Genomic DNA, 229,399 nt, shown 5'->3' on the forward strand with positions numbered 1-229,399 from the left:
CTGGTTCTCGTCTGGTCAGAAAAGGGCGGAGGCACTTTAGGCTGTCATCAAACAGTCAGCAGTCATCTGCAGCAAAAGGAACACTCCTTTATAGGGATTAAAGAATCACTTTTGCTGATTTTTAACCTTATATTTGGGTGTCAGAGCATGGCACTCCCACCATGCTTGACCAATCTCTATTTTTAAATTATTATGTTTTATATTTAGTTTTTATTCCCCCATATCAGGTGCAGACAAAGATCTGTTATTATCCGGTTCAAGACATAAAGAGATTTAAAGATTTCAAAATGAAAAGTATGGATGTAAAGTTGTCTTCTTTTAAGTGTTAAATTGCCCAAAGACTAGAAATATTACATTGAATTTATTTGTCATAGCTCAAGCTGTATTATATGAGCTCACCAGATTTAATGAACTAATAAGAATAATAAAGATGCAGTCCTGCCTTAACAGGTCCTGGTTGTTGGACTCTGGAATTCTTCTACTTTCATGCAGATATGAAAGAAAAAACAATTCCAGGATACTGATGTACTTAAAAATGTTTATTAGTGTTAAAAAATCTTTAAAAATCAGTATCAATAAGCACTTCCTCTTATAAAAGCACTTGCTAAAATGCAAAAAAAAAAAGCTTCCCTGTAGACTGACCACAGCAACATGATTACAGTGGAGGGCAGTTCTACAGCTCTATACCACTTATAACAAGAGGAAGGGTAACGTCTTCATCAACACAAACATCAGTGCTAACAAAATAAATGCAGACACACAGTTAAGAAAGGTTTGTCCAGAATACTCAATGTTAAATTAGACTCAAAATGAGATTATATATTACAATGATATAATCTGCTGTTACAGAAGTTTAAAGTTCTGTAATCTGTATAAAATAACAGTCAATTTATCAACACACTCAAAGATTCAGTATACTGCGTTTGCAATATATCATGACATTAATCTTACACCATATAATCACGCATAGTCTCATTTGCAGCCTCATATTTTAAAACTTGTGCAGATCTTTTTCTCTGACAATTTTCTGCCAAAATCCAGTTCCGTAAGGTTTCACATAACAAGATGAATCTTGAGAGTTTTGTTAAATTTTCTCATTATTCACCATCATATATCGGACAAATCATCTGCTGAAAAAAGAAGTACTGTATACGATAGGTGGTAATATGCTATGACACTTTAAATGTATGCTACAAAGCAGTGCGAGTCAGATTATTGTGAATACACAAGGTTACATGGTTTGCAAGGTTACACCTTCTGTACAAACAACACACTCTAAATAAATAACCGTAAAACAGAAACACACTTGACAACTGGTCACACCAACAATCTGTACAACAAATAATATTAGTGTGACCAACAATGTACACTCAGGGACCTAAAGCTACACGCAGACTTTTTCACCCCCATAAAAACTTGATGTGCCTGTCTGATTGAGAAAAGAATGAACAATAGTATAAAAAGAAGTGTCTAATGTTACGCTGATGCACTAATTTTAGAAACTTTAGAAATGTTTTTCCAGTGCTGCAATTTTTCACTTTTCCCAGTTTAGCCTTTATATGACAGAAAATGCTTGTTACAACTGTTCTCAATATGTCCATCACTAAGGAGATTTATATTAGACACCCAAGATCTTAGTGCATGTTACTGCAGGTTATATTTAAAAGTGAGTCTTTGGTATGGACATAAGGCTCAGAAACTAAAAACCCCCAGAAGCACCTTTGAATCAGTGGTTGCATCCCTTCTTTACAAGCTGCTCACCATCAGTGTGAAAGATGTAAAAGACTTTCACATTTGATCAGTAGCTGTTCTACATTTTGATTCATTCCTTGGGACAGGCAGTGAAAATATTCCTTTATCATCCAAACCAGACACAGTGCATTTTTGTAAAGAAAAAAAAAGTACGATAGATTGTCAGTGCAGTTTGATGAGTTTAAGTTGCTTTCTACCACATCTACTTATCTTCCCCTTTAACTCAAGAGTAACTGGCACACACTACAAATTAATGCCATTAATGAGTGCTAGGGAAATGGCTCATCTATCATTTCATTGTTATTTTTTTACCTTCCAGTTCATTTTCATTAAATGAAGTGCAGAAACCCCCATTCAAGGGATTTAGTTGAATTCTTAGGTAAATGTTTTTCCCAGTGGTTGAGCCTTCATCTTTTGCTGCTTGTTTGATTCATGTTGTATGTGGCACTACAATATGAAAGGAATCACACGACCTTTAACAATGCTCTTTGTGACATAACTACAGTATAAATGCCATGTAATAAACAAATGTATAATTAAAGCTATTTAGTGTCTCATTGCAGGACACAGATCATCAGAGAACTCTTGTTTTTCTTTGACATGAATCTGTTTCTGATTTTTGTCATATACTGTATGGCTGACATTTCTCAATATATCTTTGGATTAAACAACTGACATGTAAATTAAAGGGATTCATTAGAGCTCTATAAATATCATTAAACAGACTTATTTTATAACAATAAAGCAATGTGCATAAAGAGGCCAGTTATTATCATTGACGTCTTTCGAAGCCTGAAAAATGTGGACACGATAATCAGATAAATTATAACTTTGGAGCATATCACATGTGTTTGGAACATATCTCTTCCTTTTATGGCTCTGGTATACTTCCAAAGTACTGACACATACTCACTATATATTCCATTATTATGATTAGTTGACCTGGATAACACATTTATTATTTGTAATCCATCTACATCCCATTATATACTCCAAGCAAACTCTAACATATCAACCATCAGTGATGACTCATCGTGAGATTATATTAAATGGATTTACATGGATGAATTCAGTGTTTTTGTCACTAAATGAGATTTCGATAAACTGTACAGGTGTGTATACTTTTAAACATGCATTGTTGTTAATGTTTTTTCCAGCTACAGGCATTGAAACCAGAGTGACACCCAAGGCACCTGCAAAGATAATTGTACTTGCACAGATGGCAAGCTTTTTCATACTTCTGCACACAAATGTCTCAAATGCTTCATGCTTTAATTAGATAATGCCTTGGATTTAGATACAAAGATATTAAGAAATGTTGTTAAAGACCTATTAATGAATAATTTTGTTTCATTTCTTTAGAAATTCATGGCTCTGTTTTGTTTTAAAAAAAAATAACTGACACTTAAGTGAAATCTTGAACACAATATAATAAGACAGGTTCAAGATTAAGTTTCTTTTTTTGTTCAGTAACCTGCGTTTACCTTAGGGAAATGCACTTGATCAAACAGTGTGAGGGGCTGTTCTCTGATTAAAGGGAAATGACCAGCATTTTAATCAGAGTGTTGCAGCATCTTTGCAGTTCAGCCGGGCACTTAAACTGGACAAACCTCAATGTGTCCAGTGTTGCATTTTAAAGTGTAAATGCCTGAAAATAAATAAAACAAACAGCAACTGCAGATTAAAATGATTGACACTAATTAAAAAAGTTCCATTCTCAACCCATCAAACCAACAGTTGGATGATCTTTGCTTTCTAACCAGTCAAGTCCACTTGAATGTGCCGTCTCACTAGTAATTTGCTGAAACAGCGGATCATTCACCAACTCCTCCGGAGTAGCATTTTGATACTGCCCTTGCTGCTGGTTGGGGTCAAACAGAAGGTTTGTGTCCAATGCGTTAAGGTCATTAATGCTACTGGAGAGCTCTGATGTCATTCTGATTTCACATGGGAAGTCTGCCCCGCCTGTAGTCAGCTCCGACACCTGTTCGATGAGCTGACTGCCAGCAGCAAGGCTGTTGTCTGTCAGGAGGTCTTTGACAGTACTGCTGAAATCCAGCTGCTGTTGCTGCTGTAATTCACCTTGCTGCCGCTGTGGGTTCAAATTTAACAACATAGACTGGGCCTGCTGATGCTCTCCAGAGGCTGACTGCATTTGGCTGTCACTTGCAGAGAGCATCATTTGTTCATTAATGGCATTTTGGATGAGGTAATCTGGCCTCTGCAACTTGCATCTGCTGGTGGAGTCAGAAGTCATCAGGCTGAGGTGGTTGTCAGTGCAGGGGAGGTTGGGGTCAGACTCAAGGATCTGGGTGAGGTTCATTCGTGCAGTGTAGCTGGAGGATAAATTATTGATGCCCAGACCCCGCAAAGCATCATCATGGTCCCCGTCCAGCTTGCTCAGGAGGACACTGCTTATGTTCTTGCTGTTGCATTGTTGGCCTGGTGTGGGCGGGACCTCGTTCTGCATCATGATGTTGAGTGGCACAGAACGGCTCCTCTGGGCCATGCTGCTCAACCCAAGATTTGTCTGGCTGTTTGCAAAGATGTTCAACACCTCAGGCGTCACAGGAGAGTTAAAGGGAGACACTACTGAACGGAGGACATTGGGAAGGGCACTGTTTGCTGTGCTTCCACTAAAATTCCTCTGATGCACAGCGGGGCTTACACTACGACATCGAAAATTGGCGGCAGATACACTGGTGGTTTTGCTATCCAGAGGGGCAGGCACAGCAAAACCCTCCTGCTTGGTCATGTTAGCCATGCTAGCTACCTGCTGCTGCACAGGCGAGATGGGGGTCAAGCGCCCAAAATTGCTGTCATGGTGCTGTGCATGAGGGACGGCGAAGGCGTGAGGTTTTTGAAAATGGTCATCTATCAGCCCTTGATAGCTGGGAAGGATTCCCATTCCACTGTTTGACTTGTTTAAGCTCCCACCGCTGCTGTTGTAACTGTTATTCATCCACTCAAGCCTGGTCTTGTCTGGGTGCGTGGCCATCGGCCTCTGCATGGGCTTGACAGGGCTGCTGGAGACGATACTGCAGTCATGGAAGCCAGTGTTGCTGGAGTTGATGGGTGTGAATGCAAATGGGTTCCTGCACTCCACTGGACTGGGAGGCACAGTGCTGCTGCAGCTGGAGTGTGGAGTACCAACTGGGGTGTGACGACTGCTTCCCAGTGCGCTGTCCACTGGCGTGGTGGAGGTGATGCGGGAGCAGGGGCTCTCTCGAGTGAGGCCATGGGCTCCCCCCATCATCTCTGATGTGGGTGTGGGAGTGGGTGTCGGGGTTGGAGTTTGCATTGGGTTGCTGTTGTTGTTTGTAGCATGATAGAAAGCAGTCATGGTCTGATTGGTGGACATGATGTCTGGCACCGCAGCCTGTTGGCCTTGCAGTGTGACGCAGTCCCCAAACTCCTGCAGGTTGTTAAGTTTCATCTGCTCCTCCATTTGTACCAGCTCCTCCACAATGCTGTCCTGAGTCACATCATCGTCAAAGGTGAAGTAGTCCATATCTGTCTGCATTGGGAGGTGACTGGATGATGAAGCTTGATTAAAAAACTCTATGGGTTCAGCAGCAGGGTTAGACTGAGTGTAAGTCTGTTGCTGAGCTCCTTCCAGGCTCCCAGTGATTGAGTTCGAACTCCTGCCATCACCTGAATGTTTCTGGAGGCTGGGGTTATTAGGTATGATATGCATGTTAGTCATTGTGTGCCCCTGCTGTTGCTGTATTAATGCGTGACTGACTGAGGTGCTAGTTTCCATAACAGTGGAAGTGTTTTTCCTCTGCATTAAGCTCTGTGTTTTGGCAACAGAGTAAAAGCCACTGGCTCTGAAAGAGGAAGTGCCGAGCGCATGGACTTGAGTAGACAAGACAGAGTTCATTTTCACTTCCACCTCCCTGGTTGCTGGTGCACTTTCAGGTCTAGCTGGGGCTCCTTGCCTGGAGACATAACCGACAGTGTTTCTGAAGCCATATCCAAGACCAGCAGCGCCCCCTACTGGCTGCTGAGGCATAAAAACCCTTTTGACTGGTGAAAGCTCTGGGCTGAGGCCTGATCGTTTCCTAAGGCTCTTATTGGACAAGAAACCTTCCTTTGTTGATGTTACACTGCTGCTTTCCCCAAATGAGGGTGCTCTGCTGGTGTTCTGTAAAGAAACAGCACTGGTATTCTGAGTGGAGGGAGTTAAGTGCAAAGTGCTTGCATTATTAGCGCTAGTATTGCTGCTTTCAACTGCTGCCGCAGCGTTAGTGCTTGAGGAGGACTTTCCATTGCATGTAGAGATAGATCTTTCCTCCAGACCCAAGAAGCCTTTAGTTTGAGGTATGGGCACACTGGCAGCCCTCTGTACAGCCCCTCCGGTTCTATTTGCCATTGCTCCTTGAGTTAAAATGAGACTGCTGGGTTTTTGCATTTGGCTGTTTTTATGTATAGCTTCAACTTCCATTTCAACATCGATGCCCTGAGCGCCAGTAGTCTGCCCCAGCCTGGCTACTGGGGCCAGGATGGGGACTGCAGAGGCACTCCTTGTGGTTTGATTAGAGCTTATGTCTTCTGCAACTGTGGAGCTGCTAATACCTGCAGATGCTGGCCGCAGAGTTGTGTTTGTAAGGGATGTGGTGGTATTGCTGCTGTTGGGTGCCAGAGATATGGCTGTCATCTTGACCAAACTGACTGGGCTGACATGACATGTAGTCATCACAGTCTTAAGGGGGCTGTTGGCAATGATCATGGTGGAGGGCGAGCGCAAAGTGATAGCAGACGAGGGTTTGGGTAGGATTTGAGCATAGCGCTGCCGAGCAGTGCGTTCTCCCACTGGACTGGCCAGAATATTCTGTGGGGTTTTGGGGCTCTGTTTCACCGGCTGAACTGGCTGTGTCACCATTTGGAAGTTAATTGGCAGCACTTTGCTCTCCGTTGTTCCCACTGGACTGGGGGACATCAGCTGCCTGCTTCTCTGTACCTGAAGAGAGCAAAGGTCAATCAGTAAGTGGAACCACTGAATTCTGTGCTATTTTAATTTAACTCTTATTACCTACAAGAAGATTACGGTTCGCTGTAAAGCTGTATTCTTTTTGCTTTGTTGTGTTTTGTTGCCATAAATATATCAGTGATACTAAAGCTGAAACTGAAGCTGTTTTTGCCCCTCCAATCAGGCTTATGAAGCTGTCACTACAGGGCCATCAGCAAGACAGACCACATATTATTTTCAGGACAGGCTGGACCCTTCGGGGATATCGTCCTTCATCATAGGTGAGGCACTAGAAATATGTTAGGATCCAATTTACACACATATATATCTCAAATTTTAACTGAAGTACAGTTTCACAGACAAGTGAAGTGGCTACAGTGGATATAAAAACCATACTGATGGGAAGTTCTTCATGTTTTTAGTGCTGTGGTAAAGTACAGTCAATGTTTAGTGTAAAATGGAGAAACAGGACAATTTTCATTTTCGTTTTGCATGTATGGTGTTTCTTTAAGCAGATTCACTTATTAATGAAAGCTATGATTTCATATACACTGCCTTAATGTGTGGTTTCTAAACATGTAAGTATATGAAAACAGCCATAGTAATGTAAATTGTAGTAAACAAATGGTTTTGCGTGCTTCTTTTTCTTTGTTTACATTTTGCTGACCATAAATGGATGATACACTGACTCAGTGAGCTGTTCCCAAGTTGACTACAGTCAAGTAAATTATTTTCTGTTATCTATTACACTAATATCTGATCAAAATTTCCCACTGAAATGTTGAGACATAACAGTAACTAATATCATTGACTGATTCTATTAATGTTTTTCACAGTAGTTTGTTCACTTACTAAAGCAAAAATTTGAGATCTAATTCTGAACATAACTTGCATTTGTTTGATGTCAGTACATTGAGTATTGGCTGATTCCTTAAATGGTGTAATTCTAAAAACAGTGCACCAGTCAGACTCTACTCATCTTTACAAATGTATCCATTAACTGAACCTAAGCCTGACCTCTGCGTTGATGACTCCTAAGATGGGAAACTCTTTCAGTTCATTTCCAGAACAGCTGATCTGAGTTGGTTCAATTAAGTCCGAGTGTGCTCACTCTGCATGTGTGGTGAATGAAAACAGCCATTATAAATGGAGCTCTGATGGTATGATTCACCAGCTAACGGATAAATAAAGAGCAGAGCCTCCAATGTAATCCAACTGAGCTGGTGTGGCAATGCCCATTTATCTTTTAATAACGGCAGCAGTAGTGAAAGAGCCTGAGTTTGAGAAAAGAGTAGGCAAGTTAAAACTATTATATTTTTTTCAACTTAGTTCACTACACATCGTTACTTAGTAAAAATGTTGGAGTCCTACTGTTAAGTTTCCAAATATAATTTTATATACAATTATATATAATTTATTCAGCTGTAACCTGATGGGGACAAAGTTCTGCTGGCATCCCTCGTCTCAGGTTTAAGAAACTTAAGAGTTTTCACTAAATCCACGTTCTGGAACAGACCCGTTTTCATTCTCACCGTGATGGGGCTTGGGACAGCAGCGACCATGATGCCTATGGTTGGCTGAGGTGATGGAGAGGTGGGGCTACCACAAGGCCCACTGTCATCCGCCCTCTTGGTTTGCCCGTCTCCAGGTAAAGGAGAGTGCAGCTTCTGTTCCTGTTGTTGTTGCTTTCTCTGGATCTTCCTCTGAAGCTGCTGCTTGGCATCAACAGAAGGTGACGACAAGGTTGTCACGTGAGGCTGGAAGGAGTGAGCCTCAGCAGTGGGCATGAATGCTGAGACCGACTGTGGAGACTTAACCTCTGGAGAAACAAAACAGGAGGATTTAGATTTAGGCGTAGACGTAGTGGTAGTTAGTTATGTAAAAGGTGTATACACTTCCACCACTAATAATATAGGTATATAAGCTTTAATCACTTAACTAATCTGGTTTAAACACAACTTCAATGGACAACAGTTGAAGGCAGTAAGTGCAGTAACAGGCAAATACCACCAGATGTCCTTATCAACTTCTTTTTTTCACTCACAGAGCACAGGGCCAACGTAAACCATGTCTTACCTGTTGTTGTGCCGGTCACAATGGTGAGCGCTGCCAGAGATTTGTTGCTGATGTAATGGCTGTCAATAAGGAAGCGAGCCAAATCTTCCACGGCATCAAACTGCCGTTTCAGCACCTTTTGGGCCCACTCACACACCAGATCACAGGCTGCGAATCGCACCTCCTCCTTTATGCTGCTCAGCTGGCCCGGAGACTCTAGGACATCACACTGGAGCTACACACATTAGATGTGTTGTTAGGTATTTTGTTATGTATGTACATACACATGTATGACACACTGCGTGACAGGACAGTGACAAAAATGGAGTCAGACTACAAAGACACTTCAGATTATTCTGAAATACTGATAAGGAAGATGTAAACGTCCTTACTCCTTCCCCTGTTTTATGGAGATCCAGATTGGGTAATGATGGCATGTGAACAAAGGGTCTCTTCCTTAGTCCACTATAGCAATATGTAAGACGGTGTTAAGATAAAAAACATGTGATTCCACAAAATTAACATCTCAATATATAAATTTTCCATGAAAAAAATGTATAATGGAAAACTGTGTCTGATTTGACTGTGGTAACAGGCTTAGTGGTTAAGCTCCTGATGCTATACAGCCAATGCATCCGTCATGACATACTAACGTTTTTTCATAGATTAAGACTTTGTCACCTGTTCTTCAAAAATAGTCACTACATATAAGAATAAATAAAAACATGACGACAGGACAGGCCTCGTAGTGAAACGTGTCAACTGAAATTGGCAGCACCAAATAATTAATGTGAGTTAATGGGTGTTTGTGATGTTGTGATAAAGTATTTAAGCTAATTTAAACACTAAACTTTGACATTTTGCATGTGTTTTATATGTAGATAATGAACTGATTCTTATAAACAATGCTATACTGGAAATACTGTGTACATGTGAAAAAAATCCTTGATTCCTTGGATACTAGGAGCAGTTTGCTAACAACAGGCAAACTTTTCCACATCACAACCAATAAAATTAATGACTCACAATCTCATATTATACAATGATAATTTCATTATCTGGAATGACTGAAGGTCACAAAAATAAAACAAGTATTACACTTTGAAGTCATCAGCAAAACAAAACAAAATAAATAAAAAAATTATGAATGAGTCATGAAGGTCAAGATCACAGTGACTCCCTGTAGGTCTCTGTATTATGCTTCTGCTTCCGAGGCAGAGGGGGACTTTATTCCATTTCACATCTATATTTAGAGAGCTTCTGAACTACAACAGCAGATGGTCTGTGACCAGCGACAGAGGCCAGACTGTTACAATCCATTCCAGTAAAGGATATTTTGATTTTCCTCTCATGCCAAGTCGCCGCGCCTTCATGTTCGGGAAGACATTTTTCATCATTTTTCCAAAGTCTGCAGCACTCAGTGGGTGGTAATTAAGATTGTCACAGAAGCTCCTGAAACACATAACAGACAGAATGAATGTGGTTAAGAATGGACAAAAAAATCCATGTCAGTTGTCAACCAAACCACAGTCTATGCCTCGAATCATTATTTTCTGAGCCATTAATGTTTGCAACCCTGGTGGATGTGAGGTGATAAAAGTCTTAAAAGTTAAAACTATTTTTCCCTAATCTAAAATTAATTTAGACCTGTTGGTTACACCAATTAAAGCTGCCATAATATTTGTTTTTACATTAACAGTGGATCAAGTTACTTGACGAGCTGTCAGAGAATGATCACCTGACTCTGCAGTTCCCCTCTGCACAGCATAGCGTTTTAGCATCTTTCAACTTGTTTTATGGTCCACCACTTTTCAGCAAAAAGCTCAAGAAACCCACTGTACACAACCTGTTCAGCACCATAATGTGGCAAGAAATACCACTCCAAATGGATGATAATGTGGCTATGTAACTGCTGGGTGAGTAACTAGGCAACTCATTGCTGACTTATTTGTTATATCACCTTTATAAGGAGGTATATGCTTGTTGTGCTGTTCCCAAGTGGCCAAAAACTCTATGTTGTAATATAGCTAAAAATATACTGTGTTGAATTGCAACAGTAGAGTAGTAGTAGTGGAATAACAGTGACTTAAAGTTTGACACATTTCTAAAATCAGATCCATACAAACTAAACTCAAAGTGACTGTGGTTGATTCTATATCAGCCTCATTCCCATCTAACATAAGTGCCCTTAAACGTCTTCCATTATTATCCATTATTCATGTCCAGAATAATTACCACACAGATACATTTATATATGTCCCATAAACTGTGGTCTTTTCACTGTGGAGTTAGCTTAATTTACTCTCACTGCTGTCTGAATGACTTCAAGGTGTTCAACTACATGTGTATATGTGTGTGTATGTGTGTGTGTGTGTGTGTATAAATATTGTATGTGAATATCATCTATTAAAATGAATGAACAGTGGGCATTGTAATAAAAGTAAAAAAAAACAACTGTGATAAATGTGATTCACTTTTTTTATGTTTTGAAGTGCAGCACAATATGTCTCTTTAAAGCCTTTTCACCTGTCTATCCTAAAGGCGCCAATATTTCTGGAGGGCACTGTATTTCTGTTCTGGTAGAGTTAAAAAGACAGTTACATAACACTGTCAGAGCATTTCAATGACTGTCTCAGACTTTCCATTCTAATATTACCAGCACATGCTGCTGTGATTCTCATGCCTGCAGCGTCTATTTATACTGACGCTTTAGACGGCAGTAATTTATAGGAGAAAGAAACTTGTACAGTAGTAGATGTTAAGTAAAACATCATTGATAAAGAATCAAATAAACAACCAAGTCTACAGTTAAGTAATGTAAAAAGAAACTAATTCTTTCAGCCCTTGTGTGCTTTATGTTTTTGTGGAAAACTTTTTAGCAGAACAGTGAAGTTTCAGCATGAAATTAGTTAGTTATGGAATTAGCAAAACATTTATTCTCATTAAAAAAAATTGTAAATGTGTGTATCAAAAGCAAAATAAAATAACTTACTTGTATTCATCATAAACCTCCTGTTTGGGAAGAGAGGTCTCTGGGTATTCCTCTAAATGATTGCGGATCCAGCTGTATGCATGCATCTGCTGTGTGCGGCTAGACGACAGGGCGCTCTGGTCACTGAGAAAAGACATGGATCATTGATTAATGATGTTGCCTCTCTATATATTCACATAATTAACCATTTTTTTGACAACTGCAAATAGAAATGTGTGCCAGTGTCAATGATAAGTCAGAAAACAGGTGCATCCTTACCTTTTATCAGTGCTACTGCTGGGACCAGAAGGCAACTTAAGGTAGAGGTAGAGCTTTTCGATGTCTGAGAACTTCTCGACATCTTGCTGTAGGAAATAAAAAGGGAGTTTTTATGTTTGGCCCTCCAATCCATCAGCACAAAGTAAAAAGAAACTTAAACTTAATAGCTGCCGATTAATTTTCTGTTGATCAACTAATCGACTTATCGCTTTAGCTGCTTTAGACAGTATTGAGTAAATTATGGTTAGCCTATTCTAATGAAAAACGTAGCTAAAATATGAAAAGGTTATTGGCTGACTGTTTATACATTTAATCAAAGCCCAGCTCCTGTAAATATGATCAACCTTGGCTGGGGTACTGGGTGCTGCTCTATGCAGAGGTAATGCTACAGGTCAGCATTATTTTCACAAACTAAAATTAATTGTCAGCTTTTATGGGATGCACTGCCTAGCTCCAGTCTAAGGATCTAAGATGTGTAACCGTAATGTCCCAGGTCCAAGTTCAGGAAGGACCTATCCTGAATATCACCCCTCTCCTCTCCCCTCATTTCCACTTAATTCTCAACTGCCTGAGATTAAACATAAAAAATACCCACAAAATACTTAATAAGCTACAACTATTACAGCAAAGCTAGTGGGCCATGAATCAACAGTAGATTTTTCATGGCGATTTCAAACTTCATTTATTCAACACTAAACACACACAGACATGGCTAGTAGAGTGTATTGACTAATCCTCCTCAGCGTGGCCCTGAGTTACAAACTGTCTTCAGCCCTCCTAACACCACTCTTCAAAGGGAAAAAGAAACATGATAGTGTGAAGAAGGAGCAGTTTAAATTCTGCACACAACACCAAGCAATACTATAACCCTGTAGGAGTGAATTCAGGAACATGCAGTATACAGTGCCTTTCAAAAGTTCCCTCCCTAGAAGTTTTCAAGTTCATCACAAATCAGTCTGTCTGCAGGTCTTGAAGAGTACTATTTGAAATAAGTCTTAGAAAGACTTTTTTGGCTGCAGAGGGAGCAGTTTGTGTCGGTTGGGGCTGAACAATACAGGTCTGAGAAGGAAAAAATCTGGGGCTGTGAAGTTAGAAAGAAGCAAGGTTACCAGACCTCTGCAGCCCACTCAACTCTGCTGCAGGCCAGAGGCTCCAGACCGCATTAGCTGCTACTAGCTGCCCCCTGAATCTCATATCTGAACTGTTAGCAGTTGAGTTGCATTGTGGGTAATGTGTTAGGTTTTGACAAAGAAGAAAAATGTCAAATAAAAATCACAATATCTGTAGTTCTGCTGCATCAATTTTGATCATTGTATATAGTCGTCTATTGTGAGTCTGGCAATGTTATAGGAGTGCAATGCTAGGCAGAGTACTCTTTTAAATCTGTCACTTAGAAATGGAACAAGTATGGCACAACTGAAAATCATCAGCCTCTCCTCAAAAACTGAGCGTCCAAGAAAGAGACCAGTGAGGGAGACTATCAAGAAACCTCTGATGGAGTTGAAAGCGTCACAAGATTTGAGAGAGGGTGTAAACAACCGTTGGGCAGGAGCTACAACTAGTTGCAGCTTTATGGGAGAGAGGCAAACAGAAACCCACTTGCATGACATTTCCGATACTGTGTGTCATAGAAATTTTGAAGTCAGCTGGAAGAAGGTTTGATGGTCTGATGAGACCAGAATGTAACTTTTTGAGCATCAGACTAAACACAGTGTTTGGTCTAAATCATCAGTCATCATAACCATACAATCCCCATAGTAACGCACTCGGGCTAGGACCGAGGAGCATGAACGGAGTTTTACTCTGACTGTAAGCCTCGCAGTGCACGGTTATGAAGCATAAATATACTGCAATCATACGGCTGTATAGAGTGAGACAGTGTAAAAGGCTGCAGACAGACACACAGAGACAGACAGGCTACTGCACAGCCTGTAAGGTGAACTCGCTGCACGATGAGCGTACAGACACACATCCACACACTGCCAACACATGCCTGCACTCGGACATTTTCACCCCTTTCAACTGGCCCCTAAGAATAAACAGCACCAGCCATTAGGAACACATAAAATACTCCTAATTCTCATAAATAACCACTGTCACTTTTAAACTAGGTTAAATCCTTGTTGTGAACCATTCAGAGGACAAAGCTGCCCTTTTCAGTGTGACTCACTTCCTGCTCTGCTGACTTAAACTGTCAATGTATGTAAAAGTGTCATCAGCTCTCTACAGTGAACTCCAGTACCCCTTTAACTCATTTGACCTTAAAATAAAATGTTGTGAGTGCAGGCACAAGTGCAGTATGGATTCTGAATTCCTCAGCAGACAGTTTAAACTTCATTTGTGAAGCTTTTTACGCTGTGATGTAGACATGACTTTGCCATCTAAAGCGGTCACACTCTGTGGGGAGCTGGACATATCATTTTCTAACAAGACTAGGTCAAAACGTAGTATATTGCTGGACTGCGGCATGGTCAATGTGCAAAACTGGGGACGCAGCTGAAAACTGTTGTGTAACCGTGTAAACAATTGACATCATCGTGTCTTAATTGCATTCAGCCTGGTGTCAGCTGGTTTCGGCCCTTTATCTGCTTACTTCTCTCCTACTCTCTGGGTTCACGTATAAAGTATTTAAATACAGCCACATTTCCAGTAAAACTGATCTCATTTACATGTTTTCTGTTTATGACAGACGATGGAACAAGTCCGAAATAATGACTGAAACACAGCCCACTAAGACTACAAGTTAACCAGCAGTCACTTCCAAGCCTTGTCTAAGCTGCTGCTCTGCGCTGCTAAAATCCTGATTTGATAGATCACCATACACACAAGTTAAAGACAAAGACTGTGCTGTGATTTCAGCTATATTTACTTGTAAAATGATCTCTCAGACAGAATATCTTTCTTATTTTGTCTCCCACACAGCGCAGAGCCTCCGTCTGGGATCCACAGCAGTTTTCAACTACTGTATTTACAAATATAGGTGTAGCCCTAAGCCCATGGTTGGCACCAATACACGGTCCAGCCATAAGGTTTATACCTAGTCTTGTTTGTCAAGCAAAAGTGCCAAATATTTGCTGGTCCCAGGATCTCAAATATGAGGATTTGCTGCTTGTTTTTTCATACATGATAAAAAACTGAAATTTATTCTTAGATTAATCGATATTGAAAATAATAGTTAGTTGGAGCTCTCGAGGCACTTTCAGGCTAAAATGAAATTTTGCTCCAAAGAGGATAAAGCAAGCAACACATGATAATTTCAATGGCTCCATGGTCTTTCTTTTAGCATCCCTCTCAAGAAATTATCAGCAGACACCAAGTAATAGCAATAGTACGTTATAACATGTTTTGTTTTTCTCTCCAGCTATTTCCTGTTGTGGGGTGTGAGAAACCAATCAATCTTTAAGCTATGCAAAAGGGACTCCTAGTAATTTTTCTTTCACAGTTTAAATTACATTGTTTTCTTTGACCTTTAGGGGGTGCAACATATTGATTCATACTCCATTAATAGAGGAGACAAGGAGGTGTACTGAAAGCATATTCAACCTTTTCATGAGTCTGCTGTGAAAGGTTAATGCCTTGTTCTAACCATTCAAATAGTCTCTCTGTCCCTAAACACTCTGGTCCAACCCACTGACCTGACATCCCACATAAAAATGACTTTTCTAGGCTAGGGGATAGTTTTACAAATATTCAAACTGCAAAAGTAGGAAGTGGCTTTGTTGAGCTCTGACCAACCAGTAGACATCACTAACCCAGTGCAGTCGTTTAGCCTCAGGTGTGCTCCCATAGGTTGATCTATAAAGCTGCTGTGGACGGATTTACTGTAATTTTTTTAATTATGCCAGAAAAGATAAACATATCAGAAAACAACTCAGCTCTACAGCTCTACATATGAGAACCACTAATAAATACCCAGCAATATTTTAACAGATAAGTTAAAATAAACAAAGTAAAATAAAATGGGTTAATTAAAAATGTAATGTGTAGATTAAGAACATGTCAAAAATACTCACCAGAATGTTTTCCACTTTTGATTGAACAGATTTGCTGAAAAATAGAGACATAGTATAAATTAGTATGAAGCTGATGTAACATGAGCTCTTCAGTCTAAAGTGTATTTATTTATAAAGCAGAGGAATGTTTGGTATGAGACGACCCTCCCTTCAGCATCTCTCAGGTCATGTATCCCACCATCAGGAACACATGTTGTCATATGTAAAAAGAAAGAGACAGGCACTGTGGTAACATTGTCTCAGACAGAAGGCTTTTTTATCATTCAGAGAACAGCAAATCATTTGCAGTCACTAAGAAAATCAACTATACATCAGTTCCTTCTCTTGGATTTCATCTCAAAGGAAGAATATAATGAAACCATTGGTTTTCACACTTAACTTGTGTTTTTTTTAGGCATTATTGTATTTTAAGAGGGAAAATCACATATATTTAACCTTTAAGAATGTTCCAAAATGTTTTTTTTGTGATTCCTATTAAACATTGACTCATTCTGTACTGTATATTCTACAATAAAAGGAGGTGAGTACATACAGTACAAAGTTCATAAGCACCTCAAAAGTTTAGGCAAAAGCTGCACAGCAAATTAACTTACTAATCAATATTTCAACAGCAAGAAAGAACAAAATTTGATTTAAAAAAAAAAAGAAAAGATCCTATACAAGAGCATGTACATGCACAAAAACAAGCATTAGATGACTCTTTGTTGATTCAGAGCAGTGCAACACTGCAAAGAGTCAAACCAGATAAATGACTAGCTTCTTCAGGTCTAATGCCTGTAGACAGGTCAGGTTGTTTTTGACTGTGAGACAGAAGGTAGGTCACATTTAAAGACTCTTACTCAGTGACACTGGGCAGGTCAGAATCAGGAGATGACTCTAAGCCATGACAGGAACAGTTCACTTTAATTCACTGTTACTAGGGGGCCAAGGATCTCCTAGTGCTGAAAAGCCATCATTAAGCTGTTTGTGAGGCAGATTTAGCAGGTACACTGAATGACACCTGAGGCCATTTTTTAACAGAGACTTTGATTAGAAAAATACAAGAGATCCCACTGTCTATAATATCCAGATGTAATTCAGGCTTGAAAGAAATCCAGCAGGAACAGCTCCCCTTGTAGTAGCACTTGACTAGACCATCACTTCATATGAGGACAGGGTGACAGTGTAGCTGCAAATGAACTTGCTGACCCTGACTAAGACGTTCTCATTCTACCATGAACCTCTCAGCAGGTCACTGAGGTGAACATCAATATTTATGCTCTAATCCTCTTAGAGTTTAAGGGTCTGGGGAGTGGGACACATATTCAATATCCAAATATGTTATTGACAGTCTGGCACAAGCCTTGCAACAGTTTCTGTTGGGGTATTTCCAGCAGTTATTCAAACTCTGAATTGTTGTGCTTTTTGATAGTTTGGCCTTTTGACATTTTATGACTATTTGATATTCGAATGACATGAGTTCATACACATCCAGAATGCAAAGGATGGTTATGTTATGGTTATGATGGTTATGAATATGGTTTGTTGCAATCCTTATATTTTAAAATATTTCACATTTACACAAGGCACTGTGTCAAGGTTTATGTTTTATGCAAATCAGGTTGTGCTGAAACTATTAATTAATGAACAGAAAATCAGGAGTAATTAATGAAAATAATTATTTGCAGCCATGACCCATATTTACCAAAAGTTACCAAAAGTGCAGCAGTCAACATTTGTGCTGTGTTCATTGTATTATATGAAACTGAATTATGTGAAGTCAGTTCACCTAATGCTACAGGATGCAGCTCCTGTATGCAGCAGTCGGTTTCAGCATGCCAGTTGTTGGTGATGATGGAAATAGAGGGAACACAGTAAAAAAAACAGTCTGAGTGTGAGGTGAAGAGAGGGGTGAGAGAGGGGTGTCATGTTTTGATTTTACTAAAGTAAAAGTTGAAATACTCCATTTCAAGGTACTTAAGTACTTATTACTATTTGAGGTGCATGTACTTTACTGGAGTATTTCAATTCTCTACTACTTAAAACTTTTATTCCCCTTCATTTCATAAGTTGACACTGTACTTCTTACTCCACTGAATTTATCTGGCACCTACAGTTATCTCTATGAATGAAATTAAATAAACTTATATATATATATAACATATCTGTATATATAACAGCTTATACAATATGATGCTTTGTTGAAGAAAACAGTTCAACACTATACAGGTAAAACTGCCTCCACCATAAGATAATACTAACAATCTGCTTCTTATGCATTAATGCATCATTATCCACTAAAATAATACAATAATTATAATGTTATAAGCTGCCTATATTCTGTTCAACTAGTACTTTTTACTTTTTAGACTGCAGATTGTAAGAACATATTGTTGATAATACTTATATACTTTTACTTAAGTAACATTATCACTCATTATTAGGAATGAAATCAGTCATAATTTTAATTATATAGCCCAAAATCATTGATCACAAATGTGCCTCAAGGGGCTCAACAATATTTCCAGCTTTGAAGATGCTCGATGAAGATAATAAGACTATAAACACGATAAAATTAGAGCCAACGAGGCTGTCAGTTTGGTATCTAGTGACGATCTTTCTCTTCAAGAGTCAAACCACGCACAGTACTATGTGAACATCTCCTCACCAGATGGAGTTCTTGATCCTGAGCTGCAGAGCACTGGCCTCGGCGCCCTGCAGCCCGGGGAGCAGGCCGGGCAGGCTCCCCGCCCCATGCTCCGCCTGCTGCTGCTGCGGCTGCTGCGGCTGCTGCTGCTGGGGGTCCTCCTCGGCCATGGCGGCGGGCCTCGGGACGGGACCTGAGCTGCGGGACTGCACCGGACTGGAGTGGAGGCGTGGACGGGTGTAATCGCCCGGCAGGGTTAAACAACATGGACCGGAGGACGTTGCGATGCTAGCGGGACAGCAGCAGCGCGCCGTGTTGTTGTTATTGCCACCCGGCCCTCCTCCTCCGACATCGCTCGCTCCAGGTCCCGATACTCGGTGAATTAAAGAGCCTGTGCAACAAAACCTGTGCCGCTGTAAATGGTGAGGATATGAATAAAGGCAGGTGAAAACGGTGAAGGAACAGCTCGAAAACAACTTGGTAGTCCCTGTGGTGTGCTCTGCCCCTCACGTTATGGGATTTCTCTGCATGTGCATAGTGAGTAGTGGCTGCAAGGCACACGCATGCGCACTGACACCTCCGGCATTAAAACATGTAAACATGTAAGCAGACGACATTACTGAGCATGTTGTTATTTGTGTCACTTTATATATGGATATTATTATTTTATATATACGCTGCTGATATCAACTCAGCAGTATACAAAAATAAATGTTATCCAAGCAGATTAATAGTAATCAGTGGTGGAAAGTAACTAAATACATTTACTCAAATAATGTACTTAAATACAATTAAGTACCAAATAAAAAGTATCCAGATCCTTAAGCATTAGTACTAAGGCACACTGTAAAAAACACACCATTACAGGGGAAAGCTTTGAAAATGTTAATTAGGTTAAAGTATGTAAGAATAATCAGGGAAATGTACTTAAATCAAAAGTACAAGGACTCAACACAGAAAAGTTGCCACTGTGACTGTTTTACTGTTATGTGTTATATGATTATTACTGATGCATTAAACAATATTAAATAATATTAAATAAAATTTAAACTAACTCTGTGTGTGTGTGTGTGTGTGTGTGTGTGTACACTGCTGCTTTTTGGTACTTTAAGTAGAGTTTGCTGTGATACAACCTTTGTTGCCAAAACGAAATCGCCTTAAAATGTCTTTTAAGGGTTACCGTACTGTGTGCAAAGTAGTTGCTATGCAACCAGAGCCGCGTCCTCACTCTCTCTGTCTCAATGGCTGAAAGAAGTTTTGTTAAAAAGGCCCAGTCCGCCGTTTCGCAGGTTTGCAGCATTATTTTTCGTCTTTATCGCTCTGATGTGTAAACAGAACCGTTTGTGCGCCACAAGTAACAGTTTAAACCTGATTATTTGTTTCCAACAGGTGAAATCGCTTAAAGCTAAAGTCAACGATCGTCACTATGGTTGATAAAGCCTGATAAACAGAGAGCCATCTCTTTACAAAATACCATAGACGCTAATGTCAAGACAGAGAAAGACAAAACGTGTAGCATTGTAAATATTTATATCATAACTTATTCTAGCAAGACATTAAAGACAGAGTAGACAATTCATAGCCAACATCAGGGTTATCGCTTAGCCCATACAGTTGTGGTTTTAACAAATGTGTCACAGGTTGCTTTGTCTCCGTCAGTTTCAATCAATATACAAAACCTTTAATATAAATAATATATATATATATTTTTTTTTACATAAGTCGATGAAAAACTGGTCACAAAACAAGCAACAGAGCAAAACAAAATAGTAAATGTTATGTGAACTTTAATCAGGGTAATATGTAATTACCCTGAACAAATAAAGGCGGAGGTATATAAACTGCAATATTGTAAATAATATAAAATCAGTTTAACAAAATGTCCTGATTTGATCAATAAAATTATAGGTGGCACTAAAATCTTTAGGGGAATCTAAGTGAAATGCTAATTCATTTATAATATATCCAATCTTGTTAATCCAGTTAGATGTAAAATTTCTCTTTAGAAAATAATGCATAAAATCTACTGCGTTGTATTGTTTTGCTGTTTAGACCAAGAAACGGCCATCCTCTAGCTCTAAGGCTGAGAGGTCCAGGAGGGCTGAAGTAAGACCACAGGCAAAGTCTGCTTCTGGTCCCACAAAGAAGCACACCGATGACCTTTTTGCTAAAGAAGAACAATATAAGTAAGACTATTTGTCCCAATATCTGTTAGTTTTGATTCCATTTGAAATAATTTATGTAAAAGATTATCAGATGACCCCCTCTGATTAATTTTCACATTGAATATTCATAACATTCTAATGAAATGTGATAAAATTAGATAAATATTTCACTCAGCATTCTTCGTCACGGATTGACAAAGATCTCTGTTGTTACTGTTCTCTAAGAGTTGATCTTGAAATGGGCTATAGATTAAGTCTTTTGGTTGCATAAATGCATTTTGGATGTGAGATCAACTGTTGTGCTGAGCTGCAGTGTGACAGTGTGTGAGAAATATAAGTTAGAAAAAGTTAAAAAAAAAAAAAAAAGAAGTTATAAATCCCTCTCCTTAGCTCAATATGTGGAACAATATCAATAAACGAAAAACAAAACAAAAAAGTTTGAAATAGATTTTTACTCAATCAATGATACCTCATGGCACTAAATTTTTTCATTTTATTTCCATCAGACTCTTAAATGCGGAGCTAGAAGCCAAAACAGCAGATCTAGTAAGACAGGCAGAACAACTTATGGTAAGTTATCCTGTTTGCATCATTTAATTGAAAAATAACACATTTTCTTTATGGTGAGTAAATCTTTCAGAATTGTACCAAAACACTCAACTGAAGGGGGGAGGATGACAAGGGGTAAGTGAATTTTGAGGGTCAGACATGTTTTACATCTGAAACTGACTCTTGGTGTTTATTGAATTTTAGAGAGAACAGAGTGAAGTTCTTTCGAAGCCCTTATCTACCCTCCTGCTTACAGATATTGAAGATGAAGAGGATTCAAGGTAATAAGAATCTAAGGCTCAGATCTTGACCGGATGGAGCATGCCATGAGAATGGTTGCAGGCTTTTCAGTGGCTAATTTTCATGTGATCACTTCAAAAGTATACCTTTATTCCACTGAAACACTCCAGTATCCAAACAGACCTTTCAAACACTCCATAATTAGAGCAGCATAACTTAAATAACTTATTCAACAAAAACCATCCCTTTCTTCCTGTATTTCTGTATATCGGGCTCATTACCTACAGGATGATAAAGCCTCAACAGTGCACTGTGCAGGAGCCTGGCGTGAAGGTAACACATCAGAATATGAAGTTAGGGTTTCCTCTTTTTGAAACCTGTAGACATTTTGCTCAAAACATACAAGTTTATGATCTGCATGTACAGTTTGTCAATGCTGCAGGTCTATGTTACAGTATGCTGTTTCTATTCGCTGTTCTTTTTCTTAGGTGGTGACCCAAAAAAGGGTCACATCAACATCACAAAACATGTGCACTGGAAAACAAGGAAAAGAATCTCACTGTAAAACCGCGTGAGTTTGATTTTATATAATCTCTAAATCCATTACAAGCAATTTTATATGTAAGACAATAACATTTAGGTCACACCTTTTGTAAGATATTTTTCTCCATTAACTCTTTATGACCCTAAAAGTTGTCTTGTTGGTTGCTTGATTACAGAACCTCAAAGGCGTCTCATTCACATGAGTTAGAAGCTGTAGAAGATACAGCTGATTTTTTTCTGGCAAAGACGATCCGTAGCATGGAGGAGAAGATGAATGACACCGTCACTCATGAAAATGTTGTGGATGATCATGATGTGTGTAATGCAGGAGATAATATAGGATCAGGTAATTTATTATGTAACCTTGGAAAAAGTAAACTCCAGTTAATTATAAATAAAAAATTATTTGTGCAAATACTTATAAAAGACATTACATTTTGTTGTAGAATTACCAAAAAAGCAACAAATGACAAATGTATTTAGCTAATTAAGGACAATTTTTAATTGTCATTCATTAAATGTTTTAGTTACATTCATATTAAGACTTTATGTTAGGGTTACTGTGGGATGTAAAAGTTGCTGAGAAATTATTTGCTATCAGGAAATCTTACCACTTGAGAAAGTTTAATCTGAACTGAAGCTTTCACATGAAATAATTCATGTGCTAAGTTTGATATGCTTTTGCAGAAACGACAAGAGAAATGAATGACAAGAGACAGCTATTTTTAATGGGTGTGTAACTCTGTGTTTATTGCTCTGTTTTGTTAAGGCGTTTCAGATGCTCAAGTACGAGTTCTCAAGGCAAAACTACGGATTATGCAGGAAGAACTGGATCAACTCTCATGTGAATATTATAAGAAGGTACTGTAAAATTTGCAGATTAACAATGATTCAGTTACAACTGTTGCTGTCCCTGCCTATCAGGAGCCTCAGCTGAACAGCTGTGAGCCATCCAGCAACAGAAAAAGAGTGTGGAAACAAACTTTACATACATCTGTTAGTGAAAGGTTGTTGACATAATCATCATGCCACTTAACACACCAAAATATAAAACACTGGTGGTTGCATTATTGGTTTTGAATCACTGCTTCTAATACATAACTTTAAACTTAAAATTTAAAGACACATTTTGCATAATGTTTTTGTTGTTGCAGGATGATGAAAATGCTAAGCTCAGTGCAAAAATTAAGGAGATTGAGGAGGACCGAGCCAGACTACAGAAGACCACAAGCATTCAGAAAACACAGATTGAAAAGCACAGAGCTTTAGCAGAGGAGTCTGCTAAGAAATGTGATGGTCTTCAACTGCAAGTGTCTGGATTACACAAGGTTTGCGTTGATGCAAAAACTTTTCTGACAGCATAAGAGGTCCAAATATTTCTTATTTCTAAGATTTCTTAACAAACTGTAAAAACTGACATAATTTTCCATTACTCATGTGTTATTACATCCTGGCTGTGCTGTGTAGGAAATAGAAAATCTGAACAGATCCAACAAACAAGCAGCAGCTGTCCACAGCACAGTGGAGGTTCGTCTGAACAGAGCTCTGGAGGAGGTGGAGAGGTTAAAGACTCAACTGAACAAGACAAAACAGATGAATGAGGTAAGCAAATTAGTCCTGACAAAAACATACTCTTGGTTTAATTACTGTATGTATTTAAATGTGAATGGGTTTTTTTTATTATTATTATAATAATATTATGGACTGTCTGTTAAACAATGGTCTTTTTACAGTTGCTCATATTCATCCTTTTGTATATTTTTCTAAAAAAATATTTTGTTTAGATAGATGATTTCTATTAAAATCAGAGTAATATTAAAAAGAAGTAGCTGATGCTGCTGGACTTCACTATGTAGTCTTTAGTGGAGAGCAGGGACCAGAATTTTAGTTTTGACATGGCTCTTATTTTGTGTTTCATGTTAACTAACATTTCGGATTATGTAAAATGATAACAGTGATTTAAAAAGCATCTTTGCATAAAGTAACACAAACAATAAAACATGTAATTATTAAACTTGGACAATTTAACATATTTTTCACAATCACAAATTATATAATCTTTATATAAATATAAATTAACTTAATCCAGTTATGGGGACATAGCAGCAAAACGTTGTGCTACAGGGGTCATTCAATATCTTTTTAAAGCCATGTAATTAGTACCATGTAATATCGTTACTTTTAGTAGACAGTAGATTCACTAGTACAAAGTGACACTGAAAGCACAGAGAGTAACTTCACACAGAGATGAACTGTAGCCCACAGTGCCCACATTAAACACTAGAACTGAAGTGTGGGGATCAGAGGTCTTTCATGTATAGCAGCTGATATTTAAAAATATCAGTGCACTGTTTGGAGTATGTTATCTGAAGAAGGTGTTCGAGGAAAGTTCATTGAGCTCTTTTTAAACAGCTGGATACCCAAGATATCATGTTGCAGAAATAAATAAGGTTCTGCCTAACTTATTCTCTTAAATTCTATTGAATAAGGACAAGATAAGTGTGGAGCATCAGAGTAAAGAAAATCTACTTGCTGAAAACAAAATGCTGAAAAAACAGAAAGCAGAGCTCATTGTGGGTTTCAAGAAACAGCTCAAGTTGATCGACATTCTCAAAAAACAAAAGGTAATTCTCTCTTCCATACTCTGTTAATACATATCTCGTTTATAGTTTTTAATCAAAGTCTTAACGGAGGTTTTTGTGTATGCAGATGCATTTTGAAGCTGCCAAGCTGCTGTCGTTCACAGAAGATGAGTTCATGAAAGCTCTAGACTGGGGAAAGTCATAAACACTGAGAGATTCAGCATTTAATGTTTTTTTGGTGGATTAAGCAGATTGAAAGAGTATATCCATTTTTTAAAACATATTTTTGTGTGTTGTGAAGTAAAAGCCAGTTTGAAGTATTTTAGAACTTGCTAAGTTTTACAAATAAAGAGTTTAGAGCTTTAATTCAGAGGAAATTTAGATTTCTGTCCTAATCATTATCACATTTAGTCACCAGATCTTTTTAAAATAGATTTTAATTCACGCAAGTGCCATCATGAATACTAGAGAACAATAAAATGTTACATGTTACAAATGTTACAACAACAATGTAACCATAAACTGCCCTCTAGTGGCACACTAGAGGAACAAAGTTTAATCCTCACCATCCCAGCCATCATCAGAGAGGATAGACTGACGTGCTTTAAAGTTCTTTCTGAAGTCTTCATCAAAGTGCTCCAGGTCATCTTCACGGAGCAAGCCCTGAAAGTAGATACGCTGATGGTCATACACTTGTTTGATCTACAGATGATATGAGGCTGTAAAATGATAAAATGATTTCTGATTCATATACTGCCACATACCTTTGGTAAGTATCCAAGGAGTTTTGTTGCATGACGTTTAAGAAGTCGCTGCCTCTCTTCTTCAATTATCTGTCTACACAGTGCCTCCCTCTCCTGTTCAATCGCTCTTTCTTTAGCCTCCAGTTCCTTGAAGAGTATGATTAAAATGTCATTATCAAAGCAGGTTGTTCAAAACTGACATTACAATCAAAGGTTGATATAGATGCACCATGTATTATGTACAATGTGTTTCACTTATGTTGCTTAAATAAAAGTTCTATGGTAAAACCTGTTTTCTGATTCTGTCAAGCTTCTACAATTTCTCTTTTCATGTTATTAATACATCTTTGTCCTTAAGCCTTAAACATAAAAAATCATCAAGATAAAACCTGGTTACTGCTACTAGTTGCCTTTCACAGTGTAGTACTAGCAGCACTGACAGTGTCCTGATGTAATTTATGCACACAAATAAGCGTGGTTTGTACCTTGTCAGCCTCACGCTGCCGTCTCCTGTCCTCTATCAGTTTCTCCACCTCACGTTTGTGCTCAAGTTGCTTCATACGTCGTTTCTGGGCATTCATCTGCTCTATCCGATCGTCCTCTGCAAACTTAGCCATCATTATTTTCCTGAAGGCCTCCTCTTCCTCTTTCTCTGCCTGCCTCTGCATCTCTTTGAAAGCCATCTGTTCCTGGCAGGTCTGCTGCATCATCAGCCTCTGTCTGATTTTCTTCTCCATCACTTCCTGTTAGATGAAAGTTTAAAAAAATATTAGGATAGTTAGGGCACACTTATAAATTGAAGCCACAGAGCACACAGGTACTGCGTATGTGCATGTATGAGAAGTCAAAATGCCTTTTAATTAAGAGCATTACTTATTTGGGATGTTCAGACTCAGATTGCTCAAATTGTTCAAGGGGTTTGTGATGGACAGTGGAAACATGTCAAAGTGGTGAAATGATGTGAATCACTTCAAGATAATTACAGTAAGACTTGGTATGATTAAAACTTAGGATCATAGTGCTACAACAATTACTTAACTAGCTGACTAGTCAGTCACTTACTAAGCAAACAGCCCTGGGTGAAGCTCTTTAAATGTGAGAATTGGACAGTTGGTTGAACAAAACAAGCAATTTGAAGACATCACCTGTGGGAATTTGTGTAGTCATTTTTTCACGGTTTTCTGACTATTGACCAAATGATTAATTGATACAGAACTTGTAATCATTATTTGCACATCTAATATATAAAATGTTAATTTTTGGATATCTCCTCTGTCATTTATGCAATCTCAACTGCAATCCGTATTTAAGTCAGAATTGCAGAACAGGGATGTTTAAAGACAGTAAAGTAATGATCCTTACAATATCTCTCTGTCTGTTAGCCTCTTCTTGTTCTTCTAAACAAAGTTCCTCACGGACTCGCTCCATCTCTTCACGCTGCTGCCTCTCCTCTTCAATCTTCTTAGATATCTAGTAGAGAAAAGGAAGGACAGATATTTGATACCAGATACAGGCATGTGTCTCTGAATAAATAGATAAATGGATGGCCATTAGAAAAAAAGTTGTCTCAACTATTTTATGAAGATGCTCTTTGGCTTCCTCCCTCTCTCTGATCTTAGCCATTCTGCTCTCCTCCATGTGCTGCTGATGGGACGCAAACTCCATGATGCGTCTATTCTCAGCCTCCATCCTTTCTTGCTCCATGCGTCTCCACTCAGCCTGCTGTTTCTTGAATTCTTCAATGTGCTGCTTAGTGGCTCTGACCTTCTCCAGTTTCAGCTGTCGCTCCCTTCACGAAAACAAAATTTTTCAATGAAGCCATTATACTACTGCAGTTTTCATATTTTCTCTGCAAGTAAACAGGTGCCTCTGTATTTGAAATGCATACTCATACTGAAGCAGTGAATTAAAATATGTACAATATTAGTTGCATGAATAAATTCTCTGATTGAATTTGTAAGTGACTTGAAATTTTAACTGAATACAGTGACAATTACATGAGTTGACTGAACGTACAGTATATACTCTCTTTAACTGAATAGGCCAGTAAAAACATGCCAAATTTAAATCCATGAAATTCAAGCCAAATTTTTTTTGAGTATTCCTTGACTGTTATGTTTAGCAAGACTAATGTTCTCATATGCTTTGTGCATTCACACTGCATTTGAGCACTGTAGGAATTAGTAATGAGGAGCTCACATTTGATCCTCCTCGTAAATCTTCCTGACAATCTCGTCCACCATGAGCTTCTCTTTGAGGAACTCCTCGTATGCCTCTTGTCTTTTCCGCTCCCTTTCCATGAGCTGCTGCTCCAGCTCTTTCTGATACTGCAACAGTTCCTCATGGCGTTTCTGCTCCAGTTTCTGCTGCTCAATGGCTGCAAGCTCACGTTCACTTTTCATCTTGCGAGCAAAATCTGCCTCCTCACGCTAATGAAAGAGAAAAGACATACACAGTACATAATATATAGGCTTCACCACAGAAATATGGTTTTGTATGTGGAATTTTCTGTTAAAATTAAGATTAAATCCTTGTTAAAAAGTGAAAAGCTATTCATGAAGCATCTCAATCCATAGCTATAAGAAACCTTTCTATTGGTTCAATATTATTAGGAGGAAAGAACTTTTGTACTGTACTAGTTGTGTCTTTGGAGCTTTTTTTAGTGTAATACTCAATACTTTGACAAACACAAGCCCATGTATACAGCTGCTCCAACATTTCTCAACAAAGTGTACATAATTAATTTTAGCCATTGCAATCCCCTCAAGTATTTTCTATATTTACATCTATCAGTTCAAATAAATTGAAAAAAAAAAAGGTAACTGATTGAAATCAACCAGAACGGTGCTCACCAGTGTCTCAAACCTCATAGCTTCCTGCTCAGCAATTTGTGCAGCTCTTTCCTTGTTCAGATATGCAGATTTCAATTTTGACTCCAATTCCCGAAGCTCCATGCTGAAAACATTGAAACAGAGTTTTAAAAGTCAACATAAATAATGTGTAGACCAAAGCAGAGAACGATTTCATTAAAGCAGTACGTGTTGCATTTGTACACTAACCCAGAAAATACACAAAGTTAAGGTCATGAAGTGCATACCTGTTCTCTTTGATATGCTGCCTCATTTTCTCTTCTCTTTGCTTCTCATAGTTGATGCGGGCCAACTCTTTTGCCATTCTCTCCTCTTGTTCAAGTTGCTTTTCCCTGTTTATTCTCTCCTCCTCTGCCTGCAAATCAAATTTAAGTGTGACCATGCACATCTGGGTTCAGGTACAGTACAGATACAGTACAATAGCTTGATGATATACTGTAGTGTAGTATTAGGTAAAGTGATGCTTTTCAAAGTTCGGATCTTGAACCATCAGTGGGCCATGGTTTTTACCTGTTTTTACTGATTATCAATAAAACAGACATTAACCAACTTCTGATTAATTTTCTCTACAGTTGCTCCATGTTGCAGACAAAATAAGGTGTTGTTTTAAAGGAAAGCGTCTTTGCCTGATTCAGAATCTCTCCTCACATTTGTGATTTTTTTTTTTTTTTTTTAGCAGAGATGAAATGGCAATTCAGTCTGATTGTCAGACAGCAAAGTTTAAGTCTACAGTGCAAGAAACATAAACATTTGTTTATGTTTTATTGCATTTACTTTGTATTCCATTGTATTTTTTTAATTTGTCTTTTTTATACAATTTGTGTGTGTAGTGTGCATTCACATATGACAAAATATAATCGTTCAATCATGTATCCTGTAATGGCATCAAAGCTAAGACCAAGTTAACATATTCAGATTGCGCTTTTGTTATCTGACTATCTGTCAAAAACACAGATGTTGAGTTCACTGTCAGAAAACAAAACAAAAACTAGCAAATATTCACATTCTAGAAACTGGTACTAGTGAACTTTTGGCATTTTTGCGTCAAAGTTTGAATACATTTTCAAAATTGTTTCCAATCTGTCAATTGAGTAAGCAATTAATTAACTATTCATTTTAGCTCTATAGCGCTGCTTGGTTTCTGGGTGTCTGGGGGAAATGATAACACTGTGATGTACGACCTGCACAAACAGAGAACATACCTTTAGCAGGGCGCTTTCCATTTGCCTCTCCTTGAGCTCCTCCTGCACCTGTCGCAGGTGTCTCTTCCTCTCAAAGCTCTCCTCGTCCTGGAGACTGGCCTGCAGCTGCCTCTCTCTGTCCACACGCCTGGCCTCCTGCTGTCTCTGCTGCTCTTGCATCTGGCGTTGAGACATTAACCTCTGCTGCTGTCTGTAGGCCCAGTTACGACTCTGTCCCGGTGAAAAAGAAACGTGAAAACACTGAAAACAGGTTAACAGTAACAAGTTGCTCCATGTTAACAGCGTGGTAGCTGCTCTGTTCGTAGCACCCAAGCTAACTCTAACTTCTGTTTGCCAAAGATGGACAGTTTACCATATTTGTCCTGAATTTCGTTGATTCCAGCGTTCTTAAATTTATTCCTCTTAACTCTCTTATTCCTGAGAGAAACTTGAAGTGATTTTCGGTGGACAGCTGTCGTTAATTAGCTGTTGTTAAACGGAGGTGTCGCTGGGTTTCTTCGATTGTTTAGCGTCTCGTTGTCCTGGGAACGCCGCGTCGCCGTACGCTCAGCCAATAAAAATGAGCTTTGAAAATGACGTCAGGTCCGGGAAACTCAAACTGAGTCTTCCTCACGTCCAGACCATAGATGCATTATAAGGCCTTATAATACATCCATGCATCTACACCATAGTTAGTCTGTAGCCTATATAAAGATATTCATTTTACAACGATATATGTATATGTATATGTATGTGTATGTGTATATGTATATGTATATGTATGGACTTTTGGACCTAACTGTTGTATTGTATATAAAGATATATAGACATTGTATAAACATATATGATATATATATGGTATAGAGTCTATGATCTGCACCTTCACATCACATTTACCACTGGGATAAGAAGGGGTGAACAAAGTTTTCAGAGCCTTTACTCAAGTAGAATTACTAATACCATACTGTAAAACTTCTCCTTTATAAGTAAAACTCCTGCATTGACAATGTTACCTTAATAAAAGTACAAAAAGAAAATGCCCCTCCTGTAGAGCAGCAAGACACCCAGACTAAAAGAGACATAAATGAGAACAAATGACATTTTATGTCTCTTTGTCATTATTTCATCTGTCTGTTATTGTCTCGTCTCTCTGTAGTAATCTCTGCTCTGCTGTCTCTCTGTAGCGTTGCTTCGTGGTTGTTTTGTCTTTCCTTGAGGTCATTTTATTGATTTTCCAATGAGAAATGTTGAGTCACTTCAAACAACCTGGTTGGCCTGTTAAGAAATCCTTCTATGAATCAATACAGGAAAGAGCCCTGTGCTGATAATATCATGATGTATTAGATCATTAGATTATTATTACTCAAGCAATGTGTTATTTGTCTTTGGTTGACAAAATAATTTATATAAGACTGTAACTAATGATTATTTTCACTGTGGATTAATGTCCTAATTGTTTTCTCTGGTCATTGATTTGATTGTTTGCTTTGTAAAATTTCTGAAAACTTTTGACACCTTCACAAAGTTAGTTTTGTCCAATCAATAATTCAAACCTCAAAATGATTCAAAATAACCATGAAGTGTTTAGTATTATGCTTAAAAAATCAAAACATTATCAATGTAGTTTCTAAAGCTCTGTGTGCATAAACTTGGTACAGCAGATGCATTCAGAACAAAGCCATGTTTTTTTATCTGTTTTGTGTGCAAAAAAAACAACAACAACAACAACAACTTGTAACTACAACTGTCAAACATATAGGATAGTAAAAAGTACAAAATCCCCCTGAAAACTGTAGAGAAGTATAAAGAAGCACAAAATAAAACAGAAAATAAATGCTGACATTACAGGTTAGACAAGTATTCATAATATCCAAACATCTGGTCTCTGAAAGTCACCATTGACCCTCAGGACCTTATGGTCTTGCTGTTTTAGAGAATGTTAAGAAAAATGGCAGGCAAAGATGCAAACCTCTTGTATTAAAGATTTATTTACATTACAACAGAAAAACACTGATCCAAACCCAGTAGTTTACAGATCTCTGAGGAAAATGTGTCCTAAGGGAACACTGTATATCTTTAAAGGAATGTATTCAAAACAGACTCAGGGGGTTACATTTACAGTGCCATCATAGACATAGATGCATTTACATTCTTGCTCTACCAATAATTTATATACAAGGGAAACCCCTTTTTAAAAATCTATGACATGAAAGAGGACTTTTTACATTTACATTTTAAGACACACAAAGTAAACAAAATGCAGTGTATAAAATATTCCCAGAGCCACTGGGAATTTGCTTTTTTTCAATAAATGCAAAACTAAAGGCAACTTAATCAACCAGCAGCTGGGACATGAAAAATTGGTTGACAGATTTCATCAAGTTGACATGCTGTGCTGTGCACCTGTGCCCAAGGTAATGTGTACACAATTTTACAGGTTGGCACTTAACAGAGCTAAATGTAAGACAGCTTTTATTTTGCTCATTCCTCAAATAGTTGTGATCATTTTCCTCCTAATGCCGCTTTCCATTTTGTCCCAGCCACACTTTCCATAAAGCTAACATTCTCTTTCTTAGGGAATAATATGTCATAGTAATATTTTCTCTATATATACTAATGAATTTATTAATGGTTGAAGCGACTTTCTGTGTGCCAAGATAATAGGTACCGATAGATTCACACCTCACCAATTACAGACCAATATTTCTTCCACAAGCCAGGAACTTTCTGTAAACGATGTATATATTTTAGTAATACTGTATGTTTTTGTCGTTGGCATAGCAACCACAAATTCAATATAAAGGGAGCTGCTTGTGATCACAAAAAATACTTAACACGTTATACAATGATTGAAAACCACAGATTAAAGAACAATAAAAATCTAAAACAATCATCTCAACTCAAGCACAAACTAGCCTTGGATAGAAATCGGGCTTTAACTGTTTAAATAAAACTGATTTGAAGGCAAAATTACATTATTTTCTCTGTGTACTTTTACTGGGACTGCATGGAGAATTTTAATTACACCAATAAATCATCTGAGAGAACATGAGCATGTATAATTTGTGCCACTGAGTGTGTGTTTTTTTTTTTTTGGAAATCTGGTTTTAGAATTATTCAGATCAGGGACATATGTGTTCGTCTTAGTCAGTTAAGCAAATAAAAAACTGATACTAAGTGTCAGGAACAGAACCAAATATTGTCTTCCTCATGGCAGATGGCGTTTCCTTAAAGATAACATCAACCAGTTTTTGAAACTTTAAAGAAATATTAACTGAGCCACAATCATTTAAGTCAAATCATCAACTGATACTGTGTGGTCTGGAGTCCATCGAAGTGCAGAATAATAATTTCTGATGTTTGCAAATTGCTAACTAAATACTTTATAGGACAAATAAAATCGTATAAGATGTATTTTATTTTTAAATACAATAATACCTGACACAGATTTAGGGAATGCTAGTTGGCAGGGGAGTTCAAGAAAAAAAATCTGTGATAAAGTATTTTTTTCCCCAGGTGTTGAAACTGATTTGAATGTTGAGTAGTAGTAGCAATTACCAGCAGCCAAAGCAACATCATCATACGACTGATATTTGTAAAAGAAATTACAATGCAGTGGTATGGTTGACAAAGCAGTTATTTTTAAATTCGTAACTTTGCAGACCCCTTAGTTTGTCGTGCATTGTTTACTTAATGTACAAGTTCATTCAGATTTAGTTTGCTGTTCCCTATGCTCAGGGACAATCCCCTCGACGGGGAGCTGCTCTCTGACATCTGGGCTCTTAGGGTTACCCACCGACCCATCGCCATGATCTAAAACCCCATCTGATGTACAGGAAGATGATGAAGCAGGCAGCAAAGTCTGCTTTACTTCTCCTTTAAGGGAACCTTCATTGATGCTCATTTCTGTGGAATCTTTTTTCTGATTGCTTGCTGGTAACATTGGCTCTGGTTTTTGTTCTGGTTGATTAGCAGTGGCAACAGGAACACTTCCAGGTGTGGCACTTTCAACTAGTTTCAAGCCCATTTCCTTTGGTCTTTGAGCAGGTGCTGATGTCAAGAGGTACAAGACTTTTGCTGGCTGCCCCATGACGAGATGCCTGCATGAAAAGAAGAGGGCAGTATTACAAGGAATATCTCAGATTAACATGTAGCCTTTAGCAACAGGCTCTTATCAATTATTACCAAACATTGTCAACATATATAAAACAAGTTAAATACTTGAAAGTAGTAATGGACATTTATAAACAGTCACTCTATACCTAGTCAAAGGGAAACCTGAGGTGCCAATTTATTGGGACTGTATTCCTTTGGTACCATTAAGGGGCAATCCACCAATTTTACACATGAAGGTCACTTTACAAGTTACAGGGAGCCTGGAACGGTTGATAATGTTGACAAGTAACAAATAATACAGCAAATAACATCATTTGTGTTTGTGGCACTTCACCCTTTTTAATCTATCTGTTGTAGATACCACAACTTTGTGATACTAAATCACTGGCATACCCCTTTAGGGATTTCATAAATGTCTCTTCGGTCTTTTACATTGTGAAGCGTTTTCTCATATATTAAAAACAGGTGAAAAGATGTAACGTGGGCAGTAGTTTCTACTCACACTCGATCTTTGGCTTTGGTATCTGCTGGGTTAAACACAAGAGACAGCTCTTTCAAGAATTTTGTATCACTCAGTACTAGCCATGACTCGGGTGGTGCAAGAGGAAAAAAAACTTACCTTTCTCCTGAATGACCTTGCATATGTGATTTGGTCGATCAGTTAAATGTTTGGTCATCAAGTCACCACCTGATGCGTCCACAAGGAGGTCACAGTTGAGACAGACCAGGGTTAACCTGGGGAAAACAAAGAAATCTTCTGTCATGTTCAGTTTCATGCAGAAAACACTGTATTCTGCGTTGTGCAAAATATGTTATGATGCATACTTACTTTAATGTAGATGAATTTTTCTTATGATCCATTTTCGAAAATCTGTTTTTTTTTATGGTACTGTGAAATCTAACAAAAGCCAAAGAAAGAGTTGTCATGAAATTTGTCAAATAAATAAAGAAGACCAAGTGCCACAAATATTGAATCAACTAAAGTTGCTACTCACCTTATCATATGATTCCCAATTGAAACTTTGCAACTTGTCCGATATTTGCAGGCACCGCAATGCGAAACCATTGGGAAATGAGAAAAGAAGTGATCGACTTCTGTGTTGCACTCGATGCACGTGTAACGCCCTCCGTTGACTCTGAAAATTAGAAATGAGAAAAACAGCACAAAACGTTCAATCATATGGTTTGAAACGACGTTTTGTTTAAATATTTAAAATAGTTTTCCTTCAGGAGTCAGATTTTAAGATACCACAAAGGATAAATTATTTTACTTTTTGTTGGGATATTCTTTATTTTTAGTCTGGATTCTTCTGTTATACCAAAACATTATCCTACATCTCATCTGCTTGAAAGCCCATTTCATATGACTAAAATAGCATAATGTTTTTGGTTACTAAGCCCTTAGCCCATTTTAAAGAAGAAATCTCTTTCTGTCTGCTATGCACCATATTATTTTTAGCCAGCCTAATGAAGTGTGTCTGAAAATTAGCCGCTTCGTGTATTGCTAGGCTTTAATAACATCTATTAATTTGCTGTCATAAATACCCAGGAGGAGGGGGCCAGGATGGGATGAGGGATTCTGAATGGTTCAGAGGGCGCAAAAATGGACATGTCTGGGAGTTTTTCAAGCTGTCCAAGAGCCAGTCACATTCATTAAAATAATCTCCACATTGTTTAAGATTGCAGGGCAAACATTTGATTCATTCATATAATTAAGCCAAAGCAAAGCCAAATTTTAGCTTTGATCAGTTAAACTAGCATTAAGGACACAGCCATCAAAATCAACTCAGTCATAAATTTAACCCTTTGCTGATTTTTAATTGCAGCACAAATGATCAGTCTGTAGTAACAAAGAAATCTGTTGAGCTTCCCATAAACAATAAATGAGCTGTTGCTGTAGTGTATTTGACTGCTGTGTGAAAAGACCAATTTAATAACCTGAGATTCCTGAGTGCCAGGTTGTGCTTGTTATTTCGACCATCTTGCTTCTTGTTCTGAGTTGTCTTGGTTTTTCCTGCTCCAGAGACATTTGATTTAGACTTCGATAAGCTGACTGGAGGTTTGGTTTGCTGACTCAAACTTTGTGTTTCCGGACTGAAGCCTGATCGCTCAGGGGAGATTTGCACTATGGGCGTCTTTCCTGTGAGGGAGGCTCGAATGGTCACCTGGAAGGAAAACACAAAATGTAATGATGCTCAATTAAATTTGCATTAATCTAAGAACAGTTAAAAAAATGTAAGTCTAAAATAAATGATGCACTGATTTTGTTATGTCAGACCTTTGTACCCGGTGGGAGGCCCTCAAGAGCTTTAGGTTTTCTGAAAGTCTTGTGGAGGTGAGTCCTGTGCTCCACTTTCTCCTTGTAGGTGAGGAAATTCAGTCTGCATTTTCCACAGCGATGGATCCCTTTTTTCTGAAGTAGAAAAAACAGTGTATAAACACAAAAATGTGATTAATAAGCAGTGCGAGTAAAGGCCAGTTGCTGAGATGCTTTATTTGGATTTTAAAAAAAGTATAGCGTGTATGATGGCAACGGCTTTCATTTCTATTAATACAACAGCAATTAATTTTATTTGGTTCCACCTCTACCATATTTATTGCTCCTTTAGGGCAGGTGAAGAGAGGCAGGGTTTTACTGTCATCGTTTTATGTATTACAGTAAGGCACTGGGCAGACAACCAAATCAATCTAGCCTTGGAGTTGGAGCTAAAAGCACAAACCAAAAAGTAAATTCAAACTCTTCCAAGGTAAATTCTTAAGAATCAACAGAATCAGGAGACTAGAACAAAAACACACGAACTCTGTGACTCCAAATGTGTTACATTTATAATGACACTTAGAAAGATCTACTGGCTTTACAACAAGCTCGATGAAATGTAGCATCATACCTGATGTTTCATGTAGTGCTGCATGTACATATGACTACTTCTATTAACTTTGAGGCAGAAGGGACAGAGCAGGTCTTTTGTATTTTCATGGACACTTCGGAAATGTGTCTCCACGTCTGAGAAGAAAGAGGACCTGTAATTGCACACCTGTGGAACAACAAAACACAATTTTAGTATCAGTAAATGTTTTCCTTGAAAAACCAAATCACAACTCAGTAACATCAGACCTGGCAGACATAAGGCATTTCCCCAGGCTTGTGGTTATCCTTCATGTGCTCCAGAAGCACTTGCTCTGACTCAAACGCCAGCTCACATATCTTGCAATTGGCTGAAAAAGGAAAGAGAAGAGAATTAGAAATGGTCACCAAGTCTCTAAACTGTCACGTCTATACATAGTGCTGTACATATCATTATGTTATACTTGAGGATTCGATCGGGCTGTGAGCACTCTCGATGTGGCACTGCAGCTGGAACGGAGTCATATACTGTCGGTAGCAATGCTGGCACGTTGTGTGGCTTTCCCAGCTCTCACTGTTCTGCTTTTCCAGCTCCAGGTGGTGTTTCATATGGTTCATGAACCTAATTGGCAGGGTAGACACAGAACAGAAATGTCAGGTAATCCTTTAATACAAAGGAGCTGACAGGTAATCAGCCAATAGCCCACATGAGGAGCTAAACCACTAATTAACATGGGGGCTGTTAACAACTCCATTTACAATATAAGAAAAAGGAAGATAGAGTAGATAAATATGTAATTACATGGATATCTGGCCTAAGCAGAACAGACACATAACCTGGTGGGGAGCACAACACCTGGAAAACACTGTGAAATATGAAAGTAATTCAAAGAAGGAATTAAAGTACTCTGAGGGCAAAAGTAAAAAGATACCACTTACTAGCTCACTAATATTTATGTATTTCTTTGTGTTTGCCATACACAGACCTTTTATCTGTTAAATAAAACAGTCTGTGCATGAATATTTTGTCGGGACACACTAATGATTAAATGAGTTTATCAAAAAAACAAAAACAAAAAAACAAACAAACAAAAACTTAACAATATATATAATAAACCTAAGCTGTGGACTAAGAAGCTACATATGCAAGAAACTTGCGGTGATTTGAGGAATATTTCAGGTTTTAGAAGACAAACAAGACACATTAAAACAAAACCAATGTCAAGTAGTGGGGAAAAAAAATTAAATATTCATGGCCTGTGTGCATGTAGCAGTTATGGACCAGGCCTCTTAGGGTTTAAAGATAAATGAAGTATTCTCCTTGCACCTCACTTCTAAGCATGTATAATGGCCGTTATAATATCAGCAATTACACACAGATTTTTGTTTTGCCTAATGATGTAGTGCTCTGCGGCTGCAATGAGCACCTCCACAGTTACGTGCCCTGACGAGGTATGGCCCATTTTTCAGCCTGTACATTTTGCCACCTCAGCTCCCCTAATAGAAATTTTTATGTGGATGAACTATGACCTTGACTGTGAGAGTGTGGTTGCAGTACAAATGTGTTTCCCCATTAAAACAAGCTTACAGAAGCTTTTTTTTGCCATGTTCTGAAGCAGAAGTTATTTAATCAAAGGAGCAGTTCTTACACCACCTAAACTAGCAGTCATTTTTCATCTTTAGGCCCAAGAGGGAAACGGTCTGATACCATCATCCATCTGAGAAGAAAATTGCAGTGAGGGCCCAAGAATATGTCCACTCCTTCATTTTTGGCACTGGACAGATCTCTTTTCAGCTACAGCTTGAAATCCCAGTCTACCATTTGAGAGAATATTAATTTTTGTGTGTGGACAGTTTTGGGCCAGAGTCTCAGTTTCCTCAAATTTACTCAAAATGATGGGTTTAAAAAGGAAACTCACATTGCATCTTAAATTTGTAGCGGTTACAAACCACACAAGTACACACAAACATCATAATAGATTTAAATCCATGTACCCTACAGTACAGAAAATTATCACCTGGATCTGCAGCTCCCCTTGGTTTTATGGAGCTTTACTGTGAGTTTCATCTCAGCGTTTAGCTGTCTGCCTGCAACTTTACTGTTTTGGTTCACCCTTGCTGCTCTTATTACAATCATTTTTGGCTGCAGCAGGGAGCTGTTTTCAGAGAAAAGCTTTGAGAGCCTAGCTGGTGACCACAGTGGACCATTTAGCCGCTAAAGGGAGAGATACTTCCCTCAGGAGTTGGTAGAGACCAATCACTGAGTGAATGTTGGTGAAAAGAGTGAATATTGGACTTATGTTTGTCAGGGTGCCAGAAAAAACTCCAATGTTGCTGCATAATGCAACATTCAAAGTTGTACTGTGCCCTTGATGCATTTTATATTTTCAGCTGACATGGTATAATTAAACAAGGAAACACCATAACATATGGAAAAATGGATGGTTTCCCTGTTAATTTACTGAGGGCAAACAACACAATACAACTGTCATACTTGATATTGTTCTTGAGAATTTTCAAACAGCTCTGGCACTTGAAAGTGGTGTTGGTCTTCTGCACCTCCTTGTTCCCATCTCCCTCAAACCGGCCGTAGTAAAAATCTGAGACCAGCATGATGCGCTTGTTTGCACTCATGCTCTGGGCTGATGGAGTTGTACATTCAACATTTGTACCACAACTCTGCAATAAAGAGACATTTTACATAAATATTCCAACTTCATGCTTGTTTAAGCAAAGATGCAAACACATTAAGAGCATTTTACTCAAAAAGAAATTATATCTGAGTGCACTTTGTTGTTTATATCTACATTATGTTATTTTCATTTCCACTCATAGACTAGGTTCCACAAGAGTTTCACTCACGATCATATGACATTTGAGGGCTTCTTGCGTGAGGAATTCTTCTTGACACTTGGAGCAATTTTGCTTAACAATCCCGTTTTCCATTCTGACAGTTACTTTTGCTGGCCCTACAGAAAACCAGTTACATGTTACAAATGAGAAGATATTGAAACAAAAGAGAAACAAAGATTAGGTTTAAGGTTTGTTTACAGTAATGAGATCATAAAACTGAGTTCCTGTGGTAACAGACACTTACCAAAATCAAGCTTTGCTCTTTTTGCAGCACTGTCTACTTGCTGTGGTAGCAATCGTTTGACTGGGCTTTGATCTGTATGAAATCCATGAAATATAAGAAAAATACATTTACATTTAAGTCACTGCCAGCTGGTTGTATCAAACATGATACAGTACAGTTAAATCTAAGAAAATTACCTCTGTTGGTGCTATTGGCCTGTACAGGCAGACAGAACGCCTGAAGAGTCTGGGAGTTTGGCCGGTTAGGTTGCAGCTGATTAGGTTGTGTTGAATACACAGCAGGGCTCTGGACGTTAGACAATGTCACAATGTTGTTGCTGATTTGTTGCACCTGAGGCCTGTGGACAGCACCAGGTATTACTGTGCCTGGACTGACCTGCTGAAAAAGCTGCTGCTGACCAGCTGAAAAACAGGGGATACAAATTCTTAAGACAAATTTGACATTAGCACATTAAAACTAGAAAAGCTTTTGGATGAAGCTTTTCCATCACAAAATCACCGATTTGAGGGGAAAGAAGATTTACTGGTCAAAACTACATTAGACTCATGTTTACCTGGTACAATTGCAAATGATGTCCCAGGGGGGTAATGTGTCCCAAGAGAGGCAATAAACTCACTGTTGTTTGCTATTTGTGGAGAAGTGACAATAAAGCCCTGGAAGAAAGTTTGTAACCATAACTCGACCACATTAATTTACAAAGCTGTTCACTCCATACAAAACAAAAAACACAACAACCAGATACTTGGTCTATTTTCAAATTATTTGGGAAATTAATTCAACAATACCTGGTTATTGACAATAACAGGCTGCGGAGTCACTGTAGTCAGAGGGGGTGCTGCAGTATTCACTGCATTCACAACCATATTCAGTGGCAGCATTTTTGGTGAAGGGCCAATGGCAGGCTGAGGAGCAGGATGCTTTATTTCTTGTTTCCCAGTACTGTTCCTCTGAGGAGGTGGAGGGTTAGGCTTACCATCCTTTTGGTTATTAGCTGTAAGAACATACAAAAGGACCAAAATAAGCACTTCAACAGAAAATGTTGTTTTGGAAAGTAAATAAACTGAAGCCAACTCTAATGAGATTTCATGCGCAACATGCTGGTGGGCTAGTAAGCAAAAAAGATTAAATGTTAAATTTAAAAACAACTGTAATAAATATGATTATGAAGTATCAATATTAAACTTTTTTATTCCAAACATCAAACAACCAAGGGTGATTCTGAGCTACACATTTTCATATTATGATTTAAATGCTTAACATTAATATATTTAAAAATGTGCTATGACATACAGAGCACTCCAACGAAGATGGGTTCATCATCATCATCCTCTATCAAGTGAACTTCAGGAACTTGTTTCTGCCATGGCTCCAGCTCCTCCTCGACACACTCCATAAAAAGTTCAGACATTGTGGAGCTGCCACACAAAAACACAATATTTAGCCCATCCCGAGGCACTCTTTAAAAAATGATTATATATCATATATTTTGACACACCTATCAACATGAAATGCCACAATTGCAAGAACTGTGAAGACACACAATCGTCCTCAACACTCAACAGCCTTAACAATGTAGGCTCAGGCTCCACAGATCGCTAGGAGGTCAAAATAAAACAAACGTGGGAGATCATTTGAGAATTTGTGGTTCTGGAAAGGGAATTATTTACAAAACACACAGCGATAGATATTTTGACATGTCACAGTGGGAAAAGCGCTGGTTGAAAATGTATGATTACTGAATTAAATTTTGCTGCTTTGGTTTTAGTGTCCTGGCATTGTGTATGCTGACCGACCATGTAAAATCTTCCTACCAATCATCTCATTCTGGTCCAATGCAGAAACTCAACCACTGGCTGTACTGCACCATAATCTGCATTTTTTTCTACCGAGCAGCAGATGGTCTCCTTGATTGGAGTGAACACTTATTTTTAGGTGAGCCTCTTACTTGAGAGAGTGTTATATTACAGGTTGTTTGTAGCTTTAATTTTGCTGCGCTATTAAGCTTCTACCAGTCAGTCTATAGAGTTACTGCCCATGTTTAACAGCCCCAAATAGCACCCAGTATTCCCAGTTTAACCTATTAGATGTAGATGCCTTGTGTTTTATTCTTTTGTTACAGAAAACATATTTCTAAGAAGAAAGCTCCTCTTGACTTCCGCAGCACAAAAATAGACCAGACAGAGTCATCTTTCAGTAGCAGGCAGCTGAGAAAATCACAAATATATTGTGTTACAATGTGGTTAATGCCAAAAACCAGTCAGTCTGAAAAATACAAAAGTGATATCTTGTTAAAGTTCTATTAGCGCCGACCAAGAGGTTTATCATGAGGAAATAGTGCAAAGAGGATCCTCCTACTCTAGGACAACGGCTGGACATTGTTTAAGAGATATATGAGAAGTGGGATAAGTGGACTGCTTATAAAACTCATCAAAACAATACCAATACAACCTTTGTATAAAGACTATATGATACTAATTTGGTCATTTCTTCTATAACAACAACATGAAATGAAATAACATTTACCACTCTATGACTGGCTAAACAAACTAGAGGGCCCAAACCTCTGCAACACTGTGCACTCAATAAGTTGTTTTAGTGTGTTAGCCAACAATAGCCAGACACAGAGTAATATTAGCATTCATTTGGAGCAATGTTTGTGGCCTGATGAAAGTAAGCCCAACATTCACCGTCCTTTCCACTCTGTTTTGGTGAGTATATATTCTCTGTGAAAACAGCTGCCTGCTGTGGCTAAAGCAGACATTGGTAGGAGAGGTGAAAGAGGACCATTAAAACCAAAACAATGAGGCAAAAGACGATAAAATGCTCTGTAGAGCTGGGAGGAACCACAGAGACAGGTGGTAATAATACACGGTATTTCAGTACTTTAAATAACAACCTCCATGTTACACCTAGCCATCTGAGCCATTGTTAATATCAAAATACTGATTATAGCCCCAGTAAAAGTTGCACAACAGCATAAAATAGGTTTCCTTTTTGCAACACCCAACCAGTGCATTTGCAACCATTACAACAATGTATGAAAATGGTTTTCAGGAAATACTAAATGTGTCAGGGGCCACAGTATTTATGGTGGTTATGAACAAAAATAATAATTATCATTACTGGAACAAAGCTTTTTAATTATCTTCCAAGATGGCGACAGTATTGGTTGCCATAGGAGATGCTGATGCAGCTGCCCAACCTCTTCTCAGATAAATTTAAAGTACAACTACTAAAATAAAAAAGCTGTCATTGTTTGCTGTGGCATGACAAGGAATAAACTAGGGTCCAATCTGTTTTACGGTAGTACTGTTTGCTGAAATCATTAGACAGTGTAAAAGATGCTGTTTTAGTTTTGACCGAGCCTCGGCGTGTTCGCTAATATTTTCCCTTCACAACCAAATGCTGAATTGATTAAAGATTACTTAAATGAAAAGAAAACTGTTAGCCACAGTCTCCGGATCTACCACACAGTTAGCTAGCATTAGCGTGTGTTAGCTCGGCGCTGTGCTTTTTTTGTTATTAGCCTCTCGGTCCCTTTCAATAGCAAGACAGCTAATGCTAACAAGCTAAGGTTTATGGTTCACTGCTGCAGTCTGTGTCGGGATCAAACCACTGGGCACAAACGGATCTTTAAGACTTCTAACATATTTTATCTCCATTTTTCCGTGTCATGTCGTTACGTCCCAAGTGTTATTGGTTATCGATCACCGCCCCACAACATTAGCAAGGCTCCGTCTACACGTTGGTCTTACCTGAGAGGTGGATGTTGGGACAAAGACTGCACTCTGAGTGGGGTGTGCAGGCTCTGAGTCTCTGTCTGCCTCTCTCACACCCACTCTCAGAGCCGTATCTAGACAACTTTACTTCAGCAAAGTCCTCGGACTGAGGACGACGGAGTTTAGACAGTGCGGGACTATTTCACACAGGGAGAGGGGGGTGGTGAAACGTGCATCTGCTGGCCCGAGGCGGCGGAAACACTGTGAGAGCACCAATCAAACTAGTAGTCGCATCCTTTCCTCTTCTTCTTCTTCTTCTTCTTCTTCTTCTTCGTCGTTTTCATCCTCGTCTTTGTCTTCTTTTGTTCTTGAATAGTGGGTGTGAACTAGCGTCTGAAGTGCATGTCTGCCACCTACTGTGCTGGAGTGTGGGTCACAGATGTTTTTCACTGGGGGACAGTTTTTGTTGAGTTAGGCCTGACAGCTGTTTTTAACGGAATCCAAAACTGATCTCAGTTTTTTCTCTATCACGTCAAGTTTTTGAACTATAGGATCCCCGTTTTCTTAAAACATATGAAAAATACTGTAGCCTACTTAACAGATATGTGCTTGTTTTATAAAAAATTACAAATATTGACATACAATGAAATATGAAAGAAACAGGCACGACTGCAATGTTTATTTAACACTATTATGTTTTTACAAAGGATATGGCTACTGTAATTATAATTGTGTGCAGACATGATCTGGAACAAAGGAAACATATACCTATGTAAATAAAACACTAAGATGGAGTTTCAAGCTTTGAAAACGAAAAAAAACATTATAAAACGAAAATAAAACTTGACGTGCTAGAAAAAAAACTGACTGCAATTTTGGAATCAGCATGCCAATTTTAGTTTTAATCAGCATAAAAATCTAACTCAACAGAATTTTTTTTTTCAAATTGTTCCCCAGTGTTGGTCTGACCAAATGCGTCCATGCTACAACCAGTTTCTGTTCATTTGTATTTCATGTGCTTCCTGGTTTTTCTTGAGGTCAACTATTTTTTATTCTTTGGAAGTAAGTACTACTCTGTTATTGCCTTTTGAGTGACTCATCTCATAAATCTCCAGTATATGAACAGTGTATGTCTGACTTCATACAGTTGCGATTTCATGTGTTTTGGATCACGGATTAAAGACTGAACATGAAATCTGACACAAGATTTGCTTTAGTTTGAATACTCCCAGGAAGGATAACGATACTTACAATGTTAATTGTAAAAAATAATACTGATTCTGTCAATAATGATGAAACGACTTTAAACCTTATGCAATTGGAATCAGAAAAACTTTAATGATCCCCTCAGGGAAACTGCTTTGTTACAAAACAACACACAGTTAGGAGAGAGTAAGTATAAAAATAGAAACCACAATAAATAGAATAAATAAATAAATAAACAGTAGTGAATAGAAAAAATTTCTAATGCAAATGTACCAAAAGTATTGTGCAAGGTAAAATCTCCAGGCCTCTTTAACATCTGCATACAGCAGGTCCAGGGTCGTGTCTCTGCCGGTGGTGCAGTCAACAACTGAATGAAGATGGGAAGTCCTTTCCAGTTAAAGACCCTGAAGATTATGAGGACAGCACTGGGGTGCAGAGTCTGGAGCCTCACACTAAATCAAAAAATAACATTTGCAAAGCATACACACAACACACAAACAGTGAGCACTTAGAATTTAAAAAGCCTTTATTGTCATTGTAAAGTCTGCACAAGAAATTGGGAACGCTGCTCCTCATTGGTGGATAGGAAAATAAAGACAGACAAGCAATTTAAAAATAACACGAAACACAGATTATTTCTAATGATAAAAATAAGATAAATCATATGAAAATATATACAAACACTGAAAATATGAAGCTGAGTGTAGCATATTGTACAATAATAAATAACACTGTTAATATGGTATTGTCACACAAATAAGCAGCAGTGTGACATGACTAGCAATTTGAATCTGTAACTTTTATTACAGGGGTGGCAGTATTGCACAAGAGTATAGTCTTCTTATTTGCATTTAGTGTACTAATGGCCTTGGGGAAGAAACTGATGGTCACATCCTGAGTCTGGATGTGGGTGTTTTGTGTCAGTGAGTTAGAGTTGAAGTTACAACTTTGAGAACAGCGCTGACAGATCCTTAACACTAGATGTTTATCAAGTTCATCTGTGAAAAGTTAATGCAAACACTTTAATGACAATGGTCTTCTAACATGTTTATAATCAGTAGTTATTGTTGTGAGACCTAGAAAATATCTGGGATTCCTTCTTTGGCTGCTGTATTGGCTACAGGATAACTTAAGTTGATCTGCTCTGCTTCTGACCGCAACCAGGTCACATTAAGTCGTGTTGACCCATTTGCACATGGTAAACATTCATCCTCCAAAAGTTTTCTTTAGTTTGAGTGAGGATACTTTTTAGAGAAAATGAATGGGGATGCAGAGAAGGTTTTGCTCAGTTCCATTGGCATGCCGACAACTTTTAATAAAATACCACTACAAACCAAAGTTCTAAACTACTTTTTGTTAATTACTTTTACACATCCCCAGGGCACATGTGTCAATAGGGACTAATTTCTGAAAAGAGATGATGCTGTTGTGTTTTTTCAATGGTCGCCACAAAATTCTATTCACCTTATGGTACTGCTACTGAAGGCAGGAATCTGCCATGTCTGATACCACCAGAGACAAGCAAGATTTCGTCTTCTTGTCTGGGAGAACCCACATTTCAAAAGCAAAAACAGCTTTGAAATGTGAAAATGCTATTTTCAAATAATTTGTAAACATAAAAAGGGTTCATTCATGTTAATTATTATTTGTTAGCAATGAAACATTGATAAACTTTGCCCATTTAAATGAAGCGTACATACACTGGCTATGCTTGCAGGCTTTACAAATGTTTTTCCACAATTTTTTCAGTCAATTTAGCTCCTTCTCTCACTAGTTTTTCCAGTATTATTTCTGGACGATGGAAATGCAATCAGTCTGATTGCGAATGGAGGCTTCCAAAGGAGGGCATGAGAGTTTGGGAACCACAGATTTAGACCGACTTTCGTTAGCAAACTAGACACTTGTATGCTGCTTCACAGTGAGACATTCAACTTTGTATCAGATCCAGCACTTTTTTTTACTGACTGCAGTAAATCTAAATCTATTATAGAAAAACTGTGAACCAACACCATTTGAATAATACAGCAATGAAACACTTGAGAATGGGTTTTAAATTAAGAATTTATTTTACCGAACATAATCTAACCTTCATGACTGAAGTGGAATGTAACTGAAGGCTGCCACCATTTTTTTTTATTTGGACTTGGAAAAAGGAGGTAACGGGTGCTGTGTGCAGGGCTTTCCAGACTGTAGCCATGACAACAGATTCAGTGGCATGCACAGATGCTTAAATATGTTATTTAATAATTAATAATAATTATTAATGAATACCTCGCATCTTCTTCATGTGTGCAATTGATATGACAAATTTAAGTGAGCCAACATCCTGAACTTACCCATTGAAACTGTTGCTGTTCTCTTTGCTTAAATTTTCTCTTTATTATTTGTTAGATGTGCTGGTTGATTCAAGTTCAAGTACGGTAAAGCAAGGCAGAGAAACAGATACAGAGAGGGCCTGTGAGGTGGACTGGTCTGACTGCAGCTGGTTAGATGATGTTGCATATACTGCAGAAGCCTGGACACTGGTTAAGGACCCAGGGCTGCTGGTGATTTGCTGCACCTCAGAAGAGTGGACGCCACCATAGGCCTCAGATGTTACTGTGGCTGTGGCCACTTTCTGGAAAAGTTGCTTGTGACCAGCTGTAAAACAACACACAAACTCTTAGGGTAGACTAAAGATAAAAAAATACATTATTACAAAAATATAAGACCCATTAAACAGTCATCAAAAGGCTTTAAATAATTACAAAAGTCTCCTCAGAGCTACCTTCAGTTTTACATGGTATTATTGCAAATGTCCTGGGAGGACACTGTGTCCTGAGAGCACAAGTGATCTCAGTGTTGCTCGTTAATTGTGGTGAAGCCACAATGAATCCCTGCGAAACAGAAACAGAATCCATACTCTAACATTCAGAACCAGTATCCATGTAACATCAACAAGCTACAAGTTATTCAGCTTATTACAAATAAATATATAAAATAATTGTAATAACATTACTTGGTTGTTGAAGACAACAGGCTGTGGTGTTTCTGTTTTCATCTTAGGTGGTGAAGTATTCATTGCATTTCTCAGAAAAGATGAAGGCTCCGGCTTACAATCTGTTTGGTCATTAGCTATAAGAACATACAAAAAGACCAAAATTGGATGCAAGATAACTTTTGCAAATTAACATTTTAGCCTAGAATATGCGCAACAGCACACAGACATAATAATAATACTGCTGCTAATAATAACTTTATTTGTATAGCACCTTTAAAAACAGGGTTTACAAAGTGCTTTGACAGATGAATAGGAAGCAATGGTATTGAAAAGCAGGATCGAGGTAGAGTTACAGATGGAAGACAAACAATATATTTCAATATAAATAAGGAGGGACCTCTTATTTTTTATATTTGTCAATATTATTATTAATAACATTGATATTTAACCAAACATAGCAAGCCATTCTGAATTGCATTTATGATGACATGTTTTGACTCAACAGTTGTTTGCATTAGTGGAGTACAGAGGTCTGATGTTTAAAAACCTCAACATGCTGTCACATACTCAACTCACCGATGTTATCCTCATCCTTCAAGTGAACTTTTGAAGTTTGTTCCTGCCATGGCTCCAGCTCCTCCTCCTCACATTCCAGCAAAAGTTCTGATGTTGCAGACCTGAAACAGAAAACAGCAATGTGTGACACACCTGATTTTTCTAACATGAAAAACCTGACAAATCCGGCTGATATCTTTCTAATCTTAAACATTTGTACATAATACTTTTTTCAATCAATGTTCAAGTCCTTAAGTTAGATAAGCAATGCAGGAAAAAAAACAAATAAGGGGCAGCACATCATTTGTGAATTTGTGGTTTTAGCAAGGATGTACACATGTCTGTATTCATCTTTCAGATGTTTTTCTAAAAGCAAAAGTATAAAATGAGCCTCATAAAAGACAGACAGGCACCTCTGATTTGGAATAAGTGGTATGTAGACTCTTTCTTCACAGCTGTCATCTGCTCCTGCAGCTCTCAGATCAGTTGTTTCTGTGACATTTTCCATATCATTATCTAAGTCAGATCTGTTAAAAAGGAAAAAAGCAAACATCTGATAATAGATTCAAATAAAGCGGATATTAAGATACAATATATGCTGTACAATTATGTAAGAAATTACATTCTGTTCTTCACACTAGTGCATTCATGCTCATCAATGGTGACCTCCATCTCCTCAAAACTGAAAATGGCATATTACAGTGAGGACATTGAATAAAATAGTGTGTTAGGAAAGTCAATACAGTACTGACAGACATACAGTACATACCTACTGAAATGTACATTCTGAAAAAGATCAATACTAACCTGTCCTGGAGCCTGTCTACCTCTGTTGCCTTACGTGTAGTTTCACTCTGATGATCAACATCATCTTGCTGTCTCTGTTTACCTCTTCAGAAACATAGTGACATTAATTTTCTGACCATTCAAATGTTACAGCATTTGTCAAGCATGACACCCATGAAGTGAAAACCACATGAATGTCTGTAAAATAAAATGTGATCCAATGCAAAGGCCACAGACTAACCCAGAGCAATACAATGCCAATAAAAATCTACAGTACTTTGTATGTTTAGTTTTAATGATCGAAAAATGTGCAAGTATACAGTTTAAATCAGCACTTCAAAATTAGGGTTAAAATCCCAAATTATCTGTTGTGGTCATGCATCAGTTGAAATGTACTGGTAGGAGGTGTAAGTACATCCATTATTTATACTTCTTATCTGTACAGGGTAATGGGTAGGAAGGTGTAAGTGGAGTTATTAAATTATACACTCTTATTATCTGTGGGCTAAAACAATGTGAATGGCCAAATTAATTCAGTAAAAGTGATGTATCAAAAAACGAGGCAAGGTTGTGACAGCTTACCTTTCAGAGGCAAGACTTGATAATGTGGTAGGTAGGCAAGTTCCAGTGGAGGTCATTGATATTAAGGATCTCTTTTCATAACTGTAAAAAGAAAACTTATCATTAGACACAAAACCTCATATAAAAATGTTTATCATGCAAATGTACCCTTGGCTTGACAAAATACCCGAGTTACAGATCAACCTGTTTCAAGTTTACCAGGTAGATTTTGTCTGATTTATCTATTTATCATTGGTGAAAGCAGGAATTAGAGCCAAAACGCAGTGCAAATCTAACTTTTTAAGACAACAACTATCTCAGTCACACTTACTATGGAATCTAAATCTAAAAGCTGTCGTAACCAGTGGGTTAGACAGAAAATATCAACATTGTTTCTGGAAAAACTTTTTCTTGATACAATTTTTTATGTTTGTGCCAAAAACAGCACATGTGGATATTGTGTGAATTATATGTCAAATCAAACTGAAAGTAACAGCAACACAGTAAATCAACACAAAATTCTGTGTCTTTAAAAAAAGGAAATAATAAAGATGAAAATATATATGTGTACTAGGAAACCAACTATGTAGAGCATAAGTAAAATACAGGTTTTAAACGTTAACTTAAAGACTGTAATTACAGAAGTGAGGATTTGTAGAAAATCTCAGTTACAAGTTTAAAACCACACATAACCTGGAGGGTAGTTTCAATTATCATTTCTTGAACAGAATATTATAAAAGATATTATACCATTTACTAAAATTGCTAAATTATAAGTATTTTTTGTAGTCTCTTTAAGGTAAATGATTAACTTGTTGTTAATGGCTGTAAAATTAAATAACATCCCTGGTATCACAATACTATTCAGAAATATGACAACAAATAAGAGGTCTGAGATTTCCAGGAAATCAAGGCACACTGTTTCACCATATAGATAAAAACTTTAAATCTCTTTATTGATGTTTTGACGCTTCATTTTGTGTTAAACGGACACAGGGTAGGAAGTTCAAAAAGAAAAAAAGACACAGCAATGCATATAAAAAGGATAATATACACAGAAAGATGTAGAAAATCAATGTTATCCTGTTGAAAATACAATAAAGTTACTCTAGGAGAGACTTTGGCAGGAACGTTAAGTGCTGACGTCCATGTTGCAGGGTTGTGGTGCCAGACCCTTGGTAGAGGCCCTACCTGCCACAGGTCAATTTATTAATTTATTATTTACTGAAAAACACATATCATCAGTGATAACCATTAGAGCAAGTGCAACTAAAAAGTTCGTCCAATAAAGCCATAACTTCTTTTTCAACAATTTCACTTTTTCTATCATTTTTATTGTATTAAACTTCCTGTATCTCTTTAACAGATATTTCAAGCAATAATTAAAAGCAAGTAATTTATTTCTTTTGCAAAAAAAAAAAAAACATATCAAATTACTGTATGAAAAGAGTAGCTTGCACTGATGCACCCACCCAATTTATGACAAGTATAACCTGTACTTGCTGCCTCACCTTGACCATGATGATAGAGTTCCTTTCTCATCTCCCCTTGACTTGGCCTTGATCTTCTTCTGAGGATCTTTGAAGTAAAAACAATATTGTTACAAGGAAAACGTTTAGTAATAAGTACTTAATGTTATGGTGGTTTTTCATACTAAATCACAAAATAAGTATATACAAACTAGAATACTGTTCAGTTCTTTGTGATGAGTCCAGGAGAAACAAAGCAACCATCACCTGAAGTGTAAAGCGGAGTCACTTCCAGCTGTTGGCGGACCCCCTTTGCACAGATCCCTTCCATCTTGGTCCTGATCATTTGTTTCCTTTCTGAGTTGAGGCATGCCTTTTGAATTTCAAAAAAGGTTTTATTCCCCATGAAGTTCAGGTGCAGATGTCTGGCCCATTTTTTAAAATATGTAAAGGTACCTCCAGAAAAAAGAACGGCGAGAGCTGTAAGAAGGTGGATTTCAGGAAATGCCTCCCAAAGATGAGGTGATGACATCCATGTGCCCCTGTGTCCACCGAGGCAGCTCCACCTCACCTTCTTCTGTGCACCACAGTGAGACACCTTCCTTTTGGTTATGGTCTGTCCACATGTTTGACACTTCTGAAACAGCTCCATCAAACAACTGTCATTCACAATAGTCTTTGACTGACTCAAGTCTTTTTCTGTGTTCTTGTCTGATTTTAATGCTGTTGACAAGTTGGGTTCAGTCGTTTGGTGGAGGCTCTCATTCAGACAACCCACTGAAGCCACACTGCACAAACTTTCACTGGGTTGAGCTGGTGGAGGGGACAGGGATGAGGTGCATGGAGCTCCTGTGGAGATCTGGGATAAAAGAGATAAAATGTATAATTTGAAATTTGTTAAATGTAGCTGTTTGTGCAGCTTATCTGAATGGAGTTCACAATACCAACATACTGTACTGTACTGCAGGGAGGGAGAAGGTGATGCAGTATCCACACCAGTACCTGTAACACCTGTAATACCAGTAACACCCAAGGAAGAGACCTGTGAAGACATAATTGGACCCTTGAGTAAAAATTGTGATTAAGTCAATAGAACAAATTCAAAAATAACAATTGCCACATTAAGAAACAAGGGTAGCCATCTGATTTACTACTATTTCTATAAAACTCTTTCCTAACACAAATCAACCACATGTTGACCCATGAAAACAAAACATCAAAATAAAAAAAACATACGTTTACTACATCAGACTTACTGAGGTTAACACAGGGGGCCACTGGGACACACTGTCCACGTTGGAAGCTGAAACCACTGAGGTAGAGGCTTGAGCAGCTATACTGGGAGCCTTCGACAAATTTAAAACAAAAAACAGTTTTGATATAAGCACACTTTGTAGTCAGTATTGATAGACCCTTTGCACCTGACAGGTTCTGCCACTTTCACTTTTGAACACAGAGTGGCTCCTGGCGCTTATGTGAAGTAAATTAAATACTTTTCCCAACCCAAGTTTGTGCCTCTTATATCCTGTCATTACATTCAAGTCATAGAGTTAAACATTTGTTTTTTCACTAAAATGAATCCATGGTGATTTTGGAAAAATCCACACGGTCATTTAAAAATACATATTCTTCTGACAGTAGCTGACGAATCCTAAAATTATCTGGATGGAAAAGAATTTTATTTGCTGCTCAATAAGAAATATTTTAACCACCTTCTCAAGTTGTGCCACTTTTTTTCTAATCACCGTCAAATCACAGTTACTGTGGAACCAGCTGAAACATGGCTTGTGATAAAGCACAGGTAGGTTTTTATTCTGTTTTAACCACATTTGACTTCATTTAAAAAACTGCTGTAAACTCCAATGCCATCAAGATCAAGGAAGAATGTCCTGTCACAATCAGTCCTGAATCCTTAACAGACCTATCCGCATACATTAGCTGAATGCTGGCGTTTTATGGGTAAAATCCCCTTACTTGTAAGAAAAATGAAAGGACATTAGTATTTTTTCATTTAAATTCTGACATATAATCGATATATTTGCAAAAAATTAACATAAAATTTCAGCTTTGTAGTCTAGAAATGCCCATAAATAAGTATTACTTATACTGTAATGGCTGTGGACAGGTGCGCTGTGGGTGTGTCAGAGGTGTAAAACGTGATTAACTAAGGCCTCAGCACACCACTCGTGAATTCATAGTGAAATTAAATTGACTTTCGTACACACACAGGGGAAACCATTGCATCCTGGTTGTTGAGGGACTTTCCATTATGACACAGGTAATACAATTTTTCAACAATTTGTGGCGATTTTCCCGAAATAACATTCTCTCAATGGGCAAAATTGCTCATGCAAGACACATTTGAGATTTCAAGCCAATGTTATCTATTGAAATCAACCTTTTTTCAGGTAAACATTTACCTGTGTCCGGCTCCCGTCACCTGCAGGCAGAGATGCGTTCACGTCCTCTTGCTGTCTTCCAGAGAAAACGGACGGAATTACTTTGGACCTGAGGATTTTTCGGGGCGTTGTTTTCATAAGTTCTGCTTGTATGTCCGGTTCGTAATCTTCCGGTTTAAAATGCTGGCTACAGACTCGTATATTGCCGTATTTACTCACTGGGGTGTTTTCGTCAAATTTGGGGTTGTGTATGGCCTTTAACCACTTTCTGCATCGCTCCGGGTCTCTGGTAGGCAGAGAGTGGAAAACAACTCCCCGGGACCTGGCCTTCCTGTAGCCCTTACAGCCCGGAACAGAGCACATCCCCGGCATCGTTACACAAGTAGAAACTAATGAAAAAGACACAGGAATTATGAACTGACAACTGCCACCATGTCTGAGTAGTTTGTAGTACACTGACCAGCAGTCTGCTCCAGCAATTGGCGAACGTCGCCGCTAAGCGTAAACACAACGTGTGGCGACACTGTCGTTTTGCATTCTGGGAAGTGTAGTTTACAGGGTTTTTAGCAGTCAAAATGTAGTCGGGGAGGAGAGACAGTAACAGTAACATCCATTGATGGATTACTTAACAGGCCTCACGGACACAGGCCCAGTGACCCAACGGGATCAGAGCCTCCTTATGAAGAGACTGTTAACGTTACAAATCAATCAAATGGCAACCAAGAAATACAAAATGACCCCAAAGAGTCACAAAACAACTATAAAATGGCAAGGCGAAAAAGATCAAAGAGAAGCAAAGCAACAAAGAGACAAAAAAAAAAAAAAAACTCCAAAGTGACCACAACAGTACAAAGAGATACATAATGGCTGAACAGAGATGCAAAAAGACCACAAAAAGCCACAAAATGAGTAAAATTAGACACAAAATGACCACAAAACAACTGAAAAGAGACACAAAATGATCGCGAAGTGAAACAAAATGAGTAAAAATGTGCAAAATGAATTAATAGAGATGCAAAATGACCACATTGCTAAACCAACTAAAGGATAGATGCGAGACTACTACAAAGAGATATAAATTGACTAAAAAGCGAAGCAAACCAATCACAAAGACACACAAAACTACTACAAATAGACACAAAACAACTGGCAAGAGATGCAAAACAGGAACAAAGAGAAGCAAAATGACCACTAAGAGACTGGAGTCCGGCGGTCTTGCTTTATTGCTATGGTTTCCCATTTTGCAAACATACACATGCTCATTTAGGTAGATCGCATGATAACAACTGAATAATTAACAACTGAAATCCAACACTGATGAGGTCCTCAGCATGTGTCAGAAAGCCCTAAAACGATCTCAGCGTAGAGCTTGTGCTATGCATTTCTTGCTAATTATTTTTTTGACATCAAAATTAAACCTCAAGCTCATCATTAAATAGTATATTTAGGAAAGCAATAATGCCTTTTTATGTCTTTTTTGTGACAATGCAGGGAAAATAGTATTTAAAGGACGCAAGTTAATTTTGTGCATGTCAGAATTCCCAGTTCATAAGGTACACCTGGCTAAAACCAAAGCAGTCTAATAAAACAATCCTGCAATAAATCCTTGCATATAACCTTTGTGTAGGTTATATGCATGTCATAAAGTGCATATATGAATAAGACTTGATATTTTTGCACTGGTCTTGTTGATAGATCAACTTGCACCTTATGTGGCTCAAAACCCATCATAAGAATAAACTGGATTCCTCCCCTCTAACAGGTTGATACAGGCTGCCATAGTTATACACTGTCTAGATAACTGCGAATTAGTTTGTGGGTTAGAGGTTAAGTACATTTTCAACAGGGCAATAAAGGTCACATGTTCAAACTTTCTTAGACAACACATGTTTCTAAAATTACCATATAGGTGTGAAAACTTGTTTATAATAAATTCTAACTGTAAGTTTTCACTGGTTAACTCACTTCTTTATTTCCAATATCTGTGAAATATTGGAAATAAACAATAACTAAATGCTGAAACTATTTTTATCTACTTATGTGAGTATTTTCATTTGGTAAAGAACATCTGGAGATGTTTGGATGATCTCAGTTTGTCCAACAGGTGGCAGTCTGGAATTAATAATACAGGGTGGAGCTGTCGCCCATAGATTCATGTTTCGTGTTTGAGAAAACTTACTTTAGATGACAAATATCCTTTAATTTCTTCTTGCGTGACTTGTTAGTTTTGATTTAGAATTTTAACATTTATGTTGTCTAATAAAATAACTCATTCACGTCATTCAGGGCCACACTATAAACTGGACATGAACACATCCTGTATTTGAACAATGTGGTATCCCTTGTACAATATGTTCAGTGGCGTTTTTATTGTTGAAACATTTTGTATGGCATTATATTCAGTTACAAGACATGGAAATCCTGGATACCTCTCCTCTATAATCTACATGGTTTGTGGTGCTGGAGTGTCCACTGGCTTTTTTCTTGGGCTCTTTATTTCCTTGGGCTTAGGCAAAATCTGTCTAAAAACCCTTTACTTTGTATAAGTAGGGTTACTGTATAGAAAATTAATGTCCACATTCAGTAATTGGGTCCTTTGTAATTTTAACAACTGTTCCCTAACAGTCTTTCCTGTGAAGTCTGTTTTATATTTATTATAGCTTCAACCTAACACATTCAAGTTGCAATCACACATATTGTAAACTGTGTGTATTCATAATGAGACAGAACCCTCTTTTTTCATTCTTTTTTTAAAATAAAGATACATCTTTCCTTGTTTTTTTTTTTTTTTTTTAATTAAGTTTTCCTAAAATACACTGTCATCTTATGTAACTCACTTGTGCCAAATATGTCAACAGGATTAATATAAGTACCAGAACAGACCATGATCTGCTGCCTACAACTCAAAACTTCACAAAGTGTTCAGACATAGCAGCATTTAGAGATATTTTTTTGCCAGGCTGCAGTCTGATGTTTTCTATAGGTTGACAGATAAAATGCTAAAACCAGAGTCAAAATGTGAAGTGTTTATCCACTCATGTAGTTATTATAGTACTTCTATTGTGAGCTGATGAGTGAAGATCTGAACGGTGCCAGAAGTGTTGGTGGTTTTGGGCTTGAGTTCACTGAAGCTACTGTTGGTGTAACAGGCTACGTTTGATAAAACATCCGGATAAGATAGGAGGGGCAATCCCAAGCGATGCAGCAACACCCCATTTGTTTCTAATAAGGTTCATGCATGAATTTCATGATGGCTTGCTCTGCAACTTCGGTTGTGTTTACGCCATTACTAACATGTTGGCGGTAAAGCTCTGGTCTTAGCTGAGTACGACAAACCCATCTCACAGCAGAAACCCTCTTGGGAGGAGTAAAGGGTCAAAACCAGGTGGCTGCAGTCAGTGGAAAATGTACTATTGATATTCGCCACCCATGCCCTCTCAACAACCTCGTGTTCTTTTCAGTTTCAGTAAGAAGCTTGTTCCTTTGTCAGTCATTCCTTTACTTCATGCAGCCTGTGCACCCACACCAAACTGTTTTCTCTGGCCCGTAGGCCAGGTTTCGAGACCACTTCAACTCAACCAATAAAAAAAGTAACAATTCATTTGAGTGTATTTATCAAATATTATTCACATACCAAAAGATAACAACAACTGAGTTTTTATTTATCTATTGATCTATCCATCTATCATGGTAGGTTATATGATTATTATCACTAAAAGCCTATAGGATACTGTTCTCTTATAACTGTCCATTGTATTCCCTATATTCTGCATGTTAAAACAAAAGCATCAAATCCTAAGCCTGAGGCAGTTGCTTGAAGTAGTGTGTAAAAATTTGTAGCAGACTTTTAAAAGACATTGATATTTTTACTTAGTGCGTATCCCCAAGGCACAGTGGTAGCCAATATGAACCTAACTTTACTGCAGTCCTCTTGTCTGGCTTCTGGCCAGTGCAGAGGAAAAAGTAGTTCCAACACAGTGTAAGAACTGCACAGTACTGGGTTTTACTGTGGACTTGAAGAGCAGTCAATAATAAAGGGAAATATTTAAGTACTGTGACATGTTGCTGTGATTCTACATACAACACACTAGGAAATATGCTTAATCTACAGATGAGGTTTCAACATACATGTGACCAATTATTATTTGACTACATTTTAATTTAAAGTTAGCCTACAATGTTCATTGTTAACAAATGACACTGCATGTATTCCACATGGCAAGTTCTAAAAAGTTGCTGTTTACATCAAACTGTAATGATGTAATGATGAAGTTTAATGTTCATCATGTGTAACGTTAATATGCTTGCATCAAACAAAAGCCTACCTTTGAGATTCAGTGCCACTGTTGGACGATGATGGGGGAAGAGCTGGCTGGTGGTTCCCCTTGTAGGCTGATGCTAACGGAGCCCTTGTGTACCTTTCGTAACTGTACAAAAAAAGGATGGACGTTGTAATTATGTATCCAAAGGTGAGAGAAAAAATGGAAGGAGTCAGTGTCTGCCAAATGAGTAAATGTAAACATAAATGGGTCTGAGCACTTTCTGAACGCACTGCACTTCCACTCCACTATACATTTCAGAGGAAATATTGTACTTTCTACTCCATTACATTTATTTGACAGTTTTAAATCCAAATTATTTTTAAGATGAAGATTTAAGATGTGATTTCCAACCTTTTTTGGCCTCTGATGTCTTACAAACAGCTCTACCAAATAACCTTTTCTCCCTCTAATTTTGTTACACGGTTTCATTTCGACAAATGTTTAAATGATCCATTATCCCACAAAAAATTAAAGAGTTGAGAACAAGTCAAAAAAAAAGTCCGGTTTCCTTGCTTATAAAACTGTGTTAGTAGTTCAAACTAGCTCCGCCTCCAGAAGCAACAATAACATGCTGCTTACACACTATTCAGTTCTAATAATTTAATGATGCTGTATACAGTATTATATCAGTCAGAATGACCAAACTGGTTTAACTACATTTTGCTGCGAATACTTATTTTACTTATGTTGGATTTTTCGCAGAGGACTTTTACTTGGGTATTTTTACATCGCTGTATTGGTACTTTTATTATAGTAAAGAATCCAAATACTTCTTCCACCACTGTGAAATACCAACATGTCCAAGAGCAGTAAGGCGACATCTGTGTCTGCCCTCAGTCCCTTCTCTTGTTTCAGCGCTCTCCAACGAGGGAAAGCCACACCAATGGTAATCCTTGTTTGTCCTCGTAGTCGATCGCTTTCTTTTTTAGACCGGACTCCTTGCTCTGAACGCTGAATTTTTTGCTTAACTGGAGCATCAGAAACTATTTGTTTCCTACGTTTTTCCGCCATATTCCTCCTTCCTGTAGCTTAGTCCATCTCCGTCACTATGGTTGGCTCCCCTCTTCCGTTTTAGCAAGCCAATCATTGCTGGTTGACGTAAAACATGTGGGTTGGCCAGCGTGGAAATGTCGCCACAGACAGGAGAGTTAAAAGTCCTACTGCAAATTACAGAGGGATTTACATGGCACTGATTGGTTTAACTGGCATTGTGTGAACTCAAGGGCTTGATCGTATAAGTCCTGCACTCTCCAGAGCAAAGTGTTCATCAGACCGTCTTCAGATCAAGAGACTGGTTTTCGATATTTTTGCCACTGCGAGCTTATGTTTAATTAATAAATAAAACTCTTAAAGATGTCTCAATTGTGCAAATGTATGAAAAAATATTCATAGTCTGTACTTTATAATACACAACATTCAATACAGTATAAAAGAGGTAACAAATAGAAATGTGAAACTACACAAAACCAGGAAAGAACGTTGCTGTATGACAAAATTAAAACAAGATAAAGTTTAAAAAGCACTACAAAAGTAAAAAGATACACAAAATAAATATGAATGAAATAAAAATGACTAAAAGAATGAAAAGGTTTTATATTACTTTTTCCCCCCTCTCTTGTAACTTGTATGTTTAGCTATAGCTAGTATACACCACATGAATTTTAATCATACACAAAAAGATGGCTATATCAGTATTGGACAGCTTGTGTATATTATTAATATACATGTGTTCACTGAAATAAATAAATAGTAATAATAATGAAAAGTAAAAAAAACTGGGTTGTGAGCTGCCCTTTGGATTTTGATACTTGTCTATTTCTGGTACAGCAGCCAGAAAGGACAAAGAAAGGCTATTATTTCAGCAATTTATCACATTGGATATAACAAGAATTACATTATATTGCACAGCAAATGAAATCCATAAATTTTGAAGTTTTTTTTTAACGTAAAAAAGAGAGGTCAAAAGTTGAGATATATTTTTGTGATCAGTAAAGTATGTTTAAATATTTAAATTGTAACCTTCTGTTGTAAATGAAATATATCTTCTGCTGTCATATAATTTAGCATAGTCATGTGTGCACGTTCTTGCCTATTACTTTGAAAAAACTGCATTCCACTGTTGTAAATAATGTAATACTATGTAATCTCATCTGATGTTATCTATGTTATTCTATTAATATGATTATCTTAATATTTCTATTTGTTTGTTATTACATTATTCTTTTAGGCTATTTACTTTTTGGTCCAATTCTTATATTTGCATGATAATAACACAAAATGACGTAGCTTTTGCAAATGCTACATCCTGCACAGGGCCACAATGTCAATTTGAGCTAACTATTAACTATTATTAAGACCCTTCCAAATACGAACCATGAATGTTAAATTTTCTCAAAGAAACTGTACAGTAAAATCACATCAAATTTGACATGGATGTAGTCAGAGTGATCTTCAACATGAATCTGAAAGTGAAACTTCCATGTCACTTATTAAGGATTTTTTTTTTAATGACAGTTCAAATATGTTGTAATGTGTGTTGTAATGTAACTAAAATTGAATTTCCATTTAAATGTTTCAAAAACTGCACAGTAAAACCATATGAATATTTGTACAGTCAGGAATCCATTGAAACTTTGGTTAACCTATGAAGGAAGATTTCTTATGAACATTTCATGATTCACATAATGTACAAAAATGGGGGGGGGGGGGGGGGGGGGTGTCTCTCTGTTCGTCCTTTTTGGCCATTCCAAGCACCCATACCATAACACCACTAATAGACAAGCATTAAAATCCATGCACACAAGACAGGGTCTCCACAAACGCCAGCTTTCTCGATTACGGGGACATGTGTGCGATTCCGGAGAAAGAATTAAACAGCCAAACAAATACAGCGCTCACTTCACCCCCTGCTGACCCACCGGCTCTGTCACCCACCTGTCAAGAAGAAACAGAGCAACGTCTGCATCCGCCTGAGTGCCTCTCAGCCTCGCCTCCCCCTTGCCTTATCATAGCCCTTCTTTTTCAGTTTTTGGTCTGCTGACCTTCTCCTCTTTGGCTGTCTCTCGGCCATTTCTCCTTCTTTTTTTTTTTTTAAACAATGCGATTATAAGGAATTCAGCACATTAGTGTTTACCAGCTTTACCATCTCCCATTTTCTTCCTCCTTCCCCTTGTCCTGTGCACAAGCACGTCCGCCCCCTGATGCTGATTGGCTGGAGCAGTGTTGTGTTGCTCGGTCCGAGCCACGTTGTTTTGCAGAGCCAGCTGTGTAGTTTTTCAGCACACACACACACACACACACACACAACAGACAGCCAGTAGACCGTGAGGAGATATTCACTGAATTTGACAACAAAGTGTATCGGGGTGGGATCGCTGACTGCACCTTTGGACTGAGACAGTAATAAGAGGTTTTTGTGCTTCTACAAATGAGGCACAAGATTTCCTAAAGAAAAGGCAGCAAACTAGGCGGAGGCTTATATAATTCCGTGCTTGTCAATGTAAAATGCATCCATTAAAATATTTTTTTTTAACAGGAAACATTTAATTTGATCAAAAAAATGGAATTTTCTGTGTAAGATTTGTTATTGAACTAAAAAGATCTGCTTCTGCCAAAAATGGTGCATTACAGTGAGAAAATATTGAGGCAGAATTTTTGCTGCAGTAAAATGTTAAATATATATAGTATATAGTATAGTGAAATTATAAAGACTAGCTGTGGCCATATTTAACGGTCATGTCCAGGACATGCATATATCCTTTCTTGTGGTATCCTGTTTAAATTTTGCACAAGAAAGGCAGGCCTGTAATTAGTCAACAGAATGCAAAGACACTGAATGGCTACTGCTGAAAAAAATGCCAGCTATAGAAGCATATATTCAATTGCATGAGAGAAACTTACTGCTGTGAACCGATGGACTGATTACAAAGGAAGGAAATCGCTCAACACTATGGATGCAACTACAACTGTTGAAAACAAAGCTGGAAAAATGCAAATGCTTGAAACAATCAAATAGAATATGACTTACATTACTCTGAGCACATCTGGTACTTCACTGCAAACACTGAAAAAGGCAGGTAAAGTTTTGAGTGTAGGTCCTTTTGCAGTGCTTACATCCATCTGCTGCATGAAATGTATGACACATAACAGCTTTGTGAGAAAAAAAACAAACTATGGACAATGCTTTAAAAAAACACTGCAATGGAGGGAAAGTTTTGAATATAGCTTTTTTTTTTTTTTTAAATCAATAAACAGTTGCATTTTTTTAATCATTCAAATGTAAAGATTGTAAAGAAGAAGCCCACTGAAATAAGCAGGAGTGGTGTTCATGGTAATAAAGCAGAGATAACCGGGTGGGTCATCAGTGTGTGTGTGCTGACTCTCGCAGCATCTCCCGCTGTGTGGGACCAGCGTGTCACTGCGCTCGGCGGAGGGATACAATAACCAATGTCATCGTGGTGCTGAGGCTTTTGCAAAGCAAAAATGTCTGCCTAAGGGAAACTCGTAACTGATATATATAGAGGAAATTTTCCCAGGTATTGCCTTTAAAACAATATTTCGCTATTTTGAGGCGTGTTGCAAGAAAGCGATCCTTCACCAGATCACCCTAGTCGGGATTTTAATCGGAAAAAAAGGTAAATTATCAGTGAGAGTTTGCTGAGAGCTTTCGGACCTGTGAAAGAAGTTGGGAGTTGAGAAAGACCATCATTGCGTTTTGTGTGCGGGAGTAGGGGATTGTGATTGTCAATCGCGGTGTTTCTTTGGCTGTGTTACTTATCTTAAACCAGTATGTAACCAATGTTTCAGTCGTTTTGGACGGCACCGTCTTCTCTGTGCTAATGTCTTCATGGTGTAAAACCGCTGCAGCTGGTTGCAGCTTGCTAGCAATTTTCAACCTATATGAACCAGTGACCGCAGCTAGCGTTAGCCGGCTAGCTAAGTGACGTGAGGTGCCTCCGCTAATATAATCCATCGTTGTTTGGAGAAATGTGGTCACACAAATCACTGACCTTTACATCGTCAGTCATGTGAATGTCTCACCGGGAGCCTGCGGTGTTATTACAGAGAGGCACTGCGATAATGCGATGCTGCAGGTCCTGCCAAGCTGTGCCAGCCATTCAGAGCTCCCACCGACGGCGTTACCTCCTGTTAATCAACGCAGACAAAACTAAATGCGTGCGAACAAAATCTTTGCACCGTTTGATCAATTTGTGTGTGGCAGCACTGTCAGTGTCTCTATGTGATGCAGCGTCAGAGCCAACTTAACTTCACACTGATGGTCTTTATTCCGCATCCATAACAAACACCTCTCCTGGCGGTCATTCCCCGTGGCACTAGTCCCCGCAGTTCAATAACCCAGCGAAGATGTGACCTGATGCGCTCTGTCTCCTCCAGGTCTCTAGATCGCCAGGATGAACCCTCAGCAGCGGATTGCCGCTCTTGGAACAGACAAGGAATTAAGTGACCTGCTGGATTTTAGTGCGGTAGGGTGGCTTTTCACTTTTCAGCTCCGAGGGCTCAGAGGTGTGAGGACTTCACAGGCTAAAAAGCATTACTAATTGATAATTGTTGACTAATATGATTTGACAATCTTTTAAAAAAAAAAAAAAAAAAAAAAAAAATCAGGAGCTGCTTTGAGGATAATTGTAACTGAATGGTTTCTTTTACAAAGTTGAGTCTTTGCTCTAAATTCTAGGCGTATGTCTGTATTCTTCCTTTCAGATGTTCTCTCCACCTGTAAGTGGAGGTAAAAACAGGCCCACCACACTTGGAAGCAGTCAGTTCAGTGCATCAGGTAGGACCCATTCACTGAAACCCATTTCAGTAAACCCTCTTTCTCTACTCCTGCTTGCATGACTCATAGATCTGCACACCAAAACCAGTTGTTTACTGACTTCTACCTTTGTCTGAATGGTGTTTGGGTTTATTTATAATGGCGTCTTGAGGAAAATGCTCTTAGTTTCCAATCTTGCATGTGATGCTTTTCCCTCCTCTGTGTGGCGCTTGCCCGCGCCGTTCACATCTGGTGCTTGAAACATGAGCTTCCCACCTGGACTAGTAGCAGAGAGCTGTAGTAAAGATGTGGAACAAAGCACGATGTAGGACATAGACATGTGTAAATGTTTTATTGAGCTAATTGCCATCGAGGTGCAATACAGTGACTGTCATTCATATTTTACCCTGCCGTCAGATGCATAAATAAGACACAAGTCTGTCATGTTTTGGCTGCTGAGATCAAGGTGTTTTGTTGGCAGTGCAGTATTCACAGAAACTATGCAGTATGTTGTTATCAGGGTGTGCTGTGAGGTGTGTTGGGGGCAAATTGTAAATTAGATGAATTCATATGTTTGAGTGAGATTCTTGTGAACACAATCAGAGCTGAAGCTGCCAGTGAATTGTAGTGTAGTTTAATGATTGTGAAACATCCTCTTATTCAGTTATTCTGTAGTGTTTTTTATTTGACAAGAAGCAGTTTGATGATTATACACACAGGTTGGATTGTCTTTTCCACAGCTCACTGGTCATTATTTTTTTGATTATCTTGAGCATCTTTATTGTTAAACAAGTTTTTGGATGGTTTGGTTGTGATAACAAGAGTTCAGATTCCCTGCTGCTGGATCGCTTCCTGGCTATAAATGCTACAAGACATTTATCCGAAGCACATCTATTGTCTGATGTGCTACGAGAGAAAGTCAACAATCAAGCATTATGTTTTCTGAAGGCATGTTTTGTGTGCATCTACAAAGCCTCGTTGTAGTCAGTTATCCGTGAAACGTAAGACATTGAGTGAAAACTGAACAAAAAGACAAAGAAACAAGAACAGAGCTGTCACACGTGAACTATAGAGTTGTGAGGATTAATTTTAGAATACCTAATCACTGAAGTGAGGAGGATGTTGTGTGTTTGCTCTCTTCAGTAAAACAAATGACAGGGAAACTCTAGTCAGACTGAGATGTTAATTGTTTGTTATGACACAAAGGTTTCAGACCATTGTTTTTTTTTGTTTTGGAATTATATCAGGGATGTTTTTATCAACCTGTGGACAAAATATCACACACACATATTATTATAATGCGGTCCAGCACAACAGCACCACTAACTGCAACCTCTTAATTGACTGTAGAGTTGAATCAACTCCTTTCTGAACCACTGTCAACATTTAAGTGTCAAAGACAGGAGGTATCACAGGGCTTTGTTACTGGATTACATTAGATTGTACAGTTGTATCTAATAAACTGGTACCTCAGTGTTTATTTTCAAATTGCGGATAATGAAATGTTTTCACGAGCCGGGTTGTTGTGTCATATCTAAAACACGCTGATGATACACAGTGAAACTTTTGATTCTTTAAGGTTCATCTGTCGTGAAAATGATTTTTCAAAACCAGATTGTATTGACAATGTACTCACTGTATACTAGCACGACCACCACGAGTGTAATCTCAAACACTGATGTCAGCCATGTGTTGTATAAAGAAGGCATTTTTATGTGTCCTATAATTTAATAAAGTAAGATGTGGACATCATGTGGACAGCCATCTTTAGGCTGGGCCTTGCACTCCGTGACCTCCAAAATAGACCAGCATCAGCATGGTGCTTTTTGTTTGGAACAGAAAAGAATTGGAGACTGTCAGGAGAAATGTGTGTCACAGCCAAAGCTCATTGTCATTGCTGTTTGTTGTCTGGTGACCAGCTTTGTCCTTTAGGAACATCACAAAGTCTAAATGTGGGCTGGCGATTTGTACCAATTCCAACAAAAATTCGAAACAAATTTGGACGTGACTGCGAACAAGATACTTAGCCTAATTCAAGTTAATGGTTTTAATTGTAAATGTTAAGTATATGACTATTATATCATGTTAATTGTTACTTTGATTTAAAAAAAAGTGGTCTGTTCACCTATAAAATATCACAACTGAATAGTAACCATATCTTCTGTAAAAACCACACATCAGCCCATGTATTGTCATCTCTAACTGAATTTGCAAGGCTCACACTGTCAACAGCTGAAACCTCATTTGTATCTGATTAATTTTAGAAAGCAGCCATAATAATCTGATAATTTTGCAGCACATGATATTTCCTGCTTGCATATACAATGGTTTAATGACGGTGGATACTGTTTTGTTATAAGGGAAACACTGATGAAGAGCTGCTTTATGCTTTAATAGCTGTTTATTCTATGATATGATCAGGGTCCTGTTTGTTGCTTCTGTATTGAACTGAAAACAAAATGACGTGCTGTTGTTCAACTCAAACACAATGACAGCTGCATTCTAATAGCTTATTGTGTGCAGTGTTTTCACCCTCAAACATCTGAATGTACAGTACGTGGTAAATCAGATCTTAATTGTTGCCCCTACTTTATGAAGACCCTTTTGAAACCCTGTTGTGGACTAGTTATTTGTTTCTAGTTTGGTGTTTAGAAAATGAATATGTTCTCTGCACCAAAAAGGAATAAATTAAATGTGTGTGTTTGTGTGTTCATTTATTAATTTAGGTTGTTAGTGTTCTTGTGGTTGATCTTGATCCAGAGTGCCTATAATTGAATAAACAACTTTTTTTCCATCAGACAAGCACATACATAACTTTGGCTGCAGCTCCTGGAGTGGGTTATAATGTCAAGAAGCAAACTGTAGTCCGCATCTGCTTGTAAATGTGCCACTACTGAAAAGTGTTCACACTGACACATTTTTTTCTTATTCTTTTTCCTTTATGTCTGTCAAATAAAGACGTCAAAAGGAACTGCTCCCTTAAAATGTCTCAGGGCTATAGTGGGTATACCCCTTCTCATTTGAGCCCACAGTGTGTGCTCCTGCGTCTCTGATCCTCAAGGTAGAGGAGTGAGCACCTACATAAGTGACTGTGAACATAAGGCAAGTGAGTGTGCAGACACAAGTGTGGAAATTGCAGGGAATGAGAGTTTGGATTATTGTATTTCAGCTGGGCATAGCCAGATAATTGAGGCAGAGTGGGACTGGCAAGACCCTTCAAAAGTGTGCCAGAGAAAAATGGATTGGAAAAAAACAGCCAAAGTGGCTCCAACAGAGACTCATCATTTCTCTCTTCCAGCTGTGTTGATGATGCAAATTTGATGAGGCCATTGACTCTTTAGTGTAGTGGGGCAGTGGATGACTGCTGTTAAATGGGTAATTTTCATTTAGTGGTATTAAGTGGAACATTTTTCAGCAGTGACCAGCAGCTAGAGCAGGTTGGTTGCTCAGTCAGTTGGACCCCAAAACAAAAAAAACAAAACGTAACTGCACTGTGAACTGTTTCATTGCTGGGCGCAGCTACGAAGAGCCTCACTGCTGCCTCACTTACTGAGTTCAGTTCAGTTGGTAAAACCAAAGTCCTGTCACAACAGAGAGCCTGGTGCGCAGTCCTATGTGATGTGAGTCAGTTCTCGCATTGGTTAAAAATGATCATATTATTCAACTCTTTCTTGAGGGATTCACCGTTTGTCTGTAAAATAGGTTTAATTGATAAATACAATATGAAAACTAAGATAATTAAAAACATTGTTTCCAATACATGAAGCAACTACAGCTTAGCCTGCCTCTCAGTAAAAATGGTAAAAACTAGTTCAAAAAACAGCATAGACAACTAAAAAAAACAGAAAAATTGACATTTGACTTCACTGATTATATCAAAAAGCAAACAGACTCGGTGCTTAATAGGTGATTTATGTAACCCTCAGACAGTGGCTCAGTGTACAGTTTATATGAACTGCTTAAGTTAGCTTTACTAAAACACAATCATTGAACATATCTGAACTGAATTTGTGTAAGATCAGTGACACTATCAAGCTGTATGGATGTTTATTGTACCTTAGAGTGGCTATGGACTCTGGAGACGCTGTATCTTGGAACGCATGGACTTACATTTTCTGTTCTGGTAACTCTTTTTTGTGTCTGTCTGTTTTTTTTGGTGTTGTTTGCTGATATTTTTGTGTAGTTATTCAAAAAGTTCTACAAAAAATAAAAAGGTGGTGTTGACTGCACCTTATATTTCTCATTCACACTTGCCAGTTTCCATAAATCATAATAGTCATGTTTGTTTGTTTCTTAGCCATCGTTGTGACTTGCAGTTAGATGGTCTTTGACCAAATCAATTGGCTCTGTCTCTCTCTTTCTCTCTGACTGTGAGAATAGTGTTGCCTCTTTGTCGAGGGATTTAGGACCTTGTGCTGAATATTGCTCCAAATGACAGACAAGTTAACGTAATTTATACAGAGAAATGGAAGACATCAAATACCTTTTCTGAACCCGTGTCCCTGTGGAAAGTTATTGGCTCATCTCAGTCTAGTTTGTACTTCACATCCACTGTTTGTATACATGCATTTGATGCAGTCATTGTTTTCACCATCAGTGCTGCTCTCAGATCATTTATACAAAAAACCTTTCTGCCAAGTAGATCTAGAAGCTCTTTGCAAGTCGAGTGTTTGTGAGACATTGTGGTATAAACCCAATATGATTTAGGTGTAATATATCATGTTCTTTTCGGAGGCAGGTCTTAAACTAATTACACTGCAGCAGAGCTTGCTCAAAGAGTAGTTATTTTCATATTCTCATCAAATATGTATAATAATCAATATTTTTTGGTCGGGGGGGAATCTGTGCTGGGAACCAGGTTAACTCGTTTTTATATAACTGACATTTCTCATTTCTCATTTTATTCAAGATGCTGCCTGGACCAGATGTTTTTTTTGTGTGTTTTTTTTTTTTAACCTCTTTGGGCCTGTAGCTTTTCTGGCAGCTGTTGTTGGGACGGGAAGTGTTCGATACCAGAAGGAATTGGATTTTATAGATTCCTCAGTTAGATTCAGGTGTTCATAGATGAAGCTGATCCTTGTGTCCAAAGGTATTTAAAGGTGTTTATGAGTTAATGTTGAAACCATATTAAGTTATTCTTCTTCATTGTATGTCCTGAGTCAAATTGTTTGGCCAGTTTAAATTTTGATGTAATTTCACTTGTTGTAAATATGTAATACATTGTATTGCCTGATTTACATCTTGGGTATCGTCAACATGTTTTCTTTAAAGAATGAAAATATCCATCGCTATGGCTTTTGACAATGCTATAGCCTCTGTTCTACAATAGTGTTCTGTATTATCCAGAGCTAATTTGATTTTATCTGTAATTTCTCTCTCTCTCTCTCTCTCTGCCCATACAATTCAACTTCTGAATAAATAAAACCAAACATTTTCCTAGGTCTTTTGTGACAAATCATAAACAGATCCAGTCGTCATGACTCAAAAAGACCAACAAACAAGCAAACAAAGATCATCATTCTGATTTCTATGTATTAATTGGTATCAACAGCAGTGACTCACTGACTTTTTACAACTGAACCAAGAGGAGTAAACATAAAGTCATAAAGATAGGTTTAAAAAACTGGCCACTGATTGGTCAGTTCAGTTTTTTTCACCTGTGTCATCAGTGCTACATGAAACTATGAAAATCAAATTCTCATGACTGACAACAAGTCATGCTGCACTTCATTGCTTCTTATGTGTTTATTAATGTTCACTGGTGTCGCAAAAAGCTCATGAAAAAAATAAATGATCATGAGCATTATTAGTATCATTAGTCTGCATGTTGACAGCAAATTGGTGTCTTGCACAGGAGTAAAACAGGAAGGATACTGCACCAGAATTCGAAGGACAACTTTCACACAAGGCCAAATGAGTCGTGCTACAGTAAATGTGAAAGCTTACCTGAGTTTGCTTTGACCAAACCATTCAGGTTACATGTGAAAGCACCCAAAATGGAGAAAATAGATAGATAGAGTCTCCTCAGTGCAGGACTACCTGTCCGTGCTTATTGACTTGATTCCAAGATGAGGCAGCATTACAGGTTGTGAAATTGTGAATAAACAAGCTGGACATTTGGACATTTTATCCCCTGCTGTTTGCTACATTTTTCAACACTTCAGCCTTGTTGGATGATCTTACATCAGGAGTATTTCATTCAAGTCTCTGAAATCTCTCCATTTTTGCATAAAAATGCTTTGGTCTTTCTGTTGGATGTGTTTTTACTGAAATAACAGTTTGGGAAGGATGTAGCTGTTTATGAGTGACCGATGAGACTGAAGGAAAGGAGCAGTCAGTTATGATAATAGCTAGATAATAGTCAGTTATAACCAACATCTGTGCTTAATCTGTTAGCCCTCCACATTCTCACCACAGATTTACAAGAAATTTAAACTGTATAATAAATCATGTCATTAAGACAATTTTATTCATCTTTTTTTTTTTTTTTTTACCAGTCACATTATTTCCTTTATTTCTATTCATTGTTGTATAGTATATTTGAGGAAAGTGTATAGCAGTGGTCTCTCTTTTCAATCATGCCTGTGCGCATCAACTTAAAAAGTAGTACTAGGAGACATGTTTCATTCTGTAGACGGGTTTTATTTTATACCAAATGAGAAGCAAAGTAATGTCAGGGCAGCTTCATTTACAGGTCAGTTCATCAGCCTTAAATATCTTGTGTGTGCTTAATCTTGACATCTCATCTGTACATCTTTAATTAATGCAGGCTCTAAAAAATCTTGAGGGTCACCATACTTACAGGACATTCAAGGATACAATGTGTATCAACAATATGGCCCGTAATAAAATTGCTGAATATGTTATTTTCTAGTTAAGTATTTTTATAGGCCTGCTCCCAAGTCCAGTACTAAGTTCCATCACAAGTAAATGCACAAGATTGACTTCTCATGCAGTGTTGGGAGTAGTGACTGGGATCAAATGAGACAGGATGAAAATTTCCCTCTTGTGCCTCCCTCTAGTGTAGTCATCTTTCATCTAAGGCTTTGTTATGTTCACTAGTCCACCCTTTTCCTTTGGAACGGACCCAAAATGTAACCAAACATGAAAATATCATGTCTGGTCGCCCAGCAGTGACATTCTGTACTTAGTTTCAACAAAATCATATTAGTTCACTATTATTTGTTTTATTAAAACCCATCAGATGTTCAAAAATATTACATTTTTATGTTTCTTGTAAATCTTTTATTAGATGTTACAGAGTAACTGAATGTGGCTTTGGATCCTGAGCTTACCCCCAATTACTTAAATGGTGAAGACAAATATAAAAAACACCTCTCAGTGTAATAGTGTACAGTTCGACAGCACCACAGTCTACATTCTTCAAAATGACCATAAAGTTGAATCAACACCTCTCTGAAACAGTTTCAACACAAACTGAACATTATAGCCTTCAGGAATGTAGGATTTGTTGCTGGACTGTTGAGCTTTAGCTCTAGCTGGGTGTACCTAATAAACTGACAACTGAGTGTGGAGACGGGATCATTTGTGACTAATGCAAATGTGTGGCTCTACCAAACAGTGAGCTAAAAGAGACCAAAAGGCTCCTTGACACTAATTTGGTTCAGTGTGAAAATCAAACTATGGTGATTATTGCAGCTTTAAACATGCTTTAAGCATGGCTCTCTTTTCGGTTGTGGGATGTTGAACATCTTTGACACAGAGCGCTCAGCAATAGAGCAGCATTGGCTCTCCTAATTCATTATCTTTGCATTATAGTGCGTGTGTTTTTTTAGCCTCTCGTGTCAGTGAGTAATCTTATTGTGCCGGCTGTCTGTGCAGGGAGAGGAGAGGGGACCCTTGAGCTCTGGTAAGAGATGGTAATCAGACGAGATGACAGCCAGTGGCCCAGAGAGCAAACACTGACCATTGTTGCATTCAGTGTGTGAAAGGCCAAATGTCACACTGGTCTTGTCACACTAAAAAAATTTGAACCCATGTACTGTTAGTAACACATGTAGCAGTCACCAGTAGTCGATCTATTAATAACATGTGAATGGTAACCCAGCCAAATTATGAAAGAGAGGCAAATTAACTATATATTTTTTCCATGAAGACACCGAAGAGGAAACGAATCTTCTGTGTGCTAGCAGCAAAACATCATGTTTGTCAGGATGAAACTCATCTGCTCACTGGAGCATGATTTCTGGTCAGAAATATGTCACTGACTTTCTGGTTAAGTATATAATTAGATTTACAAGAGAAGTTTCTGACTAAGAGATGATTGGCACCATGACGGTTGAAAAATAAATGTGCAATAATACCACAAAATTAGCATCTACAGTGTCTGCAAATTTATCATATTTCATATTTCAAATTGGCCATTGTCTTAATTAGTGGTACCTGAAATGATCATAACACATTTCCATCATGTCTCTGTAACACTGAAGAGCTCTGTATAAAATGAATCACTTTACTGATGCATAAAGAGAACCAGCTCAGCTGCATTAAACATAGTCAGGTTAAAATAATAGCTATAGTCTTTATGTGGAGCTTCTTGTTGAGCCACACTTTTAAATTTTTTAAATTTTAAATCAGAAGTCCAAATGCATTGGTCTGTGTTTACAGGCTTGTTTTTTTGCTGTGCAGATCCTACTTCTGCTTTTATTGGAGTTGTTTATTTCAGTCATGTAAATTCTGCTTGTGGTGGCCCCGCAGTGCATATCATTTGTTACATTTTATGGTTAAAAATATGTTTAATATTGAAAGTTTTCTTTGTTACTTGATATGTTATTATTTTCCTGAGCATACACAATTTCTTTCAATCTGATATTTTTTTTTATTTGAAGTTGAAAATGAACAAACAGTATTGCATTTTACAGAGACAGATGAGATTACAACAGGGACAATCAATAACTTGGAGAATGTTGATGCTTTACCTGCTCTGCAATTATGTTTTGTTTGCGGGGACTTTGGCTGTTACTGCTACACAATATTGTCTCAAACAGCAGGAACAATTGAGGCATCAAATATTTTTTACTGACTATATCACATAAATTAGATTGTAAAGATCAGATATTATATTTTCAACATATGCCAGATGGTCCATCTTTGCAGTTTGGTTGGAGTTATTGATTTTATTTGTTCTGCTTTGTTATTCTGTTCTTTTTGACTTTTGAAACACAGAGGTTTTCTTTAACTTTAAAAATTAGTGAAATTACGTTTCAGTGCTCAGCTGTTTGAAAATAGCCTGGCATGCATCACTGCCAAAGTTTCTTCTTTTTTATGTAGAGGTCTATAAAAGAATGCTTATCTTTGGCCACAATTCATGGAAAGCAAAACAAATGAGACCATTAGAAAGAAATTTTGTGTCAGGAAGCGTAATCTTTGAAGATATAAATGAGTCACTTTCCCATTCCATTTCCAAACAGGAAAAACATAGTTAAGTTGTAAAATCATATCTCTGTCATGTCAGTTTGCAAGGGAGATAATGTGATATTACTTTGACTATTACAGTATGTGCTTGAGTGACGTGTTAATCAGACCTTAGACATAACGTAAACCTGCCCATTTCATTTTCTGTGGCATTGCCAACATTTATGCAGGTCGCCTCTGAAGAATGCAAATGAATTTCAAGATTTAGACCTCTGACTGTGGTCGTGAGGCCTGTCCAGATTCACAGATAGCTTTGCAAATTTTTCCATTCAAAGTTTTGTTTCAGTTGAACTGTGGGAAATGTAATATCTCAAGCTGCTGGCCAGACACATCGTTTTGGTTGCCAATTAGGGCTGCAACTAATTGAAGTTTGCAGTTAATCAGATGATAATTATTTTTTGATTAATACTTTTTTCTGTAAAATGTCAGAAAATTGAGACACACACATCTTGTTTTGTCCAACCAACAATGTGTTGTTCAACCAATAATCCAGAACCTAAAGTTATTTAATTTACGATGATATAAGACACACAAAAGTAAAAAGCACGCATTTAAGAAGCTGGTACAAGCAGTTGTTTGCCATTTTTGTTTAAAAAATGACACATGATCACTGTTATATAACAGGGTCACAGTTATAAAAATAGTTTTATTAGCCTATTATTTATATTATTTTGACACATGGTTTCACACGCATTATGTAAAACCACTGAATATCAGAAACATTTTCCCATTTCCTCGCCTTTTGCAAAGTAACGTTCAGGGAACTTGTCGGAGACACCTGTTGAATTGTCTATATCCTAATCTACAGTACAGGGAAGTAACAGGAAAGACAGAAGGAGATGTGACAGCAGACATTTGCTTTGCATCTCTTTGAAACACCAGTTTTAAACAGTTGACTACAACCACAGAGACACTGCTTAAGCCTGTGTAGTTAATGACCAGGTTGTCTTTGTTTTTGTGATTCAGTTGTTCACAACTTCTTCATTGTGCGTGTGCGTGTGTGTGTGAGAGAGAGAGAGAGGGGTACAGAGAATGTAGATGTACTGCATGTACATTCAACTAAATGAGGAATCTAGACTTGACAACTGAGTAGTGAATCTCTGTCTCTGACAGGTATGGATGAGCGACCCAACCAAGCATCTTGGGCCCCAGGTGGCGAGTCCAGCCCTTCCTATGAGTCCTCGCGGGTAAGATGACCAACACCTTACGCCCCCTGAATCACCTTTCTGCTCCACAGCACTTCATTTAACACATTACATTCAGCATCATTATATCAAAATGGTACATTCACAGTGCCATGTTGTATGACCTGTAAGAGACATAATTTCTCAGTTAACATACTGATGGCTGGTGGAATTTATTTTCTGAATTTGTTGTGCAGTTGGTATGCAAAAGAAGTTTGTGGAATCTGATATTGTTGTTGGATTGAGCTTCTTTTTAGTAAAAGAGATCTTTTCAAATATTTCAGCTTAAATTGCCTGTTATTGTGGCACATCGTGAATTTTGAACAGTTAATATGTGATCAATTGTTGTGACATTGAGGGAATAACCATAATGAACAATCAGCTCTTGATCACTATGATGTAAAGGGGGGAATAACTATCAGAATAAGAATTACTAATGGACAACACCCCCAAATTTCATCCCAGCACACTTAATGTTTTGAAACCACATCAACTGTGTTCAGTGTCAAATCATCAAATGCTGAGTTTGGAGGAAATATAATTAGGTGATAACTGGAATAGGGCTACAACTAATGATTATTTTCATTGTTGATTAATTTAAAAGACTTGAAAATGTAATTATTTTCAAAATTAATTGACTAATACTTTAGTCTACAAAATGGCAAAAAAGTGAATAAATATATTGTTGAATAAATGTATTGTTTTGTACAATTTACCATCCAAAGATATTTAATTTATAATGATATGAAACAGAGAAAGCAGCAAACCCTCACATTTGACCATCTGGGACCATAGAGAGGTCTTTGTTTTTGCTGGAAACAGTTAAAAAATTATCAAAAATTGTTGCCACTTCATTTTCTATGGATCAAATGATTGATTAATCGAGTAATCATTGTAGCTGTAATCACCTCTGCCAAGGAGATGATGTTTTCACCCAGCAGGATTATGCAGAAAGTGTTGAACTTGGTGGAGGTCTGGGGCATGGGCCACTGAAGAGCCCATGCATTGTCACTGAATATGGTAACCAGTTACTATCTGACTGAATGCTGAGAAACATGAATCCTGCCTCTGTCCTGAAGCGGCAGGGGGTAAATTGAACCAAAATGAACCAACTTATTCACAGCCATATTTTCTGAGGTATTTCAAAAAACTAAATTCCCTTTGCTAGAATTACACAGATTTAAACTGTTTTGTGTAGAACATCCAAATACTCTATGACTGATTGAAGCTGCTTTGAAGTAAAAAATTAACTTTGTTATTCTACACTGCAAGGAAGGTCGGTCTTCTTTGCAGCTCAGCAATTCAATACTTCAGACTACATTATGACATTTTGCTTATGATCACAGATCTACACAGCAGAAGAAAATGAGAATTTCATTTAAAAATGATCATTAGTTCCCTTGAAAACAGTGTAAATTATTGAGATTGACTTAGGTTTTTGGGTTAGTCATTGTAATCACTATAGCCTGATTTTAGCGTATTGCTTTTTTAAGGGGAAGTCATTCCCAAAATAATTTCAAGTGAGATGCATTTGTATAATAATAACATAATAACAGGTAAAACTGCATTTTTAAACTGCACCTCTATTGTTTAGTTGAAGTGAGAACATCTCACTGCTTGTGTGAACAAGTGTGAACTGCTCTTCCCCTGTTTGTTTGTCTCTCACACATTGGTTGTTCTAGATGCCCTGTATGAATTTCATTTAATGTCAATCTCCTGTCACTTTCTATTAGAATTCAGTTAAATGTCAGAGCCACTCGGGCTGCGTTACCTTGTTTATTTCTCTGTGCCCTTCCCGAATGAACATCTACAGGCTATGGTAACATAGGCAGCTTGATTTGAATTATAAGACAGAGACGCTTGAGATATCTTTGCTCCAGGTGCATATAAATGAGTGTTTCTGACATTGCAAGGCACAGCATCAGCCAGCAGACAGCTGTTTGTGCCTCCATAAGGCGTACACTCAAACACTCATATGCCACATTCTCCACACTCACACACAGCTGCATACACACCTTATATCGATACAGATATAAGGTATATAGCCTATAAAATTATATTCTGTCTATTCTGTCAGTGAGTGGCATTTCTTATGAACCTATGAAGTCTATAAAAATCTATTAAATGATTACAGTTTCTTCAATAAAAAAAATGCATTTTACCACTGTTTTATAATTTATATTACAGTTACGACTGACCTTAAACAGAAATATTCAACCATGTGAATGATGTCAAAATTAGATTGCGAGAAAAGTAGCGTATTCAATTGGAATAAATAAATCAATAAAATGAGAAAAAATCAAGTGAAAGGAAAGGAATTTTCTAAAAGCATGGTTAGCTGATAAAAATGACGCATACAGTGTAGTTTCATGGTATGTTTGTCACTGACCGCATATTTCACACAGGGCGGATAAAAAATCCAGAATGTCTATACAGTTCAAAGAGATAACCCTGTAACGAATGCTAGCTGTTCTTATTGACACTGTCACTGTCACCTCAAACCCTGTAGAACAAGGGGGTACTCAATTAAAATTAAAATTCAAAGAGGTCCAGTTACACAAAGTCTTCCCAAGCCAAGGCCTGGAACATTGCCCTTTTTCATTTCAAGGAAAATAAGGGTTGTAATAACTGAATAATAGAGAGCTTGACTTCCCCTTCTTCCTCCTTTTTAACTCCTTTTCAGATCACACCATCTTCTCTTTCTTTCCCGCTTCTAAACTACTCCCCAACTTTTCCCACTTATTTCCCCAACTCTCGTCCCATCTCTCTCCTGTGTGTGAAGTTTGCTTACTGACTCGAGTCACAATGAGTGGCTGAGAAGCATCATGTGACCAGTGCCGTAAAGGCTGGAAAGGCCGCGTTACAATCATAAAGCCCAGTCAAAATTTAATCATTCTCAATCATTTCTAGGTTATACGTCTGGGTTCAGATAGGACGGCAGCCAGGAGCACTAACAAACCAAGTAACATCAATGGCCTTGATAATGACCCCACTATCTACAACCAAGACCACTTGCCCTCGAATAAACTCTTCTTGGCTTTGTGTCTGAATGTTTGCAGAGAGTATTGTCTTCCTTCGATTTCAAGATGTCTGCTGTCCTGTCAAGACCTTTTTTCTACTTTTCCTTGATTTTTAAAGGCAGGGGCGAGAGCAAAGTTTTGCTGTAGAACAGAGTCGGGTGTTATTCTTTTCTGAGGTGAAAAATTGTCCATAGAGATAAAATGTTTTTAGGAGTGGCTAGTTTCTGTTCATTACTTTGTTCAACAAGAATTCGATAATTGATTAAAAATGAAAGCTATCCTCTGAAATTTCCTAATTTACGCTGTATTCACAGTGTCTGTCCAAGGCTCTTGGAAGAAATCCTCAGTGCTTCATCTTTCAGTCAGTTACAAAGGGAATTCAGCCTTGTCCCTGAGCTTGTTTGAGCTGGTGCGCTACGAGTGTGTGATCAGTCGACTGTGAACACTCTCGAGCCCTGCCGTGCTGACCTTGGCTCCCAGCCAGCCGCTGTATCCTGGGCAGCTGTGGCTGTAGGCTGGCGGTCTGACAGTCAGGGCTGTGCCCACCGCCACTGCACAACAACCCCCACTTCCCCAGTGCCCTGCCCCGACTTGATACTCGACCCCACGCACATCCATCATGACCATATCATCACTTCCCAAGCTGCCACATGCAGCCACACGTTCACCTGGGATGCAGCACAGAGTGTGGAAGAGATGACTTTTTAAACGCTGTGGCGAGTGACTGGGGGACAAGGTGTGAGCTCAGGTCTGCATGCTGCCACAGTGATCTGACAGTTATTTAGCCAGTAGTGCTAATGTAGCCCTGTGGCAGCGATGACAGCATGTATTAGTGTCTTGCGTAGATGTAGGCCACCGGTGTTTGGGAATGATGAAGGATCTGTGATTGATGATCTAACTGTCCCAGAGGAGCAAACACAGTGTGGTTGTATTGACACACAAACGCACGCACTGAGCCTGGATTGACCATTATCCTCCTTCCTCTTTTTCCTGCTCTGCTAACCTGCCCTGCTAGCCTCTTCCTGCTCCACAGTTGTAGTTGTAGCGATCAAAAAAGGCTTGAAGTGTTCATTACCATCAGGTGCTTTCTAAGATTTATTTTCAAGACTATTGTTTGACATTCTGGGAAATATGTAAATCCCTTTCTGGCAAAGACTTATATTATAAGACAATACAACTCTCATATCTGTCCATTAATTGGAAGGCTGTAGTCAGCGGGAAACAGCTAGCTCTAAAGCTCTCTAACTAACACGTTGTATGTTGTTAATTCAATCTGTACACAAACAAACAACAAAAAGGTGTGAACATGACAGTTGCAATTTTACAGATTTTGTGCCAGATTCATTAATTTTACACTTTTTGTACAGGCTAAACTGAGCTTTAGGGCAGCTAGTAGGTGTTTCTTTATCATTGGACGGAACCAGAAAAGCTGTTTCCCCCTGCTTCCGTGCTTTATGCTAAGCTAAGCTAAGATAAGCTAACATATTCATATTTAATGGACAATATGAGAGGGTATCAATCATCTAACCACTGCCAGAAAGTTAATAAATGTATTTCCCAAAATGTTGAGCTATTCTTTCAGTTTGAAGCATTTTTCTGGTTTTGCCGTAGATGAGGGGAAATGGTTTTTGTTTGCTAAGGTTAGCTGTGTATGTGTTAGTCTGTGTGTGGTTTAGTTTGCTAGAGCTTCTCACGGGGCCGTTGTTGTTATTGAGTCTGTTCATGGTGTGATTAACAGTGTGTGCGGCCTGGCAGAAGCACAATAGGAAATCTCTGAGGATTCCCTCGACAGAGCACAGCACTCCACTGCCTTTGATATTACTCCATCACCATCCACTCACAAAAAAAAAGATGGATAATAAGATTTACTTTTTTTTAACTGTATGTTGAATGCAAAGGGTATGAGTTGGTGAAAATAGCTCTATAGAAATGCAAGCCCACTGCTGCTCGGTCCCTCTGGTGGGAGTTAATGTAGTTTGGGGAGATGTATTTGACGGGAGCACGGAAGGATTTTCACAGGGCTTGGGATTAGCACTGTAACGGAATATCTTTTATTACATGGGACCCCGAGTTCTCAAAAACCATACTGTGACCGATATTTAGACCTAAGCCCCGGAAGCTGATAACTGTCATGAAAAGGCACTGTTAAGCTGCAGGAGAAAAAGGCAATTTTTTTTAAGCTGCAGGTTCCTGGGAATGATGTAGGATTGCATCTCTCTGTTTCTTCCCCTTGTATTAAACAACATTTTCTTAAGAAATACACGTATGAAGTGGCGTATAAACCTGTTATCATATAGATAAACTGGTAGAATCAAAAAGAAAACTTTAAAATAAATATTTAGGGTTAACATGTTTTGATTGATGTATTATAAGAAAGATAGCAAAGGTTCTTGGTACAAGCATTAATCATGCAAAGCATTTTTATTCCAAGACTTTTCATTCCTAAACATGGTCTCACAGCGGTAGAAAAAGTCATTTAATCAGTCGCCCATAAAACAATTCATATAGCAAATAGTATAGTTTAGAATGTATTATAGATTTCTGATCCAATAATGTTTACCACCAGTTACAGAAATTGAGATCTGTTTTTCTTCTCTGTCTCTTTAATTTTTCGGGGCAATTATGCACAAGAGAGCGGACAGTTCATTGGCATAACCGACCAGTTGTGCTCTCCTCTTACCAATTAGTGGTATGTCACAGCACTCAATTAGTGAAGTTGCCCAATAATGTGCTTAATATTCTGATCTCTTCCCCCAGGGTTTTGCAGACAGCCCTCATTACGGTGATCATTTGAGTGACAGTCGATTAGTGCCCCATGAAGGATTGTCTCCAACACCTTTTATGAACTCCAACATAATGGGTAAGTAAATGACTGTCTTCAACTCACCCGTCTCATGCCCTTTGGAAGTGGAAAGACATCCTGTAAAATAAATGGCCTGACTGAGGTTAAGGCACATTGTGCATCTGGAGGTACTGAAAGGCTTGCCAGGCTACAGGGCTATTTTTTTCCATCTCCTGCTGTCTTTATTTCCTCCCTTAATCCCCCTCCCCTCTCTGTATCGCCCTCTTCCTCCTCCTGTGATGACCCTCCCCCAGGCTAGAAGTCACGCCATCAGTATAACTTTCCGTCATAAGAAGCTGTCTCCTAGACATCAAAACTGCCCTCAGCAACTTCAATTGGCAGCAGGGCTTTGTGTGTTTTGGGTGTGAGGTTAAACAGACAGTTGTACCAAAGACCTTCTCACTGAAAGATCAGACATTTTGAATTTAATGTAGAATATTGAATGTTGAATGTATTTTTTCAGTGGTCTTTGCCTTTGGGTTTGTCATATCATAGTAATCCTCGTCTTTTCACTGGTTTGCTGATATAAATGAGAAGATTTCTGTTTCTGCTTCCCTGTTATTACAGTGTTTCTTAGATCAGAGGTTCTTAAGCTTTCTGGTCTGATGTACCCCCACAACCCTATCAGATTAGTTCAGTTACCCCATTATCAACACCACTCGTCATTTTCCAAATATGTTAGACTTTAAACAGGTTGTTATTCAAAGTTATTAATTATATCAAAGTGAATTTGTTACTCACTTTTGTTGTACATGGTTTCTTTATTCAGTACTGTAGTTTTAGTCGAATTTGTATTTAACCCTCTACCACCTGGAGTGGCAGAAGCTCGATGTTCAAACTGTTTATGCATCACAAACTATTTTGCTCTGCTAAAAAGTTTTCGCTGCAGTGTTCAGATGTAATAACTGAACCAGGTTTGTGGAGGCATATCCTTTGTCGGCCTGTCACTTTATTGGTTTTGTTAAAATAACTATACTGAAGATCGGCCTCACACCTGTATTTACTTATTTCTATGCTGACGGGCTGGAGGCGTTATGTTTTCGGATTGTCCGTCCGTCCATCTGTCCATCTGTCTGTCTGTCAGTACGTAAGTCTGTCCCATTCTCATGAACGCATTATCTCAGTATCACCTTAATATATAAGGGAATTCTTTAAATTTGATACAAACATTCACTTGGACTCAAGGATGAACTGATTAGAATTTGGTGGTAAAAGGTCAAAGGTCAAGGTCCCTGTGGCCTTAAAAAACATGTTTTTGTCCATAATGCTAATTATTACACAATTGAACACAAATGTCTAATAGGATAAAATAACGTGACGGGGTCATTCTAGCTATCATTGTGTTTGATTTTCCTCCTAAACACAAAAATGTGTTTGTTTTTTTTTATTTGTACCAAATCATAATTTGAATTTTGATAATGATCACAAAAAATGCCCCCTTTTGCAACTACATACTCTATTACTGACTTGCAATATGATCTTCTATTATAACAATTAAAGGCTGTATGTTGTCCAGCTCTTTGGCCTGACATCGTTGTGAAGTGTAACCACTTGACAGTTTTATGGCTAACTACATCTCAGCTCATTATGTAATGGCCCTGGAGACTGGTTTCCAAGCAAAGCGATTAGTTCACAAATGAGTGCTGCTGAATTGAAACAAAATGTTATCATTCTTGTAATTGATCACGTGACTGTTTCACATACGCTGTGTATATCTCCACATTTCAACTGCATCTGTAATTATACTAATGAGCTGCCTAATATGGATGTGATCGGATGCAGTGATATGTCAGATTTAGACAGCATGATTGTAAACTGGAATTTCCCGTGCTTATCTCTGCCTGGAATTCAAGATGAGTATGGTCTTTTAAAATTGTTTTTCCACAGTAATACCTAGGACTTACATAGATTTATGGAGTTTTCAGCACTGTCATTAAGTCATGTCTGGAGCGTTATTCCTCATCAATGAACAGGGTAGAACAACCATGACACCATGAAATATACAGTTATGCTTGTAGTTAGAGCTTCAGTTTCTCTTGAAGTAGCAGTCGGAATGGCTGAATTTAGTCAGTCTCTACAGTTTCTGAACAGCTGAATGGATTGTTTCAGGTCAGGTAGCATCTTAACGTACGGTTTTATAGTTTCTGAACTTCTGAGTTGGCCAGTGGTTCTTCTGTCAGGTGTGTGAAATTTTTGAGCAAATGGTTAGCCTTAGGACTTACTGATAAAATATTATGAAGTGCACAGGTAGATTACTTTGTAACATGAATTCCATTGTATTGCTTACTTCACAGTCATTACTAAACAGGATAAAATGACTGTTTGCTTGCTTTAAAGGGAAAATCAAGGCAGGGGCTTGCTAGACTGAAATCCCAGAGAACTTTGTCTCTGTGACGTCTTCCATCTCTAATTCAACATGCTGAGTTGGCCAAACTGCTACTGTGAGGTTTGCCTAGAGTAAGTAAGTAAACTGTAAGACAAACTGTATCACAGAAACTATGCAAGATAAAAGGCTACAGACATTCAGAAGTGACCCAGAGGTGGCCTGCAGTCAGCTTGGTGTGTCAGAGCCCTTAGGACCAATTTGTGTTTCCTGCCTGTTATTCAGTGTATTGTCTGTGATGGGAAGTGCCCAATTCATAACCCTACTGTCATACTTTCCATATCTACATGGATATGTTTAGTCTAGTTTATCAGCACAGTAGATCTAAACCATGCTTTGTATTTGAAAATGCGACACTGATTAGAAATTTCCTTTGGAAAAATAAATGAATCAAGTCATTTCTCTCCCCTTGCCCATTAAGTGAGCAGTCATACCACTGCTTGGCCGAACAGCTTCAAGATTTAATTTATTTTATTTAATGATGTCTAGAGTTTGAACACAATGGGGAACCTCAGTCAGGAGGAAAAAGAACACTCATCCTATTTGAAACACAGACTACTCCATTGCACTGTGGAAGTCTGATCCTCTGTGACCGCTGTGGAATATGCAGCAGCTGTCTCATGTACCCACCAAATGTCAAAATGTGAGTAATAAAGCAGATCAAAGAAACCAGAGGCAAACAATAGCGAAATATGGATTACATTGTGTTCTGATCTTGAATATTATGATTTGCATGTGGTTGAAACTGGGTCTGCATATGGGAGAGAAAGTACTGACATATATGGTATTTGGATTATAGTACATGCACAGGTTATCGTTGACATGGACTGGATTTATACATTAAAGCCATTAAAAGACATTAATATCAACCCCTATTTACAACCTCAGAGATTATTATCATTAGTGTGTCTGCTTTTAATAATGTGTCCTCTCTAAACACACTGTAACAGTGGATCTTTGTACTGGTAAAACATTCCACAACACACACTGTAACCATACCTGCTTATGAAAACGCTGGACAGCATGGATACACTGTGTTTTGTGCTAATGCACAAATAAGCATCAGCTGTGGTACTATTGTATATGCAGTGTGAGGTGCAGTGTATTCTTGTATATTCACAATACTTAATATACTGTCAACATTTTTAAATGTACTCAGAATGGTGTGACTCTCAGTGAGCAGGAATTCCTTTTACAGTACGCAGTGAGATAATGAAAATCATTAATCATGTCAGCTTGTATGTAGTTACCAAATAAACATTGCCTGTAAAAAAATACATTTTGATTAGAAAATACCAGCTATAGGTTCTGTGGATTTGAAGGAGTCAGAGAGGGATGAGCTTATATAGCTCATATTCATTAACTGTAGAGGTGGCTTATGCGTATGAATTTGGTAAATGACATTACATGTGAATTGAAAATGGCAGCTTTGTTTTATATGTAAGCTTGCGACAACTGAAAAATAATCTTTTGTTATGTAAAGAAAAGCAAGTGATTTTAAAACAGAGCTAGAACAGACCTCTGAAATGGATGGTCCCAGTCTTACAAGAGAAATGCGTGGGGGTTTGAAGCTGAAGAAGGGGGTTTTGGTTGAACTCCGGATAGCCACTGACTGCTTAACGATGACTCTCTTCTCTCTGGGGGCTGGCTCCCATGTTAGGGCAAACTATGATCAACTGGTCTGGGCTTCACGTGCATCTAAGCCCCACCCTCTTGCGATACAATCCTCTTACTAACCTGCACGTCATCCACTGCATGCTGCCTGACAGGTGGCAGCCACAGTGTTCATGCTAGGGAGCCATAGACAAACATTTTCAGTCTCGGCCATGTGAGTCCCTTTGACTCAACCACTTGTCACATGTGTTGAAAGAGGCTACGCTCAGACAGTCTGCTGACATACTCATATGATTCCTATGGCCTGACAGTCAGTATTAATAGTATTTATTGTCACACAGATACACCAAACATCTACTTAATAATGAATTAAAACAGTTAGAAAATTTTGACTGTATGATGGATGGTTAATTTACCCTTGTGCACATAAACATGTGTGCTTCTATTTAGTTACAAAAACACTGTGGTACCGGTTAGCAGTGGGAATCACAGTGTAACTCAAGATACGATACCATCAGGATATGTTAACCATGATAAAGATGGTAACATGATACAGCAATGCTTTGATCCCTTTTACATAACAAGACAATAATCTACGATATAGCACAATATGTGTGGATGTGAAGGTGAGAAATACTCCTAAATAGGCAAAAAGCAAGAATCATGTATTTATTCACTGCATTGTGTTTCACAGAATTTGACAACTGGGATGAAATAATTCATTATTCATTTGTCTTATGCTTATGGTTCCTGCTTTTTCTTATCTTTAGATATTTTGTGTTTTTATAAAAACAGAGGTTGTGTCAGCGTCTGGTGGTCTGGGTAATTTTGAGATGAGACTTGGTTTATAAAATACAAAGCTCTAACACAAAAATGTTTTATCCTCCAACCATACAAGGATTTCACAGTTAGCTTTTTAAAGTTGCACAGTAATTGCGGCTGTCTTGTACCTGTGCAGCTAATGAGTTCAATGGATGTAATTCACTGAACCTCACTTCCTTAGTAATGCTTGACTCGAAGTCTTCTGCAGGTCTTGTAATGGAGGGTTGGCTCTCATTCAGTTGTTCTGATTGTTTAGCCACAGTGATAGCCAACAGTTCACAGCCCTGACAGGGGATGGTTAGATCTAATTACCTGCTGAGATTTTGTCTTGTGATGTCGCCTCATTGAGGGGAAGTCAGTGGGGGCTGTTGATTTCAAACAATCTGGGCAATTACCACAGGTGATGAGCTACAACTGAAGGAGCTGCACTCTGCTCCTTTATTTCACGCTGTATTGGGATTGTGGATGTCTCTGTGTGTATACGATGCTTAATGTTTGCTTTTTTTTTGTCATTGTTTACTTAATGGACTGCTATTGTTTTCTTCTAAGTGTAAAAAGCCTTTTGATTCTCAGGCCTAACCCCAGGTAATGCTTTAAAGTTACTGTGCTAATTTTCTTTCTTTGACACACACACACACACACACACACACACACACACACACACACACACACACACACACTCAAACATACATGTTCTATGCCTGCAAAAAGTCTTTTTCTCCTGTCTGAATGATGCAGTGTGATAGTGAAATGGTCATTGTGATAAATTATGATTGATTAAAAATCACAGAATACTTTCTAAAGCTTTCAAGAGAATTGTATTTTGTTTAACCGGCGGAAGCAGCTAACATTTTGGGTGTTGGGTTTCATGTTGGCCATCACTGCACATTACCTGTGGTGATGACTGTTTTGCATCAGTTCTTTCCAGCCATGTGCCTGAGGACGTGATATCACAACTGCTGAGTTGTAATTTCACACTCACGTTTCTCTGGTGTGTCTCTTGCATATTACTCATACAGCTTTACAGCTAATCAGCTTAACGCCCTCATCAACACACGCATAGAGCCACATGCATCCTGCTCCCAGCCCACTGGCAAACATATGACCTTAATGTGACCACCTGAGTGTGAGCAAGCAGTTGTGTAGCTGTTTTGTGTCTGTATTACTGACTTTAGAGATTACACATGCTAGTCAAACAGAACATTGTAAGTAATGATGAGCTACTTGCCTTTCAGATATTTTTTCATTTTCTCGTAGTGGAGCGGCACAGGTAATTCAAGCCATCTGTGGTCGACCGCAGTACTGAAGAGAAAATTAATATGATCTCAAAATAAACTTTCAACAAAAAGGGTTGTTAGAAGGCAGTCTGGTGCAGTTTTCTCTTACTATTGGAGTGAATTATTCAAGTGCAATAAGAAACTGTCCGGGCAGCACAATACTGATGTTTAACACATAAAATATGTTTTTGCTTCAGAGAGACAAAGTTTTCCCAGCACTAGTGCTCTGTGTAGTATTCAGCAGATTTCTTTTTGACAGCCACTTATTAAAATGTTTTGTTTTTCTGTTAAGTAGTTTGTTCACAGGAAAAACAACTTAACAACAACAAAGAACAAACAATCAACTGAGGCCACTGAAATGTTTTGGAGACTGTACCATAAGTGAAGACTCTGTCTTTGAACTTGCTCCCGTCTTAGTTGAGAGAGATTTCTAAGAACTTTATTGAAAAATCACTGATTCATTTGCAGGTATGAAATTCTGAAGATCATACAGGGTTGATGACTGATTGGGCTTTTGAGATGCAAAAGTAACATGTCCCTTGTCCGGTAATGCATTACTTTAGAGACTAATGTATTCGCTTTGTTATCTGTAATAAATTACAGACTTGTCACCCCAAACCTTAGAGCTCGATTATCACTCATTATAGGGGCTAAAGCAACCAAATAATCTTTGACCTTTTTTGTCAAAAATGATTTGTTTGCTCAGTATTATTTGGTGGCATAAATGTCCTAAGTGACCAGTGGAAGAATAACAACCATGACCGGTTGTTAACAGTGTATTATGAGAATATGACTTGCATCATGCAGCATTTTTACATTACAGTGTTTTTGGGTTTGTGTTTCCATTAATGCTAAGAACTTGCAGCTTTAATAACAAATTACTTCTGATAATTTAATTTAATTTAAGATACTGCATTCATTCAATCTTTTTCTGTTGTCATTTTTGGCAGCAGCACATCTGGAAAAAAAAGCCATAAGCCAGAGGGAAAGTAATGAGTGCTGGTACCTAAGATTTGCATCATGTCAGCATTCAGTAGGGATTTGATGGTGTAGTTGCTTTTTCTTCCCTTTTAAGTTGTTTCGGTGTCAGTAAATATTTTAAGATACAAAAAAAGACTTGATACAACCATTTTGCATTATGCATTGCATTGAGGGAATTAATCTCTTCTACTCTTTTCCCCCTTTTTCATTTCTAATTGTTCCTCAAGGCTTTTCATGAAGTGTCAAATCCCACATCACACTGGCATCCCCAGTGTGTTTTTACTGGGGCAGGTGTCATGTGCTAATGCCCTGTCCCATGGGAAACCCTCCTCAGACCCAGGCTGTGATTGTGGCCAGGTGCTGTTCAGGTGTGCAATCAGTTTCCACTGCAGTGTGGGTCACAGGTGCTGCCAGTGCTGCTCCCTCTCCTTACACTGTCATTCACACCCACACACCCACACACCCACACACACACACACACACACACACATTAAATTCACACATACAATACATTGCTAGCTTTCAGTACGTAGTAAGTAAGAGATAAATGCAATATTATTTCCAACAGTTGTTTTGCAGGAATCACTTTATCAACAGTGATACCTGCAAAATGTGTATATCCACTGTATATATGACAAGAGCAGAAAGCAGAGAAGGGAGGACGAGGAGATGTGGTGCAGTACAGTTTAGTGGATGTAACCAGTCATTATGCAGAGCTGCAGGGTGTGCTTATCTATTACTGCGGTCAGTGGAGCATGAAGAGCTGAAGATGAGCTGAAAGGGCGCAAATCCCTTTCCTCCTTCCCCATGCCGCCCACATCTCCCCACTCATCCCAGCCCTCCCCGCCCTCATGCTTCTCTCAGTCCATCTTGGCCCTGCCCGGCCCCTTCCTCGTCTTCCTTAGGCCCTGGCCCACAGCATGTGACTGGTGAGGCTGCCCAGCTGCAGAGGATCAGCTGTAGCCTCAGTAGGCCTGGAGGGCTGTAACTCTAAAGCGAGAAGAAGAGCTCGGGTATGGCCAAAATATGATGACACGAGTCTGTTGGAAGCAGCTGCAGGGGTCAGAGCTCCATGACTGTATTTATAATCAGTGTAAAGGTGTCTTCATGTAGCTTGTTTCAGTCACTTCACTGCAGTTTATGTGAGAGAACGCTTGTGACGCACGTTGAATTGGCAAGGCTGAGGACAGGCAGCTTTGATAGTTATATGGCCTCAAGATACTTGTGAATAATTATATATACAAGTCCGCAGATGTTTGCACAACAGAAAGAGTGAAATCCTGAAAAAAAAGAATCTGCTGATGAGAAAAAGAAGTTCTGATAAATCTATATTCTGTTGTTAAGACCCATTGTGCTTATTTGCCTTCTTGTATATGCCACATCTCTCTTTTTCCACTCTCTTGCTTTCTGTCTCTTCCCCTCCCCCTCTGTTCTCTCATTTCTTTCTCGCCTCATGCTGCCTTCAGCTGATGCCAAGAAGAATGTAAGAGATCAGTTAACACAAGGGCAAAGCTAAAAAGGAAATGATTCATTCAGAAGAATTACTGTCAGTGGAACAATTAACCATTGCTGACTTTAATACTTGGCGTTGCTTTGCTGACAGCCCTGAGTAAAGAAAGCTGAACTTACTGTATAGAGGTGTAAACACAAACCATGTGTATGTGACTCAGTATTCATTTGGATGGCACGATCTCATTGATGCATTATGCAGTGTTGGCGTTGACTTCAGTACTTGGAGTATGCAGAAGTTGCCTTGAACTTTAACTTTAAACCTTAGAGAAAACTAACTCCTAGAAATAAAAAAAAGATCCACTGTGAACCTTGTCCTTTCAAGAAGAAAGCACCTTATTGGAGGGTAGAAGCAAAACACTGCCTTGCGTCATATAGACAGAGAAGTATCCAAGTCCACAGTTATGATGATGAGAGACGGCTGCGCTACGTCACCGCTAATCACAGAGTATGCATTAAGAAATCAGTGGTATGCATGTATTAATCACAAAGAGGATCAACTTCAGGACTGATCACCTTGAAAATCCCCTCAGTGGAATCGTTGTTTGAACACAGGTTGGGCACAGATGGGTGAGAAATTCATTTTAGCCCTCCTTCATTTCTTTTTCTTGAAACCAAGTCAGTATACTGCATGAGAATGCATGAAATCGACCCCTGATTACTGGACATTAGTCTCTGAAACACTGTCAAGTAAGGTTGTAGGTGAAAAAAAAACATCAAAGGTTGGATCCTTGATGAGATGCCACAGAAATCCTGGCACACAGTTGCTGGTTAATTCTCATGCCAACCACTCCTGACTCCCTCCTCCATTTTTTCCACAGTCACAACTGCTTGCCCAGGCATCCTGTGTCCATGCTGGGTGTACTGGCAAACAAAACGCCAGATAATGTTGCACTCCTCTCTTGTGGATTATGATTGGTTAATAAAATGCAAACATTAGTTTCGCCTTTACTCCCACTTGACAATGCCTGACATTTTCTCCTGCGCTGGCACAGCCCTGGGAGTGGGAAGTGTGGGAAGTGTACAGAGAAGCACGACTCTGTGAGACTTTTTCTTTACTGCCAGGAATATGGAGGTGGGAAGGTACTTTTTTTTGTCAGCTTAAATAAAAACTCTCTTACTCGGCTGCTATAGTTTTTGCCCACATGCAATGCCATTCTCCCAGAGATCACTCATTAAAGATCTATCCCCCTCAGGCTGTTTTGGTGTTTTATTTAGTGCAGGCTTGTGTTCTTAAACTGGAGACTGCTTAGGGTTTGCAGGGGTTTTCTGTGTAAGGAAATATGCCCCCAGTGCTTGGAACTGGATCAGCATTCCTAGCCCATGTGTGTATCCTTCCTTGTCCTTCACCTCGGCTCTCTGTTGTTTCACTGTTCAACAGTTGTTTGGCATCTACACATACTTTGATGTTACACACTGGCTTAATTCTGATATCCAACTGGGGGACATTTCTTCAGCTTGTTAAATGTGCTCTTGTTCCCCCAGACAGCGCTCTCGCAATCTGACTGGGATGATCGCGGTGAGCTCACATGTGAATGTGTGATGCGGGAGAACGTGTTAGTGTTCCTACCGAAGCAGCATCCATTACGGTGTTGGTGTTCACATGGTGGGAGACGTTATTAGGGAGCTCATCGCCTTTCTCCTCTGAGAGAATGGATGTGTGATTATGAAGTCATCAGCCATGAACCAGTGAGGCTGCGTGGAAGCACCCCTCCTCATGGGTCCTCAGGGTGCCATTGATTGGTGACCATGTGTTTGTGCCTGATAGACTGTGAAATGGTGTGTTGCTGCACGGCTGTGTCACACCTGCGTCCCACCAAGGTGATTGATTGGTTTGGTCATGTGGAATGTTCCCATCTGGTCTGCAGTAATGCATTTTTTTCCTCATTTGTGAATAACAAGCATTGGCAGGAGAATAGTTGGGCTTGGAAAAAGGCAAAGGCCAAGCGAAAACATTTTCCCCTGTCCACCTCCCCTTTTTCCTTTTTACCGAGTTAGAAAAAAATTTAAATAGACCGAGCCATGGCACCTGATTATCCCGGGAAAGGATGAATACAATCAGGAAATCCACATATCTCTCACACCGAGGTGGATTTTTAGGAGAAAATAAACAGTTTAGCTGGTGCATGGACGGCAGCTCCTGATTCTGAAAGTCGTACTTCAGGGCTAAAAAATGTGCAGTAAAATGAGGGATATGTTTGATCTTGCTGAGAATTAGACACCTTTTCTTGATTAGAAACCCTCTCAGGATTTCTAGCCTGGTGTAAACGCAATGGAGGTACCCCCTAAAGCTAAATGTGTTATTTTGTTTCTCATTCCTGCATTCCACCCAGTTTGATTTCTCTTAATCCTGGTCCCTCGCCTTTAATTGATCTATTCATTCCACCTAATGGCTAATTACACATCAGGCTGCATGAGCAGATGCATTTATCATCATAGTACGTAATAATCAGTGACATTTCAACAAAGAAAAAAATAAATATGCAAATAAAAACTCATTAACATTTGCTCTTGCTGTTTTGAATAATGTCACTGCTGACAAGGCTGCACGCAGAAATTGATGTTGAGCTCAGGGCAAGGGAGGCATGTTTCTGTAGTGTTTTGTGGCTCTATCGTGTTTCTCTCTTACTGTTGTTCCTAATGCTGGGCTGTAGAGGGGCTGTATTCTTCCCTCAGCCACGGAGGAAGCTGATTTGGTACACTACCTCCCTTCCCTGTTTCCTCATCCACACTGACCTAACCTCTAACCCAGCAAGCTTTTATTTACTGTCAGACACAATCTGGTGGAAGCATCAGATTGCTTTGACTCTTGAGAGAAGGAAACAAAAGGAGGCATTTTGAAAAGTATGAGGAAAATAAGTGAGTGTATACTTGTCTTTGTGCCATCTCTTGTTGCCAGAGAAGTGTATTAGTAACCACAGAGCCTGTCTAATTTAACTTCCAGGGTGTCCACAGAGACCAAAACCTGATGTTATATAGGCACTTCATTTTTTAATTTAATCTGGTCCTTGTATTCAACTCCTTTAGTGGCATTCATCAAAAAAACAACAAAACAGTATTTAAATATTGGCGAAAAAGTTTAGAAAAACATTTCTTTTTGCCATGAATTAGTCCAGCCAGGGGTCCGACAATAAGAAATGGTCTATTGGCTTGAGGAATAATGTTTTGTGCTTGGGTACCATGGAAGTCATCAAAGGGGAACATGAGCAAGGACACACAGACACCAACAGCAAACACGTGTGCTCAGAGAGAAAAAACAAAAAACAAGTGAGCTGGCGTGTGATAAGTTCATTTGGTTTCTACATTAACAACATTTCCTCATCCTGTATTATGTGTTTGTTTTCATGGTCTTGGCTTTTCTTGGAGCAAGAGAAATGGACTCGTTTTCTGGATGGAAAAACAGAGGCTCTTGGAATGCATCGGAGAGGCAGTGAAGCACGCTCACTAATTGGCTGTTTTTGTGGCAAGGGTTTTGAATTGATCCCTGGAGATGCTTAGGTCACTAACTCTCACATTATTAAAATAAAGGGGCTCAACACAGTGCCATGCTGTGCTGTACTGCAGCCCCGAGATCAATAAGAAGGCACAGTATGAATGACTATCCTAGCTCACCGTTTTTTTAGCACCTGTTTATTCACTTCACTAGCTCAGCATGTACAGTAGGTGTCTAAGGTTGAACTGGATTAAAAATTAGATTACAGTTTTCAATCAATAAAATACCAGCTACATTTTCTAAATATACTAAGTCAAAATTTGATTGAGATTTTATCTTTCTTTGCTTTATTTTAAATGAATGATCTAGCTAATCCAATAAAATAGTTAATTTTCATTAACATAACTTTACGTTATATTCACTGGCCAATAGACTAAAAGTGTTTTTCCCATTAAGAAATCTGGAAATCCTCTTCAAGGATGAAGTATGCTCTCTCTTGCAGATTTAACAGAAAACTAGATAAACATGTTGCTTATCAACTGGTGAGCTGTGTTAAATGATTACACAATCTTCAAATTATTATCATATGTAGAATTACAACTGGTGTGAATAAATGCCATGCTTACATGAAAATCCTTACCATCAATTAGAGTTCATTAATTAAGTCAGAGGATGCATCACAATAAAAGAGCATTAGTATTAGTATAGTCATTGAAACTGAAGGGGTGTAGCAGTGCTTTCTGGGTGCTCAGTGAAGAAGTGTGTGGGGATGCTTGTGCTTTATATGTTTAAAATGAGTTGAACAATCTCAATATTACAAGGTCCACATGAACTCCAAAGTGCTTTGGTTGAACAATGTTGTTTTGAGGATGATCACTAAACAAAATGTTACTCTTCAATCATGTGGTCTGACACCACTCATATTTTATACTATTGTTTTTTGTTTGAGATCGAGGTCACATCTGTAAAGTTGCTGGTTTAAAGTTATGCAACAGTAGAGAACATCTGGGTTTGTAAAAGAGAAAAATCCTTATTTCAATTAGACCTGTCAAATTCTCAAAGCCCCCAACCCCCATCTTTGGGAGAGTAGCTGTGCAATGGCCAGCAGGATAATGGCTGCGTGGGACAATGGTATCATTGCATGTCAGTGTAACACAAGGTGTTGAAAGAACACAGCAGGTTTCAACATTTGGAAATATGAAAATGTGGAACTAGACCTGGAGGTGCTCATTCCAACCAAAGTGAGCAACCAAGCAAGGAGAAGGAGGACCTAAAGGATAAGTGACAAAATGTGAGAGACCTTGCCAGAAGAATAAGATATCAGTGTAACACTTGTAAAACTTGGGCTGTATGGCAGAATGTGTTGAAACAAGCCACTCTTGATAAAAGGCACATGACAGCAGCCTGGAGTGTGGAAGAAAACAGCCAAAGACTGAAATCATGAGGCAAAAAGACTCTTGGATCTGGCTAAGCAACAGTTGAACTCCAGTTGTAATAGAATGAGCTATATTTAGCAATACTGGGCAGAGATGACACCATCTCTACTGCAAAGCATGATGGTAGTATAATCATGCTGTGAGGAGGCAAATTATTAAGATTCTTCTGCCACACTGTGCCAAAGACTTTACAGTGACATAATCATTTATGTTCTGACAAAACTTTGATCTCAGGCACCAGGGAGTCCTTATAGCTGGGCTTGAATGCCTTTAAAATCTTTGGAGTGACTTCACGATAGCTGTCCATAGATGCTCCGTATCCAGCTTGAATGAACCTGTCACACAGTTCACTATTTGAATGTGCAAAGCTCATACAGATATAGACAAAAAGACCTAAAGCTGTAACTACTGTCAAAAGTTCTTTTACAGTGTATTGACTCAGGAAATTTAATATTTCTTCACTGTCATTAATCGAACATTTTTTGAATGAATTTTTTGATTGCAGACGGTAAATGCTTTTTCAATTTGGTTACATGGCTGCAGCATTTTACATTTTGACTATTATAAACTGCTGATGAGCAGTTTCAGGTGATAAAAATAGAGTAAAGCATGGTCTGAAACATCTTGCTGCAAATTACTTACTCACAACATTTTTTTCTTTTCATTTTTTCTTTTGTCTGCTCGGACTTATTCCGTTGAGTGTTGAGTATAGATTTTCTTCTGCACCAAAATGCTTCACGATCATAGTTGCACCTTCACGCCTCAGAGTGGTATGCTAATGAGCAGCTTCACTGAATATTTTAATCAGAATTGATGGAATTTTTTTGCTCATGAGAATGATTTTTCATTGCTTTGGGGATATACTGTGTGATGGCAGTCTGCATATTTAAATTTATATTATTGATGGTGATTGCAGTAATTAAGCCGCTTTACTCATGTTGCGTTTTACATTTTGTGTCTCTTGCGTCTGTGATGTTTTAAGATAATGAATTTTGCTTCATATCAATCATTGCACTTTAGACTCATTTGTAGGCCTGTGACATAGACACACACACAAAAAACTTCAAACACATGCTTAGTCCTGTGAAGCTCTGCTCAGAACTAATGGGCGTACTCAAGAAATAATAATAACAATATTAGTGTTGTGCTTGTTTTGAGGCTGTGATCACGTAGGCCTGCTCAGAGGAAGGAAAACGAAGCATTGCTAATAACAGGCCTGTAGCTCATGTGAAATTGATGAATTGTGCTTCTGTTGCTTCCTTCTTTCCTCTCAGTCGGAATGGTTTTTCATCTATAAACTTGTGTTTGAACTTAAACACTTCATGAAGGGAAATTAAAAATTAACAACTTGTTTAGAGGTTTTTTAAAATGTTTTTTATTTATTTTTTGGTATTGTGAATTAGATTATTACAGTGTCCTATTTGCCTCAAAACAAGTTGCTGCATTTGTGCGTCAGACAGGAGATTTTGTCACTGCATGATAAGGGTATATTTTGTTCAGCTAATTTAGGCTCCTGGCTGTAGAACTGGCCAACCCAGCAATATGTTCCGCTTGATATATCACTTTGTTCTACTTTGTCCTCACCATCATAGATATGCATTCTCCTGAAATTTTAATAACAATTCAACCACAGTTGCAAACTGTAAATATTCTTTCACAGCCAGGAGCTGCAGAGTTGCTCTCAGGTTGTTGTGAAGTTTAGGAGGCTGAAAATAGGATTTAAACTAAGTCTTTGTTGCACATGTGGTATTAGGGATTGGCCTCAAAAGGAATGATCAACCTTTGTCAGGTTGTTTCTTTAATGTCTGTTTTTTATCTGTTAAGAAAGAAAAATACAAGTGGTTGTTTCCAGGTGGGCTTGTAGAGGAAGATGGAGGAGAGCAGGAAGGAAGACTAGTAAAGTAAATACACTGAAAATAAAGTGAGAGAGAAAATAAAGTTTGAGAAACACTGTACATAAAATTGATGCATCACCAAGAACACCATTCCTTCTTTTAATGAAGATATGGAGCCTTTAAATGTGAAAAAATAGGCTTCTGTCATGTTCAAAGACAGCTACTTTTAAATTTATAGTTATACTGTACAGTGGTGTTGATCTGCTCTTCTAATTACACTGAATGGACAGCTGTAAATCGAGCTACTGCTCCTTACAATTCTAATTTGAAAATGTTTGGTAGTCCTGCACCCTGAACCAATTCTGTCTGTCAAATTTTAATGACAATGCTGTGAGCTTTCTTTGATTTAGCCAATCCAGACCAGTTTTAGTACAAGAACATAGCTAACCCAGTCTTAAAAAGAAAAAAATAAAAGATTATTTCATTACATTTCATCTCTATTGTGTGTTCATGCAGAGATTAATGCACAGTGGGAGACAAAAGATAAGGCGTGTAACAGCTTATAGACTCATTCAAAGCTTGTTCGAAAGAAGCAAGTGAAACAGCACATTGTTGAAAACTCCCTCATGGAGGAAAAGGGAGCCCACTGTCATATGTAATATTGTCAAATAGGGTGTAAAGAACATTAAGTTGTAGCTTTGTTTTATTTTCATAAAAAACCAGCAGATATAGTCATTGCAGCTTTTGATGTGAGGGGAAAATAATGTGAAACTGGTGGCAACTGTAATTTCTCACAGCGTGTATAATCTTTACATACAGTCACATCAAGACTATTATGAAAGTGATATTTTCACAATGCTCCTCACCATCACAGATCAGGATGGTTTAGAGTTTCATAATGTGGTCTGTTAATACATCATAATGTATTTAGTTTTAGAGAAAATATAATATCCTGCATCACAGGACACCTGGATCTTCATGTTGTCCAAGATGATGCCAACGAAACCGCTCATTTCAAAGCAGCATTTTCTGATTTTAAGTAGTATTAGTAGGTAGTGTCCTTGTAAACTCATTGCCAGTAAAATAGCAGCATCTTGTTGCTTACAAATGCAGTAAATGTTTATGCATGATAGTTTGCACAGTGATTCCTCAGTTATACTGTGTATTCCTGTGTAGTCTAAGTCTAGGCTACACTGTTGATTTAGCACTGGACCCAGAGCAACTCAGTACACTTTGATCCACAGTTTTTGGGGAGCTGTGAGGCTGCTTCTCTGTGTTGTAGTGCGGACTGAGATATTGTTTTCACAAACACATCTGTCTGCCCTGGTGATGCCTGAAACTCTAACAGTGGACATCAATTATTCACATCAGACACAGTGTGTGTGACAAAACACATGCTTCCAATGAATATTTAACTCCTGCACTTGACCAGACCTTTTAGGAATGAAAATACATTTCACTAAACCACCTTTAGATATTAGACAGAAAATAAAGAAATTAAAACTCCCTGTCAAAAGAGGTTTCATCATCCTGCCATGATAGTGAACGTTGGTGGTAGTCGACAACTTAATCCTATTTCCTTTTGCAAGAGCGATGGCTCAGAACTGTATCACATTATTGTTACAAGAGAAGCAGCTTTGCCAGTTAAACCATCTTGCCTGATTTCCTCCGATTTCTTTGGTCTCTAGAGACAGTCTGCACAGATGCAGAGCAACTGTCTCCTGCAGGACTGCTCAGATAAGCACAAGTGAATTCTCTTAGATGTGCCTCGGTTCACCTGCGCCCGTGAAAGCAATGTTCAGATCATTCATTGTGTAACAAAAGATCCTGGCTATGCAAGTTTTTAACTCACACAAAAATATTACCTCTTCCCCAGGGTAAACAGAATTTAGTTCCATGCTTGTGTTTGAGCTTGTAATATTTGGATGTCTGACAAAAATAATGTATGATTCTGTTAAAGTTATTCATCATTCTCCCTGAGGAGCTCTCATTTGTTTGTTTATTTGTTTTTCCAGGGGAGTAAAAGTGCTGAGTTTGGATATTGTGATGTATATGATTCATGCTTGTTGTGTGCTATAGGTTTTATTTTTTTTCCTGATGGGTGCTTGGGAGTTTTCCTTTGAGGTGTGAACACTGGATGTGACACTGATAAAAGGACTCACTCAATTATCACTATCAATAATTAATTCAGTGAAAACATACTTTGCATGCTGAAAACTCTGTGACACATAACACCATTTTACAGAATGGCAACTTTTGCTTTTGGCTTTTTAAAAAAGATTTGTCAAAGTAAGGAACCATAGAAGACTCTGAAGGTCCAACTTGTCTAAAATACTGTACGTCTATCAAATAGTTCATTTAGTACATAGTAGTTTATAACAGGACATGAGGGGGTCTCATTTCTGTGAAATGCACTGATGGAAATCTGAGTCAGTTTGGTTTGATTGTTTTAAAAGCTCAGGTAGGATAGACACTTCACTACAAAACAGTGAAATATATCAAATAAATCTCAGTCAGTGAATTCCTCCATCCACCAATCTGTCGCTCCTTCCTTCTTTCCCTCTTTGCTTCCAGCCAGCATCAGATAATATCAAAGTAGTGCGTAGAGACGTAGATAAAAGTGCAAACAAAACTGAGCTGTTCACCTCAGTAAAAGGCACTGAACCTCTAAGATTTGCCAGTAGTACTTTATTACTGTAGTGAAGAAAATGACACTATCATTGTTGCATCATAGACATGAGTACTTTCCAGCAGCCTGTAAAACTCACCTTGTTCATGCTTGTGTATATAATATACAAATATATTATAATATTTGTAGTCCAACTTACAAATATTTTTGCATTTCCATGTATGTTTGTGTGGTGTAAATTTGGTAACAGCAATGCTCACAAACAAGAGAATGTCTTCCTGAGTTTTATTATCACACTTGCAAGAGTGACTGTTATAATCCGACAGTTTCAGACAGCAAGGGCCATCATCTCTTTCTCATAGAGTTACTTTATACAAAGATATGATGTGATGTTCTTGAAGAAATTGCAATATAAGAAATCACACTTTGCAGCTGTGTCTTGAGACATTTGATACAATAGGTAGCGAGCTTTGCACAGCTCTTAAATGAATAGCTTTATTTATAAACTGGTAATGATATACAAGGATGAAAAGGTTTAGGCTGTAAGTGCACCTTCAATCGATCTCCGCTTTTAAAGCTTTCAGTTTTCTTAATATGCCACCGTGAAGACATCATGCATGCAACCATACTCAGCCCAACCTTGCAACCCCCCCCACCCCCCCACACACACACACAGGTAACAGACTTGTCTGTCATGGTCAGACTGGCCATCGGGAGCACCGGAAAAAATCCTGTCGATAGACCGTCAAAAAATCCATAGAGTTTTTACTGGGCCTGTCTGTCACTTTATTGGTGCACAAGGAGAGTGTGCTGCGTGGCTTGCAAAAAACACAATATTATGTTAGATCAACCCTCTCTTGATTAATGTTGTAAAATTGTTTAGTCATAATTTTGCAGGGGCTTGTTTCTGATAAAGAACAAAATCAACGGTCAGGATACTGTATGTAGTCTGCTATTGAGTAATAATCCATGTGTGTGCTCACGTTTCATAAAAGCTGTGATTATAACTGCCCTTTATGTTTTTACAGGTAAATCAGAGAGGGCTTCATTTCTTGGCTACGGGAGGGATCCTGGAGCATCTGGCTGCCAGGTGAGTCTGTAAACAGCTGTAAAGTTCATGTTGCTCCCAAGGTTTCAGCAGTTAGGCTGTTGCCAGGACTGGAGATGAGACTCCTAACTTAAATCTACTTGACTGTAATTTCTTTCTTTGTCCGACTGCTAATTTTAGCTTTGATTTTAGGATAAATGTCAGTTTCTTAAGCTCCTAAAAGTGAAATCTCTTGAGAAACTGAACATATTGTGGGACCATCTGGCATTTGTCCCATGCATTGATCCACTATGAAAGGTGATTTGAGAATGGTCTGCCCAAGTTAAGTAGAGGAGTTGTTGCAGTAGTTTTTGCAATGCAATTCAGTGTAAAAGAATATTGGCCTCCTCAAACGAGACATTACAAAATCGTGATAGTTAGACACTTTTGATTAGGTGCCGAAAAAATTTAAGAAAGACCCTTTTTAAAATTTTGTGCAGACCTGCAGCTGTAGAGATCTGAGGTTATGGATATTCTCGGGTCGAAGAACAGAGACAGGAAGACAGTGCCAAAAAAATCTCCATAAAAATAAATAGTAATAACCACTGGAAGAGTTAGACAGCACATTTAATATTTTGAGTATTTTAAATTTGTTTTTGCCCAGTAGCATTATTGATTCATAGCCTGCTATCAGCCCTGTGTAACATTTCAGTGCATGTTTTGTCAACAAGTTAAGCCTGATAATTGAATAAGGCAATTGATCTCATGATCTACTTGCCACATGGCAGGTAGCCATGTGGCAACTACTGTACATCATGACCCACAAACTGCCCGTCATGGCCCGTGACTTCTGAGGCCTTGCTATGGTTTTGATTCAGATTTTCCTATTCACTCATTTCTGACTGACAGTGCTTTTTTTTTTTTTTTTTTACATGTCAGGACTGGATTCCTGGGCCTTTGTGTCACAAAGTTTCTTACCAATCTCTGGACATAATATGGAAATTTGTACAATTGTGAGATGTAAAGGTTTCAAACAAATTTTTATTCTGCAAGAATTAGATTTTGTGATTCTTGCATGATTGATCTTCTTTCTACGAATGAGGTGCAGCAGCCCTCACCATTTCATTATTGGGTAATAAAACTAATTTAGAGGCGTTCACAGACCAGGTCAGAGGTAGTCTGACTCTTTAATGATTCCTGCCTAAATGGCTTGTACAAAAGAGACCAGAGCCAGTGTTGCTGCAGGGGTTCAGCATCATTGAACAAAGGCAACAGCAGAAGTGGGTCTGCTGTTGTGCCATGTCAGTGCTGTGCATCAGTGAAGTGTTGTCACTTTACAAAACAGTTTTTTTCCCCTTTAGATTACCTTTGTGTTATGTTGTCTCTGACAGTTTTTGATGACCTAGATTTTAGTTTGGAGAAAACATCTTCTTTTCTGTTCTGTATATTTTACGTATACACTCACTGAGCACTTTATTAGGAACACCATACTAATTGTTCTCAAAACAGCCTCAGTTCTTTGTGGCATGAATTCCACTAGATGTTGATGTTGAGATTCTGGTTCATGTTGATTGCTTCACATATTTTATGCTGATTTGTCAGCTGCACATTCATGCTGCCAGTCTCCCATTCTACCACATCCCAGAGATTTTCTACTGGAATCAGATCTGGTGACTGGGGAGGCTGCTGAAGTGCACTGAACCTGTTGTCAGGTTCATGAAACCAGTTTGAGACAATATTTGCTTTGTGACACGGTGCATTATTGTGCTGGAAGTAGCCATTAGAGAATGTGTAAACTGTGTCCATAAAGGGAAGCACATGGTCAGCAACAAAACCCAGATAGGCTGTGGCATTAGTATTAAAGGGCCAAAAGTGTGCCATGACAACATTCCCCACACCATTAGACTACCACCACCAGCCTGGACTGTTGACACAAGGCAGGTTGGGTCCATGGATTAATGCTGTTGATGCTAAATTATGACCGTACCCTCTGTGTGCCTAACCAGAAATCCAGATTTATCAGACCAGGCTAAGTTTTTCTCAGTTAATAGTCCAGTGTCGGTGTTGGTGAGCCTGTGTCTAGTGTAGTTTCAGATTTCTATTCTTGGCTGACACGAGTAGAAACCGACATAGGCTGTTGTAGATCATCTGCCTAAAGGTTCATCGTGTTGTGCGTTCTGAGATGCTTCTCTTCTCACCACAGTTGTAAACAGTGGTTATCTGAGTTATCGTAGTCTTTCTGTCGGCTCCAACCAATATGACCACTCTCCTGTAACCTTTGTCATCAATAAGGCATTTTCATTCACAGAACTGATGCTCATTGGATGTTTTTTGTTTTCAGAATACTCACACCAGCGTGTCTGGCACCAACAGTCACGCCACTGTCAAAGTCACTGAGGTCAGATTCCCCCCCCCCCATTCTGATATTTGATGTGAACATTAACTGAACAACATCTGCTGGAAAGGTCTCAGTGGTTACTGTGTCAATCCTCAGCCTGTAAAGGAGATTTTAAGAGGGCACGTGAGGCGAGTTTTTGAGCCAACTACTACAATCGCTCACATGACCCCTGCTCTACTGGTCTGCAGCCGATTACTCTAATTAGACCAAGCTCTTAATTGGCCTCTTAACCCAGTTTGTTGGGGTTGTAGAGGTCAAGTGGTGATAGGACAACGTAGTGAAATTTCAAAGGCTGACCCGTCTGTCCTGTGATGCAGAATAAATTATGTAATACAGTAAATAACATATTACCTAATATGCCTAATATACTATAAATTGTACATTCATTGCCATTGCTATTTGCTATTTAAAGTGAACACGCTGTAAATGCTTTTCATGCTTTTGTATTATTTAGGACAAAACTGTTTTGAATTAGATGTAGATTGAAGAATACAAATAAAGACAACTTAAAAATGTAGTTGATGCGGCTTGAAATTGCTGGCTGACGAGAAGACTGTTATTTTTACTACACTGAAGTGCATTAGTCACACACATTCCTGACAATGATATTTATTTTTTATTTTTTCCTGTAGTTTTGAGCATCTGTGTGTTTGTTTTCTCTTTCAGTCTTCTATAAGGTCAGACATTGGATTGGCGAGTCCTAGTTCAGTGACTACATCAGGGAAGTCAGCTGCTCCATTCTACTCCTTCACTGCAGCCAATCCCAGACGACGTTCTCTACAAGATCCTCCGCCCATTGGTCAGTTCCATCTCAATGACTGTGCTGACACAAAACATCCAAAAAATGATCATCTAGTTTTCCTTTAATGTTTTTCTGTAGTGTCTCCTCATGAATAAGTGTAGATTAGTAGAGTATTTAGATAAACTAATCTTTTGAAATAAAATATTCACTTAAATCATCATTTCAGACTAGAGGTACCTGAACTTGTGTATCAGTTTATACTGAGTACAGATCTGACGCCATTGCATTAGAAAAAAGATGTTAACAGCATTATACTACTAACCCTGTGTGGATGTGATATGATTGCTATCATTGTTGTATGGTATGGCTCAGGTTAAACCCTTTATAAAACATGAACAGATACATGAATGCCATAAAATCTAAAAATAAATGAAAATTCCTACACTAGTTGTCCTAACACTAGTTCCACCCCTTGAAATTAAAGCAGTGCATACTGTACTCATTGCCTTTTCACCCGTGGGACTTTACAGTGTAACATATTACCAGATTGCTGATGTTTTGCTAATGGCTAACATTACACAATTTACTAGATATCAATTCTTCTTCACTGCTCTTAAACATTAGCCTACACGGGAAGTTACGCTGTACAGCCAGTGTGTATAGACTTGCATACTCGTCGATAATCAGTCAGGATTTTGGGCAGAATCGTCAGAACATCTCTATTTCATACGGCATTTTAACCAATGCAGAATTACAGGATGTAGTCTGTAGTACACATGGACATTCAGAAGACCTACCTAAAAGACAACTCCAGTACCTCCCTGTAGCTGACATTACAGCAACCAATTTGATGAGCATTTATAGGATCATTATACTGGTACCAAAGTAGGTCTTTATGATGGTGTTAAAATGTATCCATCCGTCAGACATCACCAAATTTCTGTCAGAGTTGTTTTTTTGAAAACAGAAAAAAAGAAAAAAAAGGTAGACGGAGGAGCAGCTCTTCCCATAGAAAAAAACACTCCCTACAGAGATCCACTTTAAAAAGGCAAGGATGTCACTCTGGATGGGATTTTGATCACAGGAGGGACCAACAAACTCACTGAAAAATAGGTAATTGCAGCTGTAATTATTACTGGGCTGGGAAGGAGGAATTATCCACATGTGCTCTCTGCAGGGGATTAAAATCACTGACCAGAGCAAAAATCACCCCACCTGCCCCAGAGAAATAAATCCAGTCCGAATAGGGCTTAAGACTCCGAAAAAGAATGAAAAGTATTATTAGAAATATTACAAAAAAAAGACAACAGTAATCTTCCTGCTAGTTTATGTATCATCCTCTTACATTGTCATTAACAGTGATGCAGTGCTCTTGAAGTTGAAAATGAATAGAACTGAAGTGGAATTAAATAAGACAGGCCGAAATAAAACATTACTGTAAAAGCCTCCATTTCAGCTACATTTAGGGTTATTTGTGTGGCACTCACAATGTATTCACAAGCAGCACTTTGAATGAGTTTTGTTAGTGAACCCGTGTTGTGGAAGAACAGAGTTATGGCGTGTTTACAGCACATTCACAGTTGCTTCCTTTTTTCCTGTGAATGACTGGATGTGCTTTCATCTCTCCACAGATCCTCTACAAACAAAAAAGGTTCGCAAGGTCCCTCCTGGCCTGCCTTCATCTGTGAGTGGAAGATCATCTACCTCTCATATAAATAGATTTCACAGTGAGCGTACTTAAGCAGACACACACACACATACAGACACATTACTCACACACCCTCCCTCTCACACAAAGAACGCTCTTGACAACACTGCCACACTTCTTGGAAGGGAATTCACTTGTTTTTGTGGGTCTTTAAAAAAAGTGACACCAGTGATGCCTGCTAATTTAGAAAGCAAAGTTCTGACATTTCATGTTTGTTGTTTACGTGCTTGTTGTTTAACAGTAGTATGTAAAATTCTCTGTAGGGTACATCTTAGTGTACATTTTTGTGGTTAAATGTGTGTGTGTCTACATGCATGAATGTGTGTGCGCCTGCATACACATGTGTACCTTGAGGTGATTGATTTTCAGTGCTGCCCTGTCACAGTCTGGCCTCCTCACAGCCTCTCCTGGGAGAAAGAGAGGCTGTCAGAGCGGATCCCCAGCTCTGCTCTTTTGATGTTTAATTAGTCATTACGTAGCCGAACAGGAGGACAGACAGAGATTAATAGCACAGAATATCTGAAATTTCTATTGGTAATGATCCCGGTGGAGCAGAAACCATTAGGATGCAGAGAAGTGTGGAGCTCAGCTTGCATTCGCTTAGACAGGGGGTGCTGGAGTTCATTAATATGCATAAATCAGTAAGTCAGATGTTCATTGTTAAAACCCTGGTGGATTGGCTAAGGTTTTATTAAGCCTTGCCTTAAACTCCTAGAACTGGTTCAAAACAATGATTTTTTTTTTCTTTTTAATAAGACGCAACTGGTTTACCAAAATCCCACCCTTTTCTTTCCTTAAACAATGAAAAGGTTTTTCTTTCTTTTTTTTTCTTGGTGAGGGAGTCTGAGACTGGATTTGCCTTTCAGAGCTTTGATAATCGTCACCTCTACTGCTGTTCCTCTGAAATCAAATATGGAACAGGCCGGGGAACATAAAAGGCTGGCATGCGTTTTGTTTCTGGATTTGTATTTGAAAAGAAGTTTGTCAGAGCATGAGGGAGAGAAGCAGTGTCAGGCAGCAGCAGGAACGTGTGCCGCCTTCCTCTTAAGTAAGTGATATATTTGAGGTCTTGTCAGGCAGAGGGAGGGAGGCAAAGAATGGTTGCCTCGCGGGTTACATCTCTTTGTTGTGTAAATGGACGCTGGGCTTTTATTTGTCAGTACTTAACACATGGGCGCAGGTGCGGTTCTGTGACTCATAAGAGTACAATCAAGCAGTACAATGCTAGATGGGGAAAAACACTGACAGAGCATGGGATAAAATGCAGCTTCTTCTTGTCACTCAGTACTGCTCAGAAGATAAAGCCTGGAGCTTGGAGGAATTATCCCAGTTAGTCTTTGATCCCATTTGAAAGAATAAAGATGGCAGTGTTGAATAAAGGGCTATAGGTCTCTTATAACCTGCTGACAGAGAAAGGAAAACATAAAGCCAGTTTTTGATAGGTGGTATATGTCGAAAATATTTGAGTGGGAGGTTGTCTGGCAGCTTTTAGGAGGTGTTGCTGGGATAGTCATATTAGACTAATAGGAAGCATAGGTGAGATATGGTGGCCTGACTATTGAGTGATGTAAAGAGTTACCGGTGGCCCTTAAAAATGTGTATAGTGACCGTTGCAGAGTGAGATTACTGTATGTCTAAGGATGGTTATCAGCCAAGACCCATGTTTGCGTCGATGGCACCGACACTGGAAGTAGTGAAGGTGGCGTCGAGATGTGTCGAGGGGACGGCGCACCTGGAGTCAGAGCTACGTTGCCAGAGGCAGCTGTGTGAAGAGCCGGCAGTGTACCTGTAAAGCATGAATGCAGCTGCAGATGCCACTGAAAGCTTTTGCTTGTGTAAGCAAGCGCGAGAGCCTCACCAGAGACCTGAATAGCTGCTTGATTTGGAAAAAAAAAAAAAAAAAAAAATCAACACAGTGCTTCCTATCATTATGTCTACTGCTGGGAATTTTCTTATTTATTTATTTTGTTCTCAAATCCCCTTTTTCCTCCAGTCTCGGCCCTCAGTCTAAAAATAAATGTAAGAGTTTTAAATCAGATGGCCACCGTAAGTTGCAAGTCCAAGCATGATGTGTGTGTACACTACATGATGGAGCTGAATCAAAATATTTACGGGAGCACATCCTCTGTGCATTTAGGTTTTGACACTGCAGTGCACCAGGATGTGAAGGCTATCTAGACAGGCCAGATGGTGATTGCAAACATTTAAATGTTTATAGGGCTTTTACATCTTATATACAGACACCCTCCTCCCTCAGCCACACACATACTTTCCTCTGTGGTCTGCTGGAAGTGTGCTCCCGGACATGGGATACTGCAGGTGTGGTTGTAATTATGTGATGCATATACCTAATAAATCCCTTATCTGCCATTATTTTAAGGATTATTTAACCCAGTTTTTATAGCTTGCCAAATGCAGGAGCTCAAGATAAAAAAAATCTTTGCTAACATATTTTGGAATATAGCTCACCGCCTTGTGTGAAAGATAAACATCTTAAAAGCGCTCATACATGAAAGCTTTACCATTTATTTTTGTTACAGTAGACACCTTGGCTATAATTGGCTCCCTGCATTATTTGACTGTATAAACTGAGCACTGGGAGCGAAGGACAGAGCATGTTGTCATTGGACAGACAGGCTGCTACACTGAGGGATGCTGATGGGCAGCTGTGTGGGCACCTGTCTGACAGGAGGACTGAAGATGGAGAGGGGGGGGAGAAAGAGAGAGAGAGAGAGACAGAGAGAGAAAGAGAGAGAGAGTTTGGTAGCTTGTGGGGGAAAGTTGCATCTCGTAGGATATTTATGGGAAGCTGCAAGGGCATGGTGTGTGTGTGTGTGTGTGTGTGTGTGTGTGTATGTATATATGTGTGTGTGTGTGTGTAAATAGTGCACGCGCATGTCAGTTTGTTTGTGTAAATAGTGTTTTTTCCCCTACGAACCCTTGTCAGAGGCACAGCGGCTTGATGTGACACTTCCTCCCTGGCTTTGGTGACGGTGACTGCAGGATGAGAGGAAGAAAGTGGTGGGCTGAGATTCAGCTCCCCTCGGGGACTTTTGCAAGCGAGAACCCTGGGTGTGGATGACAAAAAAGATTGACATTTGCTTTTGACAGATCACTCAGACACCCTTGTTTCTGAGAGATTTTTACTGTGTGAGCTGTAAGAAAGGAAGTCTGCTCTAGGCTCTGAATCTTAAGACCCAGAAATGTTCCTTGCAGTGCTGTCTGGTGCATGACATTGAAAAGATATATCTTCTCTCTCTATCTGTGTCTTTCTCTCTCTCTCTCTATCCATCTGTCTTTAGAAGCTCAAAGACAAGAGATCATAATATTGTACTACAACAGTAACATAATGTTCCTGTTGCTGAGAGAGCAGCTTCTTTTTGTTTCTTCCTTTGAAGCATTGCAGGGTGGAACATAGTAAAAAGGGCTTGGTGAATAGACTGTGGATGACATGCATCAGTAAAGCCCTATGTAAACAGCCAGGATCACCCCAGGGCTTTGTAAGTCTCTAGGCAAAATTAGATTGTAGGGGCACCCAGCTGAACGGTAAAAAGATGTGTGTTATTTTTTGCCCTAGTTATTCTGATGTTGTAAAAACTAATGCATTGAACAGTGACACTGGGAGGGTTACAGAATATAAATAAATGTACATGCCTATGCTTCCATTACATGCTAGAGTGTTAAAAGATTTTTCTAATTGTTAATGAGTCCCTAGACAGAGCAATATTCCCCAGTCCACTGTCATTATTTCTTTGTGCAGTCAATTCAGACACAAACGTGATGAATCAAGGCAGGAAGGTCCCATAACATAAGCTCAGTGCTCGTACATGATGGCTGTTATACCAACACAGTAAGTCAATTTGCTTTTTTAATTCATTGAAATTTCACATTTTCTAGTGCTGCTGTTTATTTTAGGTAAATGTGGAAGATCAGAGATGTGATGAGTGATCTAAATCTATATTTTTTTTCTTTATCCAATATGTAGAAACAGTAGAAACATGACAGAATGGGACTTCTGATGTATTAAAAAATGCATAATGTGTATTCTACATGTTAGTACTCTAAAATGTTGGGGTTGTTAGGTCTGGTCGTGTATGTTATTTGCAGGTGATAAAATAGTTCAGCCCTTTCAATTGACAGGGGAAAACATTTTAGGCTTTGACCTGACCCCAGTTGGTGCGCTCCCCAGAGATGGCCTCATCAGATGGCTGATTAGATATACACCCTTGGTTTGACGGGGATGATGCTGAACAGTCACAGCCACCTCTGGGTCCCTGGGCTTTGTGTTTATCTTTGTTTAGGTTGCTGAAATTTACCACTGACATTAGAGGCTGTGGATAATGGAACAGGCCAACAAGCCAGAGGCTGGACCTCTTTCATCTGTGAGTAAAACAAGGAGTTAAAAGGACAAAGAGTATGAAAATAATCGGCAGATTAAAGTTATTACTCACATTCTGGCCTGTTGTAAATTATTCATGTAAGGCTTGCGTGAGTGTACAGCATTAATGCAAACCTTGATTTTAGATCGCTGGCAGGCTCAAGAACACACAGCCTGTCAGCAATCACTAAGGTAGAGTGTTTGTTATTTAGAAACCATATGAGCCAGGCTGCTGTGACCTGGAAAACACATCACTGAACCACATGAAGCTCATGTCTTCATGGTTCTTAACTCCAGGACTCAGCTATAGGTCAGAGGTTATGTGTAATGTGGTGTTTGTGTGTGTGAGTGTGTGAGGGATAAATCACACCGGTCCAATATAACGATGATGGTGGGTGACCACTCTATTTGGTGTAGGATGTGTCAGCTTGTTTCCCTTTTTGTTTCCCTTGGATTATCAAGTGACTCCTTTGAAATATGATAGATAGTTGATGAGCTCAGGGGTGACGAGTGAATCGTTAGAGCTTTATCATGTAGTTCATGACTTCATGACTCATATGTTTAAGAACAGAATTATTTATAATTTCAGAAATAGATTGTGCAGACATTTTAAAAATACACCTAGGTGTACATTTACATTTGTTTCCCACTGTGCTCATATAGTAGAGACCAAGCAAAACATGAGAGCAGAGTTGTTGGTCTTCTCTTGAATCAACCTGGGGTCCAACTATGGCAGCAACTTACACAGTTGGAACCATACAGTTGTCATGCAAAGCCATAGTTCGAACTGTTGTGTCAGCTACGTTGGTAACTTACATAGTGTGAACCATTGTTAAGCAACACAGGTGTTTCCCAAAACCATAGTTCCACCGAATGTTTGCAAAGGAAAGTAGTCACTGTGTGAGTTAGCTGAAGCTATTTAATAATCTCACTGTATGTAACTGTTGTTACATACAGTGAGATTATCATGCAGGATGCATTCCATCATTCCCAAGATGGTCATCTTCTGCATCTTCTTCAAACAGCTAATGAAAAAGGACAACTTTTAACATTCTCTTTATGTGTATATGTGTGTGTATTTCTAGGCCAGAAAACATAGAAATCTTTCATCTTTAAACTGTTTGTCAGGAAAACTAATATTTTTAGGTTTCAGGGTTCTTAGAGTATTTCCAGCAAATGGTTTAGGACAGATGTCCAACAAATGTGGTTTTCCAGGTTTTTTCATTTTATTTCTGCTTGCTTGGGGAATGGAGGTAGTTAGTAGCTTTGCTACATACATTTACAGCTGTCAGACATTTAAAGCAAATTTTTAATAGCTGTTGTTTGAAGACTGCTGTTCCCAATTATTAATCTGTGTATAGCCTTCTTGCAGTCTCACAAGCATGATTGGAAACATAAATGCATGCAACACATAGACAAAAAGAAAATTATATGAGCAGGAATGGTAAAAATTTGCTGCCTAATGATTACTACCATACTGTCTGTACTAAAATATAATTCATATGACATTATTAATATTATAGCATGGCAATTTTTGAATCAATGCTTCTCCATTGTGTTTGAAAACTGCAATTTTTAAAACAAGCTACAAGTATGTTTGTTGCAAAAAATGATCCACACCTCCAACTTAAGGTTATATGGAAAAATCACTTCACATAGCAAACCTGTTTTTCTTGTTTACACGGCTGAATGGTTACAATAGAACCAGTTAAAATCGATTAAGTACATGGAAATTGGTCAGATTAATTGGTTAGGTTAGTTAGTTAGTTTTATTTTCCCCCTTTTTAAAATAGTGTCAAACCTATTATTAAGCTTATCATGTAATTTCAAATATTTGCACTACATCCAAGAATATTCAGTTTTTTCTGCTTAATGTCTGTGGGTGGACAAAATAATGGGCCTGGCCTCCTGATGAGAGCTGAGGAATTTGAACCAAGAGCAAAGACAGTGTTTTGTTTCACGGCTGTGGTTGACAGTCTCTGAATCTCAAGTATGTGGCAATCAGTCAAGTTCATTTCAATTTCAGATTTCAGAAAAACATTTAACTGATCACAAGTCACCTCACCACTTGCATAATGTTTACTTTAAGAGATAATATGGTCCCAGACTTTCGCACCCCACTGTATGTAGAATTCATGCAGTTGTAAGGCACTGATTGATGAGCAGATTAGTAGAAGTAACTCATTACTGTTACCCTAATGGACTTTAATAAGTCAAGGAGGAGGAAAAACTGTCGGCATTATTTTGCAAAACCATTTAATTTAGGCTGAATTTAGTAGCAGTGGCATAACACAAGGTCTAATTAAACCTAAATAACCTGAATATGAACAAGGGCAAGATATCTGCAGGTCTTGAAAAGTCTTAAAAATCATTCAAAAGTAAACAGTCTTAAAGAGCATGCCATAATTTTAGTCATAAAATATGATTGTGGGTTGTCAAGAGATGTTACACTCATAAACTTGGGGAAAGTGGAATTTTTTTTTAATAGATTCTCTGCACAGGAGGCTGATCAATCCTTTTTTGTGGAGTGCTGTTTGGTACAGTAGGCAGGAAGCTCATCTGGTAATGGGTGTGTCAATTTAAAAAATAAATAAATAAAAGAATAAATAGTAAAATCTATCTGTCCATTATTTGCCACCTATCTGGATCCAGGTTGCATTGATTTAAGTGATTATATTATTAGACATTATTGTTATATACCAGAGGGAAGTACCAAAAGTTTGATTTTAAAATAACAATACTAGGCACATGACCTTTATAGTTTGGCAGTGAAAATGAAACAGGTATTTATTTGCATTGTATGTGATGTTAAGAGGGCTTTTAAGAGTGTTAAATGTAATTCAGTGAACCCTGCAGTGTTTGATACATTGATGATACAGTTTGGAGTTGGAAACGGTGAGGGTCTGAATCCCCCATGCACCCCCCCACTCTCCGAGTCAGCCCTCCCTAATTAGAACCAGAGCTTCTTACAGGAAACAATCTTCCTGTCTGATGACATCATCTCTAAATCCATGTGTGAGATGGGGGTGACCTCAGCCCGTGGATTTGCTCTGTGTTTTTCAACACCCAAACAAATCCCAAGAAAAGCACCTTGTGATGACTCAAGCGTCTTTAGAGAGGGTAGTGTGAACAGGTGGGCGGAGCTGAGCTTTCATCTACCGCACTGATGCTGACTGTTTTCCACAATATCAAGACTGGGACCTGTGTGTCATGATCGTTGATTCGTGAGGTTTAATTAAATAAAACTGAAAATGCATAGGCACACTCTCCGTGTCTCCTGAGGAACCAGTGTTAAAAGCAATGGGCTGGCCGTCTCCTGAGTCAGCCAGCACTGACATGATATGTGTGCATGTATTTCGTGAATTGATGCCCATTTCTCCCTGCTTTCATGTGTTTACCTCACAACACTGTGCTATGTGTCTGGACTTGTTTTAGACCCCTTCAAACACTTCTATCATGACCATTTTCCTTAAAGCATCAACTTGAAACAGCGCCAGATATAAAGCGGTAACAGCATGTAGAGCCAGTGTTTTGGATGAGTTTAAAAGAGTACCAGAGAAGAAAGGGGGATAAATAATAACAGAACTAAAAGGAAAAGCATAATAAAGGCCTAGTTTTCTTAGGGAAGTGGAAGCTTTCATCTTTCTATAATAATAATGTTCTCAATGAGTCTACAGGCCTGTGTTTAGTCCAGGAAGCTACGAGTGGTAGACATGAAAGGCTCCAGTCTGACTGTACAGACCGGGCTCTCAGTGGAATATGGTATCTATCCTCTCCTCCTCTCCTTTCTTCTCCTTTCCTTTGCTCTCCCCTCCTCCCACATGATAAAGGTAATGGGGAGCTGTGTGGCGTGCAATGACAGTAAACCATGGTAAAATGGCTGTCGATGCCCCCCCCCCCCATCTGAGGCCCCCAGGGTTTAGGAAATGGAGCATTATTTTCCTGCTCTGACGTCACGGTCCAGCCCGATTGCAGCTGTTGCATGCTTTACAACTCTGTGTTTACAGGCACTTCTCAGCTGAAGCTCTCACTCTGCTAACCCCAACACTGTCATATTTCACATTTCATAAATACAGTTAGTCCATCTTTTTTTCCTCTCTCTCTCTCATTACCTGGATTTGGACCCAGTTTTTTTTCTTTACGTGTTGAGCCTTCTCTTTCTCTCACTAATGACTCCTAATTGGTGTGTGAGCCATGTGTGGGAACAGGTAAAATGTGTTGCCAGATGGTTGTTCCTACAAAAGCCATATTTCACCGCACTGCCTGTAGACCTGTTAAATCATCACAAAAACAAAAAGATTAGACACTCAGGATTAAAGTGTGTGGAAGAGAACAGGCTCACCACACTTACTTATGCACTCATTTGCTTGCCTTTGAATTACACATATTAATGAAATCCTGCTTAGAATGAAATTATTTTAGTTCCAGTTTGTTGGGGTTCCCCTGCAGAAAATCTGTATTTTTTATGCCTGGAATTAAACATTTTTTTTCTCTCTTTCTAAATCCGCTCACACATTTGTTTTCCGTCCCACCCACTTCCCTTTATCTTTTTTATACCCACCTCCCCGCAACCTCCCTTCCCCCTCGTCCTTTTCCTCTTTGCCTCAGCACTTAGAGGCTTAAGAGAGGGATGTACCACATGAGCCACTCCCTTCTGACAGCCACCCCTTCCCACAGTGCCGAATGGTACAATCCTGCTTTGCATAAGTTTCCTCTGAGTGGGTCGTGTGTGGAGGCCAGTACTGAAAGAATTATTAGTCCCTTTTGAACGGTTTGGATGTATGTCTAGAGAGGACGCTTGTGTGCTGCCTTAGTGAACCTTTATCACTTAAATTGTTAAAGCTATAATGTATTGCGCCTACCCTGTCCCTGGAATGGGCAGTAACTCTTTAATGTATTACTACAACGGGAAATCGGTGAGTAGTCTCTTTGGGAATGTGTGTGATTTGGACAGAGAAGAGCTGGAAGAAATGTGTGTGTGTGAGAGTTTGTGTATGTGTGAGAGAGAGTGACTGTTGGTGTCAGTCTGGGTGTCCATCTGACTATCCTTGTGTCCTTAATTCTTTGTTTAGTTTATTTTATGATAAAAGCACTGTGTTCCTGTGTGTGTGTGTGAATGCATGTGCCTGAGGCTCCTCTTACTGATTTTCCATTACATCAGTTAAAGCTGTGTGACAGTAGAATTAAATTAATGCAGTTCAAGTGTCTTAACTATGTTATAAACTTATTTTCCTACTTTGTACCCCAGCTGTGCATAAACAAGTAAATAGCCTAGGCTTCACATAAAATTTAAAAAAAACTTCTGATCATACACAGAATGAAACGGTGCAGCAGAAAAAGTTTTTTGCAGCCTTGAATTTATTTTTACTGGCTGGTTGTTGCAGCTCTGAGACTGGGTTGAAATAATAACAAGTGGGAGTCTGGGAATGATTAAGGGAAAGAGGCTGCCTGTTGAGGTTAGACTTTCCTGTTTGCAGATTGAGCTCCAAGCACCAGTGTTGCTGTTATTCCATCTGTTTTTAATCACTTTCGCATTCTCGACGCCACAGGGAGCCTAATGTGATTTCTGAACTTCTCTGTAATGACCTCTTTGATTTTTATTTCTCTGAACACGTTCACTGTGTGAATACTTTTCTGTAAATACATGCATCTTTAAATGTGAATGTGCATGTGCGTGTTTTTGCTGCACTTGGACTTGAAGGACCTGTAGTTTTGAGTAAAGTTACTGGTCGGGTTGTGTTGCATAAAGTTTTTAGAAGGTGTTTCTCCTATTTTTATTGTCAAAAGTTCTGGTATAGAACAATCCAGTGGACTTATGAATCTGTTCAAGGACACAGTCTAACAATGGCTGGATGAGCTCTGTGGTGCATTTCAGTAATCCTTAAGTAATGATCCTGTCATAAGCAAATTACACATGCAGATTTCCACCTGTCATCCCCTATGCTATTTTTGCTATTATATGAGAGGCGCATGTGTTTTGAAGGAAAAATGAAGAGGTTAGCTTTTTTATGATATTCCATTAAAAAGAGCATCTTACTCAAGCTTGTGTTTCAACTTTCCTTATAACCAATTACAGCATTTCCTCTGTTTCCACTACACAAAAGATGACTTTGATCTTTTCATATTAAGTATTAACAGGCTTGTGTTACAGTTGGTGATGGGGAGAAAATTGATAGCATGTGGACAGAACAGGCGAACTTTATGATCAAAAGCACTTTTTAAGTAACTAGCATCAACTTTTTTTTGTTTTCCTTGCAAGGGAAAAGAAAGAGGGTGCTCATTCTTTGCATCAACTTGATCCACATTAATTTGTTATAATGCAGAGTTGCATAGCAGGCTCACCATCTGGAGCACTGGGAGAATTCACAGTGGGCCATTGGCTTGTGAGCTGGTGGCACGGAACCAATACAGATGGAGCAACTCACTGATCTTTCTTCCGTTGCCTATTAGTGAAAAAGAAAAAATTGAAGTGAAAGCCCCGCAGTGATTGTTAGACCTTTTTTTCCTTGTTTTGCTTCACAGAAAGCTCCCCCTTCCCAACACACACACACACACACAAAGAGGAATGTCATAAAATTTGATCCGAAACAGTAAAAAACACAAAAGAGACAACATGTGTTCTTTTAGATGTGTCATGCCTGTTGTTCTTGTTGTTTTTGTAGCACAACAGGTTCTATCGTGCTTTCTAGAGGTTAGCACTCATCAACAGAAGCCAGTCCTTACATCCCCCTAATGTGCACATGTGTTGCACATGCAGTCAAGCATGAATACTTGACTGCATGTGCAACATAAAGTCAGAGTGGATGGTTGTGTGTTTGTGTGTGTGTTGACTTATCATATATACACTATGTGCACAAGACACATGTTTTGAATAGTTAATGAAGTTACATTAATGCCAAAACCAAAATTTTGTGGCATTAACGACTGGAAGATATTATCCTGCAGTGTGGCTGCTCTATTTTTAGAGAACCTGACTCCCAGTAGACTGCTCTGCTGTGCACTTGTTTCAAAGATTTTACTGCTTTAGGAATAAGAAGTAAAGCAATTATCTTCAATTACTTGTTTCTATTATATGAAATTTATTATGTTTGAATATCATTTTATCACAAGAAAAAAGGTACTTGATCAAGTTTTTACAAACTCAACCAAAAAAGTGTGAAATGTTTCTTTAAAGGTTCTAGCCTTGGAAACATCTGCGTCTCGCTTAAAATGTTACTCATGCCAAACTAGCTTGATCTATCAAAACACTGTGCCAGTGAAAGTCGGTCTTTCTGAGACTACATTTAATGTCACAGTTTTATTGAGGTAACTATTGAGCCCTTGACTTTCTAGAAAGCTCTGCCAGGTATCACATGTAAGTATTGAGCAGTAGTTTGAAGAGGCATTGTGTCTGTTGTGCATACAAAACCCTGTAAGTGTGTAAGATTTAGACTTGAAACAAAATGCCCTAGAGATATGGATCGATTCCAACTCATGACATACAGCACAAAAACAGGATAGGCCATTAAGAGTGCGTTTGAGCTTCTTGGCTATCACCCTGATTTTCCCTAGTTTTTTTTTTTTTTTTTTTTTAATATTTCCTTTCCTCTCCTGTTGTTATCTTTAGTGTTGGCTGACAGATTGTGTTTTAACATCTGATATTTTAATCGGCATGGCATGAACTTCAAAGGCGGGGGGTACCACAGGCTTTCAGAAAAGGTGTGCAGGATATACTGTATTCACTTCTCAGATGAGGTAGAATCCCGTTGAAGGCAAAGTCAAGTCACAGTTTTGAACCAATAATTCAACTAAATCCAGTATATGTTATCTGAAGCAGGATAGTATCATCAATATCAAAATGTTTCTACCAGCGCTACCTTAAATTATAAGTTTTCATGGCTTGTCATTCACTAATTGTTTGCCTTACTGTCCTTTGTGGTTAGTTATAAATAGTTGTCAGGCCATTGCTGAGGGGGAATAAAATAAATTATTACTGTCATTAAGGGTTTTCCCAACTTTGTCTTTGTCTTGGTGGTTCATTTTAATGATTCTTTCTGCAATATCTTATTTTTTCCCCCTGATGGAGCGTTGATGCATCAAAAGAAGTAAATAGAAGCTAACTGAATGCAGCTTTGGTGCTGACTGCTGATTTTATTGTTGTATGCTTGGTGTTGTGTAAACATGCAATCCAAAACTGAACATTAATACAAGGATACTTTTTATGATAAGTAGACCTCAGGTCAGGGTCTGTGAACATCAGTGATAGTGTATTTATTTATTTTATGAAACATACCCACTGATGCTCAAACTGCTGATGTAGGTCTGTGTTGGTGTGCTGATCCGTGTGACTGACGGCTTTTAATTAATGGCCTTGTAAAAGGAAACCCAGGCGGGCCCTCTCTTCCATAGGCTGGCGGAATGAGGCACCCAGTGTTTGGGATGGTTTATTAATGCCTTGACTGGTTAGCCCAGGGTAAAAAGGACAATTAGCATTATCCGCTGCCATATGCTGCACATTGAGCGTCTGACAGAGGCAAAAGACAAAAGCCCCGGCTCCTGTGTGAGGCTAACCTGAGATCTCCATGGAACTACTATCAACCCTGGTCACATGTGTAAGCCAGAAAACCCATGAGAGCTCCACCCCTCCCAGAGCACTTTAATTACACACCCAGACAACATCACACTGGAGTCCTGCTCACTCAGCAAAGCCCAACAGCCCTGAGTCCCCCTTAAGCTGTGTTCTGCATAGATATAATGACGGAGCGATACTTTGGATGTGATGCATATTTCCCATCAGCGCTGTGTCATAAAACAACATAAGCAAATGAACAACCTTTGTGGCTGTCATCTTCTGCAGGCATTAGAAACAATCTTTGAGGAGTGAGCTGTTTTAATGCCAACAGCTGAGTGTGATGTGAGGCCATTAAAAGAGACTATTGGACACAAGCTGGAAATGTGCAGGTGGAATCTAGCTGGCAGGTCTGGCTCTCATTAGTGCTACACGATGGTGGGGTCATCCAGTCTTGTCTGTGGGAGGGAGAATTTGTTCAAACCTTCTCTCCCCTCTTCACTCCCCTGTGCTCTGTCTCTCTCCCTCTCCCTCCATCTGGAGTGGATGTAGTCAGAGACCACATCACTGGCCTTCAGTGTCTTTGATCCTCCCACCTAGCTTGGCACACACACAGCTGTACAACAGCATGCCCATTGTGCCTCTCCTTTCACTCTACCACCAGCGTGAAGGTACAAATATAAAGAAAGCAAAGCAGGCTGTTTTTCTACCATTTATTTGATTTCTGCCTCTCTGGGAAAGCTGTAATTTGCCAGGCATTTAGTCGATGCATGTAAGCGGGTATCATTATACTTCCATTAGAGGTTGAGTTGATCTGAAATGCAAATACCCCCGATAATCCACTCCTCCCTTCATGAGCTTGACTGCTTGCTAGTCATTATAGTGTGCATGTGTGTGTTTGTGTTTTTAGGGCCATATCTTCAGTGCATGTGTATATGTGTGTGAGATCACATACTTTTGTGTATCGAAGTTCTTAATTGTGATTGTACTTTGCATTCGTGTTGGATGTGTTTACAGGAACTGTAATAAGAAAGCTTTTCAGCTTTTCAGTTTCAGCATCATCATACTTGACAATGTGATATGTTCTCCTGGCAGGTGTACGCACCGTCTCCAAACTCAGAAGACTTCAACAGAGATTCACCTTCTTACTCCTCTCCTAAACCCTCCAGCAGTATGTTTGCAAGCACTTTCTTTGGTAAGGTCAAAATCAAGTTCCCATGTTTATTCCACTAAAATACCTACAGTATCTGGTGTTGCAGTTGAGTTTAACATCATATTTTTATTCTTAATGCCATCTTGCTGACAAAGTAATTTTTTTTTCCACTGGGCTTGTTTTTGTTTTCAAGAACATAATTTGTTAATTCATCAAAATTTTCTCATTGTTATTTGTGGCATTTTCACGACATACAAGAGGCTGAAATATTGCACTAAACTACTTTCAACACTGACACTTTGATGTTTCCAGACAGACCCAGTTGTTTTAGCAGTATTTAGTAATATTTAGTCTGTGCTCAGTCTTTATTTCAGTGTGACTGATTCCCAGATCTAGAAAGAAAAGCAGACTTCTTGTTGGCTTTAGCTTTGTATTATCTCAGCTGGGTTCAGGACAAGAATCATGTTTCAGTCCCAAGAGGAAAAAAAAAAAAAAAACTCTTTGGATGAACCCCCTCCTTGGAAGTTATATGGGTAGGGTTAGAGACTGTCACTGCCACTGTCTGGTACCGAGTCAAAGCTAAACTACACAATGTGGCCCTCCATTCTAATCAAATTTATACTAAAATTGTTATTTATTATTATAATTAGATGGTACCCACAGTTCGTCTGACCCGTGGAACTCGTCCAATGGGATCAGCCAGCCCGGCTATGGGGGAATGCTCGCAGGATCTTCATCTCACATGCCACAGTCAGGAAACTACAGCAGCCTGCACTCACACGACCGTTTGGTAAGCAGCACTGCTCATCTGGTGATACCTCAGCCTAAAAATAGGTGACAAATGATTGTTAGTGACTTTGTTTTGCCATAACACTTATGCAAGAGATCCAGTGTGTACCGTTCAGCACATACAGCACGTGAATTCTTTCTTGGCCCCACACCCCCTCAGCAGAGCTCCCACAGTTGGAGTGGGTGTGTGCGTCTTAAGTTGTTGTCTGGTTATTATCAGTGAAGGCTCTGCTGACCCTCTTTGTGTCAGTGTTTGATCTGGTCTTGTCTGCCTGCCTGCTTCAGCTGGATGGGCATCACAGGGAGCCTGCAGATGCTGCCTGCCCTCTCTTTAGCTCTGTCCCTCCTCCCACTAACTTTTGTTTCACACAGCCTGGGAGATGTCAAAGGAGAATATAAAATTTAGAGAATAAATAAGCTCTTTCTTTAAAACACACACACACACGAACACACACACACACGCTTGTGACTGAAACAGAACATTTCTGTTCTTTATCTTCCAGAATTACCCTGCACACTCAGTCTCTCCAGATGTCAATGCCAGTCTTCCTCCCATGTCCAGCTTCCATCGAAGCAACACCAGCACTTCACCATTCGTCACCGCAGCACACACCTCGTCTGTCAACACAGCTGATGGGGTCATGGGTATGTTCTTGTGTTAACACTTCAGCTACCTGCTCAGAGTGACTAATTCAGTGGCCCTGATATAGTTATTAATGAATATCCATTCTGTAAAGGTAGCGAGGCAGGCGGTTGGACAGCTGCCTTGTGTACCGTGACCACTCTTCATTTGTCTTGAGTCTGCGATTACAAAGCCTCCCTCTGTGTTTTCTTAGTTGCTGCAAATCGGGGGAACGCCACTGGAAGCTCACAGACTGGAGATGCACTAGGCAAGGCTTTAGCCTCGGTGAGTAACAACCCCACTTTTAACTTGGAGGTCAGTTCATCGTGCACTGCATCCCTGATTTAAGTGAATTAAACAACATTTGGATTACTGTGGTTCATTGTGGAAAATCAGACAAAGCATCATTTTGGGGTAGCATCAATGTGGCTTTGCTGTCAACTAGCACAGATGTCCCGACATATCACCTCACGCATCACTTCTGTACCCATACATTCAAAACAATTCATATTTTTCTACAAATCATAATAAAATAATGATGTATTTCAGTCTGTAAAGAAGGTGACCTCATTAATCATGCAAGGAATTGAGTGCTATACTGAATGCTGATTAAAAAAGCTCAGGGGAGATGTTTGTAGTTGTTTTTGAGCCAAAGCCTGGATAATTGTGAGCTTAAACTAAGTTCAAGTTCAAGAAAGAGAACTGTACATTTAAAATACTCCTAAAGCCAGTGGATTACTCTTTACTTTGTAAAACTAGCCATTAGCGTCTGTGACATCCTGGAATGCAGCATAAGAAGTATTTGTCCCTCAGTATCTCACAGAGGCTCATCAGAGAAAGAAATATGTCTTTCCTGTGTGTCCCCATATGATGACTGATGGATACATTATAGATTATGGTTATTTTTTTTCTCTCTCTCATATTTACAGTCTAAGAAAAACATTTTCTAACCTGGATGCAAGAATTGTTTCCCTCAGGAAAGCTTGAAGCAAGACAGTATGACAGAGAAGAATTAAATTAAAGCAGAGATTCAAGAGTAACTAACCACTGATTTAACATTTAATCTTGCACATAGACCTTAAAGTTATTTATTCTATACTGTAATGAAATTATGAGACAAGCAAATTTGGAGAAGGCGTACAATATGGAGAAAAGCTGAGACGCAGGTGGATGGAGTTCGAATTGAACAAACTGAACCAAATGACAATGTTTTGATTTGTAGAGAACAGTAGAAAGTGCGCTTGTGGAGGTCAGCTCAACATAATGGGCCCTCAGTTGTTCCCTTTACTGTTCCCTTCATGGGCCAAGTGGAATAACATCCTGCCTCACGAACTGTGTTTTCTTTTTGCCTTTGTCTTAATTTTTGGTTTTGAAGTCGAAACCTTATTAATTCTGCAAAGTGTCCTTAAATAGGGTTTAACATGTTCCATGAACTTGATGTGTGCATTTTAATACTGGTATTAGATATAAAAACTGTTTAATGTCACACATCCTAACAGAGGCTGTATGTTGAGGAGGATATTTCTTACTGGTGTGAATCCAAAATATGAGAATTTAGGGATGGTAATAACAAATTAAGTCCTTTATATTTGCAGACTCAGTTCCATTAGCATGACAAAGCTGGAGTGAAATGGACACGGTTGGACTGGGGTGGGGGTGGGGGTTTGGAGCAGGGGGCACAGGGGAGTTTATAACTGCTCTGGCTCAACTCCACGGGCCGCCCATTGTGGAGCTTTTGTTCTCCGCCCTTTTAAATTGGCCGTGCTTATTGGCCCCATGCCGCCTGCGGGAGCGTAACTGATGACGAGGCGGAGCTTCATTTATTCCAGTAAAATGAGCCATGTTTCACTTTGAATGCAACAATAGTAGCCAGTGAGTGAAAGGAAGAGAAAGTCATATATTGTCAGGTCAGAAGTCACAGTTATAGGGGAGTTGAATGTAAGAAATATTTAGTGATTTGTTTTGAGTCTTATTGGTTTCAGGCACAGTGGTGGCCACACTATTAATCCTCCTTCATTTTTGACTGAATTGCGTGTCTTAGAGTGAAGATGCTGAGCAGAGAGAAACACTGAGAGTGTAGGAAAGTATAAATAGTAATTTCTCCTTTTAGACGAGGGCTGATCCCTCCTCCTCTGCACTCAGTGACACACTTCAGTGAAACCTCTATCCTGATACTCGAAGTTGATTGAAAAACTAAAGCCCAGAGATCAAGATTGAATAAGGAGATTATTAATAATGAGTGCATTCTATCATCCCCACAGAAGTCAAATGGTTTCCTGCAAGCTCAATTTGATCTCAACTTGGAGGAGAAATCTCTGAGGATCTGCTGTTTTTTTCTCTGCTAATTAGTCAGGATCCACCCGTAATACCCTGAGTTCTCTGAGAGATGTTCCATTGTGGCACAATATCCTCTTATTAAAGGGAAAAAACAATCAGGGACGTGTTTGTGCTTTAATCCAGCATTTGTTTAAACAAATGAAATCCCAGTGGAAGTTCTGAAGACGTAATCTCCTCGTTCCCTTGTGATTGACATGTCATCCTAAAACTCAATGACCTCAGTGTAACCTGGCAGAGGATGCACTGATACAATAAAGTTACTGTGATTGTCACAGCAATAAAGCTGAAGTAACCTGGACTCGGCCTGTGGCATCATGCAAAAACCAAAACCAAAACCTTTGCCCTAGTTATGGTCCTCATAGATATTAGAAAGTTTAGAAAGATGCAAAAATAAACAACATTTGAATACTGCTTGATTTTCATACATGATTCACAATACAGTCTGGTGCAGGCTGACATCCGGCCCTTGAGATTTTCTGTTGCTCGCTTAACGGGGTTTCCAGATTGGGCGTCTGCACTTATTGAAGCCACAGTGGAATAATAACTGGAGTGACTCGAACAGTGACTGAGTCTTTACATAAGTGAAAAATAAACCATGCTTATGTAAAGCTTCCAGTACAACACTGACCTCTTAGCTGCACATCATGCTCAAAGTATTGATGTTAGTGCAGTTCTTTAGGGGTGAAACTCTGGGAGCTGAACTTAGATTTACTTGTTGATTTCAGTTTTTCTATAGTCAGTTAGTATGAAAAAAGTCAAAATACCAATGGAAGCGTGCTTACTAATTACAAACAAACTGATACACAAACAGCAACAAAAAGCGTAGTGAGTCAGGGAGTTACTGAGATAATATTTTGTTTTATTTTACTTTATAATTTTAATTTTTTTTTTTTTCATATTGAGTCTTATTTTTGACCTGAGTTAAAATAAGTATTACATTTAAAACAAGTAAATAAAATGTTGTGAATAGGCAACATTAATTAGAGCAGTTCAGCTGCACAGTGTTTGTCTCTTGGTGTTAATCTTCACCCACAATTGACTTACAGGAGCAGATACAGAGCAAGACACAAGCACAAAACATCAAAGGGAATATTATTTGTCATTCATTTTGTTAAGGTTGTGCTCTGAGCACAGATGACTGAAAATATCTCATATGTATGCACTGAGCATTTTTTAACATCCCTGCCAGTAAAATCCCCATAATTGATGACACAGTTTTGGCTTGAAAAAAAAGAAGAAGAGGAAACAGCGACCATATGTATATATATATCATATATCATATATATATATTTTCATTTTATTTAGGACTGCTGACGGTGCATTAATGATGGATCTTGCTTCCTTTCCGCTTCCACAGATTTACTCACCTGACCACACTAGTAGTAGTTTTCCATCCAACCCGTCGACACCTGTGGGTTCTCCTTCACCTCTGACAGCCACAGCAGGTGCTACTTCAGCAGGTACTGTGGTGACTGCTGCCGGCACCCCGTCTGGAAGGCCAGGTAGAGCACCAGTCTTTGGATTTTAATCTCATACACACCTCCTGTGCACTTTGATGCCAGCTTTAGAATAAAATATACACTTCTCTGAAACTGCTTTATAAAGAAGTTTTCACAGGCAAAAAGCCAGTGACAGACACATGTCAGACTGTTAGAATTAGGCCTCGACCTGGAATAGCCAAGTTAATGAAGAGGCTTTCATGAATATGTCTTTAATTAATTTAATTACTTTATCTACATGCTGCATTAGTTGGATTAATTGAAGACTAAGTGGAGTGAAGTGTGAAAAGTTTCTCTAAAACTTACTCTAATACCCCTTTTTAGCTTTAGAGTGGCTCTAATCATTTGGTACTCATCCCCATGCTTTATCTATGTCAGGGCAGTTAATGCCATTTTTACATGAATCCATTTTAAAAGAGAGCTTAGTTTATTCAGGGATAAGGCAGCACATCCATCAAAACAACAGTCATGTTAAGTATTTGAAATCGTACAAAACAAAAAATCTTTTTTATTTTATTAAATTAAGTTTTTCTGGGACACTGAACAACAAACATTAATCTCAAGCAAAGTGAAGAGATTCTTTGTGGTAGATTTAGCTACTAGCTGCTTCCTAGCTGCAGTCCCTGAGCATACAGTGATTTGAGTTTCACTAAAATTTATTCAGATTTGTTGATACACCTGAAAACAGTACCTGACTTACTGGTCTAGTGTTCGGAACATGGGCTTTATTTTAATAGCTGAGAGCTGCTTCACATTGACTCCTGGTGATATCACTGGCTATTTTGTCTGTCAGCTCTCTCTTTATTCATGTTCATAAATTTAGATCCGGCTGACAAGTTACAAAGACAAGTTTTGACTTAGACTTTATTTTTAAGTGTTGGGAATGAAGATTTCTGCATTTTCACCCACACCTTAAAGAGGTTTGTTTGTTTATAATATATTCAGTTTTGTACTCAGTACAATAAAAAGAGATGTGTATCAGAAGATTATGTGTTTTCAAACATGTTGACAGAGGCAAGAGAGTAATGGAAAGTGAACCAGGGGAGACAGTAAGGGAAAGCCCAGTGTGTTGTTTTTAGTGGGCAGTTTTGTCATGTGTGGTAATGGAGTGGCGACAGCTGTCTCTATGTATCCCCCCCTCATCCTCAGCTGTTGCCCTGCCCTATGGACAGCTGTTCCCTCCAACACACACTTACAGACCAGGCAGCAAAAGGCCTTGTTTATCTGCCAGTGGGTGAAGGAGGGAGGCTGTGACTCAGCTGATGAAGATGACTATGACGGCCTCACATAGGGAGATCCCCCTCTTGACCTATTTACAGTACAGCATGCCACACCTTGCAGCATAACAATGGCATTTATGACTTTTTTTGTTTTGATCCAAAAAAAAAAAAAAAAAAAGTTCAGTTTTTATTATTTATTAATGGAATTTATATTATATAGAATAAATAAGCAACACTATCCTAAAATAATACATGTGGAATTGTAGGAAATTGATATTGTTTTACTAATTATTCACCCTTATTATGCTTCTGGGGTTAGAAACAGAACGATACATTGAAATTGGCACGAAATTTGGCTCGCTGTTGATGTTAGCCACAAAATCCATTCATCATTAGGATTACACCAATATACAGCACATTATTCAAGACGGGTTTGTTCAATTAGCCCTCTCTGGTGCACGTGGGGACCAGAGCCCCAGGCTAATTTTTCATAGCCGCCAGCCAGCAGAGGCTCATGTGGAGTATCTGTCTCACTCACCTGGGAGAAAGCTGAGGCAGAACAGAGACTTTCTCATTTCCTCTTCCAAAGTCACTTTTAATAGCCTGTTAATTAAAGTCTGCTTTTTCTAGGACTGTGTATGCAAGGAAACATGAAAACTCAAGTATCGACGACCACAGAGGTTTAGTGAGATATTTCATTGGGATGAATCAATGGAAAACGTATTTTAGAGTTTCCTGAACTTAGGGGAGGTGTGATTTTGTGTTTGTCACAAATATACATTAGTTGTCTTGCCGTCTCTGGCTAACTCCCTGTTCATGTTGCTGCACACAGTGTTTTACTGTGTATGTGATCTGACCACATAGGCATTGATTTGTGAAAACACTGAACAGTTAGTGGTTTTCCTAGCCTCCTCGCAGATGAGACTCTTTGTAGCTTTTAAGTAATTTGTTATATTAATAATGAATAAAGTTTGATCCCATTCACCATTCCCCAGACCCCTCTGCTATAAATGATTCCCCTCATCCTGGTCTGCATTTTTCTTTGCCTTGCTATTATAAGAAGAGGAGAGCAGTACCCAAAATTAGATTTTAGAATCACACTAAATGATACATAACCAAAACAAAGTCTCCATCTGTAGATTGCACCACAGTGGACTCCATTAACCAGGATGTAGGCTGGGTTTGGCTTCCCTCCCCAATAATGGACACCAGAAGAGTACTGAAAGCTCTGAGCTGGAAAGACCCACAAACATCCTATCCTGTAAATTATAGGGAAAGGTTCATTATTGTCAAATTCCATTAAGGTTATTTGATTGTATAATGCATTGCCTCCAGTTGCACATGGCAGGCAGGTTAGTTAGATGATTGAGCTTCAGAGAGAGGACAGAAAGCAATGTTGTACTGGAGCTGGAAATGTGATGAGCAGATGTGGATTCTTTTCCTTTGCTCTAATTTACACCAGATCAAATCAGCTTGATTTGCTTTCCTGTACTTTCCGTTTTTTGGCTCAAATAAACATATAAAATCCTCTGTGCTATTCTTGCAGCCAAAGGTAAATTGTAATCTCTAGCACAGAGTATCCTAAATTCCTCTGTATTTAGTTTACATGATTAAATTGCATGATTTTTCATGTGTGTGCCAGAGGCTTTATGGGATACATTAGTATAAATAAAGCAATGGTACTCTGATGTTTCCAGATGTGAATCATGTACAACACATGAAGACAGACTGACTGTACTGCCACTACGTCACCAGTCAAAAAGGTGTTGGACTGACAAAAACTAATAAGGAAGATAATTCAGCATTGCTAGCTAACATAGTGGAATAGGAAGAGCTTGATTGAACCCAGACGCTTAGCATATTTCCTTCATCAAAAACCCTGATGAAGGCCATGTGCTGAAACCCTGTTCAACCACGCTGCATTTATGATCACTGTGATGTGTTTCTAGAGTCTCAAAGTTTCCAGGGTAAAGGACGTGTGAAGGAAAATTAGTGTTAAAAATCAGATTTGTCAGTGCTCATATTGTTCTCCAGCCTCTCATAGCTATGCTTATTAATGTGCAGATGCAGTGAAGACTTCAGGGTGGAAGTGGGCGTTAGATGAACTCTCTCTGCTGGCTCATGTGTCAGGATGCAGTCCAGCCATCAGGAAGTGATGCAGTTGAGCTCTCAAAGATAAAAATATCTCATATAGAACAACAAGAAACCAGAAAATCTGGATGTCAGTGTCTGCGTGGTATTTTGTGTGTCAGTTAGCTTTTGTTTTGATGTAGCCGGTGGGGCAGGATACAGCTATCAGCCATGATGATGTGTAACTGAATCACAGGATTTCTAATGTTGACCTCCGCTACATCTCTTCTGTCTCTCATCAGGTACCAACCAGTGGCCCCGCGCTAGTGGACATACCCCCTCCTCTCCAAATTATGAGAACTCCCTTCACTCACTGGTAAGCTCCTTGTCCGCCTCTGTCTTCCATTGAGCGCAGGATATGATGGATGCTCAAGTTGGATACGTTACCCATGAAGGGCTGAGCTAGCATTACAGAGAGATTCCTATCTGACAAATGTTTTGCTGAGGAAGATGGGGGTAGAGGGATAACCAAACTGAACAATACCTGTCCCTTGGGGGCTTGCCATCTGTCCTCTACTCGTGGGCCAGGACGGGGATGACAGTTGGGGGATGGGGTTGGTTAAGGGGTCTGGTGTGGGGCTGGCAGCTGTTTGCTGAACCACTTCTCTGGGATTCCTTTGCTGCTATGCGACCACAGCTACAGATCACCTTTCATCTAGCCTGCTACCTGATGCATGCCATGTATTTACATCCTCTGATGGGAGTTTATTTTTTTATATAAGAAAGAATAATAATAATAATGATTTAATGTAGAGCACTTATAACAGAAGCACAAACAGCTTTTCATGATAAATAAAGATGTAGCAATAAAAAGAGATTTTGCAGTATAGAAATTTTAAGGAAGAAATAAACAAACCATGACCATGATCTAAGTATTTTCTCATTGATCTGAATAGTATGGACATCTTACTGTAGATTTTCTTTTTCAGTCAATTAAAAAAGTGAGAGACAAACTGCTGCAAAGTTAACATTATAAACACATGTGTTGGTAAAATTTCTCAAAGTACAGAACATGACTTGAAAGGGCCACAATCAGTCCAGCTGCAGAGTCTTATCACAAAGTTCCCTTCAATCAGCCAATTGTATGTGAAGAGGACATTGAAAATGGCCATGTAGATGTTTCCTCCCACACTGCCACAACCTTTGTTTTGTATCTTCATGGCCACCAAAGATAAGTAACAGCACAACTGAAGGTAACAATTAAAGTGAATAGTGTCAGATAACCTGAGCATTAGCTGCTGGTTAAAGCAATGTGAAAACAACTGCATTTCACATGCTGTTTGACATGGTGTGTAAGGTAAATGCAGAACAATAGTTTGTCAGTTTTATAATATTATTATTATTATTATTATTATTATTATTATATTTAACATTATATCTTATATACTTTTGAAAACTGGAGATTTTCATGTTTTATTTGACAACCTGTTGGCCACAATGGAAAAACTGAGCAAACCCTAATTTTGAGTCTGGACTGCATGACTAATGGTATTTATTTTCAGCTTCTATTCAAAGAGTGTTTATTTTAAAGGTTAAAAATATGTGAAAATTCAACCAACCAAAAACATTGACTTCTCTATTTACTCTAACGTAATGCCAAAGGATTCCAGAGCCAGTTAGGTTCAAAAGACATTAAAGATGACTTCTACTGATTTTATATTCTCAGGATTTATTCTCAGAATGTGTTGAAATAAAAGCATGAATCACAGCTCCTTGGTAGTTGAGTCAAAATTATTTCTGATGTTGTAAATTCCTGATTATTTCTAGAAAAGTGATTAACAACTGTGTAAACATGCTAGTTGAGGATTAGATTACAGACAAAATAACTGATCTTGTTAGTGGCTTGGTGCACCGACAGCAGTTTATATTAGAATAAGTCTTATGTAATATGAAAAGTAGCCGATTATGATAATCCACAAATCTTTCTTGTAACTGGCCGTTTACTTCATATTACTTAGATGTACTGAAAATTACAGCTCTGTTTAATCAATATAACAATGCAAAATATTACTATGCAGTGTATTTATATCACTCAAGGGTGAAACCGGTGGAGAACACAGGTTTACCAACAAGGGCAAAGCAACAAACCAACAAAAAACAAAGCTTGGAGGCCAATGGTGTAAATGTGCGCTGTAGTAAATGTAATGTTAAAGATGTGTCCAGTGATGTAGTAATGGTGGTTAGATGCGCAAACAACAAAACATTTTCATGCATACAACCTGAATGGTCAGAAGCTGTGTGCTTCCTTCCAAATCCCACCCTTCTTTTCTATGTGTGTTTGCAAAAAACAATCTCTCTCCTCATTGTGTTTTCAGTATTTATAGAAACTGATCTTTTTTTCATAATCCTGTCTTATTCTTATTTGACTTTGCCAGAAAAACAGAGTTCATCAGCAGTTACATGAGCATCTCCAGGATGCCATGTCTTTCTTAAAGGATGTCTGCGAGGTACTCTTCAGATAGAGCCTTTACTCATTACGTGTTCCATACATCTTTGCGTTCCTTTTGTTTGGTTTTCTCTCACAAGCTCGACTTGCAGTCTACATTCCTCACAGTGAAATGCAGTTTCATTTTTCTTGCCTTTGTTGCCATATTGTCATATTATGTTGTCTTTTAGCTATTCCAGCTTGCAGTAATCATCTTAGGTGCAGTTAAAGTCTAAATTAATTGTAGCACTCTAAGTGGCTGTAGTGTATCTGTCTATTATTCAGTTAAAATAAATGATGATGACTTTTCCAACTCAAGCTGAAATGGCTCAATTGATCTTGCATTTGGATTGCCTTCTTTATCTTATGTTTCAGAGGTTTTGTTTTTTTTTCTTTTCACTTCCACACCATAAAATCAGTGTTTTCAATTTTGGTTCTAATGTGCTTATACTAAGCTGCTCTGTCCTTCTTTTCCTCTCTTCTCCCTCTCCCTAACCCTTCGCTCCTCAATCCCTCTGGTCCTCCCAGTCTCGAATGGAGGATCGTCTGGACAGATTGGATGATGCAATCCTCGTTCTGAGGAACCATGCAGTGGGCTCCACGGCCAGTCTGCCCAGCGACATACACAGTCTGCTGGGACAGGCACAAAATGGGCCAATAGCAGCCATTGGAGCAAACTTCCCTGCATCTGCATTGGTTCCGAGTCGGACAGCAGCGATGGTATGAGAAGTTTACAAAAGTATTTAGATCAGAAGTTTTCTATGTGTTTAGGATATTGCAGAAAGTTAGGGAGAAAACACATTTCTTACTGCATGCTATTTTTCAAACCTCTCAAAGCCTCGCCCACCTGTTTGAAACAGGTCCGCTGCCATGTGTAAAAACTAGACATTTTCCACACATGAACAGTTGAATTTATCTTGACATATTTTCCATAAGTGTAATGGCTGGCCGAAGGCTCACGCTCCTCTTGAGAGCGGCTGTATACACAAGGGTGAAAGAAAAATGAGAAAAACAGGCGTAATGGAGTGAAGTTGTACTTTAGTGTAGAAAGTGTTTGTGTGTTGCACTCCTTTTTAGAGTTAATGTCGAAGCCTCTTGAGACACAGGGGAATGCAGGTCTCAGTATAAATCATGATGTGTTCACCCATCCTCCATCTGAGGTATTTCATTTTAAAGAGCCAAGAGATTTGAACACATCTGCAGTGGAAATTAAAATGGGGCGGCTTGTTCGACTGTAATCCGGAGGTGTTGAAAAATAATTTGGGTCATATACAGTAAAAAAAAGGTAGGGGTTCAGATTACTTGAAATGGAAAGATGAGCACAGTAAAGAATATGTTTTATGATTTAGATTTTATTATTTCCTTCATTTAAAGTCCTGTTCATCTGATGAAAACTGTATTTAACCATGGTTAACATTAAATTAGACAATACCTTCAGATACAGAGATCCATCTGGTTTTCAAGAAAGTTGTGTAAAGTTAATCTTTACACTTCTACGTTTTTTATCAAATACAAACCTGACATGAGGTGACCCAATAGCAAACATTTATCAATATCTTTAATGGAATATTAGTGAGTAAAAGAACAAAAATACATTTTATTTGTGCTTAGGATTGCGACCAATGATTATGTTCATTATCAGTAATTTGCTTAGTCTGTAGAATGTCAGAAATGAGTAAAAACAAAAAAGCCTATGATGATGTCTTCATATTACTTGTTTTGTCCAACCGACAAAACTCAAGAATATTCAGATATCAGATTAGAGAAAGACAAGGTAGTCATCACAATCAAGAAGCTGGAACATTTTTGCTTGTAAACGATTAATCAACTATCAGAATAGCGGTTGATGATTATGTTTTTGATTACTCTGTCGTCTAAATTATTAATTGACCAATTGTTGCTCTTGTGCTACAATATCTTAACTGTCCAACTAACAAAAAAACACACATGCGTATAACTCATCCCCATAGACAAAAACAAGAGACATTTTCTCCTGATGCCCAGATGAAATTTAGTGCAACAAAAAGTGAGAATAAAAAAAAAAGATTTGTTTCATGTTTTGATTTAGACTGACATTTTAGTTTTTATTCTTCACCAAGATGATCTCACAGTGTTTTGTTGGTGTGATCATCAAAGCTGCCTTGTATTTTGATCTTACTTCTTATCAGGATTTTTTATGTCCCTCTCTGGTCTATGATCTCAGCTCTCCATTGCCAACATTAATTTATTTTAAAAGCAGTTAAAGGTTTTAGTTTGTTTTAGGGCAGTGTGTTTTCTGTCTCTGGTTGTTTTCACTTTGATACTGAAGCTGCTGGATCTTTCAGAGTAGCTTGTTTTGTCCCCAAACAAGAATTTTTCTGTGGTTGTCAGAAGAGCTCAGTTTGATGTATTTGTTACAGAGAGCTGGGTTGTGGCAGTGATGTTGACCGACTGCGACTGTGAGATAGAACATACTGTGTCTGCACTAACACAGCACTTCCTGTGTGGGAAGAGGTCCCCTCAGCCAGGGCTCACCAGCCTCGGCACGGCACAGCCACAGGCTTTTTACTCTGGCTGACACCCCACCCTCTACCCCCTTCCTCCCCTTTTCATCACTTCTTTTTAACAACCCAGGAAATCTAAATCGTTGGAAACGTGTGTCTGAACCCGCGGCCTCCACCCAAATAGAGGTCCTCAGCTGTATGGTAATCAGGCCCAGCCATGAAAATGGCAGCGTTCTTTTCTTGCCAGAACCCCGGCTTCCCTCCTCCTCCTCCAGACAAAGAGTTGTTTGGACACCTGTTGAGAGCACAGCAAAGATTAGCGTAGCGCTGAGGAAGGGGAGGGTTTCGGGGTGGCGGGGTTAACAGAGGCCAACAGTGACCGAGGATCACATTCCATAAGAAAAGGGGGAGATGCCCTCCACCCTCAGTGACGATTTCCCCGCCTTTCCCTCAGAGGGGAAATCAAATAGCTTGAGAACATGTGGTAAACCTCAGGAAGTAGGGACTTCGTGGTACAACATGGTGACCATTTTTATGTTATGAATGTGGACAAAATGAAAAAGCAAATTGTCTGACTGTTGAGTGGGTTTAGCTTGACATCTTTTAAAACAGAACACAGACGGATTTGTCTCATTTTAGACAAGAAAAACAGACGTGTTCTCAGTTGTGGTCACGGAGAGTTAAGACTGAGAATGTCACAGCAGTGAGCAGTGAAATATAATGTTACATGAACATGGACAAGAGGGAAAGAGCTTTTCATAATGTGTCATAAAATAGGTTGTTTTCCAACATATTGTTGCACAGGTGTCTTTTATTGCTTTTATTTTGTGTTTTTCACCCTTGGTTATGCACCCCACCCCATGAATCAACAAAGCATCCCCCAGTGCTGGGAATAATAGATTTAAATTACTCATGAGGCCCTGGATGTTTCATATCAATAGTTAAATCTTTAAATATATACAGACTGTAAATAGCATCCAGTCAGAATTTCATCAAAATTTCAAAAGCTAATAGCTGGAATTTAATATTGAATGTAAAAAAAAACATTTTGTTTTAATCCTTGTCCTGTATGGATGGGCCACAACTCATTGATGACTACTCGCCGTGGTTATTTTTTTTTGTTTAGAACTACCGGATCTTGCATTTGTGCTCTTCCCTTGTTCAAAAGAACTGTTTTATGTACCGTCTCCAGAGAGCGTCTGCTTCCTTTCTTCACATGTCCTTCCTGTCTGTGTTGCAGCAGGGTGGTGCCCACACTGATGATGCTGCCAGCCTGAACAACAGCCATGGAGGCCTGCCCAGTGCCGGCTCCACATCCAGCACAGAACTCAACCACCAAGTGGAAACATTCAGAGGTCTGGTGCATCCTGCAGTCTTATTGTATGGTTGGTGTGGGAATGGATCTGTTTATCTATTATGTCTTACCGCTATGTTTCCATTGTCCTCAACAGCTCTTACTTCAGCCCTGGCTGGCCAGGTGCCTGCCGCCCTGGAGCTGAAGGTGGAGAAACAGGACAAGGACGAGATGCACGATAGCCTCACCGCAGATGACAGATCTGATGACGAGAGTGATAAAAGAGATATGAAAACACCTAGAGCAGGCACACGCACAAGGTACAAACATGTTGGTACACAAGCACATGAAATATTTCTCAAAAGTCGGACAATTTGGAGTTTTACTGGTGTTTGGTTAGGTGTGAGAAAAATAATTATTTCAACTGAAAATTGTTCAAACCAGGCCAAACCTTGTGGACCTTGATGTGATTTCGAGCAGTAGCCTGTCAATGACAGATCTGACTGCAAGCTGATTTCTTCTCTCTCCCCTAGTATCACTGAAGACGAGGATCTGAATCCAGAGCAGAAGGCTGAACGGGAGCGCGAGAGGAGGATGGCCAACAACGCCCGTGAACGCCTGAGGGTGCGGGACATCAACGAGGCCTTCAAGGAGCTGGGTCGCATGTGCCAGCTGCACCTGAAAAGCGAGAAGCCCCAGACCAAACTGCTCATCCTTCATCAGGCTGTGGCTGTCATACTTAGCTTGGAGCAGCAAGTCAGAGGTGAGTGTCCAGCTGAGAGCTTTATCCCTGCGATAATAACTGAAATGTCAATGTTACGTCACATCAAATCAACATGTGTAATCTATTTTAAATTATATTACTGCACGTGGAAATTTTATTTTAGTGTCACATCCTCTCTGTAAAGATAATTGACAGGTGGAAGCTCTCACTATATGTGTTCAAAGAAATGTGCCACAAAAGTTTCATTCCTGTCTGAACCTACAGAGCGGAATTTGAACCCCAAAGCAGCCTGCCTCAAGAGAAGGGAGGAGGAAAAAGTGTCTGGGGGCTCCGGTGATGCTCAGCAAGGCCACGCAGGGGTCCATCCTGGCCTGACTGACACATCCAACCCCATGGGCCACCTCTGAGTAGCAGACAGGTACTCTCACCTCCTGCAACTAACCCTTACTTTCAATAATGATTAATCAGCGGATTGTTATCTCAAACAATTCATTAATTAATCAAGAATCTTTGGATCTGAAGCCAGCAAAGTTAGTGTCTTCTTTTGTATTTTTTTTATCTAATGGTTTTCTCTTAACTGATGGAATTTGTTGCATTTGTTGTTAATTTATTTTTGTTATTATTTTTAATAACAATAATAGTAGTAATAATAATAATAATGTTGATTTGTTGGACTGGGTGTTACAATACCTGATGTTTCGGCACAGTAGTTGACTTCAGCGGGGTTGTTTTTGGAGATGATCACGAGATGATGTTGCTAATATCATGACACATCTTCACCATCACAATTCCTAAATTCCTCACATCTTCACATTCGACAAATAAGAACAACATCCTGTTTGGCATTGCTGCGCAATAAATGACTTAAGTGATTAATCAATTAGTCGCAGATGAATTGTTATATTGATTGACTAATGTGAAAGAAGAGGAATGGTGCTTTGAAATTATTCCTTTTTTTATAGTCTTGAACTGAAAGTACAGATGGAATTTATTTTGTACCTTGATTTTTGGTGTTCGCCTCTGATTGGTATATTTCTCCCCTCCTCTCTCCAGATCAAAGTGATCCAGATCATTTCGGTCCCATTTTGAGTCGGTGACCTTGCTTCCCAGTGACAAACAGGACTCACAGTTTGTGACACCAATTGGAGGAGACAGACCACTTGAAGCAAAACCACAAGACTAACACAATCCAATCCTAAGACTGAGGAAGAGCCAAGCATCTTGCGCCCTGTGACCAGTGTCCATCTGCAAATTTCTCCCCACAAAGAAAAATCTTCAGCACATATCACTGTCTGCAAGAAGTGTGTTGCTTCTGAACAATCAGAGACTTCGCAATCTCCTCGAACCGTATGTGGAAATTGCCTTGTGCCTAAACTGAATTGACGAATGCATTGTAACAGCAATTGTTTTTGTTTGTCTGTTTCCTTTTTTTTCTATTTATTATGTTATTGAGCTATAAAGTGTATGTCTAAAGGGAAAGTTAAGTAAATTCAAAGAGACGTATGCGGCTTTTCAGTTGATCTATAGTTTGCCAGTGTCACCATTAAAACTGAGCACTCCACCCTGATAAGTCTTTGGCGAGTCTGAGATGAGGGGAAAATATTTGGGCACTGAAAAGATTAAGATTAATTTATTGGCCAGTTTAGAGCGATATTTATACCCAACTGAAAATTGTCATTAGCTGTTAGATCTGAAAGACTAAAGCACCCCATGTTTTAAAAAAGAGGATTTATTATTTATATTTATATTTTATTAATTCTGCTACTGGCCACATCTGTAACCAAAACTACGTATGTTTTTTTCTGTGTAGTTTAGATCAGTTTCTGTGCTACTGACCAGTGGAATAATAGGCCCGAGTACATTAGCATCAACAATATTGTCTACATAGGTGACAGACGAGTGGCAAACCCTAGTTTTACTGAAAGCTCAGATTTAGTTGTGTTTTTTTTTCCTTGGAAGTGAGCAGTGAAAATACAGAGAGCAAACTATTTGCAAACCTTAGCATTCCCTGCATATTTTAGTGTCTTAACTAAAGGAAAAGTGGTCTTTACTGCCCTTCAGTTCCTTTGCCATATAGTGTTAAATGTAAGCAGTGACATATTTTTGCAGGTTCTTATCTTTGTTTAGCCTCCTGACAGTTACATGCTCCTGACGTCAGCACAGAAGTGGCTTGTGTTTTTTGTCATTTTTCTGCCACCAGCTAATCAGAGAATGCTTAACAAAGACGTAGTTTAAAATGAAGAAACGACGACCACACTTTCTCCTGGCCTGATGAAGATACCATTTTTCAGTTTTCTTTCTGTTAATATCTCAAGACATTAAATTTCAAAAACAGTTACTCTGAGTAAACTTTAGTTATGCTTATTCGTGTTGTAACAAGTCCTTTCTCGAGGCTTCCAGCATTACAGTGTCAAGTTTCAGTCAGGAGAGAGAACTTCTAAGTTATTTTTCAATGATGTTTTCATGCAAGCCGTGATATACTCAATACAGTAAGCCAGACTAGATATTTCATGGATTTTGTTGAATATCATACAACTGTAGCACAATAATGAACAAAAGCAGTTAACAGGATTTTTTTTTATGTTTTAAGACATTGGTCATGGTTTTATTTTGTTTTTCCCTATCAGTGTGCATGCTTTACGTTTCTCCTTTTATTAAGTCTTTGGTCTTAAGACTTGCTTTATATTCCATTTATTTCTTTGTATATTGTCTTCTTTCATTATCAACACCTTACAAGGCTGCCACATTCAGAATGAGTATTCTGTACAAAAAGGGACTTAAATTAGACTAAAGGATGCCACGATGAGAGTTTACATTAAAGATTTATGATTTAACAACTTTGTTGTAATGAAAAAAAAAACCTAAATGGTTTTTGTGTATTCTCTGACTGAATGTGGCCTTGTTCTTCATTTCAGTATTCACAAGCTTGTATTCATGTTGGCAGACTTTGATTGAGGGTATAATGTACGTCACCTCCTGCTCTCTTACCTTCATTTTTAAATTTCCTGTTCTTCCTATATTTCTTTGCTCCTCTGTTTGCCAAGTTAGACTTTGCTGTATTCCCAGATGCTTTCCCTTGTATAATATATGAAAAAAGAAAATCAAAAGGAAAAAAAAAAACATTTGGCTTATTTTTCACTGTAGTTAGTCTTTTATACAATAATACTGTAAGAATATTTCTTGAATTCTAAATATTACTCTTTCTAGATTTTTGAAAGCAAAAGTTTTGAGTAAAAAGTTTCTTACTTTATTTTACTATATTAGATAGTAAAATGTACGGTTATTTACCATAACCTGTCCATTATTACAAGAAATTTACAAATGGCATCTCAAGAGCATAGCTGAATTGTTGCTCGTAGTCTAGTACTTAAAAAGGCTTCGTGCGAGCTCCAGATCCCTAAAAGTGCGACCTCCATCCTATTCTTCAGTCTCCGTTGTTGATTGATAAAAGATTTGTTCTGTCAAACAAAACAGGTATTGTCGATGCACATCAAAAAAGAAAACCACAGCAACGAGAATTTGAATTTTCTGTCTTTTTCAACAGAAAAACACAATGTATATAACATTTATGTTGCAATAAATGTGCCATCTTTTTGTAAACTCAGTTGTATGTGCATTTATTTCTCTCACTAAGCAAACATGTTTGTTTCTGTTTCTTCTCCATATCTACATTTTCTCCTCTCCATAAAGTTTTATTTTATGAAAAGGCACAGGAAAGATGAAGTAGAGAGAACTCAGAAACATGGGGGTTCATGTAAACTTCCTTATTCTTGTTTTTCTTTCTTTCTTTTGATTGTTTGATTGCTTTTTAAAGACATTTCTACAGTGGATTTAGGCCAAATGAGTGTTTTATAGTATGTAACTCATTTTTGAAAATAATGCCAGTGGACCATTGTAGTCTGTATGAAAAGTACAATGAATATATGTTTCTATTTTTAATAAAGTGTGATAGCAGCGTACTGTATGTGTGCTGTGGTGCTACTTTTTTTTTTTTTTTTTACATATAGATTTAAAAGGATGAAGAAAAAAAGCTAGAGACAGGTCCTGTATGAAAGCCATTCCAGCAAAAATGCATGAATATTTATCAATAGGGACACTAAATTGATATTTAGGAACACATTTGTTTATGTTTGAATATATTTGAATTCAATGTGAATTTATATCATAAGTAATTCTATTTTAACTGTCAAGTTCAGGATGTTTTACAATATTTTTTTTACAATTTCTCTTGACACATGTCATGTAAACATATAAGCAAAGAACTCAAAACGGAATTAAAAGAAATACATGAACTGAAACTAGAGCACAGGAGTGAAATTGATGCAGCCATTATGAAAAGTACGAACCTAAACTGTATTTTCTACTAAATGTTTTTGGTGGTAGCTGCTTTCTGTAGACTTCCACACTCAATCTGCTCATGAATCCCAAAAGTGTTGTGAAAGTGCTGCTCTGAACCTGGAGGACTGTTATGCTGTAAATCTCCGACCTTGTACATCTGTACAAAATTATCCTCTTGCAGATGCGAGCATGAGAGTACTCATCGCTTCCTGAGAGGTCTGATCCTAATTCAGTTTTCTGACAGAGGTGACGCTCAGAGGAAAACTGCTGACTGCTGCTCTGTCTGTGGTGAGCTCAGCGAAGCAGTGAGCAGTGTAAATCATGACCGTCATCTTTCAATATTCCCTGCAGGGAAAAACAGAAGAGATGTGAGTGTTGGGCTGATGGTGGTGGTGGGTGTGCATGTTTTCTGTAGGAGTGGGACCACCAAGTCTGAAGGCTGACTTCCTGTCATGGCTGCTGGGCCAACTGACAGAAAGTCCTTGGCTTGTATCCTTCAAGCCTTCTGCTCCTTCTGCTCCAAACAGTAAGCTTGTCCTCCTCTCTGCTACTCTCAGAATGCATGCTGCACTAAACACGCGTCATGTCGTCTCTCTGCTTCTTTGTTTCAGTTTCTGGGGGGCTCCACAGAGCTTGTTCTGTACAAAACAACCTATTGTGTTTTGTTATGAGGCTTCGGCAATCTGCCTCAGACAAAAGTTAGACAAATAATGGATCTTCCAAAATTACAGTGATGTTCGGATGAATCAGTGTTGAGCTATGGCAGAGGGATAGTAATACAAAGAGGGAATGTCATACTGATTCATACAGATGAATCTAATAATTTTTTCACTGTTATCAATACACAGTAAAGCAACAGCAACTGAAATAGGATGGTGATGTGTGGAAAGGGGAAACAATTAAAGCAACCAACATGTTCTCATTATAATTAATTCAGTGTCATACTTTCCTGTGATGTAGAAAAGTTTTTAGCTAAAAAAAAGGTTTCTGCTGAGCTTCCCTCAGTAGCACTGTAGTGTGCTTACACCCACAAATTTCTCCACCTGTTGAATTACTTTTACTGTTAACAACCACAGGTAGATGGTCACTATGAATATTAATGTCCACCAATACTTCCTTTATTTTGGAAAGTTGTTGGCTGAATACCAGATCACTGTTATTAAAAAAAATAGATCTTATTTAGACCAATTAACAGCAAACATATGAGGGAGAAATAGTGGTGTTTTCAGTGGTGGTGTTTGCCTGATACACTGCTTCAGAGACTTTTTTCCCCCCAAAATGTTTCTTGTAAAAAAACCATAACACTGGAAAAGGTTAAATCAAGTGGGCTAAATATGAGCATCTGTGACATCCCTGGTCCATGTCAGTCAGGTTCCCCGCGGTCTTTCTTGCAGTATAATCAGGATAAGACTGAGCTGTTTACTGAGCATGCCCAGAGGTCCCAGCTGTGGCACCTCAGCGGAGAACAGAGCTCCCATTGTGTGCTGCTGTAACCCAACACAGTGGCACAGAGCTCAGATTAAAGGCTGTGGTGCTGCGTGGTCTCTCTGCGGACACAAATATAAACAGTGGGAGACTACAAAGGCAAAGGGGCAGCTGGGCCTCCGGTTTAATGTAGTTTATGCTGCAGTGGCAAGAGTGATACAAGGAAACCTAGAATAGATCATTTCTTTAGAATCTCGGTGTAAGTCAGAGAGAGCATTACAGTGCTGTTATTTCAGCAAATGCAAATCTTTAGAAGAATAATATTGTTTAAAATATTCTCTGTGAAGATGGTGGTGCTCATATTAAAAACGGTATCTAGTGTAAAGTTTGATACAGTGAATGACCAGGAAAAAAACAGAAACCTTTGTACACTGTAATGCCTGTAAAGGAAATATATCTGTGTGATTTTGTTATTGTTGTTGATATTGTATACTTCTAATATATTGTCCACCTCCTTTTCATGTATCAAGCAACAACAGTTTTATAAACACCTTAAAATTATGGTGGAAATGATCAATATAAAATTAAGTGTAATATACTTTGATGACTGGTTAGTTGTTTAAGACCACTTTCAAGCAAAAATACAATAATATGATGTGTCCCTGCTGTATATTATAATAGTGTGAACTGCATTTTTTGCTGTTGGTCAGACAGCAACAACAAAAGAAAAATCACTATGGAGTTGAGTCAAGATAGGTCATATATTCATTATTATTATTACTATTATTTATCAGTTGGTTTATTTGTCTGTGGTTTATTCCATAATATATGTACAGTATAGGGCTACACTTGCATGTGTCTGTGTTGTATATCACATTTCAGTTCGACGAGACATTTTTGTATGTGTGAGAAAATTCATAGACAGTAGGCTACCATATACAGACATATCAGTCCACCCATAGTATAACTGAACTGACTGTAATCCTGCTTCTGCTGCTACCTCTTTAAACCATCCTAGATATTATTTATCACTGCTCTGTAATGTTTGCTTAGTCCTGCCAGTCCTCATAAAACACATGCTCACCACACCACAGACACTTTACAGAAATAATACTCACTCTCCAGAGAGCTCAGCTTTTCCAACATGCCTCAGCACAACTCCCCCCTCGTTTTTTATGGCTGTAGTGCTGGACCCCCTGCATACCTGTGCATCACAGAAGTGATGCTGCCCTATCTATGATGAGGCGTTTACTTCACTGTCTGTGCGCCGGGGCCACCAGCACAGATCCTCATTAACAACCCGCACTCAGGGCAGCTTACTATCCACTAGATGACGCTCTCGGTGTTTAAAGACGTGCAGCTGCAAATCGCATTTGTGCAGAGTGCATTAGCAATCTTGCATGGTGTTTGAGGCGTGCAAACACATGTATAATTCTCCCAGGGCGTTAAATAATTCATAACACCATTAGTCTGTACAAGCAATTACTATCATTCATGAACTTAAAGCGTGTAAGTGTTATTTTATATATTTGAAATATTAGAGTAGGGTGTTTCTGGGTGTTTTGTATAGTATTTCTCCACAATATTAGGATTACGATCTACTGGGTCCATCCATGTACTTCTTTCACAACATGCAAAATATTGACTCATACCTCAAAATGTGTGAACTCATTAAAAAAGAGAGAAAAAATCTGTGATAAGGTTTTTTTTTTTTATCATTATGTTGGCCCAGCTTCTTCCTCACACAAACAATAGCCTTGCTTTACTTTCTCAATCGCCCTATAATTTGATATTTAGTTTATTCAGTTTAAAGAACAAACAAAAAAAGATGGTTGTTTATAATTTTAATGAGCAGATATGAAAGACTGGGTGAGCTTCAGGTCCCCACCTACAGGTTGTGTCCGCCGCCTCCTAAGATCCTGCTGGGATGAACCAAGCTTGTCCGGTCCAGACCGAACCGAGCCCTGGAGGGGTCCTGCCAAGGCTGCGGGGGGGGGGAGGATTAATTTGCGGTGTGAGAGCAGCTTCTGGACCGGTGGACCGGTTTGAGGTAGGCGGGTTTGTGCGCTTGATTCAGGAGGCGGAGCGGCCCAGAGGCTCGGCCGTCCCTCTGAAGCTGCCTTACTCTCCCTCTGCCTCCTCTCTGAAAACAACACAGGACCTGATAAGTTAGCCGACTGTGGTGCGGGCACTTTGCTCTACCCTTTTTCTTCAAAATCCTTTCAAACAAAAGTTTTAAATCTGCGATAAGTGAACAGGAGAGAAAAGCGACGCCGGTGAGTAACTAGCTAACAGTGTTCAGCCGTTAAACTCCTCAACAGGCTAATAACTCAACAGTTAACGTCAAAAACGGCTCGGCTGCGGTGTAGACTTCACTTAATTAGGCGACTTGTGGAAGTTAGAAAGTTGTGAGGAAAACTTTAGTTTTACAATAAATCTCAGGCTATAAAATCTTCCACCTGTTGCACTGAGCTGCGATGTGAAATATCCAGAAACTGCGTCAACTCGGACTGGCACCGTTTCCTCACTTTGGCTAACATGCTACTTTTAAAGTAGGATTTAACTGTTGTACTTAATAATTAACACAATGGTGGTGTGTTTTTTTTTTTTTTTTTTTTAATTGTGTTTCCAGTTGCTCCTGTAAGCTCACGCTGCATTCACCTGCCCGTCCAGATGAACTCAACAGATTATGTAACTGTACAATATTTTCCCACAGAGTAAATCGTCGCAATCTTGAGTAAGTTCACCTTTTACCTTCACCTTCTCACAGTCCTCTCATCTCACAGACCTCTCGTCGTCCTCAGCTGCTCTCTCCTGATTTGTTTTCTTAATGTTGTCATGTGAGCCTCTGCAGCCATAGACAAAGTGTCAGGAGTCTCTGACACAGAAAACCAATCAGTTCACATGATGAAATAAATATCTTCTTTTGCACAGTCTCCCCACTGGCCAGATCAAAGCCAGGGCCTTGACATCCTAACCTGTGCCCAGTGCTGACCCCCTTGCTCTGAAGCATAGGGGTCAGTGAAGGCAGCATGGTCAGTGGGACAGCTCAGTGAGTGTTTCCTCTCTTTGCAGTGAAAAAAAAAACAATGGAATGGAAAAAGTTGCACACTTGTCAGAGCCCTTGTGTGTCAGATGCATGTGAAACTAAGGATTAAAGGGTCCATTGTGTTGTCTTAGGCTTCCTCCTGGACAGGACACTTTACCTTGGCCTTGCTTTTTTTCCCCCTGTGCAGACTGAAGCTGACTAATTCTGACTAATTGCAGCACCAGGACCAGCCAGTCATGAAAGTCGATTTGTCAAAGCCAAGTGGAGTTGAATTATTCTCATGTTGTGCGAGGAGTGGCTGACATGTATAAAATAAATGGCTTCTTGCAGTGTTGTATGGCAGCGACAGTCAACCTTGCCTGAAACAAAGACAGCCTTTCTTTGTAAAGTTAATATACTTTAATGAAATAAAATGTTAGCCCTGGGGAAAAAACAACAGAGGTGCTATTTGCTGCAGCAAATGCCATATATTTAACAAGTCTGTGTAATGTTTAGGCCATTATTTAACTACTAAATTGATTGTGAGACGAAATGCATAAGGGTCTGGGTGCCTTACCACCTAGGCTAAACCATTTACCAGTGGAAACCCTGAACAAATACCCTCATTTAATCAACATCCCGTATTGCCATAAAGCTCCTGCTCTTTGCAACTTTGCCCACTATACAACCGGAGACAAAGAGTATGGCAAAATCTGTGTCAGTTGACAAATCTGTGTCTTTTCAAGGTAAATATCGCTATATTACCTAACCCCACCTGGTGCTGTGTTTTTTTTTCTGAATAGGCTGAATCAGTTGTCCATAGGTCTGCCTTTACCAGTTTCACCCTCATGTGCTATATCCTGCTTTTGCCATTGTTGTCAGTCTTATCAGCGTCCTTCTTCCAGGCCCATCTCAGCCTGTTTTTCTATTGTAACATCAGGTAGGATGGGATACTATCAGTAAGGCAAACAGGAACCTGTTAAAAGCCCATTGTCCAGTGAGACACATGGTGGCTGCTGATGGCTTTCTTCACTGGCCTCCCAGGCATAAATTTGTCTGATGAACATTTAACAGCTTACTTCAATATTTGTACACAGTTTGGTATTTATTGCCAGCTGCGTTCTCACGATCTGTTTGCAAATCTGTCAACTTTGACAACCCCACAATTATTATAAATGTGACAAAATTGAACCAAATAAGATTTTGTGGCTGTCTTTTCGTGGCTTTTCACATGTGTGTGGGATGCAAATTACATTGTCATGTACAAGGATCAGCTGTGCTGTGTATACAGACATACACTATCACAACAGTCATTTTCTTATACCATACCTGTTAGTCATTCATCTGTAAAGCCTTTTTAAACAGTACCTGGTTGTATTTGTCATTGAAAAGAATGTGGCTGTGGTTGAGTCATATTTTTCAGCTATATTATAGGTTCTAATATTTTACAGGCAACACAGGGAACTTATTGTCTCATTTGGTTAGAGCATATTAGCTGACCTGTTTGAGAGAAAACACCAGATTAAGAATGTAAAACAAGAACAAAAAAATGAAAGCAGATGTCAGAAACTGGCTCAATGAATGTGACAAGGATGGAGTTCACGCAAAATTAAACTAAAAACAAACAATTTATTATAACTAAAAGGTAATGCAAATAAGTAATGGGGTGTGGAAATCAGCAAGTTTAGCCATGAAAGCAGTGCATTAATAAGTGGCATGTGTGCTGTGGAGGTGTTGTATATGCAGAAAAAATAATGCCAAAACAAATGCATGTCAGCAGTTGGAGGGGAGAGAACAGGTAAGCACATGGGCTAGCTTTTATAGTACAGAAGGCCTCAGGTGAACTGCATCAGCTGACGACCCTCCCATGTCAACCAGTGGCCTACTGATGTTGGCCAGGACAACCTCCAAGGCAGTGGCAGGGGCGTCACAGCAGATGCCATAAATAATAATGTCATAAATGTTTCATTAGAGGCTCAACATGGAACTGGGAAGCATTTGTTGATATTGCTGAATTATGTAGTGTCTCATGAAGTGATTGTTTGAATCTTTGCTTGCAGAGGTGGCCCACCTGATCCAGGAAGAGGGATTTATTTTCCTTCGGTATTCCTAATGGAGTCGTACAGAGTGACTGGCATTCCTAACAGTGGACAACAGCGGATTTACACACAACCATCCCGTTCCTCCAGGCCCCACAGTAATGGAGCTGGTACATATGGTCTCAGCATCCGCGTCCAGGGTATAGATGGACACCCCTATGTAGTTCTCAACAACCAGGACAGGGGCCCTCAATCCTATGGCGACCCCAACAGTAATGGGTATGTTGACACAGAGGGCTCTTTTATTGAGAACTACCAGGAGTATGATTTCAGAGGAGGCAAGGAGGCTGGTTCCACCAGCCCCTTCATGGAGTATAGATCTCAGAAAATGATACAATATACTGGTCCTCAAAATGGTCTAGCAGATTCACAAGGAAAGAAACCATCCACCCTTCTGAACTTTCAGAAGCACCCTGAGATACTTCAGCCCTATGATCCAGACACCAACTCCCTCAACCTTGAAGGTTTCCACAGCCTGCCTTCAAGGCCTGTGGCTGAGATTGGGAACAAACACCAGAGTTCCTCCTCCAACTCTGCTGTGCCTGCACCGTCCCATGCCCGCTCATCAAGCCTGGATCGGAATAAAGCTCCTGCGCAGCAAGACAAAAGGCAACTTCCATCTAGCGAGACAGCCCTTCCCAAGCCAAAGTCACAGCCTCAGTCTGTGCCTCCTACCCTCACTCAGCCTCAGACACGGCAACAATCACAAACAGCTCAGCCACAGTCCAGACCTCGTCTCACCAACCAGAATCCACCTCAGTCCAAACCAGTCTCTAAAACTCATCAACAGTCAGTGGCTCCACCCCAGTCTCAGTCGTCCACTGTGTCAAGTCCCACAAGTGAGCAGAGCAAGACCTCATGCAGATCCCCCAGTTCCATGAGCAGTGCCAACTCCAGCCTTGAGCGCACCCGCCATGAGCCTGATGTCCTTCCTTTACGCAGGACTGACTCCAGTGGGCCAGTTCTTCAGTCCTCTTCCCGCTCCCGCCACTCCTCATCATCCTCCACCTCTAAGCCTCTGGTGGATGAACAGATGGAGGCCCTGTATGCAGACACCATCAATCGCCACGAGAATCGCCGCTATATCCCTTTCCAACCTGGTTCAGGTAGAGACATTGACACAGGCTCCATACCTGGTGTTGATGAGCTCATTGAGAAGTTTGACGGTAAAGATGGCAGCCACCAGCGCAGGGGCAGGGCAGGGCGCCGGAACAGGATCAATCCAGAGGACAGGAAACGCTCACGCAGTGTGGATAGTGCCCTTGGTCTACGAGGTGGCTCTAGCTACATGGACGAGTTTAGCCGCCATAGAGGCACATCAATGGAGCATGTCCTGCGGCCCTCACAGCTACGGCTGCAGAAAACAGCCAGCAGTCAGGACTCCTGGCACATGACTTTAGATGGTCAAGTCGACGTTAGGGCTTCAACTCATGTCACCAGCGCACCTGGCTCCCCCCAGAGCACCATCTCTAAAGGTGTCGGCTCCATCCAGGGGTACAAAAAGCCACAGACTCGCTCCTCTTCGTTACCATTCAGGAAAGAGAATGAGGGCAGCGCCTCTTCAGCTGGAAAGATTTCAACAACATCGATATCAACATCACTTTCCAAGCCTTCTTCTGGTTCAGACAAAAAGCCCAGTACAGAGGCAGATGTTCAGGTAAAAAGCAAGAGATCTGTGTTGCAGTATTATGCTGTGATCATACATTTGAAATCTGAAATTTCTGTCTTATTTTACTCCAAATGTTAGTATATTGTCCAACACATCATTGTCTGCGCAGTTTTGCCAAATTGAAGATGTGTGAGAAAAGAACAACCTTTTTTGCTTTATCAAGATCTCTCTTTAATTTCCTGTCACATCAGGCGACACCTGATCTCCTGAAAGGTCAGCAGGAGCTTTCACAACAAACACATGAAGAGACAGCAAAACAAATTTTGTTCAGTTACCTTAAGGATGGGTGAGTTATCTTGACTTTTCTGTTCTTATCAATGTACTTCTTAGCTTTATTTACTCATACAACAAAATGTGTTGCAAAAATGTTATAGTCTAAGTCTGTGGCTGTTAGTCGAATCATGAACTGAGCATTTTGTTCCCACTGAAACATTAAATCAACATGTTGCGCCATATGGCAATGCATTGCGAAGAAAGATACTGTTGTGTGGGAGCACATAAGTGGTTTTTATCATAGCTGAACTGTTTGTGATAAAAGTGAGGAATGTGCTCTTCTTATGCCCCCCGCCCCTTTCCATCTAAGCCATGAGTGATCCAGCTGCCTGGAGTATGTTTTCTTGCAGAATCCAACTTTCTCTCTCTGCTTTCTTTTTAGCTACAGCGTGAACATTCTGTTTGTATCTGTAATCAGATACTTACTGCCTGTCATAGGAAGGCATGTTGGGTTTAAAGGTTAAATTCAGTTTAGCTTTTAAAGAAGCCATATAGGAAGGTTTATGCAGACCATGCAGTCTTGTATTTAAGCTAGCAAGTCAGTAATTGCTTCTTGAGAATGCCAGTTAAACTATGTTCTGCAGTAGTTGCATTAGTTTCTACAGTTTTTGCATGTGCTACAGGCTTGGGGTAAAATAGAAAGAGAACAGGAAACTCCTTGGGTGTGTCTGGCCACAGGTCAGGAGTCACAGGACAAAGGAAAGGAAACACAGATGGAAGTGCAGGGGCTGAAACTGAGCTACATTCCCAAGGCCCAGAAGACAAACATTCACCGACAGGGGTTATAAAGATTTAATGAAAATCATCTGTATGAGAATAGGGGAGGTTTGGGGGTTTGGCTTTCTGTGTCAGCCTTTTAATTTATTGTAATAACATGTCACTGCTGGCATGGGAAAGTGGTGAAATTCCATTTTTGTTTATTGTAATGTTTTCACTTTGACTAAAGAATTAAATGTGAATGTGTCTGTGGGTAGACAAAATCCTCCCATCTTTGGCCTTTCAAACATCTGTTGATAAACTCAAAAATACCTGCTGCTCAACAGCAAAGACAAACAGACTGATTTTTTTAAGCTTCACACTAGTTGATGTTTAGGAAATGTTCAGTTTTTTACAGTTATTTATTTTATTTTTTTTAAGACAAACTATGTTAGTCATCAGAGAGAATGGAACTGAAGTATAAAATTTGTGAGTGTTTTGTGACCAAATCCTGTGAATCCAGGCCTCTTTAAAAATCACAAAATAGCTTGATAAAAATTATGTTTTTGTTTCAGTGAATAACAATATGAACAAAACCACTCTATTGTTTATATGTTGTTATATATCAGGAGCAAGCAATCCCTCAATCTTTTGCACTTTGCTTAATGTACAAATTGCAAGTTGTTTACATTTGAAACTTGTCGAAATAGTTGTGGCTCTTAAGGATGGTTGCTCCATCATTTTTAACTTTGGTTCCTACTAGTTTAGCAGGTGATGAAATGGTACTCTGCAGGATCCCATTATACTACCTGAGCATTTGATTCTTCCACTTATGGACCTCATAGTTTATTAAATTGGTGTGATGAAGCTGTTTGTTCTGTGAGGTGACACATCAAAGCAGCATGATCCCTCCTGACCCTTTCTAAGCTTGGAATGAGTTTCTCTATTCCCAGAACAGTCTGGGATTTGTTCCTGATCCTCCAAATACTGAGAGATGTTTTTTAACCCTTAATAATCAGTGTGTGTTAACATACCAGTGTGTGTTTCTGCAGGAGCAACGATAATGATGAAACGACAAAGAGAAAGGTCAACCTTGTTTTTGAGAAGATACAGACATTGAAGTCTCGGGCCACAGCGAGTGCACAAGGCGACAACAAAGTGAGAAGTTGTCATATTGCAATAACCCATCAAAAAAAACTCTTCTCTGCTGTATGTTGTGATATCAAAACTAATATCTTATATCTTAAATAGTATCTTTACATATGTTTATATTTAAAAGCATAGATTTGGGGTTATAAAAGTGCTCCTTCATGCTTTTAGCTGTCTACAAGTAAATGGGTTAGAGAAGCATGTATGGGTTTTGGCATCCCAAACTGAAGCCCAGCTGGCTCAAATGTTTTGATTTTGAAGAGGCTGATAAATGCAAGAAACGTATTTGTGCTAATTTGGGTTTTCAAAGTAAACATTACATTCTGGCTTAACATCCTGTTTGATTCAAAGCACTGAAGAAAATTGTGATCAGATCCATTTTACGGGACCTGTAAAATTGTGTGAATGTTATCTCAGGCTCTGAGGCTTTGGCACTGAAGCTGTTTATTTTGAATAGCAGACACTGTCAGCTATGAAATACTTCACCTTCTCTGAATAACCGAGTGCACATTAACTTCAAATGAATAACTGAGTCCAAATAATCAGTTTGCACTTTTACTTCCAATGGATCAAGAAGAAATAACTAATTCTAAAACATCCGTGTTCCTCTGTCAGTCTCTGGACCTCGCACAGACCAAAGTTCTGCAGGAGCAAAATGCCGAACTGGAGAAGGAAATGGCCGAACTGAAGAAACAACTTGAAGAACTAACCATGGTAACAACAGTCTAACTTCAACTGTGCCTCTGACACAATCCTGATTATGTTGGTGTGTCAGTTTATTGCTGAACTTGTTTTCTGACAATATCCTAATCAAGAGTTTGGTTGGAAAGGAGATTTAAGGAATTACTGTTCAACTTATTGAATTTAAAGAGATACTTTGGGACCACTGGTTGGATGTAAAAATGGTTAAGCTTAATAAAAAGACACATTTTCATCAAAAAATTGAAAAAACAGGCTCTTCTCTTGAAAACCTATAATTCTGAAGTGTGACAGAGTTTAAATCAAGTAAATAGGAATTCAAAATACTGTGGTTTCATTTGCATTGAAAGTTAAATAAGTGTTTGGAATACATTTACTTTGGTCTTCAATGAGTTGGCACAATGTATTCAATCTAAATATCAAAAGCTTGAAATGTCAACATTAATATTTGTGTGTTTCACCATCAGAAGAATGAGGCTGACAAGAGGACAGCAGCAGGTTTGAAGGAGCTGCAGCAGGAGCTGGAGCAGAGCACAGAGGAGTGCAAGCGTCTGAAGGAAAAACTGGCCAAAATAGAGGCCGAGCTCCAGACCACAGTTGAAGAGTAAGTGCAGAGTGACAGTGCTGGAGAATGGCCAGTCAATAATGAGCAGCGTAGATTCATCAACTAGCTTAGCTTTATTTACGATTTAGGATAAACAGCTTCTTCCCATCTGCTATCAGCCTTATCAACAAGGCTAGAGAGCCCCACCGTCACTGATCCCCCCCTGATCCCCAATTGCACCAATCACCAGCACAAATTCCTTGTATGTGGAAACATACTTGGCAATAAAACCGATTCTGATTCTGATTTTGATTCTGATTTCCCGAATATTGTGTTGACTATTTTAATTGTCAATACCAGTATTTTTACTTCTGTTAAACCTAGCTAGAAGTGGGTGGCTTTTAGGCAAAACACCCTAGCTCAGCTCCCATTACTGGTATCTCCTTCTTGGTTGTATTGGTTGTATGCCAATGAACACATTTGGCAGTGTTTGTAGTGGAAAGCTGGTGAGGGATTGTGGTCCTGTCGCTTTATTATTAATCTCTTCGGATTTGTTAGGGGTCCTGAACAGACAGAGGTGGGAACAGGGAGGGATAACATGAACCTCTTGCACTTAACATCCTCCATGTGAAGCTGTTTTTTGGCATGTGAAATGAAGAACAGTTTATCAGAAGAAACATGTTGCTGTTAACACCCTTACCAGGTCATATGATAATAATAATTAGTTTGAGGTGTTATCCATCAGCCGTAGCTTTGCACTGAAAGGTACATTAAACTTGACTTGACACGTACTCTCACACTGATACCAGTGTAGGATGTCTCTTGATGAAACCTCTCAGACTGTTGATAGTTACTAAAGCAGTTACCATGTCATTTCCTCTGCCTTATTATACAGCCCTTTGTGTATATTCTGAGTTGTTAGGTTTATCTTTTACCCTTCATATTATTGTGTGTGTGCTTGGTGACATATTATTTACAGTTTACAATTTGCAGTACAACTGTTTGACTGCCTGACTGATCTCTGTTTCATGTCTACAGTCTTTCAAGTGCAGAGTGTTGCTACTATCTACAGCTCTCTGGTTGTGTTTATCCATGTTTCAGATGGGAATAGTAGGAGAATTGCCTTTTTTTAATTTTCTATTGAGCTCTTGACTCATTTAACTCTGCTACCTAATTTGTTGGGCCTTTATTGTTGATTTTTTCGTACTAAATCCAGGATCTTTTGCTTATCAAAATTTTCATTGAAGTTTTGTTTCTCTGTTGGAAATCATCTGTAGTTTCAGCTTTACTCTTGTTTCTTTCTCAGAATTATATGCCCAATACCAAAAATAATTTAGCTTCCCTGAATCTATGGAGTTTTGACTAATAGTTTTTGGGAACTTTGCCTTTTTTGGGCAGTTGATAGTGAAAAGGTAGACAACAACCATGGGAAAGAGAGAGAGGGGTATGACATGCAACAAACGCCTAGAATTGAACCAGTGACCATCACTGGTATGACATGCACTGTAACCATTCAGGTACTGGTTGCTCCCCTCTGAGTCTATTCTTACAGCAGGAATAGATGTCTGCATTGCTGTGTGGTGATTTGGTTGAGGTTCCACACATCACTTACCACCCACTCTCTCAGTGTTGTCATGTAGAGGCAGTTTAGACATTATTGGTTTGCCATTATTCAGGTATTTGTTTTAACCTCTGCACTCTGTAGGCATCACATTTAGACCCAGCACAGGTGTTGCCTGTGTAAATTAAGGTGCTGGTGCATGGATGTGTATGTGCATATGTACAGTACATAAATATGCAAAATCTTGTACTTTGATGTAACATGTTGTGTGGTTTATCAGGCTGTTCCAGGTGAAGATGGAGAGGGAACAGTACCAGACAGAGATCAGAGACCTGCAGGACCAGCTGTCAGAGATGCATGACGAGCTTGACTCAGCCAAGAAGTCGGCTGCTGATGGAGAGAAAGACATCATTATAGCGGTAATTCTTAAATTTGTTTGCAGACGTCAGAGTAGACAGTCCTTCAGTGTGGCCCAGGAGGCATTTGCATTCACTATGCTAAAAGAATGTGGCACAGACCACCTCTGAGTGTGGTATGAGTGATCAGATCTCAGATATGTCCACAATACATCTTGGGTGCATTCACACCCGTAGAGATGTCCACTTGTGATCAGATCACCCTGAACAGGGCCTTGGTCACACTCGGCAAATCACCTCCAATCTGATCCTGCAAACTGTGTAGTGATAAAAAGTTTCCAACCTGTCCTCATTTTCCACAGGACATGATGCAACTGAAGGTGGAGATGCAGGAAGTTCTCCTGGCCAAGGAGGAGCAGGAGGAAGTGCTGAGGAGGCGAGAGAGGGAGCTGACAGCTCTGAAAGGAGCCCTGAAGGAGGAAGTGGCCGCTCATGATCAGGAGGTGGACAAGATGAAGGAGCAGTATGAAAAGGAAATAAGCAGGCTGCAGACATCTTTGGAGGAGGCCAAGCAGGTAATCAGCCTCCCATTTGTTTCCCCTCCCTCCCTCCCTTCTCCAGTTTGACTCCCTGTGTTCCCTCCTCCTCATTTCCTTTGCTCTCACCCTCCCCCATTCCAGAAACACACCCTGTCACAGAGGAGTGTAGAGATAAGCGTCTCATCAGGGGAGCTGTAACTGTGTGTGTGTGTGTGTGTGTGTGTGTGTGTGTGTGTGTGTGTGTGTGTGTGTGTGTGTGTGTGTGTGTGTGTGTGTGTGTGTGTGTGTGTGTATGTCTGTATGTGCATGTGTATTTTTTACAGAAAGTTGTGCTATACGTTAGTCATTCGAGATTTGGGTGTTGCTTTGATGCTGATTACAGAAGTCGCTAGTTTACTTTTTAGTATTTACAGAATTCCTCCCACATTTCTGTTAATCCTAGCTCTAGTTACACTTTTATAATGTCATAAGCAGATAGTTTTGCAGTATTAGTCACAAATCAGTGATTCCATTATTTAGTTTTGCAGGCTTGCAGAGGGATGCAGATTATAAAGAGCTTAAACTTCCCAATTTTTCATGGTTATATAATTGCACTGCCTAAACAAGGTAGTTTAAACACACTGGTCATCATGGGATAGGATACTCAACTACAGTAGTGAAACATTTTTTCAAATGACACAAGTGGAAATTAAGCTATGCTTGAGTTTACACTCTTGAGCTGCATCAACAGAACAAAATGATAAAATGAAAACAAAACACCATGTAACAGTTAAATGTAGCTCATCATCATTTTTCATGGGAAGTCTTTGTAGCCAGTCAAGTGTGGAGGTGTTTTCTTATCTAAGCTTGTTCCTCTTGGAACACTTTACTGGAAGAATCATGTTTGATAAGAATATTTAACAACATTTATCTCTATTTGAAATTGTTAGGACTTACCTTACTAGCAAGGTCACTGAGGTATAGACACCTCCATTTTTGCCTTTCTATTGTTTGACAAAAGATAAACGTCTGAAGAGCTGCACATCAGAATTTAGTAATTGTTAGGAGAATAGCACCAGCGAGAAATCTGCCATTATTTAAACTTCAATGATCAGAAATAAATTTATTTTTAGAGAAAGGAGAGAGGGTCTGTCAACTGTTGTTTTGATAATGGTAGGAGGTGAGTTCAAATGAGACGAGCAGTGGTGCATGGCAGGAGACAGCACACTGAAAGGACTGAAAACACATTGTTTTCAATAGGACTTTGTGTGACTCACGTGTGTCCTGTTTGTCTCAAAGAGTGGAAGTTGTCCTTGTTCTTGACTTCCTGCAGGCCTGTTGGCGGTCCACAGCAGTGCTGTGCAGCAAGAGTCTATGAGAACATTTCCTTTTTGTTGAACAGAGGCACAGGTCCCCCGAGGGAATATGTCATCAGGGGTTTACCCTCAGTGCTTTGTAAACACTTGGCAAGATGAAGTCATTGTTTGTCTTTCTTTTAAGATATAAAGTAGTTCTTTATATCTTAAGAACTAGATTAGAAGACTGTGCAGTCTTATAATCTAAAGACTGTGCAGTTATTAACAGCAGAAACATTAACTACAGTAATGTAATGGATATAATATAATATATATATATAAATATGAGCCTGTGAATATTCTCATTTGTCCAGGTCATAGTATCTTGGATGAGAGGTGAAACGTCTTCCTAGACAAATAACCAAGTCCAGTTGCTTTCGATTTAAAACTCCTTTGAGATATATAAATATGAAATGAAAATACATTATGATAGACAAAAAAGCCAAAACATATCTTGCAAAACAGTAAGATAAATATCACCAAGATATTCAAAGCCTTTTTTCTAGTCCAAAATGTTCCCAGCATGTGGCCAGTAGTGTTAGCTACATGTTATCAAGAAGTCTCATGTACATTTTTACTTTGTGTAAGGGTGTCAGACAGAGAAGAATGAGAGCCAGAGTGATCTCTGCATTTTTTCATTTTTCTGCCCCATCTCCAACCAAAGTGTTGCCTCTCTCTTTGTGTGGCCCTGACATTTGCGCTGACCAGAGCAGCCAGTGTGGATAAGAATGCTGGAAACTGGAGCACTAAATTGCTCTGCATACTAGTTAATTGCAGTGGCAAGCCATCACTAATCTAATGAGCTGCCGTTCCTGAGTTGCGTCGTGTCCCCTCTTCTTTCTGTGCCCTGAAAGAGTGGGGGTAATTGTGGACCTCAGTTGATGATGAATGATGAGTTTGTTTCACACAATAATAGCAGCGGGGGTTGCTGAATAAGTGGGTCAGTATGTTGAAGAAAAGGGTTGCGTGGCCAACCCAGTTGAAAGGAGTGGGGGGGGGGCTGTTTTGTGTCTTAAATTGAAAGCTGTATTGTGTTTTCACTGAGCTGAAATCTCTGGAATTTTATTAAGATTTAAAAAAAAAAAAATAGTGGTTATACTTTCTTGAGATGTGACTCTGCTTATTTATCAAGTATCACTAACCTCTGCTAAGACCTCTGCACATGGAAGTGGTTTTCATCTTTCGTGTCAGCATGTGCTGGTATGCAAAAAATGTGGAAAGATGAGGTGCGGCAAGTAGAGAGAGGGGTTTGTTTCCAGGAATGCCGGGGTCAAAGTGAAGAATATGCACCCTGCAGACCTCTTCCTTCCCTCAGCCCAGCTCCGTTACAGTGTACCCGCTGCTCTGATCTTTTCATTTATGCCTCTTCATGGTGCTGCAGTTGCATCTCCATCTCTGCTGTGCTCCAGACTCTCAGTGTTAGAGGCTTTAATAGGTCTCAGCCATACTCTCCTTTCCAAACGGTAAAGACAGAGCCTTGTGCTTATCACACCATTTCCAGCTCCTGTTATGTTTCACCTACAGCCCCGAGCCACAGTGTGTAACACGGCCACATTGTTATCATGCTCTCATCTGTAACCTCAAACCCAAATGCTGTATTTTTTCATTTCCTAACTCCACAGTTTCCACACAACACTCTGCAGTGATCTCCCGCTCACCAGTTCATTTTCTGGCCTGTGCCATTCTCACCCGTATCTCAGCTTGCCTCTCGAGTAATCTCTGCCGGTGTGTGAACTGAAGTCTCACTGTCTGATCATCAAACTTACGTAGCCCAGAGAAGAGTTCCCCCTCAGGCTTGTTTTGAAAGTAAGGACTCCCGCGTGAGTCTGTGTGTTTGATGATAGCGCTATATTTCCCGTAGCTTTAGGAGCTGATTTAGCAGGCAACTGGAAAGGGGAGTAAGGAGACACAGGGCAGCAAGCGTGGAAGGAAATGATGGAGACAGTTTCTGGATCTTGACAGACACGTCAAGGAATTAGTCATTTATCCTCGCTGAAATATTACTTCTTCTTGGTCTTCAAATAGCTTTATTGATAACTTTATAGATTGATGACATCAAACACTCAGGAACGGGACAGGAACAGGAATTAAAATACCCAGCAGTTCAGTCAGAAAGTGTTAAGTTCAGAAAAAGGCTGCATGGCCATATCAGGTTCAGGTCTGTGTGGAACCAGGCAGCTGTCTGGAATTTTCTGTTTATTGTTTCTTCACTTCGCTACCTGTGATTGCTGATGTGGTGGGAGCCTAGTCTACCAAAACAACTTTCAGGAATCAAGTTGAATACACACCTCCTATTGAGATGACAAAGAACATTTGAGGCTATCAAGCAGTGCTTTTTAAGGTGGTCATTGTGTTCTCTTGTGAAGTTGTAGGCAATTGTTCCTTTTTCACATGGTTCACATTTTTTCTTTCTGTTTTTAGAATGTTTTGATGTTCTGCGTTATATTATGTCTAGCCATGAAGAAATGAATCAAAATCTGCCAATTCTTTTATTGCCATTTGATTACATTTCAATTAATTGTGCAGTCCTATAGGAAATTGTCATGAACAAGCTAATAGGAAAGCCTTCTGTATGTAGACTGCTACCCTAATTTGACACATATTTTTTGGAAACTGACAGGAGCTGCCACCCTCTAGCAGCATTACCTGCCTAGTTCAGTAGATACTTTTGTCCTTAATTGTAAATGTGTAAATTGTGGGTTGAGATCTCCATGTTTGAGCTGTTAGTCTTCAGAATTGAACTGTTGTGTTGGATGTGGATTTTGGGCATTTCATCTCTTACTCATGGGTTTATTCAAACCTTGTCTCCTTTGGCCTGGAAAGCTAGACCATGGAGTTTTTTTCTCCCCTTTTTGCCTTTCTGCTGAGGCTTTGAGTGAGTTTTGGCCAGGATCGTGGTGTATGACTTAACTGGCACCAAGAGGTCTGTAAGTGAAAGTGTGAGTTACTCTCAACTAAGTAACTCACACTTTGCTTTGACAATTGCTGTGTGATTAATGTAATTATGTTTTAGTAGTATGCCTTGTGTAGTGCTTTACATCATATTTTCTGCCTTCACATTCCATAATCCAGTTTTATAGTGTAGAAATGAATGGATTTACAGATCTTTGCTGTTCCTGATGTTTTACAAAAATAAAAGGTGAGATCAAAATTATTAAATTATTCTAAAGTTTTTAATATTCTGAAAAAAAAAATTGGACTTAAATCTAGTCCCAGGAAACCCAAAAGAAAATTTGCTGTTAGATATGGCCCTGATGCTAACCCCTAAAGAAAGTGTCCTTAAAGTCATTGGTATGTAAGTAGTGAGTATTAGTTCCAACTAAACCTGTTTATGTAATGATGACAGCCGTTGCGATGGTAGTCATTAGATGATGTTTGTGATGTCAACAGCTGAATCCCGAAGAGTCAAATTTGGTTATTTGGGAAGGATTTAGGACTTTTCTTTAATGCGCTTAATATTATTATTATTTTATTCATAAACATCAATGATGTTAGAGCATTAGTTTGGTCCCAGTCTCACTGGTCTCTGTAATTCCCTGTTATACTCACACACCCCAGCAAACGTGCGGCTTAGCTTTACACAGAGACTCTTTTAAAAGCAAGACAAGATTTGATTACTGTCCTCCTTTGACCAAATGCCATTGCCTCTCAGCTGTCACCTTTTAATTTCTACTTCAGTCCTTCCTTTCAGTCCATGACAGGCCTTCTGTTCCTGTTAACCTCAGGTCTGGGTACCTTTTTTAATGAGGGAAGCTGTTGTATTTGTAACACATACTTTGTGCTGGCAAAGCAAATTAAGGCATCTACACTGCCAAAGCAGTTTTTTTCCCCTCACATGAGGATTAAGTTCAGATAATGTGATACCATACAGGAAATGACCTGTATTCTGAACAACCTTGTTCAGTTTTATTTTATTGAATCATGTTTGAAAATATAGCCTCTTTACATCAAAGGCAACAAAAACATTTTTTCTTGGGAAAAATGAGGCAGCATCACTTGTCAAAAAGCTCAAACCTGCTTTAAGGAAAAACAAGATTGGTAACCTAATTTTAAAGGCTTATTATAGCCTACCATGGATATTTTAGTATCTTTGCAAAGCTTTAGTCTATTTATCTAGATTGAAGTTGTGAAAGTAGGATATAATGACATATATTTCAATGAAAGGTCAATTAGAAACAAAACAGAAAAATGTTTTGGTGATCACTCCGGTCCACTTCATTAAAACATTAATGTAGAACATCTTCATAGTTTTTAGGCCTAGGTTATTACCGGTGGTAAAGACAGGAGGTGGATATTAAAACGTCCGGTATTGAATAAGTAGTACTATCTGCAGGTAATGAGAGTAATGTTGAGATGAAGGTTGTGGTTTTGCAACAATTAGTCTTAAAGAGAGACTTGTACAGGTAGATGTGTAGTACGCAGAAGGAAAGTTAAATGAACAATTATCAGTGATATATGAAATTTGTGAATGAGACGAACTTTGACACCACAGGAAACAGGACATGACTGAGAGGCAGGAAACGTATGATTGAAGACTGGCAACAGGATGAGCAGGAAAGAGAAGGAGGAAATGTGAGAGAAAAGATCTTCCTTCTGTATAAGCTTTGTTTGTTCTTATCCAATCAAATTTTCAGTGTTGCTGTGGGCCCGTTTTGTAACTGAAATCACAGTTGGCATGTTTGAGTGCACCAGTGACATTAGAAAACCTGAAACAGCTTATCATCTGTTTGGAACATCAGCAATTTAACAAAGACTGTAATGCATTTTCACATATCCATTAAGTGCTGTTTAATGCTTTGGTCTATTTGATGCCATTTCTGTTGTATTTGATTGTGATATGAATGAAGAAAGAGTTGTCTAGAGGCCTTGTGATTGTTGCTCCAACATACTTTTGATAGCTGTCTCTAGTTCAAGAAGACTCTCAGCTAATTTTACTTTAATGTAAGCTATTATCTTATTATTTTATTTATGTGTAATAAGGCTAAACAAAACAAACCATCACCAGGATTATTGACATGCTGCATATTACAGTATATTGTACACCATTCAATTGGATTTTGTGCAACAAATGTGCCAGATGGTGGACAGGGGGAAAACATGGAAAATACCTCCAGCATGTTTGTCTTCAAAAAAGAAAACAGAAGACATACAGAGCAACACCAGTAATGAGGAGGGGAGTAAAATGACAACACGTTAACAGCTGACTTTGTGGAAAATGGCTGTATTTTGGGAGAGTTACAGACTGCCACATAGCACCTGCAATGACTTGTGGACTGCTTGAGACAAAATCAGGCGTTCAGTACACCTTACATGCTCATTGTGGCTCTCTCAGAGTTGCATTTGGACTTAATTACTTGTAGGTCAAATGTTCATAAGGAAGTTTATGTATGGAGTTTTTTTAATGGGATTTTTGAACTTGAATCTATTAATAGAAAGGGATTAACCTTGCTGATATTATGTAAGCATATATACTACTGTTCTCAGAAATATTGAATGAACAAGTACAGGAAAGTGATGAACACTCTGCTGGGTTGTGAATTTCTATTTCAGGTTCTCCCTGCTGTATTTATTTTAAGACCATCTGTTCTTTTATTATGTTTAAAACTGATTTGGTGAAAATAACTGAGAGCCAAGATTTTACCACAGCACACGACACATTCCACTTGAGCATTCATGCCGCCTTTCAAAGACTGCACAAAGTTAGTTAATGTACAACTTTAGACAAACAGTTTGAATACACAAGAGGGCCCAAGTCAAACTTTGAGTTAGGGTAGAGGAAAAAGGAATGGACTAGCAGTATAATATTTTTCAGCAATCCTGTACTGTTACACTGACGTCAGCTTGTGTTGTCAGTTTCTTTGTTAAATGTGTGTATTTTAAGAGGTGATAAATAATTGCATTAAATAGACAAATTAAACAAATCGTTGTCTAAAAGCTGATAAAGTGATTTGTTTTTTTTAGTGCTAATCAGTAAGTGATTGTTAGGTAATCTTTAATAACACTTAACACTTTTAATGAATGATTAACCTTTTGTAGTAGTGAGAAAGAGAAGAATCAAGTTGGTGAAGCTTTATATCAAATATTAATGGTCCCCATGAATGTGCTTATAAATTACATTTGTATTGTAGTTTTGACAGTGTACAGACATTGCTGAAACAACTGGCTGTGATGTTCTGCCATAAATACATCACATCATGATGCTTATCTGTTAAAATCACTCCAAATAAATGAATGTTGCTCATGTTGTAGCAGCAGGATCCCCCTCTCTCTGTCTGGTTTTGAACTTTTATGACCCAGTGTGGGAAGTGGGACAGGCAGAGGAGTATGAAGGGCAGAACTTGTTGTGTATGTTATTAAAATGGAGCACTGACACAATGCTGACACACTCTATCAATGCTTTATTATTATAGTGAAAGCTGTGTTTAGCCTCACATCCCACCCAACCCCTTTTTTCCATTCCTGAGCTTCCACCCTCAATACAATCTACAATACAACCACAACCACATGCAACCACATTTATAACTGAAGGTCTTACATGAGTAGAAATATTATAGTAAAGTAACTTCATCCTACCAACATTTGGGTCATTTTAGGTTTTGGCAACCAACAGTTTAATATGTGAGTCTTAAAAGCAGCAGTAGGAAGCTGCTGTAACATGACAGAGCATTGTCAGTCCAGAAAATGAAAAATGTATTTCCTTGTTGTTTTAGTTAGGTGATGTTTATTTTGTAGTTTGTGTTGCTGAGGACTTGTACTGTACTATACAGTGGAGAGATCTTTCTAATGTTAAGTTTACGCTCTTGTTTTAACTTAAATGTCATTCATTTGCATCTTATTCTTATAGAATGAACATAAATAATAGTGTCAGTCAGTTACACAACTTGATGATAACACTTAATATGTCACTGTATAAATGTTTTCATGGTCTCTTTGTGATGGGTTTTATAGGCAGTCCCTTTCCCCATTTTTCATTAAATGTTTATTGTTGATTTTGGCGTGAATCTTTCAGTATCATATATCTCTTCAACCCTGTCTGTCCAGTTCATCAGGGTAGTGGGTTCCTCTTTACACTCTTTCCTTGTGATTGCCTTCTTGGTTGCCAGGTATCATTGCTCATGTTCTACATTTTCATGTGTCAGATCACCTAAATAAACTGGTCTTGGGTAATACATAACCTAATATTATTGTTAACTCTGCACATATATCATCCCAAATACTGTATATTCTTATTTTCAAACATTCCCAGAATACATAACTGTGATCTACATTTTTCTTACCATGCATCCTCTAGCACGACAGTTGTGCAGATGAATATCCACTTCTAATCTTAGGAGTAATGAAAAATCTGACTATATTTTTCCAGCTAAATTCTCTCCATTGCCTGGAGCTGGAGCTGGAGCTGGATCTTTAGATATTTGTATAGTTTACCCTCTTATATATAAGGTCTGAATGTTTGCTGTTATGATTTAGTTACTGTAAAGGCTTATTTTGTTATTAATTCTCATTTGTTTGGCTAATCTTGAGAGATGAAATGCATATGTTTCTGGTTTTGGCAGTTGTGAGTCTGTATTGGGCTCCTCGCTCCTTTGACAAAACTAACCCACTGAGGCAGAGACGAGGGTGGCTCTGTGGCGACAGGGGAAACAGGTCTGACTGGCCTGCCAGTACCGAAACAGGGAGGAACCCGTCACCTTTCTAGCACAAAAGTTGCGGATGTTAATACTCAATGACAACAAGATGAGCTGCCTAACAACTGCCTTAGTCACCTTAGTCACAAAAGATATAAGGGCTGAAGAGTCATAGACTTTGGATACTAGCAGAAACAAAATTTTCATTTGTATAAATAACCTACTCTCTTCAAACTCACCTACAGTGTATACCTCACAAAACTATACATCTACCTGCTGCAGTTAAAATCTCATGACAGCTTAAATCCGATGTAATAACTATTTCCCCTTTTAAAATTAACACATATATGTTCGTTTTGATATTTGATATGTCAAAAGCACCCATACTTTATGATTTGATCTTCCTGCTTATTGTAATTTAGTGGGAGGGCATCAGCTGTAGGAATCTTTGCAACACTTGATAAAGGTACTGCTTGAGAATAACAAATCAGTTTTTAGTTCCATTGTTCGTATTGATGCATTTTCTGTGCCTCTTTTCATCAGCGTGTCACCAGCTCTGTTACAACTCAGTCTGTTGGTTCCTTGAGGCAGAGGGGTGTGTATGTGTGTGTGCTTTCATGCTTTTATGCACACACGCACATGCAGTGACATACTTGGATGTCAATGATGTATGTGATGACGTGTAACAGAGAGCAGCCTACCTGTACAGAAAGACAGCATTTCATTTATTTAAACCTCAGACACATTTTTAAATTAACCTTAATATATAAACAAACCAGCTGTGTCATATTGTGAAACTGTAACTATAGATTTTGCAGATGTTTTCTCTAGTTTGTGTCCACATGTGTACAAGTGCCTGCATTCCTCACCTGACATAAAAAATAAATTGCCAAACCAGTCTTCCAACATTCCGACATTCCAAAAAAAATGTTTCCAAACAAACTTTTGCAAGACGGTTGTCTACTGACGTCACCATTCACTGGATGAGTTCATTGCAACTCAAACTCAATCCGCCGTGAAGATTGAGTCATGTGGTAATTGCCAGTTTTCTTTGTCTCTGTGTTCTCTCGCACAGACATATTTTTCTGTCTCTGTCTGTCTCCCTTTCTTTTTCATGTGCATAGCATTCAGCTCTTCATTCATAAATTTGGACTCCCCATTAACTCCATTAACCTTGATTGTCTACTGACTTTGTGTGGCCCTCAGTCAGCAGAGGCTAATAAAAGCTCAGATTAAGTTGCCTTCAGTTTGGTTTACTATGAAATTTGAGTGACCTACGAGAGGATATTGTCATTCTATTTTGCCATAGAAAGAAAAGTTCAGTTGGGAAACTAAGGACTACAAGTAGCTTTTTGTTGCATGAGGGAGTCTAAAATGCTGTATAAGCATTAAGCATTGTTCCACTTTCTGTTGAGTTACACAGACTCCTGCTTCCTCTGTACTGAAGCCTTGTGTCTTTTTCTGATCTGCAGAACAGCGCAGCAGTCTTCCGTGAGAAAGCTGAAGTGGAGGCAGCCAAAGGTGCTGTGGAGGGCCAAGCAGGACGGCTGACCCAGGAGGCCGAGCGGCTGCGCAGGCGGGCACAGGAGCTGGAAAACGAGGTCGCCAAACTCAATCGCATCATAGATGAGGCCAAGCTACAGGAGAGTAGGCTTGGGGACAGGGTTGGCCGACTGGAGGTGAGGGGTCAAGATGAATGAAGAGGGAGTCAGAAGTACAATTTAAGCTTGTTTTATTACATTGCTGATTTAGTTCTACACTGACAGTCTTAGATGTCTGCTTCACAGAGAGAGAAGAAGCAATCGGAAGAGTCCTTGGTGGAAATTAAGGAGCAAGAAGAGGAGATGTCACGTGCCAACCGAGCGTTGACCTTGCGGCTGGAGGATGTGCAGGTGAGACGAGCAACATTGCACTGCATGTAGAGGAATGTGGCTTTCTAGCACAAGCGTGGTTTGACGCCTTTAATATTCTGTTCTTCTGTAGAGGAATTTGACAAAACTGAGCTGTGAACACAAGGAGTTGGAGGAACGGTTACAAGAAGAGAGAACTCAGAAGGAGCAGTTCAAGAACATGAAGAATGACATAGAGGATGAGAGGAGGTTGCTGGACCGTACAGTGGAGAAACTTCAGAGAGAGGTGAGTGTTTTTTAGTACATTAACTTCCCAAATGTAAATGTACTACACTTACTGTCAAGAGTAGAGTGTATCTCAGATTGTATGCCTCAATTTGAATGTCCAGTTCATTTTGATTGATCTAATGAATCTCTTATTAAAATCATTGTGTTTTTTTAAAACAGTTGAGTCATATTCCAACTTTTTTAGACAAGGCAGAGGACAAGTGTTCACTCAGTTTCACAAGCAGTTACAAGGAACATTCAGGTGCTGTGAAAGATGAAAAAAATGGTCACAAAGAGAAAACATTCTTCAGGGACAGGCAGAGCAAGGAGAAAATGTTTATTTAGTTGGGCATATTAGGTAAACACCAACCCGTTTTTGACCTCATAGAGTCCTCATCAGGATCAAATTTTGTCTATGGCCATTAAATGATTTAACTTTTGTTATTAAAGATTCAAGGATGCAAAATGATTCCAGTTCAGTATGTTTCAAGTCAGTAGACTTGTCAATATTACATCTCTCCCTTTCTTTGGCCTCCTCCCTCTCTCTTACTGTGCCTCTAGATGAATGATATTGTGGAGGCGTCCCAGTCTTCCACTCGGGAGCTGCAGGAGCAGATTGATATTTATAAAGAGAAGAATCGTCGGGAGCTGACAGAGCTGCAGAGGGTTCTGAAGGAGAGAGGACTGGAGCTGGACAAGTACCTGCTGACTACTAAAACCCTGCAGGAAGAGGTACAGTGTGCTACGTCAGCCTCGTCTAACATAATGGGCACTCATAGAGGAAACACATACTTGAATGCTGACACTGCTTTCATGGTGAGACTGGTCAAATCAAGGCCATCATTAGTCAGGCCAACTGAGCTCTCCCATGCAGAACGGCAGTTGATGAGCCGTTGTTCCTACTCAACCAGTTTGACCACTCCCACTAACATCACCCTCTCCTTTCAGAGAGCGATGTCATCACTTAGATATTTCTGCTCCCTGCTGTCTTCTCAAACCCAAAACATAGTATTAAAGTGAAGTCAGTGAGCCGAGTCAAGTCACAGAAGGTCTCTGTTCTTTATTTGAATTAAAGTTTACAATCAAATGTAGAATTAAAAGGGAAATGTGGTGAATCCCTTTCTGATCTTTAATATTAACACCACAATGGTGGAATGTAACAACCTCTGACCACCCTGCATTGTGTCCATTCAATCAATTCATCCTTTTCAGTTCTTTGGAATGTGAAGAATGTTTTTGTTGAAAGTAGAAATAGATGAATGTGGATAATTAATGATAGAAAGGGGATGACTTAGGTTGTTTTTATGTATCTATCAGATGTTTATTTAACAAGGTAGGGCAGTTGAGACTGTATTAACAGTGACCAAACCAACTGTTTTATAATTGAATCGAGTGAAGGCAGAAAAGAACTCCCCCAATTTCTGAGACCATACTTATTGGTACCCTGTGGAGTTTCTGAACTCTTTAGATAAGCAGGTGCATGTATTGATCGTGTCTTGTGTTCTACTAGCATGTGCACAAGGACACCATGAGCGCAGGGGTGATGTGATACACATTTCTGCTGGCTGCACAGGGAGGTAACAGTTTGCTGGGGGTAATGTGTCCAATGTGCTTATAAATGAAGTGAATGTAAACAAGTCACTGTTAACAATGTTGATTTCAAAACATTAAAAAAAGGAGGTATGCAAGTATTTTATGTAATAGGAAATGCATTTAACATGTGTGTTAGGCTTTAAGGATGCATGCATGTACCCTAACTCTAACCTTGTAAACAAAACTCTGTTTATAATAAAAAGTCCATTGGGTATCTTTTTAATAGAGGTTTTGGCAGGTATGACTTGATTTTTAAGCTTGAGGCTTCTTTGCAAGGAAAAAGAAGAGACATTTTCTTCTCTCAGAGGAACTAACTTCTGGAACCTGTGGTCAGTAGTTGCATACTTTGTCATGCATAACAGCAGCCACTCAATTTTACGGATTTTAAAGCAATACATGTCATGTGGTGGTAGTAAGTGTGTATGTCAGGACAAGGTCAGCATCCAGGTTCTTCCTTTTTTCTGTCTGTATCCATGCTAATGCATATTTTTCCAGCTGCTGCACAGGAAGAGGAGGATGTCATTGTTGTGATATCATTGTTTTGAAAGCTGTACTGGCTGGATTCACATCCTCCTCCTCTGCCTCTCCTGAGAAACTGATTGATCTGCACTGGGTGTAGTGAGTCCACTTTTCCAGTTGCTCTTAAATGCTCTGTAGGTCTCCACCCATGTGAACTTGGCAGACCATAATGAAAATAACAAATGTAGGCTGAATGCATCCTCTTTTCCTTTATTTAGCCAGCCTTTTTCAAGAGAGATCTCGTCAAGAAGGCAGCATAAAAATAGCGATAAATCATTTTCATTCCCTAGATTGATTTCATTAAATCATTAACGCATTAATTTATTCATTTCCAAACTTGCTTATTGCTGTCCAGGGCTTGAGGGAGGATGGGTGATTATCCCATTACACTTAGTTAATCTTTGTATGCTCAGCTTTAGCTCCATGGCTTAAATTAGATATTACTTGAGTATTTACAAGATTAAATATATAATAATTCTGCACTAATGGCCAAATATTCGTTCTGGGTGAGAAGTAAGGGCAGATGATGAATTTTCATTGTCTTAGCATTAAGCAGTGGGGGGCATTTTTCTTGGGCGTGGGGGGGCTCTGCTGCTGAGGTAAATACTAGCTGTGCTGAATTCATTAGCCACTCAGGGGAACCATATGATAATTTCCCTAAGCAGCGACTAAACTGTTGGACACCTCTAGAATGGTAATACTTGATAAGAAGCAAAGTGAACAGTGAAATGGGCTTTCAACAGGAGGGCAGGGTTTAATTCACCTTTACTGCGCAAGTATTTATAACATGCTGAGGGTCTTTGTTATGAGACACTGGGCCCCTATTAGACAAGTTTCACTCATCTTCAGGGATCAAACTGTGATAAAATGTTTTCTGTAAGAAGATGTGGTTTAGGTATCTATACATGGTAATAAAATGTGTTTGCAATAAGCAATGATCTTCCACCAATTTTTCAGGTGTTGAAGTGTACTGATGCATTTTTTTTAGTTATCACGCCGGGAGGAGGACCTGCGGCAATGTCAGAGGGAACGAGAAGAGGCTGAGCTCCGGGAGAAGACGCTGGAGCATAAGGTTCATGATCTGGAGGTGCAGGCTGAGGCAAACGCCCACACTAAAGAAGACAAGTCCCGACACATCAAACTCTTGGAGGTACATAATGATGTCAGCTGGTTCTGTCATTAGCAGATATTATAATAAATGACAAATAATTCCAAAAGACCTTATGACAATCAGTTAGGATACTTGAACACGTCAGTAGACCGTAATGGAGAATTATTCAGCTAAATACTTACAGAAAACATATTTAGATGGTAACACTTACTAACCATATGGATGTAACTGCTTCATTTTGCAGGACAGGATTGCTCAACTGGAGTTGGACCTGGATGAAGAGCGTCAGAGTGGAGACCAGCTGATGGACAGGATAGACCGAGGAAGAGAGCAGGTACAAAACACACACACTCAACACATTGTCATTATCAGCGCTCGCTTGTGTCACTGACCTGCTGTCCATGTTCTCTGTAGTTCACATAGATGTGTCTCTTTTCCATCTCAATCTGTAAATGATATCCAGATCTCCTGTTGTTTTGTCTACCATCTCTAACATCATAACCACAACCACTAATCTCTAAATGAAAGGAGCATGTGACCTCTTCAAAACAATTTCACCTCTCAAAACTAGCCCTGAAAGAGCCAATTCACATTATTGATGTGCAGGTTGATGGGTTTTATTGGTGCTTTGGTGCATGTGCACACTCTGAGGTGTGTGTTCCTTTACATACAATATCCACACTCCCAGTTTACTTCTGGCCTGGATAAAGTGGTGGGTTATTGCTTTGTAAGGTGATCTTGCATAATCGTTCAGATTGGCGGCCTGCCAGCATGGTCTATCCAATTTTCATGCATCAGTCACAAAAGACCCTTCTTAATGCACTGCCCGAGCCAAAATATGCAAGCTGCCAAATGTCTCAAGTTTTCAGGTTGTGGAGTTCACTTGGAAATTATACTCAGTAACTTCATCTTGAGAACAAATCCACCTCTTGTACTTGAAGTCAGTTTTTATATCCTCGCATGCAAATGCTCCAGTTTTCCTTCCTCTGTGATAAAGCTGCTGACGGAGGCGCTGTGAAGTAAGATTTAGATAAAGTACATGTGCTTTTAGGACTGTTGTTTGTATGTGGGAGAGTGCTTACTAATCAGAGGGAGGATGTTGGTTCTGGAGTTTTTGAAATAACACTCTTTTATTGCAACCTTGCTGATTTCATGCTAATGTGTATGTCTTGTGTAGCAAATATAGTTTAGTGGTCATAGTTTCGTGGCACCTTTACAACTCCTTTATATTAAGCGTAAAACTGAGATGAGATGAGAACTATGAGATCCAAAGGCAGGCCTGTAATATTTGGCTTGGTTACAGGTTCCCCTCTGTTTGGAAGTGACACAGATTCAAAGGTTCTGACCAAAATTTAGTGACATCAAGAGAGGCTTAGTGTGGTTGAGTAGAGTTTTTAAATCTCCTTAAATGGTTTCCCTTTTAAAAAAATTCTGGCAGAGAGAGTAGAGTGGCATTGTGACAAAGTGGCATTGGTTCAGCATGAGACTGAGGTCAGTTGTCAAGGCAACGCTCGAGCTTTGTGCAGTCAGAGTGGAGTAGGTTGAGCGCTAGTGGTGTGTGTTTGTGAGTGCGTGCACAAACACATGCATGTGGGTATGTGCTGGTGTGTGTGCTCTAATGTCTGTGGGGAGGCGAGGCGGGGGTGGTGAATGGCTATGGAGTGGAGGGGTGGTGGGGTTGCAGCAGAGGCAGCAGGAAGAACACCTGCGTCTCTCCTGGCACCAGGTGCTCCTCTCCTGTCTAAATGAGAGTAATCTCCCCTCTCCTCTCCTGCCGTCTCTCACAAAGCAGATTAGTTTCGCTCTATGTTCCAGTCTGCTGATTCAGCTCCCTCAAGCACTGTGCTGGGTGCACCAGTTATAGGGGCCATCGTTCATCAGAGCAGCCCACTGTCACCCACTAATTGGCATAAAATATCACCAATTCTAAGCTCCTCTCACAAAGAAAGACCTATCACCACTGTATCGATTAGTTTTCATCCTCTCTTCTTTTGAACTGGGCTGTCACCAAACAGTCATGCTCATGCAGTCAGGCCTCTCTGAGTTGATTTAATGTGCAGTGAGTTGATATATGATGACACCAGATAAGTATTAAAGAAATAATTTGACATTTTGGGAAATACACTGATTTGCTTTCTTGTAGAGAGTTACATGAGAAGATCTATACCACACTTATATCTCATCTCAAACACATAGCTTAGCATAAAGACTGCATACAGGGGGAGGCAGCTAGCCTGGTAACAAAATCAGTGTTAATTAGTGAGCTTTAGTGCTGGTAGGTGTTTTTGTTACCTTGGGACAGAGCCAGGCTGCTGGTGTAGCTTATTATTCTTATTTTCCCTACAGACATGAGAGTGGTATTGATCTCAACTCTCAGCAAGAAAGCAAACAAGACTATTAAACAAAACGTCAAACTATTCCTTTTAAGTTGTATAAGCATGCACACCTTACACATAAACTAATATTTCTATACATTTTGAAAGCCCACAGCTACATATCCTTTATAGAAACAGTGTTTGATTTTTTTTATTCTACAACCACCTGTCACTGAGCATTGACATGAGGATCTCAACAATAGGTGGAATGCAGCCAAACAAGAAAATCCAGCTCACCAATTAACTAGGGCCCTTTCAGCATTAAGTCTTCTATTCTTCAGCATTTTGACTCATGGGGCACTACAGTGGTTCCTGGTGGGAGTGAGACTCAGACAGTGCCTGATAATAATTGTCATCAGAGTGTGTGGGAGCGTAGCAATGACAGTGTCTGGACTCGGCTTGACAGGTGGAGCAGATGAGGAATGAACTCCTGCAGGAGAGGGCTAGCAGACAGGACCTGGAGTGTGACAAGATGACTCTGGAGAGACAGGTACACACTCTCCTGTCTGGAGGAAAACAACTACACACAGTGCTGCTCTACAAACTCAGTTCAAAGCACCAACTCATTTAATTCACTCATGTCTATTCATCATTTTCATTTGATTGTATCCATCCTCATATCATATCCATGTTATGTATTTATTTTATACACACAGATGCGATTATGCTTTAAACCCCAGTTAGTCCAGTTATGCACCTCACTACTTCTGTCTCTAATCTCTATAGAATAAAGACCTGAAGGGCAGAGTGGCTCATCTAGAGGGCTCTCAGAAGTCCAACAAAGAAGGCCTGGTCACCCAGCTGGAGGATCGCATACAGGAGCTGGAGGAGAGGCTGGAGGGGGAGGAAAGGTGAGATGAAGACTTCAGCTGGGAATAGAGATGAGTACAGATGAGGTGATGGAGGAGAAAAACCCCAGGAAGAGGTTTGACTGAAAAATAAAGAGGTTCAATAGGTTGGGGTTGACATCCACGTAGTGACCTGTAGGTTTCAGGTGCTAAAGTTAGACTTAATACTTAAACATTGATGGATTTGTAAAAATCTGAACTAGATTATGGATTTAAGTTTTGCAGATCTCAAGGTAATGGAGCTACACAGGGTCTTTAATCATCAGACTCTATATTATCAACCGGCTCATAGTTTTAAGCTTTCTGTCTGTCAATGATGATGCATTGCACTGAATGTGTTTCAGAGAACGTGCCAACCTGCAGCTAGTGAACCGCCGACTAGAAAGAAAGGTTAAAGAAATGATGATGCAAGTTGAAGAAGAACATCACTCATTGCAGGATCAAAAGGACCAAGTATGTAATACACACTCATTCTACAAAGATTAAGGATTAAAATGAAATAAGATTAAATTAAATAACTACATTCAAATATCTGTCTTTCAGCCACACAGTGTAAGTAATTGTTGATCTTCAACCATTTTAACACACTGTATGTTGTTTCTTTCTTGAAGCTGAATCTGCGTCTAAAGGCCCTGAAGAGGCAGATGGATGAGGCTGAGGAGGAGATCGACCGACTGGAGCACAGCAAGAAGAAGCTGCAGAGAGACCTGGATGAGCAACAGGAGGCCAACGAGCAGCTCCAGAGCCAGCTCAAAGCGATGCGAAGTGAGATCAGGTAAACATCTGTAATTAATCATCCATAGCAGTCAGATCAGTGCTTTACAATAAGAAAAGGCTTAAGAATAACACACAGACTTTCTCAGTGTCCTAGTTATAATATTATTCTGTCTCATCCAGGCGTAAGAACACCTCTGCTCCACTGCTCAACAATCTGGATGATGATGACGATGACGACATCAGCACTGATGGGGAGACATACTTCAGTTCATCTTCAGGGTACAAGCGCTCCTCAAGTCAGGACAACATCTTGTCCACGTTCACTTTGTAAACAAGCTCCGAAGTCAAGAATGAAGCTGCTTTATATGCATCACTGTTGGACCAAACAGCTAGAGAAAAACTTTAGATATTACACTAAAAGATCTGTGTCAATATTCACAGACTTCCAGCTAAGTGAGGTCATTTGAGATATTGTTTGTAAAAATTCACACATAATTGGATCCACTTAATTCTCCTGGATGCTAAATCTGGATACATTCTGTATTATTTGAGCAGCTTTTGAGATTTTTTCCTGTTCTGTAGAAATGAAATGTACATACTGTTTAATTTGGTAACTGTACATTCTCACATGAAGTCTTACCTGTCCAAGATTGTCAGTTCCTTTGTTAACAAATGGATTACACATGCTTGTCAGTGATTATTCTAGCATTAGTAAACTTGAAAACGCTTCTTTAATGCACTGTAAAAACAACACAATCAGTACTGCCTTTGTGGACAATATGAATTTATTAACACTTAATTTTTTTATGCCTATCAAATATTTTAAATTTACACACAGTATCTGAATATAAATTTTTGTACTATTCAGTTGAATAAAATATATTTACTTTTTTTGGTTTTAAATGAATGAAGATCAAATCCAAAAATATCAAGCGTCAGGATGTTTTTTTTAATTTTTTTTATTTATACATGGTTGAATATACAAAATCCTGGCTCAGTGAGGTTTTTAGGGAACAATAAATAAGGGACTTTGTACACATCAATTTTTATACAGTTTTATATTACTGATGACCAATAATACTGTTGCTCCATTCATTTTTATCAACAGAATTTTTTTTGTAATTTACTACACAGGTTACTTGTATATTAGTGACACCACAGTATTGCCTTTACATCTACTGGAAAAAACTACATACTACTACATGTGACAATGCCTTAATTAACTGTATACGATTACTGATTCACTATCAGACTTTTTTTTAACAGTTAGAGCACTGAACAAAGCCGCAAATCTCAAAACCATTTGATCTCTGAACACATTTTTATACTGGAAACGCTTTGATATAACTGCCATCTCTGATTTCTGTCCTGAATGGGGGCAGTAACACTGAATATGGTGTCTTTTTGTTTAACCTTCGTGTGTATTTGAATTGTGCCACTCTGTAGATAAGTCTTTACAGGTCCTGTAAGAGAACATATTTGGACCTCCTCAAATTTTCCTTTAACTAAATGATGGAATTTCTTCAAATGAAATTAACAGACAATCAATGTTTTGCTACACTGTTATGATGATGATGATGATGATGATGATGATGATTTGCACTCTCTGTTGGCCCTGCATACGCCCAAGTCCAACACCTGCGAGGGGGAGAGTGGATTGAAACAAATTCCAGCCACTACCTCTCTGTACACATTTATATGTTCATAAATCCTGCTGAGACTAAAATAAAGTTACTTCCAGTTACTCGCACATGCTTTTTGCTTGGTGAATAATTCCTGCCAACTGACATTTAAGATTTCAAGATCCTCTCCTGACATGAAACTACAGAGAAATGTTGTCCCTTCAGCAGATGAATCTTGAAACAGCCTTCTAGTGTCAAAGTCTGCACACACACTTTCTGCACTGTGAAGCTCGAAACATCCAGGTGAAGCATCAATGAAGAAAACACATTTTTTTAATGGAGGGAGACTTCAAATACATTTTAAGTTTTACATGAATGAAGGTTTCAGAGAGAAATCAGCTTGTTTTAAGAGCTTTTTAGGAACGAGTGATACAACAAGTGATTGAAAAGTCATGAAACTATCAAAATTATCGAAATAGCCTGATGTTATCACCGCTATGGCAGATTTTTTTTCACAATTTAAAGCTCCAATATTTCACACTTTTCTAGTGTTTTATTTGTACTTTTGATACCACGAGAAGCTCTAGCAACAAAAGCTCAGTGAGCCAGTCAGAAGATTGGGTTTGGGGCATGGCTGAGAGTGGTGACTGCTTTGTTGTAACATAACATTGCAAAAGTCCTGATGGCTCATTTTAAGGCTCAATTTCTGAATATAGGTTGTGTGTATTTCTCTAACTGAGCACTTTCATACTTTCACAGTATTAATATAGCACCCAGACCTGCTTTATTATCAACAAAGACAGAATCTCACTTCCTTCAATATGGGACCTTTCAAGAAAAAAATAGACAATATAAAAGACACAAATTATTTGATAGGATGCATTTTTTGCATTGGTGGCACTGTGCAAAAGGTCAATCTACAAAGTAATTAAGCAGTCAGAAAAATGTGGAATAAAAAGAACAACATTTCTCTCCGTATATAAAATTCAAGAAAAGTACAATTATCTCAATATTGTACAGTAGCTTTTTTTGACAGAGATGACTTGATCAGTGTGTCACTGACTTCATTCATTCTCACATAAAATCTCTGTAGCAGCTGTGTCAATAGCAGCTCTCTAGCTTTCATAATGTGCTCAGTGGGTCAGTATTTTTACTGCTGGAGCATATGAAGCACATGTATCATGTCTTTAGGTCTGATCACCTCTCAGCCCAAAAACTTTGGTGTAGAGCAGGAGCTCACTTAAGCAGCTCAGTTAAAAGTGAATGTGTTTGTAATAAATTTAGTAGAGAACTGTTTTTACTCTGATATCAAAGCTGTTAATCAGCATCCAAAGAATCTGGACATTTCTTTACATTCAGATCTACAGCTGACCGCCGCAGTAAAAGGAGGTGAATAGATGAGGCTTTCTTACTCTCACTGGCTGGCTGGCTTTTGTTGGCAGGGCATGACCTTCATTTGTTGCTATTCTGTGTGCAACAGACAAATCAACCTTTCAAGTGCCACAGTATTATCTCTCTCTCTTCTGTGTCAAGCCAAGCAGTAAACTAATAGGGGCTGCAGGCTGGAGGGCTTAAGGGAAAAGTTTTGTATACTTAACAAGGTGATCATTCTTGGGATTCCTTTATGTGCTTGAGTGACTTCAACCAGAGTGACTGCTGGGAAATAAAGAGGTAGACAGCTGAGAGAGAGAGAGAGAGAGAGAAAGAAAGATAGAGTTGTCTTGGAGGGAATGTCTTTTCTGATGTGAGGAAGTATTTAAAGTTGTGAACAGCTTCTCTTTTTCACACAGGGCTCTCTGTTTCACAGCTGTAAAAAGAAAACATACAAGTTTTACAAGTCTTGCAGCTCTGGTGCTCAGTGTAGGCGGACATAAAAAATGAAAACAGCTTGTGATTTTTTTTGTGTGAAAATGTCACAGTACCATGCTGCCACCTAGCTGCAATAATGGTAATAAGGCCAAGTTTCATAGTTTTGTCTCTGTGGTAAAGATTTTATATTTTAAAGAGTTGATAGAAGATGAAAAAAATAGAAATTTGATACCTGAATATTCATTGGCCAGTAAACTGAGCTAAGAAAAAATATGAGGATTTGTGGTGTTTGAGTAAATTGGTGTATAAAAAAGTGGTCACTATCAATGGAAAGCCATGTCTGTTTCTGTGTTTCACTACTTTTCTACAAGAAGTAGAAATGAAGAAGTAAACAGCTAACGGCTTGTATGTGGGAGTGGGGGGCTGGTTTTTGTCATTACCCAGTCGAGCTGTCAGACCTCTGCAGACCCAGACGGACATAAAGGGGGGACGGCTCCCACACCAACAGCCCTTTTCACTCCCAAATACCTCCATCTTAAAGATAACTAGCTCATTATAATACTTGTATATGTGATTATGATTTATGGCTGGTTTACAAATTGTATGGATGACATATTTGTATTTAATATGCCATGGTCTTAAGTGTCCTCTTGATTTACTAGTCACATTCTTGTCCTCATTCTTGGACCAACACCCACAAAGTTTGATTGTGTCTGTTTTCAGCAATACTAATAACATTACTCCCAAACACCAAACAAGGGGTGGACACCTCAGGCAATGAATGCCTCAGTACCTCAGTACAGCAGGACAAACCTGCTTTCAGGTTTTGTGTTTGGAGTCACTGTCAACAATGGAAGAAGTATTCAGATCTTTCATTTAAGTAAATGTTGAAATGTCAAAGTCAAAAAATATTCCACTCCAAGTCCAAGTCCTGCATTTAAAATAGTTGTATTTTTGGCACAATGTACTTTAGGTATCAGAAGTAAAAGTACTCATTATTCCAAAACACTAATTTCAGGGTGTTATATACTGTAATTATTTATTGTATATAATATGATGAATCAATATCATTATTGGACACTACCATCCCTCAAATACCATCGTGAAGCCAAATCCACTTGTGATATGTTTTACACAGAAACATTAGGAAACCCCCAAGTCCAGTGTGCCCCTTTTACATTAATTTGCTTAGATCACTCAACAGGGGATTTATCAGCTGTTATCAATCTGTAAAACTATTGTAATGTCCTTTTGTTTTGGCCCTGAGCCCTTGCATTGGAAAAACAGTTGTGTGTGTCTGTAATGTTGTGTTACAGTACAAGGTTTTCTTCACATTGCTAAGAAAATAAGCTTGTCCAGCAGCTTACATCTATGAGAGTCCAAAGTTCCTTTCTTACATGGCAGCTCCAGTAATAATATTTCATTTCAAAGTTGTACTAATGTCTTGTGCCTATACATGTTCAGAGCCTGTGTTGCAGGGAGTTTTCAGAGAGATTTTGTAGAGTAACAATCGGACAACCAGAACCAAAATAGAACTTCAAAAATAAAGCATGTAAATTCTATCTGCGTTTTTTTAGGTTTTCCGCACATTTCTGAAAACAGTATAGCACTGTGAGGCTGTGTCATTTTATCACAGACAGCACATTTGTCTGTTAACAGCTGCAATGGCAACTTTCTGTCAAGCAAAGACAGGTCAACCTAAATTCCACAGCAGAGCAGACAACAGCAATTCTTTTTGGTTTCAACAGCAAAGTCCCACTTAGGCAACTACCCCCACACAGGAGGGAAGATCAAATACCTGTACTGTAACCTGCAAGCAGCAACAAACAATAGGCTATTATTACCCGGACAACATGAACTATTAATTATCACTGTCTTCCAGTGGTGGAGAGAATACTCAGATGCTTTACCACACAGTAAAAATACCCCAGTACAATCATAAGTCCTGCATTGAAAATCTAACTTGAGTAAAAGTATGCAAGTGTCATTGCATGTAGGCTATCAAATGTCCCCTGTAAATGTAAAACAATATCTGATCTTATTAGATTGTTAGTACTCATACATTATTGTGTAAGCAGTATTTTCCTGTGGTAGTTGGTTGAGGTGGAGCTAATTCATTTTATGTAGGGCTGCAACTAACGATTATTGTCATTGTTATCTGCTGATTGTTTCCTCGATTAATCAATTAATTGTTTGGTCTCTAAAAATCAGAAAATGAGAAAATACCCTTCACAATTTCCCAGAGCCTTTTACTGTAATCAAAGACATGGAAAAACATCAAATTGTCACATTTAAGGAACTGTAACCATGAATATTTATGCATGAAAAATGACTTAAATGACTGAAAGTCAGTTATCAATATAGTGCTCATCAATTGATCAACTAACTGACAATTGTCTCAGCTCTAATGGGACTCTAATGAGACCTAATGGGAAGTGTCTATAACAAATCAAAAGAATCTATAACAAAGCATCATATTTTATAAGATTTTTATGTGTAAAATAGTTATAGTAGTTGAATAAAAGTATGCCATGAAATGGAAATTCTCATGTAATTTTATACTTAAGTACATTATCTGAGTAAATGTACTGAGTTACTTTCCACCACTGCTGTCTACATATTGCTCATCTTCTTGTTGACATGCATTAAGTCAACATACAGGGGCTTTGTTAAAAAAGTCAGTGAGTTTTTTCTTTTCAGTCATATGTGCTCCTTGTAAATTTGGTCCATCTTGTAAGACCAGCCATGTGGTGCAGCGAATCTCATGCTGAATCAAGATCTTATCATGCAAACAATGAGAGTGCAATCACAACAGGAAGTGACTATAAATGTACATATGTTTATGGGAGTGGGTTTCTACATAAGACTGGATTTGACAGAGGCCTGGCTGGGAGACTTGGTCACTGATTGCAAAAGCAAAGAAACACCATTTATTTGATGTCTGGTTACTGATTAACTACTCGGCCCTGTAGAAAGGCCTCTTATGTTGTTCAGAGAATTTTTTTCTTTTCATATTTACTGCTGTGTTTCGACATTAGGTAACAGCAGATCTTTGTTGAAAAATGATGTAAAGCTGAACAAGCTCTTGCCAGGCAACTTGATTCTGTTGTTCCTCTGTGACTCTGTGTCTCTAGTTTCTATTAAAAGGGAGTAACTGCAGGCCATTCATATGAGGAATGTGATCTGGCTGTCATGATGACTGGCTGCTGGCTTCTTCAAGGTATTTGACAGAATGAGTAAGTATGAACTGATGAGCACACATCCATCGTGTAAAACCAAGTGATGGTATAGTCGTGAGGCAGAGAGTAACAATGGCATTAAAAAATAATGTTTGCCGTGCTGTCTTCGTTTTCATCACTATCCACTATCAACAGTATCAATAATTCATTAGCCATAGCAACTCCTTCAGTATGTGAGACACCTCCTGTAGTTTCAGTATAAACTTATTTCAGACTTTGACTGTTCTCAACTGCTTAAGTAAAAGTACCAATTTCACATGGAAAAATAATCAATTACAAATAAAAGTCCTGCATTCACATTTTTTGATTTTATTAAAAAAAATCATAAAAATCGTCAATGATCTCAGTTTTATATTATTATATAATTGGATCAATATTATTGATGTATTGATATGTAAGAGGTACATAGACATTGTAGTTGGTCAAATGGAGCTCATTTTAACTATTTTATATAGTTATATTGGTACTTTAATCTGTTACAATACATTATATGTATATGCTGATCATAACTTTTGCTAACAAATAAATGTAGTGGAGGAAAAAGTCCAATATATTCCCTCTGATAACCACTGGACTTGAAGTATAAAGTAGCATAAAATGGAAATACTCAAATATAGTACAACCTCTAATTTGTGGTGCAGTTCTTGATTATATGTGTTTACTTCCTTTAACCAAGCTTTTGATAAAAGAACATAGGCTTATTGCTTGTACCAGTGACTTCGACCAAGTAATAATATCATGCATAACCATAACAGGAAGATACTATCACACTCCTTTACTGTGAGTGAGTGGCAGCTCCGCCTATCAGCCACTCCTGTGGATAACAATTGCTCCACCTGTCCCAGCCCGAGTGAGAGAATCCGCCCTGTAAAAGAGGCACAGACCAGCGAGGCAGGTGAAATGTGGCCCAACAGGTCTGATGAGAATACAGAGAAACACAGTTACCGTCACAGAGACAGACAGGAAGGTTGCTGAGTGACTGACAAGTCTGTCAATCCGGTGGATTAAGGAAGAGTGTGGCTGGAAGGACAATGACATACTTGTGTTTGTGTTACTGAGTGTGGAACTGGATTGCACCTGGTCATTTCCCTGACTGAGAGGGCACCTTGGGGGCCTGTGGACTCACCATTCACCACCACCAGACTTGACAGAGAGTGGAATTTCCCTCCTCTTCCCTGGCTGGGGCCGGGGGCAGATGGTCGCTCTGAGACTTTGAGCAGAACTCAGGAAGGAGAGTGAGAGGAAAGGGTGGGAGGAGGGCTGGGGAGAGGGAGAGGAAGAGAAGCGAGGAGTGGACAGAAGAGGAGACATGCTTCGCTACGGTTCAGGACGAACTGTTTCCACCACCACAACAACAACAGAGGACTCTCCAGAGTCTTCAAGTGAGGTAAGAAGTCCCAGAGAAGTCAGGACACTGAAACTCTCCCTGTGTCTCTCCCCTTGTCTCTCCTCCTGCTCCTCTGTGTTTTGCAAACAGCCAAGTGCTTTTTTCCTCCCTCCTCTGTTTGTCCCCTGTTGGTTTAACTTTGTAGCCACTTGTTTCTTGTCCGTATACAGCATGATACATTTTCTCAGTCCCAGCAAATATTTTCTATTCCCCAATCTTCTGGAAGTTCATGTTTGTTATGGGATGTGTTCACTTACAAGAGCATGTAATGGGAGCTGAGTGTGCAGGAGACAGGGCTGTCATGTTTATTTGAACAGCTCTCTGATAAAACAGGCCTTTGTACTACACCAGCTTTTAAAGTTATACCCATTGTTTGTAAATGAAGAATATTTTAAACTGAGTATGATATGATTACATTACTGCAGTACTTTTTTTATGGGCTAATGTCTTAAAATAAAACTTTAAAATACGTTTAACTGTAAAAAAAAAAAAATCTTGTTTGTTACACAACCAAACAAAGCACCCAGTGTAGTGTAAATATTAAAGCAGGATGTCTCAGTAGCTCAGTTGTCAAAGCATTTACATGAAATTTGTTTGAAGTTCTGTTGCTATTGTCTATAAATGAACCCATGGCGGTGGATGTTGAAGTCTGTGAGATTTGTAATCATTCAGTGTCTCAGCTGCAGTGATGTTTTAATGGAAACTCTTCAGTCTGTTAACATACCGCAGAAGTGAATTTGCTTGCAGAACATAATGTCTTTTGTATGTTTGTTTGTTTGTTGTTCTCAGAGGAGAATCAGACGTCTCAGGTTAACTCTACATGCGGGAGATGATGGAAACAACAAGTCTAAAACGGAAAACTCAGACACAGTAAGTCATACATCTCCCTCTCATTGAAATTCCACAATTAATCAAGTCGAGTCCTGCCTATAAATCTTGCTTGACAGCCATATTTAGATAGGTAAAGGGTTAATGAATAGAGTTAAACCTTATATTCCCTCTTGGTTTAACTGAATCTGTCTCAACAAACCAAATGAATTTGTGTCTCTTTCTAATGATGCATACACCGAGGCACTCTCGATAGCTGATAGTGATGTACGAGAATGATAAGAACTGAAAATGAAACATCAATTCATCATATTTATTACCCAGAAAGTACGATGGTGGAGCTACTGAGATTTATGGTTTTTTTATCATCTGGTCCAGTTACACAATCATGACATGAGGGTGTGTGCGTGTGATACTGTGCACACAGCTGTTTCCAATTTACTTCAAAGCTCAGCTCAGGCTCTGCATTGCAAATCTATCCCATACACCAGAAAATATTCAAAATGATTTTGCTGAACAGACACCACGTTTGATTTCTCACTGAGACACCTGACATCTTAGGTAACTGTATTAACTCAAACCCAGGTAACAGAACAAACATAGCTCCAAAAATGACTTTTGCTCAGCGGAGTGCAGATTTACACTCAGGCAGTATCCATGTCTGTTACTGCACATTGTGACCATGTGAATTATGATTGTGAGTCTACGCTGCAGGCTGTGTGGGTGTTTGCTGTAGGTGGCTCAGCCCTGGCTTTTGTTTGTGTTAAGGATCCGGAGCTGATGCCAGAGTTTGACAGCGAGAGTGTGAGAACTGAGTGCGATCCTTTACTTACTGCTGGCCCTGAGGAGGCTTTTGGTATTTGTAACTGTGCAGGATCCTGACAGAGGGATGGTGGCATGTTTTGTATGAACCTTGGCCAAGAAGCATGGTGTTTGTCAGGTTACCACACCTCCATACACTCCACTGATAGCATGCTGCGTTAATCTCTGAATGTGCTTCCCTTCGGGAGGGTGTGACCATGAGTATTGATACTGATGACAGAGCACAGTCTGGTCAAGAGTGAACACAAGGTGGGGAGCAACACACATATGCCTGGTGGTAACGTATACCACAGTGTGTGTTAGTGATGATATAACTCTGCACCCCTGCAGCTGCCAGTGTGTCCATGGACAGATATCAGCAGCTTTAACAGCACAGTGGACATTTCTACAAACAATTAGCCACCTGAAGCAAAATAATATGAGGATATGAAAAAAAAAAAAAAAAGATATATTACCATGGCAGGAATAATAAAATTTTGGGAAATTTGCATAATTGCTTCCTTGCCAAGACTTAGATAAGAGGATTACTGCCTCTGTCACGTCTGTAAATACAGCCAGTATAGCTAGTTAGCTAGCTTAGCACAAACACACAGGGGGGAAACAGTTAGGTTAGTTTCACTCAGTCCAAAGGCAACAAAATCAACCTGCCTGTTAACCTCACTTATTGACACATCTAAAAAAAAAAAAAAAAAAAACCCAAACAAACAAAAACAAAAAAACACCAACTGCTTTTCCCAAAGTGCTGAACTATTGCTACAAGATCCAAAAGTTACAACATATTCATAATAACATTAATAATATGATATATACACCAAAGTTTCCCACTGCACTGAAGCTTTACTGATGTCCTCCACTTGTAAGCAGCTTTGGATAAAAGCATCTGCAGAATGAGTGAATGTAAATGTAAGTGTAAATTTCACACACAAATCTGCACAAAATGATGCAAAAGATAAACGCAGTCTATTCACTGAAGTGCTAAAACAGGCTGATGCATGATTTGCATGTGAAACCGTAGCACACAGTGGAAAAAAGCTGCTTCAGGAGAATTTGAAGAGGAATATCAGGGTTCAAGAGGTTAAAAACTCACCTCTGTGTCCTGTTCATCGAGACTCGTTATGTATTCAGCACTGAGCTCGGAGTGCAGGTGCTGCTGTAATTGCAAAAAGATTCAGTTCAAATGCTTTGTATGGTGTTTAAAACTGGCAGGGTTAAACAGGCTGGATTTGACGATCCATTTTTTGTTGTTACATTAATTTATCCACTGAGCGTCCATGTCCTTATTTAGACAAGTTTTCACAGAAGCTGCTGCTTTGATCTTAGATCTAATCTTAAGGGAGGGTCAAATGTAGATCCCTTGGCTTTTGTGTGGTTTTGTGATGAAAAAAGAGCAGAAAAGGAAAAAGGGAAGACACAAAGTTAATCAAGAAGGAAGGAAACCACCGATACATCCTCTGTCTGAGATATCCAGAGATATTACGTTTCAGCAAAAACACTGGTTAAAGTGGTTGTTCGCCATAAAATTAGAGAGGGAGTGTGCTGCAACCTGACACATCATGGACACAATCCAACCAGTGACTATGACCTAGATGAGATAAAGTACATCTGCACCATGATACACACGGAGGACTGAAGGACACAGAGTTGCTACATATAGAAGTTTCTACACCTACAGCATTAGATTTCATCTTCACAATGGCTGAAAGTCTGTTCAAAGTGAACATGATTCAACCCAATGAGCTACATGAGAGGGTCTTTGTGTTGTGACTTCAAATACAACTTTCATGCCTGTGTTGGGAATAAGGAGCTAATCCAATCAGTCGAGTCCTTCACAATGGGGTCATATGATAAAAGTGGTAAGTTCATGTGCCACAAACAAATTACGGTAAAGTGTTTGACCGTGCACTGATATGTGATTATCTCAAAGGGACATCTAAGTTATTTTTACATGTTTGAAAGATTCAGGTTGTCAGTGACATGTGTCAGCAGGTAAACTCTCCTCAAGGCAACAAAACAAACAAAACCCTGTGTGCTCTTTCTGCCAAGATTACTTGGCTGCAGTTTGAGATACAAAAAACAGGTAAACATTGTCCACGAGTCTAGTCAAACACTGCCATTGTAAAATTAAAACCTGAAAGGACAGCGCATATAGAGCTTTGTTTTTCTGAGCTATCAGAGAAGCAGGCTGCAGTGTTATGAGTGCATTAATATGGCTGTTCTTCCCTCCCATCTGTGGGAATTCACATCCGCCTTCACCCTTTCTCAACAGCATGTTCTCTCTAGATTAAGTGGTGCAGAAATGTGAGGCTCAGCTCTGTCCACGAGACAACACTGGCGTCTTTGTTCTAGTTTCTCCTCACTCTTATCTCTGTGAGATGTGGAGGCTGACGCCTCTTTCTCTGGATAATAGATCTGAACATCTAGCAGAGACTTTAAAACATCTATCTATCTATCTATCTATCTATCTATCTATCTATCTATCTATCTATCTATCTATCTATCTATCTATCTATCTATCTGTTACAGTATTCTATAAGCAGACATATAAAGATGAAATGATGTTATAAAATGTTTATATAACAGGCACATAAATTTGTAATGTTGTTGCACAGAGCCGACCACATCCCACACCAACCACATGATAATAAATAAATATAATATAAATATTACAGTAAGTCATTGTTGTCATGGGGAATCATGGGAAGAAGTGATAAAGCTTAGGTCATATAGCACCTTTGGATGAACACATTTCAAAGACAGTGTTTGCTTGTGTTCTGGGTTTTTGTTACATGTGACCAGAAACAATGACAGACTAGTGTCCTTTACTGCAACAGAAACTTCGCTAATTAGAAGGTGTCAGTGGTGAGAAATGTTTGCTCGAAATAAAACTTACGTAATCTGAACATTTTTGAACTTTGTAGTGGAATGGAGTGAATCATTCACAACAGCAATCTTACACAAATATTTGTTGTTCTTGTTTTGTCTTTGCAGACTGAGAAAGAAAAAGATGTCAGTGGGGCGTGGAAGAAGAAGAATGGGTTGATCCAAAGAGAGAGGCCAGCTGGCAGGGAGTCACCTCAGCAGGTAGACAGCCACATCCACCGCATGAATAATAGGCGTAACACTGCAACGCGCGTGTGTCACTGACATCCCTCTGTAAAACACATCTCTGTGAATGCCCTCAGAGGCTGCCATTAATAATGTCTTCATAGATATTCAGCATGAACAGATGCTGGGAGGTGACTGTAACAAATTCCGTGTCTCAGGTGTTGAAGGAGACCAACACAAAAATGTTTTGTTTTTCTCTGAGATAGAAGAGACTCAACAAGATGTGCTGTAAGAATACTGTAAATATCTTGACTTACAATAATTAGACCTGAAAATTAGACAAATAATTGATCAGTTGAAAATTAAGTGGAAACAAATTATAATAACTGATTTACCATTTACAATAAGCTATATTTCACGAATGATCTGGTTTCTGCTCCTCAAATGTAAATATGTATTTTAGTTTTTTTTTTTTTTGTCTCCTATGAAAGTAAACTCAGTATAAACCGAGCAATTTGAAGTCAATTTGGGCTTTAGAAATTGTGATGGATATTATTTTCTGACATTTTATAGTCCAAAGGATGTATCAATTAATCAAGAAAATAGTACACTGCATAATTGATAATGAAAAGATTATGTTATTTGCAGCCCTTTGCCTCTTACATCTGAAATATTTATTGAGGTTGAATCCCTAAACTACACTTGAGTAATTAATCTGTGTCCATGACTGGCATGACAGTTATCATTTGTTATTTAGTTATTGTATTGTCTGTAGTGCTACGCTGCTCCTGTGCTGGTGTGCATCTGTTTTCATCGGTGGCCTGGCTGTTAGAGGTACAATAGGCAGAAATGGCAGCAGCTCATGTACTGGGTTGCAGAAACTCGACACCTTCAATACACCCTGCACTTTTTCTAGCCCTTCGTTCCCAACCTCCTGTTTCCAATGCTCAGCAGCAATAGTGCTGGAAATACCTGATCAAGTGTACATATGCAAGCATGTGCATCTGCACACAAACATGTGATCCACCTGCAGGTGTGCATGTGTGCACACAATCATGCACACAAATACACAAACACAATGACAGTCTTAGTCAGCCTCAGTGGAGGGTGGCTACAGAAACCTGAGCGGTGTGATCCTGTCTCCCTCAGCACCTCGGAGACATGACCAATGGGGTGCCAGAGTCCTCTCCGCAGCATCATGGGTCCAAAGTGTACGCTGTAGTGCAGAGGACGGGCTCGGACAGACAGCAGGAGGTGATGGCACGAGAGTGGACAGTCAATCACCTTCATGATGAGATGAGGTACATCAGGGAGGTGAGTGGAAACTAAAACAACAAGCAGTCAAGCCTTTAGATGAACGCATCATGTCATCTATGCAAGGCTGTGTGCGCTACTGTGTAGATAATCTGTATGTTGCATGTGTGTATCCAGGTGAGAGATTCTCTGGAAAAGGTGAGAGAGCGGATGTACGGGCAGTTCGGGGGAATGCAGCAATCAATGCAGAAGCTTTCACAGGAAATCAGGGTAATTAATTATGTAACACCATCAGACTGCTCAGAACTCCCTCATCAACCTCCAATCTGTGAAGCTGTGAATAAATCTGAAAAAGCAGTGCACCCTTTGATTCTGCAGGCTGCCAACTCACATCGGAGGAGTCTGGAGTCAGAGGTGAGGATCCGGACGGCAGCCATGGAGAAGTTTGACCAGATGAACAGCTCCCTTATAACTGCCAACATCGGCCTTCAGGTAACAAATCAGTGTAACTGAACCTGTCAAGACTTTCTGACAAGTGCACGCCTCTATTACAGAAAATGTTGGCTTGATAAGTAAAAGAAGCTTCCTTTGCAGAAATCCCTTCTGGAGAACTGTCAGAACAGGATGAACACAAGAGACGAGGCGAAGAGTTGGCAGAGCACCTGTGAGAAAACACAGGAAAAACTCAAAGACAAGGAGAGGGAGCTGGCTGCTGCACAGGCTGAAAATGAAAGTTTGAGACTACAGGTCAGACTAAGTGCACACTCACTCATTCACGTGAACCCACATGTGCATCCACACATTTCAAAACATTACTGTGGGAAAACCTCATTCAGCCAGTGTGACAAGTGGGTGCTTAAATGATCTGTTGCAAAATGGTCTGATGAGTCAGCAACGATTGAAAGGGACAAGATATGTTTAGAAATTATTATTCTTCGCCTTATTCTTACCAGTTAGTCATTTCTGTTGCAGGTTACAGTAAAATCACAAGTAAAGATCAAACTTGACTGATAATCAAAAGAGACCCAAAAGTTCTGAGAACTCATCTCGTGCTCTAGTCTGTGTGATGACTAAACAAAAAGCAGTCACTTGCCATTGAAGAGTGAATAACCCCACATTTCAAAGAATTAAAACATAAAAGATGGTAGATAAAACAGTATGCCTTGATCCAGCAGATCTAATGACAGATGATCTCACTGTGTACTATGTACTCTAGTGTCAGTACTGACTAATCAGCTGAGCACAGTCTTAATTTCTGCTGTGACATGCTGTGAATTGTGCAGGTGGAGTCTTCGCGGGAGGCCAACGCTCAGGCGCTGCAGGAGCTCTCAGCAAAGCTACAGAGGGAGTATGAGGAAAAGCTACTGGAGGAACAACGGAAACACAAAGAGGAGATTGAAAACCTACAGGTCTGCATTCTTTACTGCTTATGCATTTACTTTCTTCACCATGACACATCACGCACAGTTTCAGTGCCAACAGAAACCAAAACTTACTGAATGTGTCATAATAACAGGATGGACATGCAGTGATTACTGAAGATACCGCAGATGCTTTTGTTTTTGACACATTTTTACTCTTGACAACTAAACTGAAATGTATTTCTGTTCACACAGGCCCAACTCGATGAGTACATCAGGCGACTGGAGGAAGCAGAGAGAAACATCCGGACTGCAGAGGCCAAGATTGCAGAGAGGGACCAAAGGATCATTGAATTGGAGCGTCTACTGGACTGTATGGGAAAGGTAAGTCAAACGATGAACATCAAACAAATTATTCTTCATGCAAATAATAAACACCTTATATTGTAATCTTTGTCCTTTCTCTCTGTATTCCTCTGTATCTTCCTCTGCCCTTGACAAGCACAGCATACGCAGTGCACTTTGAGAAGTCTGTGGTTCTTCTGACATGTCTGCCTGGTCCATGTTCAGTAGCTTTGGTACCTATGTAAAAAAAAGCAATGCAAAAATGACGAGATTTATGAACTGAATGAAATATTTACATTGGAAAGATTATGACCATTGTTTTTTTGAATGTTTGATGTTTGAATTCTGTCTGAAAGCAACATGAAATGCATATACTGCTGTGAAAAAATAGAAACTGTGGACATGAGAATTTCACACTATTTTGAGAATCAGCCATCAGCCATTGTGTCGTATCAACTGAGAAAAACTGAAAATGAATCTCCACAGGAAAAGACTCAACTCCAGAAGAAGCTGCAGGAATGTGAACAGCGTCTCCGCTTGATGGAGCTGACGGACCAAACTGATGCAACTGTAGCCAAAAGGTACAAATTGCTGTGAGATCCAGAAAAAACTAACATCAGTTTGCCAAAATCATTCCAGCTCCAGGTCAATTTATCTGCTTCTTTGTGGGCTTTCAATGTTGTCACTTCTTCTTCATCAGTTGATGAAGTTTGCTCAGTCATGATCAGAGGATATTCAAGTTCTTCATCTTCAAGTTAGGACTGTTTTGTTAAGCTACTATTTCCAGTGTCAATAGGAAGCTTTCATGTCATGATTGCACTGTTACTGTAATGCCTGCAAATCAATCAGTGTGCTGCAGTCCTAATTTGACTGCACATTTCTGGAAGATGCAAGAAGAGCCCTGTTTACCTTAGTTTATCCTGTATGTGCTGATTGTGTTTAGGTCCAAGGAGCTGCAAGGTGAAGCAGTGGATCTCCGTGAGAGAATCAAACACTTGAACGACATGGTGTTCTGCCAGCAGCGTAAAGTCAAAGGAATGATCGAGGAGGTGAGGAGGTTTTATTTATCTGTGTGTGAAACTGTCCAGTCACATCCATTCAGCACTTCTGCTCTACTCTGTGTTTTGATAATGGGTGTGGACGCATACATCAGCTGAAGAAGTTTATTTATTAGATCTCAGAGTACACATTAATTCAGTGCACACAAGGAATATTTGACTTAATCAGGACCCAGGGCCAATAAAGGGTGGTGCATTTTCTTTTTGCCAACAGTAATATTTATTTTTTCAGAATAATTTCCAACAAGAGTCCTCAAAATGATTATGTATTTTTATCGTGTATATAGGGAAAATACAGACAGTGTTCAGTTACTACACTTCTAATGAATAAACCAGTTCATTTAAGTTACCAATAACAAATGAATAACAAATTGATATTAAGTTTAAATTGAGCTTTTTTCGCGCTCTGAGTTTCCCTATTATTCGCACAGAATTATAAAGTTTTTTCTAGGAAACTTCCAAGAAAATTAAATGATGAACTCATAAAATAAGGCATTACTGCCAATAATCCATATACTGTAAAACTGTTGGATTGAATAAACTGAGCAGAGACAAGATGTGCCTGAAAACACGCAATGACTAATTTCTATTGATTGTTGTCTTCTCAAATTTGTGAAGGTTGAATCACTGCGAGCTCAAGTTGCTCAGAAGGATATGTTCATCTCTGAGCTTCTGGACAGAATTGCCATAGTGGAGTGTGAGGTAAGACAAATACTGCCTGTTTAATTTTGGTGTGGTGTGGTAATCTACTGCATGGCTACAGTTGACTGGGCTGCTGAGCACTGCATTTCTTGAACTTTCAAAAATGTCTTTGTGGTTTCCCTGTGTCACTGCACCTATCAAGTCACTTTCACACGTAAAGTGATTGCAGTCCTTTGCATGTATCTGACCTGACAGTGTTGTTTCCTGTTTTCCTTTTCCTAGAATAATGAATTAGAAGACAAGCTGAAGTATTTTGTGTCCACACAGAATAGGCAGCGAGAGACTTTGGAAACCAGGGAGACAGGAGTAGGCTATGATCTGCTCCCCAGGTAAGAAGCATAGATAGGGAAACATATTTAGTAGCATCAGGTTATATTTGGTGCTTTGTCTGGAGGTGGGTTCTCATTCTGATGTCTGGCTGTGCATCTGCAGACATGAGGCACATGATGTTGAAACTCCTCTTCAGTGTGAACCAACTCATCTCCATCCCATGCAACTCCCACCACTCGTTGAGCCTCCATCACCGATGAAACCTTCATCACCCACTCAACCTCTATCACCCACACAACCTTCATCACCCACACAACCTCTATCACCCACACGACCTCTATCACCCACTGAACCTCTAACACCGACTCAGCTTCCGTCTCCCTTGCAACTCTCATCTTCCACACAACCTCCATCCCTCACACAACCTTCTCCACCCCCATCTCCCATTCAGCAGCCATCCTTCTATCTGACAATGCCCATCCAACCAAGGACATTCAGGTCTAATAACCCTCCACCCAGCAGGCTGGAGTCTAGTTTACTGAGGTACACTCCTGTTGAATACAGCCGCTTCCTGCAGGCCAACCCCTCAGTACCCATGTCCCCCTACACCCACACGACTGAAACCGAACCTCCTCTGAGCCCAGTCCAGTCCAGGAGAGATGAGGTGGACACAGAAACAAACACAGACGCACGCTCGAGTCCGGAGGAATCCATTTTAGCCCCATCCTCTTCTCAACCAAGATCGAGAGTGCCTCGAGTTTATTCACCGTTCATGAAACTTATGGAAATAACAGCACAGATGAACATAGACTCATCTTAAAGCAACAGATTTAGCAACAGACATTTTAAACATTTTTGGAAATACACTTATTCTCTTTTTTGCCAAGAGTTACATGAGACAATTGATACCTCTCACGTTTTTATGGTAAACACGATGCTACAACCAGCAGCTGGTTAGCTTAGCTTAGCATATATTCTGAAAACAGGAGGAAAAAGCTACCTTGTGGGCTTTGTCCAAAAGTAACAAAATCTGTCAATATAGCTAGTGGAAGAAGTCTAAAATTCACAATTTTACTGTGGTTAAAGGAGCTTTTGCTAGGCAACTAGTGAAAATCACTGCTTACAGTCAAGAAGTAGTCCATCAAATAGAAATTAGAGGTGTTGGTAGGTGTATGTTGATGCCTTTGGACAGAGCAGAACAGGGTGGTCTTTTTCCATCCTGTCTTTATGCTAAAATAACCCATATGTAGCTGCAGTTAGCTTAGCATAAAGCTAACCTGTATATCATGACTGTACAGTAAACATGTTGCTGCAGTTAAAACTAACTGTAACTGTGGTTACCCATTTACCGTACGGTCATGAAAGTGGTATTGATCCTTTAACCCTTGGCAATAAAGCTAATGTGTGCAAGCTAATTCTTAAAATGTTGAACTATTCAGTCATCTCTGGTATTATTTTGCTGAATATCTTTTTAAATTACCATGTGTAACACCGATCTCAGTCAGAAGCTGAAACATTATAATAGTAATTTGTCTGTCATGTATAGTCTCGTGTAGAATATGATTCTGGTGGATGACGGAAAAAGTCTTATGTAGGTTTTTCTATTCTACTCCGATTCTTTGCACATCACTGTTAAATATAATAATGTCGTTGGATGTAAATAATCTGATGCCCTGTAAAAAATATTTCGTAAATAATGTACTGAAGAATCATATTTGTTTTGTTTACAGTGAGTGTAGCCTACTTATGTTGCTCATGGAGCTATGAGCTTTCAGTCCTATGTGAAGTTTGAAAAGACTATTGTGTTTAACATTTTATATTGGCTCTGTACAAATTATATGAATATTATTTTGTTATTCTCACATTATGTACAAAATATTTATTATCATGCTTTGTGCCTTTGTGAGCCTACCATCTGATACTGGTGGTGGGAATGAATCTCTTTGAATTGGCAACAGGGTAATATAATAATACAATGTAAGGTAAATTTCTGTGCTTCATTTACTTTGAAGATAGTAACCTTAATGAGGTGACTGCCGTTCCTGAGCCACGGGCACAAGTATTATCCAGCTGTTGTCTGCACTGCCACAACTGTGATTTGAACATGCTTTATGATGTGCCTTTTCCTTAACGTTACATATCAAACTGCAACTAACGAAAAGAAGCCAGCATATGTTTGGCTAATAAAGACTATACTGTACAAGTACTCTGACTGTGTCAATGGATGCCCACACCTACATACAACTTATAAACATTTACAGAAACCTGAAAATAATATACAACTGTCTCATTGTTCACTGATGTGGATTGTTCTGTCTTAATATGTTGTCGCTGGTAAAACACACAAAAAAGGCTCTAATAACTGGTTTGTACAGCTTCCATTTCAGATGTTTAACTTTCACACTTTTGCATAAATGTCATACACAAGCACTGAACTCAATGTTCAGTAAATATGCAAAAGATGAAGAACTTTACTTTGAGGACATGTCCTGTGAATAATATTTAGATCATGTGACTGCAGAGCTATTTTTCATTGCTTGCATTGGAATAATTGCATTGGAAACGATGTGCAGGCACAGGCTTCACAATGCAAATCTGTAGTTGTCCGGTTAAAATGCAGCTATTTCCCAAAAGGAAATTGTATTTGTTATTGCAATTTTTACAAGCTGTATAGCGTAGACTCACTCGAATCAGGCAGTATTTGCTGGTGTCATTCACATTGCAAGATGTGTAGATTAATAAAAAAGCTCCTCAAAGTTAAATATAATGGATTACAGTAAAACAAATTGGTGAAATTAAACATTTGGCAGTGTTTCAGATTATAGTGCCATAAAGTTTCCAAAACATAGGCTACCTGTTTCTACTGGCTCCTGGGATTATTATATTAGAAGAGATGGATGGAGGTGGATACTATGGAGAATATGCACATGTGGAGAAATGTGCAATATGTACACTGTAAATTTTATTCAAACTGTGCAGCCGCAGCCAAAAGTTTAACCGATTTTGAACTCTGAGAGTGGACAGAAAGGACACAGCTGTAACCTCCTGGTTGAAGTTTGGGTCATTGTCTGTTGAGCTGAGCTGAGAAATGAATTGGCATAGTGGCTGGGAAACATTCGGATGGGAAATACAGCTGTGGAAAATCTGAGACTGTGAACCCTGTTCATGCTGGCTGCATTATTTACAGGGAGAGCCGGAAACATCTTATTATGAACTGAGAAGTGTCACAATCTGTTGCTGATGACCGCGTTTGACCCGAAGAGGGCAGCAGATCACCTTCACCGGCTGGTGGCAGGAGGCAGAGGAGCATTACACCGTCCTGTCCAGTGGGGGGCGATAGAGCGTCACCTCTTATGTTTCATTTCCGCTCACGAAGAAGAACCACACTTTGAAATGTTGAAGAAGTAAACCTACCGCCCTTTAAAAGATTTCCCAAAAGCTCTCTAACCATCAAAGAGCCGGTTAGCTGGCGGTGTTTAGAGCCGGGTGAAGTGCGCACTGAGTTTTTATGTGACATGTTTAGCTGGGACATTAGCCCCCGCTGCTTGTGAATGGCGGCAGCTAGCTGTCAGTAGCTAACAGGGATGTCCTCGCCGTGGACAGAGAGTCAGGGACAGGTGGGAGACCTGAGGGACCAGAGCAAAGAAGAGCTCCAAGAACTGCTGCTCCGACAGGAAAAGATACTCTCTAACAGGTGAGTCCACACTCCTAACATCAGTTTGTGCCTTTTATGTACATGAGAGGCAGAAAAGCTGGACACAGGAGTCACTGTGGCACTTGTTGGAGTACAGCTGCTGTCACAGTGTCTCCGGTGGTTCAGAGGCAGTAAGAGATGAGAAACATGGTGTAAGTTTGCTATGAGAGCTGCTCCAGGGTCTTATTATCTGCACTGTTTTCCATCAGTACTTTACAGGCTGTCTAGTTAGCCACAGTGTGCTTCTGAGGTCTTACACAGCACAGCCACAAATGAACAAATCATGTCTGTGTTCAATACTGTGAAATGTATCTCGGTGGCAAACATGTTTCTGAAAAAAAAAATGTACATGGAAAAAAATAGTTTTAGATATTTTTCTTTTTACATTATTTATGTGGCCCCCCTATATAAATTATGGTCATATGGCAGACAGCAAGATATTTTATAATTTATATTTTACAATTATTTTATAATTGTGTGGTCAACTCCGGCAATGTATGGGGTGCACAGTCCTTGCTATCTAAACACAATGAGTCCAGTGCCTGCACTCAGATAAACAGTCTCACAAAGATAAATAGTCTTTCTTGTTTTCTTGTCTTTGCCCCAAGAAGACTATTTATCTGTGAGTGCAAGCATTTTTTTTTTAAACCAATAATGACACCCAGAAATGTATTTTCATACACTCTTTCTGTTTCATAGTTGTCCTGATTTTACACAAGTACTCTTGATTTTCTAGAAGTTTCTATAGAGACTGCTACTATTGAAGTGTATTATTGATCAAGCACCTTCCAATTTCACATTATTACTGAAGTGATCGTCAGCGTAGTGCTTATAACTTATGTCAGTGTTATTGTAGAAGTTGTTTACTCGGTCAATATCATTTTCAAACTCATGCATTTTATTTTAGGTCCAAATTTTCATAGTTTCTATACAATTCATCTCCCACACAATATTTGTCAATGTCAAGATCCTTCACATCAATGTTGCAAATTGGGAACAAGTAGTCATGTCATTCAGTAGTAGTGTAGTGGCCCATACTAATGGTCCCCCACAGAGTTCAGTGTCATGTCCACAAGTTCTATAATCCTCGTTGTCTCCAACATCAAAATATTTCATAACATCGTCACGTCAGGTTGGATTTTTATATTTCTTCAGTACTGTAGATGTCAGCATTCAAGGCAGCTTCAAATGTTACTAATATGTCAGTCATTTTAATTGTTTTTACAACAGAAGGAACAGACTGTGGTCAAAGTAGTTGTGCACAACTGTTATGGTTATACAGCACTATCAGATCAAAAAGTAATAAAATATACAATCTACGTAAACAATGATTTGAATGTTGGATATGAAGTGAAATTATTTAAGCGAAAATACAGATGGGTTAAAAAAAAAAAAAAAAAAAAGCCAAATAAATGAGTAGAGGGGTCAGGGAATGCTTCCATGGATATGAAAATGAATGGGATGAATGCAGTGGGCTTCACACTCACCAACCCAGCTGAACACTTAAGCCAGAGTCTGGAGTGATCCCACCACCATCATCAAAATGCCACATTAGAGAATAACTTTTAGAAGAATGGTGTTTACTCCTCCAATAGAGTTCAAGAGACCTGTATAATCTATCTCTCTATCTATATCTAATGCTGGTTTACCTGTGTAGTGTCTACCATACTATCTTACATCTGTAATTGTTGTTTTGAATCTACCATGAAATGATGGGTTTGTGTTGTTTGCAGGAGGTTATTGCGGTCTCTTCCTGACAAAGGGAAAAAGATATCAGAATTTGCGGAGAAAGTGCGTCTTGCCATTAAGCAACGTGATGAAGAGGAGAGAAGACGGAGCTTGGTGTCTGCTGCCAGGACAGAGTTACAGTCCAAGTACCAGCAAGCTTTCGCTATGCAAAAACGTGCTATTCCCAACACACCAGCAGCCTCACGCCAAAACAGGCAAAGTGCGGCTGCTGCAGGTGATATGGCACATGAGAGGGGGACCTCACCTGTCTCAGCTCATGTGCAGGAAAACACCACTTTGGATGAGCAACAGGACCAGTTTGTCTCCAGAGCGGCTGCTGGTGAAACCATGGAGACGGCTGCTGCTGGGGCCTCTCTGAACTCTGATGAAACAAAAGAGGGTGACCTTGTGGAGGCCTTGGAAAGGGTCAGACTGTCTGAAACTAGTACTGGTTTCAGGAGCGAGTCCAAAGACCTTTTAAACAGCACGGCAAGAGACAATTACTTTCTCAGAGAGCAGACACCAAAAAAGCCTCACTATGTAACTATCCTGGAAAAAACAGAGAAGACTTCAGCTCCCAGGAAGCAGAAATTCAAACCAAATCAGTGAGTGGGATTTATTTGTTGATGTGGCAATTACTTTTGTAAACATTTATAACAAAAAAATTTTGTTTAATTTAGCTTTCTCTCAAAGTTGTTCTCAGTTATTTGATTGTAAATAACATCTCAACTATGTTTCCAGGTTGCCCCACAGAAGTGAGACTTCTCTGTCAGGATCCTCGTCACCCAGCCAGTCTTCTGAAGGCTCATCGCCGCTCTCTGCACAGGCCAGGAGGGAGCAGGACAGAAAACACCTGGACGACATCACTGCAGCCAGACTCCCTCCTCTCCACCACAACCCGGCCCTGCTTCTGTCTCTGGAAGAGTCCGCTCTCCTCATGAAAGAACAAACCAAGAAGCAGCAGGTTAGTGTAGCCAAGCTCCCCACACATGTATCTTATATATGCAGTGTATACATTCAACTGTAGGCAGACTGACAGGCTCAGAAATTCTCACTTGCCAAAAGCAGATTTTGTGTTTCAATAAACAAACAGGGCTTTTTCACTATGATGGCTGGTAACATGTTGAGCTAACAGTATTGATCTACCAACATGTGCACTTGCAGATATTTGATTGGTCACCACAGCACCTTGCTGGATGATGCTGCACTGCAGTCCAACAGCCCTTCAACAGATTTAACTATTTTGCCAGAAGTACCTTGTGTTGGAAACCCTGGATTGGCCTCATTCAAATGAATGAGTGGGCTGTGCTTTTCATACACTGCTAAATGAGTCCTGAACACAGCCTTAAATTTATACATAAAACAAAGCCTTTGAAAATACATAAAACGATTCTAAGTTTTTTTGACCATTAATAAGTATGATTTGTCTTCTTTATCTGCCTTGGTTCTTAAAAAAATTAATTTGTGGATTATGTCCAGAGCTGAGTTTTTCCAATCAAAAACATAATGTCCAGTGTAATAGAAATTGAAACTGAAAATAGAAACTCTTACTCTTAACAGTAAAATAATTGTATTTCTATTGAATCATTATTGCAGCACACTAATGTGCTAATTTGGCCGTAGTGAGTTTGGTGTTGATATTACACCTGGATTGAAACAAATGGAGTTTATATAATGGTAACTTGTGACATTTTCTCATTGGATTAATTTTGGAATTAAATAATAGTGAATCCAAGCGTGAATTACACTTAAGTTTGCATCAGGTCCCCTCCATAAGCTCTAGAGGGCAGCATTGAGGCAGTGTAGGCACTGTGTATCACTTCACATTCAAAGTACTGACTACAGAGCCAAATGTCAAACAGTGTGCTGTTGTCAATTTACAGAGGCCTGTTAAGCTTAGTATCAGTCCTACTTTTGTTGAGGGTTTAATAGCTATGGCTGTGCTGCTTTATAATAATGTGCTTGTTTACTGTTTACCAGCCTATTCATGTCAACTTTTCTGTGTGTTGTGTTTAATTTCAGGAGTTGCAGGCCAAACTGGCAGCCCAGAAACTGTCTGAGGGATTGAAGATCTCTATGGGGAGCTACACTCCTGACGGTGGCCCCATGGCTGCCTACAGAGAGGTTCATGACGAAGGAGCCCAGCTCTCCTCAGAGGAAGACTGATCCTGGAAGGCCAGAGCTGGGGAAACCAGTGTGACCTTGGCCCTGAGGGAAACAGGCTTTGGACCTCGCAATCAGGGCCCATCAAACAGGATTTTCACTCCAAGGACAGGAATTCTTAACACAGGAAAAGGGTCTTTGCATGGTGTGAAGGCATAGTTGGTATCCCAGACTCAGGATGTTGAATGGCAGGTTGAGAAACTAGCTTGCTTAATTGTCATTCAGTTCATATTGGGATCAGCTGTTTCAGCATCCAGCAGCAATAATAATATCTGTGGTCTTGAATGCTGAATTTGAAATGCATACTATAAGGGAAAAGCTTCTTCTCAGTGCACTGAAACTAATAATGTCATCACTTTCTGAGCCTGAGAGTATTGTACATTAAAATTTCTATTTTAGTGTGTTAATGATTACATGCACGTAAAGCTCATCAACAGGTGGAGCAGACTGTTTTGACACAGCGGTGACTGTTTCCAGCTTTGTCCAGAAAATAGACATGAGCCTGCAGATTATTGTGTCAGATTTTAATTGTTACAGAATGTGTAACAGAACTGAATAAACACATCTGATCGCCCAAATGGTTGTGTTTTTGTGAAGTCAGCTTTTTTTCTGAATTGAAGACGCGGTGAAGTACCTCGTCTGTAAGAGATATATTTTCTTCTCTTCAATAAGCTCGTTGATGAGACATCAGGAGAATCGTTTCCTTGTCTAAGTGTTACATCTTTCATTCATTTATTTAATTAAGTCTTTATATTAATTCAGCCATTTGCTACCATCTAAATGTTAGTTTTGATAAGAGAAACCATGCAATAATGTGATACTGTGGATTAGAAATTGAAAGTATACTGTGTTGTATTTTAGTCTTAATTTCAGATTTTTTTAAGTAAAACATACATTATTCCCTGCTGAAGTGAAAATTAACTCGATGCACTACAAAATTCACTTGTGTTTTTTTTTTTTTTTTTAATAACTTTCCACATTTGGATAATGAAGTGTTGTAGTAGTTGTGCTGAAAATCGCCCGTCAAACATGATCAACATTCTATAAACTGAATATTTGAAGGTCAACTGTTCTGTGTTGACATTTTGACGTCTTTGTTTGTATGAAATAAGTCCCAGTTTCCCCTGTGCAAATTATTTGTTTCACTGTTGCATTGTTAGACTTCCAACTTATTTAGTTCTTTCATGTGGAAAATAACTCTGCAAAGTGATATCAATTTCAGTTTGTTGTGAAGGTATGGTCAGCTGCAGGCTTCAGGTTCCTAAGATCCTGTTAGATGTTATCAAGCAGAGATCTGTGACACACTTGATAAGATTAATGCAGAGGTAGTGAAATATTGAAGCTTGATGGTTGAGACATCTGGACTGCATTTGGATCATGTTGTTTCTGGGAATGGCAGGCGATGATGGGACGGCAGCAGGCTAATGCAACATGGCAAATACCATTTCTCAACTTTGCTAATATGTGGTAGATAAGAAGTGCCAGCTACATTCAGCTTCTTTCCAAACTGCCTTTCCCATCATCGCTCTTCCAGCTGTCACAGAGGACTGCAGGCCATTGTAATTTAAATAACCTGATTCAGGGAATGTAACGAGGAAGAAATAAGCCACTGAGGCACATTTTGGGGGAAATGAGGGTGGGTTCATGTAGGTCAGATTCTGGTGGTAGATGCCCCTTGATAACCTTTAGTAATTGTTGCTGAGGCATTGGTGGAAGACGTTTTAGAAAAAAACCCACCTGATTGCTGTGTATTTAGACACTATATCTGATGGGCTCCAGAGTGGCCCTGTGGTGACGTCCGACAACAAATACATGAGCAGGCTCCGCAGAGGATCCTCATTGTGCTGGGATTAATTACAGCCTACCTTGCTTACATGCATTCAGAGACTGTTACCAATTATGGGGCACATTTTTGCTGTAGCTTTTGGTATCTGGCGTCAAACTTGACTCTGAACGTATGTTGATGTTGTTGAGGTGGAACCGAGCACACACTCTACAGTCAAAGCTTTTTTTAATTTTTTTTTTTTTTTTTTACGTTATCCATTGAATATGAAGTCGTTTATACTTCAACTTGAATCCCGGACCCCTTGTCTCAGATTAATAAGCTCCTCATGAAGTAGTCTGCAAGTGATTTGCTCCAACTCGGAGTCCGAAATCACACGTCTCATGGGAGTAAAAATAATTTGCTGTTTGGGAGGGGAAACTGGAATGTGATTTCAAAACTACCTCTTCAAAGACCAGTCAGCTCAGCCTTAAATTAGATATACAGTATGATGTATAGACTGGCGTTAAACAAGAGTTAGGCCCTCGGCAGAATGATTGGATTATATCTGCCAGGTTACAAAGTCTGAGGTCATGCTTTTTCCATTCTCTGATGTTTTTGTCATATTTTTTAGGGCACACAAGGAGATGAAATAATGCAGCACACAGCAGTTTTCTGCAGATAAGGTTACAGCCTATCTCCTCATCCCAATTAGAACCAGCTCTCCCTCCTCTAACTGCACTAGGAGTGAATCAAGCAAAGCTGGTTTTAAGCCATGCAAGTAGCATGGCTTTTGGAATGGCAATGTTAGTCTGTTGGTCAGTCAGCCCACCACTATTTGATGGATTGCCATCAAATTTTGTACAGACATTCATGGTTCCCAGAGCATGAATCATAATGATCTTTGGTAATCCCCTTCCCATGACTGTGGACTAGTAGTTTTGTTAATTGTTTGTTTGCTTTTTATGCCTCCACACCAGCGACATTCAGGGCTGGAAGCATTATGTTTTTGGGTTATTTTTTTGTCTGTCCTTTTTGATTCTCGTAAACATGATATCTCAGTAACATCTTGAGGGAATTTCTTCTTATTTGGTACAAACATTCACTTGGACTCAAAGATGAACTGATTATAATTTGGTGGTCAAAGGTCGAGGTCACAGTGACCTCACAAAACACATTTTTGGCCATAACTGAAGAATTCATACAATAATTATGACACAATTAAACAAATTAAACATACATGTGATGGCATTTTATATTAAAATCAAAGGTCGAAGGTCAACTTCACTGTGACATCATAATGTTCTGCAAAAACACTTCTGGCCTTTATTCAGTGCTGTAACTCAGGAGGGGGAGATTGTGACTATATTTCCTGCAGCCTAGGCTGGTTGGCGGAGACATACAATTGTGAGGAGGTGGCTCAAGTTGAAATTTGTTTTGCTGATGAATTGTATCAATTTTAAAACATTTTATGAATGAATGATATTTTCTTGCACCAGATGGATGTTTGCAGTGAATCTAAACATGTGGATGACAAACTTCACAACGAGTTGGAGAGAGACAGTGCTGCTCATTGGTATTTGTCTCCAGTTTGAAAGTTGAACAAATGTTTCATACGAAAATTGAATAAGCCGTGAATGACAAACAACCATGCATGTTTGTGACTTCACAACATGTGTGTGTGTGTGTGTGTGTGTTTGTGTGTGTGTGTGTGTGTGTGTGTGTGTGTGGCAATGAGGAAAGTAAATGCTTTCCTGACATGAATAAGGTGCTGAGGTCTCCAGTTATCTCACCATGAAATGTGTGTCTATGAGAGGAAGCTTGCACATAGTTCATGTCATGACTGTTGACTGCTTTAGGAAGCATGATATGTGGCTGAAACATTCATGAGAGCCCTGAAAAAATATTCCCTGACTGGTGGGTGAATCTGTTGAAGGAAAAAAAGAAAAAAAAAGACAGAGGTGTTTGGAACTGAGTGCTGGTTGTAAAACATAGTTATGGGAATGATTTATTGCATTTTTACATTCTTAAGATTGTTTTTTTTTTTCACATTCACCAGACATGGATAGTTTATTGCATATGAACGTGGTCAGAGTGCAGTATTTCCAGTGATTGCTTGTCTGTTAAATACACAGATACTGGCATTACAGATCTGTTCAGTTCATTTATAGCTTGAACTGTACCAGGTACATTACAGAGAGTCTGTTGCATGTTGGAGTGGACTCTTACCATAGTTTTATCAGCTTTGCAGGAGGTGGATGTTTGCAACATATCTTTAATTCACTCTTATCTCACCAAAACTCTCCACATCTGAAATACTGACCTTACATGTGGATTCTAACAATTTTTATCTTGTGGGTCATAATTACTGCCAATTGCTTTGTAGTAATAACATGGGCAGTATTTTACTTTAAAGATAGTCAAAATGTCATCAGTGTACCACAAATTTGTGTTACAGCACTTCTGTAAGGAAAATTTGCACATATAAAATTTGATCCTCCTATGTAAATTATTATAAATTAAATCATTGCTATAATCTAAAATATGTATATGGTTAATAGCTTCCTCTCTTCCCAGTCCCTCATAGTTCCCCCATTTCCTATGCACGTCAGGATTCATTAGCGAAACTCATAGTTTTCAACCATCAACTATCTCTGAGCACAGTAGAAGTCTGTATGGTCATCGGCAGCAGTATCCAGTGTGTTTTTGTTTGTACACATGGTAAACTGTTCTGGTGTGAACATCTCAGTAGCCCAGCATAATAATTTTCGCGTAAAGGCCTGTTTTTCTGTCTCTAAAAGGAGCAGCTCACGTCTTCATCTTCTCAAAAGTCTTTGTCATTTTCATCCACTTATAATGAATTGGATTTAATGGGTGTAGTTAATAAGGAATCATAGCTTTAGCTTCATTTTTTTTTTTTTGCAAAGAGAGAACATGTGCTTCTAATAGTCAATAAAATGCACATGCACTGTTATTTTATTGTAAACACTGCAGTTTTCATTATAGAGAGAGTTTAGTTCTTATTTTTCCACCAACACAGTTTTTTGCTTGAGGTTAATTGACTACCAGGTTTAATCTAGGCGCAGTAAACCAGCCCAAAGAGTTACTGAGAGATAAGAATGTCACAACACAAGCATTATGTGTTTCCTTTTCCTTGGAACAATGTTTACAGTTCAAAAGCCATAAAACTGACCACAAATGGAAAAGGCATGGTATAGCTGTAATGAGTTATCCTTGTGTACTCACATCTTGTGTTTATGTAAAGGCTCTGCAGGTAGTACTCATAGTTCAACACTGGATGGCAGTGGTGCTTGTTTGTTCTTTGACTGTGTAGACGGAGCTTTTATTCACATGCTGTAGTTTTCATGCTGTATCTTTAAAGCACAGTTGTTTTGCTGTCATAAGACACATCATCGAGGCTGTTACTCTGTGCTATGGTTGTTTTTAATTTGTCATTATGCATATTATTGATAGCCATTCAACTAAAAGAAACTTAACCAAAAGACTGTTATGGATGGGTCACCAGAATTTGAAGGATCAACAGCTGTCAACAGTTATTTGAGACAAAGAGCTAAAGTTACTGTTTGACTCTAGATAGAGAGGCTCTGTGTTTCAAAGGTGTGGTACATGTCCCAGGTGAGGCCACAGCCTCGCACCTGGCTCCTCAGCCCAGATAACAGCAGCTTTCAGACCAGACTCACATCTCTCACTACGATGGGAGATTGTACAAATATGATCTGGATACATGTGCTTGAAAGAACTCCCACAATCTTTGCTTGGAAAGCTTTGCATAACAATCCTGAGGCACTAGAAAGAAAGGGTGGAGAGACGGGGTGGGGGGGGGGGGTAAAATGGGTTGAGGCCCGTGATGCATGGTGTGGGCCAAGAAGCTGCCAGCATCCCAGCCGCTCCATGTCTGGCCTGGCACAGCATTAAGCAGGCTGTTTTGGGGCCTGTCAAAAGCTCATCACGGCAAGGAAGCCGTCTCTGTGGGGATGCTGCGGGGGTGCCAGGGCACGGCAGGGGGGAGAAACCAGAGACCCTGCCTGGCAGCTTGGGCATAATGAGGAGGAAAATTCTTATTCTTGTATTCCCATTAATATTACATCAACAATGCGCTTTTGTCCAACTTTTTTTTGTTTTTTTTTTGTTTTTTTTTTTCCAAACATTTTCTTTGTTTTCTCACCTCATCTTGAGCTTTCAATCATTTTTATAGTTAAAGGTTCCACATTGTGACAGAAGTATCACTTGTACCAAATAAGGTCATGCAGCTTCATACATCTGCCCATTCTGAGTGATCTCTTTTAATGTTAGAGCTATCCTTTTCTATTATCTGACACACATTTCCAACACAAGTGGCTTTCCACCACTTGTGGCAATCAAGTAGTAAACCAGTATGTGGAGGTATCATTTCTTGGCCAGTGTTGTTTGTGACATCAATCTGAAGCTGTAATTTACCAGAAGTGTAAATCCAGCCTCAAGGACTCCTGCCAAATCTTACAAATTTCTCTAGAAGTCTCATGAAGCATAACCTTTAAAATATCTAAAAAAGTGTTGATGCAAAATCCTTTTTTGTGTTGCAGGTGTGAAGCTGTGTAGGTGTTGGGAGTCACTTTAAGTTGAAGGACAGTTCATTTAATTTCCCATGTCAGGCAGTGAGTTGGTATCGTACAGTTTTCTGGGTAATTCCTCTTTGTTTGTAAAATTATGTTCATAAAATCTGTATTGGATGGTTAAGTTTGGCCCTAGATCTTGTGTCTTACAACAATAGTAAAACTGTGCAATAAAAAAAAAGAAAAAAAAAAAGAAAAAAAGCAGAAATCCTCCACAGTCCAACAATTATGGGGCCTCTATATGGAGTAGTTGGCTCGTTTATATGCTGTAATGTTGTGACCATTCCAGGCCCCGAGGCCAGGTGTTTTTGATTGCAGTATAGCATGTTGGTGTGCAGACTCTGGCTCTGGCCCCACAGGATGGTGGTTGGATATGAGTATGATAAACCAGAGGAGGCCAAGTGGGAGTGGGAGGCCCAGACTGTTTTCCTTATTTATTTATTAATGTTTTGTTTTCTCTAAGAGAAGCTGTCAGACAGACAGGCAGCAACACCCTCTTATTAGATGACTTCCTTCACTGCGTAAATATATTCCAGCTGAGACATAACTTTTCAGTGTGCAAAGTGTTTTTGATAAACAACAACAGACAAGGACAACATTGGATTTTATGGCACAAACAGTCATAATTTTGGTAGAAGGAGTATAAGCAGTGTTTCAGGGGCAAATACACAACAGATTATGACTTTACTTTCATTCTATTAAAAACAATCTGCTAACTTTTTGTAGATATTCTAGACATTAAGATTGTTAGGGTTTATACACCTTTGAATTCCCATCTCAGTAGATCACCATTTCTCTCTCTTGCCCTCTCCTTGTTGTTGTTTTCTGTAAACATCTCAGATGTCATTGCAGTAAGTGTGTATCTATGAGTGCTGGACAACAAGGACAAGTAGGGTTTATACGAAATAAAAACAATCCAGTGAATAGTAAAGAGTTAGTGTTAGCTGTGGGGAGACAATGTGACAATATCCCCCTCTGGTGGTAACAATCTCAGATTCCTAAATATTAAATTAACAGTTTATTTGCCAAGTTTTGCACTTAACACAATGATTGATTGATGATTTTCTATTGGTGCATCAACACAAGTGACTCCTTTATATAAGAAGTTTAAAAGTAATTCTTACTAGGATAAAATTCGACTACTTTTTGTAGTTATTGGATGGAATAGAGGAAATGTAGGATTTTTTTTTTATGATATACATTATTTTGTCATCCATTATGGTGTAATGCACCTATACTATATAAACAAAATATATTTACATTTGCCCAAATTTCTTTTGAACCTCTGCACAAGGATGCATTTAAGGTCTGTATGTCTTTGTCCTTCACACTAAGGAAAAACTTCGATCAAAAGTGATATGCACTTTGATATAAGTGATTGTCATTACACATGAAAAGTAATGACAGGGTGGAGCAAAGGGTGCAAAGGCTGTGATCCATGTTTTGGTGATCTTTGAAATGAAAGAATGACATTCTCTATACATTACACATGTCCCACTACTAAAACTCAAAACAACCAGACCGCATTTACAAAATGCCCCTTCTGAAATAACAACAATAACATATATGTGTGATAGTGAGCAGAAGATTATTCATTTATACTGAGGGTAGAGTGTCGCTTAACTAAATTCATAAAGGCTGTTTGTCTTCCTGTGGCTCTTTCTTCTCTGTCAGCACAAAACATAACAACATTACAAAGAGAGCCATGACCAATGAAGAATGCATCACACTTTGGCAAACATTTACAGGCTGCAGATGGTCCTGGTTGATTTGTGTATACATCCTTGTCTCAGTCCCTACAGGTGCCACGGCACCAGCTAATAAAAAGCAGAATGTGGAGGGGTGGTGGATGCAGGAAGAAGTGGAGGAGAGAACAAGGCTACGCTCCTCTGTGGCGTGTTTTACGTGCTGCATGGTGAGCTTCGTCAGACAGGTGCTGGACTAACATCCATGCTCTCATTCAAGCTCTTTTTAAAGTTAGCTATTGCTTAGGACAGAATAAAAAACACACTGTATCATACACAATATTCTTTTTAGATAATTTTATACTCAGTTCTCAAAATGCTCAGACTTATCATATGCTTTACGAAGAATGACCCTAATGTATCACTGACTTCATGTTGCTGAACAAAAGGGGCTTTGTGCAACACAACGATTCCCTCCACACCCATTACACTACCATTACCATCCATCCTGACCAACCCTCAGCTCCAGTCCTTTTTGAGTGTGGTCACACAAATAGTTTTTAGTCAGATATTGGATGTTATATCAGGAAATCATCCTGCCATTAGGGATGAGTGATGATGTAATCTGGGGACTGGGAATCATGGAAACAGTTAGGTATTGGGATTCTAGAAATTATTATTATGTATTATATTTTGGAGAATTTATTACAGTAGGTACACCTGTACAGTCTAATGCAATTTAATACCACAGCTCTGCTGCTGCTCTGTCAGACATACAATAATTCATAGAGGTCATAGTGTGTAGTGGTGTATTCGACTGCATTATATTGAAAAGTGTTTCTAATATTTTGCCCCCCCATAGCTGTTGTATTGGATTGCATTAGATTGTACAGGGGTCCCTAATAATGTCACCACGGCTTGTATTTTTCCAAATCTAGAATTTGCTGCTGCTGTGATCTTTAAGAGCCAATTCAAATGACAGCCATAAATGCCAGGTCCTGAGAAAATGCCTTTTTAAAAAACATATATATATATATTGACGTCTAAAGATGCATTGAGTCGGTATCATGGTAATTTCATTTTCAAGACCTTTGTTTTGTTTATTAGTTTCATCTCTCAACAGATGCTCTGCTGTACCAGTGCTTTCGAACATGTAGGTCTATGATGACTTACAGACTGTCTGACACACACTGGGAGTAGGCAGTGACTGTAACATGACTCATTTGGTAATCACCTTTGTAATTTTGATGTCACTGCTTCAAAGTTAAATCCCTTTTTCATGTGGTTTTTCCATTATTTTGGTCATCTCTTTTACCTTGCACACTGAGCTGGCTTCAACTATCCTGAGAGTAGTTTCTCCAAACTGCAGGATTTAAGTCTCTTAACAAGATGTGAAATATGTTTACCATAATTCCAACTGCATGAAGACTGAGTATTGTTTTTTTTCCCGAATCTTCTTTCAAGTCTAATAACAGCCCATGTAAGTAAAATATGGGCAAGTCGGATGATTTTTTGTTTGTTTGTTTTTGCATGTGTTACTTTAAAGGTCCTGCACACCCACACAGATGTTTTCACTTATACTGATTACACTTCTGCTGTGGGTGGAAGTGGGTGGAGCTATGATGGGAATTACTTTGTGCACTGATAGGGATGATGAAGGTGTAAAGCACATACAACAAGCTAATTGGACAGGCAGGGGCTGTGTCTGAAAATCACTCCCATAGAACTTTATCCTCCTGAGAAATGAAAGTGCCCCAAAAAATGATACCCATACACTTGCTATACTGCTTACTTATATACTCGCAAAGTGACAAGGAAGCCCTCCTGCTGCTGGAGGAATTATGGGAGATGATGTTAGGCCTGTTGACAAAGTTGTAGTAGGAAGGCAGTTGGGGTGGATGGATGGGTCAACAAAACATCTGATTTAAAAACAGGAGTAGTTTTTTTTTTTTAAAAGCACTTTTGTCCCCTAACCTTAAACACATGTACTGTAACCATGGCAGAGTGGGTTCCCTAACCTCAATGACTTAGTCATTTTAACCACAATGTTTACCTAAGCCAAACCAAATCTTAACCATGGCTTTGTCACATTTTCAACAGTAAGGGGCATTTGCTTTTGAAGGTGCTGACAAACAATGTCATATTGTTGATAGATATGTCACATCAGATCATGCTTCTGTGTTGTTCAACAGGGCATGGACAAACAACATATTTCGAATTGTTGTCCCTATATATTTAATATATGATCTATCATATTTAATGCCTGCCATATAACTTGACTACCCAAAATTCATAAATATATGCACTCACATAGTCCTCTTGGCAGGGCTCTCTGTAGGTTTGACAGAGCCAAGCAACTCTCTCATAACACACAGTTGCTTAAATGTCTGTCTGAAACATAAGGTTTAATGCATGTTTAACAGTTTTGAACGTGAATGTAATTACCTCATGTTTTACAGAACAATTTACTAAAATACAATACACACTTAAATATTTAAAAAACACTTTGTCCAGATGGTGCCTGCTGCGAGGAATGTATACTGAAACCAACCTCAGACTCACTCTATCTAATCCCAGTGAGTATCCAGTTTCCGTTTGGCCTTGTAGGAGTGGTGCTCATCACTGCTTAACAACCTCATATAATGCCTATAGTGGTTTTGGACCCAAGCTGCAAGGTAATCGCAATTATGACTTTGTTGTCCAAGTGTGATAAAGCCAGAGCAGGCACTCACTTTAAAGTAACACTCATTTTACGTCAAACTTGCATGTGAAGTGTGGCTGGTACGTGCTTGGAACAGCTCTACACTATACACAAGTGGTCCAACAAACTGCACTCAACAGCCTGATCTGCACAGTCTCACTTTGCTGGCACACCTGTGCAGTATACTCCCTCAACAAATTATTGTATTTCCTCCCTACTTTGGTGTCAGTAAGGTTTTGAAGAAAATGTGCCTTCAAGCCTGATTGATTAAGAATTATTTTGTTTTCACTATATTCTTTGGAGAGCTCATAATACTATCCAATGCGATTATGTGTTTTGGCATGTAAATGGCGTTACATTGTACAAATGTGATGTTATTTATGTATGAAATTGTGCTTCCTTCAGTTGCTCACTCTTTTAATTGTTTCTCACAATACTTTGACTCACCGAACACAGGTGTCGTTCATCACATTAAGGATGGCTGTGTTCCATTTCGCTGCTCCAGTGCCAGGGTCCCGCAATTGTGCAGGCTGGCTCACTGTCATGGCTCACTGGGGCACCTCAATTGAACAGAGCCCTTATTAATGTTATTAGTTACACCTGACAAGTCAGACTGTCTGCTGTGAGAAAGATCTATATTAATGGCTGTGATCATTTCCATTTTGAACTTACATGTTCACTTGAAGCTGGACGAGCCTGGATCATATATATCCATGGACACAGCTCCCATATGATCGAGACTGTCCACCTGTAAAAATGAGCCTAATAGTTGTCTGTGCAAGCAGCTTATCATGACGCATAGATACGTTTTATTGTTGGGGCACATGGATGGGTTGAGTTGACAAAACACAGGACTTTGTCACAGGACATTTCCTGTTTGAAAACAATAGTCACTTTGTGACATTTTATTATTGTGTTCATGATGATGAAATTCCTCTAACCCTAACAAAGTAACTAATTTTAACCCAAATCGCAGATTTTCCCTAAAACTAACCAAGTAATTGTTGTCCCTAAATCTAACCAACAATCTTTCACAAGCTCTAGTGCGTGTTTATTACAGTAACCATGACGATGCATGTTAGGCACGCCTCTGCTCTATGGGATTGTGTGTTGAATTGCATCTCATTATTTTGCTTTCCTTTACTGTTTTGGATCACTCTCACTGCTCTCATAATGTTTTTGGTTTCAGCAGAAAGCTGTTTGTAAAAACAAACAAACAAACAACGTAACCCCTCTTAAAACCGACTGACAGTATATGGCAGACGGACACAGTTAACAGCTGGTGAACATTGTTGGTGGACACCAAAAAGAGCTAACGCTGGTCTGTAAACCATGATGCATGTTCAGAGATGCCTTCTTTCTCTCTTTCAGGTTAATCTGACCAAGCTACAGGTTTGTTTGCAACCACCTGACCGCTCATGTTTCTTGGCCTGTCCGACCGATTTTTAGAGATAATGCTACGTTTCGAGTTCTCAACAATTATTTTGGTGAGTGCAATGTTTTCATAATTGACAAAACTGATGGCCAGAGCTATGGAAAAGAAAACCCAACTCTATTACAAAACAATAGTTTTCATTTTGATTCATTCTCAATGATGAAATGTACTTTGGACACCATAATTACATAAAGACAACACCTTTCCTTTGCCTAGAAGTGACATGTATTTATTGGTTCCAGAGACCCTGGCACAGGGCAATACTGGTTTACACTCTCAAAGAAAGAATAAAGTTACATGCTATTCACTGACAGAAGGCATATGTGCTAAACACCCTTGGGTGTCTGGATGCTTTTTGTATTCATTAGTTTAAAGGACTGTATACTTCAGAACTGTTATGACAAAGCTCAGTGTGGTCTCAACCCTCTGGGGGTTGGCCTTTCATCCAGCTCAGCACTGGTACTACAAGACCATCACACTAAGCAGAAAATAAATAGTAATAAAGGACCTCGCAAAAGGAGAGAAGCAGCTGTGGCTGTGTCTGTGGCCCAAAGTCCTTTGAGAGTATTCTTTAATCCTGACACCTGCAAGCCATTTCATCATGATTTACAGTGGGGAAAATACAGGCTGGGGGCAGGGAGGCCACCAGAGGAACTGTTTTCACAACAAATGATGAGGAACACACTGTTATTTCTTGTAGGCAAGACATTTGTAGTGTGTTGTTCACTAGCATAGGGGTAGCTTAATCTGACAATGAAAGCATTGACAGGAAGTATGCTTCTCAAGAGACTGTATGAATGTTTTATTGTATTTATGTATGTACTTACTGTCTTGTGTTTGAGAGGGGAAGGAGGCAGGAGAGTAGAGGAAAGTTTGACTGAATTAATGAATATGTGTGTGTGAGAGAGAGAGAGAGAGAGAGAGAGAGAGAGAGAGAGAGAAACCAACTAAAGATAAATAGGCTGGAGGTTTTGGGACAGGATATGGAGCTCACATGAATGATCATTAACAGGATCTCTGCAGACCAAAGCGGCACCGTTTGATGGCCGAGAGTCACCCAGCTGCTCACCCATAATGTCTCGATACTATGATGTTGTTTACATCCATTCACTTTCTCATGTCATGACCTGTGTATGGGTTTGTCACATGCTGAAATACTTTGGTTTTGGACATGCTGGTATGTTGTACTGTGTAATGTAGGAGCAGTAATTATCTGTGACAAACACTGTTCACATGTGGTGTAAGAATTTAGCTGAGTTGTCCTACCTAAAGACATTTTGGAGTTTGTGTCTTCACATTAAAAAGAAAGTTGTTCCCTGAGACAGCAAAGACTTATAAATGAAGAAATGCCAGGTTGTGAGTCATTTTTCGAAAACTGAGCTGCCATCAACATTTTTACTTTTAATCATCGCCTCATTCATTAAACTAATAAAAGTTGTTTAAATACTTCTTTAACTACAATGATTTGCCTATTTTTCCTGCCCTGTCATAAATATGATGACAAAATCACTATGTTGTAATTTATTGTTCAGTGTACTCTTTAAATTGCTTTTTTCATACAAATGTTCTCTCCCAGGTTTCAGTATCCCTGCCTATTACATATGAAAACTATCAACAATAAAGCAAACAAAAACAGACTAAGAAACTGAATTAAGAGCTTTCGTCTTGCAGCAGAGTGCCCTTTAAAAGTAATCCCCAACTGATACGCTGACTCCTCCAAGTCTGCCCAGAAAAACACGCTTTTCTCTTCCACTCAGCCTACTCAAACTAGAGAGGTGTGGAGGAAAGAATGAGCTGAAAGTGAGATCCTCAAGTTCCTGTGGCATCGTCACCTGTTGAGTGCACTGAGTGTGCACAGCTCTACATCCTGTTAGCTCTTTCAAACATATCTGCTCCAAAAACCACCTCCTCTCAAGTTCTAAAAATATCACACTCAGCTTTTTAACAAATCACACGGTGCCCATGACTTGACATATTCATTTCTCAAGACCTTCTGAGAAGTGTAGGTTTTCTATAAACAAATGAAATCCAGTTACCTCAATTGGTATTGCAGGAAAAATCTCAATAACAGCTCAAACCTGATCAAAACCAAAACTGTCTGCTTGGTGGAATACTTTTTAAACTTTGGACCAGCACTTTAACAATATCTTGCACAAATTGTCTACAAAGGCACAAGTACATTATGATCTCATGAAAAAAGGAATGCTTAATATCATTTGACCAAACTCAAATTGTCTTGCTTTCAGGGCAAAATTAGAATAAATCTTTGTCTTTAGCAAGGATCTAGTTCCCTCTCTGTGATATTTAAAGTAAGCCTGTAGGAGCCTGCAATGTATATATGCTTTGTGATATAAATGTCAGTTAGAAAGCGGGAACAGTAATGCTGTATGCAGATGATGTGCTTCTGTAGCTACCTTTCTGTATCTGCAGCATACAACTACAGGAAATTCATCAAATATAACACTGCAACCTTTTATTATCTTTGCTGTGTTTGTCACAAACATAATTAATTACACCCAGTTTTTGAACCAACTCATTGCACATCAAGGTGTGTGGGTAACAGTAGAAATTGTCCTCCTGTAAAATATAGTCCCATAGTTACATTTTATTGTCAGGCGAACGCTATTGGCCAAAGTAATTATGATGTGAGCAAAAGAGAAAATCAGGTGATGTAGTATGAAGAGCAGCAGAGTCAGTGTATGGAGAGATGGGTCAATAAAACACAGGACTTTCCCAGAGAAGATCTCTGTTTGTGTCCTGTGTCAACATTGTTTCTTTTGCCCACAATCGTGCCACAACTTTAACCGTGTTTATTATCATAACAGTGACGACGAAGGTTCTCTCACCTTAAGCACTTAATCTCATCCCAAACCACGATCTTTTCCTAAACATAACCAAGTAGTTTTAGGCCTAAACCTAACCAAACCATAACCATTCCACAAACCTGTGTTTATTACTGTTACCATAGTGATGAAAGTCTGGTATGCCTGCCACTGGTACACAACTATCTGAGGGTTGGAACAAGTGGCGACCAATAAGGTTATTCAGTTGTTGGAACAGTAAAGTTTGTGCACTTTAGCTAATAATACAGACTGTTTCATTTTAGTTTTTAGATTTAAGCAATTGTGTTTTGCAGCAGATCAGGTTTATGTAATTAATTAGACTTTTCTTTGTTTACCGTCAATCCTTCCATTTGCACATAATTTTTTACTTAGTCATTGTTCTTCCCATGCAGCTGCATCTCAATAAACTGCAGTTCCAATGTGATTATAACAAAAAAATTCGAAAATTAACTTAAGAGAGAGGGAAAGACAAAAAAGGAGAAGAATAGAGAAGAGGTGGCGTAGGTGAGGGTAGTATTGGTTTATGGAGAGGCGTTAAGTCAAGGGTAATCTTGAAATTAACTATATGTTTGACCATGTCTAAAGGCTAAAGTCCTCTGATAGCTGTTCTGAATGGCTGAAAGAAGGTTGGAAAAAAAAGCCTGGCAGACTTGGAAAGTCACAAAGTTTGTCAGATGCAGCCCGCTCAATTCTGACATTGGAAAGGTTTGGGGGAAGGTGGTCTCATCCACCATTGGATTGTCCGAGAGGTACTTTGTTTTAAGCACACTGAGGCCATGAAACACAGTAGTTACAAAATGACACTGATAGCCTCCACAGAGTGAACTTCTGAACTGTCATGTGTCAGTGAAACTGAATAAGTATAATGGCTGTTACCCAACATGGGGTTTCTTTAAGGCATTCCAACACAGAGTATCCTGTCCTATCTCTATTTCCTACTTTGACCTCTGGATTACAGGTGAGGAGCCAACCTGTCATATACTCCATCCTTGCAAAATCCTGTATCAGATGTTGTCTTTTGTCTTTGGCAAGAAAATCTTCCTCCCTTCTCAGAGAGAGGTAAACTGTGCCAAAAACTAAACCTTTATACACCTCCTCCTTCCAGACTGTTTTGTTTTGTTTTGGCCCCTTTCTCTCCTTTATAACCATAAAAGTCTGTATTTTATAAATCACCAATTTACTCTATTCACCATGACTTAAAAAAAAATATTTTTATAAGGTTTTACATGAACCAAATATCAGACAAAATATCTAACATTTTTAGATAATTACAAATGTTGTGTTAACCTATTCATTGTAATTACAGTAATTGTATGGCTGCAAACAAATGCTAATCTGATATCAGAAAGCCAAATGAGGCACAGGGGAATGGTAATAGTTATGAGTGCCATGTGTATACTGTAATAATGAGAGAAAAGCTTTTCAACACAATGCTGCAGCTCAGATGGAGAGTTGGACAATCAACATGCCCTGCAGATCGTTTGTTTCCACCACTCTTATCTTTCCATGATATAATGTGGTGTTGCTTAAATCACAGAAGTGGGCTGGTATCAATAAGCCCCTAAAATGACTCTCTAACACAAAACATGTTCAGGACGTTGGATATTTATCTTTTGACATGGAGATTTTTATCTTGCAAATTACAAATGAGCCTGATGGCAGTGAAGGTTATTTAATATCCATCAGCTGACACATAAATCAACCAGAAACAACCACAAAGGACCACAAAATACACTGGAATCACCACAAAAAATACTAAATTGCAAAAGTGTGCAACAGAGCACCACACATTTTACATAGTACGTGACAGTTTTTGCTTACATCACTGTACTCATGTCCTGTTTTTTGAGACAATTTATGATTACAAATCTGTTGTAATATATTCTATTTATTCTTTGACATAAATTTTAGTGTTGTGTTGTAAACTTTTAAAGGAATGTTTGTTCTCTGGCTTAGAGTCACAATGAATTCATGATTAATAACAACTGCAGAAGCAAAATCGGTTGCAAAACAGTTTTTTGGCATTTAGAAACTAGTTTATATCTTTATAGGCCTCTATATATTTTTGTTGCTTTTGTTTGTTCTGAAAGCAAAATGAGATGTCTTGTCTCACCAACACATATTAGTTTTTTTTTATCTTTGTGTTTTTATCATTGTGTTTTTTGGACACTTTTTAAAATGTTTTATTGTGCAGATAAGCTAAAGAAGAAATAATAATGACCAAATATCTGGTTATAAGTCATAAATATAAGTAAAATAAGTGAATATTTTTGCTCTCAATTATGTGCTTACTATTTTTTTAGTTAAAAGGTTTAAATTCACCTTACAGCACCACTGAGCTTACCTCAGGCTCTTTTCTTCTCGCACTTCTTTCTTCCCTCTTGTTTCCCCTTTCGCTTTGCTGTGCTCTCTTCACTGAGATGACACTGTCATATTTCGAAACATCTCTCTCTTGGTTGGCGCTGCTGTGCTTCCCTCTGTCTCTCTGTTTCTCTTTTGTTAAGGACCACACAGAGGGATGACATGTTGGAGGCACATCCAGGCTGGGTGGCCCGGCTGCAGGAAAGATGTGGGTGACAGGATCAGCCTTCAACAGACTATGGGAGTAATGCGTGTAGACAGTGTAAAACCAGTCTTTTGGAGACCTGTAGAAAGAGCAACGCTGGCAATTCTGAATAAATGCACTTTGAAAAAAAAGAGGGGAAAAAAAGCTCTTTGGGAGCCTTGTTTTAGCTGCAGGCCCATGCACTGGACTCCCATGCACTACTAATGTCTTTAAACATCCTAGGCAATAGAAGTAACTCTATAACTTTCGGTTTCCCCCAAGTTCATTAAAAGAATCACCCAGTGAAATCTGGCATGTACAGACTTTACAGATTACAAATGTGTTTAGAATAATTAACCTTGATGAAAATTATTACCCGTCTTTTACTTTTCAGGATGGTACATAAAATCCATAATTTACCCTTCTAGCATCCATTTCCACTCTTTTTAAACAATGTTTTGAAGTGTTATCTAATGTATTTCAGGGCAGACTATGGAACAGAAACAACCCACAAAGTTAATGTGCAGCTTTCTTAAAAACAATTATTTAAAAAATGTGTTCATATTTTTATGACTCATATTTTCACTTCTTCTGTGATGTTCAAGGAGATCTGAAAACTAAGATGTTTCTGGCCATAGTTATTAAAACTCTTAGGTCCCTGCAGAAAAGGGGGAAGATCTCCCCTTTCCTGATAATAGGCTTGTAGCATTTAGCACGTACTTAACAAAACAAATGGCCTGAGTGTATGTGTGTGTGTGTGTGTGAGAGAGAGAGAGACAGAGAGAGAGAGAGAGAGAGAGAGAGAGAGAGAAACCCACTGATGCTGGACTTTGTCAAGGCTGAGAGGCTGCAGAGAAAATAGATCAGAAGTGTCATCACGAACAGGCCCCTGGATCCCAGCTATTCGACAGCTTCTACATTCTTGCTCCGGGTGAAGAACGGCGCGACTGGTGATTGTTTATTTTGTTTCTCTATCTTGTCTTAGCAACCCCCTTTTAATGAGAATGTGCAGTTGCACGTTAAGCTCTGGTTGGCCTTCCTTTCCTGTTAACTACTTAGTTTTGAGGAAGATAAACAGAAAATATCCTTTGGTTATTCTTAGAGCCACAGCTGTGGAAATGTGGGAAGCTGGGAATCTCATACAATATAAAAACAAAAACATTTTATTAAAATTCACTTTATCCACGCTTTACTTTGCACATTAATTTTAAAACATGTTTTAATGTTTGGCTAAACAACTGCAGAGATAATGTGAGTCATGAATATCCCAAGTGTAAACACATCAATATGAAACCTCTACAGCCACAGGCCTTGTGTCTGACATATATCATCAACAGACAAAACACTTACAGATTATAATAACATGTCAGATGAGGTGGATGGAAATAAACGTGGATGGTCTTGTGAATGGAAAAAGGTGCAACAGCTTCATCATTTCAACAAAACTGAGAGTCCGTGTGCTACTTTTTGAGCAGGGACCAGTTAGTTGGGACATATAAGAGCCTATTACACATCATCGTGAATGTGGTTTCATATGTCAACATAGAATAAAGCATGTTAACTCACTCTATAGCAGGGGAGAAGAAATAAAGAAACATTCAAACAAATCTGCTGTCAGTGGACAGATAAAGACACAATCCTGTGTGTGTGTGTGTGTGTGTGTGTGTGTGTGTGTGTGTGTGTCTGTGTGTCTGTGTGTGTGTGTTTCCCCGGGCACCAGTAGGTGGTCAGGTGGTCCTCTGCGCTCTCCAATCAAGCCTCTCACCACCCCACCAACTACCCCAATGCCATTGTGCGACGCAGAAGCTGCATGACTGATGTAACAAAAGAGGAGACATTGATCTTCCAAGACAAGCTCTGCTCTCAGCACACTGTGTTGTGTGGTGAAGGAAATGAGCTGATCCTCCTGAGCAGACCGCAACTAAGCTTTGCCTTTTTTCAAAAAGAGAAAAAAACACACACACAAAAAAACGTAGTAGCACCTAATCCACAGCTCCAGGAGGACGGAAAAAACTTGGGAACAAAATAAATTTGTGTAACAGGCCTTGTAAGATCCAAGTAGACTGAGGTAATAATCTTTGATAAGGACTAAAAGGGAAAAGACCAAGCTTTCATAAACAAAATGAATTCATGAAACTGGAACACAAATCACAAAGGCTAACTTTTTTGTTTAGTTAGATTATTTTACCCGACGTGATCACATAGCTTTCATGACATGTAGCCAAACCCATCCAGCACACAGCACTGACAGGTGTGGCATTTCTAGTGTACCCTTGAGCATGGTACTTCAGCTCGCTTATCACAGCTTAATTCAATTGCTCTAATAAAACATTCCAGCTGCATAAACATGTGACAAAATGTGTGAAATCTAAAGCAGAGAGCATCTTTAATGCTCCCTGGATGATGCTGTCTGCTACAGGGGCCAATAAATCATTTCACTCTGTAATTTAATGATTTAAGAGCTCACTATTTGTCACAATGTCAAGTGGCACCATGCTGGGCCAAGGTGTCGTTTTCTTAAGTGTCCATTACTGTGAAAGTCCACTCTCCCAAATGGCAGAATGGGAGGCCCCATTTGGGGTGGCTGGTGGAAGCTGTGACAGCATGAATCTGCCTTAAAGGCCTGGGCTTTTACACCTGTGTGTGACACAGGGGATGTTCAGCAGTGAGTGGGAGAGTCAGCCAGCTGTGCTCTCTTGTGGTAGCTCCAGGGATAGCCTGGAAAATGTCAAATGTGAAATCCTTTTTCTGTAAGCCACTGAAGTCACTCTATCTGTTCACAATTCTTTAAACTGATACAAAAAACACTTTATAACAATATAACAATAATCTGAAACACACATGTGGTCGTGACTCAGTGGTCCTGATTTAGCGGCGTTCTGGCTTTTTTATGAAACTGCAGATGTACAATCAGCTTTGAGAGCTCACATGAAAACTTCACTTCTTGAGATGAGGTCGCAAGATGAACACTAAAGCCAGTATTTTCTCGGGGGTGGGGCTCATTGCTTCTCGCAGTTGTGTGAGATGTAATTGCTCACTGAATAATCATCTCTCAGGGGTGGCCAGCCTGTCATTCAGCACAGGTCTGCACAGTGTCCTCTCTCGCTCTGAGGCCAGTCCAACACGTACAGTGGCTTTCCTCTGTCTCCCAGGACAGCTCAACCAGCAGCTTCATCAAGGCTGATTGCTGGAGACATTCCTCTTCCACAGACATATTCACCTGATGCGAAGCAGGCCTGTGTCCTGTACACTTACTGAGGCGGGGAAACAAGAGGAATCTTCCTGCTCCAGAAACTGGAGGGTCCAACTTGGCAAAGGGCCATGGTGAAAAAGCTTGACCACAAGACTTTGTTGCAGCAATCAACTGATAACCATACACACACAAACACACACAACACACCATAAAGGTACAGCCATACTGACCCTTGATGTCACACCAGTCTCGTGGGCCTCAGTTGAGCTTCTCCTCAGCTTTATCACTGTGAAGTGCTACAAGTACCTCTGTCAGCCAGCCACACTTCAAGCAGACACAACCCTCTTTTTGGGTACAATTAAAATTCTTCTTTTTTTTCCCCCTCATTTTTATAAAAAAGATTTTAGCCCCTGAGACAAATCTTGTTGTTTACACAGCACCTAAAGTTGCTGTAGTGTTATTTATACCGAAATCATTTCATCAGAGGAAAAAAAAAAATCTTTATTTATGACCCTGACAATGACACAAGAATAGGTTCAAGCCCTTCTCCATCTGTTTGCAATCCCAGTGTAATGCTATCATCACCTGTTTCCATGGTCCCGGTCACATCTGGCTTGCATTACAAAAAAAAAAAAAAAAAAAAAAAAAAAAAATTACACAAGGTGCATTTTTTCTTCTTTGTATGTGCTTTACTTTAGTATTTGGCTCATATTTCTGAAATAGGCTACAACAACAAATTGAGATCTGAGGCAAGGAGAAAAAACACTAATATCAAGCAATAATTTGCTTTAAATTTCAGAATCAGACTCCCTGGGGGTCTGACCATATGAAACACAGGAGTTTAAGCACTCTGTGAGGTTTATTGCAATGTAAAGCTAGTTCACTAAGATAACAGGGGTTCAGTTCTCAAACATGGCAAGGAACAACTTATTTACTTGTAAATAAAGTGGAATCATTTCCAATGTGCATCTAATTTGAAGGTAGAAATGCACAGCGAAAAGTCCCACTATATCTATTTAGGGAAGCAAAATGCAGAGTTATTAACATCTTATGGTCCTCTGATCTCATGTTGTCTAATGTTGATATATATGCGTGGATGTATATATTTCAGCTATAATGTCGTGCACATGTTTGATGGTCTTATATAGTTGCATGTCTGTGGTTTAAGAGGGGTAACATTTGCCATATGACACCATAATAGTAAGGACACACACCACAGGGTAGTGTACTGTAAGACAAATCTTGCCCAAGGAAGTGTATTTCTCTGCCTCATAACAGTCTGGAATTTGTGTATCCTCTCTGTCTCTCCCATGGACACCAGCTGTGCAGCTGGTGCTCGCTGGAAACTGCAGTTAGCCTGTAGTCATGAGGGATTTTTAACACAATTCTCCCATGTGCATTCAAGGAAGCAGTAATGTCATGCAATCGGGGCCATGTTATCATTGTGTGGATCCTGGAGAGTGATGTCAGAGGAAAAAGGAAACTAGCTAACTCCCAAACCAAAAGAGCAAAGGTTAGAGGCAGGTTGGCAGAGACCCAGACTGGCTTAAAGACTTTCCTTATTCTCTTTCCTTTTTGCTTCCCTTAAAAGCATAGTTGCTCCATCCAAATGGCTTGCATGAACAGGATGCTGCTTGCTTTGGGATATAAGCTTATGAGCTGTGATTTATCATAATGGAGTAATAGTTGTCATTTTGGGGTTAAAGATAACAGCTTTATAAATGTAACATCCTGTGAGATGGCTCTATATTGATGGAATCCACTGTTGTAAGTGGATGAAACTGAGAGAAGAGGTTGGATGGACAAACTAATTCATTCGCTACATTAACGGGAGCTTTTCATCATCTGTAATGAAAAATCAACACCACCTAATCTATTACATGAAAGGTCATTTTGCGTCCCTCGATTGTTCACATTGTATCTCTCTTCTGGAGGGAAGGATCAAAGCAGACTTTTTAAATTCAGTCTGTGCAGCATTAAAGCATCTGACAGTTTGTTGCTATAAAATTTGTCAAATGTTACCACACAAAAATGAACACAGACTAGTGTAACACACTGACACACAGTAGCACAGTTCAGGACAGCAAATCTTTGATCACTGGAAAAACCACGCTTAAAGAATTAAACTTTTTTTCCACTTTTTTGATTTTGTTGCTATATTGCGGCTGTATGATGACTCAGCCCCGCACTTCAAAGGTGACCATTTTTCTGGCACACCAACACCGTACAAAGTTCAGACAAGCACTTGTTATGGTAATTTGAAGAAACAGTGTCATAAGAAAATAAATTTTAGTGTATCGAAAAGTGTGACTGAGAAGAAGAGGTTTTCAAGTATTGAGCTAACCTATTAATCTAACAGCAGTTCTTATACGTCCAGGCTTGCATCACATACCAGAATATACCTTAATACCATACTTTTACATTTTACATCATATGCTGATGTACATATGGAAAAATACTGTAAATACAGCTAGATTGATTTGTTTGTGGAAATGTGACAGGATAAGAATTAAAATGGTAAACTGAGTCCATAGAAGTGACTTCAGCAGAGCTCCCAGGTCACTCAGAGGAAGTGCACCTGTATTACATTGGATGCACACTGATACTCTTAGTACCAAGACTGGATTATTGATGGTTCCAGATGGCCCAGAGGCCCCAGGTTGGCTGTGTGTCAGTCGGTTGGGGAAATTTGATTGAATGCAAATTTGTTTGGAAAATGCAATATCATCTAAAGAGATAAGAGCCTTCCAGCAGCAATACGCTGGCAGAAGACTAATGTTTGGATCTTGGTGACCTACAGGCAAAATATACTGTAATCTGGGCATGTCTTTATCTGAGTCATGTCCTATAAAAGGCCTCAGATGCTGTGCAAACAAGTTATGATTGAGTACATGCATGGTGTGCAGGTCTCCAGAATGCACTGTAGAAGTAATGGTGGACAGGAAGGAGTGATGGGAGCCATGCACTACGTACTTTAACTTGTTTCAGGCCCTGCAGAGACTCAGTAACACAGAATTAAATTACTTCCTTTAACTACTTCCCTGCCACAGTGTTGTACACTCGTGATTAAAAGAACATTTTAACAAAACAAGTTCTGTGTGAAAATTGCTGCTTTGTTTAGCTGATTTGACATCCAGTAAGAGGAAAAGATACTGATGTGTTTCTGTTTGTGGATACAGTTTCTCTCTCTCTCTCTCTCTCTCTCTCTCTCTCTCTCTCTCTCTCTCTTACGCACACACACACACACACACACACACACACACACACACACACACACACACACACACACACACACACTTGCACATCTTTGCAGTCTGTCTTGGCTGAGCCCACATCCAGCAGTCCTCGCTGATGCCTTCTTGTGTTTCCAGATTGCCTACCATGGAATTTACAATGAGATACAGTTAGTTGGTTGAATTTTACCTGATGAAAGTCATTAATAAAGTGAATACAAGTAATCTACAGAGGGCAAGATTCTTTGATTTCTCCCTGCACACTGTAGGCTGGTCCCGATGTTTGTGGAACAGATGTCTGATTGTAACGGGATCACATTAATGAACAAGAGTTCTTTTCTTTAGGTGCAGCTCTTATCTTTGTCACATCCATTCTGAGTTTAGAGGCATCAACCCACCTGGTTGCAAACTGCATCTCATTAGATTGTTACTGATCTTTACTGCACCATGTGGCATATAAGCAGATAATGGTGATGGATGTCTGATACGCAGCCAAGTGGACATCCCTTATTTGGTTTTGATGCTTCACAGCTTGCTCTTGTGCTTTCCTGTCTGCAGGGGGAATAAGGATGTAAAAGAAAACAACTTTATTGTGCTCGTGTATTGAACCGCTGTTGGACAATATCTCAAAAATGTCCTTTGTCTTTACTGAGCAGAGAGTGTATGTACTGCAAAACAGAAAACATATCTAACAGAATTTAAAAGAACAACATGATTTATAATGTGATCAGTTATAACTTAAAGTTTTGAATAAAAGTTTTTTTGTCCATCTGTCCTGAAAAGTAAGAAACACTGGTGGCACATCTACCCTCCCTCCTTCTGGGAACAGAGTTAAATGGACCAAATGGTGCCTTTCAGACCAGCATCAGCTGAACTTCCAAATGGTTTCTGTTATTCTGTTTGTTAAACCAGTCCTGGTTCTATAATTCACTCCAGTAGCGCTGTATTATGAATGGAAACAAATAGTTCTGTGTAGTACAGTAAAAGCTCCACTGGAGATCAGCTCCTACATGCTGCCTGTTGCAACATCCAAACATGTAAACAACACTAATTTGTAGTAAACATTATGAAGTTTCTGTAGGAGTTTTGTGTTTGTATACTTTGGTTTGAAGAGTTATTCTTTAGGTTTAGAGGAAAGATTTTTTTTTTTTTTTCACCTCCACAATTACACAAAGCTTTTTCTGGGCTGTCTGAAAACTGCTGAAACCTTTCAAAAATTGCCTATTTGATAATTACAGGCTACAATAATATTGTTACATGTTATCAACAGACAGGAAAGAACACTACAGATGCCATCATCTGTATGATGGAATAATATTAGTAATGGTATCATTTATTTTAAAATTATGATCGACTATGGGAAAAATCATCTCTTTCCTGATAATAAGAAATTATCCAAATTGGACATAAAATTGATCAGCCTTAATCAATGCCCGGAGATCCTTTCGAGTTGCAAAATGTATTGGAACGCTTTATGCACTATCTGTCAAATTAAGTTAACCAATCAACTCTGTCCTTTCTCATGAAGAAATTTGTCTTATGTATGCATAGGTGGATTATGAGACAATTGACCTCTTGGCACAACCCCCACCCCTCCTACACAGGAGCAAGACACCCAGACTGAGACATTTCTCTTTGTGGTAGTTTTGCACCTTTTTGTGGTGAATGTGCAACGTTTTGTGTCATCCGTGTTGCGTTGCATCGTTTTTTTTTTTTTAGTAATTTTGTATCTCACTGTAATCAATTCATGTGTCTTTGTAGTTCATTGATTGACTTTCCAACAAGAAATCCAACAATCCAACAGTCACTTCAAACATGGGCGCTGGAATAGTTCAATGTATGACAATATGATGCATTAATGAGCTATTTATGTTTTGGTTTGTTTTTTCATTCTCTTTCTTAATGTTTACTGTGTATATGTTTTGTGTTTTGCCTCGGTCCTGGGTTTGTAACCTCTAGTTATTTAATTAAAAAAAGCATGTAGAGTGCCCTTTCTTTCTAGGTCACTTCTTAAACACAAATTTATAGTTCATACATCCTTCTTTGAGTCATACTCAGCTGCATAGACAGATGGAAACTATTTAAACATCATTAGTGACTGTGAGCGTTAAAATCATTTTTACTGACCTCACTCTGGATGCAGACTCATGGTTATTTTTGGATATTTTTGTGAATAAATTGACACCCCTCCCAACTTTCAGAAATAGTTCATGATGATGTAAATGATGATGTCTATGACACATTTCCTGCTACACTGGTACATTTATCAACTGAAGAAGTTGTTATATTTGCAGTCCTAAACCAACACAATTAGGTGTAGGGAAGTCTTGAAACCTCCTTTTGGGTCAGTCTGATAGGCGTCATCCTCTACCTCTCTTGCCCCCTTTGTATTAAATAAAGCACTACTCAAGCTTAGCCATAGACATGTCAAGCACAAATTTTATGATGACATTCAAAGCCGCAATGTCACCATCTCATTTAAGTCCTTAAGGTACAAATGAGTCATTTCATTAGTCCCAGAATGAATTTGGCACACCATGGAAAACCAATAGATCACTTCAGTCATTCTGTTCTTGAGGAAGTTATATTCCTGTGCTTGAATCTCAGAAACTGTGTTGCAAAATTGAATCTTTGAGGCTATTGAGCAGATGGAGAGATTATCATGCAAATGGCCCTCATAGATCATCTATCTGAGCATAGGGTAATGGCTGGTGAATGATACTTATCAAGCTCCATAAGTGCTCCTTCCAATAAATACATACTCCAGGTCATTTGTACTGGGATTCAAGTGTTGATGGATATGGGATTACCACTTAACCTTGGAGTAATTCCAAGACACCGTTTAAATCATCTAATACATTATCTATCCCATAACGGCTTGACCAATCTTTAAGGATATCACTTCTTAATGCAAAATATGTTTTATGTGATAAATTAAACTGGAGGTTTTAGAGACCTATTAATCACTTACTGTAGATGTACTCATGACAGGGCATCGCTATCCTTTTATTTCCAAAAGGTTAGTCCTGTGCGGAATATATCTTTTATGTATAACAATTATGATTCTTTGATGTGTTACAGCTTTGCACATAGGACCTCTAGACAATAGGGAAATGTCATGTTGTCAGGAAGCACAATGATATTAACAATACAAAACCAGCCTCTCAAATACATTTAATCTTCTTCAGGTTAAGCAGGTTTGAATCAGCCTCCTAGCAAAGCAGGACGCTTATATATGAAAGTTGATTATGATCATGTGCTTCTTGTTGGAGGCTGGCTTTCATTTCCAAACCAACACTTGACCCTGACCCTGCCTGCCACAGTTATATTTGAAGGGTTGTTCTTTCCAAAACACTGCAAAATATAAAAGGAAGTTTGGTCTGGCTCATGATTCCTCAGAAACTGTTTTTTCAAGAGAAAATCTTAAATTGTATTCTTACTTTTATAGTTTCTCAGAATTGACTTGAGGTGTTTACTTTAAGTGTATAGTGTCTTAATACTTACATGCTCACGTTTGTTGATAGAGTTATTGGTCTCTATAATCATTCCTCCTCTCTGTGGGCTACTGGCCATGATGAGATCCTGTCCTCATGTGAATCTGGTGTAAGAGAATAAAGACAAAATCCACAGTCCTCATTGTGCACAAAACTACTTTCTGAAGTTCAGCTGAAACTAGTAGTTTTAGTGTTTACTACTCTATGTAACTCTATGAGTTAACAATGACAATGCTAAAATGATGATGTTTAGCAGGTAAAATGTTGATCACAGTTTCCATCTTAGTTTAACATGTTAGCATGTTAACATTTGCCAATTAACACCGAGCACAAAATAGCCTACAGATAAGCATGATGGGATTTTTTCAGGTATTTGATCACAAACCAGTGTTGAACAAATATGAATTTTGACCTGATGATGGCACAACATGAAAAGTGAAGAGTCATCAAACTTGTTGCAGTTCATCCTCTGGGAATCATGAATGTCTGAACCAAAGTTTATAGCAATCCATTCAATACCTGTCTAAATATTGCAGTAAAAAACACAAATATAGACCTCGTGGTGGCACTTAAGGAAAAGCCAGGGGATCATCACAGTCCATAGGATATTTCTTCTGGAGACCATGGATCCAATCCATTGAGATATTTCAGTCTGGACCAAAGTGTAACCGAATGGATGATCCACAGATCAGCATTACCATACATGTTTTCATGGCCAAAAAGACTCTATTTTGGAAGTTGCTTTTATTGTCTTGTTTAGCTTTGGCTGAACTTGTAATATGGTTTTGCACATAACAGTCATTTATTCATTCTTTATGCTGGATTTGCACTGGGAAGGGATCTGTTCACATCCAGTATGGACAAGAGGAATGGTTACAAAAAACCAACAACTTTTGGTGGACATCAGGGCATGTGAGTAATGCCCAAAGATAGACATGGAAAAATCTGAATCTATCCTTTGATACTATAATCCAGTTTGTTTTAGATGTTTGTAGATAGTGGATGTCTCATTTCTGATTGAAACTCTTTTTTAGAAACTCTTAGTTTTGATGGACATAGCAGTTCTTAGTTTCAACTTTTCTCAATATCAAATTCAATATTTAATTCTCATTCGAGGCAGTGGATTCTCTGATTTATAAAAATGTAATTTTTTGTAACAGTAAACAGTTGTGTCATCTTTAGTCTCATGTAGACATGAGCTCGTCACAGTTTCACAGCGTGGAGGAGTCTCTGGTCTCCTGTGTGTAAGTCTTGACTCACGCTACACTGGAATGAGAGGCATGTACAGAGACGCTTGCACAACATTTAGTGAGAAGGATCAGACCTCTCCTGCAAGCACACACACACACACACACACACACACACACACACAAACACACACACACACACACACACACACACACACACACACACACACACACACACACACAAACAAACAAACACAAAAAAAAACCAGCAAATGCCCTTTAAGTGACAAATAAAATGGACCAGACGACATCACACATGACTGACCAGACACAGAGAGACATCTCTGTTTTGTTAGTTAACTGATGTGAGAAAATATTATGAAAGAACAGATAAGAGGAAAAACAGTGCTATCTTGCTGGAATATTAACTGAAGCTATAAACATGGCTTGTGAAGGATAAGGGTCCATCTGGACAAAGGGTGAATGTCCCTGTCAGTGTGTGGTCTGTTTCCAAGCTGATGTCCTTAACTGCGGGGTTATGCTTGTGCACACTAAGAAAATGAAGCTTTCTAAAGGGTTCTTACTAAGGTGACGTGGACCTTATTGAATCTATTTTCCCAGACAAGATTTTTTATTTTTTCCCTTTGAGCATGATTCATAAAGGATTTTGAACACACTTTTCTGCTTGCTACTGAAACATCAATTGAGAGAAGCACCCTAAAACTCTAACTTCTATCATTTGTCTTTCTCATATCATTTTGGTTATTCGTAATCAGTCAAATGTGTGATGTTGCAGCCTGTAAGGTATAGGTTTATTATACATGAGTGTGGAAAAATACACTGTTATTTACAGTGGATAAAGGAGTTAAAGAAAAAGTGCCAGAGCAACATGGTATGCATAAATATGTTTGAATTAAGAAGGAAGAGCTATATTTGCAAATTAATTTTATTTTGGTCTTTCATGTGCATGAAGCATTCTTGGTTATACAGTAAACACAAGACCCAGTGTGGTTTTATTTCATTAGTTCTCTTACTAGAAGATGCAAAAAGGTTCATGGATGTACTTTTTACTTGAGAGTGTGTGTCTGCATAGTCTGCGCTGACATTCCCTGTTGTGTTAACAGAGTGCTGCAATAAGGAGATCACTTTTTCATCTTCTCTTTGGAAAGGCTGAAGATACCAACTGGGAAGGGAATTGTGGGAAAATGTACCCTGATAATTTAAAAGCTGATTGCCAAAGAAAGGCTCCAGTGCAATTTCTTCACATCTGTTCAGCCCCAACAAGAACAGCAACACCCTCCAGACTCATATTTCTGTTGATTTAGCCCTTCTCAATGGACACGTGTCCTCACGTCTCTTGTTTAGTATGTCAAAGATGGTGCTGGAATAATGCAACTGTGTGTGATTACTGTTCAAAAACAAATTAAATATAGGTGAACATTTGTTAAAGGGAGTTAAAGTCAGGGCTACTGTCCTGAATTATCTTTTATATATTTGTGTATTTGTTTTATAAAATACTAAAGACAAATGATGATTTGACTTTAACCTTATATAGCTTTCTCTGTCCTTGACAGTTTGTATGTTGCCTCTATGGTTTAATTACAACAGTATTATCCATGCTTACATTTTAGACTTGATAAAGCAAATCCTTCTATTATCATTAATTTATTAATTATTAATTAATTAGACTAATAATAAATGATGACTGAATTTCATTTATCTGCTTCACTTTCAGGGTCCTGGTATAAATAATATTCGTATTTAATACTTTAATTCATGTTCATATTTATCACATGTACTGTACTTATATCTTCCATTATTTTTTATTTTATCTTACAGTACTTGTTGACTTTCCTCAGTGGCTCTGACAAAGTCTAAATTTAGACGCCTGTACAGTTAAGTTACTGGACTTTAGGTCACACATGCAGATCTTGTAAGTGTTGCAACTTCTGACCTCAGCACAACCTGAAGCATGACCACTATAGGGGAAGCTCAGTAAAACTGTTCTCAAGAAGGAATGTGCAATCACCGCTACAAATGTATTCAAAAGAAAGCAGAACAAAACACATCTCATCTCCCCACCCTGTCCCACAGCTGGATTGTGCAGGATGCCCCCCCCCCCCCCCCCCCCCCCCCCCCCCCACACACACCCCTCCGCCCCCCCCTTATTCAACTCCGTGTGGTTATAATTTTATGTAGCTACTTTTCTTTGTAAGAAAAGCACAGGTGTTACTAATAACATTAACAACATCAGGACCCTGAACCTACACAGCCACCAAATGGAATTAATTATCAGCCATTATCAGTGTCATTATCTATAGTTACTGTGAGATGTTAACACAAGGTCGTCATGAGTCTACCTGCACAGTAGGTGGAGCTGACAGAATTAAAAACACTTTAAAAAAACGTTTGGCCATTGGATAAGTGCCCATGAGGAACACTGAGAATTTATAAATGCTTTTGTATGTAAATGTGTGTTTCAGTACTATATATTTCAATCAAATAATCTCTTTGGGTCGGTTTATTTCCAATACAAGCATCTTAAAATGCAAGTCATTCAAATGTGTTTGACCCAGGTCTGTGAAATGTGTACCTTTGAACCTTAGTGTGACCTCTTGAGCATGTTACACAATACTGAGGATACCTAAGAGTTTTAACTATGTAGTGAACACTCAGAGAAACACATGTTTTCCAGGAAAAAGTTTTTACTGAAAAAAACTATGGTCATTTTATAATTTTATAGCATATGATTGTATAAACATAAACATAGATGGACATCAATGAAAATCAGTTACATAATGTTTAAAATACATCTACTCCTCTTTTAGCAGGTGAGAGTAAAATGCTTTTAAGAGGTTAAAATCTTTCACGTTTACATCAGTCAAAGGTTGACATACAGTGTTAAGTCATATGAGCTAAAATATAAACAAAAACATTTAGAAATCAATTTTAATTCTGAATTAACATTTCATCCATTCATATCTGAGGCTGACAACATCAGTGATCTTGAACGAGCTGACATGCTTGCATAAATTCTACCAAGACAATGACACATGAGGTCTTTGATGAACATACCGCACTGTACAAAAAAAAAAAAACTGCCTCCCAACACATGACAAGTTGCTAGTAAAGGGTTGATTGCAAGTGCGGCGACTGAGTCTCTGAGCATCCAGCATCTGGGGAGTGAGGATCAGGGTGTGGCGGCTGGAAGGGGGGTTGTTATTGGGGTTTGCAGTCAGAACAGCCTCCCTCATCGTCTCTGCGAGTGCTTTAGTGTAGTTAGTGGAGGAGGTATACAGTATGGGGGTGGTTCAGTGGTTGTCAGTTAGAGACTAGAGACAGTCCACAAATTCAAGGTGGGTGAAGATAGCTGGACAAGGATCAGCTGACTGTGCGTAGCGAGCAAAGGCGGCACTGATGGAGGGACTGAGAGGGCAGCAAGTGGTCACAGCCTGTAGTTACCATGGCGATAACTAGTTTGGATGGTTAATATGGTTTGCCACTGTGGATGGGCCAACGAGAGGCGGGTCAGTGATGAGGAAGAAGCTATCTCCTCCCGAAAAAAGTGTGGCTGCCTTAAGAGTTCTTGGCGACCATCTTCATTGTGATGGTCTTCACTTCTGAGTACTCCTTCAAGCCATTTTCTCCCCTGAAAACAGAAAACAGGAAATGGTAACAGTGCTGCTCACTTTGTTTAAAGTATCACATTCTGACAGCAACAGTGAAATATAGTGTAGATACTGCTAGAAACCCTTGGAGCAGAGATACTGTAATATCCGGTTAGATAAAGATTTATGTGATGTTAAGCAATTTTGAAAAGTAGGTTCTCAAAACAGAAAGTCAGTATTTGTAATACTGTGGTTAATTTGTGTATATTCAGTGGGCAGACAACCAAGTCATACTCACAATTCACGCCCATTGCCAGACATCTTATATCCTCCAAATGGACACTGTGTGCTGAGAGCGTTGAAGCAGTTTATCCTGTGAAATACACAAAACACTGAACACTTGTGCATTTGACTGAAGTGGCTTGATATTGTAAAATGGGGTGTATCTTTGTCCAAAGCAGTAGTATCAAAGCTGCATTCAGCAAGACTGATGTAAAAATACATTTTCAACTTTACTGCTACTTTTTGAAACCCTCTGGATTGACAATATCCTATGGTTGTGAATTTTCTAGCTATAGCTGCCTGGGAAAGAACTGGTGAATGAATGCTAAGAGTAAAAAAGCCAGGGAAAAAAATGCCAAAGTGAAGAAAGTGGGTGAACTTTGAGATTGAGAAAGTTGGAGGGAGGAGTGTGACTGAACGCCAAGAATTCCCGTACAATCCTTCTCTGACAGTAACCCCTAACATAGAGGGAAGTGAACGAATACATGCCAGTTTATGGAGGAGGACATATTTTAAAAGATGGAAGAGATCTGACCACTATGTATTCTGTAAAACACGCCTGAAAAATCAAGTAAAAGTAAATTGTGAGTAAAAAGTGTGTCCACTAATATTGTATTTTGTAAATACTATTCTTAAAAATGATGGCAATGTTGTTTTCCATGTTGATTTATAAGTCACACAGCTGATCACTATGTAAGAAAACCAAAAAACAACCTCAGACGCCAGCAGCATAGTGAACTGGAGAGGAGATTTGCAATGTGCTTTAATTTTGATGGAAAGCTGATGAGTGTCATGGGAACGAAGTTATCACTAAACATGAAATAAAACACTGAGTCAAATTCTTCAGGACATCACCAGAATCAACACACAATAAAAAAAAGACGTATCTATGAGATCAGGAGGCAACTGGAGAACCAGCTGGATGTCTGCGGTCAATCCCACATGACTCTACATGATGAGAAGTGGTGACTGTGGCTGGTGTTAGCAGTGAGGAAATGTTGCTTGGAATAGGCAGGATTTGTTGAAGAAGAATAGATGGTGAGAAAAAGGTTTGGTTGTTTAAAAAAAGTCCCACAACAGAGGAAGAGAAGTAGGATGGTGACTGGGGTGGCATGAAGGATGAGGGTAGGGAAATGTTTTCTGAGCTAGCAGTGGGTTGCAGTCAACTATGACAAGTTGTGAAAATTTCTTGGCAGACGCTGTATGTTAGCTATACCTCTACCCCTACTCATAACCATCTGTACATAATTAGAAAAGAAACAAAACAATTTTAGGTGAAATCAAGAAGTAACATTTTATGACCATTTCATTTATGCTGATTATAAAATTAGAGTGTCAGTTTACATTTACAGTTTATGTTTTACGTTGTTGTCTTGCACTGGCACGTTACTTCTGATATTTTTACATCTTGAATGTCTGAGCTGAGGGAAAAAAGTGGAAAAAAGGAAGGAAAACATTTCTTTGTGGCTTGCGTAATGATAGTAACGTGGCACATTGCCAGTTTATGGTTTCTGGATGCCTGAAAACTTCCCACATGAAAAATATTCCTGATTGCAGCTAAAGAAAGACAGCAGATGAGGCCTACCAGACAGTGCCGGCTTGCATGGCTGTGGAGATGGTCATGGCT

General features: G+C 39.1%; 10 protein-coding genes across 29 annotated transcripts in view; 5 read left to right on the forward strand and 5 right to left on the reverse strand.

Annotated features, from left to right (window-relative positions):
- Positions 1-524: 524 nt before the first annotated feature.
- LOC139627528 (DNA-binding protein RFX7-like) lies at positions 525-18,838 on the reverse strand. Its single transcript, XM_071488346.1, has 9 exons — positions 18,690-18,838; positions 16,043-16,076; positions 12,030-12,115; positions 11,772-11,894; positions 10,111-10,231; positions 9,172-9,252; positions 8,801-9,014; positions 8,257-8,543; positions 525-6,715 (listed from the first exon to the last, which is right to left on the reverse strand). Exons 1-9 carry the CDS (start codon positions 18,836-18,838, stop codon positions 3,470-3,472), a joined length of 4,341 nt encoding a protein of 1,446 aa, XP_071344447.1. The 3' UTR covers positions 525-3,469.
- A 115-nt stretch (positions 18,839-18,953) lies between these two features.
- tex9 (testis expressed 9) lies at positions 18,954-25,778 on the forward strand. 4 transcript variants are annotated; one of them, XM_071488352.1, is made up of 12 exons: positions 18,954-19,090; positions 20,721-20,854; positions 21,340-21,403; positions 21,587-21,663; positions 21,910-21,955; positions 22,111-22,193; positions 22,342-22,511; positions 22,935-23,026; positions 23,320-23,493; positions 23,633-23,767; positions 24,655-24,789; positions 24,875-25,778. In XM_071488352.1, the coding sequence occupies exons 1-12, from the start codon at positions 19,088-19,090 to the stop codon at positions 24,950-24,952; spliced, it is 1,191 nt and encodes a 396-aa protein (XP_071344453.1). In that variant the 5' UTR covers positions 18,954-19,087; the 3' UTR covers positions 24,953-25,778. The 4 variants fall into 4 exon arrangements, with proteins under 4 accessions (XP_071344453.1, XP_071344452.1, XP_071344451.1 ...); XM_071488351.1 differs by having other exon boundaries at positions 19,067-19,205; XM_071488350.1 differs by lacking the exon at positions 18,954-19,090 and adding an exon at positions 19,855-19,957.
- Positions 25,167-30,101, reverse strand: mns1 (meiosis-specific nuclear structural 1). The gene is made up of 10 exons (XM_071488348.1): positions 29,915-30,101; positions 29,563-29,772; positions 28,588-28,715; positions 28,343-28,445; positions 27,690-27,919; positions 27,063-27,279; positions 26,853-26,960; positions 25,976-26,233; positions 25,512-25,637; positions 25,167-25,410 (listed from the first exon to the last, which is right to left on the reverse strand). The coding sequence occupies exons 1-10, from the start codon at positions 29,915-29,917 to the stop codon at positions 25,303-25,305; spliced, it is 1,491 nt and encodes a 496-aa protein (XP_071344449.1). The 5' UTR covers positions 29,918-30,101; the 3' UTR covers positions 25,167-25,302.
- Positions 30,102-32,530: 2,429 nt separating this feature from the next.
- On the reverse strand, positions 32,531-43,643 carry znf280d (zinc finger protein 280D). Of its 2 annotated transcripts, none has more exons than XM_071489233.1 (18): positions 43,355-43,643; positions 40,890-41,014; positions 40,385-40,590; positions 40,153-40,252; positions 39,776-40,000; positions 39,600-39,671; positions 39,365-39,471; positions 38,997-39,181; positions 36,967-37,124; positions 36,773-36,873; positions 36,546-36,692; positions 35,936-36,070; positions 35,596-35,822; positions 34,653-34,793; positions 34,487-34,555; positions 34,277-34,392; positions 34,160-34,184; positions 32,531-33,641 (listed from the first exon to the last, which is right to left on the reverse strand). In XM_071489233.1, the coding sequence occupies exons 2-18, from the start codon at positions 41,005-41,007 to the stop codon at positions 33,245-33,247; spliced, it is 2,529 nt and encodes an 842-aa protein (XP_071345334.1). In that variant the 5' UTR covers positions 41,008-41,014; positions 43,355-43,643; the 3' UTR covers positions 32,531-33,244. The 2 variants fall into 2 exon arrangements, with proteins under 2 accessions (XP_071345334.1, XP_071345335.1); XM_071489234.1 differs by having other exon boundaries at positions 33,102-33,641; positions 34,160-34,181; positions 43,355-43,605.
- Positions 43,644-44,589: 946 nt separating this feature from the next.
- Positions 44,590-62,754, reverse strand: LOC139627535 (uncharacterized). Of its 7 annotated transcripts, none has more exons than XM_071488363.1 (16): positions 62,637-62,754; positions 61,624-61,659; positions 60,531-60,859; positions 53,296-57,701; positions 52,132-52,221; positions 51,828-51,917; positions 51,143-51,734; positions 50,918-50,984; positions 49,428-49,508; positions 48,867-48,950; positions 48,682-48,741; positions 48,473-48,586; positions 48,081-48,181; positions 47,523-47,638; positions 47,292-47,400; positions 44,590-47,164 (listed from the first exon to the last, which is right to left on the reverse strand). In XM_071488363.1, the coding sequence occupies exons 4-16, from the start codon at positions 53,644-53,646 to the stop codon at positions 46,905-46,907; spliced, it is 2,115 nt and encodes a 704-aa protein (XP_071344464.1). In that variant the 5' UTR covers positions 53,647-57,701; positions 60,531-60,859; positions 61,624-61,659; positions 62,637-62,754; the 3' UTR covers positions 44,590-46,904. The 7 variants fall into 7 exon arrangements, with proteins under 7 accessions (XP_071344464.1, XP_071344462.1, XP_071344463.1 ...); XM_071488361.1 differs by having other exon boundaries at positions 60,739-60,859; positions 62,606-62,742; XM_071488362.1 differs by having other exon boundaries at positions 60,730-60,859; positions 62,606-62,742.
- On the forward strand, positions 62,020-137,205 carry tcf12 (transcription factor 12). Of its 5 annotated transcripts, none has more exons than XM_071488355.1 (21): positions 62,020-62,230; positions 62,991-63,079; positions 63,318-63,390; positions 73,918-73,991; positions 79,766-79,868; positions 98,798-98,859; positions 101,138-101,194; positions 101,861-101,993; positions 103,568-103,620; positions 117,666-117,765; positions 118,374-118,513; positions 119,016-119,157; positions 119,349-119,419; positions 122,829-122,973; positions 126,563-126,636; positions 129,274-129,465; positions 132,472-132,583; positions 132,680-132,842; positions 133,056-133,285; positions 133,511-133,664; positions 134,300-137,205. In XM_071488355.1, exons 2-20 carry the CDS (start codon positions 63,008-63,010, stop codon positions 133,651-133,653), a joined length of 2,139 nt encoding a protein of 712 aa, XP_071344456.1. In that variant the 5' UTR covers positions 62,020-62,230; positions 62,991-63,007; the 3' UTR covers positions 133,654-133,664; positions 134,300-137,205. The 5 variants fall into 5 exon arrangements, with proteins under 5 accessions (XP_071344456.1, XP_071344458.1, XP_071344455.1 ...); XM_071488354.1 differs by having other exon boundaries at positions 62,022-62,230; positions 132,469-132,583; XM_071488357.1 differs by lacking the exon at positions 101,138-101,194 and having other exon boundaries at positions 62,021-62,230.
- Positions 137,206-140,849: 3,644 nt separating this feature from the next.
- Positions 140,850-171,614, forward strand: cgnl1 (cingulin-like 1). Of its 4 annotated transcripts, XM_071488368.1 has the most exons (20): positions 141,104-141,285; positions 141,642-141,746; positions 144,098-145,793; positions 145,997-146,091; positions 147,827-147,932; positions 148,539-148,637; positions 149,090-149,226; positions 151,008-151,146; positions 151,446-151,658; positions 162,057-162,263; positions 162,372-162,476; positions 162,568-162,720; positions 163,263-163,433; positions 165,802-165,963; positions 166,169-166,258; positions 168,706-168,789; positions 169,026-169,150; positions 169,492-169,600; positions 169,759-169,922; positions 170,045-171,614. In XM_071488368.1, the coding sequence occupies exons 3-20, from the start codon at positions 144,150-144,152 to the stop codon at positions 170,193-170,195; spliced, it is 3,954 nt and encodes a 1,317-aa protein (XP_071344469.1). In that variant the 5' UTR covers positions 141,104-141,285; positions 141,642-141,746; positions 144,098-144,149; the 3' UTR covers positions 170,196-171,614. The 4 variants fall into 4 exon arrangements, with proteins under 4 accessions (XP_071344470.1, XP_071344471.1, XP_071344469.1 ...); XM_071488369.1 differs by lacking the exons at positions 141,104-141,285; positions 141,642-141,746 and adding an exon at positions 140,850-141,059; XM_071488367.1 differs by lacking the exon at positions 141,642-141,746.
- Positions 171,615-177,387: 5,773 nt separating this feature from the next.
- On the forward strand, positions 177,388-189,812 carry myzap (myocardial zonula adherens protein). 3 transcript variants are annotated; one of them, XM_071488841.1, is made up of 14 exons: positions 177,388-177,921; positions 178,711-178,791; positions 182,560-182,652; positions 183,766-183,930; positions 184,048-184,140; positions 184,249-184,362; positions 184,465-184,617; positions 185,154-185,279; positions 185,487-185,615; positions 186,063-186,157; positions 186,520-186,625; positions 187,253-187,336; positions 187,559-187,665; positions 187,769-189,812. In XM_071488841.1, the coding sequence occupies exons 1-14, from the start codon at positions 177,844-177,846 to the stop codon at positions 188,424-188,426; spliced, it is 2,082 nt and encodes a 693-aa protein (XP_071344942.1). In that variant the 5' UTR covers positions 177,388-177,843; the 3' UTR covers positions 188,427-189,812. The 3 variants fall into 3 exon arrangements, with proteins under 3 accessions (XP_071344942.1, XP_071344943.1, XP_071344944.1); XM_071488842.1 differs by having other exon boundaries at positions 177,483-177,921; positions 187,604-187,665; XM_071488843.1 differs by lacking the exons at positions 177,388-177,921; positions 178,711-178,791 and adding an exon at positions 181,186-181,424.
- A 1,147-nt stretch (positions 189,813-190,959) lies between these two features.
- On the forward strand, positions 190,960-195,769 carry polr2m (RNA polymerase II subunit M). Its single transcript, XM_071488844.1, has 4 exons — positions 190,960-191,300; positions 193,034-193,633; positions 193,770-193,992; positions 195,051-195,769. The coding sequence occupies exons 1-4, from the start codon at positions 191,191-191,193 to the stop codon at positions 195,192-195,194; spliced, it is 1,077 nt and encodes a 358-aa protein (XP_071344945.1). The 5' UTR covers positions 190,960-191,190; the 3' UTR covers positions 195,195-195,769.
- A 30,800-nt stretch (positions 195,770-226,569) lies between these two features.
- Positions 226,570-229,399, reverse strand: part of aldh1a2 (aldehyde dehydrogenase 1 family, member A2) — a 23,434-nt gene continuing 20,604 nt past the window's right edge. The window contains exons 11-13 of the mRNA XM_071488910.1: positions 229,358-229,399; positions 227,789-227,863; positions 226,570-227,531 (exon numbers count right to left, since the gene is read on the reverse strand). The exon at positions 229,358-229,399 is cut by the window's right edge and continues 116 nt beyond it. Coding sequence (XP_071345011.1) covers positions 227,459-227,531; positions 227,789-227,863; positions 229,358-229,399 — 190 coding nt within the window. The 3' untranslated portion in view covers positions 226,570-227,458. The remainder of the gene's footprint in view (positions 227,532-227,788; positions 227,864-229,357) is intronic.

This window comes from Trachinotus anak, unplaced genomic scaffold, assembly GCF_046630095.1.
Source record: "Trachinotus anak isolate AG129_WGS33_773 ecotype Australia unplaced genomic scaffold, CSIRO_AGI_Tana_v1 ptg000011l, whole genome shotgun sequence".
NCBI classification, from domain to species: Eukaryota; Metazoa; Chordata; class Actinopteri; order Carangiformes; family Carangidae; genus Trachinotus; species Trachinotus anak.

Excerpts from the sequence above, each read along its gene's own strand:
- LOC139627535 (XM_071488363.1), bottom strand. The coding sequence starts at position 53,646 with ATGCCGGGGATGTGCTCTGTTCCGGGCTGTAAGGGCTACAGGAAGGCC. Across the intron at positions 51,918-52,131 it reads GGCCCCCTGTGTTAACCTCA|GTCTCTTCCTTGGGTGTTAC; the intron begins GTAAGTCTGATG and ends ATGTCTTCACAG. Across the intron at positions 47,165-47,291 it reads AATACCATGTAAAACTGAAG|CTGGTCACAAGCAACTTTTC; the intron begins GTAGCTCTGAGG and ends GTTGTTTTACAG.
- tex9 (XM_071488350.1), top strand. The coding sequence starts at position 19,910 with ATGGCTGAAAGAAGTTTTGTTAAAAAGGCCCAGTCCGCCGTTTCGCAG. Across the intron at positions 22,512-22,934 it reads AGGAGATAATATAGGATCAG|GCGTTTCAGATGCTCAAGTA; the intron begins GTAATTTATTAT and ends TGTTTTGTTAAG. Across the intron at positions 23,027-23,319 it reads CATGTGAATATTATAAGAAG|GATGATGAAAATGCTAAGCT; the intron begins GTACTGTAAAAT and ends TTGTTGTTGCAG.
- LOC139627528 (XM_071488346.1), bottom strand. The coding sequence starts at position 18,838 with ATGGCCGAGGAGGACCCCCAGCAGCAGCAGCCGCAGCAGCCGCAGCAG. Across the intron at positions 16,077-18,689 it reads AGGATCAAGAACTCCATCTG|CAAATCTGTTCAATCAAAAG; the intron begins GTGAGGAGATGT and ends TCTATTTTTCAG. Across the intron at positions 9,015-9,171 it reads TCCATAAAACAGGGGAAGGA|CTCCAGTGTGATGTCCTAGA; the intron begins GTAAGGACGTTT and ends TAATGTGTGTAG.
- znf280d (XM_071489233.1), bottom strand. The coding sequence starts at position 41,007 with ATGTCTGAACTTTTTATGGAGTGTGTCGAGGAGGAGCTGGAGCCATGG. Across the intron at positions 37,125-38,996 it reads ATTCTCAAGAACAATATCAA|GTTCATGAACCATATGAAAC; the intron begins GTATGACAGTTG and ends CCTGCCAATTAG. Across the intron at positions 36,874-36,966 it reads CAGCCCGATCGAATCCTCAA|CCAATTGCAAGATATGTGAG; the intron begins GTATAACATAAT and ends TTCCTTTTTCAG.
- tcf12 (XM_071488354.1), top strand. The coding sequence starts at position 63,008 with ATGAACCCTCAGCAGCGGATTGCCGCTCTTGGAACAGACAAGGAATTA. Across the intron at positions 101,994-103,567 it reads ACAAGATCCTCCGCCCATTG|ATCCTCTACAAACAAAAAAG; the intron begins GTCAGTTCCATC and ends ATCTCTCCACAG. Across the intron at positions 103,621-117,665 it reads CTCCTGGCCTGCCTTCATCT|GTGTACGCACCGTCTCCAAA; the intron begins GTGAGTGGAAGA and ends TTCTCCTGGCAG.
- myzap (XM_071488841.1), top strand. The coding sequence starts at position 177,844 with ATGCTTCGCTACGGTTCAGGACGAACTGTTTCCACCACCACAACAACA. Across the intron at positions 184,141-184,248 it reads AGCTTTCACAGGAAATCAGG|GCTGCCAACTCACATCGGAG; the intron begins GTAATTAATTAT and ends TTGATTCTGCAG. Across the intron at positions 187,337-187,558 it reads TTGCCATAGTGGAGTGTGAG|AATAATGAATTAGAAGACAA; the intron begins GTAAGACAAATA and ends TCCTTTTCCTAG.
- mns1 (XM_071488348.1), bottom strand. Across the intron at positions 26,961-27,062 it reads AAGAGCATCTTCATAAAATA|ATATCTAAGAAGATTGAAGA; the intron begins GTTGAGACAACT and ends TTTCTCTACTAG. Across the intron at positions 25,411-25,511 it reads TCCTTGGATACTTACCAAAG|GGCTTGCTCCGTGAAGATGA; the intron begins GTATGTGGCAGT and ends ATCTACTTTCAG.
- polr2m (XM_071488844.1), top strand. The coding sequence starts at position 191,191 with ATGTCCTCGCCGTGGACAGAGAGTCAGGGACAGGTGGGAGACCTGAGG. Across the intron at positions 191,301-193,033 it reads GAAAAGATACTCTCTAACAG|GAGGTTATTGCGGTCTCTTC; the intron begins GTGAGTCCACAC and ends TGTTGTTTGCAG. Across the intron at positions 193,993-195,050 it reads AACAAACCAAGAAGCAGCAG|GAGTTGCAGGCCAAACTGGC; the intron begins GTTAGTGTAGCC and ends GTTTAATTTCAG.
- cgnl1 (XM_071488369.1), top strand. The coding sequence starts at position 144,150 with ATGGAGTCGTACAGAGTGACTGGCATTCCTAACAGTGGACAACAGCGG. Across the intron at positions 148,638-149,089 it reads AACTTGAAGAACTAACCATG|AAGAATGAGGCTGACAAGAG; the intron begins GTAACAACAGTC and ends TTTCACCATCAG. Across the intron at positions 169,923-170,044 it reads GCGATGCGAAGTGAGATCAG|GCGTAAGAACACCTCTGCTC; the intron begins GTAAACATCTGT and ends TGTCTCATCCAG.